At 45.3% G+C, this 288,358-nt stretch overlaps 2 protein-coding genes across 2 annotated transcripts; both read right to left on the reverse strand.

The window, feature by feature from the left end:
- Positions 1–12,922: 12,922 nt before the first annotated feature.
- Positions 12,923–22,680, reverse strand: LOC308217866 (cohesin subunit SA-3-like; the record flags this gene model as incomplete). The annotated part of the gene is made up of 30 exons (XM_080611263.1): positions 12,923–13,471; positions 15,183–15,358; positions 15,472–15,656; positions 15,833–15,961; positions 16,043–16,188; positions 16,566–16,667; positions 16,755–16,882; positions 16,988–17,168; positions 17,241–17,333; positions 17,439–17,519; positions 17,600–17,687; positions 17,871–17,953; positions 18,318–18,518; positions 18,811–18,900; positions 19,012–19,101; positions 19,184–19,287; positions 19,650–19,761; positions 19,843–19,942; positions 20,455–20,562; positions 20,647–20,726; positions 20,807–20,905; positions 20,972–21,095; positions 21,192–21,265; positions 21,340–21,491; positions 21,570–21,774; positions 21,846–21,922; positions 22,002–22,098; positions 22,208–22,324; positions 22,414–22,510; positions 22,589–22,680. 30 exons carry the CDS (start codon positions 22,678–22,680, stop codon positions 12,923–12,925), a joined length of 3,960 nt encoding a protein of 1,319 aa, XP_080467389.1.
- Positions 22,681–35,468: 12,788 nt separating this feature from the next.
- MYRIP (myosin VIIA and Rab interacting protein) lies at positions 35,469–213,580 on the reverse strand (the record flags this gene model as incomplete). Its single annotated transcript, XM_080610525.1, has 17 exons — positions 35,469–35,501; positions 36,485–36,603; positions 37,005–37,065; positions 37,153–37,257; positions 39,471–39,632; positions 42,921–43,115; positions 50,183–50,245; positions 57,252–57,494; positions 63,028–63,677; positions 68,476–68,653; positions 80,978–81,127; positions 82,684–82,764; positions 83,076–83,173; positions 84,581–84,661; positions 86,360–86,496; positions 145,768–145,989; positions 213,471–213,580. 17 exons carry the CDS (start codon positions 213,578–213,580, stop codon positions 35,469–35,471), a joined length of 2,688 nt encoding a protein of 895 aa, XP_080466651.1.
- Positions 213,581–288,358: the final 74,778 nt, after the last annotated feature.

Genomic DNA, 288,358 nt, shown 5'->3' on the forward strand with positions numbered 1-288,358 from the left:
GGTTATGTTATCAGTTGAACTGGGAGGTTTTGTCCACCAGAAGCAGAGAGGCACTGCCAAACACCTCCATTTTAATTCTTCTTATGTCATTGAGCTTCCATGTGCCCATGAGTTTCACAGCTGGGCTGGATCCTCAGGGAGGATGCTTAAGCGGGGTCCTGCGAAGCTCCAGCTCAGGACTGCAGCAGTGAGAGGCCTTGCCAAATACACCACAAAAGGCAAGAGAAGAAGGATGCCAGGCAGGAACCATGAAGACTACTTTGAAGTTAAGTCTGTTTGGGGTTGTTTTTGTCCTTCTCTCATGCCTAAGGATGTTCTGAGGGTTTGATGGTTGCTCTGGTAATCGAATGATTCTCTGTGGGAATGAAAATGTTATTTACAAAAATCCCTTGCAAACAAGTGACAATTAGCTGCCAGCAATCTCTGCAATGCTCATCACAATCCCAGCTACCAGCGTGCTGATTGAAACCAAGGGCCACCCCTGCAGATACACAGGGGGAAAATCACTCATGGTCTCTTGCTAATTGCTATTTCGCATGCTGGCAACCCACCAAAGCGCCCTGGCCAACAAAGGCATGGCAGCAGCTTTTTCATGTGTCTTTCCACTCGGGTTTGATGTTAATGGAACAGAATGTTCCAATAACCTTCTAAAAGGTTGGACTAATTCTGTTGTTTGGGTTTGTGAGAGCTGAGCTGTGTTAGTCAGGGTATTGAGTAAGAAGTGAAGGGAGGCGGTGTAGAGGGGAGCAAGGAGGTGGTTGAAGGTGTTTTCATGTGGCAGCTTGTATGAAAAGACAGATGTGATCAGTGAGGAATTCGGCTTGCTGACCAAGGGAGCAGGTACCCACAAGGCTGTTGTGTCTCCCTGAGCCAGGCTCCACCTGAGCAGCTTCGGGGATGAGAGGGATGTGTAGGGATGAATAAATCACTGCAGATCCACTCTCCGGCTGCACAGCAATTCCTTTTTTCTGGGTTGCTATTTTTAATTCCAATACTCCCACATGTGTTTGGTGGATTAGAGATGTATGAGAAACAGGAGAAGGTGGCTGACGCAGGCAGGTAGCAGAGCCTGGGGGTGGCGGCAGAGGTTGAACCTAGAGCAGGTCCAGTGCCACCTTCCCGCCAAGGGCAGCACCCCTGAGTCCTACTTAGGTAGGAGCTGAAAGCACTCAGCACTGCTCACCTGGATTTACACCCCCGTGTTGGCAATCACAAGTAGGCAGAGGAGGTGCCCACATGGTTATATCTGGGGCTGGATGTCAGGGTTTCTTGGGTCCAGTTTTGAAGCCTGCTACTTATCTCCTGTGCACAAACCTTGTAAATCTTCCCTCTTGGAGCTCCAGGTTTGTTAGTGGGGAAATCATTGCCTCTGCTTTCTTTGGCCTGCCTCACCTTGTACCTCTGGGGAAGAAACCATCACTGCTTGTTTACAGCTATAGAAGATAACTCAAGGGGGGAGGCTCTTCTCTTGTAAGGTGGCATCTTCCTATCAGACTTCTTAATCACAAACATCAGAAGGAAAGAGCTGTCAAAGTGCTTTAAGAGGAGAAAGGTTTTAGCTGCAGCACCTCAATGAAGAGGTGAGGGACTGTAAGGAGCAATGGGACAGAAAAGCTGCAAAACTCTATTTACATGCTCATCCTTGTGAGAATCCAGATTTCCAGCAGATACTGGCTGGCGTTTTGATTTGTACACTAGCTCCTACAGATTATGAAACCAAAGATCAAAGCATAAAGGAAATCCTGCCATGTCTGAGACTCTTTTCTTTTTCCCTTTGCTGCATACACAGTGTTTGCCAATAAATTACTTTGGATGAGACCTAATACTACTAATAAATGCTTTTATGAAGTCTAGTCTGCGTCTCCAAATCCCAGGCTGGTGTTCCTGCAGACTCAGGGAAAGCCTTGAAATTAAGGGTAGTTGTCTCTCTTCTTGATTATATAATTATTATATATTATTATATAAATTGTTATTATTATATATTATAAGTTATATGGAATCTCAACTCTTCCTCTCTAAGTCACTAGATACGGGGAACCTCTTCAAAATGAGAGAAAACAGAAGGAAGTATTTGAAATCCAAAAGTGAAATAACTGATGTGAGGTCATCCCGTAGACTACTGCCAGGGTTGCGGAGAGCATCCATGTTTCTGAAGCATGGTGTGCCTTGCTGCCCTTTCTCAGCATCTCAATGAAGGGCTTTATGTAAAAGCCCTTTACTTCTTTCTCTATTTCTTGACACTTGTTATCAAGAAAACCCTGGGCTGTTGCTTAATTGTCCGATTCCAGAGCAGGAAAATCCCCCAGATTTTTGGGGAGAAGAAGGGAAATAGAACATTAATCTGTAGTGATGAAGGAGCTACCATCCTTCACTACAGGTATTTCATGACTGATGGTTCACAAACCCCCATATTCAGTTCGAATCATGTAATACCCAAGAGACCGGAACAAAAAGCACCCTCGGTTACACTCAGCTCAGAAAGCAGGCTCAATGTCCAATAAGCTCCATTTATCACGCACCTTTGGCCTCCTGACCTCAAGGAACACAATGAGCACCAACAAGTCCACACCACACGATGGTTTCTCACACCCACATTTTACAAAGAGCAGCTACAAGGGTAAAGCACCGAGCAACAGCCCAGAAAAGGTTTCTCTTTGCTAAAACATGGATTTCATCTCCAAAACCTCCACTTGCCGGCAGCCCCCAGAGAGCAAGTCCACAGCACTGAGATGGAGTTGAGCTTCAGATATGAAACCCTCAGAGGCATTAAGGCAAGAACAGGTTGCTTTATAGCATTGAGAAAGCCAAGACTGCCTGCTGTCCTAGGGGATACAAAGCATTCACTTTGCAGCAAGACCATAGCACTGCCCAGAATTAGCTTTTGCATGTGCACTGCAGATCATTTTAGGGTTTCTAAAGGCTGATGAAAACCTAATTGTTTTTCTTCTCTCTCATGGCATATTTAAAGGCACGATGCAGAGCTCTTGCACACCTTTTTACCCACCTAATTCTACGTCACTCCTTCCAGGTTTTGGGGAAGTTGCTAATATGTGGCTTTTTCCTTCTAGTTGGTCTTCTCCAGTTTTGTCAAAGCTCAGACGGATGGAGACCCAACCAGCTTTCAACCTGTGAATAAGCTGCAGGGCAGTCACTTGGTAGACTTTCTATGAGGAAAGCGCTAACATTCGATTTCCCATCAGCAATTTGGGAAGTCATAGACTTATAACAGCCTGTGGTAACCATCTCCCAATACATCTGTGCAGCTGCTGCTTGTGCTGGCTCCCAGCTCCAGACTCCCTCAGCACACAGAGGAGCTCTCTGAAACTCCACTGCATTAAGGAGATGTCTTGGAGGCTTCACTCGCCACCATCTGTCAGCATCACTCCAGGTCATGGAATGCTCTCAGTAGCTACTGCACATTTGTGACGCTGGTGGTACTGGGGTACCAGCACTTGCACAGGCAATGCAACTGCTCCTCAGTGTGCTGTGAGTCCCAGCATGTCCTGCGGTCCAGAAACTGCTGCTGAATGATTGTCCACAGCATCCTGGGGGATGTGTCCTGTGCTGGACTGATGCCTCAGCCGCAAATGGGGGAGAAGCCCTTGGTTTAGGACGAAGGGAAGTGAGGAGCACTTCAATGGAAGCCTGATGCAAGTGAGAAGTACTCCTCAGTTTTTCTATCCTTCTTTATACAAATGATGGTCCATTTCTTCTCCACATACATCAATGCACTTAATAAAGAACAGGAACTAAAAATCCTGGACAGGCCTTAACAAATCTTAGCATTGCGTTCACGTAAAAGCAGTGCAAATGTGGGCTGGGAATTCTAGGTGTGAAGCTACCTTCTAATCTTAACTCCTCTCGTGGGCTTGTGAATGTTAAAGAATAGGAAACAATATTTAAATTAGCATAAGGTTAACAGTGTAAGTATTTGGTTTGCAAAACTTACACACAAACTGCAAACATCACATGCTCTGCTGAGACTTGGGGATCTTAACAGGAAAAAGTAGGTCCCAAAAACCCCTTTAGAAGTAAAATCAAATCAGGAATCTGGCTGTATGGGCTGTGTACAGAGGACCTCTTTGGTATCTGAAGGGGGCTTATAAGGATGCTGGGGATGGACTCTTCATTAGGTAGTTGTAGGTATCATTGTAGTGATAGGACAAGGGGTGATGGGTTCAAACTTAAACAGGGGAAGTTTAGCTTGGATATAAGGAAGAAATTCTTTACTGTAAGGGTGGTGAGGCACTGGAATGGGTTGCCCAGGGAGGTTGTGAATGCTCCATCCCTGGCGGTGTTCAAGGCCAGGCTGGACAGAGCCTTGGGTGACATGGTTTAGTGTGAGGTGTCCCTGCCCATGGCAGGGGGGTTGGAACAGGATGATCTTAAGGTCCTTTCCAACCTGAACCATTCTGTGATTCTATGACCTGAATGATGTTTTGGTATTCTGTTCACTTCGTGCAAATTCTTTTCACATGTTCAAGCTGAACTAAAAACCAGTGGAATTTAGCTATTGAATCAACCCCAGACTTATCATGTGGGACATGACAAGACACACAGACAGGTAACCTCAGCATCCCTATGGGTCTACATAGCTAGAAGCAAAACTTGCCTTGAATTCCAGAATATAGCCTGGCATTGCTGAGTTTATTTACAGCAAGAGAATAAAGAATGGGCCATACTCTCCAAAGAGACACTGTTGAAGAAAACGTTTGGATTGTTGAAATAAGCTACTTAATCATCATTTTATTTGAAAATATAGATTTTTTTTTATAGCACATAAATCTCAAAGATCTCACATTAAGCAGCAATGTACACCATGTCCTTGTAACAGCTTTGGTGACATCTTTTCCTATCATTTCAGCTACACAGAGAAAATGAGTGGCAGGTTTTAGAACAACAAATCCTGAAAATGAGGCTGTCCTGGGTTCAGCTGTAGCAGTCATTTTAATCCTTCCTAACAGCTGGTGCAGTGCTGTGTTTGGGCTTTAGTCTGAGAACAACGCTGATAACACCGATGTTTTAGTTGTTGCTCAGTAATGTTTACCCTGATCAAGGACTTTTCAGTCTCATGCCCTGCCAGTGAGGAGGGGCACAGAAGCCAGGAGGAAGCAGAGCCAGGACACCTGACCCAAACTAGGCAAAGGGGTATTGCATACCACAGCACATCATGCCCAGTATAGAAACTGGGGGGAGTCACCTGGAAAGCCCAGATCACTGCTCGGGTCAGGCTGGGTATCGGTCGGCGGGTGGTGAGCGGTTGTATTCTCTCCCCTTGTTATTTCCCTTATCATTGTTATTATTGGTGGTAGCAGCAGTGGTTTGTGTTATACCTTAGTTACTGGACTGCTCTTATCTCAACCCATGGGAGTTACATTCTCTCTATTCTTCTCCCCATCCCTCCAGAAGTGGGGGGACAAAAGGGGAGGAGTGAGTGAGCGTCTGCGTGGTTCTGAGTTATTGGCCGGGCTTAAACCACCACAGTTTATATTTTGGAATTGCAATCAGAGCATTCAATCATAACATTAGCTATCTAATCATTGGGAAGCAAGAGGATTTCTGTCTAATACCAGTGGATTTGAATAGCATAGACATTATAGCTAACAACCAAGACCGTTCCATGTAATTGACTTAGTATCTCTGTAGTCTATATGGTATTAAAAATATCTGTTTGTCTCATTAATAGGTCACATTAATAAAATCATAGAATGGTTTGGGTTGGAAAAGACCTTAAGATCACCCAGTTCCAACCCTCTGCCACAGGGAGAGATGCCTCACACTAGACCAGGTTGCCCAAGGCCCTATCCAGCCTTTTTATTAATACCTTATATTATAGGTGAATAAAAATAGCCCCCCCCCAAAAGGACAAAATTTAAATCATAGTAGATGATCATTAGCAAAGACTGCCAGACTTCAAAGAGCATCCACAACGCTTTCCCAATCCTGTTGTGCTTTCTTCCCAAAGAAAATTAAATTAAGAATTCCTTTACCAGTCCTCAGAGCTACAAATGGCGCTGATGAAGAATAGGAAGTATCTGCAATTGCATGAGGGGATCCTAATAACATCATGACTTTCCCAGCTGCAATATATGCACTACCCCAAAGCAGTACTATAGTCTCTCTGCTGGACCGTGGGCAGGCTGCTTCTCTCTCCTGTGCATACCAGCCCTGACACAGTGGCTTGCTGAGCCCACTATCTGGTTGCTCTTGCACTTGTCCTGCTTGGGCTCTCCCAGGTGAGCCTTCACCATTCCCCCATCTGGTCTGAACCCTTCCTGAGCCCTCAGGGGCTTTCAGCCCATCACTTGTTTTTCTCTCTGCTTCAGTACTGGGCTGAGAGTCTGACTGTGACAGCAGGTTATTAACACTCTCACTCCTCCTGGGACCTTCCTATTTACCATCTCTTGTGTCTGTTGGTGATGGAGTCCTCACTGTACCAGCAGAGCGCAGCACCCAGCTTTGGACAAAACACCATGTTCAGTGCTTCGTGGAATCCCTCACTCTCAATTCACCAAGCTGTTCTTATGCATTGCTGGCTTTTCTGCAGGTTTTCCTCCCTGTCCCAGCATCACAAGAAGCAGCAGGTTGGTAAAAGGAACACAAAATGCTCATTTTAAAATGCAGAGATGTCCTGCACCTCTCACATCCTCACAACAGTCCATCATGCCCAGAGGGCACAGCAGAGGGAGGTGTTGCCAAAAGTTATTCCTATGGGAAGCCAGATCTTTGACTCCTCCTGTAAGCAATGAGGTCTGACTTAGGTACCCTGTGTCGCCACTGGATGAATTTCCCTAGCACAAAGCGTCCCTCAGCAAAAAATAGGCTCTGATGAACACTGTCCCCAGCCCCATGCCCAGGGTGGGATCAATAGGGTCCTGGTGTGGTTCCCATACGTCCCTTACTGACCTGGGACCAAGCGACCCACACATGGGCACGATGCCCTGGCACAAGAAAACAGCCTGGTCATCCTCTGCAGCACCACCTGCTTTATGACCCCAACAGCAATGAGCTGCCACAGCTCCATTGTGAAATAATGCTGATAAGGAACAGCGTTGAGTCACCATCCATGACCATCATCCCTGGGCCAAGGTCATTCTTGAGCAAACAAGTGATTCCCTTACGTCAATGAAATACGAATCAAGGTATATGCTGGGCTCAAATTGCATGAATCTGCTGCTGGGGACAGAAACTTCACCAACTTCGCATTACTTCCATGAGACCTTAAGGTTTCCCACTGCAAAGTAGGGCTGTATCTGCCTTACTTGGGGATTCCAAGCTAACAGCAAGCAAGGCTTCCCTTTAAAATGGTATTCCACAAGGCAAGTTAGATTTCTTCAGAGAAATAGGGACTTGGGTGACCAGTTGCAGTATTTGAAGAGGCCACCTCTACATTAGCTCAGCACAAACCTGGCTTTCCACTGGGATCATGCCACATCATCTGTTCTGTTAATAGGCTTTGTCCTAGAAGTTGCTGGAGTTATTGGAGTGGGGAGGTTGTTTCTACTCCTCTGATCTAATAATGAGAACCTGGTCTTGCTTTCCAGTCTAAATGCAGTGTAGTTACTTGGGGTTTGTTTTGTTTTTTCCTTAAACACCTCCCCTCTGTCCCTGGTATTAGGCTAACCAATATATCCTTAGAAAGAAATCTGTATCCTACCATAGCCTTTATTTTTCAGACTAAGCAGTACTTTATGTCATACCAGTGTGACATGCTTTGTGGTACCTCCGCACTTGCTGCAGATGAATTCCTCTTTCTTAGAGAAATGTGACAGCGATTGTGATGCAGATGTGCACTTATTCATGCCTTCCACAAGGAAACTGCCTGCTTGTCTGATGTACGCTGTGAGTACGTACACCTTCTGCATGGCTTCATCCCATGGTCTGTTCATAGTCACCCCAATTGTCTTTACCTGAGTCATCTCTCATCTCCCTTAGAGAAGAAATTACTCCTTAACCCTGAAGTGCATGCCCTGACATTTGTTCTAATCAAACACTTCTTCCCATTTATCTACCTGTTGGAGTCAGAAAGGTTTGGGTATACGATAGTCCTCTTCCATGTTAGCAATGCCCCCTCACGTTCAGATTTCAGGAGCATAATGACTTCACATGCTAATGTACCTAATGAAAATGCTACCAGCCCTAACCCTTGAGGAGCTCACAGTAAAACCTCCTGCTTGACTTCTAGCTTGTCTTTTTCTCCCTCTCCCATCAGTCAGCTCTTCCACACCTTTCATGTCCTCTGTTAACCTCCATCTTCTTTTGCTTTATTAGCATCTTCCCATTTAGGGGTGTATCAAGTGCTTTGCTAAGGTCCAAATGATATTTACCTTCTTTTCTATTTTGGAAAATCCATTATCCCATCTAAGGAAAGCTATCAGGTTATTCTGGCACGTTCCCTCGGTAAACCCAGGCTCCTTTCACCTTGTTTTCTATTTAACTAGAAAACGTAATTAATCATTCTTCCTCCCTTGGTAAGTATAGTGTGTGGAAATGCAGGAAAAAATGAGGTAGATCACATTTACTTCCATCTGGGCATAGTTATATGTATATAGATATAAAACATGCACATGTATGTACATGTGCATGTGTTATATGTCTATATACACATACCCAGACAACATATACACATACACGTAACTATGCGTATAGAACAGCTCCCAAGCTGCACTGAACCTTTTAGCAAATACTAGCATTATAACTTTTCCATACAGTAGAGATCTATTAATGCTCATTCGCTTTAAGCCTTGAAGCTCTCTAACTCCTGTTCTACTCCAGCTCTTTTGGAGCCAGCTGCCAGCCAAGGAGACAAACCCAGTGTGCAGGATGCTTTTACCCAGCACTCAAAACTGCTTCCTGCTGCCAGGTATTATTACAAAGCTGAAGTGCAATCTAGCTGTTGGGTAATTGCAATGATGAAGTCTGGCCATCAGTGTAAAAAGCTGTTTTAATAGTCACAGTGAACAGGAAACGTCCATTCACCACCTATTTTAAACATGAGGACCTGGTTCTTAATGAAATAAACGTGGCGTAACAAGGGTTTGAATACTGCAAAGGGGTAATTTTGCTCACCACTGTGTGTAACTAGTTCCAAACAACAGGAAAAATGGGCTTGTGAATTAGAAGGTGGCCAAGATGAAAACGCAGCACAGATTACTTTACTTGGAAACTGGACACCTGATGAAAGGCAAAAAAAGGGGAACGTGCATTGATTCGGATAGTTTCTCCCCACCTACATGCACACACAAATTCAGTCTGAACCAGTAAGAAGCTGTCACAGACACTGGTCTGATGCCTTTGAGTGGAGCATCAAAGATGATGCGCAATTTGGGTTAAAGGCATCCCTTTGCAAACCCAACACAATACAGGTGCTGCACAACATCACTAAGAACGATGCTCACCCAGGACTCAGAATGGACTCAGCCCCATGCCCCAGCTCCAGGGCAAACACTGGCCTGCTAAAACAATGCTAAAAAGTATAATTCCACTAAGCTTGGACCTTGCACATTTTCAACCCCTCCCATATCATTCAGTGGTGTAAGGAGTGACACAGGGACAGGCACAGATTCATGGGTTTTGCAACCAGACAGGACCATCCCAGTCACTAAGCACAGACCCCTGGATGGTGGGGCCGAGGATGTTGGCTTCTTATTTAGCTGATCTTTGCTTCCATTGACACATTGTGTAAGTTTCTTCTTCATTGTGCAAAACCAAGGGATGACAAGGAATCCTGTGCTGGTTTGGATGACAAGAACCTCTGCTGAAACGGGCATCAACTGTATCATGTAATACTTGTCATGAGCAGGTTAAGCTCCACCCCTAGTATTGTGACTGGTCTTGCCCAAATCCATTCCTTCCTATCCCAAAAGTATAACCCTACCTCTTCTGTTGTAAGAGTTTATTCTTCCATTACCATAATATTTGAGTGCTTTGAAATAGAATCCATTATAAAAATGGAGCTGCTATTGATCTTCATGGGGTCACTCAATTCTTCCCTTTGAGACCAAGGCTCAGCCAGTTGACATGGCTTTAAGAGGTTAATTGGTTTTTCATTTAGTCTATTCATTTCTTGCCTTTTCATATTCTCAAGTGCTGTTCTTCACACCCCTGCAACCAACCACCTGCACTTTTATCTTGCCCTCTGTTTTAAAGCAAAACCACTAAATACGTGTTTATGTAAGCAAAGGCAAAATGAAGCTGAAAAGCAAAAACCACTCTCAAAGAGTTTAATGGGGAAAAAACCACCCAAGCAAACTCTTTAATTACATGAAGCGAGGCTGGGATTTGCAGCATGCAGGCAATAACGATGATTTTGTATTCCAAAAGCTGCTTTTTAATCCTCTTTTTGTAGGAGGCTGGAAAAGACGCTAGTCATGTTGTTGATGCAGGAGCAAAAGAGCAATGCCAGGAAACACGCGCATCAATTCCAGTAACTATCAGCACAGGCAACATTGTACTTGTACAGAGATTTGGGAAGCATGTTTATTGAAGTGACAGTCAACAGGGGCGCTTCTGCACGTTTCCCATACAGGAACTAATGCATTACCCAACTACTTAATCATTTCCAGGCTTTGTGTCAACAGAAATGCTAACAAACAAGTCAGTGTGTTCTCTAAAACAGAAAAGAGGGGAGTATCAGCCTGATGAAAACCAGCCTACGACCAAGGTTGTTACTGAGGCAGATACAAATCACCAGTTCCCCACAATTAAAGGAGAATGAGCAAGCCCAGGTTAAGAAACAATACCCCACATGAGGAAGGTGGGGGTTATGGGTCAGTGGAGTAGGTTGCCTGTTTGGAAAAGCCCGAGGATCTCTTGTATTGATCTTGTTATGATACACTCCACCATATGTGGGGTTCGGACTTCGACTTGAGCCCCTGGCACATCTCAATGCTCTTCAATCTCAAAAGAGCAAAGCAGAGGCCCAGTAGCCTCTAAGCTCTCTATTCATTTTCAGCAACATCTCAAGCTCCCTCTTCTTTAAAAAGAGGGTGATTGTCCCTGGTAATTCTCTCAGACCCTTTTTCTGTTTGCCATATGTACAGCAGGTGAATTACATTCCTTTCACAACATGGCCAGCCTTCCACTCATGGAAGTGGGTGGTCTATAACAGACGCCTACCAGCATATATAGCTTGGTTGGCCTTCATCCACACAATATTGAGTCCATGCACTCCCTGATGTACAACGCAACCCCACCACCTGTTTCTCCTTGCCTATCCCTTCTGAAGGTCCTGTAGCCATCCATTGTAGCACTCCACATGAATTGCCCCCATGTGTAGGTGATGCCCAGCACCAGCTTTCCATCCTGGCAGCTCGGGTATGGGACCAGGGGCTGGATGCTTGCACTCTAAGAGCCGTGCTCCAAGACAACCAAGTGCAGTTCAAGACAACAAAGGGGCAGTTCAGAGATGGAGCTTTTACATTATAAAGCAAGTGCACGTTGCCATGTTGGTGGCACCAATCCGGAGCTCTCTATGAGTACACAACACCCAGCACCACCTTTCTGCCCTGGCCCTTAGGGCATGGGCTGGATGTTTGCACTTCAGAGTTGGTTGCTGGAGTGCCTGAGATTGATGCCCAGAGCGGTAGAACACAGATGGTGCGTTAGGTATTGTTAACTTTACTCAGCTTAGTACGAAGGACTTCTTTTCCTATAAACCCCCGGGGATGTGAAGTGGAACCCATCAGCTGGAGCCCTCACCAACACAACACTCATACCTGGAGGAAAGAGTCAGCTCTTACTGCTTTGAAGACAAGTTGCTTTCTTGGTTTGCCTCTTCAGCAGCCATAAGCATCCTGCAAATGAGCAAATGCGCAACAACTGCTCCGGCTTCCTTTATCCCAGGTGGTGGTTTTCCCCTCCCCTTTCCCTATGGATTGTGGGAAGGTGATGGGACCTGGTGCACCTGAGGTACAGTCGCTCATTAGGGAGTTCATTCAGCTCTTGGGCTCTGCTGGGGTTAGTCCTTTGCTGTTTCTTCAGTCTTTTGATGGCTTTGAGGTCTCTGCACTTTTTGCTTTGGGTTTTTACATTGTCGGCAGCTGAGGTTTAGCCAGGGATTGTTTCTGGGTGGGCTGCCATTCACGTACCAGTAAGTATCTCCATGTGAAGCCTTTTTATTTCAGGTTACCAGCATTGGTTGTCTAGGCAGGGTGCGAGGGACTGGATGTGTGCACCTTGGGAGCTGGTTCCTGGGGTGCCTGAGAGCGCTGCTACAGAGGCAGTACGCAGATGGAGGCTTTGGTGGCAAAGGAAGAGGGAATTGGTACCGTTCCGGAGGTCTCCTTGTGTAGGTGATGCCCAGCACCAGCTTTTAGTCCTGGCACCTCGAGTGTGGGAGCAGTGGCTGGACATTTGCACTCTGTGAGCCGTGCTCCAGGGACACCCAAGGGTGCTCAGTAGAGGGGCAGTACACACGGGGTTTTTGATGGCAAAGCAAAGGTGGATTGTGATGTTGGTGGCACGCTTCCAGAGGGCACCATGTGTAGGTGATGCCCAGTAAAATCTTTCTGTCCTGGCACTTTAGGATTAGGAGCAGGGAGCTGGTTTGCGGTCAAGTGGAGAGTGCTGTCCAGTGAGGCTTTACACAGATGGAGTTTTAGGTGGGTAAGTAAGTGAGGATACCCATGTTGGTAGCACCGTTCTGGAGCTTACCATGTGTAGGTGATGCCAGCGCCAAGCTTCAGGTAAGTGAGCAATAAATCTCTTTGATTAGCGGCGTTTGACCCCGTTTGTGTCTTATCTCACCCTGGGTATAACAACGAATCGCCCTGGCTCGGGTCCTCCTGGACCGGGACGGGGTCACAGCCCAGAACCGGCCCCGTGGGGCTCCGGCTGACGCGAGGGGCGGTGATGGGTCCCGGTGGAAGGTGCGGGGCTGCGGGGCGCGGGGAGAAGCCGCTGCCGAGAGCCACAGCCGGGGTTAAAGGGGCAGAGAGGAGCGGTCCCGGTGGACACCGGTGTGGAACTGGCGCTGCCGGGGCTGTGGCTGGACATTGCCCCCCAGCTCTGCCAGGGGAGGAAGAGGAGAGAGGCGCCGGTGGGGACGGGGCCGGGGGAATGAGCGGGCGGGCAGCGGGACCCGGGGCGGGCGGGGCGGGGCCTGTGAAATTAGGGGGCTGGGCGAGGATGGCGGTGTTACTTCTATAAAAGGAAGGGGCGGAGGTGTGATGTCTATAAAAGGAGGGGGAGGGCGGGGCGAGGCCCATACAGGGAGCGGGGCGAGGTTCCGGTGTCTCTTCGGGCGCGGTGAGCGCGGGCGGTGCCGTCGGCGGTGCAGCCGGTTCCGCCATGGGCCGCGGCTCGGGGCCGCCGGTTCTGCGGGATTAAAGCCCGGATGGTCGGAGCCCGGCGCCTTCCTGACCGCTCTGGGGCTCCATGCGGTGCCTGCTGCCGCCGCCGCGCCCCCCGGTGGCTGCGAGCGGTACCGCGCCCGGGGCCAGTTGTACCCTCGGGGCGCTCGGCACGGACCCTAGGGCACGGGAGCGGTGCGGTGCCGCCCCCCAGCGGACAAAAAGCAGCACAGCAGGGACGTGTAGGGGAAACCAGGTGGGAGCAGGGAGATGCTGCGGGAACATCAGAGCATTCCAGTTGTTGCCCTTCCTCTTATCCCAAGGGTTCCCTGACCACTCTTCCACCTCTCCTCCAGCTCTGGGAGCGTGAAGGAGTCCCTTGCTCCATGGAATTCTGAACCCCAGGTCTACAAACCCATCACTTCCGTGCCTCAGCAGCGTTGTCCACGGTCATTCCCGGCCCAGCCATAGTCAGTCAGTAAAGCTTTGATTTTGTAGGGCAGGATCCTTAGAGATGAGCTTAGAGGTGTCCAGGCCTCACCCTGCTGCAGCCTCCGTGCAGTGCCACGTTTGGGCATGCTGGAGTGAAATGGCAGAGGTGCTGGGTGTCTCAGATCAAACACCTCTGCCATTCTGCGCTCACTGCACCTTACATCCCAACCCATGCTGCTGAGCCTGGTTCTAGAAGTATTCCTCTCCCCTGAACATGGTCCAAGCCCCACAGCCACCAGCAAAGTCACCCCAGGCCCATTCTCTAGTTGAAACCTCACCAGTGCTAACCCATGTCTATCTTCATGTGCTGCATGAAATGTTGTTGCAGTTCCATTTTCAGCAATGGCCTGTTTGCATCATGTAAGTCACCATCAGTGTAGATGTCAATGACTTCCTTGTTGAGGAAGCCAAGACCTAAAGGACTATGGAAAATGAAGCTTCCTTTTCCTGTTGTTTTCTCCAGGTTGACTTGGACCCCCATGAGTGTCCCCCCGCTGTCCCATGGGTACCCTATGTCTGCCCCACGTGTCCCTGCATGGCCTGGAGCTGGGTCCCATGGACCTCACCTTTGAGCTTGTGGCCCATACATGTTGGGGCTGCATCTTTGCTTCCTCTGCATCACTGGGGGGCCAGGGGGTTCCTCACCCCCACGGCTGGGTGCTATACGTCACCTATGGCAACTCCTATGTCATGTGCACTGGAGCAGGGACACCCCCCCCCCCTGCACCCCAGGGACCCCCATTCTGATCCCCCCCCAACACCAGCAGCTGCCAAACAACTATTTATTAACTGTCAACAAACTGGCCCGTGGGGGGTGCCCCCCCAAAATTTGGGCTCATAACAATGATAAACAGGCTCCAAACTGCTCTGTGTCACCGCACGGGGTGCGCTGGGGTCCTTGCTCACCCATCCTGGGGCTGGGGGGGTGCAGAAAGGGAAGGGGGTGTCCCCCAAACTGGGGGGTTGGGGGAAAGGCTCCCCCAAACGCACCCTCACCCCTCCAAGATCACCTTCATGTTCAACACGCTGTCAAAGACGTCCCAGAGGCAGCCCTGGGGGGGATGAAACACACAAGTTAGGTTGGGCACCCCAGGGTGGCTGGAGGGGGTCCTGGCAGGAGGAGCTCACCCTGCCCTCCTCTTCCTGCTCTTCGCCTCCCTGCTCTTCCTCCTGCTCCTCCTCTTCCACCACCATCAGGCTGCGGCTGGGGTAGAAGAGGGAGGGAAAGTGGAGAGACCCCTCCAGACTGACCTGTCCCAACAGACCCAGTGTCCCCCTCCAAACACCCCAGTACCCCCCCAATGCCCACGCCATGCCCCCCACCAAAGCCCCCCAACAGACATGCTCCCGTCATCACCCCCAATCTCCACCTGCCCTCCCTAAGCCCCCTTCGCTCACAGCGTCACCAGACTGCACCACAGGGTCATGGAGCTGCTGCTGTGGTGAGGAGAGGATGGAGCCGGGGAACAACAGCCGGGGGGGCCGGGGGTCACCCCGTAACATGGTGGAGGTCAAGGCCGGGCTGGAGGGGTGCGTGCTTGGCCGTGGGCTGGAGTCGGGGGCCTGCGGGGGGGCTGTGGGGGGGATGCTGAGCATGAGGACCCCCCCAACCCCACCGAACCCAGATGGGTGCTGGGGGTGACGCAACCCCCAGGACCCCCGACCCCCCCCGCACCCCAATCCTCACCCTCCAGGCGGGGTCTCTTGGTGGGGTGTGGGGTGGGCGCTGCACCACGGCTGCTCTCCCCCGTCCCCCCCCCATCCTGTGGCTGTAGCGAGTTGCGGTAGGTGACAAGGGACTGCCACTGCCCCGTGTCACCTGGTGCCAGCACCCCGAGCTGCTCCCGGGACACCTTGTCCAGGTAGGCTAAGCTGGGGAGGGATGACAAATATATGGGGGGGGGTCAGTGGGGTACTGGGGGGGCACACAGACACCCCACATCCCCCGAGGGTCCCCATGTTGACCTTGAGGACCCCAATGGGACCCAAATAGACCTGAAAGGACCCTCCCAGACCCCGCCCTAGGGTGCCCCCCCCAAATAACTCACAGCAAAGCTTTATCCGGGTGCAGCACACAGGGTGAAAACTCGCTCAGCACCTCCAGGAAGGGTAAATTGAGTGGTGGCAATCCCGGTTCTGAGCCCGGGATCTTCTGGAAAGCGAACAGAATCCCTTCCCTGGCAGGGATAAAGGTATAAAGAGGGGATGACACCCCAAAAATCCCCTCTGCCTCCCCCCACATTTTCATCCTGTTGTACCTGTGGATGTTCAGCAGCAGCGGGCGGCTTCGGAGCTGGTGGAGGCTGAAGAAGAGGGAAAACCTTCGTGCCAAGTCCCGGATATTCAGGAAAGCTTCTGTCATTCGGATGTTGGGACCTTCTTGGTGCAGCAGCTCTGTCATCAGCTATGGTGGGGGGCACAAGGTTAGGGGGGAACTGTTGGAACCCCCCTCAACCCCCTTTGGAGCACCCCCGGGAGCTTCCCAGATCCCTGGACCTCCCCAAAGACACCCCCCCAAACCCCATCCACATCGCCTTGAGCCCCCCAAACCTCCCTAGAGCACCGCAAAGCCCCCCTCAGACCCACCTGGAGACCACCTCAGATCCACCCAGCCCCCTGGAGTACCCCCAGACTCTCAGACCTCTCCCTCCAGCCCCATCCACCCAACCTAGAGCCCCACAAACCTCCCTAGTGCAGCCCTCCAGAGCCCTCTGGAGACCCCAGGCCCGCCCCAGGCCCCCCCAGCACACACACACACACCCCCCTCCCCATCACCCCAACCTGCTGCAGGCTGAGGAGCAGGGTGCGAGCCCACTCCTGCCGGTCGATCTGCCGGGTCAAGTTGAGCGTTTCTTTGATGATGTCCCCATAATCGCTGTAAAACTGGGGAGGGAGGGACAGGACCCAGTGTGCCCGAGGTGTTGTGGGGACAGTGGGACAGCGGGGACCCGCCCTGGTGCACCCGGTTACCTTGGTGTAGTGCTTGAAGACGTCGGAAGCGGCGCTGAGCTCCAAGACGCCGTAGATGATGAGTTTGCAGAAGCCGGCCAGAAGCACCCGGCGTTGGTGCAGCTCCTCGATGCGGCTCTCGCTGTCCTCTACGGGGACAGAAGGGGACAATAAGGGGGGCACAATTAAGGGGAGACAATTAAGGGAGGGACAAGCACCCTGGAGTGACGCTGGGGGGTCACCCAGTGATTTACCGGTGAGCAAGAGCTCCTCGTGGTTATAAGCAGGGTAGAAGACGTGGTCCATGAGGAAGGCGGCCAGCTGGGATTGCAGCTCAGCATCAGGATGTAGCACCAGCGGAGCCAGCTCCTCTCGCCCATCCTCTGGCAGCCGTGGCCCCAACACCAGCAGCAGGTCGCTGAGCACTCTGAAGGCCTGAGAACACAAGGATGGGCTTGGCATCAGGGCTGGTTCCATCTCTTCCCATCCCTACAGGTCCCTGTGTACCTGTTTCTGGACACCAGTGTCCACGTCGGACAGGCAGCTGTGGCACAATGAGTAGAAGGTGACGACTTTGGTCTTCAGGCTCTGTAGCTGCTCCTGGGCAGGGGGACATGGTAACGTTTGGGGACATGGTGGCATTTAGGGACACAATGGCCCTTAGGGACACAGGGCCAACCCCAAATTGTCCTGGTGGCCACTCACCTCAGGGACATCGGTGCTGGGCAAGCGAGAGAGCTCCCAGAGGATGTGGAAATAGAGGCAAGTGAAGGTGGGGACAAGGACCTGCAGGGATGGATGTGGGTGAGGGATGTGCCTCATTGTGTCTCCAGTGTGTCCCCAGCGCTGTGTCCCCAGGGTGGTACCTGCGGTGGCACCTCGCCCGTGTCCACGGCACGTTGCAGGAGCTGGGTGCAGGGATCAAAGAGCTGCCAGGGAGTCAGGTCATGGGCGCTGTGGGGACAGAGCAGCATCAGCAGGGTGAGGGGACATGGGGGACAGGGATGATGGGGACACAGGGAGCAGATGGGGACAGGGATGCCAGGGTATGGGGACATGGGGAGCAGAAGGGAATGAGAGCACCCAGGGGACCCCTGGGGACATGAACACAGGAGTGGCATGTGGCCTCCCACTCACCTGAACAGGATGGAGATCCTCTTCAGTGTGGCTGCCATGCTGTACACTTCCTCCTCATCCAGGGACGAGGCCTGGGCAGGGCCAGGGGTTGGGGACATCGCATGAAGGGTTGGAGACCCACAACTGGCTGGGTCCCTTGCTGCCTCCCTCACCCAGTGCTCCCTAGACCAGCTTTTCCCTGCCCATCATCCCTGCCCAGGCCACCAGTATCCCTACAGTTGCTGGTCCCTCTCTTGTTCCCAGCCCAGCTCCGTGTACCTGCCCCCAGCCCTATCCTAGGTTCGTGTCCCTGTCCCTAGCCCCATCCCTGCTCCACGTCCAGCTCCTCAGCCTTCTCCCCAGCTCCATGTCCCTGTCCCCAGCCATGTCCTAACTTAAGTTCCTGTCCCCAGCTCTTTGTCCCTATCCCCCGCCCTGTCCCCAGCTCCATGTCCCTGTTCCCTCTACCTGGAGCATCTCAGTGACCTCCTGGTTGAACTTGTCTGCCAGCTGGTCAGCCAGGCGGCTCCGTACCCGGTCCCCGTGCCGCTGCAGGGCCAGCTCAGGGTCACAGAGTGCATGGAGCGCGCGGGATGCAGCTTCCAGCACCGTCTGCTCCGTGTGTTTCTGCACCACCTCCTCCAGCTGCTCCAGCACCAGCTCCAGGTGCTGCAGGAGAGAAACGTCACCTCCTCACGGGGACAAAGCCACACAGGGACCCCCTACGGGGGGGCATATGGACCCCCCTTGTGAGGATGGGGACAGCCATGGACACCCTGGGGTGATGGGGACAGCATGCTGATGGGGGGCACTTGACCACCAAAGGGAGCATTTGGGGAACACGCCGCATCCCATCCCTGTCCCAACAGTTTTGAGGGGCAAAGCGACTCAGCCCCAGTCCTGGGGGGATCGGATGCTACCCGGGGGTGACACGAAGAGGGGTGACACCAGGGGACAACACCTTCTCCAGCCGCCCAGTGCAGTAGATGCTGAGATCGAAGCAGCACAAGACCTCCAGGAGCGGAGCCGCCTTCTCAGCATCTGCCGAAAACTTGGTTGGGGGGGACATGACAGTGAGGGGATGAGGAGGACAACGGGGGGGTCACCACCGACTCCCCCAAACCCCTGGGGATGCCAGTGGGGTGTCCCCCCTCCCCGTCACCTTGCCCAGCAGCTTGGGAAGAGCCGGGATAAGGCAGTGGGTAAGGCGGATTCTTTCCTCCATCTGTGCCTTCCGCTCTCGGGATGAAGGCTGGGGACAAAAAGAGGGGGTCAAAGGGGGGATCCTCCCAACCCCCCTCCCCCCCAATTTTGCCCCCTCCCAGCCCCGTTACCTTCTTGGCTGGCTCACGGCCCACAGGTGGCTGCCCCTCAGCCGCCTGGACCACGCTGGCTGCCAGGATCTCCACTAGCGCCTTCTCCTGCTGGTCTCCTAGACCTGGGGAATGGGGGAGTGGGTTGGAATGAGGGTTGGAATGCAACCAGCACCTCCCCATCTGCAAACCCAGGGCATCCCAATGCATCCCAGTATGAGTCCTGACTGCCCACCAGTGTGGTGGCAATGACATAGCCAACACAGGGACATCCCAGAGTGTTCCATGGCTGTCCTAGTGCTTCCCACTGACATCCCAGTATCTCTCAGTAACATCCCGACATGTCCCAGGAATGTCCCCCAGCATCTCCCAGCATATCCCAGTGTCTCCCAGTGCCATCCCAGTGCTTCCCAGTTTCTCCCATTGCCATCTCAGTGCCTCCTCCGTGATACCCAGCACATTCTGGTGTCTCCCAGCAGCACCATACCCCCAGCAGATGACTCCTCCAGCAGCAAAGTGCTGATGGTCTCCCAGTCCCGCAGCCGGGGCCCGGCGCAGTCCCACAGGCTGTCCACCAAGTAGGCTGCGTGCTCATGGAGCTGGGGATGGTGGGGACAGGGGAGTCACGGCACGCAGGGACCACCGCAGTGTCCTGCCTGGCTCCCCAAGGCCATCCTCACCTCGATCTCGATGAAGAAGGTCAGAAGGACCTGAAAGAAGGTCCTGTTGTCCCTGTCATGAGATGTGTCCATGCCCACACCTTGCTGGGGATCCAGCAGCCTGAGGACACGAGGACACAGTCAAACATGGGGGTACCACATCCCCCCTGGTGTGGGGACAGAGCTGGGGGACACACAGGCACCAGGCACCCAAGCGACATGGACAGGGGGGTCTCACGTACAGCCCACTTTGGGGACAGAGCTGGGGGACACCCAAGGGACAGGGATAGAGGGGTCCCATGACCCTCACTGTGGGCCATGCCCTGATCCCTGCGCCCCAGGGGATCACATCTGCCTCTGCTCCAGATGTGCCAAACCCAAACACCGCCAATGCCATAGGCCTGTGCTGAGATAAACACATGGCTGGTGCAAGAGCACAAGTGGTTCCAGTTGGATTTGGCCACCCTGGCATCCTGCTCCCATTAATGCTGGCACTAACGAGGCTGGGATGAGGGGAGCTGGCAGGGAAATGGAGCCTTGACTCACGCTTTGGGAGGCTCGGTGTTTTGGGGGGTTCTGTGTGGGTGACAGCAGCACTAGGATGGGCTGTGCTGGGTACCGGGTCTTGCTCACCGGCGGTAGAGGAAAATCCCCGCGGCAGTGGCCAGAGGCCGGTTGGATACAAAGACGATGGGGTAGACGCTCTGGCAGTCCTCGTCCGTCAGCGCCTCCTCCATGTTCCTGTGCAGAAGGAAGGGTGGGAGGATCCCCAAAGGCCTCTCGGGTGTTCCCCCATCCCCTGCAAAACCCCATCCCCACGCTCACTCCAGCATCAGTGTCAACAGCTTCACCACCTCCACGGCCACGCTGAGCTCCTTGTCGAGCACCATGGACACCATGCGTGTCTGGTGAAGGACACATCGGTGTCACCCTACAGGGGGTGGGGGAGACACCCAAGGGACCCTCCCCACGGAGGCCCCCTCACCTTGAAGCGCCTGGTGAAGAGTTCCATGTGGGCAGCCGTGTCCCGGTGGCCGTAGAGCCCCTGCAATGCCTTCACGCACTGCAGGCGCACCTCCCACTGCTGCAGCGGCAGCTGTCAACAGGGTCCCATCCTGCACCCCCCCGTGCCCCCCCCATCGGTACCCACCTTGTCATACAAGGTCCACCCGATGTACTTGAGGTAGCTGTCAGTGAGGAAGGAAGCCGCGTAGGTCTTCATCCACATCCCCAACTCCTCCATGCAGATGGCTCGGACGTCTGGCACCACATCCCTGCAGCACGTGGCAATGCCGGGGGTTTCCTGCCGCTCACCCCCAAATCTCTCCCCCACCCATGAGACCCCCCCATTCCACTCCCGAGCCACCAACCTGTAGCGATGTACGAAGACGCCCTTGAAGATGGCGTTCATCATGCTCTCGATCTCCTCCTGCTGCTCTCTGAGCTGGTGTGGGGACGCAGCGCGGTTCAACCAGGAGCCCGTGCCACCATCACCATGCTGGCAGCACCGCCCCTCACCTCCTGGCGTTTCACCATCAACGCCTCCAGCTTCTCGGTGGCGCGGCGGCCGGGCCCCTTGCTCCGCTCGGCCTCGTATTGCCGCAGGTTGTTCTCCTGGTGCACGCTCACGCCCAACGCCACCTTGACCAGCGCCGACATCACCTTCATGGCTACGGCCACAATGCCTGTGGGTACCGGGACCCCTTCCATGGGGTGCCCAAGGGGAGCCACCCATGGGTGCTGCCTACCTGCCAGGGTGCTGGTGTGGCGGAAAGCCCGTACTTGGGAATCAGTGAGGCTGATGAGGAAGGAGATGAGGGAACCCATCAGGAATTCGTCATAGATGATGCTGTACTGGCATTGCTGCACCACTGCTGTCAGCAACTCGCAAAACCCAGCCCGGAAACGGCGCCAGGGTCGGGTGTTGAGCGAAAGGGGATACTCGGATGAATCCTACATGAGACAAGGATGGGGTGAGCGGGATCCCCCCCTCTCCATCGCCCACTCCCGTGCCAATCCAGCACCTCCTTGAACTGCTCCGTCAGCTGCTGGATGATCTCCGAGTTCTGCAGGTCCCTGAACATTTTTGGTGTTACCACACCTGTGGGGAGAGGGAAAGCGGTGAAATGGGGGTCCCCCCAGCAGCACTGAGGGGACCCCTCCACCCTGGGGACCCTGACCTTGGCAACCGCAGGAGCAGACAATAAAGTTGATGAGCTCCAAGAGCCCTGTCTCACGGTCTCGCTTGTAGGTCTCCAACCAGTCGTCCACCACCGTCTGTGAGTACAAAAACAGGCTGGGAGCCCCGCAAACCCCCCTTCTCCCCCCAAATCCCCACCCATGCGGCCCTGCATCCCCAGGGAGTGCTGCGCCAGTTTGAGGTTACCTCCACGGCGATTTTGGCTGATTTAATGGCTTCAAAGAGGGTGTTCGGCTCCGGGTTGACTGTGGATGTGCTGCTGCAGTCACCGTTTGGCTCCATCACCCGGGGACGCTTCCCGACCTGGGGGCAGACACATTGAAGGGCGGGTTGGGGATGCCGTGGGATGGCACCCACACGTGGAACGGGGAGCAGGGAGGGTCAGGACATACATGGCTGTGGCTCGGCCCCTGCTGGGGTTCCCGTTTGCCGCATGGCCGCAGCGTGGCCTCAAAGTCGCTGCCAGAGTCACCACCGCTGGCGAGGTCCCTGCGGGGATGGGGTGGGGGGGGATGAAGGGGTCGCTCTGGGTGCCCTCCCCACCCACCCTAACCCCCGGTCACTCACGAGGTGTCAGAGGGAGGCGATGATGGCCCCACGGACCCCGGTGTGGAGCTGGAGCCAGATCCCTGGATGCGGGACGAGCGCCGGGGAACCATGGTGACAGCAAGGCCTTGGGGGGGGGAGGCACAATGGGTGCACGCAGTGGGGAGCGCCTCAGCCCTGACACCCCACAGTCTAGGGAGTCCCCCGGCACCCAGAACCACCCCCCCAGCCCAGCCTGGGGACACCGAGGAGCGCAAAACGGCCCTTGGGGAGGTACAGGAGGAAGGAGCCAACCCCTGGGTCACTGTGCGGTGGGCTCAGGCCTCCCCATGCCCCCCCGGCTCACTCAGTGGGTTCATCCCGCCAGCCATAGCCCCCATGGGCACAACTGGGGGTCAGGCCTCCCCAACACCCCCCAACCCGGGTACTTTCCGGCCCCTCCGCCCGGTCCTGCCTTGCCTCCAGCCACCGAGGGATCGACGTCCGGCCCAGCGCGCCCCGGCGGCGCCCCCTATGGCCTCCCAGTGACCCTCGGCTTCCTGCCCCGTGCCTCCCAGTACCGCGCAGTGCCACCCGCTGCCCCCCAGTGCCTGCGGCACCATCGCTTCACCCTGCGGCTCCCGGGGCCCCTCCGGCGCAGGGGACACCCCCGAGCCCTCCCCGAAATACCCTGAGGGTGCCCCATAGGCGCCTGCGGGTGGGATGCGGCTCCCTGTACCCCCCCGCGTTGTCCCTCCCAGCCTGGCACTGGAGTGGAGCACCCCCGACCATGAAGCCCCATACTGGTACCAGCTCAGGCAAGGCAGGCACATGACAGTGAACCCAGAAGGCGAACAAACCTAAGCCTACAGACAGCGGGAGACCAGGGATTGCCCCCGTCCACACGACCCCGCTAACAGCAGCCAAACAGGAGTCAAAGGCAGCCCAGTGGCACTATTGCAATAAAGATGGAAAACAAATACAGCAATAAAACAGAAAAACTAATAGAAAAGGAGAAGATTTAAAACAGCTCTCAGAGCCCCTGACCTGAGCTTAAATACAGAGCTGGGGCCAATGGGGTAGGGTGTGTGTCTGGGGAGGCTCCAGGGGAGGCCATTGGGGTGATAGGGACCTGCTGGGCACCCTGAAACGCTTGCTCAGCTGCAGCTGGAAGGGAGCAGCTCTGACACTTGCACTGCCATCTCCAGGGCTGCCTTCCCAGCACCTCGGCACCCTTGGAGTGAAGGGGGAGCACAAACAGTATCTTACTCTCATCAGTGACACACAGGGGGGACAAGCAGTGAGAAGCGTTTGTGGGGTGCCAGGAGTCACCCCATACACCGTGGGCTTTGGCATCTGTGGCATCAAATCTGTTTGTGTGAGTTGACCCCGTTTGTGTCTTATCTCACCCTGGGTATAACAACGAATCGCCCTGGCTCGGGTCCTCCTGGACCGGGACGGGGTCACAGCCCAGAACCGGCCCCGTGGGGCTCCGGCTGACGCGAGGGGCGGTGATGGGTCCCGGTGGAAGGTGCGGGGCTGCGGGGCGCGGGGAGAAGCCGCTGCCGAGAGCCACAGCCGGGGTTAAAGGGGCAGAGAGGAGCGGTCCCGGTGGACACCGGTGTGGAACTGGCGCTGCCGGGGCTGTGGCTGGACATTGCCCCCCAGCTCCGCGTGTTCTGTCCGGGAGAGGAGAGAAAGAAGGAGAAGGATAGGGAGAGGGAAAGGAGAGGAGAGACTCTGTGTTAACCACTAGATGGTCCTGTTTCCCAACTTAAAACATAGCTCCAAAATCAAGCCAGTCCTGGCTTTTTGGTAACCTGGATGTCAGCGAAGAACAGGGTAACGCTCTGTGTAATTAACAGTCTGGTCTGGTTGCTTGAATTGACACGGTGTTCTGAACCACTGAATAGTTAGGGTTGGAAAGGACATTAAGATATATCCCCACTAGAGATCAGGGAAGGATACCCACCTTTTCCACTCAAAATCAATGTGAAGATTGGTAAGGGAAGAGATCTGTGATGCAAACCCATGAAGGGTTTTACTTACTAAGAAGGTATCCTCTCCATGCATGCACATACAATTATCACAGCAGAAGCACAGTCACTGCCTGCTTCTTCGATACAGATTGATTTTTAGGCAGGGAGCGTTGGCAAGGTTCAAAGGGAACACACTAAAAGGAGGATGCTGAAGAAAGTAAGTGTATACACTATCGATTGTGTTAGCTGTAGAAAGACCTTTTGTGCTAGCACAGATGTGGAGTGCTCTTCATATTTTGCAGTTGTAATCCTGAGTAGCCTGAGTAAACTCTTGAAAACTTGGATGAGGAAGACACTTCTTTTAGCTGTTACTAGGTGGAAATCAGAGAATGGAAGAGTATTGCTGCAGTGAAGTAGTGTCACTTGTACATCGAGCTGCTCCCCAACTGAAAGCATCCTCATAGGAAAACTGAACAACAGAGTTGCTATTGAACCTACACTTCACCCTAATGGGGTTGCAGCATTTCTTACTGTCTCCTCCTGGTCATCAGTCTCACAGGAGCAGAGCACCCCTGCAAGGGTGTCAGCAAGAGAGCCTGCGGTGACAGTGCCCATCTTAGCCTCTGCAGGATGGTGCTGAGGGAGTGAGGCATCTGCCAGTTCAACTGCTGTTGTAGCAATACAAGATAGGAGCCTCACGCAGATGCCACAAAGTTGGTCAGGACCTCCTGAAGCACTGAATCACAACTGATCCCATCAGCTCCTTGGGTGCTGCGTTGCAGTATGGCCTAAAACTTACATGTGGATGAGTTGATCCCAGTCATGGGTTAGGGGCTTAAAGCTGCCATCAAGTAAGATCCCAAGCAAAACGCAGTGGTGGGACAATAGCAAGAGGAGAAAGGGTGCATGGACTCACTGCTCCAGCTTGCTGGCCCTGAGAGCTCCCCACTGTCCATCTCCTCCCCACACCTCACCCCCACCATGAGTGTTTTCCCCCCGCAGACACATGCTTCAGGCAGAGCATCTCAGCCGGGCAGCACGGAGATCTTGGCTCTGCTGTGCAGGGAGCTGGCAGCCCGTGCTGCTCCGTTCTGCCATGTCCCTACATCCACAGGGATGTGGCAGCGGTCTCCTCCCCTCTGCCCCCCTCCTGGTGTGCTGGGGGGGGGGGGCTCAGCCACCCTGCCATGTGCTGGTGCTGTCCTCAGCTCCTGATCAATGGGTTTCTGAGGGTTCCTGTCACAGTTCTCGACCCCTCCTTCCGCAAGCTCAGGCTGCTCACCGGTGCTGCTGACGTGCTCCTGGCCCCCCTCTTGGCTCCCCCGCGCTCCTTCGAGCCCAGTTCCTCCCAATATAAAAGGCACAAGCCCCCAGCAGCTGCCCTGCTTCTCTTTGGAGCAGTGGCTACCTGAGGAGTGGCTCTGGTGCAAGCAGGTGAGTGCCTCGCGCTGTCTGCTTCAGTGTTTGTCCTGCCTCTTTCTGCCTGAATGTCCTTTTGTGCCTTCGGAGCTTCAGCCTTTCTGCACTGATGTGCTCAGCCGTGCTCTGTGCTCACTAACTTCTGCTCAGGTTTTGCACTGAAGGGACCATGCTAAACACTACAGGCAGCGTTTAGCCCCTGCACGGAGAGCACACGGAGGAGCCTGCAGCACAGCAGTGCTGCTCAGCCCTGAAATAAGCCATGGTCCCAGGCCTGGTTTCAGCAGAGATTTGGTCTCGTGGGGATCTCCAGCGCTGCTTTCAAACAGGAAACCTATTTGTGTTTGCATGGGAGGGGGTATACACAGCGCTGATCTTGAGGAAGATGCTATTTTAGGGTTTAAAGTGTTAGTAGCACCTTATCTTCTGAGGACATCTCTTCATCAGGAACTGTAGTGATAGGACAAGGGGTGATGGGTTCAAACTGAAACAGGGCAAGTTCAGGTTAGATCTAAGGCAGAAGCTCTTCCCTGTGAGGGTGCTGAGGCGCTGGCACAGGGTGCCCAGAGAAGCTGTGGCTGCCCCATCCCTGGCAGTGTTCAAGGCCAGGTTGGACACAGGGGCTTGGAGCAACCTGCTCTAGTGGAAGGTGTCCCTGCTCATGGCAGGGGATTGGAACTGGATGATCTTAAGGTCCCCTCCAACCCAAACCAGGCTGGGATTCTATGACATTCATGGGAGGCTTAGACCTCATGGATCTGCAGCAGAGCTTGAGGTTGGTGTGCTGAGAGCCCCTGTATGCAAGGCTGGTATCCCACGGCTCGTGTGAGGCAGACTCACAGCAAGCTGTGATGCTGTGGCTTCACTGTAATGTTATTAACGGCTTTACCTTTCCCCTCCCATGCTGATAGGAATTGCCAGATTTCTTTCATAGATGTTGCTCAGCCAAAATATAAGGGCTCTTTCTGCTCCGGGACAAAGCAGAAGCAGCAAATTGCTCAAGTGGCATCAGTGCTGACTGCTGCTGAGCTCCAGGGGAAAATCAGTCCTGAAACTTTTCATTGTGTTTTGTTGAAACTAGTCAGTTTTCCAAGCTTTGGGGGCTCATTCACTGGTTGGAAGCGGAGGACACACACACAGAGTGACTGCAGGAGGTCTTGTTTTTCAGCTCTCCCTTTAGAAGAAAGCTACAGGTCTGTGGGCTATGGGCCTGGACCCATGTTGCTCACAGACCACCTCCAGCCCCATTACTCGTGGAAGGACTGTGAGTGGATAACCAGATTTTGTGCTTATCCTTATAGCCTACTGATGAGGTAGAGCTGGGGTTAGAGATGCTCAGCAGCACATGGGGTTAAGTTTGTGGCATCTCTGCCTTGGTTTCTTCCCATACGAGTGGGGTGGGATGATGATTAGGAGGAGCAAAAATCAGGGAGGATTGGACGTGCTGAGCCCCCTCGTTATTTAGGGGTGTTACATACTGAGGAGCACTGGAAGCCCTGAGCAAAAAGTGGCAGTAAGTAAATAATGGCACTGTAGAAGGCAGCCAGAATGGTGGGGACTTGAGACACAGGATTGCTTAGGAGAAAGCTTGTGCTAAAAGCTTTTCCCTGTGTTTCTGTCTGTCATCAACAATGAGCTCCAGGCAAGCTCTTCCTTTCTGTCACTCAGTTCCCAGGTAAAACTAGGCAGGAGGTAATCTGGAAAGCCTGTCAGCAGCCCTATAAGCACACCAGGGACACCCCCCCAAAACATCATCGTCTTGTCTCATTCAACTTAAGGCTTTGTTAAACACGGAGCAACGTGAGATACACACCAGCTGAAACTGAAATTCATCCCATATGCTGTTATGTGCCAAAATCCTGATTGGCACGAGGTTGGCATGAGATATGTGAGTTAGAGAAGTTAACTCACGGTTCTGTTGAAATGGTGGGTTAAAATCAGTGTTCTCCGAGTTGCCCGCTGAGTAATTGTTGATGTGGGATAAAAACCCCAAAGAAGCCTTCAGTGATAACTGAGGCTTGAGAAGCATTTGACTTTGCATTTTAATGAGAGACACAAGCATGTTCTCCACGTGCTGCTGTTGCATTGCCTGCGTGGTGTGCTTGGGAGCATCTCGCATCAAAAGAGGTTCATTCCTGCTTGCCTGTACTGAAAGCAGGCTATGATTTTGGCAGCCAGAGGGGAAAAACCCCACCTGAGCACAAGGAGAAGCCTCTGTGCAAGTGTCAACAAGAGGACTTCCTATAGCTCTGTACCTGCGTATCTACCTAAGTGATGCTTAAGCAAACGGGCTCCTGCTGACTCTGTAAGCAGAGGCTCCACACTGCCAAACATGCAGGCAGAGCTTGTGTGTTCAAGGCAGACTGTCCTTGCATGGCATGTGGGAATGGGGCTGTGAGGAAGCTCCTACAAACTGCCATTGACAGGGTCAGCAAGGAAGTGGTGACACAGGCAGAATGTTCCCTTTCATAGAATCCCAGACTGGGTTGGAAGGGACCTTAAAGCTCATCCAGCTCCAACCCCCTGCCACAGGCAGGGACACCTTCCACTAGAGCAGGTTGCTCCAAGCCCCTGTGTCCAACCTGGCCTTGAACACTGCCAGGGATGGGGCAGCCACAGCTTCTCTGGGCACCCTGTGCCAGCGCCTCAGCACCCTCACAGGGAAGAACTTCTGCCTAAGAGCTCATCTCAATCTCCCCTATGTCAGGTTAAAGCCATTCCCCCTTGTCTTGTCACCAGTGAAACACATTTAGTTGTACAAAGAGTGTGTAAAATGCAAACGTTAGACATATTTTGCAAGTGAGGAAAGGATGAAAGGCAGTGGCTAAAACACACTTTGGTGGCCACTGCCCATGCTCATATAGGGGTTCACACAGAAAGTCAGAAGCAAACTCAGGGCCAGGACTCGAGTGCCCTAGGAAGCCAAGAGAGAGGCTTTTACTGGTGGTGAGCAAAACCCTCCAGTTGCAGAGTTACCTCAGTAGATGGCTCACTGCATAGCCTTTGCCTTCAAACAGAAATACCCAGGACAGCCCCAGCACCAGTGTTTCACAGAACTGAGTTGTGACATGGCTCTGAGAGATGGAAACGCCCCGTTACAGTCAATACCTTCCTTCACCTTGAGAGCTTTAACTCATACCATGTTCCCCATGTTCACTTACCTCCTCACAGCCTTCCCACCGCTGCTCCATCATGTGGCATCCAATCTCGTGGACACCGCGTGCTCAGTGGTCACCAAAGCGCTTAAAGATGGTCACTGTCTACCTGCTGGTGCTCCTGGTATCGCTCAGCTTTGCTTCAGGACAGAGCAGACCATTTAAGCACCAGATAGACAACAGGAGTAAGTATGAGCATCACTTGATGGAATGCAATTTTCAGCTGTGTCCTGTGGAGCTGCAGTAGTTCACAACTACTTCTATACAGTAAGAAGAAAGCAAGGGCCGGAAGCTTAAGTTTGCTCTACAGACATCTTCATTTCTGTCTGGAATCACGAGTTGTCTCAAAGTCAAAATGCAAGTCAATGGTTGGAGGGTTTCCATTTAGAGATGCTGTGAGGAACCGAGTCTGGTGTGCAGACACAATCCCGTATCACCTGAGTAGAAGCTAACAAACACACAGGCCAAAAGGTTTTTGAGGAAAATCTGTATCAGGAAATCTCATCTTCCCCCAAGGAGCAAAGGGTGATAACTGCATGTGGAGTGTGGGAGAGGAGGTGCGGGGAGTAAGGCACAAGGGCTCTCAGTGGGACACCTTTCCCCATTAAAGAGCATTAGCCATGGTGGGAACATCAGTTTTTACGTACCCAGGTGAAGCAAGTGACCTTGTTTGGGTGTTGGTGGGCAGGAGGGGGTTAAATGTGTGGGAAGTCTTCAAACATGCACTGATGGAGAAAAGTGTACAGCCAAAGGGGTTTTTCATCTTCTCTGTTCATGCACTGAAATGCACAGGGGAAAATCCTGCTGCCTTGCCTGAAACTTTCCTATGACGTGGATGATTTATAAGGCACTTCAATTCAGATGTGTTCCTGGTCCTGACAGTCCTTTGGAATTATGTGGCATTTCCTTGGGGTGGCATCATGTCCAGCACTTTGTAGATATTCCCTCTTGTTGTATCTTAGTCTTTTAGTATAATGTATACCCCCCTCCACACCTGCTCTAAACCTAGACGAGACTATCAAAGTAAGTAAGTCAGGTATAAGTGCACTCCAAATGCTTTCAAAGAAACAAAGTCATCCATGGAAACAACTTCCTAAGTGAACAAGAATTAGGCTTTTATGCTTTCATCTCACAGGAACCCCCCTGCAGTCCACTGGATTTGTTAGTCTGTAAAGTTAGTGTACCTGGTGCATATAGCAGCAATGGAGCTGGATGGTTGGACTTCAGGTCTTTAGCTAAGAGAAGACTGGTTTAAAACTGGTGGAGGTACTATGGTGTTGGTATTCTGCACCGACACCTCTTCCAAGGTTCAGATCAGTTTTAAAGCATCCTGTGCCCTCCTGAATCTGATGGGTACTTCGGCTTATGTTAGATTACAAGGAATCTGGAGTGGGACTTTTGACAAGGGCCTGTAAGGACAGGACGAGGGGAATGGCTTTAACCTGACAGAGGGGAGACTGAGATGAGCTCTTAGGCAGAAGCTCTTCCCTGTGAGGGTGCTGAGGCGCTGGCACAAGGTGCCCAGAGAAGCTGTGGCTGCCCCATCCCTGGCAGTGTTCAAGGCCAGGTTGGACACAGGGGCTTGGAGCAACCTGGTCTAGTGGAAGGTGTCCCTGCCCGTGGCAGGGGTTGGAATTGGATGAGTTTTAACGTCCCTTCCAACCCAAACCAGTCTGGGATTCTATGATCTGCAGGTTGCAGCCCAGACAGATGAAAGTTATTTCTGCAATCCTCAAAGACACCCCGAAGTTGTGTGCCTGGCTGCAGCCTTTCCCCTTGTGTTTTTTCTTGGGCTAAGCCATCCAGCACTCTTCAGATGTTCAGGAAATGTTGCCTGTAAGTGCAGCGGTAGATGCTTCATGGACTGCTTTGAATTCCAGGTCCTGAGATCGACCCTTTTTGGTACGTGGGCCGTGGCGTGCGCCCCATCGGTCGCTTTGGGAAGAGGCAGCTGAGGAGCAACCCTGACAGCCTAAGGCCTGTGAGCAGACACCTGGATTATATCTTGAACACTTCGTGGGAGCACAAAGTGTTGGACACACAAGACAGTGACTGGTGACCTTTGTTCCCTGAGGTGGCGATCCCAACCTCAGTGCTTTGAATCACATCCTCCCCTGCACCTCAGGCACCAGTTCTGCTTTTGCCCAGCAATCCCACCCTGCTCTTCTTTCTGCTCCTTGTGTAAGTTCCTTCAAAGAGAAACGTGTTCAGGGTGCAGGTAAAAGACAGTGCATGGACACTAGAACTAAGTGCCACCATAGCTTATTCTTTGTCTTCTGTCCCCACCCATTTCCTGATGCTGTTCACTGTAATGTTCAGTTTACAAAATGCACACAGCCTTTGTGCTGGGATTTAAACTCTGCAGTGTTAAAACTACCATGAAACCTTCCTGTCACATTTCAAAGTAAATGGCTGTTGCTACGTGAAAATAAAAAGCAATGGTTGGAAGAAAGAATAAAGGCTCTCACTAATTTGTAATGTACCTGCAGTAATGCTGGTGCTCTCTGTAGTTTTTACATAGGTTGTTAACATCCACTTGTAGGAATGTTGCCCTGAACTGTCCACTGGCACTTCATGATTCTTCCTGTACTGCTGGAGAGGTATCTCACTGAACAAAAAGCTGCTCCTATCAAGGATAAGTGTTTTCTCCCTGCTGAAGAGAAGAAAAATATAGGCTGATTGAACTCTGAAGAGTAATTCTGTGCCTACTGCAGGTAATTGTGCACCACTGCCCAAAAGGGGTCAGTGCCCAAACCAGCTGAATCCCTTTAAAACGATGCAGGTGTATGTAAGCACATTACCTGGTCAAGCTAAAGTCACTCTTGGAGGATTCACAAGCCATGTGCTGCTGCTACCTTAGTCCACATCTACGAGCCTGGGGCTGTGGTTCAATACTCACATCTGCCATGTTATATTAATACACAGTATGTTTAATCTTGATTCATATCTACTACCAGCAATAACACTTGAATGCAGCTTAATCTATGGCTTATATCCAAAAAAAGATAGTTGACAATTTAGTTAATGACCAACGGTTAAATCCAGGCCACAGCCGTTCTGCAAAAGGGACACTGGGATGAACTTGCATTTCTAGCTGTGCCTTGTTGGAATCACTACTACAATTTAATAGCGGTTGAATTCATCACTGTAGGTGATTTAACCCTTTTTGTTCTCTTTGGATTTTTACTATAATAGGGTATTTACTACTATTCAGAATACTATTTGCTTATTTATAATACTATTTCTAATACTACCCGCTGACCCTAAAGTATTACTTAAAACATGCAGGTTTAAATGAACACACTCATGGTGGAGAAAATATGCTAGTCAGAAAGTGTTTTGATGAGCATTCATTGCATGAGACTTTGGACACACCAGACTATGATTATCTAGGTTGGCTTCTTGCTCCCTTTGGGAGCAATCCCAGAGGGAGTTACAGAAATTCTACCTGAGAAGTGCCATTTGAGATGCTATTTCACCCAACAGATTTGGGAGCTTGGAGAAGAGTCACCATCAGACATTCCCAACGGCATCCCTCCCACCACAGCCCCATGGACATGAACCGAGCGTGTTACTGCGTGTTCAGAACCTCAGCTAAGGGAGGCTGTGACGGGTCACTGTGGACAGGCTTCCTCGCCCAAGTGCACAGAAATGCAAACAACAGAGAGCAGCTTTTGGTTTTTCTTTATGAATCAAAGGCATTCTGTTCATAAACCACTCTTTTATAACTCCTCTGGACGACAGTTCTTGGTGAGTATGCAGATAATAACAACAAGGCAAGCTTCACATTCACTCAGACTGAATCAAACAGATCACCTAGTCCTCGTTTTGCCCAGTAAAATAGTTTTCATTTATAAAAATCAATCTAAATATAAATATTAACACTGAAGATTGAAATCACTCGATGACAAAATAAGTCTTTGTGTGCTCTAGCAGACGCTTTGAGGACTTTTTAAACCAGTGGATTATATCTTTGCACGTATTTGGCACAATCAACATCTGGAAGAAGTCAAATGCCTTGGAGCAGGTGGGGTTTTTTTTATCTTTTTCTATTTTGTTGCTGCAATGCCTACACAGTACACGTTTTTCTGTCAAAGACTGAATATTTTAACATTGTAACACGATAATAGATGCTTTTCATGCCTCTTAAGGAAAAAACAACCTATTCCGAACGGCGTTGGCTTGTTTAAATCGCACTAACAGAACAAAAGCCAAAGAGTTAATTCTATTAAAAGTAGTCATTTCTGTATTGATATTACATACACAAGATTAGTTATTAGACGGATATGTAGACCAACCACCATTAATGACGTTTCATAACACGCATACCTGCATAAACTGGAACCTGGGAATGTGCTGTATACATACAAGAGAACAGTCAAGGAAGGAGGAGGAGACTGGATAACAAATCCCTAGGCATCCTACTCTGTTTAATCTCCTTTACTGGATTGCATATATAAATAAAATATATTTGTTATATATATATTTATATATTAAACAGAGTGGGCCCAATTCTGCTCTCACACCTGTGCAAAAGCAATTTCAGAGAACTAGGATTGTGTGAGAGCAAAAGAAGGCAGAATTTCACCCAGAACAAACACATCTGGGCAGATCTTGGGCAGATGGGAATTCCCTGAAGGGACGGAGTGATGCTTACGTACTCCAGGTGGGAAGATGGTTGTATTTATTCTGATGGTTCCTTACATGCAGCTGGACATCAGGGTGCTGACAAGTGCTAGATGTCAAGTGCGGGTGGCAGATTTGTAAGTGGCACTGTTGTTCCAACTGCCTCATCCAGCCATTCCTCACCTTCCCATCTGCCTCCCTAAAACCCAGCCAGCCAGGAAATTTGCCCAGTTTTCCTTCTATTTGCCCAACTGGAGCCACTTCATGGCCCGGTGTTCCAGGGGATGGCATTCCTGCCATGTAGCAGGTAACATGTGGCACTCTACTACTGGGTATTTGCTGGGAGCCCAGGGAAAAGAGCAGCTCTCCTCCTGCCCTGGTACCCACTGCTCCTTGATGCTGAGGGGGAACTTGCCAGCCTGTGCCCTACTTCATGGCATGTTTCACAACAACTCACTCTGCATTTGGGGACCTGCTCTGCACTTTGCATGGAAGATTAACAGATTCACTGGCTTATCACCTCCTCTAACTACTTCCTTCGTATTCTTCAGAGCAAAAAGTACTACAGATTGGCAAGGTCTTCCCCAAAAGGGAGAGAGGGAAACCCTGTAAGCAGCATCTTCCCTCCTAGGCATCTGCTCAAGGGCCTTCCACCTTTGAGGGCTCACCTTTGGAAGGTCTCAAGCAATGAAAGATGAAATGCTACCATTCACAATCCAATTCAGTGGTCCAACGGTAGTGGGGTGCACATGGCAGCAGGTCTCAGCTACTCTACTGTGGACTACTAAAGGAAGAGATCTCTGGGCTACATTTGCCCCCTTCTCAGAAAAGCCAGGAAACAGCAGAAGGCAATCTCTCACAGGCTGCAGCCACCCTACAACCACCAGCAGGGATCTCATCCACAACGTCTTCACCTTCTTTTACCAACCTTAAAAGATCTGGTCAGAATTTATTCTGAACTACAGCGTGGCTGGACACCACCAAAGCAGACAATGCTACCAAGAAGAACGAGACATACAGGGGTGTTGGTTTCACAACGGTGCTCAGATGCTTCCAGACACCAGGATCATAACAGACATCTGGTCCACATGTGCTGCTACCAATTCACATGTTGATGACATCCATGTTGCCCCTGCTGCACGAGCAAAATACCTCGCTCTGGAGCTACAAGAGCGACTGCCAAACACACCCTCAGTGAGCAGAGAAGCCTTTGCACATCCCACTTCCTCCTACTAACCCTGTCAGAACCTCCCACTGACTCCCAGAGTGAGGTACAGTTCTCCACTCCCACCACCCAGCATACACTGCACAGAGTTGTTCTTATTGCTTGACAACATGGATGTTAGTAACCAGCAAATATGGATCACAGGTCTGGTGTGGCAGATTAATTGGCCTATCACTATGACTGACTGTGTGTACAAAAACATACCGCGGTGTAAAGATGACATACTTCCGTACAATCAATAAGGAGAAAAAGTGCATCTTAAAACGTGGAGCCTTGCTCTTGAAACTCAGCATCCTGTCTGGAGTTTTGTGAGAACTTTAAGGCAGAGTTTCCTTTAGCAGACCACAATGCTGAAGACTTGGACAGCTTTCTCAGTGAGGTATCCAAACAAAGCCCTGTAACTGAGGCTTTGTAGGTTCTTGAGGGTCCATTTTCAGCTGGACGTATGCAATGGCTGTTAAGTAAAGGCACTCTAGTGTACAGCCTTAGGCAGTGTGTTACTGGCAGTAGGAGTAAGTTTAGTACATCACAGCAGATCCTATTGCAGGTTCCTAGAACAGAAAGGGACAGGAAAGAGAGAAAATGAGCAAACCACAAAACAAGCTTTTCCACTTAGGTAACCTCTGAACATTTCTCAAACATTGCTGAGATTCAAGGGGACTCTCACCTGCTGAGTTACAGTGTGCAGCTGGTTCTGTGAGGGCCTGGGTCAGGTCTGACTTGCAGGGGAGCACCAATTGATTTGATTTGATAGGATTTTTAATGAATAAGGGTAGCACATTCCTGGAGACCTGGCACCAGGGTACATTCACACAAGCTGATATTCAGCAGCTGCTCGACTATGGTATATAGTCAGACATCTCCCAGGACAATGGTCGTATTAGTTCAGAGCTGCCTCAATGGTCTCTATTCTTTTTGCTCAAACTATTAAGAGAAGTTTTGTGAAGATGATGAAATGCAGCTGCCTACACATCTACTGCTCTCTTTTTACTGCTTTTAACAGCAGTTTTAGTACTGAGTGCAGTTCTGGTGTCCTCAACATCAGAAGGACATGGAGCTGTTGGAGCAAGGCCAGAGGAGGCCATGAGGATGCTCAGGGGCTGGAGCACCTCCTGTATGGAGACAGGCTGAGAACATTGGGGCTGTTCAGCCTGGAGAAGAGAAGCTGCGTGGAGACCTCAGAGCAGCTTCCAGTGCCTGAAGGGGGCTACAAGGATGCTGGAGAGGGACTCTTCATCAGGGACTGTAGCGATAGGACAAGGGGTGATGGGTTCAAACTGAAACAGGGGAAGTTCGGGTTAGATCTAAGGCAGAAGTTCTTCCCTGTGAGGGTGGTGAGGCACTGGAATGGGTGCCCAGCAAAGCTGTGGCTGCCCCATCCCTGGCAGTGTTTAAGGCCAGGTTGGATGGTGCTTGGAACAACCTGCTCTAGTGGAAGGTGTCCCTGCCCATGGCAGGGGGTTGGAACTGGATGATTTTAAGGTCCTTTCCAACCCAAACCAGTCTGGGATTCTATGATATGTTACAAATTTACCATTAAGTCCTTGGCAGTGCTTTTCCTCTCTTTAGTTCTTTGTGTTAGAGATCCTTGAAGCATGAAGTTTCTGTTGAACGTCCTGACAGTGGTAACTGGAGAACCATCTATTTTTTCACCTGGGAAAAAGACAAAAAGGGGAGATTTTTCACAGAGCAGATTGAAGCAGATGTACCAATACTCCCGCAGAGTCACACCTTCTAGAGAGATAAAACTTCCCCCTAAGCTGCATGAAGAAGGTTTAATTTAAATGAGAGCCAGCAGGCTGTGATACTGCAAATTTACTAAAGTCTGAGGCCACGTCGATCAGTGGAATTACACCAGAGTAAGACAAGAGTAATGAAAGCTGAAGCATGCCCTAAAATTGCCAGATAATACACCATGGGGTTAAAAAGAAGATAAACCAAAACTGTTCATTTTGTAACTTAAACCTTTCCCCTCCTTTGCTCAACTGCTCATTATATTGAATCTTACAAAGAGAGAATCTCTTTCTTTAATGTATGTAACAACTGACGTGCACCTTTTATTGGTGGAGCTGGAAGTTTTCTCCTCTGCTGTCTTGATGTGTCTATTGTGTGCATCTGTGAACAACACATAAGCATTACTCCATGACAGAAAAAGAGGCAAGATTCCAATGTATTTTGGAATACTACAGAATGTTCTGGCACCTGGTTTGTCTGCTTTTGATCCCGTTTCCTTGTCAGGCGAACACATGGAGCCACGTTCAAGCCTGCAACTGTGAGAGCTGATATTCTGCTCTCAATATCTGAAATCTTCAATGGAAATAAAAGAGAGAGACAGACAGATGGGGAGGGGGGAAAAGAGGTTTTAAAATTACTGTAATGTCACTACTGAAATATCTCCCATCCCCAGTCAAACCCTCTTTAATCAGAAGATACAAACAGATGGCTGACTTCAGCACTTCTGACACCTGCCTGTATTCTTTAGTCCTGACGTTAAAAGGGGCTTAATTTGTTAGTAAAGATGGAGTAAAAGAACAATCCAACCTACCTTGTGACCCCAAGGAAGAGGCATTTCACTCCTTTTGAGGAAAATAAGAAAGGAGGAGAGAAAAGCTGCATCTGCCATCTCCCAGTTACCTTTGGCTGCCTAATCCCAAATGCATTCAAGCTGTGATTTTCAATGGCTACATTCAAAGAATGACTTAGTGGGATGCATTTCCTAATTCATTAATAATTCCACGCACACACAAAGTACATCCTCCATCACAAAATCAAAACATTCGATCTTAAATATTTATAATTTAAGGGTATATGCATGTTAAACACAAACCTGCATAATGCAGGTACATACTATATAGAAACACTCAATGGAAAACAAATTGCTAGGGAAAAGAAAGAGTCCATGAAAGCAAACACCTGAGGGAAAGTAGGCTGATGTTGAGACTAGTGGAAACACGTTGCCAAAAGGGAAAGCAGTGTCAGAGAATTTAAACATAAAACCCAGCTCCTGATTCACAATGACACCTGAAGCTGTTCACTCTGCAGAAGAGCTTTCACTGGCCTCTCTGTCATCCTCCTTTATAGCTTAGGCCTCTCTTCTCCTCCCCTCTCACTCCTATTCACATATCTACCGTAAAATAACGACCAAAGGCAACAAAACATCACAGCCAGTCACCAACTAGTGCAGAATCAATGCACTTCTGACATCAGAGAGATGCCAGACTCTCAGATCTTTGCTCAGTCCTAAAAGAAGATGCTCCTGTGGAGTAGAATGACCAAGTACTTCCCAAGAAAGCCTGGACCAGGTCAGAGAGCCTCGGTGGTACAGCCTGGTCATTGAGAACACTGAGTTGCTAGCAGTGTTAGCCCCTTGAGGACTGGCAGTGTTACTTCATTCAGTTCTTAGCACCAGATCACAATGAGCCCCAGACTATCTGGAGCTTCTAGAGAGATGCTAGATCACAGCCCACAGAGAACCTGCCTTTAGGCTGGGAAGTGTACTGCTTAGAGGCTAAATCCCAAGTGCTAGGCTCTGTGCTTGGCTCACGTGCTGGCTGCCCTTGGCCCTTCTTGTTAGAACTGCCAAGTGCTTCTTTCTGGAAGTGCTTTACAATCTGCTGATTAGATAAGCTGCCTAAGGCTGTATCTGCAGCCTGACCACAGCCACGCATGGGACATGGAGCACAGCACGTGAGCTGCCTGGCAGCAAGGAGCAGGTTCAGCATTAGCACTGCACTCCCAGGCTGCTGCACTCCCATGGCTGAAAACAAATGAGCGGAAGAGACAAATACAGGTTGGAAAAGGCCTTTAAACTCACCCAGTCCAACCGTTCCCCAGCACTGCCAAGGCCACCACTAACCCATGGCACTGAGGCCTCGTCTCCACGGTGTGTGAACACTTGCAGGGACGGTGACTGCAGCCCTGCCCTGGGCAGCCTGTGCCAATGCCTGAGCACCCTTTGGGGCAGGAATTGTTCCTCAGCTCCATCTAAACCTGCCCTGGGGCAGCTTGAGGCCGTTTCCTCTTGTCCTGTCCCTTGTTCCTTGGGAGCAGAGACCGACCCCACCTCACTTCATCCTCCTGTCAGGCAGTTGTAGGGAGCGATCAGGTCCCCCCTGAGCCTTCTCTTCTCCAGACTGAGCCCCCCAGGTCCCTCAGCCGTTCCCCATCACACTGTGCTCCAGGCCCTGCACCAGCTCCATTGCCCTTCTCTGTCCCCTCTCCAGCACCTCAATGTCTCTCTTGTAGTGAGGGGCCTAGAACTGAACACAGGATTTGAGGTGCAGCCTCACCAGTGCCCAGCACATGGGGACAATCCCTGCCCTAGCCCAGACAGTACATCTGTTTGAGCTGAGTTACACATTTGAACTACACTTTGCTCAGCTCCTGTGATGCAGACAGCATCCTTGGATCATCAGCCCACTGTGGGACAAAACAATATCAAAAGTAGTGTGTGCAGACCACAGGGAAGCACGCAGCAGGGCAGCGTGACCCTGCAGATGGGGAGGAGCTGGTGTCCTCACCTGAAGCTCTGCGTGATGAACCTGGGCGGCTGCTGTGGCCACTTGGTCTTCCAGATGGGCCAGCTCGGACTCTGCAGTGACACTGTTGATCTTGCGCGCAGCATCTTCCAGGCTGGTCAGCTGCCCCTCCAGCCCATATACCGTGCTGGCTGTCAGGTACACCTGCAGGGCCAAGGCAGGGAGAGCATCACTGATTTCTGTTCTGGGGGCATAAAGGTTTAAGCAGCCTGCATCTTCCATGATACCTTTGAGCTTCCCTCCTTGCTAACCCACTAGAGGGAGACTTACCTGGCAGAGGAAAGCCATAGGGGAATCCTCTGGATGCTAGAGAGGGACTCTTCATCAGGGACTGTAGTGACAGGGAAAGAGGTGATGGGTTTAAACTGAAACAGGGGAAGTTCAGGTTGGATATAAGGAAGAAGTTCTTTACTATAAGGGTGGTGAGGCACTTGCACAGGGTGCCCAGAGAAGCTGTGGCTGCCTCATCCCTGGCGGTGTTCAAGGCCAGGTTGGACAGAGCCTTCGGCAACGTGGTGTAGGGTGAGGTGTCCCTGCCCATGGCAGGGGGTTGGAGCTGGATGATTTTAAGGTCCTTTCCAACCCAAACCACTCTGGGATTCTATGATTCTCATCTGAAAGCACACATTCACACGAGGTGGCTGCACTCAGATGCCGCAGGTGGCACAATGGTATTCCAAACTGGATCTGTTCCAGATTCACCAGCAAAAACGAATAAAAGCTGGAAAGTTTGCTTTATTTTTGATATTCCAATTACCTCACAACAACTCAAAGTCTGCAAGTGAAGGCATCAGATCACACCTCATATAAAGCTGTGTTTATTATGTGTTTATTATGAAACACAGCTTTATATGAGGTGTGAAGCACACCTAATGCCTTCTGGCAAGCAAAACTCTAAGAATAGCTGTTCAGCAGCATATGGTTGTTAACTTACAGAGTAACTGTGCTTACATGTACAACACAGTTTTCCATTTTCATTCTCACCCAAATAGACAGCAGCCAAAAACTTCCTGCCTCCTGGCCCTTTGGAGTGAATCTGTGGAGGGTCAGTAGACTTACATGTGCCATACAAGACACAAGCATAGTACCTCTGACACCTGCAGGTAAAGGCTTCATTTCCCATTCAGCTCATTGGAGCAGTAAATCATGATGTGGTTTATGTTTCTTTACTTTCACAAAGAAATCTAAGGTACTCAGACAGATGGAGGTCCCTGCTTTATAGAAAAGGGTGATTTTCAAGCATTAGCTTTGGCTTAAAATTGTGCAGACCCATGGGACAATACTGCACCTTCTGCTTATTTGCTACATAGCCAAGAGACTGTTCCCATGAGGCTGGTAACAGCACAATGGAAAGTAAATATATATCCTGATTTTCCCCATTGGCAGCCTCTAAGATTGTGTTGCTACAAAACTAGCATTAACTAAACGTGTTCGTGGATCAAGGGGCAGGCAAACTGAACCAGGTCCTTGAGCAGATATCTTCACATGTTTTCCACTCAAGTCATTGTATCTGCTCACAATTCCTAGATCACACAGTCCTTTGGTGTAACAGGTATTCGAATAATTTCTGGCCACGCTGTGACTTTGTGCATCAAAAGTGGTGGAGAATGACTAGATGAAGATTCAACTGTTCAGTTTTCATAATCTTTAGCTGCCCTCCCTCCCACCCCTTCTTGTATCAGTTATTTCACGGCATAAATGTAGATACACGGTTTTCATGTATGTGAAAGAAGTGGTGAATGCTCTATCCTTGGCAGTGTTCAAGGCCAGGCTGGACAGAGCCTTGGGTGACATGGTCGGTTGTGAGGCCTCCCTGCCCATGGCAGGGGGTTGGAACTGGATGATCTTAAGGTCCTTTCCAACCCAAACCAGTCTGTGACTCTATGTGACATTGCTAAGAAACAAATTCACTACATCCTGCACAAACTGCATCCTGTAAGACCACAGTCTAACCAAAGGCATGAAATCTGTGACAAATGTACCTAGAACACAAAAGTGATCTGATTTAACATCTTAGCTGAAGTACCTGGAGGCACCAGTTGGCCATAAAGATAACATGCTGATTTAAATAGAAACGCTCCTGCTTTTGTGGGGTTTGATTCTTCTTTCCATTCATTTACATGATACATCCTTGTGGTGTGACATACCACAGCCCCTTCAGATTTTAACATTGCCCTATCACATCTAAAAGCCCAGAGAAGGAAGAAAAAGGAACATTATGAACAGAAACACCTTTAGAGAGTAAAAGAAAAGATGCATTCAAATGCTGTTCCAAGATTCTCTGCACAATAGGTTGCACTTTTCAAGAGGGAAAAATAAACCCTAAAGAAAATAGAACTGATAGAAAAATGTGGAAAGGGAAAGTCATTATTCCCTTTTCACACAGAGATTGCAGAGACCATCATTGAGGTATGTACATCTTACAGTAAAACCTTGTGCTGACGGCCCCACAATCTCTACACTGATGCACAGTCCCTGAAATGCTACTGAGAGCAATAACGAACAAAGCGTCTGTATAAACCCAAATCCAATTTGGGTGGATTCTTGGATTTCTAAAGGCTCTTTACTATGGGGTGTGGTGGTGAAATCTTGAAACCATGGAGGTTTTGCCATCTACTTCATATCCTGCGTGGGGCAGAGAAAGATGCAGTAGTGTAGATTGTGTCTGGAAATATTCTGGGGCTAAAGCAAACCATGTCCAGATTTCTATGAGGTCTTTAAGAGCATCTATTGAAGGGAAAAAAATCACTGAAATGTACTCAGTTACATGTGGGAAGAAGGGAAAACGGAAGTTACGAGTGTACCAACTCCTGGATGTGGATGTATAAAGATTTCCAATGAGCAGTGACTTCCCTCTATGATTCAGCATTGCACTTTTTCCTGCAGATGACAGGTACTCATGAAAAGGGACAGATGATTCGGATGTGGCCAAACAAATGTTGGTTTAATTCTGCATCTCCAGCCCTGCTCTTTCTAAGGGTGCAGCTCAGTGCATGTCCACTGGGGAGATGTGGGTGAGAAGAGCTCCTCCTCTCCTCTGTGTGACCGGGGACATGATTTCCTACCTTTGCTTACACGCATGAGGCTGTGCTGGAACTTGGGAGTGTGGTTGCAGCCAGGCATGGTGCAGCTACAGAGCCACAGAGGGTTGGAAGGCTTAAGGTAACTTGAGATAGAGACTCTAAAATCAGTTGTAAACCCCAAAACATCCAACTCTCCCCAAATATTTTCAAGTACACATTAGGGAAAAAACCCAGCAAGAGAGCAGAACATTCCTTTACAACAGGAAATTTTGTTCTTTTTGTGTATTTAGTTACCCAATATTAATTGCGAACATCCACTCTTGCTGCCAACGCATCACACTGGCACACACACACACACACGTGCTTACTCACACACGGGACACTTTCACATACTGATCCATGCTCTTACGTTTTCTTCCAGTGTGGTGAGCTGCTCATCAAGCCTGATGGGGTCTGTTCCCAATGGGAAGGTCCCTTTTCCCCTGTCCTGAATGTCAGCTGGGAAATCGCAGGGACCACTGGATTCTGCTATCAGTTCTTCAGTGGCATTGATGACTTTCAGGACTTCTGTGGATATGTTGCAGAGAGAGACAGCAGAGTACTTCTGTTTGGTTACAAGAGCAGACAGAGAAAACAGCATCACGTTAGCACAGAGGGGTAATATGTAAAATCACCTTGCTGCTCCTAGCTGCAGCTTTAGCTGTGCTAAAACAACACACCTGGCTAACTGCTGTGAACAAACACAAGAACTGGGGAATGAAATCGAATCTACTTCTCTTTTCCTCCCTTTTTCACATATGCACACTGATACAGCATGCAAAATAACATACACATGCAATTCCTCTACAACACAGTTTCTAATGAAGAGATGGTCCAAACCTTATCCCAAAGGAGCGGGCTAGATAAGGCTGTTTATGCAAGTGTTTTAAACAGGCTTTAAAACACAATCTTCCTTTTTGGGTACTGGCAAACAGATGTGGAATCATCTGTCTCCACATCCACAGGAGCTATCGCATGGCGGTGCAAACATGGGAGAGTCATTTTAGCAGGAGGACAGCATTTACAGAGATTTTCGCTGCAAATTATGTGATAGCCCCAAAACCAAAGGTTGAGAGCTCAGTGTGTAATTTATATCCTCAGTTATATTACATCTCAATTTACCTTATTTACTATTTACGAAATACATGAGATCACACACCAAGGAAAAGCATGCGGGTTTATCCATGGCATTTGTTTTATCAGCTACAAGCCTTCTTATCAATGGCCCTGATGTGTAACTCGCAATCAACTATCCTGATTCTGGTGATTCTCACAGAGCTTTAGGCTTCAGGACAACTCCTCTGATAGCAATAAGATGTACCTGATGTACCTTCAAGCATCAAGCTCATCATCCAGACTATAAAGCTTGGAGGCTGAGCCAAAGCTTGTTGAAGCCAATACAAATACTGCCACTGAATTTATGTGTGATATCTTTATCTATATCTTTATTTTGCCTAAAAGAAAATCTGGGAAGTTTAGACCTAAATGGAATTAATTCCTCAAACCTGCAAATACATAAGCCTGTGGATCAGGGGTTCATCCATCTGTAAATTTTCCCGCAGACAGAATATCTGAGGATCAAAATGGAGGGAACAGACTGATTTTGGATTCTATACAGTAAATTCCATAGCACACAAAAAAGTATAACTGATTCAAAATGTCTGTGATAGAAATACTGTCTCAACCTATACGTCAGTTGACCTCCTAGGCAGGATATAGGAGAAATAATGTTCCTTTGCTTCACACAAACTCTGGTGGCTGTAACTGGAAAAACAACTTTATTATCTCTTTCCTTTAACCAGCTCTTCATTTTGATGTTAGATAAGACTTACTGAAACCCTCTTTTTTCGGCAGTGTATGCTCAATTGCTGGGTATGGATACATTAAGCATCTTTAGCGCTGTTACTTCTCCAATTTACAAGGAATAATTAGAAACATGAGATTAAAGAGAAGGAGAACAAAGCAAATACAGTACGCTACAGCTCTCAGACCTTTAGCTTCTTAGGACAGCCAACACAGCCCCAAACAAGCAGGTCTAGGACTCTCTTACTGAGAACAAATACTTGAACCCCAGAAATAGCCTACTGCTTCTTCCATTTATTTTCACAAGTGCCAATTAGGTTAAAAACAGATCAATAATTTTATAGGACAGAAGAGGAAATCAATGTTGCTTTGTTTTATTATTTGCTTTTACAAGTACCTAATGCATACTCTATTCTATGAGTAAAACAAAAAAGGATAAAGGCCAGACACTACATTTCCTTCGCCATCTTCACTGATGTACGTTTCAAGAACTGCAGCCTCACTTCAGTGCTCCTTAAACTTTTTATTATCCTTTGTAGTTAATGATGGATTTCCAAAGAAGATTACATTGCCTTAGAAAAAAAGTGTTCTTGCACCAGAATATGAGAATCCACATTGACATTTATTACAGCCCAATCACTACAAAAGATGTTTTGTTGTTGTTGTTTTCATCATAAAGTGTTCTGTGATATGAAGCTTTATGAAATCAAGAGTTTGAGTAAAATACCCTATCTTCTCCATAGGTAATGGATAGGGAAGATAAGTTCAATGAGAAAGGATAGGATAGGATAGGATAGGATAGGATAGGATAGGATAGGACAGGATAGGGTAGGACAGGATAGGGTAGGACAGGATAGGGTAGGACAGGATAGGGTACTTTTTCAGTTGGAAGGGATCTACAATGTTCAGCTAATCCAAATGCCTGACCAACTCAGGGCTACCAAAATGTTAAAGCATGTTGTTAAGGACATTGCCCAAATGCCTCTTAAACACTGCTCACCTCCCTAGGAAGCCTGTTCCAGTGTTTGACTACCCTCTTAGTCAAGAAATGTTTCCTAATGTCCAGTCTAAACCTCCCCTCATGCAGAAATGTGATTTTTAGCTTTTCTAGAATTCTGAGGTCAGTTTTTGGTGGCAGATGCTGTCTGACTTTTAAAACCAAAGATCTGCTTCCCACTAAATGTTGCACAAGGCAGATAGATGGCTGTTCTTACAGTGTGTGCATCACCAAATGTATCTTGATCTTAGCCAGTGGGTATCTAGACACAGGAGTCACAACATTAAACCTTCTCATTCAGCTTGCGAAACATGTACTTTTATAGTGTAACAAGGATACAGCATTAGAGTTTAAACATGGTAAAGAAATAAACGGCAAGCAAAAGTGACTTTCCTTGGAGTATATCTACCTGAAGAGCAGATCGCCCACAACTGAAGAGCACAAGCAATATATCAGTGTATTAAATATCAACTTTATTGAAGTTTTCTCCTAAAGGATGTTTAGAACTCAGCTTTGCCCTGGGCTGTATTTTATGGAGAAGCAAGAAGAGATTAATGTCTGCCCGAGGGAGAGAAAAGATCAACATGTGGGCAGTTCAAACGGTTCTCAAACTGGAAAAACTGGATACTCAGTTGATGGCTTTGAATAAGCTTTTACCTCTTTTTGAGCAACTGTCAAAAGCTGTTGAACCAGCTTGTGTTCCGAACCAGTCAGTTTGCAGACCTAGCGGGGGACTCTAGATAGAATTATTGAACATGTATAAAGGGGGAAAAAAAGGGGAGCGGGGAAAGAAGAAAACCAGAAAAGGTGTCCTGGAGTTGTAGTGCTTCCCAGTCCTCTCCCTGCACTTAGAGCAAGGTAGGATTTATGAGCATTTATAACAATGCCCTAAAATTCACAGACACATGCACACCAAGATCATCGTGGTAGGTGGACATCTCAAACTGTTATAAAGACCTCCTGGCTCTCTAATTTATCTTGCAGGAAAGGTCACCGTTAACATTTGTAAGTGATTCAAAGAGATAGCTATCATGCCATGATGAAGTCACTCCCATCTGTCTTGTCAAGCAAGTCAAAGAACTAATATGGAAGTGATGGATGCAGAAAGCAATCTCTATTACAAATACCAAGCACAGAAAAGCTGAGCACAACTACTCCTGAAACACTGGGATGCATTCGGATTGTAACTGTGCCACCTTACTGCTGGATTAATACCACCCTCCCAAATCAATGCAGCTGATCCACTTTGAATGTTTCTACTGGTTATGAGAATGTCATTTTTTACTATATTTGAGACTAAGAGTTTAGTGAAATGAGGAAAACATGGATTTATACTTCTAATGATACTTAATGGCCACACTCACCAGTATGTTAAAGACACAGTCAAAAGGAGATGCTCAGTTTCCCTGAGTTCTTTGTGGGAGAGTTTTAATGAAATGCTAAGAAAGTGTTTGTATGCAAGCACATATACATATATGGGTGCACTGAATATCACAAATAGCATCTTGTAAAACGTCTTTACTGCCATTTCTACATGAGGTTGGACAGATGGAAAGAATTCCTGTTTTGCTGAAGATTATGTTTCAGTGGTCTAAGCTAGCTCTTGCTGACTTGTCAGTCATCTTCCTTCCCTTCTGCTGTCGCTCTTTCCTTTCCTTGCTGATGCTGACAATATTTCCTTTGCTGTTTTACTTAAAGGATGCTGCACTGAAAGGTGCTTTATAGAACAGTGTTTGCATCCTGGCACAAAGGGCGAGTAACAGAAGGAAAGCAGGATGACAAAACTGAAGTAACGTAACTGCCCAAACTGCTGTGAGGAGGTGAGCATTAAGTCCTTGTATAGAATCACAGAATCATAGAATCCCAGAATGGTTTGGGTTGGAAGGGACCTTAACATCATCCATTTCCAACCCCCTGCCATGGACAGGGACACCTCACACCAGACCAGGTTGCTCCAAGCCCCATCCAACCTGGCCTTGAACACTGTCAGAGATGGGGCAGCCACAGCTTCTCTGGGCACCCTGTGCCAGCGCCTCAGCACCCTCACAGGGCAGAACTTCTGCCTTAGATCTAACCTGAACTTCCCCTGTTTCAGTCTGAACCCATCACCCCTTGTCCTATCGCTACAGTCCCTGATGAAGGGTCCCTCATGAGTCTGCATCTCAGCAGTCTGTGACATTTCCACATTGAGTTGCCTTTGCATGAACATTACTGCTTTTATTTTTAATGCTCTTACAGTAGTTCTCCATCACTTGCACTATTTTCTCTCCACACTGTATTCAGCCATTAGTATGCTCTTTTTTGCTACTACAATGTTACGCCATCGCTAGGCTCTATTTAACCGGCATGAGAGGCAGTGACTTGCAACTCAATAGAGAACAGTTGACATTAACAGTTAGATCAAGAAGCAGAGCAAGAAAACCCTTCCATCACAAGCAGCGCTGGCAGTATTGACCACATACTTGATGACTTGTGCAATCATTTTTAGCTCCATTGTGAGCACTTCTATCAACTCTGAGTCACATGCCTGTGTTGCAGTCGATATCCCTCACAGTGACCTTCTTCTGCAGGGAGTTGAGGGGGACTGGGGAGAAAATGTGTTCTGCTTTGCCCCTTCGATTCATCTTTTCAGAGTAACCTGACTCAATCCAAACCTGATGAAAATAGAACCAAGACCCAACCCCATCTCCCTCATCTCCCCACCCCATGGGAGTTCATTGTACAGCTTTGGGAATGCCCTGAAAAGCCCAGCAAAAAGTCCATCTTCACAGGCAAGATCTGGGACACTCAGCAAGTCACAGTGTGGGAGAAACAGAGCCATCAATGCCCAGCTATCAAGCGCAGTTGTCAACCCTGATCTTCAAAAGATCTTTGACCTAAAAGTGAGCCCTAAGCACTTATGAGCTCAAAGACAGGGAAAGCAAGCTAAAATTTGCCTTGGTATTTGATGGAAGACAAGTATACTATGATGGCATTTGATACTGTCCTGCATGACATCCTCGTCTCTAAACTAGAGACATCAATTTAATGGACGGACCACTTATCGGATAAGGAACTGGCTGGATGGTTGCACTCAAAGAGTGGAGGTCAACAGCACAATGTGCAAGTGTAGACTAGTGGTGAGTGGTGTCCTTCATGGGCCGGTGTTGAGACCGATCTTGTTCAACATCTTTGTCGGCAACACGGACAGTGGGATTGATGTGCCCTCAGCAAGTCTGCCAATGACACTGAGCTGTGTGGCTCGGTTGACACGCTGGAGGGAAGGGATGGGATCCAGAGGGACCTGGATAGGCCAGAGATGTGGGAATAGGCCAGAGATGTGGGAACAGGGTGCCCAGAGAAGCTGTGGCTGCCCCATCCCTGGCATTGTTCAAGGCCAGGTTGGACAAGACTTGTAGCAACCTGCTCTAGTGGAAGGTGTCCCTACCCATGGCAGGCGGTTGGGGCTAGATGGGCTTTAGGGTCCCTTCCAACCCAAACCAGTCTGGGATTTTATGATAAACTATGGTATTAAAGAATTACGCTTCTGCGCAAGTTTAAGACTTCCTGCCTTGACCTTAATATCTACATTTATGTGCACTCATTTACAAATACAAAGCTAATTTATGCTACAGAGTGAGCAATTATTCTACGGACATTGTCCAAAGTGTAACACAAAGAAATACAGCCTCTCTTTTTGACTGTGCTAGGTAATTTTCAATATAAGATTTTTACAAACAAATCCAATCCACTCTCCTAATGTAGTTCCAGATGTTATCCCTAATAATTTGTAATGCCTCATTTCTAGAGATGAGTTGCCTATAATCATGAGAAAGGAAGTTATTTCCAAGAGGTGAAATGCTACGGTCCAAGATGGAAATAATTAAATCTTAAAGTTCATGCAGGATTTTCTATCTGCAATGGGCACAGATTGATGACACTGCACATATGGAAAATACCTGTTCTTTACAATCACCCTTGATGATGATAAAGAAAACCAAGATGACTGAAAGGTGATTAAAACTCAGAGTGCAAAATTAAACTCTGAGGGTAAGGACAAAAGAAAATGTTGAGAGAAGGAGCTGAATTAAGCATAACTTTAGAAAGAAAAAAGTGATTTTATGACTGAGAAAATGCTATAGAATTATTTTTCTCACCACCACATATCATATTAAACCAGCATGTATTTAAAAATATAAGAGAAGCATATATTTGCTCAGGGAATAAATAAAAACCTGTTTTAATAGCTGATTCTCATAAGCTGAAACTCAAGCAGCACCAAATATGGAACCTCTTCCCACCTAGACAATGCTAAGCAATAGACTCTAGCAGCAAAGTGAGAAAGTTCCTGCTCACTATGTGCAATCTCTACAATGAATTAAGGGTTTTGTTTATAAATTGGGAGCTTGGATTTTTGAAGACCGCTATGGTCAGAAACTGCTGAGTATCTTATTGCTGAAATAAAAGTTTAATTTTTTTTATCCCAAATTTCTTAATATAGGTGAGTACGTAAGAACAGGGAGATCATACACCTTATCTTTGTCTTCTGTTCTTCTTAATAAAACCAAATTCCCATCTCAAAGCCAAATGAGAGAGCCAGTCTGCTTCACATATCTACTTCATACTCATCCCTCCCGCTGTAACACAGGGCTACCTGTGATTATAAAATCATGTTCTCAAATGACTGTTGATTGTGGCTAAAATGTATCATTTTTCAGGCCTGATATTTCCAGGAAAACATTTTGAGTTTGAGACTTTTGCTTGGGAAATGTGGAAACCCTCAATATCACTTTATAGCATCTCTTACTTAGTAAGAGATGCAAGAAGACACAGACAAACCAAAGCATTCTCACCTGCTGCAATACAGTGGATAAAAACTGCAGCTTTAAATGTAGATCAAAAGCCTTTTGTTTTTCCTAGATAGTGGGAAAGCAGTTAAATAAAAAGGCAGAAAAGTTATATTAACAGCTACAGAGGTTAACATTTACATAGGTTCAGACTTACAGAGAACTTTGGGATGAATAATAAGGATAAAGAAACCAGCAAATATAATACAACATCAACCTTAGGTTTTACATTTGCTCCTAAAATATTTAAAACAAAGCAATGCCTAATTTATTTTTGTTTGTGGAATTTGAGAAGAACATATCTCATTACGACAGATATTGCAAATGACACACCATAGAATCATAGAATAGTTAGGGTTGGAAAGGACCTTAAGATCACTCAGTTCCAACCCCCCTGCCATGGGCAGGGACACCTCACAGTAAACCGTGCCACCCAAGGCTCTGTCCAACCTGGCCTTGAACACCATCTTTAATAACAGGAAGCAGATGGGAAATACTGATTTCCACCATCACAAAAGTGGCACTAGCAATAGAAAAAGACTTGTGCAGCAGCGGTAAGAAGAAGAAAAGCCGGCTATCTTCAGGTTTTGATTGGAGTCTGGACACTGTACATGTTTCTAGTTACAAAAGGGTTTGTACTTCACTGATGCCACAGACAGATGCTCACAGTAAGATGTCTTGTGTTGAATCATGTCCTACTGTTTGCTGCTTTCCCTCTCTTGGACTTCACTGTTCCAAAACAAATGAGTACACCCCTCCATAGAACCATAGAATAGTTTGGGTTGGAAGGGACCTTCAAAGCTCATCCAGTCCAACCCCCTGCAACAAGCAGGGACATCTTCAACCAGATCAGGTTGCCCAGAACCACATCCAGCCTGGCCTTGAATCTGTCCAGGGATGGTTCATCCACCACCTCTCTGGGCAACCTGTGCCAGTGTTTTACCACCCTCATTGTACAGAATTTCTTCCTCACATCCAGCCTGAATCTCCCTCTTTTAGTTTAAAAACATCACCCCTCATCCTGTCACAACAGGCCCTGCTAAAAAGTCTCTCCCCATCTTTCTGATAGGCCCTTTTTAAGAACTGAAAGGATGCAATAAGGTCTCCCCAGAGCCTTCTCTTCTCCAGTTTCATACTACCACTCTCCAGTGTCAAGTCATGAGATTTACCTTAAACCCCCTAATTTACCTTGACTATTTAAACTAAATTGCCTGGCTTTGCTTTGAAGGAATGACACAAACCACAGCTACCCTGTTGGCTGTGCTGTGACAGAAGAATTATCCAGCTGAGGAGCAGCATTTACTTGGAATTCTTCCAGCTTGATCTGAAAAAGCTCCTCTGTCACTGCCAGGTCTCTGGGCTGCTTATAAAAGAAGGCAAGAAAATAGTAGTTTTTTTGTAACAGTCTATTTCCCCCACCTTGTTACAGCAGCTTACACTGATCTTCACTGATGTCCTGTAAGGGTACATGTAAAATGGCATTTACATTTCCTTCCTGAGTGAGTAAATCTTTAGTGATCAGACAACTGAAGGAGGGTTCCAGGCTTTGATTCAGTTGCTTAAACACAGGCAGAGAAGTTGCAATTTGAAGCATCTTGAAATCTGAGGGCTTTCAAACAACACCGTCAGATATGGCATGGACCTGGGAGATGCACTTTTCCTCTGGAATAGCCACTTATGGCCCTGTGGAATCCCCCAGGGCATCTCAGGTGGACTGACTGCTCATATCCATACTAACCCAATTGTGTTGAGCCCGAAAGTGTCAGAATGGGAGGAACACAAACATCATGCCCGTTTTTGGAAACTTTCAAAAAATGAATGTTTATGGTCTTGAAGTGACTATTTTGCTCAAAACCAAAGACTCGTATTTTGTCAAAATGAACTTCGGATCAATTTAATTTTCCATATACTAAAGACTGATAAATAATAGGAAATACAGGGGAGAAATCCTTTGAATGGGATTTTTGTCCAGCAAACGACTTAATCTTGTTCGAAACTGAATATATACTTGACTGCTTTGTTGAACTGAGAACTTAAAACTTTGGGTCCATTAGGCCAATGTGAAGATTAAAGTCTCACACCTCTTTTTAGAAGAAAAAGCCACTGTTTCAACTTCCTTAACCCATATCTTCTTTTTTCTGCTGTCATCCCAATCCTGTGCACGGATTATGTGCACTTCATACATTTTAAAGATCCCTTTTTACCATGCTGGCCAGATTCCGTTTTCCATCTTGGGCTTTGGAAGAGTGTCCAGATAAAGTAACATCACAATCAAAGCCATGATCCACCAAAAGACAAGAGTTATTCTGAGCATCCTGCATACAAAAATAGAGGACAACAGCCACACAAATATCTTCTGAGTTGTTAAGCCAGGAAGATATCTTTGTATTATACTGTTCAGCTTTCTTAACACAGTAGCAGCAATGCAGTAAAACTACTCTAGTTTTTCTTGACTGAGTGAGCCACGGGGTTCTGACTCCTTTAGGAACTTTGAAACACCTTAGATGAATGTTTCCAGAGAATGAAGGCATAAATATTTAACGGAAAGAATATCTTTGCTGTTATTCATATGTCAGGGAACTTGGGAGGTTTCACTTAGGGCACAGGATCCCACTGTGCTACTTAGCAAACTTACTCAAGAGGGTGTCATTCAGAAAAGAGCTACTGTGTGCCTAGTCATGTAATAATGTCAACAGAAACCAGCAGGATTTAACCAAAGTTACTAAGCCTTGGTTGTGAGAGTGTCTGAGTAGAAGTAAACACAGCACACTGCATCAAGTTAATACAAAGAGGAGAGAAACTCAGTGTTATTAGTTCAAGGTTAACTTTTGCATACCTTAAGCAAGGAGGAATATAGAGTAGAAGGAGACAAAAAGAGAAACACAAGCAAGGTTTTAACAACTATTTCAGGTTCTATGCAGTGTAGGACAACGTGAAAAATAGCAAGGGATATGCTAGTTTTAGTGGTCACATTCAAAAGGCAGTCTGCATTAGGTACTGCTGAAACTGCCTTCTAGAATGTAATCCTGGGGTATACCATGAGATACAGACCCAGCCTATCTTCATGAAAGCATTAAAGGATGAGAATAATTAAAGGAGAGAATAGAGGAGAGCAAGAACTAAATACGTTTATCCCATGCTTGCCACTCTCAGGATCAGCGTCATTAAGATACTTCCAAGGGAATGTACATTTTGCTTTTTTTCTTTAGGTATCTGGTTAGGATTTGGAGAGGTGAAGCGAAAACCAACCCACAACACATGGTGTTTCACTAACACAACAGGCGGACAATGTGATTTTTGGTTCACCCAATTCACAATGTGAATTTTAGTTCACCCCTGAAGTTTAGAGGGGCTGAAGGCTGAGCATAGGGCATAGAGGACCCCATGGCCTTTCATTGAACAAGAGACAAGCAGGCTTTTCACAGGGCTGCATATCCCTGAAGAGCATGAACTACTTCTGTAGCTTAGTAAGCACACCATTATCACCTATAAAAACATGTCTGCTCTAGGTTATGCTTGCTTTAGAGCTGTGACTCTCCACAAGGACATTTTAGGCAATCACAAAGTTAGAGCTGTTGAAATGAAATGCTGTGCTGAAGGTCTAAGTGGATTTAAGTCTAAGGAATGAAATTAACTGATGTTAATGAACACCCACCTCAATCCTTGAGGATCCCACATGAATTAAACAATGAACTCATAGGTCAGCATTTCCAAGCTTGTACCTTGAAGGCAGACATACAACTCAAAAGCTCAGTTTGAAGGGAGAACTGAGAACCAGCAAATGCCCAACTTCAGCTAACTCCCCACTCAAGACATGCCAATTCTTGCCATTGCTTCAGATCTTCATACACTAAATACCTTTTTCAAAGGATCAGTTCAGCATGTGAGATTCCCAGCTTCCACTAAAAAGAGAAGTCCAGATTTTTCAAGGTGCAGACATATGAAAGACAGATTTTCAGGAACACCAGGTATTTCATTTCCAGTGATGCAATAAACAATCCATGGATTTTGAAATCTTATTCTATCGTCAGGTATACTATAACTAGAAATTCCTTAAGGTTCCTACTCTGTTCCAGAATAACCTTGTGAGAATAGGAGACTGAAGGCTAACAAAGACAAGCAGCAAGGCTAAAATCTAAGCAAGATGGCTAAAATACAGCGTTTAATTTGTGTTTAGGAGCTCAAAGCAGATTGGAGACATTCAAGCTCTTGCTTTAATGCCCCAGAATTTGTGCTTCTGTATACCTAATTTGAAAGCCAGGTCAGAAGCCTGCGTCTCTGGCCAAGAATGTTAATGCCAGTCTGAAAGATCTCTAATTCCCTACATATGCATTCTCTAGAAACCACACTTCTTAAGGAGAGAGCATATTGGGACATGTGGCTTTTAAGGCATTGAAAATTACTGGTTCCCTGAAAATACACTTTCTATGCTTGTCTCCACTGAGACCTGCCATTGACTCATCTTAAGTTACTGCACGTTTCATGAGTTCAGCTATGTCTTCATGTTGCCATAGCCACAAGTGGTATTACGCACTGTCATCTTCAGTATTTCATTGTCAGATGCTGGTCAGCCACCTTTCCAAACAGAAGGCACGCAGCAAAGACTTTAAATCACTTTTAAGGACAGCTGTCAAGAATAAGAATGAAAGCAGCCTCCTTATTTCTCTAGAGCTGGAGCAAGTTCTGCTATCAATTCCATTGAAGTCATGACAGTGAATAGTATTGGGATAGTTTGGTTTCTTTATTATAGACAGAAGGAATATATACTGCAACCAGGAATGACTAAGACTTATTTTCTAGCTCAAACCAACCAACGATTAAGAACTCCAAACATGCTGATCATGGTATGTCTCTTATTCCTTTTAAACTTAAGGGAATTTTACTGAGGGAAAGAAAATATTAGTCTTTGCTTTATTTTAAATAACTGACATACACATCTTAAAGAAATAATAAAATTAGAGGAGGAAAACCAACTGATTTTACTTTGTAGATGCATGCAGATGAATAAGTACACCCCAAAACATTCATTTTCCATTTTCTGTGCTCAGTTCACCATATAGGTAAATATCCTGTTTACGGCCTTTAATTCTGGACATTAATGGCATCATGTTATACCCTACCTAGCCTGTATATCCTGTGGAATAATCTGATATTGCTGGTTTGTAAACCAAAGACAAGCTGAAGTGAATGCTGCTAACAAGCACTGGCAATAAAGCTTTTCTTTCCTTTCCTTAGGAAGGTTGTGTATACATCCTGGAGGTATCTGCATACATGATGACAAATAAATGATGGCTAAATAACTCAGAATCAGAAAGTCACAGAATATGTAAGTTTGGAAAGAAACCTCTGGAAATTGCCTAGTCCAACCCTTCTGTTCAAAGCAGGGGCAACAAAATCAGGTTGCCCAGGGCTGTGTCTGGTGAAATTCTGCTTACCTCCAAGGATGCAGACTCTACAATCTCTCAGGGAAACCTATGCCAGCATTTTTCCACCCTAACAGTAAGACAGCTTTTGATGTTCAGATGGAATTTCATGTCTTTCAGTTTCTGCCCACTGTTTCTTGTTTTGTCACTGGCCAAGGGTGAGAAGAGTCTGATTCTCACTTATCTCCAATCTCAAACCCCATCCCTCATCCCCCCATCAGGTATTTATAAACATTGAAGAGATTCTCCCTGAGCCTTCTCTTCTCTAGGCTAGACAATTCCAGTTCTCACAGCCTCTCCTCAGATACCCCAATCTTTAATGGCATAAACTGGACTCACTTCAGTATGGATCTGAGAGGGAGCTGGACTGCTTGCTCCAGGCCCAACATGTGCAGGGGCCACAAGCGTCCACCATAGTGCATACAGAAAAGAGGGAGGGCATCTTCACTGCTTCAAACTTTCCTATAGGTCTCAGGGGCTTAGGATTCTTGAGGGCAAATCCTGCCTCTCAACTGAGGTGAAAACAGCGTCGTGTAACAGCTTTTTCCATGTTCTCTGTCGCCAGGTCATTGCAGTGGTGAGCCCTACTTTCCCTTATCTGCCTTTTGGGGCATTGTAATAATGTAATAATACCTGTAGAAGCCTTTCTTATTTCCCTTCATGTCTCTCCCCAGATTCAACTCCAGGTGGGCACTGGCTTTCCTGACACTTGGACAGCACCTCTACTGTCCACCTGGATCACTTGATCTCCCCACCTCCCGGTGTATTAGCCTTTTATACAGTTAGAACAAAACACCTTCCAAATGATGAAGAGTAGATTTCGCTTAGAGAGCTGTCTACGCTCCCTGCTGAAGCGGAGCTGCTATGCAGACAAGACCCCAGGAGGTGAACCAAGACACACAGCAGACAAGAATGAGCCTAAGTGTGTCTAAGGGATAAGATTACTTGAGTGCAAGGGGCAGTGCTGGGCTTCTACAGCATCAGATTCAGGCACACCACATCATCTGAATTTACATTCAGAGGTAGGAAGAGAAGAGAGCAAGTGGTAAGTCCTGTGGAGTCACATTGAAATCAAGTATCTCATTGTAAGGGTGAAATAGCATAGACAGAGGACCTCATACATTACCAGAACTGACACTGAGTTTCATTAGAATATGTTACTACTCACAGGGGCCTATTAGCTGACAGAGTAACAGGGCTGGAAAGCTTTAAAGAAGCATGAACTATTCAAATGGAGAGGCAAAGAAGAATATGAACTACATGATACTCTTAAAGAGAGAAGCAAATGAAAGGACTGTAAAAACCACTCAAACCAGCTAGTTAGCAAGGAAGATAAAAGAAGAACTGGATGTGATTTAAATAAAACCACGTAAGTTGATTCTCAGTCGGTATAAACTGACAATAGTTCTGTTAATATCAGTCGCTTAACAGGTTATTACACAAGCTAAGTTCAGTGCTTTGAATCGATGCTGTAGGCTGACAGGGAGAAACACACACCTTAACTGAAGGTTCACATGCACAAGAGTTGCAGGCTCAGATCCACTCTAAAGAACCTTGGGTTACTTTTAAGCTTGATTTTCTGACCACAAGTTTCTCTTTCTGGATTCCAGCTTTCACAATACTGTCCCCACTTCCCTCCAGCAACCACTTACCTTCTGTAGCTCTTCCTGAATGCTTCTGCCACTGTTTTCCTCCGAGGATGAACTCTCCTTCTGGTTTTCAGGGTCTGTTCTAGGTTCTGACTCCTGTTCTTCACCAGAAGATGTTTCCTTGTCACTCATTTTAGCAGCAAGCTGAAATAACCTGGATTTAAGTTCCTCCTCCGTAAGGTCAGGCTTGCTATGATGATGCTGATCTTCACTGCTTCTATCTGCTTCTGATAAATCATCAAAATCCTGCAAAGAAATTAGAAGAACAGTGTAATTACTGTGTAGGCACAGAAAGGAAAACAGCTTCCTAGGAAAGTATAGGTATGATCGCTCTGCAGGAAGCCAGAATGAAGCACACTACGTGTCTGCTGATAAAAAATACCATGTCTTTACAGAGGGATGCCAGCAAACCCACGCCTCTTGGATTTTATTTATCATTCCTGCTTACTTTTATATTATGTAAAAAGGAACTATCAAAATCATTACGCATCTGTGTGCAACCAACCAAACGTGCCTAAATGGCACTTCCCATTCCCAGCACTGCATGGTGCAGATAAAGAAAGCGTAGTTTGGGCATGAAATAACTCGTGACCTGGCAGTTGTGTCCAGCTTTCAGCTGAAAGCTGTGCTCCAGTTCCCTGACTGCTTGGCTTGAGCATTGTCTGTGTTTGGCTTAAAGACTACTGGAAACATGTTCTGAAAAGCCTCTCTTATTACATGATGATGCTTAAGATTTCCAGCTTCCCCAGTGATTACAAACATGGGTGCATCTCTACAGCAACGACTGTTTTCCAAACACCAACCTCCTAGGAACAGGTTCTATCTTTCAGAGCACTTCCTTTACTTACTCTTGGATGTAGGTGGGAAGTACTCAGAGGCTCAGTTAAACACAGTGGGTGTACAGACTTGATTCCTGACTTCAGAGGCTGAACAGAAGAAGACTACAATCTCTGTGGAAGTGTTTTGCAGGGTGCCTGCCCACCATTTAATGTGCAAAGGGGGATGTTTCTGTCAGCCCTTGCAGGAAACCTGTAAACATCTGATGTTTGTTCCAAACCTTCATGTCCACACACCAATTCATTCCTGTGCTATCTGATTAGGACCTGATTTCCGCTACAATCCGCAGAGAGAGACAAGCATCTCCCAGAGCACCTACAGCATTACCTGCCTTCAGGAAACATTCTTCTCTCCCTGCTGACTGCTAAGAGAAAGTTTTGACTCATTATGTAGAGTGCTTTCAGCCTAGTCCACAAAGTAAGCTACAATTAGGTGGTTTTAAAAGTGCTGAACTCCTTGAAATGGAACAGAATCATGACCAAACCACACAGAAGGAGGCAATAAAGAATGCAGCCGGAGACCAGAAGTGGTAGGCACATCTCAGCGGGTCTAAGAGGATGATTTGGAACAATCCTCAATTAGGAAATGATTCCTATTTGCCGTACACTGTCCTACTGTGACAGGATCAGACACTGCTGGAGAGACTAAATGCTGTGTTCTCTTCTGTTCACTTGGAAATACATAAAGAGGGGATTTGCTTTGTGAAAGGGCCACAGCAGCAGTGTTTATGGATGGATCCATTACCTCCAGTGCTCACAGGAAACTTTAACTCTGCCAGCTCCCTCACAAACCCTCCGCACCAAACTGCTCTTAATGCATTGACGCATTGTGTTGGTAATGTCAGTCTCTCATGCAGTAAATTGAACTCTCGTATCTAGCACTCACAGCTTTCAGGACAATTTTTGTCTGTAGTTATCTGTTAATCAGTTACACAACTAAATTAGAATCACAGAATCACAGAATAGTCTGGATTGGAAAGGACCTTAAGATCATCCAGTTCCAACCCCCTGCCATGGGCAGGGACACCTCACACTAAACCATGTCACCCAAGGCTCTGTCCAACTCAGCCTTGAACACCGCCAGGGATGGAGCATTACCGTTTACAGCAAAAATTATTGCTTTATAGCTCACCTGCAGGATGCAGAATGCCTTTTAGGAAATCAGGATTGGAAAGTACATGACTGACTACAATAGAAGGGGAACCACAGCTTATGCTGAAATCTATTCTTTTCCCAATCAGCTTCTGCAGAATGAAAAGCTTTTTCTGTCAAATGAGCTTCGAAGCTCATCTGAGTAAGATCAAGATTTCAAATCACTGTGTTTCTACTTTAGTTTTATAATATGATATGCTTTAAATATGCATATATCATAGAATCATAGAATGAACCACCCTGGAAAAGCCCTTTCAGCTCACCCAGTCCAACCGTTCCCCAGCACTGCCAAGGCCACCACTAACCCATGGCACTGAGGCCTCGTCTCCACGGTGTGTGAACACTTGCAGGGACGGTGACTCCAGCCCTGCCCTGGGCAGCCTGTTCCAATGCCTGAGCACCCTCTGGGGAAGGAATTGTTCCTCAGCTCCATCTAAACCTGCCCTGGGGCAGCTTGAGGCCGTTTCCTCTTGTCCTGTCCCTTGTTCCTTGGGAGCAGAGACCGACCCCACCTCACTCCATCCTCCTGTCAGGCAGTTGTAGGGAGCGATCAGGTCCCCCCTGAGCCTTCTCTTCTCCAGACTGAACCCCCCAGGTCCCTCAGCCATTCCCCATCACACTGTGCTCCAGGCCCTGCACCAGCTCCGGTGCCCTTCTCTGTCCCCTCTCCAGCACCTCAATGTCTCTCTTGTAGTGAGGGGCCCAGAACTGAACACAGGATTTGAGGTGCAGCCTCCCCAGTGCCCAGCACAGGGGCACAATCCCTGCCCTGGCCCTGCTGCCACACTGGTGCTGATACAGGCCAGGATGCTGGGGGCATCCTGACTGCCTGGGCACAAGCTGCTCGTGTTCAGCTCCATCACTCAGCACCCCCAGGTCCTTTCCCATGAGCAGTTTCCAGCCACTCTTCCCCAAGCCTGGAGCATTGCATGGGGTGGCTGTGGCCCAAGTGCAGGACCCAGCACTTTGCCTTGTTGAGCCTCATCCCATTGGCCACAGCCCATGGATCCAGCCTGTCCAGATCCCTCTGCAGAGCTTCCTACCCTCTAGCACACCAACGCTCCCACCTGACTTGGTGTCATCTGCAAATTTACACATGCCAGTACAGACCAGTTTGCACCAGTACAGACCAATATTGGCCACTATGGCCCCAGATACTGCTGGGGTTTCAATATCCCAGTGCTCCCAGTCCCTGCCACAGGTGCTCCTGCTCATCCCCCACCTGACCTTTTGGCTGATGCTCTTTTGGTGGGGGGCCATAAACCCCAAATTAGGGACCCCCAACCTCTGTGGGATTTTGGGGGGCACCACAATTGCTTTGGGTGCCTCCAGTGCCCTTTGGGGGGGGCAGTGTGGTTTTGGGGCGCCCCTTTATTGGGGTGCCCCTTTTGGGGGGTCCACCCCCTCCGACCCCCTGAAGTCACTACTGAACCCAAAGCAATGTTGGGGTCCCCCAATGGATTTGGGGTCTCAGAGCACTTTGGGGGACCCCACTTTTCAGGGCACCCCTTTTTCAGGGGGCTCTTGGCCTCTGCGCTGAGCTGGGGCGGCTTTGGAGCTGCAGGGTTTGGGGGGATCTGGGGCTCCCCGCTGGGATTTTGGGGTGCGGGGGGGGGGCTGGGTTTGGGGGTGCCGGGTCCTGGGGTCCCACCTGGCTGCCAGGTGCTTGTGCAGAGCCAAGAGCCTCTTGAGGTGCTTCTTGCGCAGCTCCTTCAGGTCCCGGCGCTGCTGCTGCCGCAGCTCCTGCAGTGACTGCGGGGACACCTCGGGGTGGTGCAGGGAACAAAGCTTCCTGGGGGCAGGAGTCTGGGGGACCCCCATGTCCTTCAGTGGAGGCACCTTTGTCCCTCGGCACCCTGAGTCTCACCGGATGCCCTCTGTTTCCCCACGGCAGTAAGCGGGGGGATTTGAGTGTTCAGAGGAAGACCTGTGGGCTCAGGGGAGTCTTTGGGGTTCATGGTGATCCCCAAGACTCTCCAGGGAGTGCAGGGATTTGGGGACCCCTCCATCTCCTGAAAACCAAAGGTATATCCATCCCAGGGCACTCGAGTCTCATTGGATGCCCCATGAGGACCCTTTGCTGTAAATGGGGAGAATGTGGGGGCTCGTGGGAGATTTGGGGGCTCATGGGGGGTCCCCACAGGGGGCACAGTAATTTGGGAGCCCCCCCCCATCGTGTTCCACACAATGGTGGTGTCCATCCATCCCAGGGCACTCCGAGTCTCTCCTTGGTGCCCCACGTTCCCCAAGGGTGGAGACGTGTTGGATGAAGAGAACTTTGGGGTTCAGAGGGGATCTGGGGGTTCAGGAACCTCCACAAAACTCCCCAGGGGAATGCAGGGATTTGGGAGACCCCTCCATGTCCCAAAAAGAGGGGTACATCTCTCTCAGGGTACCCTGAGTCTCTCTTCAGTGCCCCATGTTAGCCCACGGCAGTAAATGGGGAGAATTTGGGGGTTCATGAGGAGGGGTCCCCAAACTCGGAGGAGGGGGTATCAGAGTAATGTGGGGGACCACCAGAGCCCTCAAACAGGGCTTCCTCCTCCTTACACAATGGCCAACGCTCTTCCTAGGGCCTTACCAGAGCCCCAGTGTTCCCCTCTTGCCTGCCAGAATTCCCAGTGGGCACCCGCGGGCTTTGCCTTAGTCCATGAGGGACGCTGCTGCCTTCCTCCCTGCAGGGCTTCCATTGCTGGAGCCCAACAGCTCGCACGGTGCCTTCTGGAATGCCCGGCACAGGGATCACTGGAACCTCCCAGGGCCCTGCCACCTTCCGCAATGCCCAGTGGGATCCTCGGGTGTTGCCGGAGCCAGGCAGGTCCCCTTGTGACAGCACCAGGAGCTGCACTGCTGTGCCAGCGCCTCAGCACCCTCACAGGGAAGAACTTCTGCCTTAGATCTAACCTGAACTTGCCCTGTTTCAGTCTGAACCCATCACCCCTTGTCCTATCGCTACAGTCCCTGATGAAGAGTCCCTCTCCAGCATCCTTCAATTGCAAGAAGAGCTTTATTTTCCGACATACCTTGCATGTCATTCAGGAGCTCATCCCAAGCCCTGCCCAACAATCAGCTAATGAGAAATACTCACATATCGCTAAACTACTGCAAACAAATCTGCAAGTTGCTGCTGAATCGGTTCATCGCTTTGTACCCATGAGAGAACCCATCCTAACTGATGGGATTTTACAGGCTAGAAAGCACAGCTAAACTGGACACTTGTACTTGAGGAGCATACAGGTTAGTGGAGATACATCAACTGGGGGTATTTACAGCTAGGTATTCTAGTCTAAGCTGATTACTGGAATCTCTCTTTACTGCAGTAACTCTTCTTGAGTTAACTCCATATATTTATTAGGTCCCTTCAAAAACCTTCTGAGTTTTTGCTGCTCTTTCACTTTATCCCTTACCAGGACATCTGCAAACAGCAGATTCCCAGCATAGCAGTGATTTCTTAGTCTAAGAGCAAAGGAGTTAAAAATAACCCCAATGCAACCAAACAGTGATTAATCAACAGTGGTGGCTGTTGGCAAGTCCTAGAACACTGTATTTTACAGTATTAACAATGTCGCTGACCAGATGGAAGTGGCAGACTTGAGAAAGAGGCAAAGCCTGCCCCCGGTATGTGGAACATTTTACCTTTGCTGCTTCTCCGTTAGGAGGCACGAGGAAAATAAAGCTTGGAAGAACACTACCTCCCACTCCCAATTCACACGTTATTGCCAGCATCACTTAATTAGTTGTGCCCAGCTCTTTCTGAGGAGCGTGCATTTGCTAAGCTCAGACACAATTACCTGACTTGAATTCATCTTGTCGCCTTTTGGGCAGTCTTTTTCTTCACAGAACTCTTCAGAGATCGCTTTGTTCTTTCTCCACCTTCTCGATCTCTTTTCTAAATCATAATGGACCTCTTCAGTCTCGCTGCTGTCCGAGTACTCCAGGCTCGTTGCCTGCGGATTGAAATTCACATCCAGTTCCCCATGGAAATGCTTTCTTTCCATTCTGGGCACATCACTTTGAGTTCTGCTTTGTAACCAAAGAAGTTTGCCAGTTCCTTTGGCTTCCTGGGAAGAGTTGAGTGAAGATGTTTCCGAATCGGAGAACAGTGTCTCAGTATTGGTGTATAACCCAGAGGAAGGGGAGGTCACTGCCTGGTACTGATCACTGCCATAAACCCAGCCGGTGCCGTACTGGGAACTGGTATAATAGAAATCGCCTGGTAACTGCCGAGGTCTCCGACGCAGCTTGTTCAAGGCCACATTCCAGTCGTAGTCATCCTCACTATCTGAGCCCATCTCATCGTAGGCAGACACAATGCTGGATTCATTCTCCAAAGCTTCAAATACTTGACTTTTTGGCTTGGCGAGCATCCGAGGACGAGGCAAAGTGACGTTCTGCAAAGCCACCCAGTTCCCATCAGTACTTTGAAACACAGAAGGTAGATCTATGAAAACAAACCAAGAACAATTGTGATCACAGGGTGAAAAGCTCGTTTTACTCGCCAGTTTGTGATCAACTGACCACAAATCGGAGGGTTCAACAGAACTAACAAATACAAGCGTTGCTGCTACATGAACTCGTTGTGAGCCATGCTGCTGTACTACTCTGAAGCCACCGCTTAAAGTCACGGCAATGACTATTCAAAACAGAGAGTACTTGGACCAAAGTTCTTCCTAAAAGAGCTATTTGGAAAGGCTGAGGGAACATCAGTACACAGACACGTACAAATCCTGTGTTTTGCAAAGGTCTTCCATTCTGTGTGCAGTTCTTGTCCCCCATCTTGACAAGGAAAGATGGAAAAGGGATCAGAGAAGAGCAACAAAGGTTTCACCAGGTTCTGAAACATCTTCCATTCAAGGAATAACTAAATCAGCCAGAGCTCTGCCATCTGAAGGAGACTGGGATGATGCATGCTAAAAGAGATGAGGGAATCTCTTCCAACCTAACTACTAGAGGACATCACATGAAACTAGAGAAATCAAAGTTCAAAACAAAAGAAAGAAGTGGGATGCAGTGGACCTATGGAGCCTCTTGCCTAAGGGTGTTAATGGATGCTAGAAATTAATCTGGGATAAAGCAGAGATGGCTATAGACCTAGAAGAGAAATTCACTGAGGTTAACTAAATAGAGAAAACTACTTCTAGTTGAGATAGTCATTCAGCTGAAAGACCTGGAGGTTCAGAGCCTACACACAGGAAGACTGAGAAATACTTGCTTCCTTCTCCACTTGCAGCACTGTGTGCAGCTCTGGTGTTCCCAACATAAGAAGGACATGGAGCTGTTGGAGCAAGGCCAGAGGAGGCCACAAGGATGCTCAGGGGCTGGAGCACCTCCCGTATGGAGACAGGCTGAGAACATTGGGGCTGTTCAGCCTGGAGAAGAGAAGCTGTGTGGAGACCTCAGAGCAGCTTCCAGTGTCTGAAGGGGGCTACAAGGATGCTGGAGAGGGACTCTTCATCAGGGACTGTAGCGATAGGACAAGGGGTGATGGGTTCAAACTGAAACAGGGGAAGTTCAGGTTAGATCTAAGGCAGAAGTTCTTTCCCATGAGGGTGCTGAGGCGCTATCACAGGTTGCCCAATAAGTGGTAAGTGCTCCATCATCCCTGGCAGTGTTCAAGGTCAGGCTGGACAAAGCCTTAGGTGACATGGTCTAGTGTGAGGTGTCCCTGCCCATGGCAGGGGGGTTGGAACTGGACGATCTTGAGGTTCTTTCCAACCCAAACCATTCTGCGATTCTATTCTAACCTTTCCTAGGCTCATGCTTACAGTTACTGTTGCTGCTGCTGTTGTACCCTAGACTAAACAAGCTTTTAGTCTGACCCAAGCACTGCTGCTCTCGTGTTTTTACACTTGTTCAGAGTATGTTTTACAATTCTGACAGGAAAAAAAAATTAAAATGGCACAAATATGGTCAAAAAGTGCTGTTTAGCTTTGTTTTGCTTCTAAATTTAGGCCATTTCCAGTCAAACTTGAAATGTCCCTTCATGGGAAATGTGAATGTGGGATGACTCCCACAGCAGCAGACAGAATATGTAATGCCATGGATCTACACAGTAATCTCAACCTCCTGAACGGCTTTTCAGCCTTGCAGGTTCCTTCCATGGGTTCAAATCTGCCATTTCCAGAAAACTGTAAAAATACTTATTATAGAATCCTAGAATAGTCCATAGAATAAGGTTTGGGTTGAAAAGAACCTTCAAAGCTCTTCTAGTCCAACCGCCAAACTATCAGCTTTCCAAACCTATAAAGAGAATATCACTATTAAAAAATGGACAAAGTAAAATCCAGATTGTGTTGTAGATGATCCTCAAGCATCTTGCATCACATGGTGGCAAATACTTGGAGCTCATGAAGATGACTTGCCCCCTGGAATTGTTCCTAAAGAACAATCTGCAGTAAGAAGGCGGGCTTACTTTAAAAGATAACAAGAAGAAAGGTCTGTGGTGCAGCAGCACCACCAAAACACCCCCACAAGAGAGAAGCAATAAATCAAAGGTAATTAAACGCCAGCTATGAAAGACAACAGGTTTTGTATTTGTTACTCATTTGAGTCCTTTCGGCTTGTTTTCACTTCCTAAATTTCATGCTGATTAAAAGACCTTGAGAAAAGACATCACTAAAATTGCTCCTCCTGCTTCAAAAGAAAGCAAAATAGGAATAGTTTTCTTGCAGCAGTGACCAGCCGAGGATACAGCTGAAGTCAGGTCTCTAGGGAGAACTAAAAGCTCTTCATTGTAACAGCTGATTTTGGACAAAAAAAGAACACAAGCGATCAAGCATAAGGAGCTTCTGCTTGTTTGCTTTTTACAACTATGCCCACCAAGCTAAGCATAGGTTTCTCTTGAGAGAAAGAAGACCTTTCTTTAAAGCACTGTTTTTCAATCAAAGCAAACACTTCTGCAAGATCTAGATCTCCAACAGGAACTGAAGTCAGCTGCACCACATTACACTAATGGAATGCAGTGTATGCCACAGGAATGCCACAGTCTCTTTCTCTCCCAAACCATATCCCCTTGTTTTGTGTAGCAACACCACATGAGAATTGCTCAAACATCCTCAGTTACCTGAAGAAGGGCCAGGAGCATAGTAGATCACATCAACAGTTACTCAGAGACGTTACTCAGCAGAGTGGAAAGGAAAGCCACTGAGTACATTATAGTCAGAAAGCTGACTCAGTTTTATCCCAGCTTCAAGTAATGCCACATGTTCATAGAATCATAGAATGTTCCCTCCTGATTATCCAAAACAAAGTCACCTACTTGAAGGAATGGCTTTTGCACACAATTCTTTGCTCATACACTAGAATTTATCCATGTGAAAATGAAAATTAATCAGAATTATCATTGTGAAACGATTGGTAAAGGGGAAACCCCCCAAATTCATGACTTGGCTCTTGAGCCATCATTTAAACCAGTGCAAATGGTAGCCAAAATAAACTGTGAGCTGCTTTTTCGGCTACATGACTAAAAATCCCACTGCTGTTACCACTCCAAATTCCTGGTTGTGGTTTCTTTCATTTTCTGTATCCTAACATAGAGCTGCTTACTACTGCATAGGTGAGATCATTTTTACACACACTAGCACAATCAACTAGTTACTATAAGCTCAATGGGCACCACAATTTCATCACAAATGTGGCTCTTAGATGAAAGAAGCAGAACAAATCCTCTGAATAGAGCACCTGAAAGGAAACTGGGTCAACTTGTCATTCTGTTATGGTTAAGCAATTGTTCAGTACTAAATTGCTCAGCAGTTCAATTCAATGGGATTGAAGTGGGTTCTTAGATTTAAGCACCCAATTAAACGGCTTTACTGAAAACAGGCCTTCCACTAAAATACCCAGGAAAACACTTCTGAATGAGCAGTTCACAAAGTAATGCATACTTAGTTAAGTCAGGTTTTAGCACTACTTTACAACTACTTTGGAGTTATAACTACTTTCTTTTGTTAAGGGAGGAGGGGTATTGACACTGTTTAATTGGCAGTCTCCCACGTTATCAACTAGCATTACAGATAAACGAATTGAATTGAACTGATGGGCAGCCCTCATCCCTGCTCCCCACTATACCTACACACACACTGTGGCTGCTTCTGCTTGCCAGTGCCTAGTGCGCCAGCTGCGGGAACAACAGCAGCAGTAAATTCACCGTACAAAAGAGAAGTTTTCTGCTTCTTTAGCTCCATGAAGCAATTTGCTACAAGGATCAGATGGGCTCTACAGCTGTTGCAAGCTGGAACAGCAGGAACAAGCAGACTCTGTCATGGGAGGACAACAGCAGCAGATAGGATAGCTCTGCTGTTCCCCATCACCTGGGGGCAGGGGCTGCTGCTGCAGTGAGCAGCCTTCCCCTTGTGCTGCTGTGTAGGTGAGAACTGAACAACTCTACTGTGTGGCTGCTGCCTGGTGCTACACTCCTGTGGCTTCATGAACACTACAACCAGAACATAACAGGTGGTGGAAATGGGATCCCTGCAAGAGCAGGAACCACCCTTTTCAGAGACAGACTGTACTTATGTTATTTTGAAGCAAGCAGGAAATTGCATTCTATCCCAGGGTGCTCATTCAGGAATGGGGCTGATTTAGGAAGCTGCTTACCAGCCATTATCCATATTCACATCCGTAACTAATGCAGAGAGGGCAGATCCAGGGAAGCTGCTGGTCTGTGAAGTTCCTACTCATACAGCTTCCTCAAACCTGTGTGGAAGCAGCAGCTAGCAGCATTGCAGAGAACACTGCACTGGCGAATTCATTGGGACTGAAAATAAAGGTGCAGGGGGGAATCCTAAATGTGAGTTATTTCACCGTTTGGTTCACCATGTAACCTCATGAACAGTTAACTTGTGCAACAGAAGGGATCCCAAGGGCAGCTGCAAACTCCTTCAACTGGAGGACAGATAATCAAGTGACAAAGAAGGGCTGCTTGGCCCTTGTGTCTTAGCTCTGAAATTCACCCAAATGAGATTCCTGATGTTTCCTAACGGTCCAAAATAAACTCCCCAAAGGCCCAACTTTTGAATCTGTTCTTGGAGGAAAAGAAAGAAAAAGGTAAGATAAGCAGTGTCACAGCCAAATGAAACCAGGACATTCAGCATCATCGCATAGATATTTCTACATGTAACCCCTGCGAGCACAGAGGTCAGCAGGAATCCCCTGGAGAAGGTCCTTAGTTTAAGTCATATTTATTCCATATGTGAGCAAGAACCAAAGAAAAGAATCTTATTCGTACTAGAAATATTTACTTGTTTCATTTAGCCTGTCCACACTCTTCCAGCTGGGTAACGCAGAGAGCTTGCGCTCCTTCTGCTTCCTCAAGTGGCCTTTTTGCTGCCTCCAAAGGGCCTCAGTCACAGATGACGCAGGGTCGAGTCCTTTACTGGGCATATCTTCACTAGCCAGGGAGAACGCAGACTGAGACCTCTGTGGGAATAAAAGCCAAAAAGCATAATGTAAAGATAGAAATAATAACTTATCAACCTCTTTAGCATAATTGAGTATTCAGTTACACATGGAAGGGGGGATCTGCTGGCACGCGTAGGTAGAATTTAATGTGCTCAAAAGAATTGTTTCAGCACTAGATTGCTTATTTACATGCATTTGTGATGCGATGCAAGGAGGCAGGAAACTGTTTATACCACCATGGACCAGATGGAAAGAAATAATTAAGGTGAAGCTGTTAGGAATGTGCTTGGTGAGGACTGGTATCTAACTGCTTCGACTCAAGCTAGCCAGAAAGAGATCCCATCGTGGTGAGACACGATGATCTATTGTTGGCTCAACAGCCCATCTGCTGTAACAATCTGCAGAAGTTAAAAATGACAAGATAAAGCAAACAAACAGCCTGTTCCCCAGAAACACATTATTTTAACGCAGAATTCCTTTGTTTGCTAGGACATATGGATAACACAGTATGCTGGGCATATCTATTTATCTCTAAGAGGGCGACATTTCAAGGTATATTACTGGTGGGGTTGTTACTGAGCCCTGACTGAGGGAAAGATGCTTTCCTTTGGATCTACATAAGTAGTTATGGCTGAGGCACCTGGGTCTATTACAGAAGTCACATTTAAATCTGACCAGCTTTAAGAAGCTTTTTCCCCATAACCTCTTTATGAGTCAAAACCTCAGTCTTGGCCTTCATAACAAAGTTGGTAAAAGACTGCCTGCACGGGCCAGAGTTTCATTAAGAAATATGCTTTCAAATGGCTCAACTTCTTTCTGCAGGCCAAGTTGGCACTCTCAAATCTGATCTTCAAATTATGTGTTATAAATTATTAACTAAACCTGTTAATGCCAACAGGGCCAGTCTTTGCCTGCAGCAGAGCCCTGCCTTGCACTGGTGCAGATGAGGAAAAGGATAACTTCAGCTACTTCTTTGAAGTCCATTCCATTCCCAGGGCAGCACAAGCATTGCTGGGAGTCCCGCTGGCTTGAAAGCAGCACCTACACCACTTTACTGGCCGCTCTTCCATCTGAAATGCTCCTGTGTGGGACCATGTGCTATGCCAGAAGATTTAATTAACTTCAGATCTTCCTGCCTCCTTGGCTCAGCAGTGTAATTTCATAGCAGACTCAGTAAAGAGAAGCACCATTAAGCACTGGGGTTTAGTTTGGCTTTTGAACTCCGCAGGAAAGCCAGAATTACTGCCCTAGAATCAAATCTTCCTGTAACTACAATGACCACATTACGTGGCTAATCCTGCCCATGCAAAGACACAGGTCCTAATGTGATGCATTGGAGTCTTTCCTTTCAAATTCAGTGATGCGAACTACTAACAGTAAGCTCATAGTACTGTATGATTTTATCATAGGGAATCTTTTAAATGAGTCACTTTTACAAACCAACTACATTCAAGTGTGCATTTGGGTTGTTTCAAACCTCAAAATAGATCTTCACCTGATCAAGACCATCCAAACCCTCCTTAACCCTCTAAAAGGGTTATTAATCTAATACAAACAGGTACATAAATTGTTTTGCTATAGGAAGTTGTTTGTTAACTTGGATTTCATCCTAGGATATATGGACAACATAAGCGATCCCACCACAAATTTGGAGCCCAAACTATTCACTTCTTTGTAAGCCAGAATTACTGAACTTCCCATCCTTCCAATCAATTGGGTCCAGTTCATGTCTGCCATCTGATATCTGATATCATCCTCTGATATCTTTGTATGCAAGTTGTTATGTACTGAAACCAGCAAGTTGTTAGCGGTGTCATGTTTTCACAGTACCAAGACTATTCCCTCAGGGCACATTCCTTTCCCACTTATATGGCAAACACATAGAGATAAGAGATGCTGAAGAACCCAGAAGAAGGGATATCCTACAGTTTAACCACTAGTACCTCTTTTCCCTTATTACTTAAATAACTGAATCATTAGGAGAAGAAAAACCGCAGGAAAACCTTAAGTAGTTTGTGTAATAAAAACCTGGGTTCAGAGAATGAAAAGAACATGTTTTTTCTCATGTAAAATCTGTCGATTTGACAACTTTCCTCGTGTTTTGTTTAAATGGCAGCTTTTTTGCCTGTGTAGTCACTGCTTCATAAACATCACGGTAAAGGCTACAGCCCAGGGATGCAGTGTCTGCACTTAGCTCCCAGCTCACCTGAGAGAGCAGGCTAGCCCTGACAACACAGAACTTGGCATGGCCTACAAAACCCAGGGAAGGAGCTCAGTGACCCGTGCTTCCACAGGAATGCTGCTCCCAGCACTGCCGGAGCAATTTGAAGCTAGTTCAGGTGCATCTATACTACAGAATTTGGGTGGCAAAACACTGGCACAGGTTGCCCAGAGAGATGATGGATGAACCATCTCTGGAGACATTCAAGGCCAGGCTGGATGTGGTTCTGGGCAACCTGATCTAGTTCAAGATGTCCCTGCTCATTGCAGGGGACTGGACCAGATGAGCTTTGAAGGTCCCTTCCAACCCAAACCATTCTATGGTTGTGTGTCTCAGAAGGACTAGAAGATGCACAATAGCTTGAAAGGTTTAAAAAGGAGAAGATGAGCATGAAGGGCCTGATGGACAAACAGCAGTGAAAACCAAGGAAGCACAGAAAAGAAAGTAAAGAGTCCATGTGCTATAGCAGCTTAGGCTCTCAAATAAGCTTATCCAAACAAGCTGATCTAAACCACGCCGAAACTTTTAGGTCAGGTCAGAGGAAAATAGGTCTCCACAGTTTCTATCAACTCAGTGGAGAGCAGGAAACTGGTATTAGGCAGGAACTACTGCTAATTCTTGGGAAAATCCCTCCAAATGCAGCAAGGAGAAAAGATTTTGGTACCTCCAAAGCTTGGCTTGAGGCCATCCTCAGCAATTGTCTACACGTTATGTGGATTTCTAATGAAATCTATCTTGGACTGATCTCTTAGAAGTACCACCACTTCTCACTGGATAGGGTTCAACGTCAGAAGGCTCATGGAGACAAAAGCAATACCAAGCTAAAACAGCTTGGCTGGACCCCTGCATTCAGCTCCTGACAAAGGGTGAAATGATGCTCTCTTGTATCAGGAGGGATTTAAATGCTCAAGAAGTGACAGCGTTCTAATAAGCCCAAATGAAAAAGAATCAATGGAAGTAGAAGATTAGGTTATTTCCTGTTCCGAAAGTTAGTTTTAGATAGGGACAGCAGGGCACACAGAATTGTGCTTTACAGAGACAGGTATGGGTGGAAAGAAAGTGTAAGAATTCACCCCTGAGGGCAGTTCAAATGACTGGTAACAGCGATAACGACACAAAACAGGAATGTCAATAGCCAAGCCCAGTGTACAAACAGGACAGAAGCATATATCCTGCCATGAGAACAGATCAGTCGACATTAGTGGAAACTGGCCATTTTTTCAGAGCACAAAAGCAAATGTTTGCGCACAAGTTTACCTCCAAGCAGTTACCAGCCTGACTGATGACTCTATCTGAAAAGCAAATGACTTGGATACTTCCCTTTGCTGCTTTTGCAATTAAAAGCAAACTAGACAGGTAGTTATTTGGTGTGAGGTTACACTGCAAGAACTCTAAACAGCTATAGCATGGGCTTCAGCAGAGGCTACAAACCTATGTACACTCCTGGCTGTGCTGCTGACTTCACTGCAGCACTTACCTTTGGCTGGCAGCACAAGCTCCATCCCTGGCAGTGTTCAAGGCCAGGCTGGACAGAGCCTTGGGCAACCTGCTCTAGTGTAAGGTGTCCCTGCCCATGGCAGGCGGTTGGAAATGGATGATCTTAAGGTCCTTTCCAACCCAAACCAGTTTGGGATTCTATGATTCTATGATTTGTGCCTCCCTTGCACAAAGAGGTCCCAGCCTATCTGTAGATCCATAGGGAGTACTTTTCCCTTGTGGATATTTGCATAAGAAACAAAACACCGAACGTAAGGGAACAGGATTGAGAAGCCTGCTTGTGGGCTGGTGCTCCACGGCATTTCCCTGTGTGCGTACACAGGGAAGTCCTGGAGGAAAGGCCAGCTACCCAAATCAGCTCTTGGATCAGTCTGCATCGCAACAAGGGATCTTTACTGCCCAAATGGAGGAGCCATGGCCCTGAATCTTCACCAGCTGCCTACAGACTAGGACAGCAACAAGATTTCAGGGCAAAAGAACTAACCCAGTCTATTTTCCAGAAGCATCCCAATCATAGAGCAGCCTGAATATGATTTTCAAGAGAAGGCAGGAATGTGGGAGCTTTGGTCCTGATTTATAAGACACGAAAGCTTAAGAAGACCCAACCCTCCCAGGTACAGACACAGGCACCTTTTCAACCAGAAATTCTGGTTCCTCAACAGAAGAAACCCTGTCAGCCTGGTGCTATTTTGGGTGTATTTACTTGTGATTAATTACAAGGCTGCCCTGTATGTTCGCAGTCAGACACTAAAGTAGCGCCACTGCTGTTCTGCAATGAGTGAGGACATCAGCAGATGGCACTGCAGCCCAACATGTCATGGGTACGGTCACGGCACACCGGATTGCTGAGCAGCACAGCACAGCCTGCAAAACACAGTTACGGTATCGACAGGCACCCTCAAACGCTTGAGTTGGATGAGTTCCCCACTGAATCCTGCCTGCTGGCATCTGCTGTGAGATGCTGGTTTCTAAAGAAATACAAGACACATTATTATTCTCTTTTCTTCATCCCTCTTCAGGGGATTTCTGCTGCATGAATGGATGAAAAGAACAGCCTTCATCTTGTACTGGGCCAGCACTAGAAGGAATCGTTTTTGCATAGAACTATAGAATAGTTAAGGTTGGAAAGGACCTTAAGATCATCCTGTTCCAACCCCCTGCCATGGGCAGGGACACCTCACACTAAACCATGCCACCCAAGGCTCTGTCCAACCTGGCCTTCAACACCGCCAGGGATGAAGCATTCCCTGGGCAACCCATTCCAGTGCCTCACCACCCTCTCAGTAAAGAATTTCTTCCTTATATCCAAACTGAACTTCCCCTGTTTAAGTTTTAACCCGTTATCCCTTGTCCTATCGCTACAGTCCCTGATGAAGAGTCCCTCCCCAGCATCCTTATAAGCCCCCTTCAGACACTGGAAGCTGCTATGAGGTCTCCACGCAGCTTCTCTTCTTCAGGCTGAACAGCCCCAATGTTCTCAGCCTGTCTCCATACAGGAGGTGCTCCAACCCCTGATCATCCTCGTGGCCTCCTCTGGACTTGTTCCAACAGCTCCATGTCCTTTTTATGTTGAGGACACCAGAACTGCACACAATGCTCCAAGTGAGGTCTCACGAGAGCAGAGCAGAGGGGCAGGATCACCTCCCTCAACCTGCTGCTCACGCTGCTTTTGATGCAGCCCCGGATACACAGTCCTGTTTCATTGCTGGCTGGTGAAGACAAGAAAAAGAGTATGGGGTTTCTGAAGATTAAAGACTGAAGGAGTGGATAAAAGGTAATCACATGCACTCGCTCCTATTACTCAATAAATACTCCATCTTCTGTCTATAAAAACATACAAGCTCATGATTCTGAACACCGAATAAAGAAAACCCAAATGAGGAACCAAAAGCGAGAACAACTTTTTACAAAACACACTTGTGAATATTCAGTCTAATGCTGATAATCTATGGATTCTTTACCCTGAATAACTCTCTCATATGTACGCATATTGTTTAGAGAGACAAGATACAGATTCTGCTCTACATCCTCCCTCAGAAGGTGAAGGAGGATGGGGAATTCCTCTTTCTTCTAAAGAGAAGCCCAAATGCTAATTCAAAATAGGTCCTAAAAGCAACCGACTGAACTCCAGAAAGGATATTCTGGATTCCCCATGTTTTTCTCCTCACTTCCCTCCTATTTCATCCTATTTTTTCAGTCTGGTTTAACCAGTAAAACTGTAGTTCATCCTACCCTTATTTAGAGTAGATTTTCTTCTAGGGAAGCAGCCTAGAACTGACAGCAAAACACAGGTGACTTGATGCAACCTTATCCATCCCCTCTTCTCACCCACAAGTTCTATAGCCATACTAGCAGTGCAGCAGAAACACTCTGTGAATGCAATTAATACACAGACAGAACCAACACGTCCCACCCACCTGAGCAAATACAGTCGCAATCCCTAAGCATCACCACCACATGCATCCTTTGCTAAGTAAGCTCCCACACCAGGAAGAGACAGCATGAGCCTGGGAATGGTGCCACTCTACCACAGCCTATTTATCCCTGGAAGTGATTTTTGCTCTGCTCAAATGTATGCAGTCCAGACATTTAGCAGTGCGAGTGAAATACCAAGGGTTTCAAGCATCTGTTCCTTAGTTAATCCTTTATGTTAACAACCCCATGGCTTCTGAAAAAGGGCAAGACCAGGCAGATGAATAGATTTTCATACTGAGCTGAAAGAAAACTCCCTCCTTCATGCCCTGACCCAAACCGTGGTTAGAATCTCCCAGCCATCAGGGCAAATCCATGAATAGCAGGCTGGGAGAAAGCAGAGAGGGCTGCTCCCTCTCCTGCGAAAACCTTAGAGCATCTCTCCTTCCAGGGTCGGCACAAGCTGGCTTGCTGTTCACTACTGACACAGACAAAGCCTGGCTGCACTGGATGCTTTGCCATCCTTCTATTGGCCTCTCAGACAGCCGATCCCCCTAAAAGCATTGGTCCTTTAAGAGGAGTACAAAACTAATGCTCAGTTCATCAAGAGGATGAACTGTGCAGCTGCGTCTCAACATACAGAGCCACACCTGGCTTTGGTTCAGTTTGGATTAGCTGACCTTGAGGATTCAGAGATGGGCTGCAACGAGGAGAGGCAGGCAGGAGGTTATTCCCCAGCAAACCCATTGCTGCTGAGGATGCAATCAGCTCTACCCATCACCACATAGAAGTATAATGCATAGTGTTTGAGGGACTTCCCTCCTTCCCCCAAATAATAAGCAGGCCCCACATGTGATAATGCTATTGCTTTGGTTGCAATAATAAGGGATATTTAAATATTGGTTCCAGAATATAAGCATCCATTTATGGCACTTATGGGGCTAACCATTTAGGAAAGTGCTAGGAGCATAAAATACCATAGTTCAATTAATGTAATGGATTTATGTGAACAAGCCTATAGAAGTTTGTGGTAAATCAGTTACTGGGTGCTTAGGAGTAGAGGACAGATGTACCAATGCAACTGTAATCTAAGTAGTACCTTTACAAGGTACCCTTATTCCTTTAGCTGTTAGTGTTCCTCTCATGTTTCCCCATGGCCAACTCTTTTTCCCTCCTCCCTAACCTGGAATATTCAATTACATCTCTTAAAAAACCCCCACCAAAACCCAAACACGGGAGATGCTTCCCAGTTGTGTCACACCTTCCATGTGAAGATCCTGAGAGCTCAGCCAGCATCCAGTTATGACAGTATTACCCTATTATTTACATATGAGACAGCTGAGCAACTGCAAAGGCCAGATCCCTGGGTCTGCTGTAGGACATCATGATTCTAAGTCACTACTAGCGTACCCCACCGGCAGAATGCATGTGTATAAAGGTGAATGGAAGGAGGGGAGCTGGCATTTTGGTCTCCAGTCTAACTGGAGCCTCACACACAAACTCACTTCTTGGGGGCTTTTTCAAGACAATGCTCTTTCCGAACACGATTATTCCTTTTTCTCACTAATTTCTAGGTTGCTCAGTGCCCTGCACAGCCTTTCATGTGCTGTGCTGACCCTCATCTACAAAGCTGTGCTCAGCAGAGCGCTCACCCATCAGCAAGAATCACTGTACCACCTACTCAAACGCCCACTTGACAGAAGAAGCCTGAAGTGTTCTGTGTTTATTTGCTTCTCGCTGTGACAATATGCACCCTGGTTTCATCTAAAAAGGAAGTAAGAAAGTCAGATTTGTCAGGCAGCCCAGCTCTGAGCATCACAGGGTTGAAGTCAGACCTTCAAGCTTTGTGATACCCAACAGTACGTTACAATAGCATCTTGAAAATGAGATAAAACAAAATAAAGTGGAGAGAACAATTCATGACCTAAACTATTTGCAAAAGAACATTGCAGAATGACCGCTCTTCTCTGTTCTCTCTTCTACTCCATTTCATGTCTTAAAACCTATCTTGCTTTGCTGGCAGTAAGTGCAATACAGCTGAATTTAGGCCTTCATGGGCTTGATCATATACCCAGCATCCAAAACTGTCTTCTTGGATGGCTGTCAAGTGCATGAATAGTATTATGAAACAAAAAAACCCAGTAATCTTCTGCTAGAGATACATCTCAACCAAACTCACACTACACAAGCAAGTTCAAAAGGATAATGCTGTCAATCACCTTTTACTCGTTATTTGGCCACCTGAAGCCTTAAAGTGTGGCACTAATTGCTGAGTGAGAATTGGAAAAGCACTTGTATCCTTCTGCTGCAGTGGAAGGAGGAAAAGCAGCCCCATTACTATGGACGGGACTGTCTCGACCTGAAATCCAGATTACTTTTGCAGCGAGAGTACAATGTTACACCTGCAAAGTCAGCAGATGACAGTAAGATTTGTAACCTGGAATGTACTTAGAGATAGTTTGATCTTCTCATAATAAATATTAATGGAAAATGACCCATCATTTGCTGAACTACCAAGTGCTTTTCCATTCAAGGTGCACTGTTCTCTCCCATTCCGTGCAGAGAAGGTAGCGCTGCAGTTGGCTTCTTCTGGAAGGAAAAAAGACATTAAATTACCCATCAGGATCCGGCTGACGGGCTTCATGCCTGCCTCATTGCAAGTAGGTCTCAGCAACAGACTTTGTGACACCTTCGGATCCCAGCTCATGGATAAAAGCTAAAAGCTCCATCTTCCCTATGACATGACACATTATCAATTAGACGTATTTCTGATACACAGCTGTTGACAGGGAAGAAGTGATGTCAGCTGGTGTCAACTTCCTACAGTGTTGTGCCTCCCTTGTGTGAAATAGCTCTGCCACTGTCTTGTAGGACAGGATTCCTCCTCAAAAAGGTTTTCAAAGACTGGTTTCAGACAAACCTACAAAGGTAAAGAGAAGCTGCAGAGCCCCAGGGGTTTCCAAGGCAGTGCTGGACCTCAGGCATGCGGAGCCCTCCTTCTCTTCAGAACAAATCAAAGGAGAACAGAAAGAACAAATAAACCACTGTCAATGCACTGTGGATCTTATAATGAGCTTAACCAGTAAATTTCTGCTTCCTCTGAGGTGCACCATAATGTGTATTTAATGAAATCCTCCTTTTCCCTATATCCCTAGCTGGTTTATGCACTATAAATTATGGATGAGCTGCTGTTTAGATATGCAATCTTTCAGCTGTAAAATAAAGACCACTAATACAGCACTCAGAACGCACCAGGATGCCTGCATTCCATCAATGTTTGGATGGGATACAATATGCCAAGCGGTTGTTCGCTCTCACTGGCAGTGATCTATGGGGGTAAATGGACTGAGAAAGCAGAGAAGCATCCTCCCACTGCTCTAAGCTCCTCCTATCCCAACTTTGTACAGCCTTTGCTTATTGGTAATGAGGAACAGAAGGTGCCATCCATCTCTTTTTGTGGGATAGGGAAATAAAATATTCAACCTTGTATCACTATTTTTAGCATGGGCAAAGGGACCTCAAAGAATTCTAAGAGGGGAAGGAAAGGAAATGAGAGTATCTATAGTTACTACCACACCACAGCACTGCAGTTAAACAACCAGCAATATTGTGTGTGTGTGTGTTCCTTAATACGAAGACCAGTAGGTTCTGCTCCAGTCAAGCAGGTCTCATGCAGCTGGTCCCCTGGCACCGTGCTGCCCCCAGCTTACACAGCCCAAGTTCCCTGCATGCAGCATTTACTACATGCTACAAAGAGGCAGTTTTAACTTATTTAACGATGATTTCAAAGCAAGTGATTTTGGATGAGCAGGGAGGTAATGCAGGGCTTCCAGAGCCCATTGGATGCTTCTGGTTGATACAGATGAGCTGCACATAGAGATTAAAAGAAAAATTGCCTGGCAGGTATAACCACACAGCCATAGCTGGGATTATTACAGCTCCCACTGTAATCAAATGCAATGCAGTAACAAACACGGGTTTCTAAAGGCCAGTGTTAAAGCATGCAACTGCCATAAGTAACTGTATGCTGCTAGCTTTACTGTGCTAGAGAAACCACACGTGTTATCTTCTACACATAAGACAGATAAATTTCCAGTTCCAAATGATGAAATCCTACCTGCCTTAAGATCTGCTATCCTTACCTCCCTTTCCTCTGCATGTCTATCTTCATCGTGTTTCTTGTTCCCTTTCATTTAATCTACCCTGCTTCTTCTTGCTTCAAGTACTAATCTATTTGCCAGGTGTCATGGCAAATGGTCAAATTCAGTCTTGTTTCTTAACGCACCATGGGATGGCAATTGAACCAAACAGTGACAAATGTGATGACAGACCCAATAAAGAGGTAGGAGAATCCTTACGAAGCACTGTACAACACATCTGGGTCTCTAGTACTGACTGATGGAAGCAGGAGTTTTGAAGCTGTTTGTTGCAGCTTTTCTTCCCTTAGCACGACATTTCTGCTAAGGCAGTATCTTGCACAATGACTACTATTTCTCAAACCCATGAGCCCCCTCTGGCAAAAAAAAAATGGAACTGAAACTTGTTACTTTTGAACAGAATTTAGAATCACAGAATGGTTTGGGTTGAAGGGACCTTAAAGCTCATCCAGTTCCAACCCCCTGCCATGGGCAGGGACACCTTCCACCAGACCAGGTTGCTCCAAGCCCCGTCCAACCTGGCCTTGAACACTGCCAGGGATGGGGCATTTACCACTTCTTTGGGCAACCTGTTCAAATGTGTTGAGTTTGAGGTTATTTCCCCAAATGCAGAAGAACAACAGGCTTCTAGTGTAATAAAACTGAGGATCTGAGCAGCGTGTTCCCCCAGGTCCTGTCCTTACACTCCAGAAAGCTCAGCTGAGTTACACAGAAAATTAACTCTCCTTGTTCTGAGTCTTACGTTGCACAAGTAAATTGGCTAGGAGCTACAGAGCAAAGCACTGCTCACCCTGACCTGTTAACAAGGATCAACACCTGGTTACAGCAGCAGCGTAAAGGCGTTACTCCTTCCATCTGGAAATAGGTGGGGACAAGAATGTGAGACTGTATCTCGGCCATTCTGGCCCACTGTCTTAGATGCTGGCATCAATCTATCTTCACTGCAGTGTATGCTAGCAAACTTAGCTGGAAACTAAAGCATACATTCAGTTCTGGTGATTCTGCTCAGTGGGGGAGAAGTGGTTACTGGGAGCAGCAGCTTAAACCACTGTATCAAAATGCACTGGGACTCATCTGTGACTGTTCTCCCTCTCCTACTGTGAAGCAGCTTATCCAAGCCTATAGCTTATTTTCACTTCTTTTCCCTTGCTGTTCTTCTTAAAACGTTCCTAATGCAACTTGTCGGATTTTCTTCAGCTTTATGGCAGGAGCTAAAGGCTTGTGTTGAGAAGTAAGTGAAAGAAAGAGGAAACACTCTTTAGTGTAAGACAAATAGTGCTCTACAGTTGGTTTCACTTTTTTGTTGTTGACGGCTGTTTTCTTTAAGATGGCAAATGAGAAAAGAAACATTAAAGAAATCTAATATTGTACAAAAGAAAATACAACACTCTGCAAAAATCCAAATAAAAGCTGAGTGAGCATAAAAACTGAAGGAAAAAACACCAAGGTATTGAGTGCTGTTAGCATTCAAATCAAGCAGTGAGATTGCTCATATCACAAACAGCCCTCCCCAACACACTCGCCAATACAACACAATGTCTGTGCTGTACTTCCATGGCCCATTACGTGCTAGGAAAGAACGCAACTGAGCCGCAACTTGTCTGGACACAGGTTTAATGCTTGTTCTGTGCAAGAACAAGGATGCCGAGGATGTCAGAGCAGGACTCTTCATCAGGGACTGCAGCGATAGGACAAGGGGTGATGGGTTCAGACTGAAACAGGGCAAGTTCAGGTTAGATCTAAGGCAGAAGTTCTTCCCTGTGAGGGTGCTGAGGCGCTGGCACAGGGTGCCCAGAGAAGCTGTGGCTGCCCCATCCCTGGCAGTGTTCAAGGCCAGGTTGGACACAGGGGCTTGGAGCAAGCTGGTCTGGTGTGAGGTGTCCCTGCCCGTGGCAGGGGGTTGGAACTGGATGATGTTAAGGTCCTTTCCAACCCAAACCATTCTGTAAGTCTCTGATTCAAAGTATCTAAGCACCATTGCAGGCAGTAAGTGTACTGAGCCATGAGTTTAATCTTGCAGTCTTGTGCCGCAGAAAGCATCAATACATCACTCACCCATAACGTGTAGGACCCCCTGCGGCTCCCTGGAAAAGTCAGCATGCTCTGATCTGAGACAGCAACCGATGCCAGGCCACTGCTCCTGGATGGTGGCCATTCAAAGTCAGCTTCAGCCTGCTCAGCTTTGCTCTTCTGCTTCTTTATAATCTGTAAAGTAGGGGGGAAAGGAGAAAAAGAAAGGGTATTTGGGAAATAATCTGAGCCGTATGGAGAAAAAACATCAACCCTGTCTCAAGGCAAACTGCCTAAGAACATTTGAGTTTCCCTTTGTGTTTACTCCAGTTCATGCAAAGATGATTCTGGCACCTTGCATACATTTCTTATCTGAAGCCATACTGCTTGTCAGCGCATAAGCACTGATACAATAAATCATGATCAATGCCTGCAGAAACATCAGAGGTGAATTAAACGAAGGTGGAAACCTGTTCCTACAGTAACACTTCAAACATCAGCAGTATCTAAGTGTCAGCTATCGTCTCAGACAAGAATGTCTGCAAAGAAACACAAAGCACCAGATGTGAGGGGGATTTCAAAGGTCCCCATGACATCTAGATGGGATTCCGCTGAAATTGAAGAGGTCTTGGGTGTTTAAGCACTATTTTTGCTTCTAAAATCTACATTGCCTGGAGAGAGAGATCACACAAGCTGCTTGTCTCCCTACACTGACAGATTACATCCTGCCACACTTCATTTCTGCAACTTTACTGACTCCAGTTTAAAATACCTACAGAATATTGCTCTGTGGCACAGAATACCTTGATAGGCAGCTTTTGACTAAAGTGGTAGCAATTCCAGCTTGGCTGAGATAGGCTCTGGACTATCAAATACTTGATAAGCAGAATTAAGCTTCTACTATGCCTATTAAAAAAGAAAGCAGATCATTTTCCATTGGGCTGCTGCTGCTCTTCTGGTTTTTCTTTAAAGACTAACAAACAGCAAACTCATCTTCTTATATGTGACCCATCCATTGTTAAATGCCACAGCCCATATGCAGATGTGGCAATTAGCTCAGTTCGCATGGAGCGAGACCAACGCAGCAGAGTGGTTACTTTACTGACCATGGGAGCTCAGGAGCACTTTCTTCATGCTTGTCCCTCCTTGCTCCAAACTGTCCAGACAAACTCAGCGATTATTTGCTCCTGTTAGCCCCCATTTCTCTGCTGCATCAGTGCCAACTGCAAGCTTCACAGGGAAAACAATGAGCTTTCCAGAGAAAGCCACATAAATAGACGCAGGGCTCTGTGATTGTTCGGGTGTCTCTCACAGCATCATTACCAGAGCTCTGTTTTAATGACCAATGTTTTCTTTGTATGTGTTGCAGATGCAGAGCTCAGTAGACTGTATGGTCAGGGGCCATACTTCTCTACACTGGAAAACTTTGTGCCTCTTGGGAAGTGAAGTACAGATGTAAAATTCCATGGAGCAGGAGCCTGCTCTTCCAAGAAAAGATATCAGAGATCTAAGGAAGTGGTACCTCTCAGCTCTGAGGCTGTAGGCCAACAGCTTAGGCACCGGATTAAGCTTATTTCTGTCCGATGTAGCTGATTAAGCCTATAGTGTGATAGTTGAAGTTGCAACTTGTCATCTACTCTCCTTTCTACACTGGTGTCACCCTTTTTGCTGTTCGCAGGGTTAAAGCTCACCAGACTAAAGGATTGTGTTTTGGCTATTAAACAAGCTAGGGAAAAAAATGCGTGCCATACCTTCTGCACGATGGTTGTGGCCAGCTCTTCTATGAGGTCCTCCTTGTGTTCCTGCAAGTAACAAGCCTCATTCTGCTTGTCCTGCATGAAAATGGTTATCTGTTGTTGCTAAAATCACAGAAAAACAGCCTTTCCACAGAAATGGTACAGATCAGGAAATGGGTAAAATGCCCTTATTGGCATGGTGAAAGAAATCACAGGTTCTTACATCGCATGTCACCTTTGAACTGCAACATGCATCTTGGGTACAAGATCATGAAACTCACACCCAACTCTTGAGATACGGTATGAGATATGTTTTCTTTTGTATCTGTTTTTGCACCACTACCCAAATTAAGAGAAACATAACTGTTCTATTTAAATTACTACATTTCATATTTGCTAAATGTTACCAGGCTGTCACTGTAGGTCTCTGCCTTCGAAATAGCTTCTTCCACTGCTTCCTCTGCAACACGTAAGGCCACAGCAAGGGTATCCATCATGCTGTGCCCTAGGTGAAGAATCAGATAAAAACACCATGTTCTTTACATATCCACATTTTGCATGAGGAGCTCCAAAATTCAGGCTCATATTCTGGATATATAGTAAAATCTTAGGTTGCTCATGACAGAGTTCATTTCCTCAATCCATAATTCTGCACAGGAAAACAAACACCAGAAGGCAGAGAAATTGGTCTCAATCTTTATGTTACTTCTGAGATGTAAATATGAAAGACAAAAAAACCACGGGATTTTTATGTTTCTCCTTTTAGAATTCAGAGGGAAACACAAGAAGAAAATTCAACATGGACAGTGGGATTGAGTGCGCCCTCAGCAAGTTCGCCGATGACACCAAGCTGTGTGGTTCGGTTGATACGCCGGAGGGAAGGGATGCCATCCAGAGGGACCTCGACACGCTTGTGAGGTGGGCTGATGCCAACCTGATGAAGTTTAACCAAGCCAAGTGCAAGGTCCTACACCTGGGTCAGGGCAATCCCAGGCACAGCTACAGGTTGGGCAGAGAAGAGATTCAGAGCAGCCCTGCAGAGAAGGACTTGGGGGTGTTGGTCGATGAGAAAATGAACATGAGCCGGCTTCAGTGTGAGCTCGCAGCCCAGAAAGCCAACCGTATCCGGGGCTGCATCAAGAGGAGCGTGACCAGCAGGTCAAAGGAGGTGATCCTGCCCCTCTACTCTGCTCTCGTGAGACCTCACTTGGAGCATTGTGTGCAGTTCTGGTGTCCTCAACATAAAAAGGACATGGAACTGTTGGAACAAGTCCAGAGGAGGCCATGAGGATGATCAGGGACTGGAGCACCTCCCGTATGGAGACAGGCTGAGAACATTGGGGCTGTTCAGCCTGGAGAAGAGAAGCTGCGTGGAGACCTCAGAGCAGCTTCCAGTATCTGAAGGGGGCTTATAAGGATGCTGGGGAGGGACTCTTCATCAGGGACTGTAGTGACAGGACAAGGGGTAACGGGTTACAACTTAAACGGGGAAGTTTAGATTGGATATAAGGAGGAAATTCTTTACTGTAAGGGTGGTGAGGCACTGGAATGGGTTGCCCAGGGAAGTTGTGAATGCTCCATCCCTAGCGGTGTTGAAGGCCAGGTTGGACAGAGCCTTGGATGGCATGGTTTAGTGTGAGGAGTCCCTGCCCATGGCAGGGGGGTTGGAACTGGATGATCTTAAGGTCCTTTTGAACCCTAACTATTCTATGATTCTATGATTCTATAACACCAACAGAATATATAAAAATGCAGGAGCACAGGAAAGGAAATAGGAGAGAAGTAACAAAACCTGAATATTGAGAAAAACTAGCACTGGTTGTAATACCAAAGCAAGATATCCCAGCTTGTTACACAAAGGCTTTTTAGTATTGTGCTGAATGCCTGAGTTGAACCATTTTGAGCAGCATACCTTCTGTCTGTCGGTAGAATGTAGAGTCACTGCCACAAATGCTTCCTTCATTTTCAAAGCTGCCTTCAAGAAACCCTCCTTCTGCTCCAAAAGAAGACAGTACCGTGAATTACTATAATACCCTTGAACAGCTGAGGCATTAGGATTAGAATAGAATATAGAATTAGAATAGAATTAGGCTAGAATATTCACTCAGGATATGGTGGCACTGCACACAGAGGGATAGGCAGAAAGTTCTTCCAACTTCTTGTATAAATCATGACTGCAGCAGCTTCTGTACAGACCATGACTGCTTTTATATGGAAGACCTTGCATTTTGGATGCAGAAAACTATTTGTACAGTGAAAAAGGGAGGGGAAGAAGCTACCAGGTATAAAACACAGCAGAAGTTAAGTACAGGGAATTTGCCTTTAATATGACATTTGAGGTTGAAATAGAGTCTACATTTTAAAGGGCAACGCTGTATAAATAAGCCAATCCCTAGACACATATCCTAGTATTTATCTTCAAAGGGAACAAAAGGTTTACCTAACCCTCACACGGAGAGGAGAAGAAAGTTAGCAATGACATTTAGGCTCAAAGGCTTGCCTTAGAAAGGTCTCACAGAGAATGCACATGCCATTGCAACTCATCACTGCATTGCTCACACTTCCATTCCAGGACAAACTCAGTGACACTACAGCTTAAGCACAGGCAACACGTGATATTCACGTTCTGAAGGATCCATCCTCACAGTTTTTAATTCCGTGTGCCACAACTGCCCTCACTGGCACGGATTTCCTTGCCTTTGGACATACTTGGTCTCAAATGTTAAGGAATACTCCCTAGAAAAATGGATTTGATATAGAGAAAGCAAAAAGACTAACAAATCAGCACTGAATGCATGGGTTGTTTCCCCCTAGAAGCCAAACTCCACTTGTTCTAGCCCATTTCATATCTCCAAGTACTTTTATGGGCAAGACATTGTAACACCAGAGTTAAGGGAGAACTGTGCCATGTCTCTTCATTTTAAAGGGTGCCACCAATACTTAATCGGCATCTTTGAACCATTGACAAACATCAGTACAAAAATAAGATGTGGCCAGTTTCAGACTCTTAAGCATGCAAAACTCTGAGGACAATGAAGTTTTGGTCAACTTGGATACTGAATGTATCCCATTTAACCAAGTCCTGCTCCAAACCCCACGGAAATGTGCTCTAAGGCCAAATGTTGGAAGCAAAATCACTTTCTCATTCAAGGACTACTCAGAACTGTGATAAATTTTGGAACACGGGCTAGACTGTAAACTGCAATTTACCTCACAGACTGAGGATAACAGTTCTTCTGTATCAGTGGCATAATTATGATGAAACATTCTTTGAATTCAGAAACAGATCTCCAGACACTTCACCTCTTTTTAATCTTCACTGAGGTATTTGATTTAAAGAAAAACCCTTAAAAAGATCTCTTTTGAATTTATCTCAGATTTTCCACTGTGTTAAAGTAGATAAACTGAGGGGGAATGGCTTTAACCTGCCAGAGGGGAGATTGAGATGAGCTCTAAGGCAGAAGCTCTTCCCTGTGAGGGTGCTGAGGCGCTGGCACAGGGTGCCCAGAGAAGCTGTGGCTGCCCCATCCCTGGCAGTGTTCAAGGCCAGGTTGGACAAAGGGGCTTGGAGTAACATGGTTTAGCGTGAGGTGTCCCTGCCCGTTGCAGGGGTTGGGACTGGATGAGCTTTAAGGTCCTTTCCAACCCAAACCAGTCTGGGATTCTATGACTCTATAGTAAGAAATCTCACCTATTACATCAGGACAACCTCCGCTCTCCAGTCTATGCTTCTTGTATAAGTTCTTCAGGACTTTGGCACTTCCAAAACACTTGAAGCGGCTTTTGACATTATTGTAGTACCAATCCAGAGACTGGGTCCTTAGGAGCCTAAAACAGAAAAATAAACGACATATTTGGAATGGTTCTACAACAAATAAACAGAAACAGTCACCATCCTTCTACGTTAAAAGGGATCTTTTAGGCCTCAAAGCATAACCATATACATTTTTGAATGCTTCTTTACTATTTATACTTTTCAGGTATCTGTTATACTGAGGCAAGAAGAAAAAAGAGGTCAATCATGAGCAAGTATCTGATTCATGTTACGGTTTTATTTGGTTTGGCTGCTATCAGAAGAGGTGCTGTCCCCTTTTACACTATAATGCCAAGACTGAAGCCTGGAACAACACCAACACCAAATGCCAACAAGCCTTGGAACAGCACAGGGAGGTTTTAAAACCACCCTTTATTTACCCTGATTGATGGATAATGTCAGAACATTAACCCATGAATGCAGTGCAAAAAATAACATTTTCTTTAGGATATACCCCTGCATCTATGTGGGGAAACCAAGAGAGGAAACAAAGCATAATTAAAGGACCTCAAAGCAGAAGGAGCAAAGAACAGTAGGTGGAAAACCTAGTTTGGAGGGAAGAACTCACAACTGCAGCTTGGTTTCTCACATTCAACGTTTAGCATCATTGATGTCAATAATTCATCCTAATGGATTTGTCCCCAGAGCTCCTATGCTTTTATAAAGCCGTGAGATACAGTCAAGCTCTGCATCCTTTTCCGCGTGGCAATGGATGGACAGAACCTGCACCATTCCCAGGCAACACTACCAAAAGGTCACCTATCTCATTGCACACACTGTATGAGTTAAGATAGTCAGTTACGAATGCTAACCTGGCAACTTGGGAAAAACAAAGAGATGGGACCCCTTGCCAGGCTGTTTCCCCATGTTACCATGTCTTTTTGGGGTCTGATCAGTACTGTTTCTGTAAAAACAGAAAACAAATAGCACTGACCTCTCTATGAGGGGAGAGTGCTTTGCAGTAACACAACTTTAGAGCCGGGCTTTGTATCTGTAATGATATTTTCCGCATGTGAACTTTGGAAGAGTCAAAATGAAAAGAGATTACACATCAATGAAAGAAGAGATTTGCCTCTGTACTAGTTAATCTGGTGTAAACACCAGGATTGGCATTTTTGCCTTCATTTCCTCATTGCTGCAGGATTAACACTTTGTGAGTAATCGAATCATCTCATGCTTCTCTCCTATGTGTTGGAGAGCTACCAACAACTCCAAATCTGTGCTTTGGTCCTGCACACATTTTACAGCAGATTGCAATGCCCCCTCTCTAAAGCTTTTGAGCCTCTAATAGTGTGCAAGTCCCCTCTGTGAAATGAGAGTTCACACTTCAAGCTGTACGCATTTTGAAGAAGCAGAAATGGTTGTAGCCTCTTCTTTTCCCGTGCCATACAGACCGCTACGTCTTTATTGCTAAATAGCCTTAACCCCTGAGGGCATTATTTATGTTATATCATATTGCAGTGCACCTGAGTTGCATTTTGATGTGCTTTTGGCAGAGTAGAATACCGTGATTTTATGATTCTGCCTTACTCCAAAGTGTTCAAGGTAGGCAAACACTTGTGGGTTAATAACAATAACACCTGAATGAGTATTATTGCTGGGCTGCACCCTCAGAGTGTGAGCAGCAGTCGAGGGAGGGGATTCTCCCCCTCTGCTGTGCTGTGGTGAGAGCCCCTCCTGCAGCCTATGCCCTGCTGTAACATCCAGCTTCAGGTCCCTTGAGGTCTGTGTTGAGCGGACTCATGCAGGATGGGAGCTGCCTTACAATTCCTGGACCTTTCTACTTTTGTGGATGTGACTGTTCTTTTAAGTTCAGTAATGGCAACTTAAAAAGCCAAACAACCCCACCTCTGAAATACAGGACTGTCCATCCACAGCCCAGAACTGCTGCTCTCTGTGGGAGACTCCAAAATGCAACACACAGCCACATCAAACCGAACAGGGTATTACAAGTGTGAGTTTGCAGTGGAAAAGCAACATCAGTGCTTTAGTTTTCACCACTTCAAAGCATTCTCAAGGCTCCTTGAACTTCCTGGGGGACTCAGCAGTGAGTGAAGAGATGGAGGGGCTGGGAGCCAGGAGAAGAGGCATAAGGGCTGAACTATGGCAGAGCTGGGACACTGGTGGCCAGGACCCCTCCAAAGCAGACCTGCTTTGCCACGCTGCTGGGCTGGAGGCAGAGGCATGCTGCAGTTAAGTGTTAACCATGATGTCCCCTCCCCAGGTAGGTGATGGGTGCTGCAGGATGACCTCCTTGAAGCCCCTCCATCACCCTCTTGCTGCACTGGTGCCATGTTCTGCATCAGTGGTTGGGAAACTCCAGCTAATCCATGTGATGCTGTCTCAGGCATTGCCACAGGACCCTGACACAGGCTCTCTCCCAGTCCTCGCCTCACACACATTATAAGCCTCAAGGCTCTTCATTTCCCAATGGAGAGAAGAGGCCTCAGCCTCATGCCCAGAGAAACAGATCAGATTTAGCCTATCACTTATTTACTAGTTTCAGACTAAAACTGCTTCAAACTCAGCATCCTGAAATACTCTTTCTCTGCCAGTAGCAATATTTGCCTTTTCCCTTGGGCTAATGTTTTAGAGCTTGTAACATACTGCTTGTTGTAAATTGCTGAATTAAAGCATTTCAGTTCTTTTCAGTCCCAGCGAAATCAAACATCATTCCAGCTCAAGAACGCAACTTCACCTTCATTCCCTTTGGGATGAATCATTACTATAGCACACAAACATCGCACACATGAATATCCTACCGAGGCTCAGTTTCCTGAAAATCAGACTTTATACATACATATATTGAGAAAGTTCAGCCACAAGCAGAACAAAGCAGTTCTCCCTGTCCCTCACGCTGAAACCATGACTTCAGCTGCGCCAGCAGAAATGAACCTGACCTGATAATTGCGCTGCAGCCTGTGTTAATTATTCAGAGCTCAACCAGAAGGATGGTGCCATGTAAGGCATTTCCTAAAAACACGCATCCTCTCTACCATTCACACAGAATTCACTGCCCCAATTTGGGCTTTTAAACTTCTGCCTTAGATCTAACCTGAACTTGCCCTGTTTCAGTTTGAACCCATCACCCCTTGTCCTATCGCTACAGTCCCTGATGAAGAGTCCCTCTCCAGCATCCCTGTAGCCCCCTTCAGACACTGGAAGCTGCTCTGAGGTCTCCACGCAGCTTCTCTTCTCCAGGCTGAACAGCCCCAATGTTCTCAGCCTGTCTCCATACAGGAGGTGCTCCAGCCCCTGATCATCCTCGTGGCCCTCCTCTGGACTTGCTCCAACAGCTCCATGTCCTTATATCAGGGACCACCAGTACATGAGGTGTATCACTGCAGTGATAGGACACGGGGTAACGGGTTCAAACTGAAACCGGGGAAGTTCAGACTGGATATAAGGACAAGGGGAATGGCTTTAACCTGAGAGGGGGGAGATCGAGATGAGCTCTTGGGCAGAAGTTCTTCCCTGGGAGGGTGCTGAGGTGCTGGCACAGGGTGCCCAGAGAAGCTGTGGCTGCCCCATCCCTGGCAGTGTTCAAGACCAGGTTGGACACAGGGGCTTGGAGCAACCTGGTCTGGTGTGAGGCGTCCCTGCCCATGGCAGGGGGTTGGAACTGGGTGACCTTAAGGTCCTTTCTATGATTCTATACCACCTTCAGCTGAGATTTATACCCTTTTGCCACTTATGTCCACCCATGTTGCCATCTAACAACAGATTTTCACTTACCCAGCCCCATGTGCACACAGCTCCATCACCACATCCTCCTTCCTTTTTGGCAGTCGTCTGCATGCTTAACTTACTTTTCCTACGAAGCTATTTGGGTCTTCCCTGAATTTTAGTCTTCCAATTACATTTCCTCAGAATTAAAGCAGTTCCTTTCACAGAGTCTTACTGCAACAAGACACCTCCCTTTCAAGACTTCTGCAAAGGATAAGGCTGGATGTAGGTCAGGTTCAGTGAGTTTTGCACCTCATCCAGAGTTAATCGTCCCATTTGAAAATGGTCAGGCTAAAAACATCTTTTGGTTTAACTTGGGCACAAAGCCATCATTCTGGTTTGTGAATGAAGGCTGTGAGGGTGAGTTTGGTAAGGACCATTTTCAGGGCTGTTCCCCAGAAGATAAGTGTCCTGCAGCAGTTGAGGAAAACGCTGAAACAATACTGGTATAATTGTAATTATGGTTTGATCCTCTGGTAGGAAAACACACGTAAGAGTACAACATGTCAGCATTTAACTGAGCTGTTTTGCCCTGTATCTTCCCTGTGACGCTGAATGTCCAGAAAACTGGCTCACAAATGAATGCGTATCTGGCATATTAATCTGACCTGCTGCCTTCAGGAAACCCATTGTGTTTTAGGGTAACTGAAGTGAAAACACAGATTTTTGCAGCACTTATAAAAGTATTTTTTAATGAAGAAGAGGGTTTTCAAACCCGTGCTCCACCGTAATTTAGTTGACTCTAAACACTAGGGGTGAAATCATGACTGTAGAGAGTTAGCAGCAGTTAAAGCAACAACTTAAGAAGGGGCAGGACCTCTTTTCAGGCATCTACCAGCAGTAAAAGATATGAGAAGCCATATCCAATACACCTCCTGACAGCATCTCAGCAAGAGCTAATAAACTTTTGCCACAACAACCTGTTTATGAGGATGTTTGCCATGTCTTACAGCCATTAGTGAATATTCTTCCTCCAGTTCTGCTCTGTAAAGTGAGCATCAGCTGACTGATGCTTATTTATTCAGAGCTGACTTCTGAACTTGAGTTCAGAAGGCTGCATTGCAGGGGAGCTTGCAGAGAGCTTGCAGTACAAGCTACTGCTGCTTTCAAGCCACTCTGGCAGAGCCTTAGGCTGTGAAAGAAATGGGATCATTTAGGTGTTCCCTTGTCCCCACACGATGAGCAATACCAAGATCACTGCCAGCAGACACACAGCTAGCCTGTTTTTCATGACTGCCAATGCTGCAGAGCTTCCGAACCGTCCACTGTTGTTTTCCTATCCCAACACTTAAAGGTTTCCTTAATATTTAAGCTGAATCCTCCTTGTTTCTATTTAAACAAGACAGTTAAAGATGTTTGCTCTTTTCTTCCTTCTTTTTCTCTGTTTCAGCATAGATCATTCTAGCTGGTTTTTTTTCCTGGGACAAGGGAAAAAGACCCAAGTGTCCTATATTGTTATTTAAATACAAATCCCAGAACTGGTAATTCAAGGCTTTACCAGTACTCCTTCAAGAAGGCTAAATGTAACTGTCAGGATATGACAGCGCAGCGCAGACCCTATGAAGGAGGTCCCACTGAGAGCACCAGGGATGTCATACCGATATTGATGCACATCATAGAATCCCAGACTGGTTTGAGTTGGAAGTGACCTTAAAGCTCATCCAGTTCCAAGCGCCTGCCACAGGCAGGGACATTTTCCACTAGATCAGGTTGCTTCAAGCCCCATCCAACCTGGCCTTGAACACTGCCAGGGATGGGGCATTCACCACTTCCTGTCAAAGTCTTCCTGAGACTCACAGTGTAGAAACCTCCAGCTCTTTAAAAAGGAAGTTCCTGTTGAACTAAGCCCAGGGTATTTTCACTCCTTTCACTCACCTTTTCTTTAACCTCACAGTTGCATGGATGCCACTCTCAGAAATGAGGTTTAAAGCGCACCTCCACACTAGCTGGTAGATATACCAATGGGCTAAAATGTTGCTTTTGTGGGAGAAACTCCAGCAACGCAACTGTTAACACCTTCTTATCAACCAGCAAAGAACTCTCCCAGATAAGCAAGCCATGAAGCCTGTCATTCACAAGAAGCCTTGTGGTCACATCTGTTCCACTTCCACCCCACAGGCACAAAACACCCATTTCTCTTCATTTTACTCCCGCTTTCACTTCTAGGTTGGTGTGTAACAAGCCCCAGATGTTACTGCTGCCACTGTGGATCGTTCAATGGCCAAAAGTAGTCTGTGGTCCTCATCATCAATGGTGTAATGGGGGCCAAGAAGTTCTATTCTCAGCCCTTCTAGGTTCTGCATTCAATGGCTGGCAATCGCTGCCCCACCACACTGGATTTTCCTCTTAAGCCTTTCATTAAACTCTCTCACAGCTGATGAACAGGACCTGTCAGCCCAGGTGGAAAGTAAACACTAAGCTATGGAGTATTTGAAACCAAATCAAAACAAATCCACATCCAAACGCCTCTCTAAAAGCTGCAACACTCCAGTATTGTCAAAATGAAACATTCCACATGTTCACTGCCAAGTGCTTTTTATGAGGATATTTTAGATTACGGGCTGCATTCATGACATTTGTATATGATCTACAGGATTTATGCTATGCCATAAAAAGCATAAATATACGAATAATAATATTACTACTGAAACAAATCTTTCTCCCTTAAAGTAATGGAAATATTTCACTTTATCCGAACGCCTTTCCCCCTTCCTGAATCCCTTTTCATTTCATGTAAAATCTTTATTTTCCCCCCTCTACTTCAATTTGCAGTAAAATACGTTTTCAGTGTCTCAATATTTTCCAGCAAAGGAAATTTCATCTCCTGGCCATTCGGTACTAAATGGGTTTTCAGGCAAATCCTAAGAATTGATTGACACTACGTCATTAGTGAATATACGGCACTCACAGTCACCACCATGCTGAAGCAAAATACAAATAAACAGGAATCAAAGCAAATTATTACAGCTACACTGAACACAGTGAAGTTGTCATTTACTGTCACAGTTGTTTCTACTTGCCACCACGCATCAATGTAATTTTTTGCTTCTTATTTCTGATAGAAGACAGGCAAAAAGAACAAAAATCCACGCTGACAGTGCCTCAACACGAGCACATTCTGCTGCTTCTCTTAAGAAACAACAATAGCAAGAGATATATTCATAAATTCTCACTGGAGAGGCGTTCATTTCCTGCTGAGCTATTACTACCGATGTACCCTTTGCACCTACTTGCTGAAGGGAAGGAAAATTCATACAGAAACCTTGTGCAAATCAACTTCAGGATGCAGACAGCAACATCAGAACGCTCTCAGGAGCATTTGGTCCCTTAACTTTGCGCTCACGTTAACGAAACACAAGTATTTACAGTCAAAATCCAACCAAACCTAAACAGCTACAAACAAACGCACCCTTCACCCACATGAGAAACGCTTCCCATGGCGCCAGCAGATACTAACTGAAGCAACAGAACATCAAGCCGCTTTGATTAGTTGTTCTAATTACCTAAGTGAAGGCTTTGCTTTCTGCAAACTTCATTTTCAATCCACAGATTCTTGAAAAGCAGCTGAACGCCATAAAAAGGTCCATGAAGCATAAAAAAATATCACAAGAGAGATACAAACTCTGCTCCATCAAAGATACCCCAGGATAAACCATGCAAATTAAGTCTGTAATCCTGATTAGAAAATACGCAGGGCTTTTAACACAGAGCTCCAGAACACCAAAAAGACAACAATCCTCTGCTTTGAGGTCTGTTTCTGTTCTTCTCCTGGGAGAAAGCTGTGAACAAAGAGCTGTGAAACGCCAGCAAGGATGAGCAGATTCATCACCACGTACAGCCAGGGAGAATGCTGGGCTCATCTCAGGATTATTTAAAACAGAAAGGGGGAAGGAGAATGATTCAAAAGAAGCCCAAAACCTTAAAACTTCACTGGGGAGTGAAGAGATGTGATTTCAGTTCCTCTTTTGCAGTGGTTAAGCTTGCCCTGCAAAGCCCAGCTTCTGAAGGAGGTTCTGGGAGCTGTGCACATAGGCTGAGACACCACCCCATTGGAAGACAACACGTCCTTGTAGCTTTGCGATTCCACAGCCACAGAACAGCTTAAAAACCACGTTGTTCCTTCAGTGCCATGTTATCCAGCAGGAGCAAGGCGCCTCCAAATCCATGTTCCAGGCAGGTCCCTAGCTGGGAAGTGTAAGGAACGTATTTCCTTGCCGCCCATCTACCCACTGGGGTAGGAAGGAGGAGTGAGAGGGAGTGATGCTGCACTCTCCAGATAGTAAACCTACCCATTTGTGCTTCACATGTTTATCCAGCAGTTCAAGCAAGAAGATTACCTTGAATCACAGTGGAAAATGGGGCAATGGGGAATTGCTGGCCAGCCCTAGAGGGTGGGCTCAGGCAACCAGCACACCTCAGCTGCTCTTTTGAGCATGGACCAAGGAAGGGCAAATGAGGACTGAGCGAGGGGATGTGATGCTGCGCAACGGTGCTTTCTACAGCTGCATGCAATGAGCATCCTGAGCTCTGAAGTTCCTTACCATTCTATTGCTGCTTTTGCAGGAAATGAACCTCCTGTACATTGTGCTCCTTATCCGTGGAGCTCTCTTTGATGCAGCCTTTAAAACACACGGGGCATAGGGTTTTTCCCTTCTTATTTTCTCAAACCACTTCCCCGTCACTGCATGTAAAGTGGTGGGGTTTTCCTTGTTGCACAGGAAATCTCCTCAGTTGGCAGCTTTATTGTGCAAGCTGCCCAGCAGCCGGACAAAAGCTAAATTCCAGATTATGGCTGAAAACCATTGGAAAAATTGCAAAGCCTTTACAAATTATACAAATGAGACCTTAATCCCAGCTGGCCTCGCTAGCGGGGGCTCCCCATCTGGGCACACGCACGGATGTACCGCCTGTGGGGATTTTCAGCTATTTGAATAATGAAAAATACAACCCCCTCGCCCTCCCTCTATATTTGTTAATACTTGTATCACAATAATACACCCCACACAGTCCTGCAGGCACAGATTAGCCAGGCTGTCAGAGAAATACAGCTGTGGTGGATGCACCATCCCTGGAGACATTCAAAGCCAGGCTGAAGGTGGTTCTGGGCAACCTGATCTAGTTGAAGATATCCCTGCTCATTGCAGGGGGTTGGACTCGATGAGCATTGAAGGTGCCTTCCACCCAAGCTGTTCTATGGTTCTATGATTCTAAACCTAGCCCTGCTCAGAGCTCTTGGGTAAAGTTGATCTGCTGTCCAGAGCTGGATTCACTTCTCTAACAAACAGAAAGCTTCAAAGCAAAACAATCTGCCTGTCTTGTCCAGGGCAAGCTACTCTCATCTGCATGAGGCAGGGGTTATCCTTACAGGGCCACCCAGTTGCGGTAAGATGTGTGGTATCAGTAAGTTAGATCAACAGCGACCAAGGAAATGGAAGGAATTAGAAGAAACACTGAACAGAAAGGGTGAAACCAGGAAGAGCTGCAAAGCTACCTGGTCATGCACATGGTGATGACAGTGTGCAGTGGGTCCTTGAGTCCCTTAGAGCTGGCTTCCAACTGTGGGCAGTGAGTGGAGTGCAAACATCACAGACCTTCTCAGGTACAGCCACAACGCTCATCTGAGAAAAGCCCCTCCTTCACTAAGAAAAGAAACACACAGCAAGAGTTTTCTAGTTCCCATTAAACTGAGATGAACATACGGCAGCCAAAGGATCCTAGAATCCCAGACTGGTTTGTGTTGGAAAGGACCTTAAGATATCCAGTTCCAAGCCCCTGCCATGTGTTGTAGGTAAACCTCACGCTGCCCTGGCCCCTTTTTCTTGCCATTCTTTTTTCTCGCCATTCTTTTTTCTCAACTCTTCATTTGCTTTCAGAAGACATGAAGACAAGTTTGGAGAATGCTGGGGTCGCAGGCAGAAGGCAGCGCATCAGTGGATGGATCAGCTTCATTAACGTACCGACCTTCTTTCAGGTCAGTCTACAACAAACCACTGGTCCTTGTCCAGCAGACCCAGAGATACAAAAAAGCCTATTACATATAATGCTAAAATATCACCACACAGCCTGTGCAGTTCTGTGTTTGATCTGTTACAAAAGTAGTGCAGGTGCAAAAGAAATGTCTATTGCCTATATATCCACAGGAAAATAATTGGGTGACCATTATTAAGGATGGTGCTATGGATAGAGCAAATATATTTTCAACCAAAATAAGTTAAAAATTGTTTTGGGCCCCTAAAAAACATTAGAAGAATCAAATAATTGAGACATAGATTAGTCTCCAAGAAAATGGAGTAGTCTACATGGAGTCAGATGGATACATTAAATCTGGTGCTTGAGGAAAGTGGAATGAGAAAAACAATTCTCTCTTCCAGATATGAAACAACAATACGTATACTGGCCACTCAAGGGTGTTTACCCTCAACTGTTCTTTTAGTTATACTAGAACCATATTCTATCATATGCTTCTGTGATTCCATGATTCTAACTATTCTTTTAGTTATGATCAAAAAACCACTGCTTCTCATTTTCATCAGAGCTTCAGTTCTGCACAGGAGTAGAGACCCCAGGGGTAGGAACAGCAGGGAAGAAGGAAAACCAGACAAAAATCAGGGAAAACAAGAATTACTGGAGTTTCAAGATGGGAAAAAACCACCTTTCTTCTTTCCCAGCCCTCAAAGGTAAGAGGTTGTACCAATATAAAGCATTAGGAGTATCTACAAGTACTTACACTCACATTTGAATCGTACTCTGAATAATGACAGGTCAGTGCTACTGCTTGAAAATATCTGGGATTTATACATTTAATCCATCTACAATATTGATTAAATAAGACAACCTGAGATGCTACTATTAAATACCCTGCAAGCTGCAACAATGGGATTATTTATTGAGTACCCCTCACCTAAAACCACAGGTAATGAAAAGCGATTTTCCAGAGGAATTCCAGAAACAGACTTAAAACCAAGAACTTCTTTCATAAACAGTAACAGGAGTATTGAATAGATTGGAACTAACTACCAAATCCTGCGACACAGGTGATGATTCAACTCCTAGTTTTGTGACAGATTAACTCCTTAAGGGACAAAGTGCCATAATTCTATAGTAGGTGAAGCAGCTAATAAAACTATTTGACATATATCCTATTTCATGCTTCATTTTTCTATGGATTATTGCTACTCTTTACAATCAGTAAGTACATACCAGATATGACAGTCATTTAAAACTTCCTAGCTCATTGAAAACAATGCCATTATCCTAAAGCAATTAAAATCTTTGAAAGGCAGCTGATTACAATCTCAAGTAAATAAAAGAAGTGGTCAAATACCCTTTAAATCCATTTTACAGGTGAAATACTGAGGCAGCAAAAGACTATAGCAGTGACTTTGGAAATCCTGCATGTTGAGGAAGGAAATCAGATATCTTGACTATAAAAGCCTGTGTTTTTGACGCAAGTTGACCCTTTTTGCCTTCTGAGGCATTAAACATTTGCCTTAAAGCTCTGTTTTCATATCTGCAATTTGCTCAAATTAAATATTTTAGATTAAACACTTGCGTGGAAGAGAAAAGAGAACCAACCCTCTCAAAATCTTTACAACATGAAGAACTGAGCGAGATCAAAGGGTCGAATAAGGCACTTTGACAAAGCATGCAATCCTCTTCCAAATCCACTAGACAAGCAGCACATCTGAGCCTGGAAACAGCCTGTAGCCGAGGATTTTGCAGACTGGTTCAGTAAGATATACAGCAAGACTTATAAATGGCTGTATACAATGACAACAGTTGCACGTCTTGAAAAGTGCTATCTGCATTAAGCCTGTTTAGTCCTGCTTCTACTACAACAACTACGCTGCTTGGCTCGGAAACGGATCAAAGAATTAGGATATTCCCATTTTACAGCCAGTGAGCCTCGAACACTTCTCATATATCTCAGCCAACTCCCACCATACAAATCCCTTTGTGCAAGTCCGCACTCCCTGTGGGCCAGACATTGGCTTTATTCTCAGAGGATCTGGGATGACACAGAAACTTATGCGCCCCTATCTAGAGACAGGAACAAGGGGTGATGGGTTCAGACTGAAACAGGGCAAGTTCAGGTTAGATCTAAGGCAGAAGTTCTTCCCTGTGAGGGTGCTGAGGCGCTGGCACAGGGTGCCCAGAGAAGCTGTGGCTGCCCCATCCCTGGCAGCGTTCAAAGCTGGGGTGGACAGGGCTTGGAGCAACCTGCTCTAGTGGAAGGTGTCCCTGCCCGTGGGAATTGCTGCCTCCCCTGATATCCACCTCAGTCGGATCCAGTGTTGCCTCTGAAGCCACTTGTAGTGTGTTATTTTGGGTAAAAGCTTTCATAAGAGTCTTCAATCCTATTAGAAAATGATACATGCACTAATTGCTGTATATCCTTGACAGGTGGATGCACCCACCACTGTACCATACTTGGACAATTGACATTAGGGTTCTGATTTAGCTTTCACAGTAGCATGTAAATGAAGAACAAATAAGCCACTGTAAGCCACTGGTCAATATGTGGGGATACGAAGATAGCAAGTGATGGCACAGACACTGTCATATGCAGTCCTGGGGTAAAAAGTTGGACTTGATAGTCTTAAAGGTCTTTCCCACCCTTGTTGATTCTATGACTCTGTTGGGCCATACAGCACAGAAAGGTTTTGGAATATCTACCTCCACTCTAAACAGTCTTTTTCAGACACTCATATGCATACTGCAAGGCACAGGCCAGAGATCAAACACAGTATAATGTGCATATGTTGTGCAGCACTGTAAGTCTACATATGCTGCTTTGGAGCTACAGAAGCCTTGCGTTCAAGACCCCTCTGCTTGCCAAGCCAAACATTATCACGACACTTCAGCTGGGTTACGTCCAAATTAGCATCGTGTAGGGTCTGCACTCACTGGTTACTTAGCACAACGATGAAACTTAATCGGTAGAGAACAACGTTTCTTCATGGAGAAGCTCATTTCTGTTAATCTAACCTCTGACAGCACGGGAGCAATATGCTGCTGCCTTTGGAATTGAGTCACTTCAGTAGGAGGGCAGGGATGATGAATATTGAAAGCTCTTTTCAATATTAGGTCTTCAAACACATGAGAGCCCAGTTTGCATGGACGCCAGCCACTCCTTTTGACAGAATGCAGGATATCTTCTTGTATTCTACAGCCAATCTGTTGACTCTGATTAGCAATTTGGGAATAGAGTGAGAAGAAAAGAGAAATTCAAAACAGAGTGCACACTGCCATGCTACAGTGGGACACACAGTCTGCCATGATGATTGTATTAATGTAGGTGAACATACATTGCATCCAGGTGTTTCTTCAAAACCAGCCATAGGTGTGAGTAGTGAGATGGGATGCGATAGGACCATGAGATAGGATAGGATAGGTTGGAAAAGACCCTTAGGATCACCGAGTCCAACCATTAACCAACGCTGCGAAGTCCACCACTAAATCATAGAATGGTTTGGGCTGGAAGGGACCTTAAAGCTCAGCCAGTTCCAAACTTCTGGAACAGGCAGAGACACCTTCCAATAGACCAGGTTGTTCCAACTATGTCCCCAGGTACCACATCTACAGGTCTTTTCAATACCCACAGGGATGGTGACTCTACCACTTCCCTGGGCAGCATCTTCCAGGCCCTGCACCAGCTCCATTGCCCTTCTCTGTCCCCTCTCCAGCACCTCAATGTCTCTCTTGTAGTGAGGGGCCAGAGCTGAACACAGGATTTGAGGTGCAGCCTCACCAGTGCCCAGCACAGGGGCACAATCCCTGCCCTGGCCCTGCTGCCACACTGGTGCTGATACAGGCCAGGATGCTGGGGGCTTCCTGGCTGCCTGGGTACAAGCTGCTCATGTTCAGCTCCATCACTCAGCACCCCCAGGGACTGTTCCACTGGGCAGCTTTGGTGAGAATTGCCATTGATATGTCACAAACAGCCATGAGAGTGCTCACACAGCACTCATGAGCACACTAAAACCCACAGAGAATGCACAAGTAATACGAAGTTTAATTATAGTCTTTATAGTAACATTTCAGATTTGCATTTTGAAAGCATTGTGCATTCCTAGCAAGAGATGACATTTGATTTTGAAACACTAACTCAGGACAGTTAGGCACAAATACCTAGGTACTCAGTTATTTTTATCTCTTTCAGGAAGAAAGAGTTCACAATGGGCATGATATTTATATCAAAACATTAAAATGTACATGATAAAAGTAGGATTAGATACAGAACAGTTAAAAATCTTAATGAAAGGGGTGATACTATCACTGTGTGCAGAGTTTCTCTCTCTTCTACAAGGATGCTGCAGAGGGACTCTTCATCAGGGACTGTAGCGATAGGACAAGGAGTGATGGGTTCAGACTGAAACAGGGGAAGTTCAGGTTAGATCTAAGGCAGAAGTTCTTCCCTGTGAGGGTGCTGAGGCGCTGGCACAGGGTGCCCAGAGAAGCTGTGGCTGCCCCATCCCTGGCAGTGTTCAAGGCCAGGTTGGACACAGGGGCTTGGAGCAACCTGCTCTAGTGTGAGGTGTCCCTGCCCATGGCAGGGGGTTGGAACTGGATGATGTTAAGGTCCTTTCCAACTCAAACCAGTCTGGGCATCCTGTGATTCTCCTGAATTTTCCCTCTATCCTCTCCTTATAGTTCTGTTCGGGCAAGAGCCTCACTGGCACTTGGCAGCACTTCAGCCCGGCACATCCTAGCCACTGGCCACTGCACTCTGTGGGCTTGCTCACCTATTTTTGGCATGCCCAGCAGTTTATTGGCAGTGGCTGGCTGGTGTAGGGCAACTAGGCAGGGCTCAGACTGTTTGTCTAAACACGTAAGCTGCCCAACTTTGGCTATCAAGCCTAGACTGGAATCCAACATGCACAACAGGTTGCCTGCCAGCCAAACAGGTTACCAACACAGCAAGAGCTGTGGTCTTGTGGTTGGTAGAAGACGGGGAGCACGAGGCAGTACTGGAGGGAGAAACATAGGGAAGAATGATAGATGCAAACCAAACTGGCTTGCTTTTGCTTATTGGGCATCCCCTGCTCTAAAAGATTTAGGGCAAACCAAGCTGTACGTTCTTACTATTTGTCAGTGTCTCCACAAGCTACTACAGGGTATTAGAGGTATTGCAAAAGATGGGAATGTAACGATCCCTTCCCCTTGGAAGAAAACACAGTGAGTGTTACTCGCATTCACCTAATCTTGGGGAATTCTGTGTGCTTCTATGTTCTGTTCTAAGAGTTCTGGTACTGTGTTAAAAACCTTAGCTTCTTTTGGGAGGTAACAAAGAAAATAGGTTCCCTGTGCAAACAAGAAACACGACTTAAAGGTTTGACTCCAGAGGTGAGGAAACCCTCTTTGACTGACCTGAACTATTTTCTTCACCTCTTGGGATTTCCTTAAAGGCCTGACTCATGTTGATGCTTCTACCTGCACCTAATTCCAGTCCTGACAGTGAGACTACCATTCTCTCACCAAGGGGCACGTGCGTGGTCAAAGTATTATACAGCTTCTGGGGACAAAGGATCAGAGGGGTGAGAAAAGTGGCTTGGGTTCACCTGTGCTCCACTTCTCCCTCCAACCCCTCCCCATCCTTTTTCTGACTGTCTTGCTCAGAAAGGGGTGTCCAAAAATCCCAAGTCCTTCCTCAAAACAAAACGTGTGTTTGAAGTCTTCTTTCTGTGCATTACACCCACTGTGCCAGATCACATCAACACTTCAGCCCACCAGCACCCCAAGCCTAGCAAGCCCCAGTATAATTAAATGCCGCCTCCCAATCTTGGCTTCAACAGCCGGTTCTTCTGTGTCTGCCTGGCACTTTGCATTTACTGATACTCTCCTTATCTATCAAATTTCAAAGGAAGTTAAGAAATGCAAAGCTACCTGATTGCAAAACGCTTTCTCCACATAAGGACCCCCTGAAAGGGTAGAAAGCCACCAAAACCTTCTTCCTTGTTCTTTTGAGAGAAAGGTGATTGACTGCACTTGGTACACCACTGCACCTGCCAACTGTAACATGTTCCATTATGCATTAATGTATATAATATACATTCAACATTATACAACCTGCAGATATATGTGGGTTAAGGTACTTCAGACAGTTACACAGAATTAGTGTCTTGGAGAAGCTCTTTACACGTACATACCCTGTGGATACTTGAAGCGCTATCATAGGAAACAACGTGCGCATCTATTTAGTTAAACAAGAGGTCAGAGAGGAGTATCACAGACTGGTTAATGATTGCATCAGTTCGTTAAATGTCATTTCCATGCTTTAAGTCAAAGTTCAGCCAGACAGGTCAGAATAGCATTAGGACCATTATTATTTCATGAGACTTGATAAGAAGCGCTTTGTAGCAGCAGCTTCTGAAATTAATCTGTGAATTCTCAGCTGACTCACTTGTATAATTTCTCAGGCACTTGTGGCTCCAATACTTAAACAGGGGAAGTTCAGGTTAGATCTAAGGCAGAAGCTCTTCCCTGTGAGGGTGCTGAGGCGCTGGCACAGGGTGCCCAGAGAAGCTGTGGCTGTCCCATCCCTGGCAGTGTTCAAGGCCAGGCTGAATGGGGCCTGGAGCAACCTGGTCTGGTGTGAGGTGTCCCTGCCCATGGCAGGGGGTTGGAACTGGATGATGTTAAGGTCCTTTCCATCCCAAACCATTCTGGGATTCTATGAATATTCACAAATAGATAAACCAAAGCTACAGTGGACACACTTTTAATATAGAAACTGGGATTCTTGTTCATGTGCAGGCCCAAGGAAGGTTAATGAGTCATATACAGTATGTAAAACTAGAAATGTTCTGTGTTACTGACAGCTCTGCCCCAGACACGGAAAGACTGCAAATACATGTAACATGGAATACCGAAGGGGTTTATCCTTAACATGTACCTTTATTAGGAAACATGACCACAAGGTTGCACATGCCTACATCCTACGTATTTGACTTAGCCCCAGTAATGCTTTTTCAAACTAATTCGGTATCAGATGCAGGGAAAGATGAAGGATTAACCAGAATGTTGTGAGAGGAGTACAAATGACAACATTAAGGAATCTTTGTCTATTCCATTCACTGTGTTTCACTGTAGTCAGAATGTAAGAGTTTGCCAGTTTAGAGGAATTACATATAGGCACAAAAGTAACATGGAATGCCACTTTGATGAGATGCTCCAAGTTACATGTAGGTTTATCCTCTTTATTCTACATTAACATCTTTCTTGGTACTGACACTATTTCACGTTTATCTTGGTGTTATTATGATCAGAACTGGATTCCTGGAACTGCACAATATTACCACAGTAGCTGTGGTAGGGGTAAAATTCACCAAGACTTTCATTGGAGTCTTTGATGAGTAATTAATGCATAAAAAGCTGTTGTGTAGGAAGGGGGAAGCGACCCCCAAATCACAGATTACAAAGGCATTTGTAATGCAAATTTGTAATTTTGTAATGATGTAATGATTGTAATGAAAATTGTAATGCAAAGAGGCACCTTCTCTGGCAAACATGTTGAAATCTATGTTGGGTGGCAGCCACTACTTAAACAGACACTTAGACCTGCAATAGAAGGACATGGCTACTACTACTTTTCAGAGTCCAATCGGTAACCCAGAAAAAACCATGATGCCTCTCCTTAGTTTCTAGTACAAGATCTAATGAATTCTTTATCATTTAGCACAGCACCTTCTTTTTACTATGAGAAACATCCATTTACAAAGTCTTCGCTAACAGTACCATTGTTTTCAACTTAGGGACAAGATAGATGACATGAACACTGGTGTCTGACGATGACTTTTCTGTTTCAGATGAAGTTGCCTTTGTGCCAAAGCGATGATGCTTGTTCTCCCTTGGCCTCAGGTGCACCACTTCTCCTCCCTTTTAACCTCAGTTTTGTGTATTCTCTTTTGCTTCCTTTCTTTTTCACAACTACTAGACCTGAGTTCCCCTGAGGACTGCAGTTTCCAGCCTCTCCAGACCTGGAGTACCACATAGAGATGACACAAACCATAGGTTCTGCCTTCTTACTTCACTCAGGCTGTCATTGAAAGGGTGTAATTTAAGGGGGAATGTGTTATTTCACATATAAAATCTGGTGGCTCAGCTTGGCCACCAATCTTTCAGTTGTGGCACTTAAACATTGGTATTGGTGTTTGTGGAGGAATTCCTATAGACACAAAAACCACGATTGCATTCACACACTGAGCACCACAGGGCATGAGGCAGAAGCTGAACTCTCCATGAGCCAGAGCTCCCATAAAGTCATGAGAGAGAAGAAAGCAGCGTCTGTGTTACAAATGCTGCTGCACTGAGCACTGTGGAGGACAGCACCCGTACACTGACTAATTTCAAGGTAGAGCATCAGATAAATCAGTTTCATGCTATTTTCTGCCTCCAGAACATAGAGAGTCCTTCAGCAGCATCAACACAACCAGTCTCAAACAGCTTGGTTGTTTAGGACCTACGCTTAAAGCATTCAGAAACACTTAAAGGACAGAGATATGAAAAGGTAAAAACCATTTTACTTTAAATTCATCAGTGTCCTCAAACACTGATGCACAAAAAGGACCAGATTTGGAGGAACTGGACCCCAACTCTTCTGTAATTCTAGCTATCAAAACTGAGTGGAAAAGGGTTTTCTATGAGGTCAGCAACATCAGAACAGGACTAAACTCATCTCAGTTTCCTGTCTTACACGTCAACATGCGCAAGTGCATTCATTCTAGTGCTGCTGATGTAATAGGTTTATCAGTGTGTAGTCATGAAGCTGAAAGGGATATGAGGACATTGCTCACCTCCACACATCTGAGCCAAGCAGGACAACAGACTGCCAACCGCAGCAGCACCACAGGTGGTTATTACACAGGGAGAAGGAAACCCCATGTTCCTTCCATGTACTACCCTTTCCTCCATCTAATACCCAGTCATCTGGCATTTGCCAGAACGGGAGCCCCAGCAAGTGCTAGCAGAAGGAAGAGCAGAGAAGCTGGTACCCTTGCGTGACCCTCTGGCTCACAAACATCGAGCCACTGCTGCGGGAGCCTGGCCAAGTCATTCACTAGCTCTTTATTACTGCTGGCATGACAGGGGAAGGAAGGGGCAGACAAGCAAATCCACTACAATGAGTCAGACTGAGTCTTCGTCAACTGACTCAGACTAACAAGTGAATGACAGGGATTATGAAAGTACAGACACCGTTGCATGAGGCCATTCATATGACTTGTGTTCCCCACTGACGCAAGAAGCAAATGAACTGAGGGCTATTGACAGTGTATGATTCCTATCTCACTGCCTGCAATGCAATTTAGAGGATGCTTCCAGAGATAGGCTCAGCCAGAGATAAAAAGTGACATGAGACAACTGGGAAAGAAAGAGAAACAGACTTAGTTGGGTTTATTTTCTGTCTTTTTTCACTTTCTTCCCCCAGAGAAATGGAAACAAAGTGATTGCTAAAGACTTATCAAATGGGGCTCATTCTTCTAGTGGTACTGCTTGTTCCCCTGGGGAAGCAGAGAAGCTTTCTGCACAACTAAGGCTGTCTGGAAGCATTAGCTCCTCAACGCCACACATGCATCACCTAACACTACGGAGCATCTTTTTCCACCAGCCAGACATGGGAGGGCATGAATATCAACTGAAACCCAGGTCAGCACTTTGCACAGGCCCCAAAGTAACTACTATAATTCCCCCTAATAGTCCAGCAGCTAAATGGGATGAAGTCCTAGGCTCCATCACCATGATTTAGGGGCTGTTTGACATCCCAGAACAACACTCGGTCTCTGGATCAGGAGAACACTAATACCGACAACGCCGAAGGCTTTTGCAGCACTGTTTGACCTGCAGATCCAGAAGCTGGCTGTGAAAGTGTCCACCCCTTACTTCCATTTTACAGATGGGATAAAGAGTGTCAAGCACAGAGAGGAGTGCTTCAGTGGTAGTTAAGATCTTTCGCATGAAAGGGCCACTCAATGGTCATGTAAAGGCACCACAAACCCGCAGGATTTCAATACATGTCAGCCATCAGGCCTCCTGCCCTGCATCTCTCATGTCTGACAAAGCCAAGATCTCCAAATTCGGAATCGTTTACAGCCAAGTGATCAACACATTGAGTGACAGGAAATAGGGTCCAAATGATAAACAGTTCAGATTAAAAGGTGAGCCAGGTGAGCAGAGGGGCCATGTTTCCATCTTCTGACACCCAAGAGGACAACCCATGTGAAGAACCACGCACCACTGGCACCCACAGAACCTGTGGCATCTACTTTACCTCCTGGATGGAAACCTCTTCAGGAATGGATGGTGTTATCTTTGCTGCCCTCAACTCCCCATCAGAAAAGGAGGGGGTTTAAGTGCACACATTCTTCTAGCTCACTTTTCACAAACTTCTCCATGCGATGACCCCAAGAAGAACTACGCTTTGAATGCAAAAGCTACCATTACACCGGTAAAATACTGGCAGATTGAATGTTTCCTAGTATGAGACAATACTAAATGAATGCCTTAACCTTTCCAAAAAAGGTTTGATGAAGTTCATGTGCACTTTTAGCCATTAGGAATCTCTTGGTCATTGCTAAAAGCCTACTTAACCAGCTCCATTTTGTCTACCTAAATGCCTCCCATAGCGGGCAATCTTCATCTCTTCATTGTACTCCAGATAACAGAAAGGAAACCTAAGATCCAGCAGACTATTTAGCAAAAGGTTCTTCTCATCTGAGTTCATATGTTCTGATACTCTTCTTCAACATGTCTGCGATTAATTTGTTATCTATATTATAATATTATATTATAATTTGTTATTTCATTGATCTAACCAGAAGACGTATCAGTTTTCTAAGCCTCTCTTCTCCCAAAGAGATGCTGCTTTCCTTTTCATTAAGAAATGACAACCAAAGTAGGGCAAAGATATACAGCAGCAACTTGAATGATACTGAAAAAGCAACAAGTATGCCAAGCTCCTTAGAAGCATTCCTGTAAGAAAATGAAATATAACTCTTCTTCTCTGGCCTAATGACAGAATCACAGTTGGTTTTAAGCTGCAAATGAGTGTCCATCCCTGATGTGGTATTAAATACAGCAACAGTCCTCTCTCTCAAAAAACACCCACAGATTTACAGACTGACTCAATAGAGAGTTTCTAGACCTTGCCCTCTTTATTAACTGGGCCTAATTAGAACACTACCACTTTTCCTTTTTTCTGACATTAATTGCATAAAAGGTGATGAAATCCTGTGCTAGAGAGGCCACACAGATACCTGAAACACAATTTGTATTCATTCCCACTTCTCTTTAAATCTTCTTACTGTGATTTGCTTCTGTGGTTAATATGATTAGTAGCACAGAAACCTCAGCCTCAGCTTTCTCCCTAAAACCACTTGTTTGCTACAGAATTTGCCTAAGCCCTGTCTCACTGCTCCCCCAGAGATTCCAGTCTGGTCGAGTTACTAAGCTACCCTAACTCTGTGGATCAAATAGGATTATTAACTCTGCAGCTTCTGACACGTGTTAAATCTTGGAAACTGAGCAAAGAACCAAAAGGAATACCTCACCAGTTCCATGCATGTTTGAAAGTCAAGCAACATGTCATACGTTCCCCACACTGGATCTGTTTGGGAGATACAAATGCACCTCCTGAACTCGCAAGCACTACATAGCAGGTCAGGATTTCTTCTGCGTTAACCATAGACCTCATAACAGCAGTGTGAAACACTACGAGGATCTGTTCAAGAGCACTTCAAAACTCCACACAACTTGAGTGCATTTGAAGCAAGGCTCCTGATACAAAAGCACACGTCTAGGTGGAATGCAAACCTGCAATGCAACCTGGCACAGGGTGCCCAGAGAAGCTGTGGCTGCCCCATCCCTGGCAGTGTTCAAGGCCAGGTGGACACAGGGGCTTGGAGCAACCTGGTCTAGTGTGAGGTGTCCCTGCCTATGGCAGGGGTTGGAACTGGATGAGCTTTAAAGTCCTTTCCAACCGAAACCAGCCTGGGATTCTATGCTTGGCTTTAAGCTCTGTTTGCTTCACTTGATGTTTCCTTCATTGATCATGTTTAATCTCTTCTGTGTCGCTTCAGAAAGATTTATTCTCAGGCATATTTAGAGGGTATTCACTTACGCTTCCAGAAAGCAAATGTGCTTGTAAATTGTTTCACAGAATAAAAATCACTCCTGTCATTACCAACTCTTCCCTCTCTGAATTACACCGCAGTTCAGTGGCCTCTACAAGCATCCAGCAAACCTGGAAGCTGTTGCTAAAGCCATTTTTGTGATCACGTCCTCTAGCAAAGTGTTACCAAAACCCCACCTACAGAACACCCAAGCCCCAACTTTCCCATGAGCTATCACCAAGGAAAAGCACTGGAATCACACCATGCTAACACACTACTACAGAGGATCACAGAGTATCACCAACACATGTAATAAGCTACTTCCCTTATCAACACTGGGATATTGGTTCTACCCAAAGTCAAGATTGTGAATGCACAAACCATATCCCAGAGCCTTTCAAAGTAATGCATCAGATGACACTCGCTCATCTTTGTCAGTATGAGGAGCTCATATTCCCAGCTGAAATGCCTATAAGCACTAATAATGAGAAGATCTATAGAAAAGTATATACTGACATAGGAAACTACATTTAAATAAGCTGTCCTTTGGACAAATCCTACTTTTTCTTGTAAGTTATTAAGTGACTTCATTCCCAGGCTCCTGAAATAGTCATATCGCAATGCAATTTGGAGTTATTTTAGGTAATTCTTTTTTAAATTCAATCAATATTTTCCAGGTATTGAAAAAGAATAATTTCTCATCACCGCCACGTGCTTTGGGGTTTCTCTCTTCACTTTTTTCTCACTCAATCTTTCCTCTTCTGGCATCTTTTCTGATGCCCTATTTTCACCAGGTTTCCTGTGCTACCAGAAAAGCGAGGAAGTGAAGACAGAGTTGAATTGTTCACGAAGGGCAAATGCCTTTCCAAATCTCCTTGTGTTCCGAAGGTTCTATTGGTCTAGTTTTCTGCAGTTCGGTTTTTGCTTTAAAAGCACAACTGTGATGTCTTCTTCATAAAAGGTACCAACAGTGAGCTTCCCAGGACAGTGCTTGACATCAGTGAGGAAGGAGCAAGATGCCGTATCGAAAGACAGCACCCACTTGCCAAGCCGTGCCCCGCTGCCTTTTACATCCCAACTGGACCCGGGGATGTTTTAGATGAGGCTAAAAGCATAACAAAGCTGATCCACTGCAGAGGTGAGGTTTTTCCTCACCAGCACATGCCAGCCTGACGGCAGGGTAGGCCCTGAGCAGCCAAGGGGCAACTACAGGATTTAGTCTGCTTTAAAAGAGTACTTTTAATGTTGCTGCAGAGTTGGCACATTGAGCAAAGCCGAGCACCGCCGTAATTCCAGCTCTCCATGTCTCAAGGGGAAACTTTTCACTTAGGGAAGTCAAGGTTGTTTATTCTTTTCTGAGAGAATAACAATTTATCATTAGAGTATTTAAATATTTTATAGGCCAAAGTGGAGGTTGGAGAACTCAATAATTGCAATTAGGCACATGGAGCCGCTCGCATTAAAGGGATAGATCTAATAAGACACAGTTAACATTTTTTGTTCTCATTAAGCCAATTCATACAAATTTAAAGGCAGGATTTATGTGCTGATAAACTGGGGGCTGGAAAACACAGGCTGCATTTAAAGTAGGATGAAGCAGGAATATTTGACACTTATTACCAACCAGAAGCTCAGAAGGAATAAGCTAGGATCAATTTAATGAGTTCTGTGAAGCCTGTGTCAGGCAAGTAGCCCGAGTTACACACGGGCAGCACCAGGCATGAAAAGGCAGCGTTATCTCTAATTCTGCACAATGATGTCTTCCAGGGAAGCACAGCTTACACTGCAGTGGTGGGGAAAACTACTCCCCACTTTTACAAAGGGGAAAATCAGGACAGAGAGAGTTAAAATGGATGCAAGCCAGATTTTACAGTCACAAAATTAACAGACCCTCTTAGCAGCCTGTTACGAGCTCAATCAAGTTGCTTCCTGATACCTTTCATGCTTTATTTTAACCACTGTTTTAATCTAGCTGGATCCTTCAATTAAACAACTAAACCCAAACAGCCACAAATCTTCATCATCGGATATAGAGAGAATTTTCCCTTGAACAGAATTGCTGCTCCTTTATAGATATTTCATGGTCAGAGGATATTGAGGAATTCAGGACGGATGATAGCACCAGATTTCGCCCAGATTTGGTTCCTATGCCTTGGTGATCGAATGAATTTTGCACTTCAGTCATAAGGAATCCTTACTTTTAATACTTGTGGACACTGAGGACATGCAATTATATGGGACTTGTTTCCTGCTCAGGAGCCTTCATAGAACAAAACAAAGACTTCTGAGCTATGCATGTGATAAAAACCATTAATTCTTACAGACTTCATTATTTCAGTGTCCAAAGGAAATAGGCAGCTCCTTGTTATTCCCTGCTCCCCTTAAAACTGCCTGGAAAAAACAAATAAAATCAAAATTCCTCCATTCAGCAAAGGGAAGCTCTTTAGAGGGCTCAGAGTGACCAGAAATGTAGTGCCTAGAAATATTCAGCCTAGTTATTGTGCCAAAGTGAAGGGGATGTCAAGCAGGGTCATCAAGACTGCAAAATGAAAATCTATTTTCATGTCATTCTTTTATGCACTTTTACCTTTTCATCTACCTAGCCACGTGTTGCAGCTGGAACACAGGCCTCAAAGGCACTTAGGGAGCAAAGAGGAAACACTAAATGTGGTGGGAGTTTTGCCATGGATGGTAGCAGTGTAAAATGAGGCTGTTCACAGGAATGTTGGATACAATGGTTCATTTCTGGCTGCCATCAACCTCATCCTAACAGCAACTAACAAAATGACTGAAATGCTTTTGACTGTTTATGATTACCTTTCCTTACATTGCTTCCTCAGAGCAGCTTCCAGTGTCTGAAGGGGGCTACAAGGATGCTGGAGAGGGACTCTTCATCAGGGATTGTAGTGATAGGACAAGGGGTGATGGGTTCAGACTGAAACAGGGCAAGTTCAGGTTAGATCTAAGGCAGAAGTTCTTCCCTGTGAGGGTGCTGAGGCGCTGGCACAGGGTGCCCAGAGAAGCTGTGGCTGCCCCATCCCTGGCAGTGTTCAAGGCCAGGTTGGACAGAGCCTTGGGTGCCATGGTCTAGTGTGAGGTGTCCCTGCCCATGGCAGGGGGTTGGAACTGGATGATCTTAAGGTGCTTTCCAACTCGAATCAGTCTGGGATTCTACGATTACAAAACAGTCTATTGTAATACAACAAGGCACCATTGAAATGGGTTTGTGATTAATCAGTAAGTTACATCGCACCCAGTATCCATGTAGAGGGACCTCCACGTTCTGCATCATTCATAAACTTAACTGGAGCAGCGCAACAAACCTAATTGTGTTCTTGGCTTCACTCTTCAGAGAGTGCTGGGAAAAGGCTTATTCTCCATTTCTTCACATTTATTACCCAGCTCTTATAAATGAAATTAACACATTTTCATCTTGTCAGCTGTTGGGAAATCACTATAATGCTTGAAATCAGATTTCATACATAGCCAGCTAAATGTTGTTCTCCTACACGTTACACCGTTAGAATGACTGCTCTTCAATGTCATTTTCTCATTCATATTTTAGATATACGTATTTATAGAGGTGAAAGTAGGCATGAATTGCATTTTTCTGTATGAACACACACAAAATAGTTTGCTGTTTGTATGAATGGAGAATGAGCATCTTATACATCAAAGTTATTCTTGTATTTTTAAATCTGTATACGGCAAAAAGACTATTTCATCAGTTGGAGATATACTAGAGAACTCCACTGAAAGCAGAATAGCAAACGTGCTGTAAGTCTGCCACGGTATAAACATTTTGGCCTTGACAAGAATTCACCAGTGTACCATGGTACACAATGGGATTTGGCCCTCTATGATTTTACCTATTGAAGCTTTGGATTGTTCAGTGCTTTCCTAAATGTCAGAGCATAAGGAAACCTCTAAATATTTCTGATCACAGAATCACAGAATCAACCGGGTTGGAAAAGCCCTTTAAGCTCATCCAGTCCAACCATTCCCCAGCACTGCCAAGGCCACCACTAACCCATGGCACTGAGGCCTCGTCTCCACGGTGTGTGAACACTTGCAGGGACGGTGACTGCAGCCCTGCCCTGGGCAGCCTGTTCCAATGCCTGAGCACCCTCTGGGGAAGGAATTGTTCCTCAGCTCCATCTAAACCTGCCCTGGGGCAGCTTGAGGCCGTTTCCTCTTGTCCTGTCCCTTGTTCCTTGGGAGCAGAGACCGACCCCACCTCACTCCATCCTCCTGTCAGGCAGTTGTAGGGAGCGATCAGGTCCCCCCTGAGCCTTCTCTTCTCCAGACCTAAATACTTCTATGATCCTCTGTCCTTTCAAGAAGTCCCTCCTGTGCACACAAAGATACAGCTGGTTTCTTGGTCTCTCCCTCAGTTTTCCCTTCTTGCTGCACACACTCTAGCAGCTCATACACCACAGAATCATCACGGTTGTTAAAGGACCTCTGGTGATCCTCTACTCAATGTATAGTTTTCCATTACAAAGGCCTACCCTTCTAATTGTAGAAGCATTAGCGGGGATGGCAGAAACTTGTCATTAGGACAAAGGAGGGAGTCAGGTCAGAACTGTTTTCCCAAGCTGGATATCAAGGGAGGAAACTCCTGGGATCCCAGGATTAGGGTTTCTTTAACACCAAGAGATCTTTGTAGTAACTTTATCTCCTGGCAGCCAAAGCTACGCTCTCTGCTGCCTCCAGAATCACAAATAACTACCAGTTATTCACACAGGCATATCTTCTGTGAAGAGTACAGAGAGAGACTGATGGGCACAGACAGTAGATCATCCCCATCGCATAGGCAGCAGAGATGGGAACAAGTCAGCAGCAAAAACGAGCTCAAGGAACAGTCTCTAATGGCATGCCCTGTAGCAGTTTTAATGGATTATGCTTGCTAGAGAGACATCACATCCGTTCAATCTGTGCATACAAAAGGGCAGGAATATGTTTAACAGTCACCAAAACAGTTGGTTACTTGAACACGCCTGACTTCTTCTTTTGCTGTCCATCCTACAACAAAAAAACCCAAGATTTCAAGGCTGCTATGGCTGGCAAGGCAGAAGAGAGAATTATACTTCCATTACCTGTGCTTAAGTATATGCAGTGTGCTAATGTTTCAGCTCCTGCTCTCTTCAGAACTTGTGATTCCCCCTGCGTTAGTGGGATAACACACCACTGCTCTGTCACCACACAGATGCTGGGATGCATCTGGCAAGGCTTCCCGTTGGTGCTTGTAAACCCTGTGTTATGACTGCAGCAGCAGGAAACGGTGTTTAATGCTAATGCTGCTTTCCTGGAACACAGTTAGAAGGCATGAAGAGAGAGTATCTCCAGGAGCACTACAGAATCTTTGTCAAAACACTGTCAAGACAGAAAACCACACGCAATGCTGAAGGCAATGTGTCCTACCTCGGGTGCAGAGAACACTGGGGATCATCGGACCAATTAGTAGTTTACTTTGCTCTCAGCATAGCTGTTTGTCCAAGGAAACCAGCGCTATGGCTGTGTCCGCTTCCTTATGCAGCCACACAGCACTGCATTGCTTGGGATTTCAGCAGTGCCAGTAAACACAGCCTAAACATTTGTATTTACTCACACATTTAAGAAGTAACATTCTTTTATTCAGGTAAACCTCTTCATTGCCAAATTTTTTTAAGCTCTTTCAAAAGTCATTATAAAGGTAAAGATAAATCAAAACACCTTCGGGAAAAACAAAGCTCTCCCTAGATAATCAAGTAATCCAGATGCCTTCTGTGCAGAGATCCATTTGTCACAAGTTCAAACAACCGAAACTCAACGTTTTTGTCATGTGTGCTGCATCTCAGCATCTAATATTGAAAGGTACTCCCAGTCCTGTGATTAAATCACACCCCAATGTTACGAGCTGAGAGAACTGCATTGCAAGGACGGTGATGCACAACACAAGGAATGAAGTCATCTCACTGTAGTATCATGCACGACAAAGATATGGGTATCACCACTACAGATGATAAGAAATAAAGCAGTAAGATTTACCTGGAGCAGTTACCGGGTTCTATTCCTGATCTGTTTCACACTCCTTTCAGGATAAACACCCCCAAAGTATATTTCCCGCTCTGCACTAATATTTGATTCACAACACGAGTGCTCTTCAGGAGAAAGTGAAGAACTGCAAAGGCTTTCAGACGGAAGGCAGAGGGTAGGGAAATAGAAATCCCCCCATTCCCAGCTCTCACAACTGAACTCTTAACGCTGCAAGTGGACAGAAGGATTGTGCTGGAGGGAAGGCGCAGTGCATGCAGCTCCTCTCAGCAGCGCTCCTCTCCCCAGCACACACAGCTCACTCGCGGTGGAACAGCCTGCAGCAGAATAACAAGAGAATTTCTCAAGTGCTAGTGGAAGCAAAGGAGGGGGTGTGAGGGAAGGCAAGGGAAGAGAAAGCTCAGGAGGCTGCTTCTCTCTTCAGCTGAGGCATGCTGTTTGTCCCTCCTTCACTGGGGTCTTGTGAGGATAGGCACACCAAAGATTTCAAGGCTCTGAGATGCTATGTGAGACCCAACACAGTTGGCTAAAATAACCACGGATAGGGAATGCAAAATATTAAGTTTCCAATAGCAACATCAACATTTCCCTGTTGTAGCTCCTGTAACGGAAAGTACATTTTGAGACAAACAGCGATACTGTGTTAGACAACATTTCTGGCCCAAAATCCAGTTGCAAAAGCAGTCCTGTTCTATTACCCCTACTCAAGACTCATTTGCCACTTAAAGATTTGTCTTTGAACTTACCAATACCATTTCCCCCACTGTATTCTTCACTATTTTCTCCTCTCTGATGGTGAGCAAAACTAAGATCTTAACCCCTGAAGGTGCTTACCTCTGTTTACAGCTGGCTGGTAACTTAAGTGACCACACAGACGAAAACCTATTTTGTGCCAGCACATCTACACAGCACATGTGCTGGGGATAGAGGAAACCAGACCTGCTTCAGATGTGTGCAAGGCTCATCCATCCATCATGTTAACTCGAGTGTAAAACCCGCTGAGCCTTACTCATCTGGCATCCCTTCCTGCAGCTCTCTGGCAGCTCCAGCAGCGTTTGCTGTGTGAGCGCTGGCGCTTCCCTCCGCTCCCACAGGCCACTTCCTCAGGGATGGATCCCAGGCATCCTGCACATGTTGGCCCCAGACTGTGAATGGCACCTTTTACATTACACAGCAGGAGCTGAATGTTTGCTCTCATACATACATATTGCTAACAGCAGATTTATTAAGGGAACTCTAACTCTTAAACTACTCCTCTTGCCCTTGCTGACTTTGATTACCAGCTCTAAGTGACAGGAACCTAGTTCTACCTCGCTTTAAGACCACAATATTATTTACAATTAGTTGTTTTTAAGTAGTAATAGTTACTAAGTGTTAATAGTATTCACAATGATATAGTAATGACTATGCTGTAATCCAGTAATAATAGCTCAGAGAAGTTTCTCTTGGGGAGAATTCTCATCCCCATGTGGTTTATATATGCTAATTCATATGCAAATTAAGAACCCACTGACACATCCTATTATAATACTTGTCCATTTTGTACATGTATTTGGTGAAATCATTGCACTCCTATTATGCTTTGGCAGAAGAACACGTCCCAGCCTGCACTGTTGCTACGACAAGGGATGAGATCCAGATCCATCATGGGAGGTGGGTGTTCACTCCCACTAAAATGGCACGGACAGTGGGCGGCAGCAGGTTGTGATTTCTTTCCAATCTTAGGTAATTAATACTGTCAATCCTGGCCGTTTGAAAACTCAGAGTTCAAGACACAGAACAAACCGATGTGGTTTTATTTATTGCTTCAATATCCTAGCCCTTAAGATTCCCATTTTCTGTTCTGAAGCATCACAACTGTTTTTAGAAAGGAAGCCTGAGCTTTCCATCATTGTGGAAACTGAAACCTTAAGGAAAATCACAACAAGATCCATAATAAAATGACTGTCAGCAACCTCACACAGTATATGAAGAAGAAACCCCTTAACAATACCACATGAGGGTGGTGAGGCACTGGAATGGGTTGCCCAATAAGTTGCAAATGCTCCATCCCTGGCAGTGTTCAAGGCTAGGTTGGACAGAGCCTTGGGTGCCATGGTTTAGTGTGAGGTGTCCCTGCCCATGGCAGGGGGTTGGAACTGGATGATCTTAAGGTCCTTTCCAACCCAAACCATTCTGTGATTCTATGTTCAAACACAAACTGCTGATCACTTATGAGGAAGGAACAGCATGTAATGCAAGCTAGACTGAGTGCCATGTCCAACGCAGCCTGGCTGCGTTCCCATCCACTTCTGGATGGGAAAGGGGCTTGTGCTTGAGGGGAGTGAGACACAGTCGTCAGCCCAGCAGGCAGTGCTGTATGTATTGCACTGACAGTGCCTGCTCTGGTGAGAGCTGTGTCCAAAAGACATGTGCAGTTGCTGAGAAGCTTTCAGAAGAGCAGCACTGCTTCAAGGCTGAATGCAGAGACCTCAAACAGGGCAGGACTGGGAAAGTCACGAGTTCACGGCACCTATATGCCACCTACCTTTCCACCAGAGAGTTAATGGTGGGTATCCTGGTCTGCTTTGACCTGCAAACGCAATACATGGCTCCAACCAGCCCTGAGTGAGGACAACAGTGACTATTCTCTCTTAGAATCACAGACAGGTTTGGGTTGGAAAGGACCTTAAGATCATCCAGTTCCAATCCCCTGCCATGGGCAGGGACACCTCACACTAGACCATGTCACCCAAGGCTCTGTCCAACCTGGCCTTGAACACTGCCAGGGATGGGGCAGCCACAGCTTCTCTGGGCACCCTGTGCCAGCGCCTCAGCACCCTCACAGGGAAGAACTTCTGCCTTAGATCTAACCTGAACTTGCCCTGTTTCAGTTTGAACCCATCACCCCTTGTCCTATCGCTACAGTCCCTGATGAAGAGTCCCTCTGCAGCATCCAAGAAGAGAAAAGCCTTGTTGTTACAGCTCCCTGTTGTACATTATTAATGCGGGAACCAGGAACATCCATCCCTTTGTGAAGATGAGACTCCTCAGATCTGTATATGAGAGCTCAGTGGTAAAACTGATCTGAATCACTATTATTACAGGGCTGGAGACTCCGAGGCCTCCAACAAAGCCCAGGGAACTTTCCAAGCAAGAGGCATCTGTTGCCTAGGGGAGCTAATCATCGAAATGAAAAAGACAGGCAGGGAGTTGGAGGGGAAGCAGAAGCACAGAGAGGTGAAAGCAATTTCCCCAAGGCCACGCAGCCAGTCTGCGATCAACCCAAAAATAGAGGCTGACCCCTTGATTGTCAGCCCATTGTTCTCTCCACTACACTGAATATCCCATGGTGGATGTGACATTAAATTGGTATTTCTGTTTTGCTGCTGTCATTGTTAAAAATAAAGCATGACGGCAATGTCTCTGCACTGAGCTGCTGCAGTCGAGGCCACACGAGCCCTTTTAGAAGCAGTGCCACGGAGAAGCTTTGCTAAGAGAAGAAAGCAAAGCCTCTGGACACAGGCTCTGGAAAGCACACCCTGATTATCAGCTACTGCTTTGCCACTGAAGACAAAGGTTACTGCAGCTTTGAAGATCATCAGCACCAACAGCCTTATCAGAGCAAACCTTGGACAAGAAGTGCAGCTAAGGGCAGAAGCCATTAGGAATTGAGAAAGGATCTGGCCCTGCAGAAGGGTTAGTAGCACAAGAGAGTTTAGGATCATAAGGGTGTCTGCAGTAACTCAAACCTGGCAGGGTAAATTGTCCTGTGCACTGCCACGCATGGGCTACTGCTGATGACTGATTTAGAATCCCAGACTGGTTTGGGTTGGAAGGGACCTTAAAGCTCATCCAGTTCCCACCCCTGGCACAGGCACAGCTTGCTCCAAGCCCCTGTGTCCAACCTGGCCTTGAACACTGCCAGGGATGGGGCAGCCACAGCTTCTCTGGGCACCCTGTGCCAGCGCCTCAGCACCCTCACAGGGAAGAGCTTCTGCCTAAGAGCTCATCTCAGTCTCCCCTCTGGCAGGTTAAAGCCGTTCCCCTTGCCCTGTCCCTACAGGCCCTTGTCCCAAGCCCCTCTCCCGGTTTCCTGTAGCCCCTTTAGGCACTGGAGCTGCTCTAAGGTCTCCCCTTCAGGAGCCTTCTCTTCTCCAGGCTGACCCAGCCCAGCTCTCTCAGCCTGGCTCCAGAGCAGAGCTGCTCCAGCCCTCGCAGCATCTCCGTGGCCTCCTCCGGCCTTGCTCCAACAGCTCCATGTCCCTTGTGTGCTGCTGTCCCAGAGGTGGATCAGGACTGCAGGGGGGCAGAATCCCCTCCTGGAGCTGCTGCTCACGCTCTGGGGGTGTGCAGCCCAGCACACAGCGGGGTTCTGGGCTCAAGCGCACACTGAAGCTGGGTCATGGGGATCTTCTCCTCACCCAACACCCCCCAGGTCCCTCTCCTCAGGGCTGCTCCATCCATTCTCCCCATTCCTGTGCTTGTGCTGGGGATTGTCCCGACACAGGGGCAGGACCCTGCACTTGGTCTTGTTGAAATCCATGAGGTTCAAATGGCCTCACCTCTCCAGTGTGTCCAGGTCCCCCTGGATCCCATCCCTTTCCTCCAACGTGTTGACCACACCACACATCTTGGTGTCATCAGCAAACTTGCTCAGGGTGCACCAATCCCACTCTCCATTGATACCAAACCGCGTATCACCATGTCGCCAACAAAGATATCGAACAGGATCGGTCCCAACACTGACCCCGAGGAACACCACTCATCACTGGTCTACACTTGCACATGATCCCAACAGGTTGCTTCCAATCTCAGTGACTCTGTGATTTGCTGGTGCTTCGGTACATATACAGCACAGTTTGCTTGAAATGACCAAACCAGAGTCAGTGCAGGTGTATGCAAATATCTCACCATGGTTTCTCGGTGTGCTCTCTTCTCCGGCCACCAGCAGATCACATCCAATTAGAGAACTCAATGCTAGCCTTAAGTGCAATGAGCAATTAGTTCCTTAATAAGCGGTGCTAATTCATCTTTGTAGCTTGTGTCCTTCTGATGGCTGCTGTGCAGATTCTGCTACCTCTAACCTTTTGGCATGCGAACTGCACTCATGCACCTCATTCCCACTAAATTCAGAATGCAGAAATTAACTCGTATTGGAGGCAAACACATAACTGTGAACTCATTACAGAAAGCAAAGGATACTGCTTTAAAAGATATAATCATATCTGGTAGAAAAGCCAGGGAAACGTATGAAACAAGCGAAACAACGCCATTTATAAAGATACTGCAATCTAGTATTAACACAGGGAAGATACAGACTGACATTCAGACACCGCAATGTGTCAGGGTACCACAGTGTGAGTGAAGGAAAGAAAATAGCTTATATCCTTTGTTTACCAATGTCAAAGCACTGCAACTTTCTTAAGCAATAAGCTGACAGATTTCAATGCATTATTAAATAAAGACATTTAGTACTTGCTCCTTTCTGGGGAAAAAAGGGTAAGAAAACTACTATTTGAAGTGGTAAAAATGTCACTAATCCTGGACTTGCTTGGGAAACCAATAATTCCAGATGTCTGCAACATGGATGCGATTTCTAGGATATCCAAATGCAAAATATATTTGAAGGTAGACGGCAGAAGCAGTTTCCTAATTCCACACATCCATATTTCCACTGCTATCTGGGAACGGAGTGCTCTTCAATAATCCATAGAGACACAGAACAATGGCAGAAGTTCAGTCATACAGACCAATTATGCATACAACTGACTATCATATAATAATACATTAGTTCATGAATAAGTTATCACCGGTTGTAACTTCTTCCAGGAGAATCCTCTTCTCCTTTAAATCAGCAAGAGGATTAAAAAGATTGACTTCATTGGAAAGAATATGTTTCCTTCGTGAGTAGCTACTCACTGTACACCCCATATTTCTGAGTACAAGTTCTGCAGTTATGCTTAAGTGTACTTTTAAAATCAGAGACATTTAAACTCCTAAATGCATACAAGGGACTTGGTAAGAGTTTAGATAAGGAAGTTGTACTAACTTCAGAGCAGTACTTACAAAATTACTTAGAACCTCTGCATTCCTAAAATACAGTTCTGAAAGAGCAGTTTCTGGGATGTGAGAATTAGTATGGGGAGACTGGAGAAGGGATGTGGGACTTCCTACTACCACAGCAAGCCAAACAGTTGAGCTCTTATTTCTTGTATAGGTATTATCTATTTATCTATGAGGAGAGCTTGCAGGAGCTGGGCCTGGTTTAGTCCAGAGAAGAGCAGACTGAGAGGGGATCCCATCAGTGCAGATCAGTATCTCAAAAGTGGGTGCCAGGAGGATGGTGTCAGGCTCTTTTCCAGAGACAGGACGAGGAGCAGTGGCCATAAACTAACACACAACAAGTCTCACCTCAACATGAGGAAGAACTTCTTTACACTGAGGGTGTCAGAGCACTGAACAGGCTGCACAGGGGGGTTGTGGAGTCTCCCTCTCTGGAGACATCCCAAACCCTCCTGGACGTGTTTCTGTGTGACCTGCTCTGGGTGGCCCTGCCTTGGCCCCAGTCCACTTAGGCTGGACTAGATGATCTCCACAGGTCACTACTAACCCTCATGATTCTGTGATTCTGTAATATTTCAGACAAGCAAACCCCCAAGATTCGTACCTGAGCTTCGTTTGACAGCAGCAGAAAGATCCCCCCACCTGTGATGGGCTTTTTTCCCCCAAAAGAATCTGACTATATTTCAAAGTAAAGCATCTTACAAGCTAAAATATTGGCTCCTGTATTCTGATGACAGTGTTGGTATAGGAACTGGTCTTAAGATTCCACAGTCAGATGCTAAAACCTGTGGCTATGGCAACCCTGGCTTCCTGTTGCGATCTCCACAGCACAACGATGCTTCAGAGCACAATATTATCAAACTAGAGTTAAAAAAAGCAAGCTCAGGAAATCCATGGAGTGTAATTCCCTTAAACAGGAATGCAAACACCTCAGTAAGGTGGCAAAGTTTAAAAACTGGGTGTTTCTGGAGCTGCTTAAGTCCATACCAGAGATCAGCAGCAAAGTAAGAGAACTGAAATTGTGCTTTCCATTCTTTATGCTCTAAAGTCCACCATGTAGTTCAGTTACACATGGACTGTAGCTCAGTAGAGTTCAGATCCTGAGTATTTGCCACTTTGAGGTCAATGCTGTTGTGTAACCAAAGAAAGCAAGTAAGAGACTTACCACCCAGAGAGCACACACAGCAAACATCTAAATCTTACTTCTCTTATGCAACCAAGAAGACTTCTGTGGCTAGTTTATTAGAAGACTTAGCACAGGGATAGGCATACTTGCTTAATGGAAATAGACTTCTTCAGGAACTCTGCATATGCAGCACTCTGTTGGAATAGTAGTTTCCAACAAAAGAAAGCCAGAGATACCCTAGGCACAAACCCAATCTGCCAGCAAGACAAGAGAAATTTGGATTAAGCTTTCACAGTAGTAATTACAACAGGTTTTTAACGTAGCTAATTATATTATGCTTACCTGGAGGTGAACTGTTGTGCCCATTATCATAGGAAGTCATTAAAAAGATGATCACAACTGTATATTCTATTAGAAGAAGAAAACGCATACATGAAGCTGTAAATTTTCATCCTTTACACAAAGCCCTGTGTAAGAACTTCCCAGAACCGTTCTGTCATATGCTTCGAATAAAGTGCAATGCCCTTGAGGACAGCAGACTATAAACTTCTCATAGGAAATAAAAGAGCCGCAGATGAGAAGGTTGAGCACGCAAGCCAAAGGCTTTACATAAGATAACTTGTCCTAAGTAAGACAAAGAATCATCTTGCTTGCAAACTCTGCACTGAAAGGCAACTTTCTCGCTTGCCATTAGAATCAGAGCAACAAAAAGGAAAGACAGAAATATAGTAGATAAATGTCCATGGCTTACAGATCATCCCAATGAAGTTCTTCTTTCTGTAAGTAACCTGCAGTAACCTGCAGATTTTAGCAACTGGTATTAAAGCCCCCAAGAAATAGGTTAACTTAACTGAGGTTTCTTCATATGAGATGTAAGGGAATGGTGCCACAACTTAAACCAGATTTCAACAACGCTGCGGTTCCCAATCCGGTTTTTCTGATCAAACAATGCAAGGAGATGAAGTAAAATCACTTTTCCTCCTGGTGCAATACATGAGGCCTTTGAGGAAACAGATTAATGGTTTCTCTTTATACATCTCTAAAAGAGGCCTCCTTTGCAATGCAATTATTAAATCCAACGGCTCCAAAATATTCAACAACCATGCCTGTAAGTTGAAGTACAGCTCAGACATCACGCCTGATCATTTTTTAAGATGCTCATATGCTGTACATACATTGCATCAAAATCACTCCCGGCGGCCTGGAAACAGCAGAAATATGCATCTATGCAGGACATGGAGAGAAGGCTGCGTGGAGACCTCAGAGCAGCCTTCCAGTATCTGAAGGGGGCCTACAAGGATGCTGGGGAGGGACTCTTCATCAGGGACTGTAGTGACAGGACAAGGGGTAACGGGTTCAAACTGAAACAGGGGAAGTTTAGATTGGATATAAGGAAGAAATTCTTTACTGAGAGGGTGGTGAGGCACTGGAATGGGTTGCCCAGGGAGGTTGTGAATGCTCCATCCTTGGCGGTGTTCAAGGCCAGGTTGGACAGAGCCTTGGGTGCCATGGTTTAGTGTGAGGAGTCCCTGCCCATGGCAGGGGGGTTGGAACTGGATGATCTCAAGGTCTTTTCCAACCCAAACCATTCTATGATTCTATGATTCTATGTTTCATTAAGTAATGCTGATATGAAGCTTCCATGTTGGCTCCCACAATTTGTGAAAAGGGGTTTAGAATGTGCATGCAACCTTTTGTATTTTTAACCTACATTTTATATACATGTAAGAATATATATGGACAAATCTTTATTATTTTCCATTATTACATAATGGCACTATACACACGAGGCATTAAAATCCCTCTGTTAATGTATTTTCACATTAGGGTAGTATCGATCTTGTGCTCTTTGATTAAACTTCCTTAGGAAAAGATGCTGAGAAGCGATAACCCAGACAGTAAAATTGGGAGGGAAGTTGGCAACACTTTTAATTAAAACTTCAATGTGGTCCACTGCTTGCAATGTCACCTTTAAAGCCAGAAAAGGCAATCTCCCCCACTACTACATCTTCCCTTTCAAGGTTCAGGAGCAGGAAAAGGATCCCGAGTTCAACCTGGCTTGCAATGGCAAGAGAAGCCACGCTCACATCGTCCAATAATCCATGCTGGAACGAGTCCCGGCTCTGTTAATTAAAGTTATAACTTGATGTTCAGGCTCTAAAGGAACTTCCACAGGGGGCTGGGAAGAAGGCAGCAAGCCACTCTCCAGACCTGAAGGAAGCCAGTGTTAGACTTTGCTGTTTCTGCAGCAAGTCTGTCAATATTAAGGCCCTACCACGCCTGACAACAAAACCCAAGTGTAAAAGGATATCCCTGCACAGAAAAGCCTGCAGTCTGTAACATGGGGAACAATCTGAGAGACAGAAGTTAAATTTACCCATCTACCAAAGCCTAACTGGAGCATGCAGATGGCTCAACTGCAGCAACACACTCCAAGCTTTCGAGTAAGCTGTGGCCAAATGAGCAGCACCAGGTCTGCTGCCTCATGGCCCAAGTGCTGGACACAGGAGATTGTATTTTATAGCTGTATATAAATAAACTCACTCCCCACGGGAAATCGAATTTTCACACCACCATTAAGAAAGCATTCTGACCCCCTTCGTTGTAAATGAGAAACGTGGTTGTTTTCATAGAGCACATCTTACAACCCTGACTAAATCCCTGATCCCCACTCCATGAAAGGAGAATGCTTGTAACTGAAACAAGGCTCTTGCTTCCTGCTGTTTCCCAGCACCTGCTGTGTCTTAATGCTTTTTCAGCAAATGAAACTGCATTGCAAAACCTGGCAGAAGTACAATAGCAAGTAATATGGCTTCAAGGCAGCACGACACCCTTGCATGGTGGTTCCCTTGCTGAAACCAGCTCCGGTGTAGGGAAAGATAAACACATCCTGTAATGCAATTAGCTTTGAAGCATAAAGGGGGTAGAATGATCAGAAAAAGATTTATTAGCATCAACTATGAATTATCACACAGTAAGAAATGAAACCACTCATCAGCGGTAGGAAGTGTGTTCTTATTAAGTTAGCTAATTACATGGTTGCCAGGAGGTGGGCAGGTAAGGTCTGAAGTATACTGTAAACTAGCTTGTAAGTACTGGAAACGGGTTTATAATTTACTGCTACTCCAAAAGCTACCTGACACATCTCCATCTGCTGTTCATTACTTTGATAAACTTGAAGTGCCTTGTGCCAGGAATTTGCCTTATATTAAATATTTGGGAATAAACATCCACGTTGCTCTGCAGTTTCTAGGGATGAAGCTAAAGAACAATACGCTTCCACATAGTTCAAAACGTGCTCTTCTCTTTGAAGTGCTTAAGTCTTGTACACGGTGGACGACACCAGAAACAGACGCTAGCAAGTTTGTGCATCTTTGTGATATCAACACGCAAAACCTGGCCAAAGTATGAGGTTTTGTGAAGTTTACAGAGGCTCAGCAGAGCGGACTCTGTAACCTTCGCTGGCACACTCTGCATCATGAAAATCCACTCACTAAAGCACAAGCTCTTGCAAAGGCAGGAGCAGAACCCGAGTCACCTATCGCTGACACACCTCTGAGGAGCAAACTGACAGAGCATCCCATCTTACTCTCATGCTGCAAGCTTTGCTGAGAGATGCTGACCTCACTGAAGATGCGTGCAGGTCTCAGTCTATTAGCACACAGAAAAGACTGGGTTTGGTTTGTTTTTCCTTTGCAGAAAGAATACAGATGCTGTAACTCCTGCACAGCAATAGAAGCCGTGCCTCCAGGGCTATTTGTGGCTTATTGACCACGTTACTCCCAGCTTCTGAAACAAACAAAGCAAGTGCTTCAGCCTGCAGGCAGTCCTTTTCCACTTCTGCAGTGGGACCACAATAAGGCAGATGTGCTGTAGACAAACCGATATGAAATCAGAGACTGAAAACCAACTTAAAACACACACATGGACATGAACACGTGCTTGTGCACGTCCTGCTTGAGTGAGTCCAGAGAAGGGCCATGAAGGTGATCAGAGAGCTGGAGCAGCTCTGCTCTGGAGCCAGGCTGAGAGAGCTGGGCTGGGCCAGCCTGGAGAAAAGAAGGCTCCTGAAGGGGAGACCTTAGAGCAGCTCCAGTGCCTAAAGGGGCTACAGGAAACCGGGAGAGGGGCTTTGGACAAGGGCCTGTAGGGACAGGGCAAGGGGAATGGCTTTAACCTGCCAGAGGGGAGACTGAGATGAGCTCTTAGGCAGAAGCTCTTCCCTGTGAGGGTGCTGAGGCGCTGGCACAGGGTGCCCAGAGAAGCTGTGGCTGCCCCATCCCTGGCAGTGTTCAAGGCCAGGTTGGACACAGGGGCCTGGAGCAAGCTGCTCCAGTGGAAGGGGTCCCTGCCCGTGGCTGGGGTTGGAACTGGATGAGCTTTAAGGTCCCTTCCAGCCCAACCCACTCTGGGATTCCATGATTCTAACCCATTCCAACCCAAACCATTATATGATCCTATGTCTGAGTTCTCTCTTCATAGTCTTCTTAACCACTGCAATGCACAGCCTGCAGTTTAAATACTCTTTAAGTATCTTTATGTGTCACTGAGATACTTTGAGCATCAGACCACCTTTAACCTATCCCAGTGATTTTCTTTTCGTAACCCTCAAGGTGCTACAGCATGTTAAAAAGTTTTTAAGAAACCAAAAAGCAAACCAGACACCTGGATCTCTACTGATGAACACAATAAATCTACTGCATTAGCTGATAAAACACGATGTCAGTTAAAATACCCAAGACCACTATGAGAAACCTGAACTGTAGCAGTTCTCAGTACCAACCAACTCTCGTATTTGAAGGTAAAGCCAGTGAAAGAGAAAACAGAAAAGTGAAATGTTACCATGGAAATGGTTGACACTGAAGACAAATGGAAGGGCTCTAGGAAAAGGGATCAAGTTTTAGATAGCAGGTATCCAGTACAAGTACAAAAGCATAAAGAAAGCAATTATGGGAGAGTACATGTTGCATCTTCCTTTGCATACAGTCACTTGCCTGTTCATTTACCTTGAGTTTTCTCAGTACCGGGACTATTTGCAAGCTGGAATTCATGGTATTTTTACTGGGAAATGAGCTGCCAAAACTGCCTTCAAAAATGTAGGATATTTTACCCCTGATATACTTTCAACACTTGGTTTTCATTTTTAAGCCTATTTCAATCTAGCATTGCAGCTGAGAGTCTGCAGCATTAAATATGGAACAAAAATATCTGTCAATTGGTGCCAGCCATCCCAAAGCCAGCAAAAGAAAAGGCCAACTTACAGCTCAAACAGATGCTGCTATATTAAGGTATGTAACTGCAAAGCAGAATTACTTAGACAAGTAAAAGCAGGAACAATCAGAGCCTCTAATTCTACAAGCTTCATAACCCCAGGTTAGACTGGGAAGACTTTTAAGGAACATTTTTCATTCCCACTTAATCCTGTACTGCGACACAGCTGTGCTTCATTTGGGAATGCAGCATGGATATGGTGACACTGAACAGAGCAGAACAGTTAAAAGCCATTACCTTAGATTTAGCCCCTTTAAGAGCTCAGTGAGCAATGTGCCCTTTAAAGGACTGTCCTACTGCACACAAGTATGGGAAGTCATTCTGAGACCACAAAGGGATTTGAAGAGTTTGTGACAGTGAACCATTATGTTTTAATTCCCTGCTGAGAGAGAAACATTCAGGTATGGAGAATGGCAGAAAAATCATGACCTAAGAGCAAATTCTCCAAGTATATCAAAAGGTTTAAATGATTTAGTGATATGGGAAGTCTGAACCACATGCCCTGATCTGTCATTGCGTTGTATTATGGACAGAAATTATTCTGAAATTAGATTAGATTCAAACTAATCAAGGTACTGATAAAAGCTTCAGAAATTTTACTTCAGCCCTCTAAATAGATGAATAGATGAATATTTATAGAATATAGATATATATGATGAATACGTATAGAATATAGCTATATGAAGAGATGAACCCTCTAAATAATATGAAGCATCCCTCTTCTGAAGCTCTGCTTCAAGTATTAACTTCATTTTAACTTCAATTCTGGAAGCACAAACAGTACTGGCAAAACAACACTAACATTTCACAGATGATATTAGTGAGTATTTATCTATATAAACCAGACCAGGACCACAGGATCCCATTTGACACACACATGTTGACTTTCAAAGGCAAACTTGGTTTCAGGGTGGTTTTTCCTCCCTCTGACAACATCACTGTGGCTTTTAAAACAATCCAAATTAGCATTTCTCATGTCCTTCTTGTAACGAGACCGAACAGGCTGTAAATACACAGCAAAGCCATTAAGACATGGTGCTGTTACGCACAACTTAAACTCTTGGCATCAAATGAAACGCAGAACCTGAAAGGACTTCTTGCGGAGGCTTTGTCTAAACCACTGAAAAGGCTTGTGAGCATTTTGTGATCTTTCAATGAAAACTTACAAGGAGTAAGTGGAGAAAAATAACCTCAAGTTGGGATAATGTTGTACTAGGACAAAGCTGGGCAACTCTGCCTCATGGGAGGAGCTGCTTATCTATTGCAAACCCATACAGACGGACTTCGCGGTTTGGTTTTAAAACCCCCAAAGCGGGATGCTACAGCTGTCATGAAAGGAACAAAGCTCATTTAAATCTTGATGTCGGCTTGAATGTATTTATTTCAGACCCACGGCAATATCCCACGACACTGCAGGTTTTTAATTATTAGGCATAAAAGCAGCAGTCTTAATAAATGCCAGCAGTAAGGATAAAGGCAGAATCATTCGACTTTTGGTGGCCTCTCAGAGGCATTAACTGCTCCATTTATTCTGAGGGCAATGTTCAGCTTGGAGACGAATCTGTGGAGGCATCTGGAGACAATTATTCAGCAAGAATTAGAAGCAGGAGAGATTTGTGTCTGAAAGGAGGAAGCCTTTCTGCACAGGAACAGCACTCTGCCAGGGCAGAGGCTCTCAAGATGTGCTGGCTGGGGGACTGGTACCACAGAACGTTTTACTCCATCTCAGAAGGTGGTGCGCTAACAAAAACGAGTCATTTTAAATGAGGAAAAGAGGGAAAAATAGGGAAAAAAGCCAAGCAGCCAAGATGTTGCTGTTCTGCTGGGATTAGGAGAAGTCACATTGAGGAGAAGCAATAAAACTCTTCAGCACCTGGGTCCCCACCCCAGCTTGCTTTAGATATGTCAGAATCTTGGCTGGGAAAGACGTTTTTAGCTAGAGGAAACCTTCACAAAGCCATGGTAGGGCAATGATGCTTTCCAGCATAACAGAAACTTCCCACTGCTGAGGAAATTCTAAGGCAGAACCCCCGTTAAAAGCATTTCCTCAAGAAGTTAATTCTTTCCCTTCAGATACTGTGTTTGTTTCATGCTTTTCTCGCAAAACACAGACAACTGAATTTGGGAGGCTCCATCTATAGTGCTTAAATCGCAGAATCAGCATGGAAGGCACCTCTGCAGAATGATCCAGAGCTTACCAATGAAGGGCATCATTCAGTTTGCTACATGCTGGTTTTCTCTTCCATAGGCTTTAACAGTGTAACACGCAGAACAAACACTTTCAATATATGTTAGCTCACTGTATTTCTACAATCCCTGCCAAAAGAAAATCATACGATCACAGAATCACAGAATGGTTTGGGTTGGAAAGGACCTTAAGATCATCCAGTTTCAATCCCCTGCCATGGGCAGGGACACCTCACACCAGACCACATCACCCAAGGCTCTGTCCAACCTGGCCTTGAACACTGCCAGGGATGGGGAATTCACAGAATCCCAATTCTCACATATATGAAGTTCTTATTCCTGCCCCTGGTCCCACAGCTGCATCTTCTTTGTAAACTGCTGTTTGTGTTAGTACACCCATAGCTGATTCTAGGAACAGGATTTGCTGTGATTTAAGGAATCCCACCCCAATGGACAAGGCTACTTGTGAAAAATCTCATTAGAAGATAATATTTAGAGTCTATTTTATCAGCTGTGTGATTTCAACCAAGTGAGCCAGCCTCAGACACAAATCTGTACCAGGCTTTTAATTAGGATGCATGATAATCCCCATCTACGTGAGAAGCAGAAGTATCATTTTTAGATTTTTCTCTCACTATTAAAAAAGCCATTAAGATCATGAAACCTAGGATCTAAAGACAGCTCCTATGGAGGAGGTGTTTCCCTTCACTAAATGCAAGGCTTTATTTTTGTTTTGTGGTCTTTTGGTGCTTTTCTTCTGATCAAGATTTCCCATCTGCTATGTTATCAACTAAGAGAACTTGCCAGAGAGTTCTCCTCAGATTACATTTGACAGTCACTTGGACAGGAAACAGAATCACAGAATCATAGAACAGTTTGGAAGGGACCTTCAAAGCTCATCCAGCCCAACCTCGTGCAATGAACAGGGACATCTTCAACCAGATCAGGGTGCCCAGAACCACATCCAGCCTGGCCTGGGATGTCTACAGGGATGGTTCATCCACCACCTCTCTGGGCAACCTGTGCCAGTGTTTTACCACCCTCATTGTACAGAATTTCTTCCTCACATCCAGCCTGAATCTCCCTCTTTTAGTTTCAAACCATCACCGCTTCTCCTGTCACAACAGGCCCTGCTAAAAACTCTCCTCATCTTTCTTATAGGTCCCTTTTAAGTACTGAAAGGACACAATAAGGTCTTCTCAGAATCTTCTCCTCTGCAGGTTCATACTGTCACTCAGGTTGAATTGCACTGCCTTGATCGTATCACAGCATCATATAATCAAGGAATGGTTTGTGTTGGAAAGCATCTTAAAGCTCATCTAGTTCCAATCCCCTACCATGGATACCATGGGCAGGGACACCTCACACTAGACCATGTCACCCAAGGCTCTGTCCAACCTGGCCTTGAACACTGCCAGGGATGGGGCAGCCACAGCTTCTCTGGGCACCCTGTGCCAGCACCTTAGCACCAGCACAGGGAAGAACTTCTGCCTAAGAGCTCACCTCTTATATATAATTTCTTGCCATGAATATGATTTTATTCAGACACTGCAGGTCTCTATGACCTCAAGTAAGAAAAGAATTATACAAAGCTCACTATCAAGGTAGGGATTTTGTCTCATAATGGAGCAAAAAAGGGAAAGGCAGGGTGACCTCAACACCAGGTGATGAGCAAGTGATGAGTAGGAAGTAGAATACAGGTCCACCTCCTACTTCTTCACCTGATGAACTCTGTCACCTAAAGATAAGAAAAAATTTGCTCTCACCATGTACCATAAAAGAACAACTATCTACAAGCCCTTATATATATATCTGTTGAGTAAGATACGGAGAGACATAAAGGAAACACTCTTTTGTTCTGTAGCAGGATCTGCGTATTAATTTTCTACCTTTAAATATACACTAAAGCTACATTTTGATTCAAAGTTCTATGCTTCATAAACCATCCAAGAACATCTGCAATGCACAGAATCAGCATCAGCAATCATCCAGGAAAATGGAAGCATCCACATGAATTTGGAAGCCACGATGATGCCTTCATAACCTAAATGGGAAATGTGAAAACACAACCGACAGCTCAGGAGTTTCAGCACGATTGAGGAGCTTTCTCAGTGAGAATGCAGGCATTCACTTCCTATTTGACAACTAATTCTGTCAGCTAACACTTTCCAGCTTAAGTATTCTGGGCCAGCAACTTCTTAATGCACCTTTTGAGAGCTGGAGCAGTCCATTTGAACTGAGAGAAGCACAACCTTCCTGTGACAAGAGTTAACAAAGCCCAGGTATAAGCTGCATATTGAAAGGCACCCAGTTATATGAAGTGAAAGTGTTTCGAAGTGCTGCTGTATTTGCACCATCAGCTGTAGTGTACCTGAGATCTGAGCAGAATTCAGAGGTGCTGCTTCCTGGATAAGCTCTGCACTTAAACATGAAGGGACTTCCATCATCACCTATTGTATTTCACCAAAAAGGGACTGGGGCATGCAAAGCTGGACAGAGATCAACTGAAGGAAAGCTGGGAGCCAAGACCTGACTCTCAGAATCTGCAGGCAGTAATTCCCTCATGTGACTCTCATATCAGGAACTGGTGCATCTGAGCAACTGCAGCTGTGGACGGACACTGCCAAACTCAGGGCAAGCCTTCAGGAGCTGACGTATCTGCTCATTTAACACCCAGTGTCCCTTTGAGAGTCAGCACATTTAAACAAAGCACTCAAAAAGAGCCTGCAGGGATGGAGTCCTGCTTCTCTCAGAGCAAAGGGGATTTCTGTCCTGAAACTCCTTAACTTTTTCACATCCAGATTCCTCTAGATGCTAGTCCAAATGTATCTGGCATCCATTAATCCTACTATCAAAAGTGAGCTGCTGCTAAAAACAAGTGTCATGGAAGTGCTATCACCACAGTGAGCTCAAGGTTTTGAATTTACTTCTGCATCTTTCTCAGGTTCTTATTTGCAAAGAGAAACCATGAAAAAACTTGAGTATTCAACTTTAGGTATCTACAATCACCTAAACTGCACAGAGTACATGGCCAGGGGAAGGCTCCGGTGGCCAAACCACTGCCCACAACCATCTCATGGCAAGAGTTAGGGAAGGAAGCACCAGACTCTCCCCAGAGGTGCCCAGAGAGTGACAAGAGGCAGTGGCTGCAAGTGAGGACATGGGGAAATGCTGATAAGGTACAAGGAAACACTTTTCCCACCATGAAGGTGGTCAAACACTGGAACAGGGGCCCTGAAAGGCTGTGGGATTTGCATCCTTGAAGGCCTTCAAAACCTGATTGGAAAATCCAGCTATATGGAGCAGGAGGTCTGGTTTTGCTAGGAGTAATTACATGAAGCACTGGAATACCGTAGCGTATGGTGCATGCAAGGCAGGTATCTGTCAAAGCATGTGCAAATTATACTCTGCAAGTGTTGTTCAAGCTCCTGAACATTCCCCTCTAGTGTTACTAATCCTTTATGCAGATATGTGCTGTCTAATTGCCAGTTGGGAATTACGATGACACGTTACATGACTAATCTTTCAAACTCTAATCGTGCTGCTCTCCCCGTCCTCCTCCTCCTCCTTTTCCTGTCAATCTCCTTCACTCCGTTCTGTTGCTCCTGCCAGATCCACCTTCTTTGGTAGCAACAGGAAAACTCTGGAAGTAGAAGATAACAGCATCCAAATGTACTGCACAGAATGGACTCAGAGAATGATGCTATTGCAGGTCTCAAAACCAACCCTCTCTACCCAAACTCTGTGTAAGGCTGCTTCAAAATCTGGTGTTTCCCAAGAATATTCAATCTCTAATGAAAATTCCCCTGATAAGAAAAGTAACTATTGCCACAGTATGTTTAGGAGTACCAGAGACAGTGGGTAAGTGTGCTTTCTGCACGAGTGGTCTCGTTTCTATAGTCAGAGGAAGTTTCGGGGAGCAATGTTGATGCTGACCCGTTCTGCAATGCTAACCTCAAATTCCCTTATATCCAGTAGCCCTTTGATCCTAGAAGCAAAGCACAAAAAGGCTTTTTGACATACAGGTCATGGAGCCTAAGGCTGAAAGGCACCACTTGCAATGTTGGCTTCTTTTAAACAAGTCACTGAGTTACCTCCCCCCAAAACAAACAGCTCAGGATTTCCAAAGCACAGGAGATGGAGGCATTCAAAATGTAGCTCAGAGTGGGTACTTTCCCATAGAACACCACTCTATGGTTTGTTTTCCCCCCTCAGGACAATTTGAAAGCATTTTTGATCAGCAATCAGTGTGTACCACTGCCACCACAGAGAGAGGCCCGGCTGCCAGTGAGGTTGCAGGATTAGGATGAGTTACCATAAATTTCTTCCTTGCCTCTAATAGATATTAATTCTTCTTATCCTGTCAGAGATTGAAAGTGCTGTTGACAATTACAAGTACCTGAGGCAGAGGGAACCTAAGAAGTCCCCTAGGTTACAAAGCCCTGAACAGACATCAGCGAGACAAATTACAACTGTGACTACCGATGCTATTTCCACCATCCTGTACACAGATTCCCCCTATTGCACTACTATTCCATTAAGTTTCCATACTCCAGGCACTATTGTACAAGCCACTACATTGCCCAGTGAGGGAAAAACATGACAACAAAGCAAATCTGTCAACAGCAAATTGAAGACAATGTGAGCCGTGATGTCTTCGTTAGCCCGTTAACCTCACATACAACCTCAGCGTGTGACAGGTGATGGGAAATAGGAGTTATCAATTAAATGAACAAACTCATTTATTCACCGCTAATTATCTCTTGGGAGCTTTATGAGAAGAGGAGGAAGGCTCTCTCAAGCTGGGGCCTGGAGAAGCACCCCTCAGTCTTCGCATCACTGGACAGAACCAGAGATGAAAACTCAAAAGAACCAGTATGGACCCTGGAGTCCCACCTACTGCCAAGAGACATCAGTCACCAAATTACAACCAGCTTTACAGCATATTAAACCTCAAATCAAACTGATCAGGGCAGGCAGTTACAGATCCAGCAGCAAAGAGCATCTCACTACCCACAGAGATCGGGTCCCCAAAGTAAAAGCGCTCAGTAGAGGAAGCAAGACCACTTGGTCATAGAACAGCTCCTGAGCCACGGGACAGAGCTGCTTCAGAAGAGCATTAGCAACTTCCTGTTGGCATCCAACAGTCTATAGAGGTTAAAATCAAACTGCAAAACCATACCATGCTCATACCCAGGAACAGACAAGAGTTTAAAATGCTTTGGGGGGCTATGGGGAGAACAAAAGTCGTATTTGGCATGATTCTGAGGGGAGGTCTCAAGTTCAGCTCCCATGTTTCAGGCAAGCGAATTGTGATCTCTCAGAGGCTCTTTTTCTGAATTTCCATGTTTTCCTCATCATTTTCCATGCAAAGCAAGTATAAGCTTGTAAAGAATTCCCATTTTTACTACAGTAGCTTTGTGATGAAAACATTTTATCAAAGTAATTCCCAAGCACACTATAAAGCCCATACTCATCTCAAAGTGAACAGGAAGCTTTCTTTTGCTGTGATCAAACAGTGCTTTCAAATGGTTCCCAACTCCTGCAATTACAAGTGATCTGGTTTTAAGCAGCTTTTACCTGGGCACTATGTTAGAATTTGATCTTTGTTTCTGAAGTTATTTCTGATACAACCCGAACAGCAACCTCATAGCACTCTTCCAGTATCTGAAGGGGGGAAATAGGGATGCTGGGAATGGACTCTTCATTAGGGACTGTAGTGACAGGACAAGGGGTAACGGGTTCAAACTTAAACAGGGGAAGTTTAGATTGGATATAAGGAAGAAATTCTTTACTGTAAGGGTGGTGAAGCACTGGAATGGGTTGCCCAGGGAAGTGGTGAATGCTCCATCCCTGGTGGTGTTCAAGGCCAGGCTGGACAGAGCCTTGGGTGACATGGTTTAGTGTGAGGTGTCCCTGCCCATGGCAGGGGGTTGGAACTGGACGATCTTAAGGTCCTTTCCAACCCAAACCATTCTGTGATTCTATGAAATGAATGGGGGTGCAAACTCAAAGACAACTTGAGGTTGCAGATGGTTCCCTCATGTTAACATGATTTTATTTGGGGATATAATACAAGTTGTCTATTAGCTCTTGAGCTAAAATGAACATTGCCTGGACGGCTACAGCAAAAGCTATAAAAATTATAAGTGACAGAAGGTGCAGAAAAGATAGCTACTACAGCAAAAGTACAAGAAAGCCATAGACTTGATTCTGCACACATACTTAGAAAGCCTTGTGTGCAGCAGAAGACAGGGCAACGGCTTTTCCCACCTTCCTTTTCCCCCAGGTCACAGAAGCAGGATGAGTTACTGCGTGACGATATAAGTGTATGTATGATCTTACAGTATCTTATTGAAAATACTTAGCAGTAAGATGTATTTCATGGTGGGTTTGAAGAGTAAGAGCTCAGAAGGACTTACTGATGTGGTTATGCCTTTTAAAAGTGACAAATTAAATTCTCCCTTTAACTCCTTTGGTAACACAAGGACCTTTTAAGAGGGCACTACTCCTGATTGCAAAGTGCGTTAGCTGCAGGAAAGGCACATTTGTTACGGCCACTCACAGCTAGTGGCTACAAGTCTGGAGGATTTCCAATTCTATCACCAAGACAAAAAACACCCCCCTGTGCTAACCACAGCATTTTTAATGCTTCTGAGGGTACCCACACACCATTGGGCAGCAGTTCACGGTTAACAGGATCAAGCTTTTGGAGGAAAAAAGCACTGAGGAAGCACAGAGGGTCTTTGATCCACAGGAATTGGGATAAAAATAATACAATTTGGCAAAAAAACCCTCTGAATTACTTGTGAACTGTAGAAATCATCTTTATATACAGCTTACAATGGCAGAGAGCATGGTATAGAATGCAGATACAAATAGGGTTCTCTCTGTGATGAGCATATGGGAGCTAAATCTATGTGGTGCTTAGGTGGGCCTCCTCCTTCAGCATACAGACCTTCCCTCGTGATGCCCTGCTACTCAAAGTCACAGCAGGCTCCCAAACATTAAGAACCCAACACCTCTAAGGTCAGACTTCCCCATTAGAAAATGCAAAGAACACGCAATAAGAAGCAAAAAACATGCAAAAAAGAAGCAAAGGATATACACATGGTGTGTCTCTTTGGGACTGGCAGGGTACCGACCAGAAGCTGGCTTCACTCTTGGAGGTGGCAATGTTAGCGCTGGCTGGAGCACGCCACTGATTTCTGTACCTCACTAAAGTTCAAGGGTTGTACAACAGAGCAAGAGAAAACCTGAACCTCAGCAAACGCTGAAGCAAATGTTGTACTGAGCCAATTAACTGTCTTTCATTATTGATCATTAAAAGCTGTTCAATGGTATGCCTATGTGAAAGTGTACTCTGCTCTGTTTAAAGGCTACCTTAGGAGAGTTAGCCACAGCATGGCTTTTTGCTTTACTACATGCATTTTATCATGGGGTAAAAAGTAAGATAGCACAATAAAACTTAACAAGTGAAATGGGATTTTCCCTCTTAAAAACAACTCAGCATTTAACAGAGAACAGAAAAAGAAATCCTGAAGCAATAATATATAAAGATACTATGACTTGACCAAGGTTGACTGATCTAGGTTCAGAAGTTGTGAAAAACTCTGCTTACACAAGTCGCAGCACTGTGTGCAGTTCTGGTGTCCCCAATATAAGAAGGAAATGGAGCTGCTGGAGCAAGTCCAGAGGCCACGAGGATGCTCAGGGGCTGGAGCACCTCCTGTATGGAGCCAGGCTGAGAACATCGGGGCTGTTCAGCCTGGAGAAGAGAAGCTGCGTGGAGACCTCAGAGCAGCTTCCAGTGTCTGAAAGGGGCTACAAGGATGCTGGAGAGGGACTCTTCATCAGGGACTGTAGCAATAGGACAAGGGGTGATGGGTTCAGACTGAAACAAGGGAAGTTCAGGTTAGATCTAAGGCAGAAGTTCTTCCCTGTGAGGGTGCTGAGGCGCTGGCACAGGGTGCCCAGAGAAGCTGTGGCTGCCCCATCCCTGGCACTGTTCAAGGCCAGGTTGGACACAGGGGCTTGGAGCAACCTGGTCTGGTGTGAGTCCTCCCTGCCCATAGCAGGGGGTTGGAACTGGATGATCGTTAAGGTCCTTCCCAATCATTCTATGATTCTATTCAAAATAAGAATCAGTAGATTTAGTTTTAAATTTCTTTTTTTTCCACGGGCACTAATTCAGTTGTTTCAAATAAAAAAGTTTAACAGCTTTTTCAGATGAACATGTTTTGAAAAACATTTCTCCCACAACATTATGGCAGGAGGATTTTAGAAACCTAACCAAAAAAGGGAAAACCATGAATCAGAAAGTAGCCTCTGTTGTGCAAGTAAAGATCCAGTGCTTCTGAAGAGGACGAGGAAAGGCTGATGCTCACCAGAGCAGAGCCAAGGGACATCCCAGTATGTTCCAAGGCCAGGAGACAGTTCAATGCTGCCACATGAGCTTGGGAGGGAGATGGTGAGTGCTGAAATGCCTTGCAGCAAAGGTCTCCTCCTGCATTTTGGCTGATTGAGAAATTCCTGCTTGAAGCACAGTGCCTTGCATTTCAGATACAGTTAACACAGACCAGAGCCAACAGAAAACCAAAAAGAGTTGGTCTGTGACCTTCTGCAGGGGATCCAAAACACACCCTAAGGGTCACCCAAAAGCACCAGCTGGAGAGAAAAAGAGGACCAAGCATGAGGTAATCAGAGGGGTTTATCAGAATCCAAAAGTGCCCAGACATGTTGAGTTTATAACCATCAGTCCTCATGGTTGCTCAGTTTACTCTTCAGTCTTATGAAGGAGAGACATTGTCAGAAAGGCAAAGCTCATCCCCTCCATCAACCAAGAAACCCCCATCAAAACACACAGGGATGATCAACCTACTTAAACTGTAGAGGTCTGGGAACAACTTTCTCAACTTGCAAGCATGTGAAAATGTCAAATCATTTGCAAGGCCAACGAAAGGAAAGAATCCATTCTGCCCCAGGGAAAAATACAGCAGATTAAACATCCGATCCACGTAAAAAGTAAGAATAGCAATACTGCTAATACCAAGAATTAGCTGGAGTGGACTTGCTTTAGGCAGAATCACTGTTTTGATAAGGGATGCATAAATCTGACATTATACTGAAAGATAAAGACAGGTACAGGCGCTAATGAATCAGCCACCCAAGAGTCAGAATGACAGGCTGGGGTTTGACATGACAAACCTTTTTGCTTCATTCTTGGAAGAAAATCTTGCCTTGCAATCCTTTACTACTTCACACGGTTGTAAATTCGAACCCTCTAACTACACATTGCCATCTCTTGTCCTCCCTTGTTTGACCACCATGATTCTACATCTTCCTTGTCACCAAGCCAATGGAGGGGCTGTCATCGGTGATGGAGCGCAGAGCATGTCTCCTGGGTTCAGCAGCAGCAGTCATTTTTCTCCTTCTTAGTAGCTGGTGCAGTGCTGTGGTTTTGACTTTCAGCCTGGGAACAGCGCTGATAACACCAATGGTTTTAGTTGCTGCTCAGTAATGTCTACTCTGACCAAGGACTTTTCAGTCTCATGCTCTGCCAGGGAGGAGGAGAAGCCAGGAGGAAGCAGGGACAGGACACCTGACCCAAACTAACCAAAGAGGTATTCCATACCACAGCACATCATGCCCAGGATGTAGAACTGGGGGCAGTTACCCAGAAGGGTTAGATCACTGCTTGGGTCAGGCTGGGTATCAGCCGGCGGGTGGTGAGCGGTTGTATTCTCTCCCCTTGTTATTTCCCTTATCATTATCATTATTGGTGGTAGCAGCAGTGGTTTGTGTTATACCTTAGTTACTGGACTGCTCTTATCTCAACCCATGGGAGTTACATTCTCTCTATTCTTCTCCCCATCCCTCCAGAAGTGGGGGGAGAAACAGGGAGGGAGTGAGAGAGCAGCTGTGTGGTTCTGGGCTGCTGGCTGGGCTTAAACCACGACAGCATGGAAAGTCCTAGTTACAGAACTGACACAAGGGAAGTTCTTCCCTAAGCTGTGCTTGATACGTAACATTTCCTATCTCAGCGAGCGTAAGGGGTGACACTCGTACTTGCCACTGAAGTGCCCACACATGAAGAATCCTCTGTATTTTTCATTAGCTTTCAGTCACCATCACTGAAAGCCCCTCAGCTCTTGCAGAACTGAAAGGTTAAATAAGTCCAATCTAGAATTTTTCTGCTGCTTATAATGAGGAAAAGCTGTTAGATCCTTTCAGATTCCCCTCCTCCCAGTTCAGCAGTCCCAATATTTTTGCACACTATTTATATATCTTTATTCCTACTAGGGAAAACGTTGGTAACTTCTCCTAATGTGACTTGCCAAAGGGAGGTGGGGCCAAATATTTACATATTATCACTGAAAATAAACTGTGATATCCTATCCTCATTGATTCCCTACAAGAATCCAAGCACTTACTTTTCTGAGCTGCTGCAACACACAAAGCAGAGGTTTTAACCATGCTGACTGCAGCAAAACTTCTGTAATAGCAGAGAATTAGGAATACTTACACTTTACACCATTTAACTTTTCCACCACTGACCTCCAAGAGCTCAGCAGCAAATCCCAGAATGGTTTGGGTTGGAAAGGACCTTAAAGCTCATCCAGTTCCAACCCCTGCCACGGGCAGGGACACCTCACACCAGACCAGGTTGCTCCAAGCCCCTGTGTCCAACCTGGCCTTGAACACTGCCAGGGATGGGGCAGCCACAGCTTCTCTGGGCACCCTGTGCCAGCGCCTCAGCACCCTCACAGGGAAGAGCTTCTGCCTAAGAGCTCATCTCAGTCTCCCCTCGGGCAGGTTAAAGCCATTCCCCTTGGCCTGTCCCTACAGGCCCTCGTCCAAAGCCCCTCTCCAGGTCTCTTGTAGCCCCTTTAGGCACTGGAGCTGCTCTAAGGTCTTCCCTTATGGAGCCTTCTCCAGGCTGAACAAACCCGGCTCTCTCAGCCTGGCTCCACGTACCTATAGAAGTTTGTCCTAACGTCCTTGGCCAGACTGAGTTCTATCAGGGCTTTCCTAACCTGATCCTTGGCTGCTCTCACTATTTCTCTGTATTCTTCCCAGGCTTCCCTTTTTGCTTCCACCCTCTGTAGATCTCCTTTTTACGCTGGAGTTTGCCTAGGAGCTACTTGTTCATCCACGCAGGCCTCCTGGCATTCTTGCCCGACTTCCTCTTTGTTGCAATGCGATCCCCCTGAGCCTGGATTAAATCCATTAAATCATTAAATCCCTTCTGCACATGGGGAAACCTCCAAGTTCCCCAAGGTCAGTTGACAATCAGGTGAAGAGCTAAAACTGGAATCCAGAGCTCCTAAAACATGGGTTAGTCCTCCAAGGCACCCAGCCACACACTGACTTCTGAGGCTACTTTGAGGTAGGAAAGCGCCTCATTAGCACTTGTATTTAGCTGTTTAATAGACCCCCACTTTGCTATTCTCTTCTTCGATTCCACTTTTAGACACGTTTCCTAAAGCGGAGTGCAGCACTGAAGTCTGCTCTATGTTATGCAAGTACAGCTTTATTCTGTCTATCACATTGGAATTCTTCACAGTGCATGCTTCAGGAATAATTAAGACAGATCAGGAGAGCAGAAAATCCAGCAGAGATGAACCTGCCAAAGCAACCAGTTTGCACAGTTCCCTCTCAACTGCTCCAGCCAGGGAACAACTGAATAAATCAAAGTTCCTGGCTCTTAAGCAAAATCCAAGCTATTGACCTTGCCCTTTATGGGTTCTGTAAGCAAAAGGTATTGTGTCTGTGATGTTAAAGCATGCATGGGGAAAGGAGATCGAGAGACAGGATACAAAACAGGCAGATAGGGGTGGGAGAAGGAGGAGGAAGAACACGGGAACAGGGCAGCAGGCATTTTTTGACGGAATTACATGAATTTCTACAAGGACATAAAGATGAAGAAAATAATTGTCACTGCTGCCTACTTGAAACTAGAGAATTCTTTAAGTACAATAGGAGTGAGATCATTCGGAGGATGGGACTCCACATACTCCTCCTCCAGTCCAGAAGTAAGAACAAGACCCATACAGCTCAAGTGAAGGCAACACAGGGCAGAGCTAAAACTTCCCCTTTTCTGCTCTGCCACACAGCAAGTGCCTGTTTCTATACAATCCTGTCTCAGAAGGAAAAACGTGTTTCCTGGCATTCACATGACAAAGTCCCAGCTTCCAAGTTCTGCATCAGTTCTCTCTAATGTCAGATGAGGACCTCAGACAGCAGAAATATGCAGCTCTCACGAAGCATACACAAAGCTGGGGCTGAGACAGGCTACTGAAAAGATCTTTCAGCTTCCTTGGACCAGATGGTTGAGGCTGTTTGAAAGCAAAACAAGATTGCTAAAGCAGCTCTAGATCTTCATTAGCTTTCCACAATGACATCCTGCAACCAACTGTTTTGTTACAGCCAAACGTAACAAGCAAATACAAGGTTCAGTTATCAAGGAGCATCCCTAGGTTTTGCCAAATCTTGGTGGTTTGTACTTTTTTTTCCCCTATAGAGACTGCAGAGAGTTTTACACTACACCTTGCATCAGCTAAGCAGAAGAGAAGTATCCCTTGGCAGGCTCAAATCACATCTACCATCAATTTTACCATGTTTCTATAAACATATACTCTGTTCTGCATTATTATATTTATCACAGAATGATAGAATGGTTTGGGTTGGAAGGGACCTCCAAAGCCCATCCAGTTCAACCCCCTGCAATGAACGGGGACATCTTCAACCAGATCAGGTTGTTCAGAATCACATCCAGCCTGGCCTGGGATGTCTCCAGGGATGGTTCATCCACCACCTCTCTGGGCAACCTGTGCCAGTGTTTTACCACCCTCATTGTACAGAAGGTCCTTTCCAATCCCAATCATTCTATGATTCTATGAATGAGTGGTTTGGGAACAAGCAGAAGAATCACCCAGCATATGGACGTGAAGGCAGGAAAAGGATTAGGTGTCATTGCTCCCGCTCACAACAGACACAAATCCTTTGATATGCAGATAGTGAGACCAGAAGAAGGGAACCAAGAATGCAAGGGGATTCACACATGATAGTCATGAAAAGCTGAGGTGGGCAGCCAGATGTTTGTGTGCCTTATTTTGCATGGGACTATATATTGGATGGGAATATATATATATTTGGATGGTATATAAATACCCCTCCTACAGTCCAGATGAAAACCTGACTGGTTTAGAAAACCTGCAAAAATATGCATTTTAATGGCTTACACTAACACTTTCTTTAGTACAAGCATTCAACTGGAAAGCAGAGCGTCACTAGCAGGGTGTTGTGGGAAGTGGCTCCTTGGGGACTGGACAGTAAAAGTGGTCTCAGACAAAGGAAAAGCATGCCCTATTAGGAATAAATGAGAAAAGACACCTCCCATCTCTCTGGTAACCAAAAGTGTTATTCCAGAGGACAAAGAAACAGTGCCTGGAATCTGCTTAGTCAAGAGGACTTCAGAGGCGCAGAGCTCAGCAAGCTGCCTACACACATTGTCTGATGGGTGACTAACAAGACATGGTATAAAGCTTTGGAAGAACCAGAAATGCACTATAAACAAATAGAGAGCTTGAAATTGATAATACACAGTTTTATCGTAACATACATTAAAATTGAGAAGATACATATATGAGAGAAGAAACCCCTTAGAATATTAATAATGGCACCCTGAGATAAATCTACAATAAAATGCATGAGGAAAACGTGTGTTAGATCTGGAAAAATCGGGGAATTGAAGGAAGGTTCTCTAGTTCATCACAAGCTCTATACAGACAGTGCTATAAAGACATTTCTGAGCAGTGAGATTCCATAGAGAGTTGAATCTTCTCACGTTTAAAAGATGCAATAGGAGATGTGCTGTAAGGGAGTTCAAACACCAACATTTTCATTGGCTTATGAGTTTTCTGCTTCTGGAAGACTAACTTTTTGGCCTAATTCTCTACAAATGTTCTGTGTTTCAAATGCTGACCTGCATATTTGGTCTCTGCTAAATGTCAATGTAGATCTCTGCCTTGGAAGATGAAAAACAACTGCCGTAGAACAGGCATCTCCCTTAGGGTCACGCCTTGGGAGACTAACTCAACAGGTCAGATCTTCCCCAGTGTCAAGATCACTCTGGTGCAGCAATATACCAGAAGAATACTTAAAACCTGCAAAAGTTGACAATTATTCCTCTTTGATTACTGATTATTCCTCTTTTGGAGGAAGATCATCAGAAATAACCAGAAGATTATCACAAATAAGAAGGTCTAAAGAAAAGGGTACAGCTCCTGGAAGGGTTTTCAATCCAAACCCAAGGGATCTTTCTACCATGTACTGCTTTCAAAACAAACTTGACCATCCCCAAGTCATTGGTTCCAACTCTCACATCATATGGGAACTGTTCAGCATTTTCACATGTGCAGAGAAACAAAATGTACCTTCCAAGTAACTCACCTAATTAGTCTCAAGCTCTAATGTATGGGCTGAACCATCTTTACAATCACAATGTATGCTGAGAATGCTTTAAAAGCCTTTTGTACAGCAAGAAAACAGTTCCGACATTAGAGAACTCATTGACATATTCTAAATACAAACTAGAAATAAAGCTCAGGATTATTCGAGCCCTGCTTTAAAGCTGAAGAGCACAAACAGGTCACTACGGAAAGCCTGAACTATAGATATCTGTACTTACCCAGTTCGTCTAAGCTCTTTCTGCACAGCAGAGAATTACAACATTAACTCTTGTAGAACTAACCAAAAACAGAGTGGAAGGGGGAGAAAAAAAGGAGAACAACCTGAAAATGTAGCACTCTTTGAGGTATTTCTAGCTTACTATCTATTGCACAGCAAGGTGTACAGACAAGCAGAAGCTAAAATGACAACCACGTCCACTACTTGCACTGTCATAATAAAGGCAAAAATAAAGACGTAAGGGGAGCTGCAGAGAGACAGGAGAGCACAGTCCATGCTTCATGTGAGGGTAAGTCACTGAGAAAGCAATAGGAACTCACAACACACTGCTGTGCTTCCCCCTGGAAGCAATACTAAGGATTAAGACCAAAAGCCCTGCAAAACCAAAAAGAACAGCCCCAAAACCGAACCTAAACATCTCAGCAGCCCCTGACGAACGCCAACCCCTGCTTTCCATACAGGGATCTGTAAGTCACACAGTCCAATCAATAAACCAGATTATGAAATGATTTGCAGCAGTGTTAGTTAATGTGCTCACTGAAAAACAACTCCAGCCGTGTATCAGGTATCATCAAAAACGAAGGAGTTCATAACTGAGTTACGGCTGGGTGACTCTGAGGTCTACACAGGAGTGCGGGAAAAGCACTGACTTCCAGGGGCAGAAATAGCATTTTATAACACAGCTACAGATTCTTCTGCTGAAATTAAATTCTTCTGAGATTTCTTTTGCAGAGTCAGCAAAAACTATTTTAAGTGCAGGTCATCAGCATCCTCACTCCTGGCTGCCCGCATGGGCGAACTCAGGAGAAGTGGAAGAAAGAGGTGTAAAATGAAATGGTTGAATGACTAAAGTGGAAACAAGCACCAGCTTCCACAGCTCTCTGTGCTGCTGGAGAAGATGCTCCTGTTGCTCTTGTGCCTCCCCACTGGGGGAAAGAGGATGTGTGTGTTGGTTTTGTAAGGTAAAAGGCAGAGAAGGAGCAGGTGCCCTGGAGAATACAACCTCATTCGGGTTCAAAGGTTGCCATTTGGGAACATGGCATCATCCATCTGGGATTGCTATTATTTTAAGGCTCTGTGTCAAAGGGAACACATTTCATTCACAGGTACTGTGTGAAAACTTGCATTTCATGTGAGTGTGGATGGGGAACAAGTGGGAGCAACGAGCCTTTGGCAAGCCCTGGAATATCATACAGCATTGGAAAGGGACTCGGCTCTTGTCTTCATCCTGTGCTCTCCACTGAAGGGAACCCCAAAGAATAAACTGCTATCTTTGTCACATTTGCTCAGCTGCTCTAGTCAACAATGGTCAAAATTAAACTACTAGGAATCAAGCTATTTCATTCACAGTTCTTGTCTAAATGGGCCTTGGTCAGTGCTACATCACCATAGCTAAGGCTGCTTTTAGAACCTGGCTTGTAATGCAGACAAGAAGGACTATCACAGTCACCATCCATGGTGAATTTGCCTTGGTATTGTGGTACTGTCTTTAAATGTTGTGGCTCTGTTAGCCTCAAAAGGGAGAGATAGCAAAACCCTGACACCCTCTACAAATAGAAGCCTGACAACACATTCTTAACAGATGTTAAGAACTATAACAGGTTGCACTGCTCTTTTCATTGGTTACTTGCCAGTAAGCCCAAAGCATTCCTGCCAGTAAGCTGGCATTTTGAAAAGCACTCCAATATACAGTTGCAGCTGGATGATCCATTCACCAAGAGCTTTCCTTCCCCTCCTCACACATCAGTGGGATTTGCTGCAAACTGGATAACTGCCTTCCCACCATCTGCACTCAGGTCCCAGGAGTAACTCGGGCATTTCAGCCCCCAGCCCTGCTCAAGCTAAATCCAGTTACTGCTTGCTGATTCACCAGGCCAGCTAAGCAAGCCTGGAAAGTGCATCAGGTAACCAAACACTCCCAGAACAAATTAACCTCTATAGACATCAGACACGTCACACCCCAGGAACAAATCAACCCTTACACAAACAGGCACTTCATGTCCTAGCCCGCCAGTGTTAACTACTGACAAACAGAAGGAAAAGCTCAGGTCAGGCCACGGCTGCTTTACACAGGTTGCTGAACAATAAGCCCTTACCTTGCTTGCTGGCAGACACTGCAAATCCAAGCCTTCTCCTTCTTCTGGTAAGAACTGCAGCTCTTGCAGATGTTGTACTTGCAGTCCTGGCACTGCCGCTTGCTGTTGATAAGGAATGTGAAAGGAGTACAGCAGCGAATACAGCAGTGCTCGTTGAACTTCTGCTGCTTGGAAAGGATGCTGCACTTGTTACCCTCTTCATCCAACTTCTGCTTCATTTCACTGGAATGAAAAGCAAAAGAACAATGCAAATTGCAATGGGAAGATTCCCCTTCACCCTTCTCTTTCCACATCTTCATGTTACACTCTTTAAATAACTGGTGCAGGTGTGAAATAAATGGCAGAAATGCATATTCTGAATGCAGAATGGGAGCAAAACCGCCTGTATTCCCTGGAGTTACCCATGGGCGATTCATCTAAACACAAAAATCTAAGTCAAGAACCAGGGAAAACAATCTCCTTTCACTCAGCTCCAGCAAGGGAACCCTAAGGAGAACTGCTTCAGGTACTCCAGCTGGGCACAGTCACAGCATCATTTGAGACATCAGGGCTGCTTTCAGAACACTTTACAACTGAAAACTCAGTCTAGGAAAGTCAAAAGGCTCGGTGCACAGCAGCAGAAAATCCTACTGATGAGCAGGTTTGAAAACAGAATTGCCAAGTTTGCTTTGTTCTGACCCAGTGGGGTCGTATTACTCATAATAGCTCCAATTTGTCAAGGGTGGTTAATCACATACTTCATTTCAGAGAGATTTGGGTGTTTAGGACCAACAGTAAGCCAACTGCCGATTCTTGCAGACCCCCTCAAGTCTTCTGTATTCTAGCAGGAGAACTCATTTATTAAGAAACAATAATTACAGAGCTCTGTGTGGATGTGTGTGTGTGCTATTGAGCCATTTGCCACCTCCCATTTTACACTGCTTTTGATATTTTTTAACCGAGGGAATATATATTCCATGGTAAGAGTAATGAAACACATGCAGAAAGAGCAGCTGTATAAGTAGATGCGTCTACATCACACAGTTCCTGGCACGTACAACTAGGATCTACATTAAGAGACCAAAAAAACCCCTAATTCATGAAAACCATGTGAAACAGAAGCTTATAGAACATACACATCTTCATGCTTTCCAGTTCTCAAAATCAGTGGTGGCTACCTTACTATTTCCAATTGCTGAGTAGAGTAGCACAAAACTCTAAACAGAATATAAAGGTACCACAAGAGACAGAGTAAGCTGTATCTTGTGGTACCTTCAAATTCTGCAGGAAGAAAGAGTCTCAACATGCTGGCTTATACCCAAATTAATGCTGAAGTATCTTGCTAGAGGGGAAAAAAGAAAAGGAATACTCTTACTGCATACTTATTCAGGAACTCAAGCAAGATCACCTATAAGCATCCTCATGAACCAAGCCTGGAATGTTAAAAAGACTCGCCTTGCTGGCCTATACATCTTCTTCTTTGCAATTTCTGCCTCAGATTCATCACTCACAATACAAACAGCCCATTTTATGGAAGTCCGACGGGTCAATTCTAAACCTCAAGTCTAAAGGGCAATCAAGGCAGTGCTCTAAAGCATATCATTATTGAACTTGCATATACATCACATTTAACCATATTCCTGCTATGCCCCTTTTACACATTTTAAACTTGAAACCGATGTACGTTGCTGTTGTTTGCCCCCTGTACAAAGGTTTCTTACACCAGCTGCCCAAACCCAAGTGAATACTCTTTGGAGTTTCAAGTAAAATAATCTTTCTTCAAGATTTCTGTCCAGGTGGCAAAACTTCCCTTGGTTTTCTGCATAGTTACAGAATGTGGAAGGTGAAAAATGTGAGATTATCATGTAAGAGAGGGAAGTCTGAGTTACGCAAGTCAAACTGGCTTCCTTGGGTAAACTGATAGAACTATCCCACACATTAAATGGGATGGTTAGAGTAGTTATGTTATCTCCATTACTCCCTCCTACCATGGTACACATAGACAACCTCTCTAGGGAAACAGGAGAGGAAGTGAGCTGTTCCCACATCACTCCTCCATCCACAGCACCCATCCTGCTCCACAGCAATGGAACAATACAGCACAATGCTGCTACACAGAGGTCAAGCAGGAACCCTGGATCCCAGGAGAGAATCTGGTGAAGGTAAGTGCTATACGACAGAAGGAGGATTTCTGGCACTGAGAAGTGTCAGCAGACCAAGATGCTGCAACCTTTGCTTCAGGTTGGAGACCCCAGGCAGCAGATACTGCCCCTTCTCCCTGCCCAAGATGAGAACAGCTAAGGAGTCAAGGTCAGGAAGAGCAGAGAAAGAAGAGATTTCGTTCTCATGCAGCTCTGTTAGCTCCCAGAATTAGTAACACTGATATTTGGTAGTATCAGCCTGCACATTCAACATCAGCACGCTCAATGACATTTGAACCTTCATTAGGTTTCTCATGAATGACAGTGAAATAAACTACAGGAGCAAAGCCACCTATTAAAGGCACTAAAATAATGCTCACACAATATAAAACCAGGCAGTTTCCTTCACAACAGAGCTAATAAAGCCCTATACCTAGAAAAAGCTGAGCACACACTGAAGCCTTTTCATCAATACAGGCATTAACTACATCTCTCTTCTTTATCTGGTTGCCAACATTCATTACAGTGCTAGAACCTTAATACCATCAAGGCATCTGCCTCGCTGTTAAATAGGACTAAAATGGGCCAATGATTCGGAAAGTCAATAGGACAGGGTTGGAGAGGCTGGCAGAGAGACAGTATGACAGAAAAGGCCTCATTTCCAGAGCAAGCCAGGCAGAACAGAAAACAAAGCAATGCACATCCCTCTGATGGCTGTAACAAATCAAGGCCCTCGTGCACCACCTGCCAAAGGTGTTCTAGTTTCTATCAGGAGTCAAATGGCAAAAGAGACTGTCCATAGGACTTGGCAGCCACAAGGCTACACTCCAAACTCTCTCCTTGGAAGTCAAACACAAGTTTCATATGAAAGCAAAGTGCTGCACAACAGTTGTAAGCAACTCAGTGTGTCTGGTTTGAGGACAATTACATATGTAAAGGGAAAAGTAGGCTCTGGTTTTCCGCCATGACTTCAGCTGGATGATTACTGCAAGCAGGATGATTAACATCAGATCCAATCTCAACACAATGAGAGTTTGTAGTGCTGGAAATCAGGAGGTACAAGTTCATGTTCAAAGCATCCCGAGTTTGATAGTTTTAGACCATACCTTCAAGATGTTCAAAAGGCTTGGGGCAAGTAACAATGCTCTTAAGGAAAGGAGGGCAGTCAACAGCACTGATCCTCATTCACTGAGACTCACTTCCAAAAGGATGACAGCCACTTCCAAAAGGCAAGTTGAACACACAGCCATCACAAACATTCCCTCTTCTTCCCCATGCAACACCATTTCCCTCAACACAGGTGAGGGAGATGGGACAGAGAAAAGTGGGAGAATGCGTGCGCACTCATGTGCAATTACTGCCGCCAGCATTACTTCCCAAGGAGGGAATGTAATGTATTTAGAAGTATATATTTATAGGTGTATATACATATAATATGTGTGCAAATAAAACAAGCAAAAGAAGAAAAAAGACCAAACACAAAAAAATTCCCTTTTGTGGAAAGGTTGGAAGAGTGGGAAGCACAACTGACAGAGTTAATTCACATCCCTTAAGTCATAGCTGATGGTGCTCAGCTATCAGGATTATGTGTAACAGCAACAAGGATCTGCAGAGGAGAGAGCTCCTGCTGTCTGACGGAATCTCACATCGTATTTCATTTTCCTTTTCGAGTGGCTGCATTTCAGTTCACCTCTAAATACAAAAGCAGCAAAGAATACTCCAGAGGTACCCAACATGCCTGTCACCAAGATTAATTCTGTCCAAGAACATCGTACTGAACTGGAAGTTCCAAAACATGCAGATGCATATTCAGATTTTTCTAGAGGCTTGTATTAATTAATCTGCAACAGTTTGCATAATGAATATGTAATTACAGTCAATGTTTTGGGTGTCTTCCCATACAAAGACAGGCTGAGAACATTGGGGCTGTTCAGCCTGGAGAAGAGAAACTGCGTGGAGACCTCAGAGCAGCTTCCAGTGTCTGAAGGGGGCTACAAGGATGCTGGAGAGGGACTCTTCATCAGGGACTGTAGTGACAGGACAAGGGGTGATGGGTTCAGACTGAAACAGGGCAAGTTCAGGTTAGATCTAAGGCAGAAGTTCTTCCCTGTGAGGGTGCTGAGGTGCTGGCACAGGGTGCCTAAGGACATTGTGAATGCTCCATTCCTAGCAGTGTTCAGGGCCAGGTTGGAGGGGGCTTGAAGCAACGTGGTCTAGTGTGAGGTGTCCCTGCCCATGGCAGGGGGTTGGAACTGAATGAGCTGTAAGCTCCTTTCCAAATCAAACCAGTTTGTGATTCTATGATGTAACATGCATTAGTCAGCTACAATGCAGCACACCAAGCTGAGACTGTGTAAGTCTCCCTGCCAGGCTCCCAAAACCTGGTGCTCTACTCTTTTCCAAGGCAACATCTCCAGCTATCAGGTTGTAGCCATCTTACACTCACCTCACACCAGTCTCCGTTTCAAACTGCCTTTAAACTGGCACCTGCCAAAATCCAGCTGATGAGGCTCCCATTTGCTCTGTTGCTTTCTTGGGTGATAGACAAATGCATGTTTTCCTAATGTTCAACCACAGAATCATAGAATCCCAGACTGGTTTGGTTTGGAAAGGAGCTCAACATCATCCAGTTCCAACCCCCTGCAGGGACACTTCACCCTAGACCATGTAACCTTTTATCTTTCCCAAGAAAGAGTAGAGGTTATACCTATTCTAGTTGCCTGCACAGGAAAAGAGAGAAGTGGAGAGACAATGTTCCTAGGAGTTACAAAACAAATCCCATTTCCTTCACATCACTTTCGTGCTGAACAGGGAAGCAGCATCTTGACCACAAGTTATCAAAGACAGGCAGAAACTTTCTCCTTTAGTACTACAGATGAGGGCTTCTGTTCCTTGCACCTGAATTTAAATTACATTTATGTCATAAAACAAACTACCTTTTATCCACTTGGCACTGGAGCCCTTCGTCCTTCAAGGACTAGTGAGCTGCAGAGTGCCTCTTCCCAGGGGAGCAGTGTTCTGCTCAGCCGCATAACCGATTGTCTCACTTCTCTTCACCATCTCACCTCGCACGCTAGATTCAGAGCAGTCCATGAAGATCCCCAATTTGTCTTAAAATGGGTTTTTTAATCCTCATTTAACCACTGTTAAGAGCCTTAAAAGATTCTTTCCCTCCACAGAGAGAATGCCTTCAGACACTCTTCAAGCCAGGCACACTTCATGCTCACACACCCTTTATACTTCTACCTACACATACAAGCTACTGAGACGCTTTGCTTCGCATGAGATCTGTATTTCCACATAGTCTGGGAGCAGGTGAACAAGTTCTGATGTCCAGTTCCCAGCCTTTCAGATAAGTCATTTTCACCAGCCCCAACTCCTGTTTTCCCACTCCCAGTCAAATCCAAGCCTGTTCTGTTGGGATGGGAGTTTGCTTGGGATACAGAGGTCAGCTATAAATGCAAGTGCCAGCAATGCCCTCTAAGCTACAATGCTGGCGGACTAAGGGCTTTTCCTATTCCGAGGCTAAAGCGCACACAGAATTCCTGTCTCTGCTCTCCTTAGTACAGCCAGATGTGCCCCAGAGGCTGGGGTGGGGGTAAGGCTCCTTTAATCTGTGCAGAACCTGATAGTCTCTTTACCCCTTGGCTACCAGCACAATGAGGAGTCACAGGCCGAATGACTGGATTTTTTCTCCCATTCATGGGTTTTCAATCCGATGCTCAAAGTCACCAGACTGATTACTAGAAGTGGTTCCCACACCTGCCCTTATTCCCTCTCTCCTCCTAACACATCTCTTTCCCCCCACTATATTCAGTAAGAACTAAATGCTGCCAGCAGGCATGTGCCACGATGACTTATTTACTCTCTAAGGGTTCAGTGTTCATTTCTTTTAGATGCCTCTTCTTCTCAGGCAGTTTATTCTTTTCCATCGGGATGGGCATCTAGCACAACTCTAGTCCCAGGCAGTGCTACACCATCACCACACACACCTTTTGTTTCTCTCACGTCTTTGCTAACCCATCCCTGGTGATACTTTACTTGTTCTCTTAAAGAAGCAGAGCTCAGGATAGTACTATGTCCCTTTACAGCAAATGCTAACTTAATTCATTTTCTTAAAATGATGGCCAAATTTTTCCTAAGCTCCTATCAATGCAGTCACAATTATGCCTCGTGCTGTATTTAACACTTAGTATGTGTATTAGTATTCTACACATTACTGGTGCTGTCAAAAAGCCATGGTTATATGCATACAAACACACTGCTTTCAACTGGGGAGCCTTCAAGGAGCACACATCACTTGAACCTGTGCAGAGGGATATCGCTGCAGCAGCAGCAGCTGACAGTCAGCAGGGAGTGCATCAAAACTGGGGGGAGGGAAACAAAAACCCAACATCAAAGCCAACCGAAAGCAAAGCACAAAGTCTTCAGAGGGGGGCAGGAGATGGGACACCTCAGCATTCAGCACTAAGAGGCTCACAGAGAGCTATGAGTCAGTCACTCATCAAAAATCAGGGAGATGGGTATTTCACAGTCCAATTACTCCAAGCGCAGCTGCATTCTCTTATCTAGAATCTTACAAGTATCTCCTAAGGGTATTTTCTCTTTAGCTTTTCATTTCTATAAAATGTAACTTCTACAAAATTCGTGGGTATTCCTATCAAACCTAGCTTTAATTTTCTTTCCTTCTCCTTTCAAAAACAGGAGCAAACACTGGGGGTGCTGTATATATGCTGGGGCACCAGTATTGTGTACAGTTCTAGTGTTCCCAACATAAGAAGGACATGGAGCTGCTGGAGCAAGTCCAGAGGAGCCCATGAGGATGCTCAGGGGCTGGAGCACCTCCTGTATGGAGACAGGCTGAGAACATTGGGGCTGTTCAGCCTGGAGAAGAGAAGCTGCGTGGAGACCTCAGAGCAGCTTCCAGTGTCTGAAAGGGGGCTACAAGGATGCTGGAGAGGAACACTTTGTCAGGGACTTTAGCAACAGGACAAGGGGTGATGGGTTCAAACTGAAACAGGGGAAGTTCAGGTTAGATCTAAGGCAGAAGTTCTTCCCTGTGAGGGTGCTGAGGCGCTGGCACAGGGTGCCCAGAGAAGCTGTGGCTGCCACATCCCTGGCAGTGTTCAAGGACAGGTTGGAGCAACCTGCTCCAGTGAAAAGTGTCCCTGCCCATGGCAGGGGGTTGGAACTGGATGAGCTTTAAGGTCCTTTCCAACCCAAACCATTTGATGAGTCTATGTTCTAACCAATGATCTTGTCCCATTAAATGCTTTACAATTGTTGTCAAAGTCTTGCCCTTTTGTTGCCTGACTCAAAAGGCTATGATGACATCCTGTTGCCCTTAAAAATCGATGCTAAAGATTCAGCCACTACTGGGCATTCAGACCTGACACTATGTCCACAACACACACCACAAGGAAATCGTAACAAGGAGTGGACAGTCAAGTTAAGCTGACTGGTATGCAGCTTCAGTGCCATCAGAGGTCTCGTAGGATTTAGAAGCAAAAGATTGAGGAGCTTAGGATAACTTACATTTACTTAAAGCAAAGTGAGGTACAAGAATAAAACCCTATTTCAGTGTTTTATTGAACAAGCCTTTGCAACAACAATGTTGAGACTAAATGGACTCCGTATTACCCTACTGAAATACTTCATCTGCCTCAACTGATGCTCCTTGGAGCTGAATGAATTCACACTAAACACAGATGTATACCCTGCCTTTAAAAAACGCAGTTATCCTTCTACAACCTGAGACAGGAGTATGAAAAGGTAAAATAAAATCAGTTACCTGCATAAATCATATCACAGATTCTGGAGACAATTTCTTTCTAAAAATGAATTAATCCAGCACTGTGGAAACACTGTTATTGTTGTGGTTTGGTTTTTAGGTTTCTGATATTGTTTGGCTTTGGGGGTTTGTATGTGTGTGTGTGCTTTACATTTGCAGACATTTCTGATACTAGGAATTGACACTTTCATATTTCTTATTAAATACCATCAAAGAAAGGTGGTGAAAACCAACCTGTGGTAGTTGTGTACCAAACACAGTTGAACCAGTTAAAGTGCTGATAGAACCAGAAAAAAAATCAACATACTAAGAACCCCATCTCAGGCACTGCATTTGTTAGAGAGAGCACAGATTCAGCCAGCACTGAAGTAAATTGTGGTTCACTTGCCCCAGGCCAGTACTTCGCTTGTACCAGGCTCTACCCTCATCTGTGAACAATTTCATGCTCAGGTGAAGCCGTTTCCCAAAAGGAATGATTGATGCTACATTACTCTACAGGCCCGTGCTAGTGGCTCTTAAGGGAAGCTTCCTCTTATGTTGCTGGCACAAGCACTGTCAATCAGTGTCTATCATCAATTGGAACTGACTGACATGTCAGGGTGTAGATAAAGGAAATAAACAGTATACCGGTATAATTCAATTCCTTCTTCCCACTTTTAAACACATAAATTGTCAAAAGGCATTGCATTTAACCCCATTTTCTTTTGTCACCTTGGGTATCACAGGAGCACGGACTGCACCATGTTTAACTGCAGGCTTTGAAATCAAGCAGGCAGGGGAGGCAGCGAGGAAGCAGCAGCTCTGGAATTATAGAGCAGATATTCAGGGAGCTCTAGGGACATCAGAAACCTCCACATGGAAGCTGAAATGATCTTTTCTAAGCAGCAGTGCTGTGAGCACAGACTCCTTTGCCCTCCAGTTCTCATACTGCCACGTGAGAAAAAAATCTGTGGTTTAAGATAGTTTTCTTCCCTCACTCTTCTTTTGCACCTGCCCTTCTATCTCAGAGAGCACTGTGCAGCCAGGTAGGGTGTTCTGAGGCAAAATACTTCCCCAGTATTGGGGAAAAGCATTTCTGCTGCAAGGACAGGACCTTCTGGTTAATCCTGGGTTTAACTGATCCATTGAAAAGGGCCAAAAGGTGTGCTACCATGTCGGACATCAACCACTAGTGATGATAAGCTCTGGCAGGGGGATTGGACTAGATGATCTTTTGAGGTCCCTTCCAATCTCTAACATACTGTGATACTGTGAAAACGTCTTCCCCTTTCTCGGTTCTACATCCACACTGAACCACTGACCATGACAATCTGAGCCTACGCACCCAGCCAGTTTTCATTCCCTTTATACAGCCCTACACTGTGACTACATGGTAAACTTTGATTATCATTTATGCTTATGACACCTTCCTCTTAGATTATGAAGATGCACTACTTTGTACACTACCCTATCAAACATCCTGACAACCTAGCAAAACATCCTCATAGTTTAGCACCTTTCTTACATCCCTTCCCTCATTTCCTCCTTCCCATATTTGATAGTGATTTACAGTTATATAAACTTTTGCTACGTTTCCCTCTATCTCATTCCTGCTCAATAAATGTCATTTTGTTCTCCCAGAAGCACATTTCTCACTGCCTGTCTGGTATCTGTCTATAACTAATACGTCAATATTTCTTGCCTGGTTTTTAGCTAATTTTAGTACAACTTTATCTTTCAATGTCCTTTCCCAATAATTCCCAGAAATATAAAGAAGTCCATAGAACTGCACTGAATAACTACATACCACAGTTTACCTGACCTGGTAAACTCCACAACCTAAGAGCTTTCTGTACCCTAACATCGACTGGGGCTTATCCCACATGTTAAGCAGCCAAACTGTAGTTCTAAAAGCCTTTCTAATGCAGGTCTGTGTGTGTGTAGATCCTGAAGTCCACTTCCCTAAACCAGCTCTTCATGCTGCCCATGCTCTCAACACATAGCAAATACAGTTCTTAGATATCCCACATAGCCTCTGCAATTCAAGTAGCTTGAACACTGCAAGCCCTGACATTCCAAACAACCAATGTATGAGTCAAGAAATAGCAGCTCGATATTTAAGTCTATAAACAATGATTTTCTTAAGTGCAGAAACTGTCTGCAATATCCATGTAGGTTTTGTTTGCTTCCTTCAAAGTCAGACTTAGAAGTTTCAAATTACCACGGTATTATACACAAGGAAGTATTTTGACAGACAAAAGAATCTGTTTTCACAGGATGTGTTTTATATTTAATGTGATATGTTACCCTGGTGCCTTTCATCTCAACAATATTAACACGTTCTGGAAGCAGCATCAAATTCCTTCTTGCAATCCAGACAAATCTCTGCAAAAGGGTAGGAAAACACTGACAGCACCTCTACCTCTCCAGCAAACACGTGTATTAAAAGGTATTGGCATATGCTATTGATAAAGTAACACTAACAAAGACACGATCTTCATTTATCACTGTTACAATCCTTCTGATGGCTCACAGTTCATGTTCTTAACTTAATCCAGAAGCTTTCTATTAAGAGAATCTTTCTGCAAATTTAATAACGTATGTTAACATAGGAAAGAATAGATGTTAATGGAATGCAAGGAAATCAGTAAGGAACCACAACAGAGGTAAAGCACCAACAATTTGGAATTTATTTAGAAAATAATGGGGGTTTTTTTGTAGCTGTGACTGCAAGAGCAGCCATTTAGCTTTACCCAGTGTATGCGTGTGAGCATGCATGAGTACACATAGAGATAAACTGCATTATTCCATATTCCTCGCAAAGGAATCTCACCCACCTACCACTCTCCATACCCCATCCCCATGGAAACAGTCCTAAAGGCTGTCCTTGAAAAGGCAGTTCAGCTAGAGAAGAGGAAACACAGCCTGGGTACCAGAGCAGTGGGATATTAAGGAACCAGTGATGAACTAAAGTCCCCTTGTGCAGATGCTCCTATGTACCCTAGCAATTCTTCCTTGACTGTATGGCTCACCAGGGGCACAGAAGGCTAATCACAGTCAGCCTTCCCAAGGGGAGAAAGGATGCAGGGAACATGAGAAACCTGCAGTTTTCATGCCTCCTCTCAGTCCACATGTGCTCTCTGCTTCTGCACAATTAGGTATCTACCAAAGTATAGCAAATGTACCTCAGTAGGATGGTTTTGGTGCATGGTAAAACAACTGAAATAACCCAGAATCATTTTTGTTCTGATTTTTTACTAATAAAAGAGTTGGAAATACTGTTATTCAGTCCTTCTGTGGATAGCGCCATTCAGATAGCTGATGATTTTCTCCTCTTTCCTCCTCCTTGCATTCTCTCTCTTTAAGAGGAGCAGATGGAAGAGATATGGGTCTTGGGTGACATGGTCTAGCAGAAGGTGTCCCTGCCCATGGCAAGGCGTTGGAACTGGATGAGCTTTAAGGTCCCTTCCAACCCAAACCATTCTGGGATTCTGTGATTCTATGTCTCTTGTGGGGAGCTCCTGGCACAGTCAGACCCTAGGCTTGGTTCATGTACTCTGCGCAGCCCCCCTGGCTCCATCTGAACTGGCAGAGAACTCAGCACACCAGGAGCACATCAGTAGACAAGTCACAAGACTTGTGCATGGGCTTTTCAAAGCTTTCCTTGAAACAGATCATATGGGCAAAGCAGACACAAGCTGTCCTTGGGTGACATGGTTTAGTGTGAGGTGTCCCTGCCCATGGCAGGGGGGTTGGAACTGGATGATCTTAAGGTCCTTTCCAACCCTAACTATTCTATGATTCTATGTCCAACACGCAATCAATGGCTGAGAAAGCTGTTTCACCTGACAGATCTCCCCCTTGCAGGAGATACTGAAGCTACAAAGATTCCTTTGATCTTTGATCCCTTGATCCCTCGGTTCATTTTCTGACCAGTGCCAACACTATCTGTCTCCAAGAAGTACTTAAACCGTTCTACACATCCAGTTAAGCTTCCCAGCTCACTTAGGTAGCTGAATCTATCTCTAGCTTTGCACAAATACCAACTGGTGCCTCAAGGTTTGTGTTCTGGCATGGGAAGTTACAAAGACCAAGCGCTGTATCCATCATGTCATCAACTCTACCACCTAAATTTAAGTGAAGAAGTTACATCTCAAAGAAGCTGCTCTACCAAGCTTTCTGCTCTCCCACCTCCCACCCTTATGCTGCTTTTTTCGGAGCTCTCCTCATTTCTTTACATCTTCTATTCCATTGATGTTGGAGGAGGTATATTCACCAACTGAAAAATCTCCATGAGGGCCACAGGAGGCCTTCAAAAACATGGGCTTACATACCCACTGGCTTTGCCCTGCTGCACTTCAGGTTTTGCTTTCCTGGTTTACCCTACTTAAAAAGAAATAACAAAACCAAAATCATGGCACTTGAATTGAATCTGAGCCCTGATTCTCACATCTAAGGTAGATGGGGCTTTGCCCTTCACTGAAGCAAGAGCGTAATTCAAGCCATTTAGCATAGCCCACAACACTTTGCCATGAAAGCAGGTGACCTGAGAGTTGTCAGCCCAAGATTCACCTACTTCAGTACCTTAATGTTACACAGTACATTACATACAGCAAGCATAACAGAACCTGCTACTTGGAAGGAAGGAAAGAAGGAAGAGTAATGGCATTTATTTTCATCAACAGGCTCGGTATTCCTAAGGTGTCTCTGGCACCTCAGTGCCAACTATCCTGGTATGTACTGTTTTATCAAGCCATTAGAAGTGTATCTTTAAGGGTAATTATACTATTCAGAAGCTCAAGCCACGCAAGTTCCCTTTAAATCACTGTAAAATACCCTCCACCTTGCACGAATATTCATATTAAATCATACTACTTAGGATTCAGCATTTTACCCAGGATACTGTTCCCAAATCATCAACAAATTCTACTTGATTAACAACCGCTTTGTGGCTTCTTTCCCTTTCCTTCATCGCCCTGCATGTTTTCAGGTCATCAGCTAACAGCATAATATGCTCTAACACTGCTAAAAGAAACAACTCCAACACCCACTTCCCTGCACCCTCCACCCAAAAAAACCAACCCTATCCCAAACCAACCCTAATTATGATACCATAAAGACAACGTCCAAAACAAGCTTGAGCATTTGCTTCAGCAACTGGTCCAAATCACAGCAAAGACTCAAATCTGCCTTTAAAACCAGATATTTGACTAAATAACCTTTTACTCCCCTATTACTTTGCATCAGATAAGCTTGCTTTAGCAAGGAGAGGCAGGAGCAACCGGTTGAACTGTCACTAACAACAGACCTTCCACCAGATCTGATGTGAGGAAGATTTCACATCAGTATCTCGGCGGTGTCAAACATACGCTTCTGAGAGATCACAAGGATGCTGTGCCTCCCTAAAGACTGAGGCACGCTATCACTCCACTCATACAAGCAAGTGGAAATCAAAGGGAGAAGCTGCTTTAAGTGTTATTTCTCTGTATGAGAGCTACTTGCTGTTAGTTCTTTTGCCTTTCTTTCCCCCCTTCTGTGTTTCTACCTCCTGCTAACCCAGCAGTCCATCCCCTAATGGATGCAAGCGACAAGTCCACACACAACTGCTCTCACGTGGGACTTTGTGCTCGTGCATCCAGAAAGCAGCCACGAAAACTGATGCGTTTCTGAGAGCAGCAACAAATATCACCTTGGAGATGTGTGCCCAGTAACATTTACCTTGTAACAGGTTCAAACTTAAACAGGGGAAGTTTAGATTGGATATAAGGAAGAAATTCTTTACTGTGAGGGTGGTGAGGCACTGGAATGGGTTGCCCAGGGAGGTTGTGAATGCTCCATCCCTGGCGGTGTTCAAGGCCAGGTTGGACAGAGCCTTGGGTGGCATGGTTTACTGTGAGGTGTCCCTGCCCATGGCAGGGGGGTTGGAACTGGACGGTCTTAAGGTCCTTTCCAACCCAAACCATTCTATGATTTAATAGCTAAAGAAGACTTTCAATAGGAAGCCCCACATGCCTGTAGCCAAAGCTGAAAATTCACCATTTGTTCCTTCTTATATCCAGCTGCAGCTTCCAATCTACACCAACTCTTTATTTCTAAGCTCCTGAGAACATCATCACCTTTTCCTCTTTTTTTTCTAAAGGGATTTTTTTTAGAAGCTTTTGGAAATCAAAAGAAATTCATGTTATGGAGTCAGGCAGAGCAAAATGGGTCAGGAATAGAAACGGACGCTGCCACCTGGAGTTGGATAGAAACTCTAAATGCTCTGCCTTCCATTTTTAAATACTTTAACAAACACTAATCATCGAATCCCAGACTGGTTTGGGTTGGAAGGGACCTTAAAGCTCATCCAGCTCCATCCCCCTGCCATGGGCAGGGACACCTCACACTAGACCAGGTTGCTCCAAGCCCCTGTGTCCAACCTGGCCTTGAACACTGCCAGGGATGGGGCAGCCACAGCTTCTCTGGGCACCCTGTGCCAGCGCCTCAGCACCCTCACAGGGAAGAACTTCTGCCTTAGATCTAACCTGAACTTCCCCTGTTTCAGTCTGAACCCATCACCCCTTGTCCTGTCACTACAGTCCCTGATGAAGAGTCCCTCTCCAGCATCCTTGTAGCCCCCTTCAGACACTGGAAGCTGCTCTGAGGTCTCCACGCAGCTTCTCTTCTCCAGGCTGAACAGCCCCAATGTTCTCAGCCTGTCAAACACCCTGAATTCCTCCAGAGCTGATGCTAAGATGAATAGCAGCAATAATGAACGCTGCACTGTGATTTTTTCATTACTGAGTAATTCACTTTCAAAGTCATTAGGCAATTTCATATTGTTTAAAATGAGCTGCTGCTTCACATTCCTCACTTCAGCCTTAGTTATGCAATCCTGCAAAAGCAGATCCCTCTGGTTTCCAAGAATAGTTTTCCTGAGTATCCAATTAACAAAGCAAGAACCCAGGGGTTCTGCAAGTGACAGACTGCGGCTCACTGATTATTATTTCTCCCGCAAACCTGATTATTCCACCCCTAAACCTTATTAACTAAGGTCCTGTACAACACCAAGAAAATAAAGACTGAAAGTAATATTTTGCATGTTCTCTTGATTGTGTACTGTGAAGTTCTGCTGCATTACCCACTCCAGAAAATCACATTATATGCTTACTTCATGAATTTCCTCACCTGCCAACAGTGCAAAGAAGGCCCTTACATGAAAGAAGTTCATTTATATCAACGGTTATCATTAAGCACAGCTTGGCAAACGATACTGCAATTACCATTTTCTTGGCTTTCATCAACAAAAGGAAACAGCAAGACTGTATCTTACTACTAAGTATTCTATGACAATGCAGTAACATTTGCTCTGCTTTTTGAGCTTGCAGGAAGACAACAAAATTGTTTATAGAATCATAGAATCAACCAGGTTGGAAAAGACCTTTGAACTCACCCAGTCCAACCGTTCCCCAGCACTGCCAAGGCCACCACTAACCCATGGCACTGAGGCCTCGTCTCCACGGTGTGTGAACACTTGCAGGGACGGTGACTGCAGCCCTGCCCTGGGAAGTTTAATTTAACTGTCAAAGTACTCAATGTAAATTCAGCTACAGTATCGGTTTCCATTAAGCCAATCTGTTACATTTTTGACAGATTTACTGTAATGCTATAGGAGGTTTCACCACCAGAAGGTACTGAGAAAGCTCTCCTAGGAAACCTTCAACAGGCCCACAGTGCACACAGCAGCTCATCAAACAGGGAAGCAGACAGAAGCCTTTGTAAGTGGTGTGAGTTATATAATCCCTGATTGGTTTGGGGTGGAAGGGACCTTAAAGCTCATCCAGTTCCAACCCCTGCCACAGGCAGGGACACCTCACACTAGACCAGGTTGCTCCAAGCCCCATCCAACCTGGCCTTGAACACTGCCAGGGATGGGGCAGCCACAGCTTCTCTGGGCACCCTGTGCCAGCGCCTCAGCACCCTCACAGGGAAGAACTTCTGCCTTAGATCTAACCTGAACTGCCCCTGTTTCAGTCTGAACCCATCACCCCTTGTCCTATCACTACAGTCCCTGATGAAGAGTCCCTCTCCAGCATCCTTGTAGCCCCCTTCAGACACTGGAAGCTGCTCTGAGGTCTCCACGCAGCTTCTCTTCTCCAGGCTGAACAGCCCCAATGTTCTCAGCCTGTCTCTGTATGACCAATATCAAATTATTCTATGATAACAAAATGCATCAGATCAGAAATATATACTTTTTAATTGCAAACAGCTATGTAACCTTGCAAAAAGAAGATGGAAAACTGGAAGTGTCACATGAAGCACAAGAAGACAGGACTGCTCCATTTGATCTGCACAGAAAGCTACATGAACGCCAGAGTAAAAACTAGAGATAGAGCAGCATTCAAGAAGTTGTAGTCTTTTGTACGAAACCAGTTTACTCACATCGCCTTTCTAGACTGATGCATCTTTAATGAATTAGCATCTTAGGGATGCTAGGACATGGCACTCCACCAGCGCAGATAGCTGTTTCTCAACCACATTTTTAATGGAGCTGGTTTCAAGTGTGCAATAAATGGCTCCATCTACTGTGGAGCAAGGAAAGCATTTCCCAGATGCATGTTTCCAGTCTGTGGCAAGTACAACAGATCTCTCACAACCCTCTTCCATCCTGCCCCTTTGTAATGAAGGGCTATGCCTGAAAAACCTTAATATCAAAGCAAAACAGAAGAACCAGCCATACAATGTCCCACACAAAGGTTCTTCAGATCTCCTGTAGGCAGCTCAAGGTCCTCATCCCAGCCATAAGAAACACACAGACATGTAGACCCTCCCACTCAACTGCTGACACAGAGCCCTAGGAGAGAAGGGAAAGGCCCTCCCTAGCAGGTCCTGGTTTCTTGGTGTCTTGCAGGAATAGCTGCTTCTCACTGCTAGGGTCTGTCTTTCAGTGAGAAAAACACCTCTGACTGAGAAACACTCAGGCACCACGCAGGGCAAATCAAAGCTTGACTCAACCGGTTGTGGGTTTCTTCTGCATTTTGAACATTCAGGCTTCTTGAGTACAAGGAAGAGTGTATCCAGGAACAGAAAAAGACAGCTTGAGCTTAGATATTCTGCTGCCATGAGGAGTAACACTGGACCAACCCCTACCAAATCAAGGAGCAAAATGCACTGGTGAGACTTTCCCCACAGTGTTCCCAAGTGAAACTCCCCTTGTAAACAAATCAATTATGAATAGAGAAGAAGTAAAGACTGAACTCCTTTTCCCTTCAAGAATCAGAAAAGACATTCAAATACTACAGTAATGTGAAACTCACCAAACCACAACTTGTGGCCTTTGAGACTACGCCCATACAAACTATGGTTTGTAACTCAAAAGATTCTTCAAAGGATGTCAAAGTAGGAAAAAGTAAGTTTCATAGAATCTCAGACTGGTTTGTGTTGGAAGAGACCTTAAAGTTCACCCAGTTCCAACCCCCTGCCACGGGCAGGGACACCTCACACCAGACCAGGTTGCTCCAAGTGCTGTCCAACCTGGCCTTGAACACTGCCAGGGATGGGGCAGCCACAGCTTCTCTGGGCACCCTGTGCCAGCGCCTCAGCACCCTCACAGGGAAGAACTTCTGCCTTAGATCTAACCTGAACTTGCCCTGTTTCAGTCTGAACCCATCACCCCTTGTCCTGTCACACAGGCCCTTGTAAAAAACTTCACTTAAAATAGGAAACTTCATTTTTAAAACATCAAGTAACCATCAAGTTCACACATACAAAATCAACCCAGATACCACTCACACACTCAACAGGACATTCAGATTTCTTATGGTCCAAATTAAACAAGTACACCTGTAACTCCTACTCTAACCTAACCCTAACTCAGGCTTTAAGCACCTTTGACAGAACAGAGCTACTAACAGCCTTGAGAGAAAAGCAGAGCACACCTTGCCTGGCCAGCTCTTTGGGAAGTAGTGAGAGTGCCCGGCTGCAGTGTCCTGGCAGTATTCCTCCCCAGCTCATGGGTGGGAGGATACCACTGCCAGATGTTCCAAACCTTGTGACTTCAGATGGAAAAAACACCCTTCATGCAGAAAAGACTATTTGAGAAGTTTCTGTGGGGTTTTGTTTGGTTTTCGAGGTGTTTTTTAGCAACATAAGATCAGGATGATTTAAATAAATTATACTGAAGTTAACTTTGCTGAGAGTAACTAACTTGAAAGCCAACTGGTGTGAAGAGGGATAGCAACTGATCATAGCACACCTACTAAAGGGGAGAGCTGTGCTGGGAACTTGAGACTAACCCAGCTTCATTTGCTTTCAGCAGGTGACACCAAGCGATGATGTTACAGGAGAGCTGTGCAGAGCACAAGTCACAGGAGCAGCATTTGGCTTCTTTTCCTGACAGTGCCGGCACCTTCCCTCAAAGCCCCAGGTTGGATCGTGACTCGCACTACTTCACCCTGATGTTCACTGCTTCCATAAATGCCACCTGTCAAATCTGAAGCCATGAGAAGCAAAGCCTCCAGCCCAGAACACAAACCTGCAATGAACACCCACAGATCCTTATCCAGCAACCTTCCTGTCTCACTCTGCCTAGAGGCTGCTTTAGCTCCTGAATTTAGGATCTGTCACTATATCAAGTAGATGGCACTACAAGCTTTTGCTGAGTAACAGTGAGGCACACACTCAATGAGTATATTCTGAGCAGCACAGCTCAGAAGGATACATGAACTAATAGAGCACAAATTACCTCTTTCAGGAGAAAACAGCAACACCTTACCCCCTTCGCAAGGGAAGGCAGGCAAGATGGGTAAGTGCAATTACTTGCAGCATGTTGCTGCCAAAGCTTGCAAAAATCAGAAGCTGCAAGTTTAAGACTGTTGTTTTTCATGAATACAGACCTATTCAATAAATATGAAAACTTCTTCTATGAGGAGGATTACCTGGGGTAACATCTTTGGCCCTAATTATTAGGAGAGCATGTGGAAATGTGTTCATTCCAAGGAAATTAGAATAATTGAAACACAGAATCCCAGACTGGTTTGGGTTGGAAGGGACCTTAAAGCTCATCCAGCTCCATCCCCCTGCCATGGGCAGGGACACCTCACACCAGACCAGATTGCTCCAAGGCCCTGTGTCCAACCTGGCCTTGAAAACTGCCAGGGATGGGGCAGCCACAGCTTCTCTGGGCACCCTGTGCCAGCGCCTCAGCACCCTCACAGGGAAGAACTTCTGCCTTAGATCTAACCTGAACTTGCCCTGTTTCAGTCTGAACCCATCACCCCTTGTCCTATCACTACAGTCCCTGATGAAGAGTCCCTCTCCAGCATCCTTGTAGCCCCCTTCAGACACTGGAAGCTGCTCTGAGGTCTCCACGCAGCTTCTCTTCTCCAGGCTGAACAGCCCCAATGTTCTCAGCCTGTCAAAGTTACGACTTCCCTGGTTGCCCAGCAGTGAGAACAGGGCTCACTGAAGCCTGGCTTCACCTCAGGTGTCCACAAGGGCTGTGCTACTTTAAGTTAAGCCTTGCCACAAGAGCACTTCCTTTGCCTGCTATTACCTCAAGCACACTGGGATACACAAGGACTGAGCGTGTCGCTACGTGGAGGCGGCACCACATTCATCACCATCACACTAAGAAGAGCTCAACCTGACTTTAACAGGATAGACAGTACCATCCCTGCACGCAGGGCAGCCGAGATCCTCCCACCACAAAGTGATGCTAATACACACTTCAGCGTATTGACACTAAATTCCATGCGATTTCTGCTGCTTTGCAAACAGAGATACCTGAATTAGCTCTAACATCAGGCACTACCTGAGCTGATGTGACTGCGGTGAAGATAGAGTTTTCCTGCTCCATCTCCATATGATTTCCACATCCAATGAGATGGAAAAGCTCTGGCTATTCACACACATGTGCCACTTCATATTTGTGTCATGACCACTGCAAGACATATGCTCAGCAGCAAAAACCAATCAGTTTAACAACTCAGCTCTAAGGAAACAGAACAGGATTCGAACATTTGTTATTTGGACTGAGACTTTTATAGAGAAGATCTCCAAGTGATCAAGTTTCCCTAATGTGTGCCATGAATCTGCATGCAGCACAGTAACCAAATGGACTGTACCTTTATAAAGTAGTCAGGAAACACTCGGGACCCGTGAGTGTGCTGTACCAGTGCTCAGCAAGAAAGTTCACACAGCCTGTCTCTTAGAGCCCTTTGAACCCTGTGATAAATGCAATCCCAGGCACAGCTTAACATCACTGTAATAAAAGTAATCATTGCAATTAAAGCTAGTGTTAGTAATCTTATGCTGTGCCTGAGTCTCAGTGGGAATACATTGGGTTGATCCTCATTTTGTTCTTTCTTGAGGATAAACCAGGTAAATCCCGTATTTCTTTAGGTGGATAAAGTGTGAAATGCTGTACAATCCTGGCAAGCACTGTGTCTGAAAGTCAATGAAACATACAGCCTGACACGCTAAATACAATATGAATGCTCCATCCCTGGCAGTGTTCAAGGCCAGGCTGGACAGAGCCTTGGGTGACATGGTTTAGTGTGAGGTGTCCCTGCCCATGGCAGGGGGTTGGAACTGGATGATCTTAAGGTCCTTTCCAACCCAAACCATTCTGGGATTCTATCTGCTGTACTGCCCTCTTTGGCTCAGTACAATAAAGCAGCTCAGAAACGGTGCCTTACCACTGAATTCAGGTTGGTGATCTGTGAGAGGTTTTCATGCAATTTTAGCAGAAAGAACAAGCTATCACATTCTGAAATAGATTTAGTATTTACATCTACTATAGACCTTTATTCCTATATATTGTAACATTAACTGCATTAACATGATCAGAAAGTAAAAATATATCACCAGAGGAAACAAAGTGGGGGAAAAAGAACACATACACAGCACCAGGAACAGCAGGCATCAAGCAACCTGGTTTGTTATTGGCACCTTTATTATGAAAGGAAACAATGAAAGCTCTGTTGTATTAAAAAGAGCAGCAGTAGCTGTTCAGAAGCTGAGCCTTAAGGGATCCATATGTCTTATCACCCCAAAATCCTGATTTATTGCATTCCAGAGGGGAAAAGAAGTTCATACAGCATAGGAGCTGTACACCTACTGAAGGACAGCTCCCACATCTTTCACAGTACATCACAAAGGCTCAAACAGGGAGAATGTAAGAGGACATGGGAAGACCACACATGCTCATGTTTTCAATACACTTGAACCTTCCTTCTCTTCATGTGATGGTTCAGGATCATTCATCCTTCCCTGAGGAGTTCACGCAATGTCTTTTACACCTTACTAAGTGTCAGCCAAAACAAGCTTTGTATTTAAGAAACCGTAAAGTAGCAGCTTGTATGTTGTGTCTTATGAGATACAGTGAATTAAGTCTGATTGGAAAACTATCTTCTTTCTGTAAGTGTTCCAATCAGGTCCATAACACACAAAACTTACCACATGCCACCTTCTTTTTCTCCCCCACCTCACTTGGTGAATTCCTCAATGGAAAAGGAATGCACAACGGTTTGAGTCTATTTCTTTGTCCATCCAAAGGCTAGTAGCACATGATAAATATTATAGTGATGTTGGAATTCGGACAGTTTAACACCTCTGACTCAAGCAAACACTATACGCACATCCACCAGCTGAAAAACAAGGCCAATTTTCACAAAGGAAGACTGGCATGGACATGCGATGGCCTACTAAAAATTAGTATTATACTCCTTGAATAATGAATTCAGTTCTTACCCTCTGGCAAGCTTGATCACTCCCACGCCATCTGATACACAGCCACACAGAATCATGGAATCAACCAGGCTGGAAAAGCCCTTTAAGCTCATCCAGTCCAACCGTTCCCCAGCACTGCCAAGGCCACCACTAACCCATGGCACTGAGGCCTCGTCTCCACGGTGTGTGAACACTTGCAGGGACGGTGACTGCAGCCCTGCCCTGGGCAGCCTGTTCCAATGCCTGAGCACCCTCTGGGGAAGGAATTGTTCCTCAGCTCCATCTAAACCTGCCCTGGGGCAGCTTGAGGCCGTTTCCTCTTGTCCTGTCCCTTGTTCCTTGGGAGCAGAGACCGACCCCACCTCACTCCATCCTCCTGTCAGGCAGTTGTAGGGAGCGATCAGGTCCCCCCTGAGCCTTCTCTTCTCCAGACTGAACCCCCCAGGTCCCTCAGCCGTTCCCCATCACACTGTGCTCCAGGCCCTGCACCAGGTTCATTGCTTCCCCATATTCCCTCTTGTTGCCAGAGGTTGACTAAAACTTGCTTTAGTAGCCTTAATGCCGCTTGAATTTTTATCATAGAGCGAACTACAGAACATAAATCAAAACCAAGCATTTGATAGAGGCACAACATCCAACAATAACGTGACAACAAGGAAATGCTTTTCCTTCCCTTCTTACATATCTACATCTCTAATTACTCCTGACAGCTTCAGTTAACTGAATTTCAACAGAGAAGGTCAAATTACAAAGGCCTAATTAATTTTACAAATACTCAGCAGGATAAACTCAAGATTTCCCTGGGGAGGCAGAGAACCTGGAAGCCCCAATGAAGAACAAGAAGAAGACATGGTAGCTTAAATTCTGATTATTCTCAGATTTTTGCATGCATTTTCATGCTGATCCAAAGTGGCTGGAACCCACTTAAATATTTCACCGAGTTCTAATTACAGAGGCAACCAAGAGTGTGGAAATATTCCAAAGAAATTATTTTCCCCACTTTATGGAGACAGGCTGAGAACATTGGGGCTGTTCAGCCTGGAGAAGAGAAGCTGCGTGGAGACCACAGAGCAGCTTCCAGTGCCTGAAGGGGGCCTGTAAGGATGCTGGAGAGGGACTCTTCATCAGGGACTGTAGTGACAGGACAAGGGGTGATGGGTTCAGACTTAAACAGGGGAAGCTCAGGTTGGATATAAGGAAGAAATTCTTTACTGTAAGGGTGGTGAGGCACTGGAATGGGTTGCCCAGGGAGGTTGTGAATGCTCCATCCCTGGCAGTGTTCAAGGCCAGGTTGGACAGAGCCTTGGGTGGCATGGTTTACTGTGAGGTGTCCCTGCCCATGGCAAGGGGGTTGGAACTGAGTGATCTTAAGGTGCTTTCCAACCCTAACTATTCTGTGATTCTATGATCTTTCCAAGCTGTCTGCAAGTGAATAAAGTGAGGTAAAACCACAAGATCCAGTCAGCAGTGACCTGTTTCACAAATGTCTGGTTTAGCCCCAGCCAGCAACTAAATACCACACAGCCTCTCCCTCCCCTCTGCCAGTGGGATGGTGAGGAGAATTAGAAAAAGAGATAAAACTTGTGAGTTAAGAACAGTTTAAGAATTGAAATGAAGTAAAATATGCTAATAGTAATAATAATAATGATGAGAACTGTAAAGAACAGGGAGATGTCAAAAAGAGAGAGGAATAAAATCCAATAAACAGCAGTGATGCGCAATACAATTGCAAATGGTAGGGGGTCGGAACTGGATGATCTTAAAGTCCTTTCCAACCCAAACCATTCTATGATTCTATGACAGACACCCAGCCCAACCCAAGCAGCAACCTGGGCCTTCTGGGTGACTCCCCCCAGTTTCTATACTGGGCATGACATGCTGTGCTATGGAATACCCCTTTGGCCAGCTTTGGTCAGGTGTCCTGGCTCTGCTTCCTCCTGACTTCCCATGCCCCTCCTCACTGACAGAGCATGAGACTGAAAAGTCCTTGATTGGAGTAACCTTACTTAGCAACAGCTAAACCATGGATGTGTTATCAGCATTGTTCTCAGGGTAAAGCCCAAACACAGCACTGGACTAGCTGCTAGGAAGAGAATTAACTCTATCGCAGCCAAGACCAAGATAGAAAGTGAAAAGGACTACACTCTCTCTCTCTCTCTATATATATATATATATACACACACATATATATGTAGCTCTACTTTGTATGTAGAGGACACTTGCTACCCTGTGGACACTAACTGCTCTGCTAACAGAGGCAGATGGAACAGTAATTATAATTAACTGCATTTTCTTCCACTGGATGAAAGGAAAATTGATGTTAATACAACAAAATAAAAACTATGTCTTAGAAACGGGGTAAAATATTACTGCTTAAATAATAGCAGAGACTGGAACTTCTTGTGGGGATTTTTGTTGTTATTTTTCCTTTAGAATAACCCTATGTTATTTTTCATAACCCCAAAATACATAGATCGAGGATATATACATCTAGGCTCCCCTAAAATATCCCACTAAGCTGCACTGAAAATACAACAGATATTAAATAATCACAGTAAGGGTTTCACAAGATAAAACCCCCTAACCAAAACCCACCCAAATACAACCAACAGATCAAACCTCAACAACCCCCCCAGCATGCCCTCGCTTAGTAAGCATGCAGATATGCTTCACAGTCTTTAAACCAGCGTTAATCACTCACAAGTGCAGAAATCACTCACAATATCCAGATACAGCAGTATGCGAAGTTGCTTTTGAGATTGTAAGAGTTGCAAGAGCAACGTGGACTTGCAGTTTGTTGAATGACCTGACACTGACTTAAAGTGACCAATCTAATCATTATGAGACAGACATACAGCTCCATGAACTCCGAATACATGGCTGTTGCTGTCATACAGGAATCCACAGAACCTCTCCAACTACACAAAGGACTATGCTGAGCTTCAAACTTCCTTCATTTCAAATTGCTTCCACCAAAAACGCAGTTCCGTTTTATCACCAACAACCAGTTTGTGGATAGCCTCCACACCACCACCAAGACAGAATAATGCATTTTCAAGAAATGATGGGTTTTCTTTAACATAAGCCTTAGGGCTTGTATCTCCCAGGCCTAGTTTTGCAGTGTTCTGTCATTAAACATCTCACAAGCATTCACAAGCATCATTTTTTTTCCCCTGAAGACAATGTACATTTATTAAATGCATCCTCTTTTAACAGCAATGCACTCGAATCCGTGTTCTCTGGCTATCTGGGGCTGACAAACACAGAGCTGATCACTTCCATGACAATTAGTAAAGAATCAACGGCACCTGGGCAAGGAATAGAAATCTCTCATAGAAATAAACCCTTAGCTATTGCTTATCTGAAGCAGCATTAAAATCATTTGATTATTTATATAATCAAACACTCAGTGAGTCCAAAAAAATATCTTAAGTGACATATGAAGATACAGGAGTGCAGAAATTTATCTGACTTGATAACAAAACATAAGGGGGTGGGAGTCGATATGAGAGTTTCCACAGTGTTCAATAATATGTTCCCATGCAGATTAGATTGTGATTACCTTTCAGCTTTTCTGTGTTTTGCAAACAACATAGTTTGCAATGAAAACTTGGCTCTATGTTGTCATTCTTTTAATATGTTTGGAAAGAGAACTGGCTGGGAGGATGCAACACTTGCAATGAATGTAATCATCAAAGATCATAGAATAGTTTGGGCTGGAAAAGACCTTAAGATCATCCAGTTACAACTCCCTGCCATGGACAGGGACACCTCACACTAGACCATGTCACCAAAGTAAAGAACTTCTTCCTTAGATCTAACCTGAACTTGCCCTGTTTCAGTTTGAACCCATCACCCCTTGTCCTATCACTACAGTCCCTGATGAAGAGTCCCTCTCCAGCATCCCTGTAGCCCCCTTCAGACACTGGAAGCTGCTCTGAGGTCTCCACGCAGCTTCTCTTCTCCAGGCTGAACAGCCCCAATGTTCTCAGCCTGTCTCCACACGGGAGGTGCTCCAGCCCCTGAGCATCCTCATGGCCTCCTCTGGGCTTGCTTCAACAGCTCCATGTCCTTCTTATGCTGAAGATACCAGAACTGCACACAGTGCTCCAGCCTGTCCAGGTCTCTCTGGATCCCATCCCTTCCCTCCAGCGTACCAACCAATCCACACAGCTTGGTGTCATTGGCAAACTTGCTCAGCGAGCATCATTCCCACTGTCCATGTGGTGTTGAACATGATTGGTCCCAACACTGATGCCCGAGGGACACCACTCATTACTGGTCTCCAGTTGGACACTGTGCCATTGACCACGTTCAACTCTAAGTGATGTCATATGGACTTTTCCATAGCAGTAGGTCTGTATATCTGGGTGTGATTAATCTTTTTTTCCTAACTTAATGTAACCCCTGCCCAGCTTGGGAGATCTCCCTTTGAATATTCCCAGAGTATCTACTAACAGTACTGACCACCCCAGAGAGGGGAAACCAGAGACAAGGTAACGTCTAGATAATACAAGAATGCAATCAGTTTAAACAAGGAAGCCAAAGACTTTTCTAGGACTGCACTTTGATTTCCCCAGTTGCCATTAGCAAATCTTCTGCTTTCTCCAACAGAAATATCCCAAAATACTTGATTATTCAGAGGTTATTAACATCCTGATCTCAGGGAAAAAACAAGCTATGGAAATACAATTATGTATATTCAACAGTGCTGGTCTATTAGCTACATAATACGCAATGTTTAATACTGTTTAACTACAATTCCATTCTGTTGGGAATAATAGTAATAATAATTATTATTTTATTAGTAATAAATAATAAATAAATAATTTTATTAGTAAATTAGTAATAATTTTATTAGTAGAATTATTACTATTATTAATTACTATATTAATTATTAATCACTATATTAATAATAATATGGGCAAAAAGCCCATTAAGAAGAAAACACAGCTCAAATCTTTACCTGAGAGAACAGAATGGCAATCTTTAACCACAGAGAATGTTGCACATTCTTGACAACATCAGTTTAGCTGTCCCATTGCCCCTCTCCATCACAGTTAACCACCTAAAACCTTTGTCATTCCGGGAGCACTAATCACGAGTCCAAAGTTTGGAAATGGAAGTTTACTGACTTTTATTTTCAATATACTTTCATTGTTGATTTTGGGATTCACCAAAGCTGTGTCACACTCCCATCTGGCCAGAAAGGCCTGGTTGACACTGCCTACTATCCCATACAATATTCATTTCATAGTATTAAATAATGCACATTCTGCTACCTTTGAAGACTTCTCAATATGGGGAGCCTAGTATAGAACTTATTTTAACTAGGCTGTGATTCATCCTGAACTACAGTTTCTGCCATGTTTTCACAGCCCTACACATACAAGTGCAGGCTGTAGCTCAACCTACAAACCAAAGCTGACCTCCATTCTTGCCTTCAAGTACTTACACAAGGTACTCATCAGAAAAGAAAGAGCAGTTATCATAGAGAGAAATGAAAACTCCCCGAACTGGTCCAAGGCAAGGAAGGCAAGGAAGCAGGGATAGGAAGGAAGCAGGGATAGAGCTGCTCCTGACTCCTCCAATCTCCCAATGCCAAGCAGGTCCTGGGGCAGGCAGGAGGAGAAAATCTGAGACTACTGACCAAGAGCTTCTGCTTTTGACATACAAAGATGCTCTGTGCTCCCCAAGAGATCTGCCACTGTCCAGCAACCATCCTGGAGCCTTGGCCTGCTTGAGTGATGGAATACTGGGTTGTAAAAGCCGCTTAAGTAGTGTTTGTGTGTTCGCTGTTTCATCTGACTAGAGCTAAGGGGTAAGGGTGCCAGACATGAGCTGGTTTTCCTCAGCAAGAGCCATGGCACAGTTTCTCCCCTACAAAAAGGGATGTTGCAGGCTAACAGCTTAAACTGTCTAAATCCCAAACAAGAGGCTCAGTGAGCACTAAGGCAGCCTAAGCACACAGCCCTGCCAGAGCTACTGCTACGGTGGCCCAAGCAAAAACCCTATGCTCCTGGCCAAGCTCCTTGGCCAATGCTGCCACAGCATCCAGGCTCAGCATCCTTTCTCATGCTGATGGTGACATCCTGCTGGACTCTGGACCAAGCACACTGTGCTGGGTACCCTCTCAAAGTGTACCATCAGACTTCATCCCTTTCATGGCATGTTGCGCATTGCTGCTACTCAGATATCTGAGACAGTAACAGAATAGCAATCTAACCAAGACTCCATAGCACACAGCCTCATGCCCAGGAAAACAGAAGAGCTTGAGTAAGCCCTCACTGCCATCTTGATGCAAACTTACTAGTGGTGTATAGCAAGTGCTACCTACCAGCTAGCCAACAGCTAGGATCTTGGATGCTGGAGAGGGACTCTTCATCAGGGACTGTAGTGATAGGACAAGGGGTGATGGGTTCAGACTGAAACAGGGGAAGTTCAGGCTAGATCTAAGGCAGAAGCTCTTCCCTGTGAGGGTGCTGAGGCGCTGGCACCGGGTGCCCAGAGAAGCTGTGGCTGCCCCATCCCTGGCAGTGTTCAAGGCTGAGTTGGACACAGGGGCTTGGAGCAATCTGGTCTAGTGTGAGGTGTCCCTGCCCATGGCAGGGGGTTGGAACTAGATGAGCTTTAAGGTCTTTTCCAACCCAAACCAGTCTGGGATTCCATGATTCTATGATCTCACCAAATGAGATATCCAATTTCTGTTACTTGATGAAGAAATCTGGTGGGCTGACATAGTTTGATTCTGCTTTTCCTGAGGATTTTCAGCATCCAGTGTGTTTTGCACAGCTTACAACACACATTATCTCTGACACTGAGGCCTTCATAACTAGGGATGTGCTGTACTAGGCAGTATATGTATGTACAGTAAGAAACATTCACTGTGCTAGTAACTGGTCCTACCTGCTCTGCCTAGTTGGGCACAGCACTGCAAAACAAAGAGGAGTATTAATTGCCAAGACTCACACCTACTTGGTCGCAGAGCTCACAATGTTCTCCCAACTTTCCCAAGGCCACAGCTGCCTTGTTTCTGGGTCACGCTGTCCCCTTCTCACACAGATTATAGCCTCCAGCGAAGGCACATTAGGAATGAAAAGGGCATGCAGAACACAAGCCCTGCAAGCACTTTGAAGCCCAGCACTCTCAGAGCAGTTGGGATCCCCTGGCTGTAAAAGTTTACTTCAACTTCTGCCTTATTTCAAAATGTAACGAGGAAACAGCTCATTTTCTGCTCTTTTCAAATCTCTTTGATCTTATGATTATCTATGTGCTGGCTGCTTGCTATTGTATAGAGCCTGAATAATGTATATTAATGCTAGATAGCTCCAAGTACATTATGTACCCAAGAATAAAGAACAGCTACTCTTTCTGTAACAGGAATCTTAGAAGCAGTTCAAAAAGTTTGGGAAGGAGAGGAGGAACACATAAAGCCGTCCCATGGTGATCCCATGCTTGCTCCATGCCTGCACAGCCCTAACAACACGTGGATGGATGCACAGGGGAGAAACAAGCAAACAAGAAATAAGACAAAAGCGAACACTGTTGCCTTGGAGGCCATCTCCTTTTGCAGCATTTCCAGTTTGAGGGACCTCCCAAACAGGAGATGCATTCTCCTCATTTTTATCTCTCCCCATATTATGATGATAGCTGAAAAATAGTGACCTGTGTTGTGGCAAGCTCCTCTGGGACATCTGACAAGGCATTGCTTGTCTTCTGGCCTCTAGGTCCCACCTGTATCCCAAAATTTACCTATCGTAAAGTCCCAGGGCTGCATAAAAGGTTACACAGCCTAAAGATTCAAGTACCCAGATGCTACAGTGATCAAGGATTAAGTAAATCCTGCAGGGAGATAGATGGAAAATCTTAGTGTTTATTGAAGATTATAAATCCTTAATAGAAAGTAAGAAAACATAATGCAGGCAGGGGCTCAGGTGCTAGAACAGAGAGGAGCCAAGTCCCTGCACAAATAGCATGCTGCCAACTCTTGGTACTCAAAACCAGCATCCCTGCATCTCCACACCAGGGCTATATACATTAATTCCAACTGTCTTCCTTAAACCCCCAGCACAACACCTATCACTCTCAGCACAAGGCAGAAACAGGTTTCTGAGCTTAGCAAAAAGCAAAGTTCCAAATAAACACAAAATCCTGATTTCCTGAGGCTATCAGCGTTAAAGTGTCAGTCGTAAGGAGTCATTTACACACAGATGTGGCTGCATAATTCATAATTCTGTAAGGATCCCAATAGAATTAACTATTAAATCATAAAGACAAGTAGAATTGTGCTTGCAGACAAGCTGGCTATTCCCAAATTATAACTAACTAAAATAGTATTGAGCAGACACTGCAAAAATAAAATCACCTATGTTCACCGCTGCTGTGTTTTCTTAGTCATAAAGGTGATACCTCAAACTGACATCATATTAACCAGGAGTAAGCTGATACAGGAGGAAACTGCCTGCTGCAAAGTCAGCCTTACTGGCTTGCAGTAAAGTTACAAACTATACTGGATCCATCAACAAACATCTGAAAACTCATCAGACACAGAGCTTTACTTTCTGAACCTGAGTTAAAGGGACTACAGAGAAATCATCCAGGTCTTCAATCTGTCTCATACTGGCAGACATAGAGCTCTAATCCACACCAGGAGACAAACGCGGCTTCAGAAGAAAGCTGCCTTTGTAGGACCTCCCAAGACATCTAAGTTCAAACTAAATGCAAATGTCATGAATTATGCAAGGACACAAGGCAAGCACCTTCATTCTTTACATGATGAAGGAAACAGTCAACACATCTCCATAGTGAAAGGATGGAAGGATTTTGTGGGTTTTGGTTACCAACATCATGAAGGAACCAAAGTGGAGAAAGGCTGTCCATGCTTGTATTACAAGTTATCTACTACTACACAAGCTTGACTATCACTCCCAGAAAAAGCTTTGCAAAGGGCAGTAGTAGATTGAAGCAAGATAGTTCCTTCTCTACCCAAAAATTAGGGCCCTAAAGTGTTTGAAAGAAGAAAGAAAAATAAAAGAAAAACCAAAAAGAAGGCACAAATAACTCCATAGGAAGAACAAACTTCATCCTTTGTGAGCAAATCTGCTCTTCAGTAAACATAAAGGGAAGATACAAGTATATTGGATATCCCTTAAGAGGTATTAAAAGTACAAAATAAAAAGGTATCAGTGGCTCGAATTTGATGACACAATTTAAACATAGTCTATAGTACATTTAAAAACAGCATCTCTCTCAAGTCTCTCTAAACCTTGGCACCTGCCTGTTATTTACCATCTCTCTCCTTACTGACTTTGGTGTTAGAGGACTACATAGCCCAGATAATCTTGGCTCTCATCTTCTTTAATGCATTCAGAGGTGCTGTGAAGATGAAGAGACACTTGAAAGCTAATTCTGGTTTGTAGGGTCAGATTTTAGTTAGCTAAGCATGGTGATGGGATCACTAACAATCACTGCCTGCATCAACTTCGTAGAATGACAGGATGGTTTGGGCTGGAAAGGACCTTAAGATCATCCAGTTTCAACCCTCCTGCCATGAGCAGGAACTTCAAGAAGCCAAACTCCACTTGGCACTTCAAAGGTGTTTAGACATTTAACTCCGGGAAATCAACGTAAGTAAGGACTTCAGATACCTCCAAAGGGTGGCACCAACTGACTTCTCCAAGCTCACTCAGTGAAATTTATAGAGAAGGCTCCAATTCAGCTCTGGTCACAGGATTTTCCAGCTTTTCTGTGAAACTTTTGGTTCAAACCAGGCTGGATAAAGCTGATGTAGGGACTGAGGAGTTTTTGTTAGAGTGAGGAATATGGGGGCGAAATTACTTTAGTTCATAGAGCCTCCCATAGAACCTCACTAAACAATCCAGCATCTTGCCAATTTGAGTGAACGGGGTGACGTAGATTAGTCACTCTAATAGAGAAATAGAAACTGTGGCAACACTTTTGCTCTTTCACTATGTCCTATTTAAGTTCAATCAACCTACAGCAAAATCTAACCTCATCAACTTCCCTTATGTAATTTACAGTAACTGCATCTGCCAGAAAAAGCAGTTTTTACAAGCTTTTATTACAGCAAGAAACAACTCGGAGCTTTTCAGTGATCTTCAGAACAGCTTCTCATTTTCCTCACTGAAAACCTCCCAAGCTAGCTGTTTAGATGTCCTTTATAAAAGCATTAAAAAATAAAGACAAATTAAAGTGTGCTGGAGTCTTCACGTTAATGTAGATGCTGAGCTACTTGGCAGAACTACAGAGAAAGAGAAGCTGTCTGTCAATGGACCTCTCAAAATGGAAAGACGTATCAAGTGACACTGCAAGCTGTTTCAGTCAGTCTTAATGAAGTTGAAGGAAGAATACGCTTATTCCCAGATGCCAAAGGCAGCCAGAAGAAACCCAGAATGATCAGGAATATTGATAAATCATCTGAAAAGAATCCCCTGAGAAATTCAGTAAGGGACAAACCCAAGGTTGGCGACTCAGAGACAATCAGCTGTGCCAGCACAGCATGAAGCCAGTGGTGGAGCAGCAGGTCTTTGAGGATGAATCCTCCCAGAAAAGTATCAACAGCTGAAACCATCATATTCAATTAAAAGGATTCAGCTGAGACCCAGCAGCTGACTTACCCTGGAAGAGGCACATGTGGGGAACTTCCTAGGCTCAGCTCTGATGAATCAAACCAGCAAACTCAGCAAACCACAAGAAGAAGTCTCTGCTATCTAATCCTTCTCTCTTGCCCTGTTCTCTAATGAGCAATGCTGAATTCTCTCTTGAAAATATCAGAGTCTAAAGCACACCCATTTAGAAGCTATTGCTTTCGTGCACAATGAGGACTTTCTCTGTGGTATAAACTATTCCACTTGAACTCCATTATTGCAGCATGACCTTTCCTTAATAAATTAACCCCCTCATCATTGCTTTCAATGTTTTGGAAGCCTGATGGCATAAGCAAAACCAACCTCCATGCTCTTACTTTCTGCCTAATTTTTTGCCTTTAGCTCTCTTCTCCAGTTCCAAGCATGAAATCAGCAGAAAAGCATGCACATCCCTGCATTCAGTACTTTGTATATTACAAATGTGTCCACAGTCATTTTATTTTATGCTGGAAGTCCAAACGTTGGATGAGAATCTTTTCTGTCTGTCTCCATGGCTCATATCTAAACCAAATGAGGGCTGCAATCTTCTAAGTCAGCACAATAATAAAAACACTGCTATCTGTATTAATTCAAGAGAGTTAGAAAGATGCTATTTCTTCTGTGACCTGTGTTCACATTTGCAATACAAAAGTGTGCTGGCAACTGGCAAATGCTGCTTAAAGAAGAGGAAAAAGCAAAAGCAAGAGGGAAAAAAAGTGAAATCCTGCTAAGCAGGTGCTAAAACACTGCAATAAAACAGTCACTGGGAAAAGGAAATGAAAGCACTTCTCTTGACTTTGTTGAGATCTCAAGAACAGCAGCAATGCCTCTGCTTCTGAAGACTACTGTGATGGCAAAGAGGTAGTTAAACTGGGGGAGGGAGGATCACTCAGAATGGCAGTCATTTAGTTCTGCTATTTAAATTCAATTTTCCACATTTTATTGCATTTTTAACATACAGTAGACTTACAGAGTTAGCATATTCACCACTACCGCTGAAAGCTCCTGGGGTGGAGGAACAGGGTAAAAGGACACTATTCTGGGGAACTAGACAGAGCTGAGGGATAGCTGGAGCTTCTTCCAGTAGTGAGATGTAGGAAGCATTCTGCAGCCAAAACATGAATTAATACCCCCAAATCTATCAAATGATGACACAGCTTCTGCAATAATTCATTGACTTCCCAACTGAAGACTTGAGAACCCTTGTACAGGTAACATAAGGAATGACCAAATGACCACAGTGTTACTCATGATAATAAAAAGGAGAAGAGCACATAACCCTAAACGTGCTAGAAGCTCTGCATCTGAACCTTTCTACTTGCCTTTTCTTCCACAGAATCCCAGACTGGTTTGGGTTGGAAAGGGCCTTAAGCTCATCCAGTTCCAACCCCTGGCCACGGGCAGGGACACCTTCCACCAGACCAGGTTGCTCCAAGCCCGTGTCCAACCTGGCCTTGAACACTGCCAGGGATGGGGCAGCCACAGCTTCTCTGGGCACCCTGTGCCAGCGCCTCAGCACCCTCACAGGGAAGAGCTTCTGAATTCCCAGAGTAGAAAAGGCGTGTGGTATTATGGGGTATTTCCCAATGTACTGATGGCATGATGGACTTGCCAGGAGGAAACATTCCTTTACTGAGGGGGGTGGTCAAACCCTGGACACAGCTTCCTGGAGAGGTGGTTGATGCCACATGCCTGTCAATGTCTTAAGAGGCATTTTTTTAGATAATGCCCTTAATACCATGCTTTAACTTTAGGTCAACCCTAAAGTAGCCTTTTTATATCCCTTCCAATTCAACTAGTCTAGTTTAATGTTTTCTTCTTCCTACCTCCTCCTTTCCCTAGCAGAACATGGTGAGGAAATCTCTGATGACATTCCTTCCCAGCCTTGCACGAGCAGAAGGCACTGAATACCCATAACTGTGGTGCATGAGCAGGAGGGAGGAACCAGCCACATGGACCAAAGGAGCCCTGACAATGGTCCTCCTCGATGCTACAGAGGAAGGTAAAAAAGCCCCAGAACCAGCGCCCTGGGGGAGAATTCCTTCCTGGCCCCAACAAGAAGGCATTCCTATGGTCTGGTCATGGCTATCCAGCTGGAAAGGACTGCTATCCCTCCCATCAGCTAAGAAGTTGGTCCCACCAGGAGCTGGCCTTGCAGCCCAGAGCCTCCAGCAGCCTCGACCAGCCGCTGGGCTTCCTGCCTCAGCCCCCTGTAAGTAACTCACCAGCTCCCAGGGGACTTGCTCTTGGATGTCCTTGGGCTCCCCCGGGGCCATCTCTGCCAGGGGACACAGGAGGCTCCCTTCTATCCTGGTCCCAGGGTATTGTGACGGCTGTGTTGGCGGGTGGGGCATGGAATGGCATAGAATGGTTTTGTTTAAACCATGCCATGCCATGGTTTTTAAACAGCAAGACAAAAAACCCACCAACCAAACGAAAGAAAGCCTCAAACAAAAGAAAGCTTTGAAATACAAGCAAGAGGAAAAAAAAGGGTAACATTAAAACCTTCTTTGAAGATTTCAGTTGTAGCACGAAGAGCCAGTTTTAACCCTGAATTTTCCCTATGGGTCTGAATCATGCCAGTTGACGTTTTTATCAGACTAAAAAGTGGGTAACAGGCCTTTACAAGAACACATTTCAGTCACAAAGTAGAAGTCATTACTTCGTTATTTACCAAGAAAAGCCTGGCAAAAGCAAAAACCTCTTCATTAATACTTAAAAAGAAAACAGTTCATCTCATCCAAACAACTGGTTGGGGTTTAAAGTTATGAGTAATAATGAATAGGACATTATTTATGATGAAGAAGCAGGACAGCTTTACAGCTGACATTAGTGAAGCCGCTCTGTTCAAGTAAACCACATGAAAAATTAAACCTCCCTAAACAAATCTCATTTAATACACCTGTTTACACTTTACATTAAAGAAGCATGCACAGATCTCTGAACTTGTGCTCGTATTGTATCTCAGCTTCTGAAGGACTTATGAAGCAAAGAAAATGCTCAGAGGCAATGCAGTGAGGTCTGACTGCTGTCTGACCACGTATCTGCCAAAGTAAACCTACTCTGTAGGAGTCAGAGAATAATTAAGTGTCCAGATGCCCATTCAGTTCTTACCCTCTGGCAAGCTTGATCACTCCCATCCCATACACAGCCACACAGAATCATAAAATGAACCAGGTTGGAAAAGCCTTCTAAGCTCATCCAGTCCAACCGTTCCCCAGCACTGCCAAGGCCACCACTAACCCATGGCACTGAGGCCTCGTCTCCACAGTGTGTGAACACTTGCAGGGACGGTGACTGCAGCCCTGCCCTGGGCAGCCTGTTCCAATGCCTGAGCACCCTCTGGGGAAGGAATTGTTCCTCAGCTCCATCTAAACCTGCCCTGGTGCAGCTTGAGGCCGTTTCCTCTTGTCCTGTCACTCATTACCTGGGAGCAGATACCAACCCCACCTCACTACAACCTCCTTTCATGTATGCACAGAGCTCGAAGCTAGGATCAACACCTCACTGCAAGACAGGCTGCTGAGCAGAGGGCAGCGACTGTGTCATTGCCAGTTCTATGTGAATTTGAACAGGTGATCTCCAGGTGAAGAGCTTCATATCCTGTCAGCAGTGTAATAGAATTACTTAGTTCTTGAAACACAGGAGCACAAATATAACTGCCAAAAGCCAACCACAGAATGCAAGGGGTCTGTAAAGTCACTGCCATGAAGTCTGATGCACTGCAACATCCCTTTCAGTCACTGTTCCTCTGCTGCTGCTATCCTTGTGCTAGCTGCTGCTCCCTCCGTAGGGTAATACAGATGATGTATGCGCCCTGCCTTTTTCAGCTGCAAAGATTAACGAGCAAACACAGCTCATATTTTACTGATTATCACAAAATACAATCCTACCCAATTAAAGTGAGACTTTTTTTAACCCACTGTACTGCTTTATTACTGGCAACTTCATTACTTGCCACTAGTTTCCTATTTAAAGAGTGACAAATGCCATGAGATTGACAACTTTTCTTTTTTGCAATTAATTTTAATGAGGCGGTGTGCCCAATAAATCCCCAGAATGAGTGAATATGACACATGTATGCACACATCTGTTTGCTACTGTCCTTTACATTACCATAGTACATGCAACAGCACTACAATAGGCTGTTACCTCTTATTTTGTGCTTTTCCATTATACTCATCTACAGTATAAGACCACATAGCTACTTCTCACTGTTGCCTGGCTTGTCCTACAGTGACTCTCAAATTCAAAACGGGGTTTTCAGACTGGGCTGCAAATTCCTCTTACACTCTATCATTACTCACTATTCTAACCATACTGTGCAATAAACCCTGCTACCTTTAGAGACTATGACAAGAACAGCACTTACATATCGCAGAGTCACAGCACGGTGGAGGTTTGGAAGGACCCCTGGAGTTCATCTGTTTGAATCCCCCTGCTCATGCAGGGCTGCTTACTGCCCATTGTCCAGATGGCTTTTGATTATCTCCACGGATGGAGACTCCACCACCTCCCTGGACAACCTGTGCCAGTGCTCGGTCACCCTCACTGCGGAAAAGTGTTTCCCAAGTTTCAGGGAAACGTCCTGTGAAAAAACCCACAACAGTTCTGGTGCACCAGAGTCACGGAATCAAACGGGTTGGAAAAGCCCTTCAAGCTCATCCAGCCCAACCGTTCCCCAGCACTGCCAAGGCCACCACTAACCCATGGTCCACAGGCTGGGCACTCCTCCCAGGAGATGCCCAAGCTCTCTTCTCCTTTAACCTTAAGCCAACTGAGGGGCTTCCAAGACAGGCTCAAGGCCCCCAGCCTTGGGGGCAAGAATCCTTCCTACACCTGGCAGGGCACCAGCAGCTGCGATCCCTGCAAACATCTCTGCATCCCATTGCTTATGGCTGCTGCCCCTTGCTCTGTGGGGGAAGAGGGTGGTGAGCTCTGCAGTGCTCCTCACAAAGGCACTCCTATGGTCCGGTCATGGCTATCCAGCTGGAAAGGACTGCTATCCCTCCCATCAGCTAAGAAGTTGGTCCCACCAGGAGCTGGCCTTGCAGCCCAGAGCCTCCAGCAGCCTCGACCAGCCGCTGGGCTTCCTGCCTCAGCCCCCTGTAAGTAACTCACCAGCTCCCAGGGGACTTGCTCTTGGATGTCCTTGGGCTCCCCCGGGGCCATCTCTGCCAGGGGACACAGGAGGCTCCCTTCTATCCTGGTCCCAGGGTACTGTGACTGCTGCATTGGCGGGTGGGGCATGGAATGGCATAGAATGGTTTCATTTAAAAACCATGCTGTTTAGAAACCATGCCATGCCATGGTTTTTAAACAGCAAGTCCAAAAGCCCACCAACCAAACAAAAGAAAGCCTCAAACAAAATAACGCTTTGAAATACAAGCAGAGGCAAAAAAGGGTAACATTAAAACCTTCTTTGAAGATTTTAGCTTTAGCACTAATCAAATCAGTCACAGAATCAAATAGGTTGGAAAAGCCCTCTAAGCTCACCCAGTGCAACCATTCCCCAGCACTGCCAAGGCCACCACTAACCCATGGCTAATGGGTAATTTAGACTGCTCTAAGGTACACCACCTGCTAACAGTCAAGGATGATTTGCTATCCCAAGCTATGAGAGCATCACCAAATACTGTCACCACAGGAAGATTACGCATTAATTGCTGGGCCAACCAAACTGGGTCAGCAGGGTGATGGAAAGGCTATTCAGCACTGGCAGCTACACAACCCAACCCATCAGAACTGAATCAGCTGAGCTGCTTTACTGGAAATACACACGAATTTGGCAGTTGCAAAAGAAGCCACCAGTATTTGCTTGGAGAATCCCAGACTGGTTTGGGTTGGAAAGGACCTTAAAATGAACCAGTTGCCACAGAGACTGGTAGTCCTGTGAACTGCCAGTCAGCATCATCATCCTCTATTAAGAGCCACTTGTGTTCTAAGTTTATAGATTTCATTGATTTTTAGGGTTTCTTTTTTTCCTACAGAAATAAACTCCCAGATGTTACTGTGTGGCACTCGAAAAGACAAGAAGCAATCAGTTTGCACTATATTTAAACACAGCAATTATAAATAGACACAATGGGCGTCTTTAAATCTTTGATTAAATATAAATAACAGAGCAACTTTGTCTCCTTTTTCTAAAGCAGAACAAACAAAGTGCACTTAATGCTTGGCTCAAATTTCAGTTTGAAAAGATGCTGTCAGTACAAGGACAAAAGTTTACTCTTCATCATCCTTTATTTCAGGATGAAGCTAATTTGGCAAGATCTGGTTGGTGAATTCTGATGGTATTTAATTGGAATTTCAACTCCTTCAAACTTGTTATGCATCTCAGGGAGCACTGGACGTTGGCACAAGTCTGATGGTACGAGGCAGCAGCCATTTAGCCTGGAGAAGAGAAGCTGCGTGGAGATCTCAGAGCAGCTTCCAGTGTCTGAAGGGGGCTACAAGGATGCTGGAGAGGGGCTCTTCATCAGGGACTGTAGCGATAGGACAAGGGGTGATGGGTTCAGACTGAAACAGGGCAAGTTCAGGTTAGATCTAAGGCAGAAGTTCTTCCCTGTGAGGGTGCTGAGGCGCTGGCACAGGGTGCCCAGAGAAGCTGTGGCTGCCCCATCCCTGGCAGTGTTCAAGGCCAGGCTGGAGGGGGCTTGGAGCAACCTGATCTAGTGGAAGGTGTCCCTGCCTATGGTCGTTTCCAACACAAACCAGTCTGGGATTCTATGATTTCTTCTTCTCACACTTCACACATTACAAACTCACCAACTTCCCCATGGGTTGGGATCACTGCAGTAAAAAGCGAATCCACTCCAGTCCACGCTGTCTGACATGCAACACAAGGACACACACATAATCCTGACATCCTGAATACAGTAACTACCAAAAGAAATAAGCTTACCAATGGTGGGAGCAGGAGGAGAAAGCCCCAGTTCAGATCACTTTTGCAAACAACTCAAATCCTGGCCCCACACTAAACATCGATTAAAAGCTACAGCAGTCACTGTTTTAAACAGCCTCACTGTTCACTGAGCCTGCTCTCTAAGAAAAGCCAAATACAGCAAAATGAAAGCAAACAACAAATAAAACTAACCAGGACACTAAAAGTTCCATGACTCAATTGAAAGTATCAGCTGAAATAAGCCTGCCTTTTCTAATCAAGCTATTACTTTAAGGGGACCATTAGAATCCATTCGGGCCTCAGTCAAAGCATCTTCATATCCAGACAAGCATCTCCGCATAGCACATCTCAGGCCATCTGCACCCTGAGATCATTAAACAGGATCTTATCTATGGTAGGCATGTAAAAGCATAACTCATCTCCTGACACCTTAATAGGATATAAGGGCTTCTATTAGATTAAAGCAGGTTTGTAACTAAATACTGAGGAGAGGTTGCACATGGTGCAGTAGGAAAGTAAGGAGCTGGGTATACTCTGTGTCTGCTTGGCAGTTCTGCACAGCCAGCATGACAGTGCCCATCTCACAGAGGCGTTCAGTCTTCTTCCTGAGAGGTGATGGAGAACAATAAATTCCCTTTAAGAGTTTATGCCCATCCAGTTTAATTGGAAAGATGGATTTCAAGACACAAGGTAACCAAACAAGTTGCTCCCAACATAGTGACTGTGAACCAAAACAGTGCTTCAGCACCCCTGGTTCTGGACCTTGCCTTTCAGGCCTCCTGAAGCAGTGCATGTTACTTGTTATCTCCTCCTGAGTGACTAAATCCCCATCAATACCCACAGCAATAACTGCCACTCAAGCAGCCCCTGCTCCAAGGCACAGTCCATGCAGAGTTCAAGGTGTGAGCAGACCAGAATAGAGAAAATCAATGCTGAAAGAAATGAAAGTGACGCTAAAAGGGTGGGTGACACTTGAGGGAGAATGGGAAGGGCAACGAGAGAATGACTTAAATCCATAAATATGCTCTCTCAAAGTGTATGATTGCTTATTTGACTTCATATTCTATGGGATTTTCCAAATAGAACAATGCTGTATTCAACTAAGAATTACTGCTGCTGTAATTTTCCAACCTGAGAAATATGGGTAACTGTGAACTGTGACTGAGTGAAAGGGTCAAGGAATTTCCTAGCTGAGATTTTCTTTATTGCTCAGTGAGGTAAGCAACAATTGGAGGAAGGAAATGCTTAGGCACAACATTTCAGAAGTCAGAAGCTGTTCTTGTAAGGCAGAAGAACAGTACAATTCCAAACCGGGAAAATCACCTATCATTTCAGGCCAAAAAGCTGAAAACATTAAGCAGGGGGAGGAAACAAAACAGTAACAGTTTAAGAGACCAACAAAACAGTAGAATCAATTAGAACAAATGTATATTAGCAGAAAAAGTAGACAAAAAATAGCTAAACTGAAATCTGGCAGGGCACAAACCCACTAGGATAAAGGGATGTACTGTGTATTAAAATGCTCTCTTGTCTTTTTCTGTTAGGAAATGTCAGATTTTAACTTTAAAAAGGAGGGAAGAAAGAAATTTGCTGTCCTTTATTGAACACTATCCACATTTAATGAATATACTTTGGCAAGCCAATGGGTTATCTGTCTAAATCACTGGTTCATTAAACAAGACTACTTTAATTGTAAACCACTGCTGCATTTACATGTTACAGAGATTTATCAGTGGAGAGTGCTGTTCTTATTTCCAGACTATTTGAAAGATTACAGCACATACATTGAAGGTTTTGGGAGCAGCAGAATGAAAATAAAGAAGAGCTAGTTCAGTCTCATTTACAAGAATAAAGGTTCAGCTTCAGGATGTTCACAGATATTAAGGAGAGTGCAGATCTGTTTGCCGCTTGAAACAGTTACAGGGTTTCTGTCTGATATAAAGGTTAGATGATTCACATCCACAGCCCCCTGCTTACTAGGTCTCCTTTAATTCTCTTTCAAAATTGACTCTTCGTATTCTCCAACAGGCATAACAACGAGGTTATCTTTCAGTTCTCTTCTTTAGCTCCTCAGCAACCAGCCAGTTGCTGACTTCTTCAGTAACTAAATAACCTAACAAACTTGCAGTAAATATCCACCAAAACAAAACTGAAATGACTCCTATGAAATACACTGAAGTCATGCTATGCAAAAAGCAAACCAATATCAAACGGAGACAGTCTAGACTCAAGACTAGACCGTGGCTTTTCCCAAAGAAGAGATGCAAGCAAAGCAAGAGGCATCTCACCTTTTATCAGACCACAGCTAGCCATAAATATGGATCTGATCATTTGGTACACATTGTACAGTGTTGTACATCATTTCAGCATCACCCATATTAAGAACCTGTGAACTTCTTCAACAGCTAAACAGCACTGATTCATTTAAATCTTAGTTCAATTTAAAAGGCAAAGTCTACCAAAAATAAGATTATAATAAAATACATTCCTGTCAAAACAGTTGCCACAACGATTTTTAAGTGAAACAACTGGGCCTTTGACACAAACACATCATGTAATGCTCACATCACCATGGAGAGCAAGGAGTCATCTAAAGAATCAGCTACAGATGCAAGAAAACCTGCATTCAAAGGAAATACTTTTCCTTTGTTTCAACTACACAGCTATACAGAATTTATACGATTACTGAATCCAGGGTCATTTCCACAACTTGGTTATTTGAGCAGCCAATGCAGCACGAGAGGTGAAGAAGGAACACGTGTTTTGTGGACACGTGGGGCTTTCTTCAGATTACTCTGCTTTTAATAACCATGTCTCGTGGTGTAATAAAGAATATTCTCTCTTCCTACAAACCTTATCTTGTTTTTTCTGCAGACAGTCTGGGCTACACTGCTAGTACAATCAGGTTAAGGACTTTGAAAGAAGAGACTCTTTGGTTTGTTCATTCATTTGCTCTTTCTAAGCAACCCTTTTCCTCCTTATTCAACTGTCTACTCTCTCTCGCATCATTAATGCAAAATGGTGAAAGGTCAAGTCTATATTCACATTGTTTACCCCACTCAGGATTTTAAAAACCTATCTGAGCTACTCCCATATAGCTGGGTTTTTTCTAAGCTGAAAAGTTTTAGTCAAAGTATTCAGCTTTAAACAGAAAATATTCCACACCTTTGATCAACCATGGCAACCTTTGCTGTACATTTACAACTCCTCTAATAGCTTAAAAATAACTATGACATTAGGGAAGTGCATACAGTATTGAGAAGTGGAGGTGGTACAGATTTACACATTCATGTAAGTCATGTTTTCTGATTTGTTCTCCGTTCCTTTCCTACTATATTGTCAATCCTTTTAGATTCGGTAGTTCAGTACCCCTGAGTACTGAACCAGTTCCTAAGACATTATCTGCAGGTCCTTCTTCAGTGGCCTTCTTCAGGCCAGGTTGGACAGAGCCTTGGGCAACATGGCCTAGTGTGAGGCATCCCTGCGCACGGCAGGGGGCTGAGACTGGATGATCTTAAGGTCCTTTTCAACCCAAACCATTCTGTGATTCTGTAACAGGTAATTTACTGATGTAAAGGTTAAGGTTTGTTTTCCTGTTCACAATGCTTGGTACTTACCAAAGTTTAAGCTCATCTGCATTTAATTACCAAACCCACAAGATCCCTCAGAAGTCTTCATAGTTGGCTTAGATTCACAGGAATCTTTTGCCATGACAACATATTTCAACCTTCTGTCTCACGTTTCAATGGGAGGAAACATCCTTGAATTCTTCAGACATGAGCTCCAACGAAATGCTGTTTAACTTACCTGTGCTGCAGTCACATTATCCACTAGTAATGCTTCCTTTACATCCTAATACTGATCCGCTTTGCCGACTCCCTGGCAAAGCTGTTTCTTGCTTATTCTGTATTTATTATTAACTGTTATGCGCTTACAAATTTGGCTTTGAATTTTTTTCTGTGGTTTTACCTTTAAAATGTCAAAGTTTATGGCTTTCTATTTCCTTCTCCTTTTTTAGGGATGTCTTTATTCCTAACACTTTTTCTTTTTGGTCTTTTCAGATTTTTCCCTTTCCCTGGTGGGACACATTTACCTGAGCCTCTACCTTTCAACATCATTCATCCGGACTCCAAGCACTCTCCCTTTCAGCTGTTCCTTTTATTTTCTGTTACATTAAAATCCTTTTTATAACTAACCACTAGACCAAAGTAAAGTCAGGAAGGTCCAGCAGCGTGCCATCCTCTGCAGAAACTGCTGGCAAACAAGAAAAGGCCTTTCAGTTCAGCAGCATCATCAGTCTCAGGCAAAACACATGTAAGATCTAGTCCAAAACAAAGTTTTAAGAACGTGAGGATACTGTTCAGTTCATGACATAACTATGAAGATGAAACTTGCTTACTCTCACAACTGAGGCAAGTTGAACATAATTGTGTACTGATAACACAATTCCAGGGTTACTTATGGACTTCACAATGCAATGCGTTTCTATGATGAAGAAACGTGACTGGAAGTTCCAGCTCTTTTCTCTACAGTCAAGTTTGCTAAGTCATTCCCTCTAAAGATCAGAGCAAATTTCTTAAATCATTACAGAACGGGAGTCATTCAGTGGAAAAACCAAGCAAACCACAAGGCAAACATAGGTGGCTTGGTATTGTTTTGCTAAATTAAGTAAAGCACATTTTTAGCCTAATAGTTCACTTATTTATCAGAGGTTTGTAACCATATACATATTGCTATCACTGAATTCTCCATTATTATGCAAATATGGAATTTAAAAGCTTCTAGCTTATTCACCCTTCTTACTGCTTCTTCTTCAGTGACCTCTCAGGCTCAGCCTTGCCATCTAAACTACACCCTCAGACTTGTGTGGCATAAGTAGTTCTGTGAAACCCTAAGAGTGAGCTCCCCCAAGACAGTTCCTCTGACACTCGGTGGAACACAACTGCTCTGCTGCCAAGAAAAGATGAATCACAAGATTAAAAAACTGAGTCGTTTCAATATAGAAAAACAGCTGGTTAGCAAGAAATAACCAAAGCAACAACTCTACCCGAATCCAAACTCAAGGAATGCATTTTCATTTTCTTTCTATGACAGCTTCTGCATTAGGACTTTCACTCACTGTTCATTAGTATCCAGGGTGATTTGCTGCTAAGATACCTTTACAACACCTTTACAACCTATAAATACAAATGTAATAACTAACAACAATTAAATTGGCCTAAACCCAACTTATATTAATGTTCTGAATCATGTCAATATTTCTCCCAACTGGGTGCTGTGAAGAGGGTTGTGCTGTCACATGCAGAGGATTAGGATGTCACGTTGGAAGTCATCAGGAACAGATGGATTTATGAGAACCACTGATCCTGCTTTTATGAGCATATTTTCCATACACTTTCCAGCCTGCAACAGCAGTCATCTTTCATAGTAAATATTTTGCTATTGATTCTTTTTAAATACAAATCTTCCAGAATTACAGACCAAAACACAAAGAGCAGCTAACAAGGATATACCACTACGGAAAAGCTCATAAAGCCATTAGTTAGGCTTAACTACTCCAAGCACATTGCTTAGGCTCAAACCCAGCAGCTCTACCATCCATCTCAATTTGTGAAGGATACACTATTCACGTGTTCTCCGATTATAATGCCTCAGAGTTTTATTTCCAGTTAACAGATGAGAACTTCATTGAACAAAGCAGCATCATGGGATGTCACAATTGCACAGTTCAGCAAGTGACGAGAAATACAGAAGTTCATACAAAATGTGTCTTGTGTTCACTGGCACAGGGTGCCCAGAGAAGCTGTGGCTGCCCCATCCCTGGCAGTGTTCAAGGCCAGGTTGGACACAGGGGCTTGGAGCAAGCTGCTCTAATGGAAGGTGTCCCTGCCCATGGCAGAAGTTGGAACTGAATGAGCTGTAAGGTTCCCTCCAATCCCAACCATTCTGTGATAAATTAATTTCACATTAGGAGTCAGCTTTCAATTACATTATCTCAAGCTACAGCTTCAAGATGCTCTTGAAATCTCCCACTGATCCACAGAGTCTTGATGACCTTCAGAGTACTTTTGACTCCTGAATCAGATCCTTACAGTACGAAGCTTTCCTTATCCCATGCTGTTGTCAGAAGCCATTGCTATCAGAAGCCTGATGCAACCCTTCTATAGGGCAGAGTAATATATGTACACAACCAAGATAGCAGTTTTGCTTACAAGAGAAGCACTCTCATTAGTTTAAAAAGGTAGTCTGAGCCTAAAGGTCTCCCAAAAGGACCTGACAAAGAAACCTGGATCTTCCATGCTACTTCTTCTGACTTTCTGGATGGTTTTGCCGACACACTGGAGGAGGAAGGCCATAAGTTTTTATTATGGAAGGGATCTACTTAAACAAAAGAAAAACTCAAACAGCAAACAAAGACACAAAATCTAAACCACTGAACCTAACACAAAGAGAAAACCTGCAATATCAGAGTTAGTGTTCATTACCAGTGCCCCAGGAACATGGAGACCCTCAATCTAATAAATGAGTCTCTTTAATATGCTATCTAAAGAGAATTCTCTTTATTAAAACCAATCTAGACTTTATGAATAATACATGCCAGCTTCAGACAGACCAAAAGAACAGTTACTCTCTACAAAATTACTTCTAGGAAGGAAAAAAAGGCACATTTTTACTCAACAGATCTGCTTCCTGATACTTTCAGCCAGAAGGATATTCATTCACATTCGTATATTAAAAAGGCCAGAAAAAGGTAACTTGCATAGCCAGGCTTGCTAAGAAGGAGCACAAGCCATCATCGTGATGTGAAGTGGTGAATGCTCCATCCCTGGCAGTGTTCAAGGCCAGGCTGGATGACATGGCCTAGTGTGAGATGTCCCTGCCCATGGCAGAGGTTTGGAACTAGATGAACTTAAGGTCATAGCAGCCCTTCAGTATCTGAAGGGGGCTTATAAGGATGCTGGGGATGGACTCTTCATTAGGGACTGACAGGACAAAGGGTAACGGGTTAAAGCTTAAACAGGGGAAGTTTAGACTGGATATAAGGAAGAAGTTCTTTACTGTAAGGGTGGTGAGGCACTGCAATGGGTTGCCCAAAGAAGCTGTAAATGCTCCATCCCTGGCAGTGTTGAAGGCCAGGTTGGACAGAGCCTTGGGTGACATGGTTTAGTGTGAGGTGTCCCTGCCCATGGCAGGGGGGTTGGAACTGGATGATCTTAAGGTCCTTTCCAACCCTAACTATTCTATGATTCTATGACTGTATGACTCTATGATTCCCTTCCAACCCAAACCATTCTATGGTTCTATGAGCTTCTGCTGCCAGAGCTACTCCATGCACTGGGAGTGGTTATTATTGCCCCAACTAGTGCAACTCACAGGGGAAGAGGGTTTCTGCAGGACACTCCTCAAATGGACTTTTCACCTGAGTATTGCTACCACACAAGCAGGAGACCAAGGATGCTGTGAAATGAGATCACGTGGGACCACACAATTAGGCTTGGCTTCAGATTTGGAAACTTAGATCCATAACCAAGAAGGTATGAGGTCCAATAGTGGAAAAAAAAGGGGAAATGAAACCCACCTTGTGCACAAGTAACGAGGCTAAAGTCTTAATAAAAATCAGACCCTAGTGCTACTGGATGTGCAGGTTAAATGCCCATCAAATACACGGCTGCACCTCTGCCTGCTGTGAATTACTGCAGCACTCACTCCAGTTCACTAGGAAGATTACAAATGACTGACAGTCTTTGACATGCTTGAAAGCATTTCCCAAGCATTGAAAAAATTAAAGGTTCAAAACTTAGTGGAACACTGTGAAGGAAATCCCAAACTCATGTCCTCCATCTACTCTTCAGCAATAGCTGCTATTCCAACTCTGTATTCTGATTATGTTTTATAAAGGTACTCATACCAAGCCCAGCAGAGAACCTTTCCCTAGTAGATTTTAAAGGAACAACATATATACTTATGGACAAGCTGTCACTTGTAATATATCTGTACTGAGAGCAGGATCTGGATGCTTCAAGTTCACAGGCATCTGTGAAGCGCTATGTGTCAAGACCAGAAAATGCTGTACTTGAAAGCTATTAGCTGAGGGTGGAAGCTGCAAACACAGAAGACAAACACACCTCTGGAAATGTTAAGATTTTATAAGTATTTTGGAGCAAACAATGCTGGAAACCAGCTGGGAATGAACCTGTGGGTATGTGCCAGCAACTAACTTCAATTCGTAGTACGAGGATGGAAAACATGAACAACAAGCTAAAAAGAAGCACAAATAATGTGGAATTGAATATATTTCCTTTGCATGCACATACCAATTCCTTTTTAAAATGAACCACAATTAATAGATGATAAAGGACAAGGTCAATGCAATATCCAACTCCAGCTGACAAAAACCTCATTCAGATCACAAGTATCTATGCATAAAAACTCTCCCCAAATGATACAGGGGATCAGAATTTTAGGCTTCTTTATAACACACTGTAAAGGATACGATTGGAAGACTGGCTGCTTTTCATCATTTAGAAAACGAGACAGCATGTTGATAAAGAACAGGTCACAAGTGAAAAAATACTATTCAATACACAGATTCTTGAATTCCATGATTGAAGAAGTTATTCTGATAGCAAAATGAAGAAGATTCAAGAAGTCACCCTGATAGCAAAAGGGGATGGAGCTAAAGAGAGTAGCAAAATAGACATAAACCAATACTCAGTCCAAAGTTGGTCCTACCACCCCGACCAAAACCCCACCAAAAACTTCACAGCTTTGTATGATTATTACCCCAGCTTTTCGGTCACAACTGTTCTAGCATTTAGCACCAATATTAAGTGTGTCACAGTAAGACACACCAACGTTCCAGAGGCGTAAATCTGTACAGAACACTAATCTGTCGTGCCTTGTTTCCTCTAGTGCAGCCTAACACAGGAAAACTTATTTGTCCTTCTGTGCCCATTACCTCAAAGAAACTCTTCTGACCTGACAAGGTCTGTCTTTCTGCCAGAAGCCTCATAAATGTTCATTTATTTCTTTTCTTCACTGAGCATCCTTCATTTGGAAAGTGGCAATGCAAACAAAAAATACTTGTTTATGTATCATTTCATTAAAATAGACCTGATAGCTTATTGATATAATTAACACATTAAAAGAAGGAAAAAACCTCAAGTTTAAATCACTGGACCCATTGTTATAATGTGCAAACAGCACCAGCCAAGGCAGCAACAATAGTCCTCTTATGCTCTGCTGAGAAGGTTGCATACAGGATTAAAGCTGACAAATCTCCATGGGTGCACGGCTCCAGAGAGTTTGCATCTTTAAGATTAAGCCTTTAGCTTTTATTAGTACCACAAAGAGCAAGAACAAGCCCCTGTTAAAGCAGACACAGAAGCTTATTTCAGGAAATGCCAAAGTTCTAACTCAAAATCATGAAGATAAAAACCAAACCCAAGACACTCTCAGGAAGGCTGAGGCTGGAGGCCAGGCCACTGTACCCAGCTAATCCCTTGCTAAGTAAAGGTCAGCCCAGCTGATGTACAGTCTTGGTACCCACAGAACCATGTTGGTTTCACAGAATCATGGAATCAACCAGGTTGGAAAAGCCCTTTAAGCTCACCCAGTCCAACCGTTCCCCAGCACTGCCAAGGCCACCACTAACCCATGGCACTGAGGCCTCGTCTCCACAGTGTGTGAACACTTGCAGGGACGGTGACTCCAGCCCTGCCCTGGGCAGCCTGTTCCAATGCCTGAGCACCCTCTGGGGAAGGAATTGTTCCTCAGCTCCATCTAAACCTGCCCTGGTGCAGCTTGAGGCCGTTTCCTCTTGTCCTGTCCCTTGTTCCTTGGGAGCAGAGACCGACCCCACCTCACTCCATCCTCCTGTCAGGCAGTTGTAGGGAGCGATCAGGTCCCCCCGAGCCTTCTCTTCTCCAGACTGAACCCCCCAGGTCCCTCAGCTGTTCCCCATCACACTGTGCTCCAGGCCCTGCACCAACTCCAGTGCCCTTCTCTGGCCCCGCTCCTCAGGTCAAGTATGTGCTCAGCTAAGCTTGCAAGTCTATTAGGAAAGGATCAGATTTATTTCCCAGGGTGCTTAAACCGGCTCCCAGCTTCTCCTCTATTCACAACGATCTTTGCCCAGTTTGAAATCCCTGCATGAAGGGTCAGTAACCAGCCGGGACACCTCCGGGAAGCAGCACAGCTCAGAACCAGACAGGGCTGCCAGCTCCAGAGCAGGACCAAAGACACACAGAAGCAGACTGGTTCCTCAGCCCACACTGCCCTGAGGCAGAGCAAAGTTAAAACCAGATCTGGATTGGTGCAGGAAATGTGGAATCTAATAGAACAGGCAGCTCCAAATGAAACAACATTACTTATGCTGTACTAGAGCTGTTGCTTATAGTGAGAAATGTACACACAGCTCCTGGAGAGGTGCAGTCGTCTTCTGCTTCCTGACTCATGCCAAAAGGTAAAGGAAAGAAAAGCTGCCAGCCTGCGCGTAAGTGGTGGGCAGACAGACTGACAGCACCCACAGATTAACAGAAACAGGTCAGAATTAGACCTTCAGCGTGAACATGACTTTTCAGAAGAACTTTGCTGTGATGAGGCCTAAGCAGTGCTGCTGCACTAGCAGTCAGAAACCAGCCCTGCAAATAAAAGCAATCACACTGACATTGAAGAAGCGTGAAGGTTGCGTTTCTCCTGTGAAATACTTTATTCCAGCAACTACTAAACTCTCCCAGAACACTCTCTACAGGAAAAGGCATGACCAGAAATCTGGTTTAGAAATCAGATGCAGGCGATGGCAGAAACAAACAGCACATTCAGCTCACTAAGCTTATTCCCCCCCAAACAAAGAAACCTTTCTGAACCCTCTCTGATCAGTGTCACTGTCACCTATGGTCCCTCAAGTACCATTAAATCCATGACAGGGGACTTTACCAAACTTAAATAACCCTGAAAGACCCTGCATTTATCCCTGCCGCGTATGTGTGGCTCACAAAGACCACTGTAACACACTTGGCAGCTAATATATCGGAACCAGTTTATTACTGCACTGCTTCAGTTGTGATAAATTCACCAAAGCCTTGCCTGAACCAACATAAAAGGTCTCCCCTTCCAACCGGCATAAAGATAATGACATTAAAGCAATGGACATAAGTCTGCATACAGTGCCTACAATAATAAACATGCTTTAAAACATCAGCCATGGCTTAGTATTTACACTCATTCGCTTTTAGGAGATCAGGAATCGATGTGACACATTTCAAGCTCTAATAGAGTAAGATAAATACAAAACTGGAAAGTTACATTATATTCCTTGATTTTCCCCAAGTGTTTCCGAAAGATGACAGGAAGACTCCTAAAAGGCAAAGTCCCACTTGCCTGAAGGGAAATCCAGTAACATACGGCTCCAAATACTCCAAGGGACAGACAACAAGGTGGGTTTCCATTAATAACTCTTGCCTTCCAGAAAGCAAATAGAAGGAATTTTGCATCTATCATTTTAACCAGAGGTGTTAAGAAACTGTTTAGTGGAAGGCGGGTTGTATTTTTAATACCCGGGTTGACAACACCCAATGTTTTAACTTCTTACATGCAATTACAGTGAAACGCTATTTACACAGAAGCAGTTAGTCCTCTGTTGCAAAGCCTTTTCTTGTTCTTGTTCAAGGCCAGGTTGGACACAGGGGCTTGGAGCAAGCTGCTCTCGTGGAAGGTGTCCCTGCCTGTGGCAGGGGTTGGAACTGGATGAGCTTTAAGGTCCCTTCCAACTCAAACCAGTCTGGAATTCTACGACTGCAGGCACTTTGCACATGTTTCTGTTAGGACTGCATCTATGCTGGAGCACAGTAAAGTCTCACAAAGATCTGGCTTGACTCCAGAAACAATCTAGGACCTGGTATTACTCCACAACCCGACTGCAGTCTCTGCTAGCTTTACTGTTCCAAGGACAGGCTCCCTAAGCAGGAGGTACACACACAAGCATGCTGATAGGCTTAAAGATAACAGAGCACATCTTCCAGTCACTGCAACTCATGCACTGGTCTGCAGGGAAGAAGAAAAGCTTTGGAAGGAGGTGGGAGCATCTGTCAGTCAATGCAAGAAAAGAACTCTCTCCTACAAGTTTTCTCAACCTCCCAGCAGTAGGCAGAGACAGATGGGAGACAAGCAGACTCTCCTATCTCTTCATTACTGGGAATAATTTACCACATTGATAATGAACATCCATTCTCTTCAGTTCAGAGATAACGAAACAATATCAGTTCGGCTGGAAAGAAGTACAGGAAAATGCATTTGAGTGAATGGAGCTTTGATTTGTCCCTGTAAGAGTGCCTGAGCCCAAGAAGTTGGTCCCGCTCCTCTTTCTGTGAAGCTGCAAAACTGGCCATGGCAATGCTTCAAGAACATTCAAGTCCCAGGGAGGGACTTTTCATTACAGACTATATGGATAGCTCAAGGGGTAATAGAATCAAACAAGGGAGATCTGGGTTAGATATAAAGTTCTTCCCTGTGAGGGTGCTTAGGCACTGGCATAGGTTGCCCAGAGAAGCTGTGGCTGCCCCATACCTGGGTTGGAAGGTCCTTTCCAACCCAAACCAGTTTGTGATTCCATGTGTTCTGAGCACTGAGCTGTACTGTGACTGTTACTTCATGCAATCCATAATAAAATGTTTCTGTATACGTCATGCAGTAAATTGCTGTAGAAAAAGTCACAAATGATGCCTTACAGTTGAAAGTGTCTCAGAATTTGTATTCTGCAGCAGTTCCTCATCTGATCATAGGATACATTTTTACTGTTGTCCCCTGTATACATCTGTAAAGGTATTTACCTATCTAGGGGATAAAACTGTAAAAGCTTAATTGCTCATCTGAAGGCAGCTTTAGATGGCCAAAGGCTTATCCTCACCAGCAAATGCATGTTTGAATGAGTTTATCTGCTTATATAAAAGAAATAGTTTAAAACTTAGAACCTAAAATCCCCTCACTCCTCTGGCAGGGGACAGGCATCCACCTGAATGTTAGAATCACAGAACAGTTTGGGTTGGGAGGGACCTTGAACTCATCCAGTTCCAACTTCATGCTCTGGGTAGAGAAACCTCACACTAGACCATGGCACCCAAGGCTCTCTCCAACCTGGCCTTGAACACTGCCAGGGATGGGGCAGCCACAGCTTCTCTGGGCACTGTGTGCCAGCGCCTCAGCACCCTCACAGGGAAGAACTTCTGCCTTAGATCTAACCTGAACTTGCCCTGTTTCAGTTTGAACCCATCACCCCTTGTCCTGTTGCTAAAGTCCCTGACAAAGAATTCCTCTCCAGCATCCTTGTAGCCCCCTTCAGACACTGGAAGCTGCTCTGAGGTCTCCACAAACAAAACTGAAGTTTTACATACTTGCTTACCATATCCTTGCGAGGAGTCCAGAAATCGAAATCAAAAACAACTTCCTGAAAGCATTTATTTGCAATGTCATGCAGGACTTGTCTTTTCTGCTTCTTGCCCTAGACAAATATGAGAAGGCAAAGTCCTTCAAAGCCTACTTCACTGTTACAACTGTAATAACAAATTCACCTTTCCAACAGAAGCTAATGATGATTATCCATCAACAGCAGGGGGAAACCAGCTGAAGTAGAGGAAATCTGAGCATTGTCTGCTATATGCATGTCTGCAATCAACTGCAATCTACTTTTCAAGGGACAATTTTATTTCTTGAACATCCTGTTGTAAATGGGCAAAACACAAATAGCAATAATCCCAATTCTCTAACTGTTGAAGATCCAGGTCTGTAATGAAAGCTAAAATCCTTCACACGAAAGGTTCATTTTAGCTGACAGACAGAGAAATGGTATTTGATTTGCATCTAACCCATGGAAACTAGAACTATTAAGACACCTGTAAGTAACAGGGCTTAACTAAAAGGCTCAGTCTGCCTACAATTGTAACGTTTGAAGCGTTAGCACCACAGGGGTGGCTTTGTGGGGTGATGCTTCCACAAGCAGTAACTTGAACTGAAACACAACTCTCCTTTTTACTCCCATCAAGTATTCAGTCATATCTGTTTGGTAAAAATCAGTATATACGTTCTTCTTCCTTAAAAGCCCTGAGGACACAGCACTGCTAACCTGAAACACAGATGGGTTTATTGCTTCCTCTGCAGTCTTTCACAAAAACTCTCCTTACTCACAATCACGCAACCCTGCTAGCGATGGAAAGGCTGCACAAGCCATTCTTTCCATCTCACCAGTGCTGCAGGGACTTGAAGATGACAGTAAGGCATGAAACAGCTCAACTTCTGCAGCAGGAGTCAAGTCTGCAGTTAGTATTAAAGGGACAGAGGATGCATTTTGGAAGAGAACACCAAAAAACAGGAGTTATGGGACTCCAAACAAGCATTTTTACATTTAAGCTTTTTGAACTAGGTGTACATTAAAGGTTCTTATTCACCCAAATGTGATCATACCTTATGCACCTTGATCAACTGCAGTCCAAAGCCATGGAGCTACCTCCCTCTCTTCCCCAAGAAAGGGCAGAGATGTGGGAGACTGTCCTGGGTTCAGCAGTAGCAGTCATTTTTCTCCTTCTTAGTAGCTGGTGCAGTGCTGTGGTTTTGACTTTCAGCCTGGGAACAGCGCTGATAACACCAATGGTTTTAGTTGCTGCTCAGTAATGTCTACTCTGACCAAGGACTTTTCAGTCTCATGCTCTGCCAGGGAGAAGGGGAAGCCGTGAGGAAGCAGGGACAGGACACCTGACCCAAACTAACCAAAGAGGTATTCCATACCACAGCACGTCATGCCCAGGATGCAGAACTGGGGGCAGTTACCCGGAAGGACTAGATCACTGCTTGGGTCGGGCTGGGTATTGGTCAGCGGGTGGTGAGCGGTTGTATTCTCCCCTCTTGTTATTTCCCTTATCATTATTATTACTGGTGGTAGCAGTAGTGGTTTGTGTTATACCTTAGTTACTGGACTGCTCTTATCTCAGCGCATGGGGTTCTCATTCTTTCCATTCTCCTGAACAACGGCTGCATGGTTCTGAGTTGCCAGCTGGGCTTAAACCATGACAGAGACTATTCTGGCATCACACAGAAGAGCTTCAAGACCCCATCTCGTATCATCTATGCAGACACACAGACACTCATTTAATAAGATGAGCACAGTACTTTGCCCCCTACCACCTGCTTCATGAACCAAGGAGGAGGCAGGATACTAAGAGAAGCATGACACAAGCCTAGTGCCAGCAGAGACCTTCCCAGCACACAGAGAAAGTACCTATAGCAATGGCGGTCTCCACCAATAGGCAAAAATCACTGCAGTGCCAATGGCAGCTGGGTTGTGTTCCTCAGGAAACATTAAGCTTTATGCTTTTAATGATGGCTGCTCATTGCACACATTCCCCCACTGTGCTAGGCTCTCCTTCCAGCCAGTTTTTGGGGTAATTCCATCAGATTTCACAGGGCATGGAGGGCACAGAAGGTCACCCTGTCAAATGGTCCCTGCCAGCAAACAACATCAGCTTTTTCATGATCTACACATGAGCTTTGTTCAAAAATAGTATTTTCATTGCCTTTTCTGATCTCAGAGAAAAGGTTCTGTAATAAACCTGTGTGGTTTATTATGTCCATAGAATCACAGAATGGTTTGGGTTGGAAGGCACCTTAAGCTCATCCAGTTCCAACCCCCCTGCCACAGGCAGAGACACTTCACACTAGACCATGTTGCCCAAGACTCTTTCCAACCTGGCTGCTCCAAGCCCTGTCCAACCTGGCCTTGAACACTGTTGGGGACACCAGAACTGTCTGCAGTACTCCAGGTGAAGTCTCACAAGAATTAGGTACACTGTCTCAAACTCCAAAACTGTGACAATATCTGCGATCTTCTAAACATTTGCTTATCCATTAAAGCAAACCTTAAATGTTTTTCTAGGAAGCACAACATGTGTGATCAAACCAAATGAGTCATTAAAGAATAGCTCGCAAGCCAGGGAGGAAAAGCAATGCTTAGCATAATTTAAAACTTTGCAAAGCAGTGAAATACCTGGAAACAAATGAGGAAGTCAGAGAGAACACCCTTATAACATGTATCACATATCAGGAGATAGATCTATTAAGCAGTCACACAGAAACAGCATCCTCTGAAATTTTCTCTAGAGAAATGAGTTACCTGATACCAAAATGTTCTGAACCATTGAGGAAATGTACCACAACACCTTGATTTTGGAAAGAATCCACACGACTTTACACAATGAAAGACAATTGGCAAATCATCGCAGTATGATCCTCTGTTTCAGGCTTGTTTGTTCTAAAGCAGCTTTCTAATTTATCTTCGTATCTCTGCTAAGGAGAGTATTTTAAATGGAAGTAATCATGGAAATGAATGTGTAATGTCTGTTACACAGCCAAAGGTCAACTGTTAACAGGAAAAGGCTGTGCTCCATCACTACTGGACAGGTACCTCAAGTAAGTCACTAAAAGTCATTAGAAACACAATCTGAGTAACATGGACCCTTCACAAACAGCTTTATGACATAGAAAATTATATAGATTGCTATACAGCTTTTGATCTATGCCTAAGGAGTTCTACTGACCAACCATTAAGAGATGTAAAGAAATAATAGGTATTATTTAGTCAGCCCCTTCATCAAATCCCATGTGTTTTCCAGGAAAGCCACATTCTTCACCAGCAATGAAGGACCTGAATTCATTTGTCCCCTAAGAAAACTGCTCAAATTGAAAGAGGGAGGTCTTGGAAGTTCACTGGAGCCTCAAACTTTTCTTCTGCATTCCCAAATACAAAAGTCATAGTTAAAGTTGGTTTATCATACTCGGACGTAAGGTATCTGGTGATGTTTTGCTCAGAACATGGCCACATTCAAGTATAACTGCTCCTAAGCCATGACATATTTTCTAATCACAAGTTTCTGTGGAGGATGTTTGTTTTTCCACGACTGGCAGCATATAACAAGATACAGTGTTTGTGATTTCTGTCATCCAATTTCTGACTGCTTCATGGTAGCCAATATCCATTAGCATCTCTATGGCAAGCTGTTTCTGTCTCAAGTCTTGCTCCATTAGGCACCTACAAAGTCTGGTAGGAGACAGGACCAGACTCCCAATGCAAAGACTCAAATCCATTTGTATCTTGGAGCTGTAGTGCCTCACCGCTATTCAGAAAGACAGAGACTAAGCCTTGACTTTCAATCCTCCATGCTAACTGCTATTACCTAAACCAAAAGCATTTGCTTATGAGTGAAGAAAGAAATACACAGTACTGAAGAGTTTTATCCATGCAAAGCCAATTGAACTACAGTCATAAACCATACTAAAGACAGCCAAATCATGAGAGCATAAGCAGGATAAAGGCAACATCAGCCTTTGATTTCACCAGATAACAGTGGCTTCTGTGACATTCTTTCTTCTTCCCCCCTTTTCCCAACCTCCCTTCTCTCAGATAACCCCAATCACCATTACAAAGCATTGTAAAGTACTGAAGCAACTAATCAAAGGAAAGTATCACCCCACTAAGCAAGTTAAATGTGGAGACATCAGATATGTCTGAAATGGTCTGCCAGCTTCTGAGATTATTCTTCTGCAGCAAACATGAGCATTAGAAGATTTCTTCACCTATTGGAAGAAGCATCATAGCTGTCTCCAAAATGCCTGTCTGTTCACAGACACTTATGTACTGCTGATTTACTCATCACATTAATGGCAATGTTAATAACTAATGCTAAAGCAGCAATGCCTGCAATACCAAGAGAAACGTGTGTTTAAGATCACCATTTCTGCTCAAAGGGATCACATCGGATGGGCACACTCTCTCTTTTCAACCTTTTCCTCTTTGCTAATTTGTTCCAAGTAGGTGGTGTTTGGCCAGGACTGTATGTGTAGAACACTTCTGTGTAGAGACATGGTGTTGGGAATTCCCTGCTCAACACTCTGAAAGCCTGCTGAACCTCAACAGTCCCCATTACCATCCTAGCAGGAGTGACTACTGCCTCTGAGGCATAACTTACTGCAGACAGCTATGGTGACTGAGGAAACTCTAGAAACAACCCAAGTTACCAACTTAACAAGAGAAACGTAGGTTAAAGGAGAGCACTCCTGAAAAGTGCACAAAGTGAATTTCTGTTTCCAGGTGATGGAGTTTCTGTCCTTTGTTTTATGAAACTGAGCCCTAAGTTGATTAAATGCATCTTTTTCCATTACCCAAGGGCAGAAAGGCTTTGCACTTTAGAGTGCTTGGAACTGCTTCCTCAACTGATTAAAGACAAATGAAATCTGAGAGAACTGCTGGGCAGGAGAACACTTGTTGGTTGCCACCAACTGTGCTAAGGACTAGAATGGTATTTTGCTTGAATAGGAAGAAAAACTATTCACTCTTGTGCTACCAATATTTACTTTCTGTCTTCATTATTATTCAGAATGCAACAAAACGAAGATACCAACCTGGAACTAAATTAAGAGCATGGTAAAGGTAAAGAAATCTAAAGGCTATTCCTCCTTAGACCCTCTTCCAGCAGGTACTTGCAGACAACAGATATACTGTAAGTCAGGAAATCCTCTATTACAGCTGGCTGACAGAACTGCCATCCAAAAGACTCTGTGTTTTACACTATCCCAAACACATGAATGTTAATTCAGTCTAAGAGTCCAGCCTTTGCAGAGGTTCTAACCTAGTATTTCAAATCTGAAGTTTGCATCTTTGGAATGCTACAAGTCTAGCCTGTATTAATGGTGCAGTCACCATCCCTGGAAGCAGCCACAGACCGTGCAGATGAGGCCCTTAGTGACATAGTTTAGCCGTGGATTTGGCAGTGCTGGCGAATGGTTGGACTTGATGATATTAAGGGTCTTTTCCAGCCTGGTTCATTCTGTGATTCTACATGTTTGACTTGTTATAAACCTCTTATTCCCAAGGCTGACTTCCTGGAATTTCTCATCTGCTCTTGCACTCTGAAATCACATTCACCAGTGCTGTTGTGCTGATTAGTATTCAATTATATAACATGCTGTTAGTATATGATCATGCACTATAATATACTATTAGTATTATATATAACTTCATAATATAATCATAGAATCACAGAATGGTTTGGGTTGGAAAGGACATCATCCAGTTCCAACCCCCTGCCATGGGCAGGGACACCTCACACTAAACCATGGCACTCTAGGCTCTGTCCAACCTGGCCTTGAACACTGCCAGGGATGGGGCAGCCACAGCTTCTCTGGGCACCCTGTGCCAGCGCCTCAGCATCCTCACAGGGAGGAACTTCTGCCTTAGATCTAACCTGAACTTCCCCTGTTTCAGTTTGAACCCATTATTTCTTCACTAGTGACAACATTATTTAGGATACTGTCCCTATCTAAGAAGAGATATTCCAGATCTGTCATACAAGTATTTGACTACTTTCATGTTAGGCCACAATGCATTCAAAGAACGTTTTCAAATGGCAGAATGACAGGTGACATCTTGCCACCAACTGAAGAGACATCAACTAAAGAGACAGGTCGGTTCTTTTGCATGACTGGGGTAACGGAAGGATTAGCACAGGACAACCTCCAGGATGACTGATAGCTTAGATGCAGTTACAACAAAGCCTTTAAAATTAAGCACATTTTCAACCTTCCTAACAGAAGCACAGAAGTTTATTTTATATTCTTAAATGGGAAAGGAAATAAAAAACCCCAAACCAGTCAAAATGGAAACAAGGAACTTACCACCTTCTGCAGGTTCAAGAACCATAATGAAAACATGGAACCACAGTGGCAACACTAATGAACTGCCATCCTGTGCTGACACGTCTTCTATCACAACACAGTGGTCCTGTCACTTCTAGAGACTCTTAAGTCTCACCAAAGTGTTTCTGAACAGCAGTAACATTTGATTAAATCCCTGTCACCTCCAGCAGGCTTCCCTTCTAATTGCTTCTTGATTTCAAGTTCTTCTAATTGAGATGCAAACACTGAGTTCTGTGCTGTTTCCAAATTACTTTCTTCCCAATGTGCTTGACAAAAACAATGTATTTCAGAATCCATTTTCAAGCTGCAAGTGCTGCAGAAACACCACACTGTTTGCAGCCTATATCCTCCCATATTCACTAGCCAAATTATAATCCAAAGTGTATCAAGAACCACACCATATTTGCCCTAAGGCTGTAGCAGGTTTGCATTATGTTTGAGTTCTGCTGCTTTCATGAGAATTTTAAGTCATAACCAGAAAGAGAAACAAAGGATTAAAGCAATAAGGGAAGAGAGGCATAAGCCAATATTATCCATCCCAATCAAAACCAAAGAAACACAGTCTTCTTAGGTGTGCAGCTCAAAGACTTGCTGTAGCCTCAGGCAGAGAGCCAAATATACACCAACCACAAAATAAAGGTAATAGCAGATGAGGAACTTACCCCAAGTTCACTCACAGTGAAAAGTATGACTGCAGCAGTTGCTCATATGTTAGTTCCTTCTCCTAAGCAAACGTGAAGCTCCTTACCATATCCCTCAAGGGTAAATCATATTTAGCTCACATTTATCACAGGGTAAGATCATACACGTCTGTTAGCACCCGTTCCAGCAATAGTTTAGGGTATATTAACTTGCTGAGACACAGCTGATAGTTTTTGCATCCCTAAAACATTACAAACGCAAAACTTAACATCTTCATTTATACTATTATTTTCATAAAGGCAACAAAAGCAAATCCATTTTATTTCATATATGCAACCAACAAGTGCTAGAAAGTGTTACAGTTAAAGTATCTCCAAAGGCACTTCTGAAAGCACCACTTGGGAAGTGTTGACAAAGTGTTTTGACATCTTTGGAGTTCTCCCACACACCCATACCCCTTTTCCCTCTAACTGAAAATGTTCCATTTCATCTAGAAAGAAAAATGCTGAGAATACTGCCATCTGTGAAGCAGAGATCAGCTGTCTCTAACATGCACCTCTTAACTCAGGCAGCTCCCTTCACTTCAAGAACTTGTCTGGCAGTCCCTTGAACTCATCATGAACACAGAACATAGAATCCCAGACTGGTTTGGGTTGGAAAGGACCTTAAGATCATCCAGTTCCAACCCCCTGCCATGGGCAGGGACACCTCACACCAGACCAGGCTGCTCCAAGCCCCATCCAACCTGGCCTTGAACACTGCCAGGGATGGGGCAGCCACAGCTTCTCTGGGCACCCTGTGCCAGCGCCTCAGCACCCTCACAGGGAAGAACTTCTGCCTTAGATCTAACCCGAACTTCCCCTGTTTCAGTTTGAACCCATCACCCCTTGTCCTATCACTTCATTTTCTATGAAGAACATAAAATCCTGTAAGTAAGCAAAGGCAAAGACTAACCCTTGGAATAAAAACATCAGCAAAACCTATTTCCAATCAATATTATTTGTCTTAAATGCAGTAAGTATGAAATATAAAAACACTTTTTAAGAAAGGCAACAGGTAGAAGCAGAAGTCTTTTCCTTTCACAGACATCAGTGTTTCTTAAATTCTTGAAGTGCTTTTAAACTTCTATTATACATACTCTTCCGGGAAAAGAAAGTATTAACAAGTCAAGTTTCAAATTTAAATGCTGAGTAGCATTTCAGATTGACAAACTTCCTTCTGATGAGCAGCATCTCTTACTTCCTTGAAGACCAAAGGTGAGTATACTCAAGATAGGAAGCCATACAGCTTCAGACAGATCCATCCAGACTGATGCAGCCAAGAACAGGTCTACAGCATGTTGCTATAGAAACTCACAGTAAAACCATTCCCTTCTGGCATAAAAAAGAAACAAAGCACGTTTTAAATACAACACTTCTTCCAAAACTGTAAGACTTGGCACATACTGCTCAGAACCTAGTGGATGCTTAATGGAAATGCATTTAGAGCATCCCAGTGTGGCAGCAGGGCCGAGGCAGTGATTGTGCCCCTGTGCTGGGCACTGGTGAGGCTGCACCTCAAATCCTGTGTTCAGTTCTGGGCCCCTCACTACAAGAGAGACATTGAGGTGCTGGAGCAGGACCAGAGAAGGGCACCGGAGCTGGTGCAGGGCCTGGAGCACAGTGTGATGGGGAACGGCTGAGGGACCTGGGGGGTTCAGTCTGGAGAAGAGAAGGCTCAGGGGGGACCTGATCGCTCCCTACAACTGCCTGACAGGAGGATGGAGTGAGGTGGGGTCGGTCTCTGCTCCCAAGGAACAAGGGACAGGACAAGAGGAAACGGCCTCAAGCTGCCCCAGGGCAGGTTTAGATGGAGCTGAGGAACAATTCCTTCCCCAGAGGGTGCTCAGGCATTGGAACAGGCTGCCCAGGGCAGGGCTGGAGTCATCGTCCCTGCAAATGCTCACACAGGGATGTGAACACTAATGTCAGATTCTTTCCAGTGCCCTGATTTCTCTCCTGTAAAGCATAGAAAGTGCAGTCACTTTCTCTGCTTATAGGTGGACCAATTCTGAGCCAGCAGAACCTATGTGTTAACTTTGTACCTGGTTCCTGTGGATCTGGGAGTTTGGAGCAAATAAAAGAAAAAAGGACTAAACTGCTGCAGTGCACACGAAGTGGGATGGAATACCTACTTCCTTGTCTACCCCTAGACACAGCATTATTTGCTAGCAAGCAGCATTCTTGCATCAGTGTTTCTTGAAATTAGAGACAAGTAAGGGTTTCAAACTGCATTTTAAAGTGCATCCTTACTGACTGCAGCAAAACCAACCATTAGCTCTCTGGCTCTCATGCAGAATTCATCCAGGTTTTGATACTAACTGGGTTTTGATAAGTCATTCACCCTGACCTGAGAATATGCCTAAGGGATACCTGTTAAAACATTAAACATTGCAGCTGAGGCAGGGCTGCACAGGAACAGTGTAAAGCATCTAGTACACAAACAAAGCTACTGGCAACTCAATTCTGACAGCTTGCATGAGCTAAGAAACAGGTTTCTTTCCATCTTGGAACATGATGTAACAAAATTGGTGATAATCTATAAATAAAGATGTCTTGCTCTTTCCTAATCTTGTTAATGAACCTTTACTTCCAACAAACAGCTGTCCTGCTCCAGATATATTTTACTCTTGTTCTATAAGCCAAAGCAGTAGCAATATAATCCATGAAGTTGCAGCTATGATTCTGTTGAATCATGCAGTGCACTCAAAAATAAGCTTAGACATGTGAGTGCTAAACTTATGACAGCTCAGCAGAGCCTTGCACTGGAGAAGAGTAAAGCTAGGTTAACAAAAAGCTTTTCGTTGAGAAGGAACAAACCACTCTAAGACCTTTTATCACAGGAGAGAATACATGTGTCAGCACAGCCCATCAAGAAGTGCTGGCCATTCTCCTTAGCACTCTTAAGCCTCATGGGCAGAGAAGCAGGGTTATGAAGTGGTATGTTACAGCCTCCTTGTCTACGTCCCCTGAGGAGTTAATGCGCAGGCATAGGAACCAGAATGGTGCCTACCTGTTAAAACAAATTACAAACCAAAAGCAGAGTAATGAACAAAAACGCTCTTTGTGCTCTCCCCATGCTGCTCATCAGAGCGAAGGGCAGGCTGGCTGACCTTATAAAATCACTTTGAGCAATAAGGTATTGATCAGAAGTTCATCTGCTGGAACTCCGGAGCGTGTGGAGATGAGACCAATCTCCCATTCCTTCCTCTGTAGGAAAACAGCTTCATTTGGACGTGAGGAGAAGAGGGAAGACAGACAGGGGTTTTTGGTTGGGTTTTGTTGGGGTTTTTTTCCTAAGGTATTTGATACATACCTGTCCCAGGAAGGAGGAACAAGAACCAACATGCAGAATCAACAGACAGCTAACCAAATGGCTGACATGGCATTTTGCCACTTCGATATGATTCACACAGATATTTCAATTATCAGAAGCTGGAAGGAGTTTAATATTTTATCCACTGCAAGACCCATGACACATACTGTAAATACAAGAAAAAGCATCAAACTGGTTTCTGGGTTTTGTCAGGTATGAGAATTGGTTTCTTAAGAAGCCCCTTCACAGGTCTATTAATGCTGCAATGGGCTATGATGTAAAAGGAGCAGAAAGGAGAAAGCAGGCAAAAGCAACTCAGTTAATCTACAACATTTCATCATGTTCTATGCAAGGCTCTATTCTAGCCCCTTACCAATTGTTTGGCTAAAAGAAAATAAGAAGCAGAGTGGAGAGGGCCCTCCAGTGAGAACACACATCTCTTTTCTGCAGATAAAGTACTGCTGGAGATCTGATCCTGAATCACTGGAGTTTGTCTTTACCACAACTAAAAATGCAACTGCATAAAGACAGACGGCAAAGCTGACGTTCACCGCCCCAGCTCCCAAAGACACAACATCAGGCAAGACGCTGCGATGTTTCCGTCTGTGGGTGACAGTCAACTCCCAACTCTTCCCTTGGGCTATTCCGGTGACTCCATGTAACCCTATTAAGTGCTCAACACGCCCTTAGAGACATGATTTGAACTTGATGACCTTAAAGGTCTTTTCTAACCTAGTTGATTCTGTGATTCTATGATCACATGTCCATGTCGTACCAGAAGGTCAGCAGTTTTTCCTTGTAAATGCATCTCCCCAGGTGATTAACAGCAGTGGTTTGAACAAAAGAGAACCCCGTCCCCTGCAAAGAAACATTTCATCCCTGCACAAATGCAAATGAAACACAAATTTCTCAGGTTTATCACTAGAATGACTCTTTAAAATGCTGACTGAGCATTTACTATGGTGATGGAAACTTTAGTTAGCCAATGGTTATAGGAAGAGGGCTCAAGTCACCTAGGCCATGGCCTCCTAAAGTAAAGTTGCTGCTGACAGGTAAAGCATCTGCTTTGTTGGCAGCTGGTCAGCACTGAGCCCTTTCTATACCTGGCCCCTTCCCCACCGTTCTAACTTCGGGGTTTTTGCAGTCAGTCTGAACGTTAAATTCAGTATTAGAACATCCATCTTCTTACCTGCCCACATGGCTAAAACACAACGGGTCAGGAACATCTGCCACAATAAGATGATCTGTAAAATTCCAATTTCACTTTTCACAACACCCTGACTTCTCAGCATTCCTGACCTCAAATAAATGGGCAAGCATCTTTATAAATACAGTGGTAACTGTAAGAACAAAACCCAAGGGGGAATTGATTTTGCCCACAGCAGAGGAGAATAAACAGTGGCACATTTAGTCTGGAAAACTGAATACACAGGCAGCAAACAGAAATAAATATAAGGCAGCACTCTCTTTTACACATCTGCTTACATAAAGAGGCCTATCTCATGAACACAAACACGTATTTGGCCTTGTAAGCTCTCCTCTGCCATTTCTTTAAAACATTAAAAACCGAAACACAAACTGCAGATATGACAAAGACATTATACACAGCAAAACATCAAAAGCCCAACCCACAGAACAACCCAATCCTCCCTACTGCTGCTGTCCTGCAGCTGCATCAAGTCTGAAATGCAAAGATTAAGAAAATAAACTTGTTCCTGAGAAAACAAACCATGAGCGTGTGCAGTCAACCTGCTGAACCAGCCAGCTACAGTTATCAGTGAGCCAGGAGCCCAGAGACAGCCTGCAGAGCTACTGTGGCAGAGGTGATGTGCACACAAGGCTGTAGTGCTGAGCACACATGCCAAGCAGCTCAAAGCCATCCCCTTCCTAATTCTGTCTGATCTGCCTGGTTTGCCTGCTTCAATTGATTCACAGAAAACCAAGCCCATCTATTCACAAGTGTGTGTTATCACTTCAGCCTCAGTGACTCCCGATGATTACACTAACATTGCAGTCAATAAAAACACAACATTACTGCCAAAGAACAGAACCAACACAATCAAAATAGAAAGAGTATGGGTGAACAAACAACAAAGAACAGTAAATATTATTCATCTGGGATCAGGCTAAGAGCCAGAGCAAAAAAAGAAACTGAACTAATATGAAGCAATAAGACATAATAAATCAGCCACACTAATCACTAACTATTTACATACGGTTATCTCTTATTGTCATCTATTTTTAGCCAACTACACGATCACAAAATGCACAAGAGCAGGCTGTCTGCTAACACAAGCACAGTTAGGAGAAAGGTTTTGATTAGAGAACCAGTGCTAAGAATTCTCACTGCAGAGAGATTCCGAACAGCTTTGCAGCAGAAAATGCAGATGATCAGCATGGCTTTTCTCCACACATTCATCATGTCATTTTGTTTTCAGAATACGGAACAATAAATTAACGTGGAATAACAGACATTAGCATGCTCGCTTTCAAACAGCTGACATTTTACTATCTTAAGCGCATTTATGAGGAGTGAAGATAAACTTCATTCCTTGTCATAGGTTACTTAACTCTTCAGCTTCTGCTAACAAAGCAAAACTGAACCACTTAAGAGGTTTCCTAGTTTTCATTGTTCTCCCAATACTGCAGAAATCTGCCATGTATTCCTTTAAGTAGTTCTTGATCTTTAGAAATAGTTGCTACCAGTAGGAATTATCCAGAGAGAGATCTGTCAAATAGCTACTTAAATCTTCGTGGGGAAAACCACCCCAAAATAGAACTATTGTACGGAGAATTATTCAGAAACACTATTTTACGAAAGTATCACACATGAAAGCTTCAACAGTTCTATCCACAGACTAAAGTTGCTACCTGGAATTAATTATGGGGAGGTGGGGGACTGAACCCACAAATACAACTTGGGTTTCAATTTATTAACAGCAGTCTGGTACATAAACTATTTGTAGTAACAGCAGTCTAATACAGAGCAGTTTTTTCTCTTACAAAAAGATTACAAAGCTCGACAATACTTCTGAAGTGAACCTATACTGGAGACTTTGCCAGTTAATAACTTGCTAAAACCCAACGCAATACAGCCAAGAACATCCAAGCAGACACAAGAACTGATCTGCTTTGCTACAGGCTGAAAATTCTCATCTAGAGCAAGGCTGAAGTGTTTTATATGACAGCATTTTCCTATTACATAGTATGACAAAAAGATGTGTTGCTGCATCCTTTTAACTCTGTATTTTGTACAAAAAGAGAGAGTAAGCTCTAAACCTCACTGATCATTTGTAAGGTCACTAAAATCATTTCAGTATCAGCCTGCATTTCAGAACTTGGACTTTGTCAGTACAGCTCATGATTTTCAGCTTAACATACTTACATAACTTAACATACTACATTCAAGAGAATACTACAATACAAGCTGCATTGAGTCCATGTGTTTTCCTTACCTTTCCAGTGTTTCATCTCCCTTCCCACACCAGTTTTCTACTTGTGATTGTTCAATTACCAAGCCTCATGGACAACTTTAGCAGCAAAACAGTAAAACACAAACATCAGCAAGAACTTTCCAATCAGTTTTCTGTGGGCACGCCTTACATCCTTCCCCCTCCTCTCAGTACAGCATCTATTGTATAGCATATGCAAGATGCCTCAGCACTTGCTACCTGTGGTATGCTTGCTCCAGTGAGATACACCCAGTCACATAAGAAAAAAGCCTCCACACTCACCCTCCTGAAACTGGTTCTAAACTCCTGGCTTTGTTGTGAAGGACTATCAAAAAGAATCAGTGCTACCCACAGCAAAACAAACAGGCAAATAAATAATGTGCATCCATCCTCCTCCAGTCCTTCTTCCCTGCGGCAAGCTTGTAGTACCAACCCAAGCAAGAGCCTGCACAGCATGCCAACACTGAATTAGGCCTATGCCACGAGCTGCCTTTCATGTTCCAAATGTTTCAAGTAGTTTCGAATAGAAAATTGACACAGGATTCCTCTCAGTTCCAACTGCATCTAATATCTATGCCTAGTTTTGTGCTTATTTCACTCATCTTCCTGCTCTGTTGACTTCAGCTTGATGCTAAACGATAAACAAATGGATGATATCTATAAGGCTAGTAAGACGTGCATTTGCCAACTGGAAAGGGAATCTTCAGACTGTTCTAGAGAATAAATAATATGTTCAAAGAAGATAATAAAAGTCAGACATAATAATTCGAAGAAATATTGTTGAAACTACAAGAAAAATACTGCATCTACCATTTCAGGTCTCTCTCAGTAGCCCCCTTGTCACATACTGAAGTTCCTGGGCCAAGAAAGTTACCTTGCCAACAAGTGCCATTTATTTGCTTCTGGGTTGTTCTGCTTGCAATCCTTTTGTATAGAGGCTACTGAAAGTTAACTTCTCAATACAATGGACAACGTGTCCCACTGATTATTTTGGAGGAAGGAGGCAGGTTGAACTTTTTCACCTTCAGATGTTTCCATATAAACAAAGTTTCTAAATAAAAGGAACTGACCACAGCAAGCAAAAAAATTCTCCTAACCTTGTTGTTTGTTAAAGCCAACTACTACTACAGTCTCTAACCCAGTGACATACACAGATGATTCAGAGACCACTGTTGTGGTTTAGGCTAGGGTACACTCAACAAAACTGAATTACTACTTACTAATTGAATTCATGTAGAGAAGTCTGGATGTTTATTGCCTCTGTGACAGGAACACTGTGAAAGAGCTGTGCTCTCCAGTTTCCTCCCAAAAAAACAGTTTGTAATAATCCAGAGAGACCAGTATTTTAAATCATGTTGTTATTCTTACCTCAGCCTTTCTTCTTCTTTCTTCCGAAGGCTGAAATCTCGCTGAACCACCTGGAGCACATGCTCTGCTTCTTCATCAGTCAAGCCTGAAAGGTCCAGTTTTCTCCCCATTGTATGCTCTGTCCCGGATAGGAATAGCTATGAGGAATATCTGAAACCAGAAACAGAACAACAAAACGCAAAATCAGTTGAAAGCACTGATATTTTTCCCAAGTGTATTGAAATCACAGGCACAGCTGCCCAACAAAAAGAAACTTACTGCCATCAGAGAAGAACATCATAGAATCCTGCACTGATTTAGGTTGGAAAAGACCCTTAAGATCATGGAGCACAACCAGTAACCTCACATTGCCAAGTCCACTCCTAAACCATGTCTTTAAGCACCACGTCTACAGGTCTTTTCAATACCTCCAGGGACAGTGACTCCAGCCCTGCCCTGGGCAGCCTGTTCCAATGCCTGAGCACCTGTTGGGGAAGGAATTGTTCCTCAGCTCCATCTAAACCTGCCCTGGCGCAGCTTGAATGATACATTTCAGAATTATCTTTTAAGTTCCCTGCACTGAAACCAGACACCCCCAAATTAAAAAGAAATGCAAAAGAGAAATTATTTTGGGTAATAAATAATATCGAGGGGAGACCTCAGTGTTGCTCTCCACAAGAAACACGTTCAACTAACTCAGGAAAAACCGCATTTGGGTTATTTCTGAAGATCTTACACCATGGCTCTGCAAAACCATTTACAAAACAAAATCCCTGTGAACGTGTCTGAACAGAGAACGTCCCCTTCTGGGACACTCAGAGGTATTTTTGTGCTACCAACTAAGAAACCGGGATTTTTAATCATCATTAAAGAAGTACGCAGGTACCATTTCAAATGCATTTCCCAGTGCGACTGGAAAGACGTAGATGTCATTGCTACCACGACAGGAAAGAAAGCAGGACTTTTCCAATTAACTTCATTCACACCCATATGCTTTATAGGAAAAACTCAGGATATAACTGAAAGGAAAAAAACCACCTATTTTAAGCAATTGCTGAAGCCAATGGAGACACCTCCACAGTACGGCTACAGCTGACCGAGACACAAGACAATGAAGAGACTAAGAGATCAAAGATGTAGTTCCAGTTGCTCTTGAGCATCAAGTTAACAACTGTGATGAACACTGTTATAATAAGCTCACCCTTCAGGTCTTCAGACAGATGCTTTGGGAATCATTGTCAAAATTGATAGCGGTTTTTCACACCTGCAAACTTACCATCGGGAAGGAAAACCAGCCCTTTGATGCAGCTACCACTACCAATGAGCATGTATTAGAAAGGGAAAATTTACCCCTGAATGTATTAGAAGGGGGAAGCATGCAGCCCCACTACCTTTGATTTTTAGGGTCAGAAATGACATAATTTGAAGTAAAAATATGCTTTAAAATCACCCCGACTTTAATTTGATTTTCATGTGGTCTACTTAGAATCACAGGATGGTTTGGGTTGGAAAGGACCTTAAGATCATCCAGTTCCAACCCCCCTGCCATGGGCAGGGACACCTCACACTTACTTACCTGTAAGACTCAGCCTGCATTCCAATAGTACATAAACCTCTAAGGAACTTGTGTAAGATTTTCCCCCCAGGAAATAATATCTCTGATCTGGGAGTATCACAGCAGTTTAAAAGTACTTACAAACAATGCTCAGATGTCTCTTTTTCAATAGGCCCAGATTATGCATTTCGGAAATGCACAATGGCAAATCCTCCAGAGGAAGTGAAACAAGTTACATTAAAAACCAAAAAACAAACAGACAACAAAATAGCTTCTCAGCCTAAAATAACTTCTGGCCTCAACTGAAATAACTTACATGAGGCTGTTCAGATGTTTGCTTTCAGGTGTTTCCCTTCATGAGTAATAAATACTTCTTTGCTAAGGCTGTTCAGCCTGGAGAAGAGAAGCTGCGTGGACACCTCAGAGCAGCTTCCAGTGTTTGAAGGGGGCTACAAGGATGCTGGAGAGGGACTCTTCATCAGGGACTGTAGCGATAGGACAAGGGGTGATGGGTTCAGACTGAAACAGGGGAAGTTCAGGTTAGATCTAAGGCAGAAGTTCTTCCCTGTGAGGGTGCTGAGGCGCTGGCACAGGGTGCCCAGAGAAGCTGTGGCTGCCCCATCCCTGGCAGTGTTCAAGGCCAGGTTGGACGGGGCTTGGAGCAACCTGGTCTGGTGTGAGGTGTCCCTGCCCATGGCAGGGGGTTGGAACTGGATGATCTTGAGGTCCTTTCCAAGCTAAGCCAGTCTGGGATTCTAGAAAACTTTTGCTCAACAAATTAACCCACTTTAAGAGGAAAGCCTAGGCTTGCAATATGTAATTATTGTTTGAGCAATACTGCAATATTAATACTTCTTACAGTTGGTTTTAAAATCAAATTAAAACTTCCACAACAAAACCATTTCTTGAATTTAACCTTAAAAAACCAAAACACTGAAACACCCAAAACCCAAAAAATCCCCACAGAGCAATGAGCAAATCAAACGTTTCAAATGCTTCCATATTTTAAAATGGACGAGAGCATCCACCCAAGAAATGAGGGCACGTAGGATATTTCCTAGTCACTCATATGACAGCTGAGCTGTCCAGACTTGCAGCCTCAGCAGAAGATTAGCATTCCAGGAGGGTGGGGAGAAAGCCCACAAAGCACCAACTAACATTTCAAACAGATTTACTGCTTGACAATGAGCCACCTTCTGAAGTTAATTCTGCAAGTGCCCACACTGAGTACTGTACAACACAGGCATCTTAGTTTTATGTTGCAGCAGAGAAATCAGCACTAGCCAGACTGCATCTGGAGTGCTGCGTTCAGTTTGGGCTCCCCAGTACAAGATACAGGCCTAACAGAGTACCTGCAGCTCAGAGCCACAAAGACCATTAAGGGACTGGAGCACCTTTACCATACAAGATGCTGGGAGCTCCAGAGCTGCAAAGTCTCGGGGCGGGACTACACAGTGTGTATCTGGTAGAGATGCTTCCAACCCCCTGGCACCGCAAACAAGAATATCCTATAATTCTTCCCATTCCTGAGCAGATTTTTTAATCAAGATTCACCTGATTCCACAACACAGTCTCATTTTTGCTATAAAAAGCTGCTCCTTGAAGCGCGTTGATGAAATGGGATACTTGAGGAGCCAGCATCACAAACGCCTTCAACTCAGCTATTTGCAATTTGAGTATTTCATATCGAATACATCTCTCTCACATGCTCTCAGCTTTAGTCACCAAACCAAACACCAGTTTTTCCACTCTGTTCTGCTACCCTACAACTTCCAGTATTTTCCAGGTAGAAAAATCAAGAAGAAAAAACTTGCTAGTAATCTTTTGATTCTGTTGCCAACCAACTCATCTGCACTTCCTCCAGCAGTCTGTCAGGCCCCAAGAAATACTGCTTGATCTGCCTTGCCATCATGATTTGGCATTTGACCAACTTCTGCAGAAGTCTTTTAGTACTTTACGGAAATCTTTCTATAATCTTATCGATGAACATTTTGCCCATTTAAATCAGACAAGATTGTCATCTTTCTAAGCCACAAAGGAAGACAAGCACTTCATCCACAACAGAGCTCCTCCACCACACCTTGTATTTTAAAGAGTTCTGTTTACTGGCTGCCTGAAATAAGTGATGCCATTGCTAGCACGAGGCCATCACACTCATTTTTTAATGTAATTGTCACAATACGTATCATATAGAAATTACCAAGTGTCACACCATTTATTTGGTGACAAAAACAAGGTCCGAGTGTTGAAACTGTAAAGGGAATTCCTGTGTTTTGATTTATGTCAACACACCTGAACAAAACAGACTCTAGACAAAAGACAACATTTAAAGAGCATTACTGTCCAAAGTAATTTCTACTAGAGCTAGCACATCAGTGAGTCTAAAATTAGGCATAATTCATACTGGTCACAAATTTCATAGTCTTTTTTTTAATTCTAAGGAATTCTAGAAGCTGCAGTAAACACCACTGTGGATATTCATCCCTATTCACTGGAAATAAACTTATGTCCCAAAATAACAAGAGGGAAAATATACTCATCAGGAATACAATGCCACCTCCTTGGATGAAAAATGAAGCACAGCCCCACTGACTTTAACATGATGACTTCTTGTATCCACTTTCTAAATAAGATGCAAGACCAGGATCTCAAAGACAATGTCATTCTTTGTACCCACACTGATTTTAACGGAGATTTACTGCACGTCTCCTTGCTAGATCCAAAGCAGAAAATTCTCTTCCTGTCAACCTTGTACCAATTTTACATGAGATTTGTTTAGAAAAGCAAACAGCTTGCAAGTGCCTGAGCAAAGTCAGGTTTCTTTCTCTGAGGGATGCACAGGGTGAAGCAGCAGGTTTTAAATGAACCATGAAGTTCATGCACTTTCTTCTGGGAGAAATAGTCCTTATTAATGCATGTTACTGCAATAACTGTGTGCACTTCTTATCTAGAATGCCAGGACATACTATAGTGGGGGAAATTATAAATCTTCAAGTCCAAAGGGTAGTGCTGTGTGGGTTTAAATTTTAATCTATTTAGGAAATAAATAGGAGTTTCACAGGCTTCTTGCTTCTGTAGTTTACATTATTTTAAGTACTATGAATATGAAATAGCAGAAGAAGAAAAGCTCCACTAAAGTCACATTTTAGTTTAATAAGAATGGCATCTCTCATCTAAGCACTCTCCCAGCGGCAGAACACAGCATATTAAACTGTAACTAAAAAAACCAGGAGCTGTTTTGTTTATATAGCAAACTTTATTTTTACAGAAAAGCCTAAAGATTACAGGGAGGAAATATTTGTCCTCTACTTTTGACAGATTAAAGAAAAAGAAAGATCACATTAAAAAGAGAATCTTCATAATAAATCATGACCATTTTATAGCTACGTATCAGGCCTATAACTGACACACAAGTATAAATCCCATTGGCAATTCAAAAGCCAAATTCATTGACCAGAATCATCTTCCCACTGGTAACAGTGAGCTCCCTAGAGGAAAGGCGTATTCAGAATTTGGCTCTACAGCTGCTAAAGATCAAAGGTCATCTGGCATATACTGCTAGCCCATATTGCATAGAGTCACAGAATAGTTTGGGTTGGAAGGGAGCTTCAAAGGTCATCTAGTCCAATCCCCTGCAATGAGCAGGAAATTCTAGTGTGCTCTCATTTTACTTCAGTCTCGTCTTCCATTGTTTATGCAGAATTTAGTCAAATCATGTGCAACTCTGTGTTCTCTATTTAGTAGCAACTGTCTTATGGGAGAAGGTGTAGGGGAGATGATGGGTCTTGACAGTATTCTGACTGTGTGAGACCGACTGTTACGCTTCCCGAAATGAGGAAGACAGCTCGGAGACAAAGACAAAACTGGAGCGGTAATGTGCTGACATGCAATTGCATCTTGGATGATGCAGCTGGTCTCTTTTCTACAAGCCTTCAATTTAAAGCACTCATGCAGCTCATTACTATAACAGACTGTCAACCAGCCTCCAAGGTGAACCATCACAGCCTGTATGCGCACTTAGGGCATGCATCTGAAGAGCCCAACACTACCATAAATCCCATGTCTTTAAGCACCAGACCACAAGGGCTCTCCTTTGGATGCATGACTTGCAAAGCAGAGCTCAAAGCTTTCTGCTTTGTACCCAGGCTCCCTGTACAGAAAGGATAGCAGCCACTGAACAGTTATGTCCCTTCTTTCACCTTCCCATGGTACAACCCACATCAGAACACACCTGGCAAACCCATCTTCGCTGTACTTTCTAAGCTTGAGACAGCATGAAGGAAAGACTAAACATCTGTATTGCTACCTCCGCTCAGCATTACCTCAAAGACTGCAAAAATCACATTCACCCATCTGTGTCGCACTACACACACCACCACATCCTTCTTCCCAGACACCCGCCAGTCTCTGCACTTCACAATCAAGGAATGGCCCTCAAATGAGCTACAATAGAATCATAGAATAGTTAGGGTTGGAAAGGACCTTCAGTTCATCCAGTTCCAACCCCCCTGCCATGGGCAGGGACACCTCACACTAAACCACGTCACCGAAACTGAAGGGAGATGAAAGGTTGAAGGGAGATGAAAGAAACAACAAATCCTTCTCTGCTCCTCCAGAGAACTGATGGTGGTTTCCATCTCATTTTAAGAGGCACAGAGGGAGCACCCACTTTAATCTGTGTAGCAGTCTAACACATGCACCCAGAAAAGGGCTCTGGTTCAATGCCATGTTAAGCCTGAAAACGTTCAAATATTTATCTCCCTCCTTGTGGAAGAGTCTATAAGATAACACAACTCAGGATATTCCTGTGCAGACCTCTATTTCGGATGCCAACATCCCATCTTCTTGTACGGTCTGAAGAACGAAACAAAGGTCCACTACCACATGGGCTGTGGAGCAGCACATGACAAGTATGTGTTTTGAAGTTAAACGCCTTCCCCAGTACCACAGCAGTCACTATTTGTACAAACAGCTATAGAGGAGCATCCTACGGATAAAATTCCACAAACTAAGCAAGAAAATATAGGTCCACTGAGATAACTCTTCCAAGTTCAAGATGCCAAAGCATCCCCACTACATAAAGTGGTGGTAAGGCTTCTCATCCGAGTTACTCACACCTTTAACGAGGGGAAGAAAGCACTGAGAAAAAAGGTGAAGCATTTTTAAAACCTCAAACCTCAAGTTCTGGAAACTCTACATTTTAGATCTGCACATAAATTTCATTTTGTATTTCAGTAATACAGGCAAAAGGGTTATGATATATTAAGCATCTCATCGTTACTTGAAGCCATATTGTGATCAACCCATGCAAGCTACAAAAGTAAACAGTTAAGTGGATTGCTTGACTGCTACCAAAACATCCGTAATATAAAATCCAACCAATATGCAAACACACCACAGGCATACTTAAAAGTATCCTACACAATAAAATGGATTTTTCCCCCTCCACAACATATGTTGCGCTAATTGATATTCTGCATCCCACTTACTAAATACCACTCATCAGCATAGCTTTAAGTTTAATCCAAGAACTAACCTCTGACTGAGAATCTTTCCGCAGGACTAGGACAGAGGCAGAAACACTATTTTTAGAGGTCAGAAAATTCTCCCAACAGCAGCTGCCACAATGAGACCGTGTTCTCCAGTGCTGCCAGATGTGAAAACAAACTTCATGCAGTAAATCACTGCTAATTCTAAGCACCGACAGGAAACCCCACTGCAAATTACTGCATTTTACAGATTAGCAAGTAAATGAACAAAATAAAAACAAAAATAGTTTCGTAAGACTGCACCTTCTGCATTTGTACTGACACCTACAAAGTGACTCTAACCCTGGCTTATGCTAGAACAAGCAGGAATCATAAGAGATACAATAACAAAGAGTGACGTCTGCAAAGCCACACGTCCTATTTCACTGAGACTTAGTGACGAGCTGTGGTTGGCTGGCACACAAGCTGCACCTCATGCATGAAAAAAAGGGTTTCAGGAGCAGGTTGTCCTTCAATTGCTTAGATAAGCATTTGTTAAGTGACATAGAACAAGAGTAAAACAGAGCTAGGCGTGTAGAAAGCTTCTGGAAACCAAATTAGGAGCCGGTTAATCTCTCAGGTGGGGGGAGTTAATGGTTTAGTTTGTTGACACTGGGAGCTACTCTACACAGTGCTTAGAACAGGCTCTGCTCTAGGCCTAAGCTTGGCTACTAGGTTTTTTTCCCCCTCTGTTGACACAGAGATAAAAACAACATGTGAGCCCTGACCAACAAACATGAACCTGAAGTTCTGGATCCCAAGTTCATACAAACAAGGAACACTTGCATTCAAGTACAAGACACAGCCATGCACCTTCTGGAGCTCAAAGGCCAACTTTGTTAGCAGTTTTTGACTGCTGGTTCACTCATATTTGAATCCAAACCGGAGCAGCCTCACAGCTCCTTTAATTTAAACTAGAGAACGAAAGCAGTTCACCCTTTTACAGGTTTTGAGAAGCATCCAGCCAGCACAGACACCTTTTTTGAGTCCCACAGAAGCTGTTATTTGATCAGCTTACGTTAAGCCACCATCATTAGGAACTAGCTCAAACTCCTCTGTAGCTTAGTTCCTTCATTTTTCAAGGCAGTTCCCTTTATCAGGGCCCAATCTTGAAGATCGAAGCGGCATTACCAGTACACTGACATAGCATGCTCCTTTGATAAGGTCCTACATAAAGAGCATCAGCTTTACCAAGGAAATTCCTGTCTCTATTGCTCTACATTAGCTTCTGGACCTTGATACAACATTGACAGCAACTTCTCCCTTAACTGAAAGCACAATCTTAGGTATTCTTCATGTGCCACAACTACATAAATGACGTATCTCCACAGAAGAGGTATGGTTCACTTAATCATGTGTGGGACACAGTATTTCATCCATTGATTCCCCTCTTTTTGACCTGTGATGGAGCAGGAACCTGAAGCCTCATCATTAAACATTAAAAGTGTAAGGAGCTGGAAGAAGCAGGCTGATCTTTCTCTAGAGGAGAACTGTCTTCTTCTTATTTGGGACTCAAACCACGACTTTTGTGCTTGCAGTGATTAACTTATGGACAATTTCTGGCACTGCCTTTTAGGTCAAGCCCAACTAAGGTTGTAAAAAAGAGCATCACCAGAAGACACCTTTTACAATCCTCCTCAAAGCTCTTTCTATTGTTTTTAAAACCTGGCGTTGCTCCAATTCATGCACTATAGTTTGATTTAAATCCAACTCATGTTCCATCAAACGAATATCAAAGCACTGATGACAGCTAGATGCAAGTGTTGAGATAACTTCCAGACAGCTGCACCAAGCACTCCCGGGGATGACCACTAAGGGGCAGAGGGATCCGGTCTCTTAAAGGGGAAAAAAGGAACGAACCTCCTGCAAGATTAACAATGCTTAGAAAAAACAGGTACACTCTGCAGCTCGAGGTATTTCAGGGTAGTGTTAGCTGCATCTTTGAAAACAGCACATAAATCATGCACCGAGCATTCATGTCCTAGCAACTAATGATAATGGCACAAACCGGCACTTTTCTTGTTTGGATTGGCCTGTGACACAATATCCTGTTCACACAGCCCAAAGGGAACAGAAGAAAACCACATTAAAATGACCTTCTGCATCAAAGGTAATGCCTGAGAAGCATAGAAGCTCTTCTTCAGTTAGCTTCAGAAGAGATAAAACTCCTCATCACAAGAGCAGAACATAAAATTTAGTCCTCGAGTTGTAAACATGTTTTGCTTTCTTCCCTCTCCTGAAGGCAAACAAATTATGTACTGTCTTCCTCCAAGGATAGAAAGTTGGTTTATAACAGCAGAGCCATGTATTATTCCACACAGAGGCAGGTGGAGGGTGTTGGAGAAGGGACTGTTTTGTTACTAAAATACCCCAAAGATTTCAGGCTGTTTCCCGGATTCAAGACTCATTAAAGCCAGTGGGAATGCACAGACTTTAATAGCCTTTGAATGAGGCTCAACACTTCAGATTGCTATCACAAGAAGAGACTACATCTCGCTCTCTACAGTAAATTACCTCAGCACCCTTTAAACAGACTTGATCCAGAAATGATGGCTGCATTAGGTCACTTATCCATTTATTCTTCTCCATCAAAAAGCAGCGTATGTTGCAAGGAAGAATCCAGACAGAGAAGATTTTGGAACTGCTGCACAGCAGAACTTGAGCTTGGATCTTCAGCAGTACTAGAGTTCCCTTCCTGTCTGCCAGCAGTACCAGCAATACCCAGGGAGACTACTTAATTGATTACCATGAGTCAACTTGAGACAATGCCATTGAAAGCATCTCATCTTCAAGATTAATCTCCGCAGCATTTAGCTCCTCCACTTCAATAGGTAAGGTTATATTTGTACTTTGCCTTGAAGAATGCAAAATTTACTTCCTATGATAATGTTTTACATCTTAAGTCAACCAGTAGACAGCAATAACTGCAATGATCTAAATAAACACCAATATTAGTTTTATGTTCATCAGTTGATCAATAAGTAAACGATGCATAGAGGAAGTAACAAGCGCTCTTGTTTCCTTTACCAGCTCAGGGACTAATATGTCAGTAAAAATTTGCAAGATACGGGGTTTTGTCAGTGTAACATCCTTAAATAAATAAATAAATAAATAAACATACTGCTCTGCTGTTGAAATTTAATGCTTATTGGCCTGGAAATCTGATGTTTTCCTGATGCATTCCTGTTTCCAGAACAGTATCCATAACATCAAAGTACGTGCCATTACTGCAATAATGCTTTTGTCCAGTCAAGCCACTGCAGCCCTTATACTCTGTTCTTCTACGCTAAAGCTTTCCGCTATAGCGTGCTTTATTGCTTTATTTTCAAGACACAGCATGTCAAACATCCTGTTTCTTTTCTGAAAATGCATTTTTAAGAAATGCAGCATGACCTTTTCCTGTAAGATCGTTTAAAACAAGTAATAGGGTAACGCATTTCAACTGAACGTTAAACAGCAAGCAGGTCACAATCACTAGTCTGTACCATATGACTCTTACTAGTGTGCCAGCCACATAAAAGGGGTCTTCCTTTGGGGCGCCTGTCAAGTCACATCAAATTTGGAGGCAGGTATTTTTGCCAGATCTCAGAGACAGACAAAACTAAACCATGGCTTGAAATCTTACCAAACTACACTGCATTTAGCCCTTCTACAAAATTCCTTATTTATGCTGTAGATAAAGGCCAAGTTTCTCTGGTAATCTCAGCAACAGTCTGGTATGCTTCACTCTACACTGAAATATAGCAGTTATCTTCCTCTTTCAATAAGCTTCTTTTGAAAATAAGCTGATAAAAACCTCTGAATGTAAGAAACTTGGGGCTGGTTTATTTTCTGGCTGTCAGTAGTTGACAGGTAAGTCAGAAGCCTTTAATATTGCTAAGAATCGATTAACAACCTACCTGGATCCAAAAGGAAGGTGAATAAAGCATTCCATGGGAAGGTTGACCTAGTCTGCTCAAACAAACGAATCTGTTTTTTCAAAGACAAATAATTATTCCTATAGTTTTCATGGAACTATATTCAACTAGTTTCTTTTAACTTGTCTAAGTCTCCATGGGCAAGTTAAGGCAGTTCACACTGCCAAACAGCAGTTTCCAGTCTGATAACAATAGGGCATGTTAATGTTGGCAGCAAATACAAAGGAGTCCCATTTTCATACAGATGTACGTTTATGAACAATAGCATATTTGGTATTTGCAGCTTTTCTTCAGCATCACCCATGCATAGTTTAGGGAACTTTTCTTCTTTGTTTAAGTACAAGTTCTTCAAGTGTTCTGTTTACCGCAACTGTTCAGCGAGAGGCGAATTACTGCTGTGTTCATAACACTTGGGTACACCCTCTGTAGCACACTCAGCTATATTCATCAGGTTAGAGTGGAAGCAGGAAGCCGACTAAGGAAAATAAACACACGTTTTAGCTTGGCTTTCTCAGTCTCATATTGCTCCTGGATGGCAGTGGTTCAGATGAAGACAATCTGCTAAAAAGCATTAACCTGTCTGAAAGGACAATATTGGAGCATTTTAATCAGCAGGAGGTCCAAAACACACATCCTGTCATAGGGGCAGTGCTCTCTCATGTCCATGGGGGCTACTAGGGTGGAATTGACTTCTGGGAGTTCTCAATAGCAATTAATGTATCACAGCTGCTGAAAATGCTACTCTCTGATTGCTATATGCATTGTATTAAGTTACCTGACAAATTCCACAGGAAGGCTACAGGATCGCCGAGTACATGTTTGGACATTTAGGCATAATGCATTAGTAAATACGCTCTGATGCAATCCAGTTCCTGAGTAAGGACGGGTAAGGCAATAGCCTGAGGGATTATGCACAAGACAGAGCACCTTCTGCTTCTTACACAGCTCTGCTCACTTTCTCAAGCTAGAAGCAAGCAGCAAACGTTCCTGTCTGACACTTAACTGCAGGGACAGAGCCAGTGCTCTCAATGCAGCGCACAGGGAACCGCTATCACCATTAATAAGCGGCTATAAAACCCCATCCAGCTTGATGCCAGTCAGAACGATGTCTGGTAATTTAAGAACCAAACTAACTTTCCCTCTTTCCTCTTGGTAGCTTTGCAGAAAAGGGTTATCAGAGGAACAAGTAAAAACCTTTACTGCTAAAATCCTTGCTGTGCTTGTTCTAACAAACTCCAGGCTCCACAGCAAGGCAGCTGCCCGCATTTTCAGCAGCACAGGAACCAGTCAAACGGTAGGTATAAGGCGAAAGCCACCATTTGTCAAAATAGATCGCTAGACACAGCTAACATCCTTGCAGACGCGCTTGAGGAGGGACGCACACGCGCTCTCAATGCGTTCTGCGATCTAATTTGGTTACGTTCGCCTCAACCACAACACAACCCCCAGCACAACACACGCTCCCGCTTAATTAGATTCCCTCCCAAAAGTCAGCCCGAGCCAGATGGTATTTTCCTCAGCAGTTACGACAAATTGACCTTGATACTAGGGAAACGCACGCTGCTTCTGTCTGTCTGAGGCATACATTACAAGCGGAGCGGCGGGATGCTCCTGTGGTAACAGGGGGCAGAGGCAGAGCCGCGATGAACCCCTCCATGTGCTGGCGGGGAAGTTGATCGAAAGTAAGGCAGTATAACGATAACAGCGACGACGATGATGATGCACTGCAGTGACAGCGCTCCAACAGCCACGCCGCCCGCTATGAAGCTCCTCAGACATCACTCCGCTGATTAAAGCAGCCTCGCACCGTGCCCCCGTCCCTCACCAAGTGCCCGTGGAGCAGCGGCGGAGGGCGGCGGACCCTCAGCCCACAAGGCCCGCGGGACCGGCCCCGCCCGCGACCCCTCACAAGCGGAGCGGGCCGGCGGGGGGGGGGGGGGTAGCCGAGCACCGACCGACCACCCGCTCCCCGACGGGGCGCTGCGGCCGGCGGCCCCAAGGCTGTCCCCTCACCGCCAACCCCTGCCCACCCGCGGCCGTACTCACCCTCAGCCAAACGCGAGGGCTGCACCAAAATGGCAGGCGGGCAGTAACTTCCCCGCGCCCCGTCGCTCATGCAGGGAGGTGGCAGCGGCCGCCCCACGCCGGGCCCCGGCCAGACACTTGCGTGGAGCCGAGGGTGCCCGCTCCGCACCAGCGCAAGGCGAGAGCCCGCAGTCGCCGCCGTCTCCTCCTCCTCCTCCTCCTGCCTTTAGCGCCGTACGCGCCGCCGGGTGCTGCCGCGGTGCCCCCGCCGCGCACCGGCACCTGCCCGGGCGCCGGCGGCCAATGGGCGCGGAGGGGCCGGGCCAAGGGCGGGCGGGCGGGGCGCGGAGTGGCGGTGGGGCCGCGCCTCAGAGGAGACCGCGCCTCGGGGCTGGGTGTCCGGTGCCCGTCGCTAACGGGGTGTGTGGTGCTGCGGGGTGCCCCGGGCCGGGCCCCACAGCGGGGCGCCCTCGGCGCCGCCCAGCCACCAACAGAGCGGAGGAGAGACCGGGCGGACCTTGCCATGGGTGCAGGCCCGGCGCGGGGAGGGGGGGGTGTCCTCTGAGGTAAAAGGGAGCCGGTTGATGCCAAAGGACGGGAATTACATCCCTCTGGATGTAGCACGCCTGGTGCGGCCTGGTCAGTGATTCCCATCACCAGCGAGTCTAATGTGACCGTGCCAGTTTGCGTCCTGTGTCGCTGTGGATCGTGCTGCATCCACCTCGTTACTTCACCCATTTACCCAAAGTGTTATTTTTCATCCCTGTTCTGTGGGGTTTTTTTCTTCCTTCAGGCTTGCTTAACTTCATTTCAAAACAGCTGCAGCTGTTCAGGGCAAGGAAGGGTTTTGTTTGATCTCAGCTGAAGTGCTTTGTCGAGACAGATGTGTTCAATAAACCCTGGCAGGTTTTCAAGGGAGATGTCTTCTGCAATACTTCTGTTTACACTGACTCTGTGGTGTTACAAACAGACTGGGTTATCAGAGGGTTACTCCTTGTGCCACCCATTAGTAGAATGGGTGCTGCTCTGTGAGGCAGACACCACATTGATACCAAAACCCTGAACAGCTTTAGGAAGTATTCTGCATCCCACATTGTTTCCTATGTCCCAAATGCACCTATAAAACAAATAACACATCTGGGAATTCCCCAAAAGGAAGAACTTCTTTAAATAAAAACAAGGCAAAGGAGCAGTCCTGTCCAGCAGCTTTGCATGACACTGCAGCAAAGGAGGGACTCACTCAAACTAATGGTCTTCATTGCCTCGATTAGAAGTGATAACGTGCACCAAGCATTGTCAATGAGTGAAGAAATACCATACAGAACCCCCTCCCCAGCCTTACACTACTAGCTGAAACCCTGTAAGTATATAATATGTTTTAAAATCATCTGTCAATACCAATTAGCTATAATGGTTCTGCTTACACAACCACGAGATCAATCAGGCTGCCTGTTTGCCTGTGCCCTGCTCCTCACACTCAATAAGCTAATACTAAGTTCAAAAGTGGCGTTTCACCCTTGCCTCAGCACTATGCATTGAGGTACACAGAGAGTTTATGCTTTTCTCTGTCGTATTTCACATTCTTCTCTACAGGAGACAAAGTGTTGGACTTGGGGCTCTTTTGTTCCACACCAGACAGTAATCAGGACGTTTTCATTCTGCATCAGTACCCCAAGGGGAAGGTATTAATTTAGGGCGTGCTTAAACCACCATTAATGACTCAGAGTGGTAACTAAGATAGGGGAAAGAGAAGAACAGTGCATAAGTGAAGAATACTGTAATGGCCTTATGGATGCTATGCTGGACTTCTCTGTTTGTCTGCATCCCCTTCCCTTGTTGGATGCTCTGTTTGTCTTCGTCTACAGCTTGTGTTGCCTCAGTTGGAAAGAAATCAACTTCTGTTTGCAGCCATAGCAAGTACTTTTGGATGGCTGCTATTCACAGTAAAAGAAAACACGGGCTAAAATCTCTTTTTCAGAGCTACAGGCAAAATCATCAGGCATAGATGGGTGAAATTGAGATGTGCCAGGCTTTCCCTGGGATCACATATGATACAGCCATTGCATGATTAAAATAGGTATCTAAGTAAGAATGCAGAATAAACAGTAGTCTGAGGAAGATACATTCTGCAGTGAGAGATGAGACTCAAGTGGTAGCAAGAGAATTTTTGCCCTGTGAGCAAAATGTGCCCAAACACCTTCCCACCCAGTGCCTGGTGACTGTGGAGGACAACAGGGCACCAAGAGGTACAAGGGATACCAGCAACAGTGGGGTGGTCATCAGGGAAAGGAGAATGCCCTCTATGTGTATCTCACTAGCTCTGAAATTCCCAGTCCTCCTTACGTTCATGGCAGAGCTCAGTTAAACTGCAGGCCATGCAACCTTCCAGTGATAATAACCTCAGGATAGAGACAACCAAACAAGAAGCCAGCCCCCCAGTATGCAACCATTCTGTCACGTGGTGCTAAATAAGCTGCAGCATGGAAAAAATCTTGTAAAGAAAAAGATGATGGATCTGGTAATAACAGGATGCAGGACAAGAAAATGTGTGTTTTCTCGATGGTGAGCTTCTCTTGTCACAATGCAGCCTTTTCCATACAGAAAAAATCATCCAAATATAGACTGAAATAAGCAGGTGGGTTTTGCTTGGAAAGCTCAGCACTAAATCCCATGGTGCCATAAACTACATGTGGCTACAGGGCTGCGGTGGCCAATGGGTGACTCCTCAGCCTGCCCCCGAGCTGTGCTGCGGAACCAGCTTAAAGCCCTCCTCACGCAAGGGGCCCAGTCACGCTGGGTTATCTGCGACAATCCCAGACCACTCCAGAAGGACCTGGCAAAGTTTGCTTTCTGAGTGTCCCAAGCTCCTCAATAAAGGGGTTTTTAGGGAGGAAACTGGATGCGCAAATGTGGGCAGTACCTGCTGGAAAGCCACAAGCCATTGCGTTTGACAGAGTTCTATTTATTTATTCCTATTTATTCAGAATAAATGTCTATTTAGAATTTTTATTAAATTTTATTAAATTCTGTTAAATTTCTATTTAGAATATTTCAGAATAAAGTTCTATTTATTCAGAATAAACGCTGAATTTATTGCAGCCTACTGCTATCTCAGGGCAAAATATAAAGGCAGTAATTGGGCAAAATAGAAAGGCAGTAATTGGTGATTAAGTCTCTCAACTGATCTGTTAAGACCTCAGAGTATTGTCACAAAGTGTAGCAAACAACGCTTTGATGGTACTAACCTGGAAGTCAGAATAACCTTTCACCTCTCAAAGAACTTCCTAAATACAAATAATTCAACAAGTGCCTATGCAAAACATGGAGTATTGTGATAAATCACTTAAAGTGTTTAAGTACTTCATAGCCCATTAGCAACTGAGAAAGAGGTGAAAGAGCTGAGAAGAATGGACAATTTTCCAATGGTATTTAACATGTACAGCACACAATGTGATATGGCACTTTGCCATGGCTTTTCTATAAGGGTGCTGAGGCGCTGGCACAGGTTGCCCAAAGAAGTGGTGAATGCCCCATCCCTGGCAGTGTTCAAGGCCAGGTTGGACAGAGCTTGGGTGACATGGTCTAGTGTGAGGTGTCCCTGCCCATGGCAGGGGGTTAACTGGGTGATCTTAAGGTCCTTTCTGACCCAAACCATTCTGTGATTCAATGATTTCAAGTCAGGTTCTCTGCCCCAGAAGCCTCATAATGTATGGAAGAGCTCTGACAAACATTAAATGGGAAAAGAGAAAAAGGAAATCTGGAAGAAGGCACAATTGGGATTCTATACATATGTTAGTAAAGGAGACAGCTTGAAGATGTTTTGCTGTTTAGCCAGCAGCAGGACTTGGGCCCTTTGAAAGCAAACAAACACACCAAAATCTCACAACTGGAATGGAAGCACCAGCGGATAAACTGTAAGTGATGCAGTTAAAATGACCAGTTGCAATCACTGGAGGGAAGGCAAGGAGGGGTTTTTTGGTGGTGGTGGATTTGTGGTCAATTTAAAGATGGCAACAATGGGAATAAGAGATAGTAAGAGAGATGGTAGAGAACAAAAACCACAGTAGCGAGTGGCAAGAGCTACCCGTGGTTACGAGGAAGAATAATCTGAATGGGAGTAAGTTCCAGAAGAGAACGTGCTGCTGACTGTACCATTGTTACTGCAGATCTCCTCATTCACACAGAGTGCATGCAGGCAAGCTTGAAGGTGTCTGCAGAAGATGCTGCCTGCAGAGAAATGAAGGCTCTTTCAGTGCTTTGCGCCTGCCGCCAAATGGGTGAGGTCAAGATCCAACTCCTACATTTCTGCAAGTAAAAAGGAAATCCTTAAAAAGGTGTGGTGTGATCTTCGATTTCCCTGAAGAATGAACTTCATTTCCTAACATTTCTAAACACACAAGGCAAGTGTCCTTCATCCCCAGCAGATTATATCAGTCTTTCTCTCTGCTTAGCCCCACCTTTCATGCAATAACTCTCTGTTGCTCATAAGTCCGAGGACAAGCAGCAGCAGGAGGGATGTGGTCCACTGAAGCTCCTCCTTAGGGCTTCATTTCTGTCCTGTGCAAAGCAGCGCTGAGGGTGTGGGAGCATCTTTTATATGGTTCAGCGCTGCTTTCTTATTTACAAACTGGAAAAAAGCAAGGAAAAGCTGCCTGGTGCCCAGGGGAGGACTAATAAAAACCATGCAAGACTGCAGCTAAACAGGAAAATGCTCGTGTCAAGACAGCTTTGACTTCACAGATTCAAGCGCTGAACAAACAGGAGCAATTGTTGGTTTAGCTCTTGTGTTCAGTGGCACTTTCTTTCAGCCTCACTTGGTTTCTTTGTACCAGAATCAATGGGTGGCTGTGAAATTTGGGAGTTAAAACAAACCCATCTAAAACCACTTTGCTTGCAGTTGCTTCTAGAGTTACTCTCTTGTGTTTTTACTGGTTCAACTCTCTAGTATTACCAGTACTTGCTTTCAAATCTAACTCTTATTAATGCCTCTGATGCCTACAGCCAGCCTACAGACAAGTAGGTTCTTTCACAGGAAGACCTAAATGGTTTCCTCATTCAAATAAATTGAGCTTTTTCATTATTTGAAAGTATTAGAAATCAAATTTAGAAGCTGTCATCAACCCAAATGCCTTGGGCTAAAGCTGACAAATGAAGGTGATGGTGTTAAGAGCTTCTTTCCCCCCTATTATAACTCTATACAGACAAACTGTCCTCACATGCAGCGAGTACACAGTATATAATTCTCTGCTAATCTTTTACAAGCAAAACCACAGCAATAATGTAACAAATCCTCATGAACAGAGTCTTAAAATCCTGGGCAGTATGAAACCAGTGAATTCCTTTAAGCACCATTAGTCAAAGTGTAAATACTGATTAAAATACTTCCTATTAACGTCCTGTATTTTAGTACATCCTGAGTAAAGGTGTTCGCAGAGTGATTTTTTTTTCCTTTTTTGAAAGAAACATTAATCCTGGCAGCAATTTCTGCACGGAAATGGGGTCAACAAAAAAGCAGAGCAGCGTTTTCCACACTTTCATTTAGGGGACTGAAGATTTAACCACTTCTGGGGCAAAGAGTAAAGTGAGCTTACTCACTTTCCCCCGTCCTGTTAGACTGTTGGATGGCAGTAGGCACAATTTCATCCATACAAGTGTTTATACATTCACAAAACTTTTATGCAGCTATCTTAGATCTAAGTCCCTACTTCTGTGTATTCATCTGTTGAGAGTCAGTGCCACATGGATGAGGAAAAAATGAACAGCAAAAACACCTGGTGACAGCAAGGCAAGCTCTTTACAGATGACACAGGTGAGTTCATGAATGTTTCTGAGCCTTGGAAGCCAAACAAATCAATGAGATACACTGACCAATGAGATTTACCCAGGTGCAGTAGAATCACAGAATCAACCAGATTGGAAAAGCCCTTTCAGCTCACCCAGTCCAACCGTTCCCCAGCACTGCCAAGGCCACCACTAACCCATGGCACTGAGGCCTCGTCTCCACGGTGTGTGAACACTTGCAGGGACGGTGACTGCAGCCCTGCCCTGGGCAGCCTGTTCCAATGCCTGAGCACCCTCTGGGGAAGGAACTGGTCCTCATCTCCGGGCTAAGAACAGATATGGCACTGACAGATGTGGTACTGAACAGATGTGGTAGTGACTCTGAACAGATGAGTATCACAGAAGTAGGGACTTAGATATGAGACTGCTACATAAAAATACCTAGGAAGAGCTATTGTGAAAACCTCTCTCCACAGTGTATCTAGCAGAAGTGGACATTATTGGCCAAAAGTTATTTCCTGGATGCCTCTTTCATCAAGGTAGTTTCTCTGCTGCCAAACCCAAAGCTTAGAGACAAACACATAGCAGCAACAGTTAAGGCAATTAGAAGAAGGTTGCCTGCCAACATCCCTTTCCAGAAAAGAACTGAGTCAAAGTATTATGAAAGTAGATGCGTCAGATGCTGGCACATCTAATGACATTATTGTTTGATATATTCTTGCACAACCTCTCACATGCCTTGATTATGCTCAGGAGCCTTGCAGCCATGTTCTGTACAAGCCCATAGAAAATACACTGTGCTTGTTTCAAAGAGCTTACCCCATGAATCCCCTAATTCCGCTCCCTGGATTTTCTCTAATCAGTTTGTTCCTTGGTGCTTTCTCACACACAAAGTAAAATTCTTCTTATTTAACTCCCCCAAAAAGAGCATGGGACGTACCGGAGCAGGATTATATCTGTCATAAGCTGCTGAAATGACTGTGTGGTATTATGCAAATCACATCCTCCAGGGATTGTCTTAAACCCACACAAGTTTCTTTTCTGTGTATCTACCTTGGGACCTCACATCAGTTTTACTTCTTAATCTTGTTTTAAAGGTATCGTGTCTGACAGGACTGTGTCACTCATTTCACCTCAGCTCGCCCAGGGCTGCAGGCACCACACAGATGCACTCTCCCACAAGACCAGGATCAGCCCTTTAAGGCTTAGTCCTCACCTCCTTCTGCTCTGCCCAACATCACCTTATTGCAAACTAGACATGAGGAAGTTCACACTTTTATAATTCCTATAAGAATCACTTTTCCAGCTTGGAAACTGGACTAGACCAAACCTCTGACAGACCTGGTACCCACTTCCATACATCCTCTTTCTCTGCTCAGCTCTGAACCTCTCAGCCCTCAGGCCAACAAGGTGTGTCCCTCCAGACAAATATTTATACACCAAACTCCATTTCCTCATGCAAGTTCCTGGTGAATGCATAAAACCACAGTCGCTGCAATTTTAAAACCTAAAATACCCACATCTATTCATTAAGAATTGAAGGGGAGAGCCTGGTCTCTAATTGCACAGCTCAAATTGTTCATTTTCCCATGGGTGCCAATTATTATTGTTCTCCTCAGTGGCATCTCCACCGTAGGCCATGGGGTAATGAAGAAAGCTGAGTAAATAGTGCACACAAGATATCTGTGAATCATTAACAAAGTCATTAAAACAACTACAGATGATTTGTACTGAAACAGGGTCTAGCACAGAGAATGTGAGTTTTCTGGTGCCCAGGCGGTCTGTGGTACCGGGAATAGAAGGCTCTGAAGCCAAGTCTTAAATCAAACAGCCTTTCTGATAAAATGATCCTTTGCCATATAGCCACTGTGGAAGCCCTCGGCTGCTTTCTTGTGGTCACTCTTATGAGAGACTATTCTGATGCATTGGCTGTTTGCCCACAAGAAAGATGCCCATGACCCCCACAGCAGGGCTCAGCAGGGCAGACAGGTCAGATGCCCAGGAGGGCAAGTGTTGGCCCCTATATATAAAACAAATATAAAGTTGCAGACCAACATTTATTTACTTTAAATACATCTAGGCACGAGCATGGCCACCAACGGCCTTCCTGGGTTTTCCATGTGTTGGTACCAGTGTGCTGTACACGTGTTACCGCATTCCCTGTAACTACTTGCTGTTGTCTGGATCCTCCCTGTATGCAAACACACTTAGATCAGGCCTCCGTCAACGTGCAATTAAGCTCTTAGAGCCATCACTGCTCAATGGCTTGATTTCTGGAACAGCAGATGCTCACAGTTCTTACTGGAAACTTAGAATCAGAATGGTTTGGGTTGGAAAAGACCTTAAGAGCCTCAGTTCCAATCCCCTGCCATGGGCAGGGACACCTCACACTAGACCAGGTTGCTCCAAGCTCTGTCCAACCTGGCCTTGAACACTGCCAGGGATGGGGCAGCCACAGCTTCTCTGGGCACCCTGTGCCAGCGCCTCAGCACCCTCACAGAGAAGAACTTCTGCCTTAGATCTAACCTGAACTTGCCCTGTTTCAGTCTGAACCCATCACCCCTTGTCCTGTCACTACAGTCCCTGATGAAGAGTCCCTCTCCAGCATCCTTGTAGCCCCCTTCAGACACTGGAAGTTGCTCTGAGGTCTCCACGCAGCTTCTCTTCTCCAGGCTGAACAGCCCCAATGTTCTCAGCCTGTCTCCATACGGGAGGTGCTCCAGCTCCTGATCATCCTCATGGCCTTCTCTGGACTTGCTCCAACAGCTCCATGTCCTTCTTATGCTGAGGGCACTTAAGCCCTTTTTATTTCAGTGCTCCTGGTTGTGTAACTTTAAGACCTTGCGCCTGAAGAACGCAGTTGGAGTGGTCCTGCAGTGGCATCTGAAATGCAGCCCTACTCCTATTCCCACAGCTGGTGCAGAAAAGTGAGGAATTCACTCTCTTTTAATTACACTGCTTGCAGTGAAGGTCATTCATTTTCCTTTTTCTTTACAAGTGCTACGGAATATAATCCTTGAAAAAACAAACCCACTACAGTTATGTACTGCTGTGGGAGAAGAGAGGAGACACTGAGGTTTCCACAGCAACTATTAGTGGTGACCCAGAGTACACTCTAAGTATTATGTGACTTCACTACTCCTAAACCATTCGATGGTCTATATTAAACAACAGTAACGGGAACAGATTCAGTTACAGTTTTAATACCAAATCCCAGTTGATGTTCTCGATGTAAATAGCTTTACAGCAAGCTGTAATTCTTTCCCAGAAAAACCCCAAAACCCAACCCAAACAGAACAACAAACAGATGGTTGAGCCAATGGTGCTATAAGAGTTTAGCTTTTATATCTGAGGTTCATTCGTTTCATTTGCAGCTGGATTGCCCTTTCTTGCAATTTAATCTTACCTCTACTGGATGCATACATGGAAACAAAAAATCTCCACGTCAAGTACCAAACAACTGAAAAGGCAATATCAAGGCTCTTCACTTGGTGGAAGGGGACATTTTTCCAACAGAGAAGTGAAAGGGGATGCAGAGGGTGAGCTGAGAAGTTTCAGGATCCCTCTAGCCCCCCAGGCACAGCTTTATCTGTGAAGTGAGGGTCTCTGAATGAAATATGTTGAGGAAAAGGATGACTTCTCAATAAGGAGCAAGACAGAAATACATAGGGTTTTCCCAGCTGCATGAATGATAAAATTCCTTCACTTTGCTGAGCAAACGTAGCTGAGGAGCAGGACATTTGCACCAGTTTCTGTGGTCAGTCTAGGACCTGAACATCCTTTCCGGCTTACAGAGAAAATTATAGAGAACACACAGCCATGGAAGGTGGTATCTCAGATCTCAGGACTTCAGGGGAAGGCAAAAGAGAAATGACAGATTAAGTATACTGGCAGACTGTGTTTGACTGTTAATGGAGGGATCCATTCTCCTAATCTTCCCTGGAGCACTCAGTACTCTAGACCATAGGCTCCTTCTGTTCAGCTAAAGAGAGGTCTCTAGATTTCAGGGCAATCTGCTAAGACTTTTACAATCTTTTCCCGGTAGGTTGTGACTAATACAGCACCTCAGCCACGATCTTCCTCATGTATGGAGGCGCACACCTCTTAGCTGTCTTTCCAGACCCAGTCAGTATCTCTTTAAAGTCACTCCACGGACAGAAAAATCACATAGTCTCCAATTTCATTTTCCCATCTCTGTTCATACCATGCCCAGTATGTTATGAGAGATGGTACTGCAATAATAAGTGATGGGAGGGAATATAGTCAGTGATTGCCATAGGCAGAAAATAACTCATGCCTGTCCAACTTCCCTTTGTGTGACTGTGTTAGTTTGAAAGACTATTACTTACATACAGGATTACTTAAATTTATTATCTAAGGTCAAGTGAATGGTTGACTTGAGAAATGCGAGAACAAAGCAAGAGCAAAATGATGTAGGTACCAGCTGAGATCAGCTCAGCTAGCAGAAGGTGAACCCAGGGAAGACAAAACTGTAAAGATGTATGGGGGAAGGAGGGGAGGAATCCCTCAAAACACCCCCCTTCCAAGAGCTGTCAGAAGCATCAAACACAGGAGCCACAGACCTTTTTCAGTGAGACCATTCTGTTGCACCAGAGCAATCTCTGATTCCTTCCTGCTATTCAACTCCAACACCACAAGATCTCCTTTTGGCCAAGAGATTCCATCTCAAGGTGGTGCATGATATTCTGATCTTGTCACAAGAACTCTAGCAGCAGCAGAACACTGAAGGGCAGCTCTGCAACCTGACTTAGCCCTGGTATAGCTGTGTTGCACAGGCTGGAATAGGGAGTTCAGCATCTCAGTTGTTTCTTCCAGGACCATGATGGCCTGGACTCAGCATATAAAAGGTCTTTTAAGGCTCTGGGATAGACAGCAAGGCTGACTATTCCTCTGAAGCTTCCTAAACTCAGGGGACAGAGCTTCCTAAAGGTATCGCTTATACGTGGAGCCGATGCTGAGAGGAGCCACACTGTCAAAACCTGCCTGCATTCTGCTATAAAAACATGCTGCGCTCTCCAACTTTTTCTTCCTGTTTGGTGTGATTTGCATTTTTAACATAAAGGCAGTCAGACCCAGACGCTTTGCAGTGCATCCCACAGACACCACAGGAAGGAGAGAATCAATTCCCTGTTGGAAATGGCAGCCACATCCTTTCCTACAAGAAAACAAGAAGAGATTGTGTGATGAGGACGATACGTGAATCTGTCACGTTTGAAACAGTGGCACTGACAAGGTGAGTCTCAGACACCTGCATTACTCTCTGGGTGGGATTACTTTGGTAGTTCTGATCCTAAACACCCATTCCTCGCATCTTCCAGGGTCTGAACATGACAATTATCCTACCCCTCCCTGCCTATACTGTACCAAATGTATCAGGGATAAGAACAAGCATTTCAAGCAGAAATAATCCCTTTGGGAAATATTGGCAAATCACTTAGCAACCTTTTTATGTGACCACATTTATTAGCTTGCTTCTTATTAGACTTTATGAAGTTGAGGATTTTGGAATGGTTTCCTGGACTTTATACCTTACACACTCATTCAGATTAACATGCTTGAGCCACAGCAAACATTTCATGCGTGCAAATAGTTTCTTTTTACCTTGCTGAACATTCAAATGTACTTTTCAGTTACTGACTACAAGAAATCTGCTTCTCAGATTACACTGGTTTATTTCCCCTGTCGGGACAGGCAAATCATCCATATACCTGCTATTCATCAGCCTTTTAATAAATGGAATAATAAAAGGCATCAGCAAAGAACCCTGCAGCAAAGTGAACAACTGTCCTTGCACTCTAACTATGGAGATAAGTTGGACTTGTTTCCACCATAAATCTTAATTAAAACCTCTAATTTATGTCTTTGGCCTGCTTTCTCCCTCTACTGGTCTGAAACAGAATCTTTCCTATAGGGAATTTCAAGGTCTTCCATATTAAAATCTGACCTTCGTAATACAGCAAAGAAAGCACGATGGCCCTGGAGCTCATTCTCTGTGGCACTAACAAACCACAAGCCATTGAAGTTCATGAACAGGACAATAAACATCTTCAATGATCTGGCCATATTTATGCTATGCTTCCTTTAAACACCTCCTCTCTATGGGGATTTGAGTCGTGTGGTAGCATAAGAGTTAATCCCTGTCCTGCGTTCAGCTGGACATCACAAATCAAGGCCAGGTTGGATGAGGCTTGGAGCAACCTGCTCTAGTGGAAGGTGTCCCTGCCCATGGCAGGGGGTTGGAACTGGATGAGCTTTAGGGTCCCTTCCAACCCAAACCATGCTATGATAATACATCATCCTGAACCTCAGTCAAGTGATGCGCGAAAGTTAGTCAAGTTTGAAGTTTGCTCTCTGCTAAGCAAAATGGAACACAGGAATGGGAAAAAGTGAGGGACAATTGTCATTTAAACGTATTGTAAAGGCAAGAATATCACCAAGTCTCCTTTGGGGAGTTTCCTGCTGAAGAGAAGCCAGCCTGGATGGAGGCTGAGCTTACATAAAGTTGCCACTGTCTTCCTCCTCAGTTATGTTTCTCTCTGCTTGGATGTACACACAGTGACCTAGCCTAAGGAACTGGTCTGGCCAAAAAGTGCCTTCTTTAATAGAGCCCTAATTTCATTTACCACATTTCCTGTGCTCTCCTTCCACAAGGAGCTATTCACTCCATTCCTGGTTCAAATGCGCTTTGTGCCTGAGAAGTGTCCTTTAACCTTCAGCACCAACACTCAGGTAAAGCATGCCAACACTGAAGCCTGCCTCCCTGCTCTTTAGGATCAGGCAAATACATATTCCCACTGGATGCAGGGGAATGGGCTGGTACAGACCATGCTCAGATCACACCCTGAATATCCATCTTCCCTGCGATCCCTTCCTCTGACCTACAGAAGAAACACTGATTTTCAGCATGGCTCACTAACAAGTTTTTACTTCCCTGTTTACCACTGATGAAGGTCTGAGTTACTGATTCCCTCTGTTCACGGCAAGAAAACAAGATGATCTCCTCCAGAGGCTGCTACCCCATGGCACCAGGATGCTGCAGTTTGTATTCCTGCAGCAGGAACCCACTGCATTCGCACAAACAGCAGGTCAGGGAGAGCAGAACCATAGGGGAAGCTTCCCAAGTCCAGGCACGTGATTGAGCTGCTTGCATGGGAAGCCAGCTCATTCCTGCACTACAGGCTGCTTTGCTTTTACTGATGCAACCTCAGCAAACCCAGTTATTCAGGGCCTCTAAACGTAATGGCTTTTTCTTTTGTCCCCTTGCCACAGCCTGCAGCTTTGAGTGCAGAAAAAGGGGGGGAATAAAAATATTACCCAAAATAAATGTAAAAACCCCAGCATCAAGCCCTTCGGCTTGGTGGCAGTGTGAAATGTTTGCTGAGGAGCTCAGGCAAAAAGGGGCAGCTACTTGACAGTGTGAGAAAGCACAAAACCTTGTTGTCAAAGGAGAAAAGACAGTTAAGCTAGAAGAAAGGCGGCAAGCTCAGCAGCAAGGAGGGCTGAGCAAGTGCTTAAAGCTAATCCCAATTTGGAAAGGTAGCCAAGAGTTGAGGCAGGAAAAAATCCAGGTCCAGTCAAACCCATGCGGCCAAGAAAGGGAAAGAAACACTCTTGAACCAATGCACAAACAGCAGAAATAGGTAGTGAGAGAGCACATCTTAATGGCAGAATTTCACATGCTATCATTCGTAGGGCTTTCTGGACTCTAAATAGACACAAACAAGCAAAGGCACAAAGGTGCCCATCTCCAGGTTAGACTCTTGTCATGTACCATTGCTGCTAAGGCAGGTATGAGAGGGGTCAGCCCATGCCACCATGCTAGGATACACATTCCTGTACACCCTAGGGCACTGCAACCACCCATCCTCATCTCCCCTCCCCATGCAGCTCAGGCAGCCCGCACCCCAGGGACCAGGGGAAGCCACCCAGGACCATTCCAACCTGCAAACCCATGGTATTCCTCCCTTTAGCTGTGGTACTTGATGCATAGTCCCTGCGCAGCAGAACTCCCAGTCTTCCTGCAGCAGAGCAGATAGAGGCTGTGGCTGACCTAAGCAGCTGAGGGATTTAAAGCCCAGGCCTCTCTCTCCTAAACTGAAGTTTCTATTGCTGCATTAAAGATAATTAATTACACCTGAAGCACCCAGCTTGGCCAGAATCTCAGCTATGTGCTGAAACATAACCAAGCTGTTTGGGCTGAGTTAAAAATCAGTGTACGAGGCTTTCTCATTACAGACCCTGTGTTCTTTCTCACTGCTTGGTTTGAGGATGGCAGTGACATGTCCTAACAAAGTGCCTGGGCTGTTCAAAGAGACTTCTAGCTTCCTGTTCCCTCTAACATGTTTGATCGTACAGTGTCCACCTCTGCGTGCTAGGATGAAATGGGTGGGTAAGAAAGCAAGAGGAGCAGCAGTCTGCTGCAAGGAACAGACGTGGCTTTGCCATCTGACAGGGTAAGAGACGAGGATTGCAGCGTGTGCCAAATCCTTCTTTATCCACCCAGACAGTCAGGAGAAAGCTTTGATTTCTCGACAAGTGCTGGCTGCATGAAAGCTGCCCGTTGTGCTCCTGTGCTCCCCACAGTGCTTAAATAGAGCAACTGGGCACAGCCTGCACAGAGGTGATGAGCAAAACCACCCCCTGCCCCGGGTGCGTGTGCACACAGCGGGTCTGATCCAGAGCCAGCTGGGATTGGAGAAGGGAAATGCCACTGGAGCTGGCTGTGCCTGAGGAAGGGACATGCTGTGAGCAGGAAGAGGCGTGCTCAGGGTGTCTAGCCATGAGCTACTAAGCCAGGAGAGCAGGAATTGTGAGCATGGCTCAGACAGGCCCTGAGAAACAGCCCTGGCACACAATAAATGGTACCCAGAGCTTCCTGCTTGGCTGCCATTTGCTCATTTCTCTTCATCCAATTAGAGATGTTTAATCCTGCCAGTTTAATACTCTGCTTGATTCCTGATGGCTGGAAGGACCCACTTCGAGTCTCATGAACTTACCTTGTGATCAGCATTTGGGTAAACTGGATAAACTCCTGTTTGCACGGCACACCTCAGCCCTGGACCACCGGCAGCTCACTTGGGTGTTACTGCTGTTCGGCCATGGGTTCAATAGCATCTGCACCAGTGTCAAACAGCTGTAGCAAAGTGATGGATCACAGAGCCATAGAACCCCAGACTGGTTTGGGTTGGAAAGGACCTTAAGATCATCCAGCTCCAACCTGCCACAGGAAGGGACACCTCACACTACACCAGGTTGCTCCAAGCCCCGTCCAACCTGGCCTTGAACACTGCCAGGGATGGGGCAGCCACAGCTTCTTTGGGCACCCTGTGCCAGCACCTCAACCCTGTTATTTCTCTCTGTGTGCTCAGGCCGAGAGCCTCTGCAGACCAGATCCTCCGCACTTCACAGGGCTGGACCTGACCAAATCTTCTCAGCAGTTTCATTGTGCTTCTGCCTCTCCTCACTCAGCTTCTTCCAGCCCATCTTGCTTTTGGAACTTTGCCTACCACAGTCCTGAGCAGAACTGCAAAGTCTTAACAGAAGAAAATGAAGACAACGATGATGAAAACAATGAAGATGAAGAGGAAGGAAGAGGAGAAGGAAAAGAAAAAGGAAAATGGAAAGAAAAAGGAAGAGGAAAATGAAAAGGGAAAGAGAGAGAACGAGAAGAAAGAGAACGAGAAGAAAGAAAGAGAAAGAGAGAGAGAAAGAGAGAGAGAGAGAGAGAAAGACAAAGAAAGACAAAGAAAGACAAAGAAACACAAAGAAAGACAAATAAAGACAAAGAAAGACAAAGAAAGACAAAAAGAGAGGCGGCTGCAAGGAGGAAATAAAACCAATGCCATTTCCAACCATGGCTTAAAGCTGCTTGCCATCGGGCCCTGACAGTGCTCATGTCATGTCGCTGCTGTCTGCTTACTTCCTGAATTCCCCCCCCAACTTACTCTAGTCAGTGACAAGAGGTGCTGAGGCGCAGGTGCTCTAGAGAGGGCAGGGGCAGAGGCCTCTGTGAGGGTTTAAAAATAGATGTGCTGCAACGGGTACAGAAAGGGAGACTTAAGAGTTCCTCCCCCTCACACACAGCTTCTGTAGGCACTCTGAATGCTGCTGGCGTCACCACATGATTTACTGGAGGTATTTAACTAGGAAGGCAATGCGCGCTGCTGGGCGACTGGCAGAACGCAAGGACTTCATGGCTTGGGATACTAATCCACTCCTCCAGCAGAGCACAGACCCATCAGCATACTCATCCTGCAGCTTGTGCCTTCATCCCGCAGTTTCCTGACATATTTGCAGCAGAAAAATTAGCACTTCATCAGTTACTACAGATCAGTTTGACAGATGAAGAACTGGGAACAGAGTGGGGCTGCATTAGTGTTTGGCTGGGCATTTTCCCCTTTCGCTGTAGGAATATATACGAGCCTCAGGAGTTTTGTCTCTCTCCTTATAATAACAGGCATGGTGCACAGGATCACAATCTCTTTAATCAATCAAGCACACAATTGACAACCAGCTTGCGGGGTTTGTCTGCAATTTTCCTCAGCAGCAGCTTTAGTGGAGACTATTGCACAGCCTGGGCTTGGTTGGAAAGATCAGGTTGAAATCAATTCAAAGTTGGTCTATTACAGCTAAAAGTTGCTGAAAAGAACTGACACGCTCAGCTCTGCCTACCAGGGAAAAGGCATCCACAATTATAAGGAGATGATACCCAATTCCTTTCAATCAGTTTCTAACCACAGGTTAATATAAGGCTGTATGAGGCCAATTAAATTTCTTATTGGCATTAAGACACAGACAACTGTTGTGAAAGCAGTTCAGGAGCATTATGTTTAGATATATATGTCCTGGGACTTTGGTAGTCCTGCAGCAATTCACCCAGCACTGATGCTGGCTTATCTGCACTGCACAGCACAGCCAGCCCCACATCTGTTGGGGATTTTTAATGGATCTCTGATGTTTATATTGCTTCTGTAATGTAGTGGACATATAGGCCTGATTCCTACCCATCCAGAAGTCCAAGGTATCAGTGGCGATGACCTGGCTTAAGTAGGAAGAGATGTCTTCTACTTCGCTGTGCCACACAGTCCCGGAAGAAACAATGGAAGTTCCCTCACCTCCTTTGTGTTAAAAAGGGATCACATTTTGGGCTGTTGGAGAGCAGCAGATGACATCTAGAAGAGGAAATAAATGATTCCTATGATTAGTGCACAGAAGAAATAGTATTTCTGTAGATCTCTGAAGGATATGTAAATAGATACTCGCGCTGTGTTTGCACTGACTGTAATAGAAAGCCTTCCCCTACCCTCAACTACCAAAAATGAAAGGACTATTCCAACACAATATTTGGAGGAATGTGATCACCACTAGCAAAAACAGGGAAAAATAAATTAAAAGGAATTCTGTTGTAATAGGACAGGGATTCCTTTCAACCCTGGAAACTTCAGACATCAGCTGAGAACAAGCAAATGACTGTAGTGGCTGCAATCTTCTCTTTACACAATGAAACACTTGACATTATTTTTGCTCAGAGCCCTTTACTATCCAGAAGGAACGGAGCACTGCAACCACAAGCCAGTACCAGAATGAATCTGGAAAAGAAACTAAAATTAGCCAATGTCTAGCTGAAGCCAGTGCTATTTATCCATTTTATATAAGCAGTAAGAACAGAAACCCTTCCTAACAACAACTCCTAGCTGAAATGCCTTCAACATAATGTTTTTCCCTTCTACATCTGACTCTTGCTTTCCACTATTCCTTGATAACTTCTTGTTACCCACAGGCATTTTAATAAACCAGCTATTCCTGAACATACTTCCTCTCAAACCGTGACAATAAATCCCCAGTTTAATCCATTATGCAGTTTATTTTGGCTGCAGGATCAAGCGTCCCTTTTCTCTCTCCCCCAAGTCACACCTTCATAAATTTCCCTTCCTCTCCTTCACTCCTTTAGAGGAGCTTAACCACCCACAGGCTGTGCTTCTGCAGGAGCACCAGTCTGCTGCTTGTTCGGTTGTGATTGATTCGGTCTAAGCAGAGACCTTTCTCTTATCTATAAGGAGACTTTCACTGCCTCCACAGCACAGGGTGAGGTGTTTGTCACCCTCTGTTCCTCTTAAGAGGGGATGCCCTTTGTGTGGAGGCATTGAGTGGTTGGGTTGATGTTTTTTTACCCCACTAAAGCCACCTTCTAGCTTCTCCATCGGAGACCCCTCTGGTCTCAAAGCAGGATGTGCTTCTCACTTGCTCTTTGCGTCCTTGTAGAGCAGGCAGGCATTTTCCAGCACTTAAATCCTTCAGCTAAAAGGTCCTGAGGAGCGATGAACACAGTCAGGCAAATGGCCTCTCCTCTGGGACCTCCACCTTTGCATTTCTCCCAGAGCAAGGTTTGTAACGATGCACTGGCAAAGTTCCTCATACAGATGTTACCTTGCTGCTAGGGTACATGAGACCGAGCATGTTCTTGGTAATGCGACCTATCAGTCTTAAATCATCTGGGTTAAATGGATGTGCTTGCCTTCTCTGAAGCAAAACAAGCTCCATGGAAAAGAGGTAAAAACAAAGAAAAGAAGGGAAAGGAAAGGGAAAGGAAAGGGAAAGGAAGGGAAAGGAAGGGAAAGGAAGGGAAAGGAAGGGAAAGGAAGGGAAAGGAAGGGAAAGGAAGGGAAAGGAAGGGAAAGGAAGGGAAAGGAAGGGAAAGGAAGGGAAAGGAAGGGAAAGGAAGGGAAAGGAAGGGAAAGGAAGGGAAAGGAAGGGAAAGGAAGGGAAAGGAAGGGAAAGGAAGGGAAAGGAAGGGAAAGGAAGGGAAAGGAAGGGAAAGGAAGACATTTCCTCTTGTCCTGTCATTTGTTCCTTGGGAGCAGAGACCTACTTAGCATTGTAAGATTGTGTGATCTAACACTATGATACTGATTTTGTGACCGACAGCGATAATACATAGTTATTGTCTATGACCACAGAATAACATGCAGCATTGTACGGTACAGGCAACAAGTACAGGCAACATTGAAAAGTACCACAGGATGGTATCAGAGGTCCTAGGGCTATAAACAGCTCATTAATGGTCCATTACTGGACATTAGGGAAATGCAGCCATAGGAGTTGGGTATAACCAGCTCAGCAGATAACAGAGAGCAAAGACCATGCGTCCAACGCACATGAGAAACACTGCAGACAGTAAATTTGGATGTAATGTAGATATGGAGACCACTGAAGAAAAGGAAAGGTGAAGAGCGTATTAGTGAACAGATAAATTCACCTCAACACAATGATCCTAAAGTGAGAAGGAAGGAACCATCACCAAGAACACATTCCTCCAGCCAAAGGACCCGGCATGCAGAGATCGTGCCATACATCTCCTCTCCAGATTGAAACTGCCAATGCTGACACCCAGATGGGCAGTGGGAAGATGCACGTAACACCAGAGAGAAGAGCAGGAAGCTGGCATGTACATCGTTTTGACAAATCTTGCCATAACTGGGTGCAGCAAATTGGGAACAATGACTTGGGGTTATGGATTGGGAATAGACAAATGCAGAAAGCATTTAAAAATGCTTGCATGGAATAGTAGGGGAAAGGCAGCTGTAGCAGAGTCAGGACACATTTCTTGTTCTGCTGGGTGTCTGTCTGGTTCTTTACATGCATCTTTTTTCCACACCAGCTATAGACTGAGACGCTCAGATTTGGAGTGAGGTGCTCCTTCTGCACTGGCTGGAACCTAAATATTTGGCTTCTGTCAGGGCAGCACCATTTTTTCTTTGATCTAAGCAGACTCAACATCCCCCATTTGTGCCAGAGCCTTAAATCTTGGCCTTAGCATCATAATTTCTCATACTATTTTTCTTAAATGAAAGACATGATTTGTGCTCCCATGTGCAAAGAGAGAAAGAGGAGCTGATCCAGCCTAAAGAGGTCTGTATGCTTCTGTAACGTCACCCTTCATCATTACACAAAGGGATTCATTGAGATGTTGGGCAACCACAAGCACAAAACACAGCGGTGGTGGCAGGCGCCTCTCCCCAGACTGTGCAGAATTACTCTTTTACTCTTCCATCCTTCCCCCTGCTTCCTCTTCAGAGTATTCCTCATTCCTGCAGATGGATCTGTCCATGGGAAAACACAGGTCTCCAACCTGGTTTTCTCCTTCGTGTTCACAGCAGGACAGAGCTCAGGTAGAAATGCCACCACCCAGTACTCATCAGAGTTATACTGCAGACACATCATAGCACAAGTGCAACTCTTCTCATACAACACCTTCTTCCAGTAAACACTTCTTATGGAACCACAGGATCAACCAGGTTGGAAAAGACCTCTAAGATCATCAAATCCAACCTTTACCCCAGGACTGCCAAGGCCACCACTAACCCATGTCATGGTATCTGGATGTTTTCCTGCCTGTTCTGCTTGGAAGAAAAGTGATTGCCTATCAAAATGAAACAGCAGTCTGGATTGGAGAAAGCTAACCAGAAAGCTTGGGAAGAAACTGTGTGGCTTTTTCCTAGGTTATATTTCAAATGAGTTTCTGCTTTAAGATAAATGGGAGATACCATTTCCTATTGTGCCAGTACAGGTTTTCAAGACTGACAGATTCACTACTTTCAGTGCTGAGAAATGAAGCTGTTTCACTCAAACCTTGGGAGTTTTAGGGAAACTTGCACAAACAAAATAACTACGATGCTGTGAATTTCAAATGTAATATTTACCTCCTAAAAAAGCAGAAGAACAAGTGACTCTGGCCTGGCCAGAGCTCTGACAAGCCCAGGGTTCTGTCTCACAGTGGCTGGTAGTGGATGCCTGAGGAAGGCTGCAAGAAGAGCACAAATAAGAGAGCCAAAAGAGCTCAAATCAGCTGTTTAAATGGACAAATGATTAGCTAGAAGTATTTGTTTTTCTAAAGGGTAACAAAGAAGGGGAGGTATCAACAACAGAGGGTGCAGATTCATCATCCTGGAAGAAATAACAACATTACTTGGAAAAACAGGATATCTGCATCAGTAGAAGTAGCAGATGCTTTGAAATTAAGCCTAGACTTAGGTTCAACTAGAGTTAATGACATCCTTATAGAGCGCTTGCCAAATAAATATAAGGTTACATACATGTTTCAAGCCTATCTTATCTTTAGTGCCTTTCTTCACCAGGACCATTTTAGAAAGCATCTCTCTATGCCTGTCAACAGGCATCCCCTGTCATGCTACAAAGTCTGACTCAACAGACTGCTGCCAGGCTTGAAATGACCAGTGTTGCAAAGTGCCACGAGATGCTCAGCCCGGGTTGACTTGGATTTCATGCCATTATCTCCCTCCTGCTGTGTCTCAGGCCCTTAATGCTCTCATGTTCAGTGATTATGGATGTGCAGCGTGTTACAGGAGGGATGGATTTTTGGTCACATTTGCTGCAGGCACCTTTGGTTTGCAAGGGCAGAAGGAAGAATGAAACATTGCTTTGCCTCCCTCATGTCTGTGATTGAATGGACATGTTGTAGAACTTCAGATTCTAAAACTAGCCATGGAAAACCTGGAATTATGTTCCCATCAAGCAAAATACTCCAAATTACATCTTCTACCTGGAAGCTTTAACGAAGGAACGATGAATCACTGTTCACAGACAACGCCCCTGGAATCTCACATTGATACAAACTGTGACTGAGGGTATTAAAACACTCATTAGGAGACAGAAAAGGGAAGTCTTACAGTTTGGGGAAGAGCAGCACAGCAAAGATTGACCCATTCCATCATTCCCTTTTTTATTCTAGTTTATTCTAATAATCCCTACAATTTATAAAGATGTGAAAAGACTTTATTCAAAGGGGGGATAAAAAGCCAAAACCTTTCTGAAGCTGACTTTCCTCAGATGGGCAAATTAGAAGCTGTGAAATGTTCAGTCTTTAAAGATAGATGTTTCCACTCCTTTTTGGCTCATGGATTTAACTTATACCTCCCCACAGATTTGATACAGCAGCGATGACTGCTTAGAACACTCTGAAGGAAGCCTTGGACAAAGTCTTCACAGTAAAAACTGTCCCCAGATAATTGCTCTTCAGAAGATATAAAACTCTTCAGAAACAGGCAATTATTTCATAGAAAATTAGATTGCAACTCATGGATTTATAGAAAATATCACCATTTGTTCCAGCCTGGACAAACTGTGCTCTTGGGCTAGGCTGAGAAACAGCATCAGCTTAGATAAAGCTTTAATATGGCAACAAAACCACTACAAATATGCTACATTTGCTTATTATCTACATTACATTTAGAAAGTGGCCTTTACCTACATAAAGGCTCTTTTGGTGTTTTGACCCCACTGAGATCTGATCACCTTTAATAATATAATACTTTAAGAGAAGCATATTCTCAGTTCCTGCTAGGTAGCAGTGAAGTCAGAGTGGACGGCTCGCCCTAGAAACTTTGCATTGTTTTCACACAGTATAAGAAATGGAAAGTTGTGAGGCTTTTCCAGGTCCTGAAAGGGCTGTTTCCTCTCCAGATACTTCCCTAATGATCTGTGAACACAAATCAACTGGAACTCACAGCAGTACTGCTGAAGAGCAGATCTTTTCCTTATGACTTGGCAAGGCTGGTTTAAACACCAGATGGATCAGAAATAATAAGTGGAAGAAAAGCAGCATCTTCTTCCACTGGTCCCCCACAATCTTCTTTCTGTCTCACACACACCTACACGTTTGCAGTCACATGCTGAATGCTGCTCTTGGAAGGGCTCTGGAGCAGCCAGTGCTTCCCATGAAACATCCCTAGTAATCTGCTCTGCTGTGAGCCCTCCTCACTGGCTGTGGTTAAGAGAGGGTGGTTTTATTTAGCTAGGTTACACAGAGCTGCTTACCTCTCTAATAACACAGGATGGGCTACAAACCTGCGGTGGAAACCCTGAGCATAGTGTGAATGTGGCCTGGCTCTGCCATGCTCAGCTCGCTGTCCCTACATCCACTTCCTAGCTCCTCCAGCAAAGTCACACTGGCTTGAGCCTGGAGGGGCAAAGCTACTCTAATTCTGTGTGTCTTAAATAGCAAACCCTCTTCCAACCTGTCTGGTTTTATAATGTCACAGTTTCTATACAGCTGACCTTCTCCTTCCCGCAGCTTTCTGTCTGACTTGGCATGGGGAGGAATGAAGCCCAGGGTTTGGAGGGCAGCAATGCAGTAGCTCTGGGAGGACATATGCTGTGGAAAGGCAGCACAGCCACTCGTTTCAGGCTCCTGATTAAAGGGCTGGATCCTGAGCAGTGAGTACATCTGGCAGCACAGAGTGGATGGCACAACCCACTGGTGCAAACTGGCATGTTCAATTGTTGAGTATTCTTTCCAAAAACTCACAGACCAGCTTATTGCAGGCCCTGACTGACAGAAACTCACCAAAACACTGGTTAAACACCCACAGACAAACCAAGCCCATTTTTTCTTAGCGAAGAATCTCTCCAAGCATCTGCAGGTTTCCAAGTGTCACTTGAATGTTTCCCACAAGGATTTAAACTGATGGAGCTGCTCAAAGCCTCTGTGTCGCTGTATAGGGTGGTCTCTGCAGCTCCATCTCTGCATCCTCCAGCATGCCTGTGACCAAAGAGAGCATCCTAGCACGGCTCTAGTGTAAAGAGAGCACAGCCAGTTTCAGGAAGCATCTGCAATGAACAAAGCTAGACTGCAGGCACCCAAAAGTGCCACCAGACAGGCTCCATGGGGCAGTAGATCAGCACGTAGGTTCTTTTTCTGGACTAACCATGTTGCTGCCCAACTGGTCGGTGTGCTGGCTGCCCCTCCAGGGTTCTCAAGGAGGAAACCAGCAGCATTTCAGTCCCTGAAGACCATTTCCCCTACAGTTAGAGTGCAGAAGTAGAGCAGACGTCCTTATTGCTTGAGCCCAGAGGTAAGAAAGACACAGACTGGCCAATTCAATACTTTTAAGTGCTTTGTGTTTTCTTAATTTCACACAAATGACTTCTTCTGTGCAGGAAATTCACAACCTGTGGTTTTAATTGGGGCCGTGCAATACAGGTTGCAATGATGGGATCTCAGACCATTCCTTCTATGCTTTCAGGCTCCACCACCAAACACAGGAAGGTGACCCCTGTTTCCACCTGCCCATTGTCATTTTCAAAGGTATCACCTCAATGTTGCTTTCCAAACCAGAGGAAAATGCTGGAGATGGAACCACATCGTTTCTTCCACTCCCAATTCAAGTGAAACCCTCTCCCTCAGTGCCATGGGTTAGCGGTGGCCTTGGCAGTGCAGGGGAACAGTTGGACTTGATGAGTTTAAAGGGCTTTTCCAATCTGGTTGGATTCGCTCACCTGCATCCAAGTTCAGAGTTGGGCTTGACCCATGTGGAATTTGCTATTGGTTTTGTTTCATCTTTTAACAAGGTAACCCCCTACACAGCCCCTTTGGTATCTGGGTACCTCGTTGTCTCTTCTACCTCTTTTCCTTTCCTTGGAGCTGCTCAGCACTATAACCAGCCCAAAAGCTACTAGAACAAGGCTGCTCTTAGGGGTTAAAGGAGATAGAGAAAAATGCCTTGTTCTTATATTAAAAGGCTGTCCTGGCAAAAACCAAGGGCTTTACAGAAGTAACAAATCCTTCTTGGTGGAGTATTTGCAAACACTCTCCTTTAGGCTACGCTAGACATAATAAGCACAAGAATAACCTTAGCATAAGGCTGATATCAAAATGGCAACAGAAATTTCTATAAAGAGGTTTAAGATCATAGATTCACAGACTGGTTTGGGTTGGAAAGGACCTTAAGATCATCCAGTTCCAATCCCTGCCGTGGGCAGGGACACCTTTCCCTAAGCCATGTCACCCAAGGCTCTATCATCATATATTTAGGTTTCCAAACTCCAAATCACATTTTTCTTGTTTCAAAATAGCCACACAAACAATTCATAACGTGTCAAAAGAAGCCATGAAAGGTAAAGCACCATTACCATGAGGAAGGTGCTAGCACTACACCACCATTCCCCTTAACACCCCAACCACCAACCTGACAATCATCTGAACCCAGCCAGCATCACCCAGCCCTGAAGTCTGGCAGGCAGAGATTGAACCTGATGTTTCCAGGCAGGGATGCCCATTGTTCAAATATTCTGACAATTTCCTTTCAAAACCTTTTAAATGGGGTACATCTGACACACTAAATGTTTCATTATTTCTTGCTTTAGAGTAATGGAATGGTGAGAGAGGAAGTGTTCTCCTCTGGGGATGGTTTGTGCTATCATTTCCCCATGAAAGTGGATACACACTTGATTTTGCCACCCTGAGTAGTTCTGGTTGCATTCTCTTTATAGATACCATCACTTAGACACATTTATGTTAAAAAGGGGCATACCAGAGAAAATGAAGCACTGGCAGAGGCACTCTTAGGTGAGGCAGTAAAATCACGTCCCTGCAGATGGTGCATTAGCAGCCCTGACGGGTGGCTTTTGTGATGCTCCCCAATTGTGCAATCCCATTTTACAGTAAAATACAGTGTTACACACTTTATTAACAAATCCAAGCAAAAGAGTATATCCTGTAATTATATTTCAGGCTCTGTACTACATGATTTTCCTTTCCTCACAGCCCAGAGCTGTTCTCATTCTTTAATGCAAATGCTTTATGCTGCTGGCCAGTGACACATTCTCTTCTCCTGTTTTCCCAAGAAAAGGAGGTACGACACGGTCTTACTTGCGTATGAGTGCCCACAGAACTACTTGTAATCCAAAGGACAATTCCAACCACATCCCAGGGCAGAGGAGATGCCTCAAAGCCTGTGAAAATGTCTGTGTGGATGGGCGGAAGGCAGAGGGGCAGCGGAGCACATCCAGTGAAGGACGGAAAGATGCAGGCGAAGGTGTCATACGCATGGCCAGCACAGCCCACTGCCCCAGAGACACCTGCACAGCTCTGCAAGACACAAAACACAGGAGGCAAAGGATCCAAATCTGTAGGAAAGCAGCTTTCCTTGGATCTGTTACCAACACAACAGCTTCAACTGCTGCAGGGTACCCATCATGTTGCTGTAAAAGAAACTTATCAAAAGGGTATGCAAAGCTCTCTGAAGCCTTTGATTCTGAGAGCTGTTTAAACCTAAGCGAATCACTCCTGTTTGCCATTAGTTACGTATTTTGGTATGTACGGCCTCATCCCTGGGCTTCAACAAGAGCTGGCTGCTCTTTAGCTACCAGCCACAGACTATAGATCTCTTTTTCACTTTCTCTCTGGAAGAAGATGGCATCTCAGGAAAAATGCACATGGACCTTAGAGGATCGAAACCTGTCCGGCAGAGATGCAGGAGTTGCAAAACCTGCTAGCTGAAGGAGGTAAGAAACCCCACAATATAAGCTGATTTCCAAGTCTTTGCTTTCTTTTCCCCCTCAGATGCTGGTAGTGAAATAAAATCCTTTCTAGGAGAGATAAGAGCTTGAGAATATTAACAAGAAGTGAGAGGCAGCGTAAGAGGCATTGAAAATACTCCTTCATTTCTGAAGAATGAATACAAGCAAAGCAGATGGAGATAAAAGATGTAGAATGAGAAACCCCTGCTTACAGCCACCCAGAGACAGGACCGCTTGGTGTTATGCCCGTGCACACTGTCCTGCCCCTCTTCCAACCCATTCAGCTGCAGGGCTGGCCATGTACAGGACCCACATTAAATGCCCCAGTAGGAACCAGAGTCCACTAGACTGGAGGGTCGCTGGCTCGAGCCCTCTGCAAACACTGGCTGCCCCTTACAGTGTGGCCAGTCACACAGCACTCCCAGCATCACCATCCTCTCTTGCACATCTCTGAAGTACATGCTCATAGCCTAATATTTGATTTAGGGACAAAACCCAGCTAAAAAAGGCACAATGCTGTGTGTATGTGTGTCTCAGCTTCATCTAGCAGTTGGCTGTGTCAAAGCCTGCAGGGAGCAGCTACCTGGCACCTCCAAAACCCCAATGCACCAAGTCCCATAACTCACTGGTACCTCCAAAACTGATGACAAAGGCCATTTCCTGCTTGCTCTCTACAGGCAATTCATGCCATAGGTCTGGATTAGGAGCAAATCAACATCCCAGAGTAGATAAAGTGCAAACACACTTCCATGTTGGAAGGTACCTTAAAGCTCATCCAGTTCCAGCCCCCTGGGATTTCTCAAGAAGAGCCCTCCCCTATGGCCAGACACGTTATAAAAGCCTTCCCACGCACTTACCATAACTTATTTATTTAACATGATTTATTATTTAACATAATTTAATACACACACACACAGAGAACTGAACAAAAAAGGCTCTAAAAATGTGATGAATCAAGACAGAATTGTGATTTGAGAGACAACTGTTTCTAGGGTCCCTGTTCTGGCTTGGCTTTTCTGTTCTGCCTCCCTGGAAAGACCTGACCTCCTTCATTGAATCACATCAGATACCTTGAATTAGATAATCAAAGTCCTAACACTGGCAAGTTAGGAGAAGCACCTCAAAGTAGGTGAGACACAGACAGGGAAGAACAGAAAACACCCGCTGTAACATCAGACATGGAATTGGAGTTACGTGGGGAGACTGGTACCCCCATCTCTTGTGCACTTTGAGATCCTTGGTCTTCACATCAAGAGCATTTGTTGAGTGATGCTGTTCAGTCCCATTCAGATTTCAGCACCCTCCGGTCAGTTCATATTGCCCCAGGAGGCACATGTCAGGAGGGTGCAGGTAGCACAAACATTCCTGCTCTCCCTGCAGGCAAATTTCCTCATTAGGAGAGTACGCAGGCATGAGAGACAGCCCAGCCACCCTTGCTGGCTTTCCTTCCATAAAACACAGGGACGTTTCTATCAGCACAACTCTGGGGCAGCTCTTTGAGATGTGAGGTTTCACTGCCACCTTTTCAGGCCCAAGAGAACACCAGGATATTCCTGACTCGTCCATGAAAGTCCACAAGCACGGCATCAACGCACAGGGGAAAAATGACATGTTTAACTGCTCATCCCAACCCTTCATAGTTCTAGGTCTGATTTAATCATCTGAGCCAATGGTTTCAGGGCCAAATTAAATGGCAAAGGTGACAGAAGGGCCCGTTGCTGTTTCCCTAAATAGCACACATTGTTCTGACCTGTCACAGCAGATCAGGAAGAAGGCTTTAGGCTAGCAAGAGAGCCATAAAGATCAAATAGGGATGAAGGTGGGGGAAAGCTAATGTCTGTTTCATCCCAGACACTCTACTGTGGCAAGACCTTTACAATTCAACTCTTAAAGTTATTTGAGGCAGTTTTAGGGATGAAAGAAGGGAGTAGGTGTCAGACTCACATGGTTCAGTCACCTTGCCCACAGCCTTACACCAGCCTCCCTGCACCCAAAGCAGAAGCCAGGCAATGACCACAAGACTGGAAACTGACCCTTCTCTGCCCCATCTTGGCTGGCAACAACGTCCCTGGCGGGAGAGGATGACAGTGTGGTCCCAGGGCACTGCTGACACAGGAGGGACAGAGGGGTACCACCATGGCAGGCCCATGGTCCACATAAGTCTCTCCTTCCACCACTTCACCAGATGTCATGACACCAGTGATGCTGAGGAAACGTGGACACTGGAAGAGAATGTGCAAGCTAAGGAACAATCCAGAAGAAAATGGTGCAGGAAATGCTGTTTCCCTTATCGAATCAATACTCAGGATGCTTATTTAGGTTGTGCATGTGCTAAGCTCAGGGTTAGGGCTGTTTCTCTTGCCCTTTGAAGGATGCCTTGTCCAGGGGATACGTGGTCTGGATATCTTAGATCTTCCTGTGCTTTTACACAGTCCTTCTACAAGCCACTTTCCTTCTCTTAACTCCAGCCAATGCATCCGAATGTTTGGAAGAGGTTAACAAATAACAAATACTCAAAACCTCAGCGGATCAGTGAACAGGAGCTTTGCAATTATCGTCTGAACAAGACGAATCACAACTGAAGGCACCAAGCTCAAATCCTCAGTGTGTCGTATGCATGTAAATACCTGAACACAATCAGCAGCAGCACTGTTGGGAGAGGCGAGGAGGAGTGGGGTACCTGGGGGCAGAGTGCTGGCAAGACATCCACAGACCTCAGGAGCAGCAACTATCAAAGTGCCACGAGGAGGATGGGTTTGGGTTCCCCAATTGCTTCACTGAACACAATATTTGTGTTTTAATGCTTTTGAGTGGTGGAGGCAAACTGGCCCCTGGGCTGAAGGGTAAAGGAAACAATGGCTGGAAAACTCTGCTGCTGAGAGACAGAGCTTTTGAGATAGGTGCTGAGACTGCCCTAAGCCCAGTGGGTTGGACAAGGGGCAGGACATGAGATTAAGGCCTTCTGGAGCACTGTCTACTCAGGTATTTAACCTCTGGAGCTCCCTCTTGTTCATTTAGAGTCATAGAATCATAAATTTATCCCTACTCGTCTTGCATGCAGCTTCTGAGGCATCATCTTGTAGTCTGTGAGGGGGGTTTATTTCCCCACTTCTATGTATTTCCTTACTAGGGCCCCAACGCATAGCAAACACACCGGGGAAATGAACGGCTGTGATTCAAGTGCTTTGAGGCCATCTTTACCCAGGGAGGGCTATCACAGCCTCCTTTCCACCTCAGCGAAAAGTTAAGAGCAGAAACTTGCCCTTGGTTTTGGTCATTAAATAGAAGAACTGGGACACTTTTCCCTGTGCGAGCAAAGCCAATCAATACCAGTTGTCTGGAGTTAGGGCTACGTGAGCAGAATGTAGCTACAGAAGTCAGCCATCCTGACCTTGCCCCATGGAGGTCACCTACGAATTCAGTTGAGCCACATCTTCCTGCCTGGGAATGCTGCTAATCCCTGCCATTTCTGAGCCCTGCTACAGCATTAACTACATTGACCTGTGTGAACCACGTGGGAAGGAAATTCCGACCTGGAAACTCTGTGGCCAATTTACACATTTCCAAAATTAAGTTACCATCGTTTTAACACCCCCTTATTTATGTCCCTGAGGGAAAGGTTTTATTAGCAGAGGGTGAAGGTATTCATCGTTTAAAGGCAAAAGAATAAATGACCCAACTAATAGTTCATAAAATGATCTTCCCAGCTTGCTTTGAGTGATGCTGCACAACTAATGTAATGAAAAAAGCATTACAGGCCCTCGATCAAACACGATCCTTCAGGGCTAAGGCACCTCATTTTCCTGCATAGAGATATGGTTCACTCAGTCCTGCAGGATTTCAGACCACATGAAGACATCACATCCATTTTTTTCTGCACAGAATTAAGCAGAGCAATTAAATAGCTACTCTGCTGCTGCACCATGATAAAACGGAGTTGGAAAGGATCATTTCATAGGGATATCTAGTCCATCCCTAATCAGACTTAGAGTACAACTGCTATGAATTGATGCTTCCCTTTGCAACAGCTCAGGTTGCTATAGGGGCATTGCCAAACCTAGATCAGGCTTAAAATCCCTTTACAAGTGGTTTTTCTCTTTGCAGGAATGTGAATTGAATTCGTGAAGACAAAGGATCTCCCAGGTCTACCACTGAGAAACAGGAAACCCAAAGTGATTTAACAAAACAAGAGCAACCAAATCCACTCACGGGCAGTCTGAAGAAGTAGGTTTGCTTACTTTTGAGGAGGTCCTGATATTAAGCAAGTTGCTCTCCAGGCACAGTCAATCAGTGCCACCCGTGGACTTCAGAGGAACGCCAGTGCAGTCTCTTTGAATGCTTCACACTGAGACATACAGTGCCGGGGGAAGATGTGATAAACAGAGGGAGAAGCTAAGCAAGACACCTTCCCCGCTGTGACTAATATTGGTCTTTCAAAGCACACACATGTGGCGTGCAAAAGAGGCAGCGACAGACACGCATAGATGTGCCATTATATGGATGTGGCACAGAGCAAGTCACAGAATCACAGAATGAATCAGGTTGGAAAAGCCCTTCAAGCTCACCCAGTCCAACCATTCCCCAGCACTGCCAAGGCCACCACTAACCCATGGCACTGAGGCCTCGTCTCCACGGTGTGTGAACACTTGCAGGGACGGTGACTCCAGCCCTGCCCTGGGCAGCCTGTTCCAATGCCTGAGCACCCTCTGGGGAAGGAATTGTTCCTCAGCTCCATCTAAACCTGCCCTGGTGCAGCTTGAGGCCGTTTCCTCTTGTCCTGTCCCTTGTTCCTTGGGAGCAGGGACCGACCCCACCTTGCTACAAGTCAACTCTAATGACATGATAATGGGTTTTGACCAGGCTCAGTGAACAGAACCCTTGTGGCGTGGTATGTCAGTGGGGGGATACCCTGTGGACGGAGCCTTTGGTCTGCTGCATGAGGTGCAGGTTGAATGCAGGTAACCTAAATGCATATGAGACTCAGAGAAAGAAATCTGCTATTTATGAGTAGTGACCCTCTCTACAACATAAAGCCTGGCCGGGCAGTTTTATGAACTCTGATCAGTCAGTGATTTTATGTCTGTTTAGGTAGACTGAGCAACTCCCAGATAAAATATGATGCTGCAAAGCCAGTGCCCAGAGACTTTTACTTGGTGCTCCTGCCACTGCTAGGTGCTGACATGATGAGATTTCTACCCACTTGTGTCTTATGTGCTGAGGTTGTTATATCTTCACAGCTCATGGAGTAGTTAAATTACCTTCCCAGGGCCACATAACTCATCTTTGTCAGAACTGAGACCAAAAGCCAGGTGCTCTCATTGCCACCCCAGAATCTAATAGGTAGATTTTGTGCTTCCCTCTCTTTTACTAGCTTCTGCTAGGAGAAATGTAAGAGCACTTCATCCTGCATTATGTGCAGGAAAGGAAGCAGGAATCTCAATAGTTGCCATCTGCTGGAGTTGCTTTGATTTATTGCTTTCCAGCCCCAGCTGAAGATCAAACATGCTCTAGAGAGAAACATTTCCTTAGGTTGTTGCACTGTGCCTATCTCTGCTCAGCGCTAAACCAAGTCGCAAGGACATGAGCAGGGAACGTTCCCTTTCTTCACCAGAACAATTTATACCTTTAATTCAGTATTTATAAGCAACCACCCAAAAGGTATTGTTGCCTCCCTCCACTAGCAGCAATTTGTGATTCAACTAGCATCAAATTCAACACTGAATAAAACAATGATGCTTCGCAGTTCCCTGTCTGGCTTATTGTATTTTCTCAGACTGGAGTTCTCTATCCATTAGAAGCATACCCCTATCTTTTTCAAAACGTCACACAAACAACAGTCATTCGATGGCATTTCACCCCCTCTATGTTTTCACAAGCAAGTTTTGCACCTCATGTATTTTCATTTCCTGTCTAAGTCCAAAGTCAGGTAATTCTTCACATAATTACTGTGACTGTTGCCTTCAGATTGTGTCATTATTTTCCATGTAACCTCCTTTTCACTCGAAGGTTAATATTGATTAAACACAAAGTATTACGCCACTGCTAATTTTACTTCAAAGAGGGATTTTCACACCAGGGCAAATAAAAACCCCAGCATCAAAATCGATTTACTTCCCCGTTCATTTCCTGTATTCCCTCAGCCCCTTTGGTATTACTGGAGATCTTTGGTGTTTCAGTTAACTCTGTTCCTCTGCACCCAGATTTGTCTTTGGCTCGGGTCCCTATTACTAATAATACTGCTAATAGCTGAGAAAGGTAATTCATGGGCCTAAAGGGCAGTTTGTGGCAGAGTCCTACCCAGCAGGGTAGCGTATGTCCCACCAAACAGGGAAAACAATGTCGGTAGTTCGCTTGGGAATACTTGGCAATTAGGTGGTTTCTGCGTGTTTTCTGTCAATCTCGAATGGAAAGGAAAACTCATTCCTTCCAAAACAAATAAGAAGCAGCAAAAACAATAGAAATGACAAAAAGGATCTGTAAAAAGCTCTAAAATAACCAGGTGAATGCTTTGCCAGCTACTGCCACAATCCTACTTTTTATTTTAATCACATAAACCCCCACACACAAGTGGGTGAATATCACTTGTATGAGTGGCCAGGGTTTTCAGCAGCATGAAACAGAGCTCTCAGCCTTGCAGCCTCAGGTTGCCTCTCTCAGCTCTCAGGCTTTAGGAGAGAATAATGCTAACCTGCCTCTCTCAGCTTGAGTCATTGCCTAAGGGCAGGGCAACCCAAAATAACCATCCTAAATGAAAGGGCCAGATTGGACAGAGCCTTGGGTAACATGGTTTAGTGCCCCTGCAGGGGGTTGGAACTGGATGATCTTAAGGTCCTTTCCAACCCAAACCATTCTATGATTCTATAATCCCCATGCTGCAGATGGGTATAACAGAAAGAGGAAAGACATCCTCCACCCAGAAGTACCCTACATCCTTATCTGGCACCTTCCCATCCTTTAGAACAGACTCTGGGTGAGTGGGGGCTCCCATGCACAGAGCACTGTGTGGTCCCTGCCACCAGCACCTCTCACCACCTCCTTGGCAGGGTCCATCCACGCTCTTGCAAGCTGTGACGGTCCTACCTTCAGAAGCAGGGTGAGTAACCCATCTGGTTCTTGCATGAACTTCCAAGATGATGAAGAGGAGCGGGGCAGGGGCAGGGCTGGCTTTTCTTGCCTCTGTGCAGCCAGCCAGCCGTGCCTTGAAGGGGAGCCCGTTTTCCTTTATATTAAACATCTTTACAGCCAAACATGCAGAGCACTGAGCTAACGTTACTTCCCATCTGCAACACTGACACGCTGAGGAGCACCACAGCAGCCGGCTGCTCACCAGGAGCTGCGCCAATGAAGCACGCAAAGAGGGTTCCTGTCCTCAAATATGTCAAGAAGCAGCACTGGGAGGAAAGGATGCTGGTCCACACAATAGTGAATAAACTTGGCACTCCAGCAGATTACTTGTTGCCAGTTTCAGGTAGGTCAGGCATTTATAGGAGGTACAGAAGGATGATGCTGTTCATGGCTTTTAGGTGGTGCAAAGACAAGGCAGTGCAAGCAGCACCCAAAATGTTCCATGCAGTCATCCTTCAGCCAGGACAGGTAGAAAAACTCAGGTCTTGGTGTGCAAGACATGGAGATAATGGAGACCTTTAAAATCAAAAGCCAGTTTCCAACTGAAACTCAGTGGACTTGAAGGAAAAGACTCTAACACCACACCATCCAACCCTGAACGTGAACCCATGGATCTGTGAGAGCAAGCACAGCTTCTGCCTTTTTGTCCTGGCTGCAGTATCTCACCTCGTTCCATTGTCTTTGGGGCAAAAATGCCACATCAGTTATGACAATGCTTACACCCTCTGTACTCTTAGGAGAGCTGACTGACTGCATTAAATGCATCAATGAAATTTGAAACGCAGGCCTTCTCATCACCAAAGTCATGCCCTACAACAAGAACACCACAACCCCAGTGGGAGCCCTAGAACAGAAGCATTCAACCCAATCTTTCAATAAATACCCTACAAGTTCCATTCTTTCCTCCAAAACAATTTCAAGGCAGCAATGCCATCAGACTGCGTTCAATCAAACACAGCAGTAACAAACCTATCCGGGGTAGGAAATACACTGAAGAATCCAAGCCAAACTCTAGATGTTCTTTCTTATTCCTTGCCTTAATTTTCCATTTTCTCTGGCAGATTTAAACTTACTGTGAATGAATTACAACAACTTGGATGCATTGAGTTGCTCCATCAGCATTCAATTCCCAGGACGAAATATGGCAGGACTACAGCAAAGAGGAGGATACCGTGTGGGTGACCAGCAGTGAGCTCCCAATGTCCCATTTGCGCACATTGATTTGCAATTCTGAATGAAAGCCTGATCAAAGCATTAATTGTTGGTGTTTCCAATAGTATAATGAAGTTCTAGCTTTGCACCTTTGTGAAGTGGGAAAGTGCCGTCACTTCAAATCTCTCTTGTTTTGTGCCAGAGGTTTCTAGCAGACATGGGTCTGGGCTGTTAATGTTTGCATTTGTATTCACTCTGCAGGCAGCTGAAACGTTAACCTCCTATGAATATTCAGCCTCTAAAAATTCAGACAACATATTTCACTAACAGGCCAATGATTGCAATAACTTATTCACCAGTAGAGCTGAAATACACACAGATGAGCAAACCTCCCTCCATCCATCCAGCTACTTGGACAGCTTCTTTAACTTCATTAACAAATACAAGTTGTGAGAAACATCTTAAAGCATTTAATCTAGCATGAACTTCTACGAGGACTGGTAAAGGTGAAATACAGCAAGAGACAGCAGATGGGAGATACGCAAGCTATTAGAGACTCCACTTCCCACTGAAAAGAAACCTGAAAATGCTGTTTGTGCTTTAAATCTTACGAAACCACTGAAATGTGTAGCTAGAGATTAAAGTGGTTGCAAATCAGAGCAGAGCTGGGTAAACCTGCAGTAGCACAGAACAGGGAACAGCAAGAGCCTCTTGTGCTGTGTGGGGTCATGGCAAGCTAACAGTACCATACAGGGCCTTGCTTCCAAGGAAGGACCAAGTGTGTTTCCTAAGGGAGAGCAGCTTTCATTGCAGGAGGGACCTTCATGCTAGCTTTGCCAGTATTGCTGCTGCAAGTGTGTAATCATCAGCTGAACCTTCTCCCTTTCTTTCTGCCTGTGCTATCATAGTTTGGGGTCAGCCCTGATGCTGCCTGCAGTTAGGAAGTCCTACCCTGCTCCCACAGCTCAACTGCAGCTGAACTGTCAGTATAACTTCAGTTCATGTTAGCAAATGATGGCTACCAGCAAAATGCTGGAATATCCCTCAGATATCATTCACTCTAATGTGACAAGGTGGGTTTTCCCCAGCGTAGCGGGCTCTCCAAAGCTTTCTGGAGGTGACCTGGTGTCCCCCGGGTGAAGTAAAAGGCAGAAGTACATGCTGATACAGGAGCTGACAAAGCAGAAGCCAAATGCAATTAATATGCATCAGGAATGGTGTTTCTAGGAGAGAGGAAACAACGGTACTGCACAAGCAACTCTGCTGCTGCCTCATGTAGGGTACAGGCCACATCCCTGGGCTCTTTGAAATGGCTAAGAAAATTCAAACCAAGCTGAAATATAACCTGTGAGGATAACAACTGGAGGCATTTGTATTTGGGATCGGAAAGATCTGGGCTAACCAGCCTAGAAAAACAAAAGCTGGGGAAAAGCATCCTACCTGCTTTTCATACGGAGTTTGCTCAGCAAGAACAGAGTCTGGCACAGCTGCCTCATATGAAGCTGTGGTGCCAGGGAGTCCCTCCCAGCCCTGTGGTTCTGGAGTGTCCATCTGAGGCAGCAACTCACTGACAGGAATACTTCGGAATAAGATGAATGGCCACAGTGACCCATGGAGGAAGGAATGCTTCCTTCTCAGAAGCTTTATCTTCTGCATGCAAAGCTCAGAGATTCCAAGGATGATACAAAAGATGCTGGGAGGAGAGGACTCCCCCATTCCCCTCTGACCGCCTACGTTGGGAGAAGCCCTCCAGAATAATGCATTATTCAGATACAAAATGCAGCTCCGCTAATAAACTTTTGAACATCAAAGGGCAATGCTACCAGCAGACTACAAGCAAGTTGCTGTGATTACAGAGCAATTTTCTTGTGAAGCAACTGATTTCAAAAGGAGTAAGTAAATGCAAAGCTCTTTTCCACGGCGGATGAGGTTTCCTTCCCCTTTTGCAAACCCTGTGGTGAATTCTAGCAGGACAAATGAAACCAAACAAGAAGAAAAGGCATGCTTCCTAATTACCAGCCACAACACAATCTTTCCCTCTGCAAAGTGGCTGTAGCAGAGCATTAGGCCATGTGCCTTGATTAGCAGAGGCATCCACAGGTATTGACTATTTTGTCCTGATTCTACCATGTATGAGTGTAATCTGGCAACATATAGGTGGGATGGACCTACCTGGAATACATGCATGAGGCTTTTCATGAGCAGATGGTTGGGAAGCGCTACCTGAAGCAGCTAGAACTGGCGCATCCCTGTAGATAAGACTTTTAGGGCTAGTGCAGCTGGGATGGATTCACGTTTGCTGTTTCTGTGAGGGGCTGCAGTGAGCTGGAGGGACCAGCCCTCCTGAGCTAAGCCAAGAGCTCTCTTCTCACAGTCCAGGATCTGCACTCTGATACATGTGACTGGTCCCATGGGTTAAGTCTCTTTAGGTGAAAATGCAAAGCAGGTGACAAGAGAAAGGAATCTGTCACAGCCACTGGTGGGTAGGAGAGAGAAAAAAAGAGTCCTTGGGGAACCAGGGACAGAGCAACTATTAAGGTTTCCTTCCAATGACTAACTCCTCTTCACAGCTCTGAGCTCTTTGTAAGACGTCTTTGAACACGTCCATGCTTATTATATATGGATTCTGCTGTGTTCAACCTGCACAGCATCATATGCTGTGTGGAATCACAGTTATTCATTTACCCGGAAAAAGATGTCCTCAAAATCAGCAGGAAGTGCCAGATTCTTTCCCTAGTGACATCATTCCATGCTATTGCATCTATCTTTCCCTCTTAGCTACATCCTCACAATTAACAGTGAAATGTGGTTTCTTCAAGACAGGTGAATGTGCCATCGTAGGCCAATTTTATGACTATTTCTAGAACCCAAGTAAACAAATGAATATTGAAAGAGGAGCTTTGATGTACGGCTATTTCCTTAATGCTGCTGTAAGCAGAAATGTCTGGTTTCTTATTGTCAATACACTGCCCTCCTGGACCCAGCATGGAGAGCAGATACACAGCTAAGCCTGAGATACACTTTGTGAAGTACTTTACACGTTGACTAACACGTTATTTGAAATACCAGATGAGACAGTAGCTGCTCAAAAGAGCTTCCCAGAGGAATCAAGGACAGCAAACAGATGGGACCCAGAGAACCCGACATAGGTGGAAGCCCATTTATTGCCTTTAAGATTGTTTTCTGCTGCAGGACTTTGCTTTTGAATGACCCACGTTTTGCTGAGAGACCACAATCTTCAGAGTCCTCAACAATACCTCCCTCCAAAAGGAGCAGAATGGCAGGTACCTCCCAAGCCCCTCAAGGCAAACACAGCAAGTACGTAGCAACCGTGGATCAAAGTCCGAGAACAGTGGAATCCCAAGAAGAACAGAAGTTCCATATTTGGGAGGGGAAGCATCTGACTTGTGAGTGATACCTCCACATTTGACTTGTCCAAGAGGGCCAGAGGTGTACAGTAGCTGAGATACCTCCGTTCACCATGAGATACTGCTCTCCTGGCTTTCCTGATTGCCTTAAACATCAGTTGCTTTATTCTGTATTATCATAAGCTCATAATGGGCACTTTCGTTAAAAAGAGAGCTTTTTCTATCTTGTTGTTCAATGATGAAAATATCTAATCTGAAAGCCTTCTTGATGATGCTCTTTTCTCATCCTTTCTGTCTTATGTTATATCCAGATTGACAGGATAAGATGGTGGAGTTGATAACATTTGAACATCAAAGTTTTCAACAAGCAAGCTTGAAGAGTGAGATGTTCTTGCTACTTGTTAGGCAAGTGTAGTTGAGTGCTTATCTATCGAGCTTTTTGCAGCCATTTAATACCATAGGAAAGAGCTTTTATTTTGCTTTTTGGCTGTTATCACTGCATCAGTGAGATTCAGACCATCCAGTAGCTTCCTTCTTGTCATAAGAAACCTTACACCCTGCCTTGACCACTGAGAAGTTGTCTCACTGAACCACCAAGACAACGCTGGGAATGTTCAGACTGGTTTTCTGCTTGTTCAGTTCAGTTGCACTCAATGATTTCTAACAAGAAAGAACAACAACAACAACAATAATCATAATCCATCCCATTTAGATAGAATTACCTCCTTCAATTCTAACTGCAGGGCTCTGTGAAGGACACAAAGTGTTGAGGGAGGCTGCGTAGCTTCAGTTTTGCTCTCTGGGTGAACTGAGGGGAACACAGGCACTGCACAATATGTTCTAAGATAAGTTTTCCCCACAGTGCAGTAGTTTGAAATCTACAACTCCTGGCTTAAGGAAGGCTGCAGGGACTGGTTATTACAGCTATTTCCTGTAACGATTCGTATTTCCTATTACAGTAGGAAAAACCCAACTGCTAGTTTTCCAGGTCCCCCAAAGCATGTTTAGGTCAAATGGAAGACACCAGTGTAAGAAAAATCTCACAGAACAGTGTATGCTGTTCTTCTGTATGCTTCCTCCTTTATGTACTCTTTGCACATACATCAGCAGACCAAGGCTTGAATCTTTAGGATAGAATTGGTATGGCCATAGAATCATAGAATGGTTTAAGTTGGAAAGGACTGTGAGATCACCCAGTTCTAACCCCCTGCCACGGGCAGGGATACCTTCCACTAGACCATGTCACCCAAGGCTCTGTCCATCCTGGCCATCACCAGGATGCAAATCACCAAAGATGCACAACTCTTGACTAACCACGTTTCTGAAAAGTCTTTTCCAGGATATTTTGCTCTGCAGGAATCTGGTGCCTCCTGGCACCTCCACTCTTGCTCATTACTTTCACATGCTCCTTGAACAAAGAACAAACTGAAACCATGCATTTAATAATAAGGTTATTATTATCTTTTATGCCCAGTTTCCGGGCAGGGGTAAGTCGTTAATGTGACAGGGAATAAAGAAAGCTACAGCAGCAACAGCACAACCAAAATGGAAGTAATTCAATGACTGACTCATCTAGCATAGCAGAGCCTTAAGACACCTGGTTCCTCCTTTCAAGGAACTCATTTGTAAAGACTTAAGCAATGTGGAAACATTCACTTATGCAGCCTATCCTCTGGAAACGCTACTGGATTGCAGAATTCAGGGAAATACTTTCAATGTAATCAGGAGCTGATGAGTTAGGAGCTCAATGGAGCCCCAAAAAAGCTGCCAGATAAAGTTTATGACTCAGGCCAAAACGAAGTTAATCTCTATTTTTAGATCTAGTACAAGTAGGCACTTCTGGATTTAGAGCAAAATTCCACTTGCAGTTGAGGGCTGAAGATGAGGTGAGGAAGCCTAACATCAGCTCTATCCCCTTAGACCCCTGTCATCTCCATCCTATGAACTTGTGCTTGCTGGAGTGAGCTCTAAACCCAGCCAGTGTTCTACCACATACACCTGCCCCTTCTAGTGAGAATCCCCCCACTTCTAATGTGCCATTCCCATGTTAAAACTAGAAAGACAACCGCTAACGTACTGAGACCAGTTATAAACCACTCTTCTCTCATCCTTCGGCACAGATTCCAGTCTGAGCCCCACTGTTATTTTTTCGACACAGTCAAACCAAACTTTTAGGAGAAACCCTTTACAGGCACCAACACCAAACCTTGTTTCCCTTTGCCCTTGGTCCAATGCTTCATCTCAAACACTCCTGTTATTAGAACTTGAAACCAGTTTACAAACCTAGCTTTAATGGTAACACTGGTTTAAAAAATTGCATCTTCATTGGAGCTAGGGATTAGTGTGGGATCAAGAGGTGCTCCTGGGCTAAACCTCAGGTTTGGAATCAGCAAAGTCTATGCCAAAGGTGAGCTGGGTCTGAAGGAAGGTGAGGATTATGCTCATGGCCGGGTAAAGGCTTGGGCTGTAAGCTTCAAGGGGTTTCATGCAGTGCTGCTGGGCAGGCACTTTGGGAGGCAGCAGTACCAGCATCTTCCTGCATCACCTTGGTGCACTGCCCCTGCTATACCCAGCAAGACCAGAGCAGTGTTTCCCCTGTACTGCTCTACCTTTTGCTAATGCCCACACATCTAAGCTAGAGTGGCATGCTTCCCTCTTCATGAGCCTCTAAGCTGGTTAAAGAGGACATCAGCTAAAAACTCATGTAAGGGAACAATAATGAAGTGTCTGACTCACAGGTAGGCTGACAAACCTTGAGGAGGTTTTTCTCTTGCTCAAGAACTGCAATTCCTCCCTTAGTTTCTTGCCAATTGAAATCAGTGCCAGTTATAATTGCCCAGGAGTCATTGATCCAGCCCTGTGCTGTGGCCACTTGGGTGTATTTGGCCTGTTCGAGCCACTGTGGTTTTCTTTTGTTAAGTATCAAATGGCTTTTATACCGTCCAGCAATGCACTGCATAGCATGAACCCAGCGCCAGTAAGTGCCTGCAATCATGTCTTTTTTTACCATCTGAGCTATTTTTGAGCTGAACAGAGGGCTGAATGCTATAATGTCTTCCTGCCTGTGAATACACCACTTATCTGATTACTGAATATTGTGAATACTGCAATAAATTATGCGCCCTACAATAATTTTACATAACCGGCTGGAGATACAGCATAGAAAAGGGTCTGTGATTGCAATAGGAAGATTACGACCAAAATAGTTTGCTTACAAGGTATTTTCTTGCCCAAGTTCTCATGTACAAGTGAAATGTTATTATCCTTACCTTACTTTCATAATTCACTTTTCAGAGATGGAATATACATATATACACACCAGGCACAAACCTCTGCAGATAGCTGCATCTTGTACCTCACGCTATGGCTGGAATTAAGCAGGGCAGAAAGCAAAACCAATTCAATCCGATCAGGCCTCAGCTAATATTTGGTCTCAGCCTGGGCAGAACTTGAGGTAGCTCATCTGAACCCTTCTTGCACTTCCCTGCTTTGATCCCAGATGATACTGAAACGCCTTTTCCTCTTGCTGTCTCCTAAGGGTGGGATTAAGTTTATATATGGTGGGATCAGACAATATGCTTTGTTCAGATGTGTTGCAATCCAAAGTCTTTGGTGCAAAAATGCCTCAAGGACCTGGGTCAACCACCTACCCTTTCCTCAGGAAATCCATCTAGGAAGACAGCAAGCAGTTCTGCCCTTCGTCTCTGTTCCTCCTACACTCTTTCAACCCTCAACAGGGCTTCTCTGATTTAGAGCAGTGCACTTTTAACAGTACTGTGGTTTTGGAGGTGCAATGAAAAGGAATTACAGACAGACTGTGGGGTCCCTGGTAATCCAAGGAGACAAAGCTGGAAATCCAACTGTTTCGACCTTGTTGGCTTGCAGTTGTATCCGCTTTCCTTAACACACAATTCCTGTTCACAACAGATTGCAAAGACATACAACATGGGATCTATTCAATTGAAAACAGCATTTAAACAGAAAACAAGCTTTCAGAAGAGGAATCCAGGTGGTATCGGAAAGGTGATGCAGTCTTAAGTTTCCACAGGTGAGGATGCCTGGCCTGCCAAAGTTAGAAAGGACCAGAATTCATTTTAGGCCTCGATATGAAATAATCCCCTTTCTAGTCCCTAAAAATCACATATTCAAATACATGGCAGTCACCTGCCTTACCAGAGACTGACAGCAGTGTCCCAAGGAAGGCAGAAAGCAGCACAGCTGAGAATTCAAATCTGTCCACTTTAAGCATGATTCAGAAGTCATGGTTTTAAAAACACAACCACTTCAAGCCTTCTAACAGAGAAAAGGTCAAATCCTGTGGGTGAACGGCTCCTACAGACACTTCATCCATTATCACTGTGGGAATCCTTTCTGAGACTTCCAGTGGTACTTGTAAACTTCGCCCTGTTCTGTGATGTGAAAACGCTTTGTGTGTGTGTCTTACAAATCACTGAACACCTGAGAGAGCAGAAAAGACCAGCCAAAAACCACCCCAACACCTCAGGAGCTCAGAAAGTCAAACACTGAAGAGCAATAAAGAAATGAGGTGAGCGCTGCCATTTACGGTTTTAATTATTACGAGCTAATTCAGCTACATCCCAATAAACAGGAATTGCCATCCCTTATTCTAGCATTGCCCAGCCCCTGCAAGGACTTACACTATGGACTATGGAGAACAGAGGGTGCAGGAGCATGAATTCAGTACTTGGTTTAAAGCAATTGGAGAAAAATCATCATAAACCTGATTCCCACAACTGGGTATTTCAGGGAGCATTTCAATTGGTTTGGGTTGGGACCTAAAAGCTCATCCAGTTCCAACCCCCTGCCATGGGCAGGGACACCCCACACTAGACCAGGTTGCTCCAAGCCCTGTCCAACCTTGAACACTGCCAGGGATGGGGCAGCCACAGCTTCTCTGGGCACCCTGTGCCAGCGCCTCAGCACCCTCACAGGGAAGAACTTCTGCCTAAGAGCTCATCTCTATCTCCCCTCCTTCTTAATATTAATGGCAGAAGTCAGATTTTAAAGCAGCTTGCATGGGAATAACATGAAAAGAATTGAGAATACCACTTGATTGAAACATTGCCTCATATACTTTAAATCTCCCAATCCGCCTCGAAAGACCTTAAAATCTACTATACAGATGAAGACTTGAATAAAAATACCCAGTAAGTATTTATTCCCAGGACAAGCTTATCAGGTAAGCGTGTATTCTGCTGCCTGCCTTCAAAGTTCAACAAGCAAACACTAACAGTTGCACCTATTTCAAAAGCTAAAACCTGGTTTGTGTCTGCAAACAGAGCAGATTTCCACCTCTTTCACAAAGTCATGGGCCCATAGTGAGATTTCAGAGCTTTGCTGCTCGGTTACAGGATGAGAGGCAGCCAAGAGAATTATGTCAGGCAAATTCACGTCCATATAAATTACAAAGTAAAGCCCATAGCAGTACTGTGTTCGTAACAGTGTGATGATCCTCTCTGCCAGAAACCGCCGTCACTGGCAGTGCTTATCTCTCAGAGCAGTTCTAGGTATCAATTTATACTTCAGGCACTATCTTGCAATTAAATTTCTAGGCTTAAAATGCCAATTTTCCACTCCCTCCCCCCTTGCAGTCCTGTCCCCTCCAAGATGAACAAAACCCCCTCTGTGGCAGCAAATTAATCACGCTACAAAACTAAACCATTCATTAGAGTTGCAGCACAACACAACTGCCATTAACAACTCAGTATTGCTGAGGTTCGCCTTTCATTTGATGGTGCTGTTTGCGGCAGCCTCTCCTCTCAGTACACACAACACCGCAATAAATAGTGACGAGCCCTAGACTGCAGTAGGTATTGATGTGCCATGAGCTTGCAGAGTGTTACAACACCAAAGCTCTTGTCTAGGGGCTTCTGATGTCCACAGTGTGGACATCTCACACACATTCTCACACACATCAGCTCACTCCGGATATTCCAAGACCCTCCCGAAGCATCCCATTATCCCACGCTCACTGATGCTCTGCTGCAGAGGATAAGCAGAGATGCGGCTTCACTGCTGGCTTTAGCAGCAACCTTGCCACTGCCCAAACGCTCTTTACTGGCCTTTCCTTTCTTCCCTTTCCCTCGCTGAAAAGCCATCAGTCTTATTCCTTCTTGGTCCTTCACCTCTTTGGAGAGAACTGGCTGATGCAGCAAACAGCGATGAGTGACGCAGGATCTCCTCTGACTCCTACTCCAGGGTTTTGCGAGCTGTGGTGGCAGGCTCAGGCATGGGTGGGCTGTGCTTCCCACCCTCATAGCCCAGTGGGATGTCCTCTGGACATCCATAACCTCAGCCCCTTAATTCAGTTTCTTCATTCAGAATTGCCACTTTGGTTTTTGGATTGTGGTTAGGAATACATGGAATTTAAAACTTGTTCTGCAAAGGTAATGCTGCAGAGCAAGAAACAGTCTTGCACTGTATGGAGAAGCAAGATGGTGCCCTCTGCTTATGTAGAAAATCTGCCCTATCTGCCTGCCTCTGTTCTATCAAAGGCTGAGCTCCTTCACCCTAGTATGAGCCTGAAGCATGGACCATGGTACCCTGCTCCTAGATACCTCATCTTGGCAAAGAAATGAAACAAGAAAGCAAAACTGCAGCATTTAACCAAAACACAGATGTTGGTCCTGTCAAGGACCAGCCAGATCCCCTAGGAGTCTATAGGATAATGCAGCAACCATCAACAAATCTGAGTTTGCCTGAGTCAGCTACTGCATTAAGCACTGGAAGGAGCCCTCAGACTTATGCACCTCTTACTCGCAACTGAATTATTTATGATTTTGAACATGCAAAATGAACCCTGGCCTCCAAGCTTTGCTGCATTAAGAACTCCTTTATAGAGTTTAAGCAATAACAGGTTAAGCAAAACTCAGGTTAAGTCTTAACCTGAGGGCAGCAGAGCTTTGAACTTAGCCCCTACAAAGGGTACCTAGGCTGTTGTTAGCTGTGGTCCTGATTTGATGAAGACAACGAAGCCAGAGCTTTGCTGCAGGACTCTCCACCACGTCCTGCTCTCACCCCAAGGTGCAGAAGGCAGATCAAAGGCACAGCAAGAGGTACAGCCCTTAGAAACCGTGGGAATCACCAGGACTCAGGCAAACTCACTTCTCCTTCATGAAAACCATCTGCCACACTTAAAAGCACCTTCTTACCTTCCACCACTCCTTGCCTAAATGTGCAAAGAGGAAGACAACGAAACTGCCAATGAATCTTGCTTTCCTACAGCACACAGATTCCCAACTCTCGCTTATCGAAGAATTGTGTTCAGCTTGTAGCTTTCCTGCTCAAATAGGACAGAATAACAAATCAGCTCAAGCTTTCACATCTGAAATACAGTCTCCAGCACTCAGCTGCCCTGATTAAATACACATCAGCAGTACTCACGCGTTACCAGCAACAAAACACTTCCTTACACAGTCCTGGTATGTATTTTGAATGTTGTAACTGTATGTGACAAAGTTGTGTAATGTCATAGCTCTGCCCATGAACCACAATCATCCACTTGGCTTGCTCATAATATTCCATGTTAAAATCTATCCTGAACGACAGCATCTTTTGGGATAGCCATAAGGATACCAGCATCTCTAATGTGTTTTGCTTCTGGTACACATCATCATTTTTACCTTTACCAAACTCTGCAGGTCCTCAACAAAGACTCCAGGGCTTGTCAGAGAGCTTTTCCTGCACTTACCTGCAAGACTATTAACGGGCTTCCTCTGAAAACCAGAAGCGCAGCACTGCAGGGCTGCTCTCCTCCAGAGGATGCTCAGGGGCTGCAGCACCTCCCATACAAAGACAGGCTGAGAACATCGGGGCTGTTCAGCCTGGAGAAGAGAAGCTGCATGGAGACCACAGAGCAGCTTCCAGTGTCTGAAGGGGGCTACAAGGATGCTGGAGAGGGACTCTTCATCAGGGACTGTAGCGATAGGACAAGGGGTGATGGGTTCAGACTGAAACAGGGGAAGTTCAGGTTAGATCTAAGGAAGAAGTACTTCCCTGTGAGGGTGCTGAGGGTAACATGGTTTAGTGTCCCTGCAAGGGGTTGGAACTGGATGATCTTAAGGTCCTTTCCAACCTAAACCAGTCTATGATTCTATAATCTTCAGACACAGCTTCACTGTGTGAGTGCTTTGCTCCTGATCTCCTAGTAGATACATAGTGTTCAGACAGGAAATATTCCTGATCAGTATGTCTTTTTACATGAGCAGGATGATTTATTTCTTTGTGGGATTCTATGTCTGCCTGCTTGGGCACTGTCTTCCATGCATCTTCCAGTCAGAATACCAATCAAGTGGAAATTGCTAGAGATAAAATCTTGACCATAAAAGCAGCAATCTAGGTCTACCCAATCAGCAAACTCCCGTTTATGGTTTTATACTCTTTGGTGATTTCTGGTCTGCATTTGAACCACCCCATTGACTATGGTGAATAGAGCATTTTATCGACATTATCTGGAGTTTGTTCTTTCTGCACCCCAAAGGAATCGCACCTGAGCTTTCAATATGTTTTAAAGTTCATCTGAGCTAAAAATGGTCAAGATCAACATCGAGACTTCACAGAAATCACTGCAAGCCTTCCTGGGGCTGAAAGCAATATTAAAAGCTGTAATCCTTGTTTAAACTCTGTTGATGAGCTTGACTCAGCCATTTCCCTGAGGCCACTTCAGAGCTTTGCATCTTGTCAGGGTTGAGCCACATGCTGCCTATCTGTCTGCTTTGTTCATGGATGGGCTGTTTGGGCTGACGCTGGAAAGAAGAGATCTGCATGAATAACTGTCTAGAAAACAGGAGCCTGTGCTCTGTCCAAGCCAGACAGAAATACCAGCCAAACCAGTGCCAAACTGGAGGCTGTGTGGCTATATCAGCATGGCACCAAGCTCAAGTGCTCTTTTCCTAAGGGCTGGACTTCTATAGCCTGTGATTGAGCAACTAGATATTGGATATATTGAACTTAATAAGGCCTTTAGCATTGTCTCCTACAGTCTCCTTATAACCAAACTGGTGTGCTATCAACTGATAACTGGAATATATGGTGGGTAGAAAAGTCTCTGCTCAAAGGGTTGTGACAAGCAGAATAATATCCATCTGGCAGCCCTGTGATCCTTGTGCCAATATTGTTTAGCATCTTTGACAACACCAGAACAGGGGAATGGAGTGAGGTCCCAGCAAGTTCATAAGATGGGGAGCAAGTGGGATGCTGGTGGGTCAGGCTTCTATTCAGAGAGCTGGACAGGCAGGAGACAGAGTGGATGGGAACATCAAGAGGTTCAGCAAAGGCAAATGCAAGGTCCTGTGGGTGGGATGTGATAACCCTTCACAGCACCACAAGCCAGGGCTGGCTCAGCCTGAACCTGGCCTCCAAGCCCACATAGTTTGAATGCCACAGATGGAAGTGCAGCCATCTCAGGGCACCTGCAAGCTGCCATCTGCAGAAGGACTCGTGAAGAGGTGAAACACCACGCAAGGAGCTGGGCTTCCCCCATGCAGGCAAAGCTGATGCAGCAAGGATTGCTCCAGGTAAGCCAGATGGAGTGAATACAGACCTGACTTCCCTGTGAGAAGAACAAAGATATATGGGAGCTATGGCACTGCGGTCCATACCCCTTGGCAGCCTCCCTGCATCAAGAGACAGTTCCCATCCTCGTCTGGGGCAAGCCCACTGCCAGCTGACCAGCGAGGAGTCCCTGCTGGGGATCACTGTGCCCCAGCAGCAGAAAGGGATGTCTGTGCTGCGATTCCTGGCAGAGGAACCATTCACGTCAAGTCCTTCACTATCTGTTACCCAGCCTGAGGGCTGTGTCCTGCACCCTTTCACTTCACAGGGAAAGGCACAAGGCTTCTGCTGACATTCTGAGATGACGAGGCTCGCTGTAGAGCCTCATAGGGTGGGAGCTCAACAGGTAACATGCCAGCAAAGACTTATGTCTGATGTGCAAGCGGACGCACTTGTGCTAGCTCCTGGGACATTCAGGTATCTCAGGCCAAGAAACTCAGGATTGGCAGCACCCTCAATTCCGCAACTCAACTGATACCCATTTCACATCCGAATGATTCTGAGGTCACTGAAAACATTCACTCTTTAAATTTCGTTACTAACGTGATTTGCCTGCTCAACTCTTAACCTCGGGATAAACCACTTACTGATAGCTTCAGCAGAGCTCTTGCTTGGTGACTCTCCTCAGAATTAAGCGATTCGCGCACGCCGCTATCATTTAATGCTACCCCCTTAAAACTCTTGTGTGATATTCCAGAGAACTTGTCTTTTACAACCTCTTCCTCTACCTGAATAGTAATTTGTTTAGCTCATTACTTAGGAAAACACATGCCATGCCAAATCTACTATTTCAAAGCAGGGTTAAAATGCACCAAACTTTACATTGCTCTGTTATTACTAACACTAACATATAGTGAGAGAAAATTACATTACCCTGTTATTACTAGCACTACCATATATTGAGAGCTATACTTACACAAGCAGTTGGGTAAGGCTTAACCACAGATGCCTTTGTGCAGAAATCAGATTCTGGTATGGAAAAACACTCTATTTTGCATTCAGAACAACCGAGTATTTGGCTGTAGATGAAATGCAGTTTTGTTTTGCAAGCAGAGCTTAGTAATTATCAGACTTGCCCATGGCTGTTTCACTGGAGGTAGGAATATGAATATATTCATATTTACTGCTGCTTTATAGGGAATTACAGGTCATGGTAACAAACATAAATTAAGTTTCATTTGTAATTAATTGCTATAAACACAGACAACCTTCTATAAATTCTCAGTTAAACTGTCCAACACAGACACCTCATCCCTTCAAAGAAAAGGATTTTAGGTTCTTTCACTCCAAACCTATTTTCATTTCTGCCACCACACATCTGCTCTGCCTTCCCCCCCGCTCCTCCACGTGTGCCTTCCCTCTCTCTGCCCTCCTTCACCTCTCAGAGCTGCAGCATCTGCAGCACTACGCACCGCGGGGCTTCCCCATCACTGGCTCTAGGGGAGCCCGGAGCAGCTCACCCTTGCATCTCGAGTGTGCGGCAACTGCGCTTGTGCTGGCATTTCAAAGCAGGAAGCTCAGGGGAGGTTCGGGACAGATAAAAAGCTACTGAAGTGCCACAGCGGGAGGAGTGAGAGTCACTCCCGTGGGTGCAAACAGCCCTTGGCACCCCGGGGATGCTGAGGGAACCAGAGCCGAGGGGTCTTTGCCTTGCCACGTCCACCACCCGGGAGGTGAGGGTCTGTTAGTTATAATGGACACCTCTGCTGCTGCAACACTGTGTGCTCTGGTGATGAGCACCAGCCCCCCTGCGCCAAGCAGAAAGCTCACCCCTGCCCCAAGGAGCTCATTGTAGCATATGTTTGAGATGGGAGATGCCCATAGGGCAGCCTGGGGCATGAACGCAGAGCAGTGGAGGCAGTGCCACCCTGTGTGATGCCATAGCTAGCTCGGGGTTATCCAGATAAGGAAGGAAACAGGATGCAAAAGGTCCTTAGGTCGTAGCGACCCCAAATCTGGTCTCACTGGACTGTGGTGGGGACAGAGGGCAGATCCCTGCTTTGGGAGGAGAGATTTATTCCTGTCCAAGCAGGGTAGATACTTTCCCTTCTTGTTTCCCACTCTTGTTTCCAGGAGCCTGGCCTGCACTTCTTTCCTCTGGTCAAGCAAATAAGGAAAATGAGGTTCATGCATAATCAGAGTAGTCCTTGATGTCCACTAAAAGATTTAGGGCCTTCATTTGGACATTACCATGCATCCCATTATCACACTTACATCTCAACGACTCCAAGGAAGTCAATATTCAGTTAATATTTATTATAGATGCATCTTTACTAAGAAAATGCTGATGAGGTTTTCTCTACATATCTAGCTACAGGAAAAGATTCCAGTGTTCTCTATGGGGGAAAATACAGCAATGCTATCCAAAGAGGGGTTTATTTCAAGCATTTCTTTTTCTTTTCTCCCTGCCTTTCATTCTTCCTGTTGATTTTCAACCCCTTCTCTCAGGTCAGGACCCCAGCCAAAGCACAGAGCTAGACTGGCCTATAATTCCTTTTGCCAGCTCCAAAGTTAAGAAAGCTGCAGAAGGTCAAAGAGAAAAATATGAAAGAGAAAAGTGATGGGCAAAAAAACCCCCAAACTTACTCATATTCCTTTGATTTCCCATTTAAAGACAGAAAGGTAAAGAAGGGGCACATGGGAGCTCCTGTTTTGATGAAAAACCCACACACGTGAAAAACTAAGTTGCTGAAATACTTCAGAAGGGAAACTGTTGACCACTGCTACAGAAACATGCATGCGCTTGGCATGCCTGGGCCACAAGGATGCTCAGGGGCTGGAGCACCTCCCATACAAAGACAGGCTGAGAACATTGGGGCTGTTCAGCCTGGAGAAGAGAAGCTGCGTGGAGACCTCAGAGCAGCTTCCAGTGTCTGAAGGGGGCTACAGGGATGCTGGAGAGGGACTCTTCATCAGGGACTGTAGCGATAGGACAAGGGGTGATGGGTTCAAACTGAAATGGGAAGTTCAGGTTAGATCTAAGGCAGAAGTTCTTCCCTGTGAGGGTGCTGAGGCGCTGGCACAGGGTGCCCAGAGAAGCTGTGGCTGCTCTGTCCCTGGCAGTGTTCAAGGCTGGGTTGGACACAGGGGCTTGGAGCAACCTGGTCTAGTGTGAGGTGTCCCTGCCCATGGAAGGTTGGAACTGGATGATCTTAAGGTCCTTTCCAATCCAAACCAGTCTGTGCTGCTATGATTCTAAAATACTGGAGCTTTGGGCACTTGCATTGAGCCACCATCTTTTGTCATTTCTCATCACAGTAACTTTTCCATAACTGACACAAAGATTCGACAGTAATAAAGCTAAGTTCTTGTTGTTAAAACTGGGCGTTTATTAGATTTAGAGAGGAAACTCTCTTTCCAGAGTCAGAACAAGCATGCTGCTCTTCAATCCACAAGCTCAACTGAGGAATGAAAGTCCAAAACCCCAACCAAACAACAAACAACCCCTAACCCCCCCTCCTCCCAAACCCCAACCAAACAAAAGAAAAACAACCAAATCCCAAAGCAAAAATACACCAAAACCCAGGGAGTGCTTTCACAGTGAGCCCTCACGTGGTCCATGGAGCTGCAGCTGCTCTGCCTCCATTGCACAAATCTCACTCAAATCTCTTCTCCAGACCCTATAACGCAACAACTACAGCTTGTTTACCAACATGCACAATAGCACAGCAGCTCTCAAATGCTTCAGAACAAAGTAAGGTGAAAAAAAGGCATGGTTAAGCGAGAACCAAAGGTTTTCAGACACAGTCTTTACCAGGCTTCGACAAGAGTGCTGCCAACTAACGTCTGGGCTTCTGTTAGAATATAGAGAATTGCTAACTTCAGACAGAAGGTCCTCAGGTTCTACATCTTTGTCCCAGGAGAATATGCTGATACACATTGCTAGGAAGAAAAGGGTATCAACAACTGGTGATCAACAATTCCTTCCCCAGAGGGTGCTCAGGCATTGGAACAGGCTGCCCAGGGCAGGGCTGGAGTCACCGTCCCTGCAAGTGTTCACACACCGTGGAGATGAGGCCTCAGTGCCATGGGTTAGTGGTGGCCTTGGCAGTGCTGGGGAATGGTTGGACTGGATGAGCTTAAAGGGCTTTTCCAACCTAGTTCATTCTATGGTTCTGATTCTATCATTATAAGAAAACTGAAAAATGGCAATCTCTACCCTTGAAAAAGAGCATCTGACAGATGACACAGGGTAACAACTGTATGCAATGAGATGTCAGGAAGAAGCTGGGAATGAATGACATCAAATATTGAAGGAAGAAAGAAGATACTAATGGGCTTACAAGGAGAAAATGGGGAGAAAGGAGGCCCCAAGTGCAAATCAACAACAGATGGTTCAGAAATCAGTCAACAGTGAACCAACACAAAAAGCATGAAATACTTGTTTGGGATCCCATGCACCCTGCATCCCCAATGCTTCTTGCCAGGCTGACCGTCAGTAAAGTTATTTATATATAAGCAAGAAACTCTGAAAGGTAGAACATGGTGGTTGTCCTGTAACAAGGCAATGCTCCCAGTCTTACTTCTTAGCTAGATGGGCACGTTCAGATGTAACTTGTTCATTTATAATAATGCTGTCCTAAAGGTTTTGATTTAGCTTCAGAGGAAAGGCCCTGTAAATCAGAATCTTCTGCAAGAAACTGATAGAAATTCAGGGGTGCCTGCAGGTTATTCTTCCTGTTTCTGATTAAAGGATGCTTTCCACAGGCATTTTCATACAGTTTGGGGCTATTTGGTTAAAGTCCAAATATAGAATTTTGCCATTGCCATAATCTCTGTGTGTAAACAACAATTTAGCCTTCTGCAGTGTGTGCAGGGGCTGAATCCATTCCTGTACAGTCTGGGCACGCAGGGGAACTGCAGTGCTGGCAACATTCTGCCATTGCTTAGGCATTCTCTCTGTAGGCAGCTCCAAGTCCACAGGTGTGCGACTGGAAAAGCCAGCCTACAGACACTGCCACACTCACACTGCATCTACAGTCACTCATGTTCTTCCAGTCAGCTGGCTATCCACATCCACTTTCTACTTTCTTAACATAAGCACCCATGGGAAGACTGAGATTAGGTTGCCCTCAGGAACGTTGCTTGACAATGTTGTTAATACAGACAGTTGGCTCTCTATGGGCACCGTTCTTTTTATCCTTACAACATAAAATTCAATGTATCTCCACTCTGTGAATGATTTATACAAGGAAAAGCGGAACGAGCAGGTACTGCTCTTACAATCTAATGACACAACCATTGCATTTAGCAGTACTGCGCAATAAAGCTGCAGCTCTCGGGGAATTATTCCCTGTTCAAGGAGCACGGCAGCTACTTCTCAAGAATATGCACAGTTACAGACAATGCAAGGAAACTGCCAGGCAGAACCTTCCCCAAGCTGAAAAGATCTGAGTTTTCAAGAGCCCACCAAAACAAAGGTGTTTTAAACCTCACAGCTACCAAATAACCCAGCTTCAGATCACCCATCAAAGACCCTAATACCACCTAATATTATAACCTAATGCCATCCTTAATGGCATTTTTTCCCCTTTAAGCTCTATATTCCTACACATGTTGTGCTACCACAGTCATTTCAGATAAAGTTGTGATGAGATATGCTGCACGTAAGTTTTTCAGTGTCATAGAATCACAGAATGGTTTGGGTTAGAAAGGACCTTAAGATCATCCAGTTCTAACCCCCTGCCACGGGCAGGGACACTTCACATTAGACCAGGTTGCTCCAAGCCCCGTCCAACCTGGTCTTGAACACTGCCAGGGATGAGGCAGCCACAGCTTCCCTGGGCTACCTCATAAGGTAGGTACCTCATTTGAGGCAGGTAGATGATGAATGCTGATGAATTTTACTGTTGCCCTACTCGTTATTCAGCCACAGGTGTTGTACACCCCCAAAATAAAAAGCATAACGTCCTCTTGTCATCTGCTGCAGCAAAAACTACTTTTAAGGGATGAAACGCCTCTTCTTAATGGGAAGAAAGCACAACTTTTCATTTATCATCAGCAAGTGTAATAATAACAACTACTGACCTCAAACGCGCCGTTTCACGCTCACAGAAAGGCAATTAAAATCTGATGCAGCCAAATATCACAGGCAAGCTGGAATGATGTGTAAAGTGAGGTAAGGAATGGAGTCTTTAAAGAGCAGCAGTTTAGCACCAGGGGAAGAGATGAGTAAATACACAATTCTGTACATCATGAATGGTTTCATAGCCCCACCAATTCCATTTCAGAGACTACTCTATCCTTCCCAAAGCTACAAACCCACAGGTTTTTAAAAGCAGGCCTTGGAATACTGGTAGGAATACATCTGAGGAGGAGAAATTACACACAAAGCCAAGACTGCCCTGCTTTATAAGAGATTTTGATGACAGCGCATGGCACTGTGCAAATCTCTGCTCTGGTGTGCATCTCTGGACCGTTATAGACTCTGCTTGTGGGTTTTGCTGTCCCCCCTTTTCAAGAGCAGGGCTGGCACAAGGCAAGGTGTCCGAGCAGTGTTTGATACAACACTGTGGTTTTTCATAGAGAAAAGACCTTATCTTCTCTCTTTCATTTCAGTCCCTTAAAGCTGATTTTCCCAGCTGATGGCACAGCCTGAACCCAACCACCTCCAGGTGAGGCTCCCAGCCCCTGAAACCTAACAGCCAGTTTTTCTCTTCCAAAAACCCACTTTCCTCCCCACCTCAGTCAGCCAAAACCTAATGGAAAGAGGAGACAGCTATGTCGCCAGACTCCATAAACGTCCCAGTATCCAACAGTACTGCTATGCCCAAGAGCAGTCAGAACGCCGTGCTGGCACGGGCCGTGCTGCTCTTGGCCACAGCCGCTCCTTTGCTTACCACCAGCTACTGTTGTTTAAAACCACTATTCCTGGTCCTTCTGCTATGCCGTGGAGCACTGTGTTACCATCCAACAGAGCCAAACTGAAACTAAGAGAAACCCCAATAACCCTGATAAACAACAGAAGAGCCTCACACTGGCTCTCCCAGTAAAACTGGGGTTTGGCCAAGTAATGTGTTGACAATACCTGGTGCCGCAGGACCCTGGCTGGTTTTGCACTGTGGGCACTGAGCTTGTAACCCCCATACAAGCCTTACATGGAATCCTCCAGCTCCGCTACCCAAACAGAGAGTCTAGGAAGTGTTTAGGGGGGCAGGGAGGACATACATGGTGAGAGGGGGTATGGGGCGCCACAGGCAGCTCTCCTGGGTTGCAGGTTCCATAGCAGGGACTGAGCACTACCCATCTGTTAGGGTCTGCCCCATAGAATCAAAGAATCAGCCAGGTTGGAAAAGCCCTTTAAGCTCATCCAGTCCAACCGCTCCCCAGCACTGCCAAGGCCACCACTAACCCATGGCACTGAGGCCTCGTCTCCACAGTGTGTGAACACTTGCAGGGACGGTGACTGCAGCCCTGCCCTGGGCAGCCTGTTCCAATGCCTGAGCACCCTCTGCCCTCAGCTTCATCTTGCATCCATATTTGAAAGCCAGAAGCTCCCCTGCTCTACCGCTGCCTGATCCTCTCCAGCATCCCCCTCTCATTGCTTTTTCCTCTTAACATCTTGGCAGGCCTCCTGCATGCTAATAAGACAGCACTGGGCACTTGCCCAGCCAGTCACTGTCTTGCTATTAATTCAGATTTTAGATACCCCTTACAGCATATTTGCTGCTGGCCAACTTGCCAGACACACAAAATCTGGGGCTTGGGGGGAAAAAACCAGACAACACAGCCCTGGTGTAACAATGCACTGCCTCTGAAAGGCAGTCCTGCTTGATTTCAGCCCTTCATTACCTCCAGCTCTAAAGAGAAGGCTGGTAGAGATTTCAGATGTCAATCTCTGCCATAAAAATGTGCAATAATAATAACAATAACAATAATAATAGCAGCAAAAAAAGTGTTTTCAGGCAGAAGAAAGCAAATAGCAATTGGATGCTGGAGAGGGACTCTTCATCAGGGACTGTAGCGATAGGACAAGGGGTGATGGGTTCAAACTGAAACAGGGGAAGTTCAGGTTAGATCTAAGGCAGAAGTTCTTCCCTGTGAGGGTGCTGAGGCGCTGGCACAGGGTGCCCAGAGAAGCTGTGGCTGCCCCATCCCTGGCAGTGTTCAAGGCCAGGGTGGACAGAGCCTTGGGTGACATGGTCTAGCATTAGGTGTCTGTCATTTGTGGTTTTAAAGGTGGGAAGACCTCTTGTGGCATCACAAGGATGTTTTTTAGATACTCAACACCAAGCATGACCACTTTTCAGCTTTATGTGAAGGCTTGGAGGAAAAAACATGTTTTAAATGCATCTTTTATATACAGAAACCCAAGAAAGTGCACCAGGTTTTCCAGAGATGCCAGAGGCTGCTGTGTGGAGTGCCGTGAGCACAGCAGCAAGCACCAGCTCACTGGGAAACAGTGTCTGTTTCTGGGCTTCCCTCAGTTTTCCTATGATGCTTGCATTCCTCCTTCACACACATCTTTGGGCCACATAATGAGAGCTGCAGGGAAGCTGCTTTCACATTTTAATACTGGCTGTGTGGTTCTTCCTCAGCCAGGAACATTCTTTCTCTTGTTCATAAAGAGGTTAAACCAGAAATCCATAGTGGTTTGACAAGGTGCAGAGATGTTTGGAAGATAATATGACTTAGTATTATTTGGTATGAATTCATACTAATGTGCTTTGGTGTTTGCATTCAGTTTATCTGGGTTTGTGCTGTCACTTAACCAAACATCAAAATATGTCCATATACATGCCAAGAAACTCCAACCAGGAATGCTGAAGTGACCATTTGTTTCTAATATGATAGCTTTTTGTCTGCCCAGGAAGACTGGCAGTGACCTATGCTTCACAAAGGAAACACATCAGTTGTAAGCGTATCACAATATTCCATGGATATCCTATTTTCTGGAACTTGTTATTTTAAATACTACTCTTCAGGTAGTTTCTGGATGTCAATCTAATTATCTTTCCTAATGCAGTGTTAGGGAGAAAGGGGTTAATGATTTTTCAGCTTTAGTTAGAAACAGAATTACAATGAGCAGCGTAAAAGAAAACCATATGAGCCACGGCAGGAAACAGGATTGAACATAGAACTGAAACACCCTATCTACCTTCATGCAAAAGGCTTTAAGTGATGCAAACTCTTAAACCAGGCAGATTTCTTTCTAATTTTGTTTTATTGAAGCCTGTCTTCTAAACCTCTGCGCTCTGATGTGAGGTGAATTCCTAAACCAGCAATAACCGCGGCTAGATATTACAGACAGAGATTCATAACAATCGTTACCAAGCGCTTTTTGCCCCCAAAGCATAGCACAGAATTTACAATCTGCGGCTGAAATACAGTACATAAAAATGCAATGCTCCATCCATCACTGCCACAGAACCAGTTCCGGCATGAAACGTGACAGGAGTTTAACTGCAACAATGCGCCAAAGTTCAAGACAAGAAGCTATTAAAACCTATTATTGATAGTTGGGGAGGTAGAATGTCATTGGAAGGGAAGCTTTTCTATTTGCTCCTCAAAAGGCAAATAAATTACTGGGAGAGAGTGGCATCAGTGGTCACGAGCTCAAGTAAAGTTCTAACCTGAGAATTTCAACTTTTAGAATCAAGTTGAATCATGTCGAAAGCTGTAACCCAGAAGAGCGGGACCAAGGATCCACCAAAGGGAAATATAAACTAAGCAGCTTTAGATTTATCTTCCTTCTTCTGTATCCCGTTACCTGCATTACACTGCTTTTTATCTGGCAATTTTTGACATCGACAACATACACATAAGCAGGGTGCACACTGAGCCTACCTTGAGTAGTAGATCACAGAACCACAGAACCAACCAGGTTGGAAAAGCCCTTTAAGCTCATCCAGTCCAACCGCTCCCCAGCACTGCCAAGGCCACCACTAACCCATGGCACTGAGGCCTCGTCTCCACGGTGTGTGAACACTTGCAGGGACGGTGACTGCAGCCCTGCCCTGGGCAGCCTGTTCCAATGCCTGAGCACCCTCTGGGGAAGGAATTGTTCCTCAGCTCCATCTAAACCTGCCCTGGGGCAGCTTGAGGCCTGGTTTCTGTGCTCTCTATTTACATTAACTTGCTTCTAAATCAACTTTCACATGACTTAAGCTTGGTTAGGAGATGCTGCGGCTGCTAAGATGAGTTTAGCTGCTCTTTTCAGCCTAGGCATGATTGTATGGAGAGCCAAGGCTGTGGGTTTGGCTCATCTCAACCTCAGCCAACCCCTGACTCAAGTTTGAAATATCTTTCCATGTAACACAAAGGCATTTTAAGGCATTTGGGGAATTTTGACACAGGTCAAACTATTCAAACCTACACGCTCTGTACGCACACAGCAATGGCTGCAAACACGTATGCGGACCAGTAGCAGTCCCATGCAATGTTTCATCTACAGGAAACATTTGTTACCTGAATGCTGACCAGAGTCAGCCCTGGCCTTATCTCCAGCACCCTTTTAACTGAAGAAGAGATGTCTGAAGGACAACACCTAGAACCATACTCTCAGACTACTTTCACTGTGCCTTTGGGCACAGTCCATTTCTCTTTTCTCCCAGGGTGTCTCTTGGGTATAATCTGACAGTTGTTCCTGCATTTAGTTTGATCTGAGCCATGGTAAGTGACAGCACAACCACAGACAGTCTGTTAAAGCAAGGCTGTGGCCATGTACCTTGCACTGGTGAAGCTGACATGAGAGAAGAGGGTACTGCCTACATCCCTATTTCTTCAGTCTTCACTTCTCCTTCAGCACCGTTAAGTGCCGGTGTAATTATTGCCTTGAATACTTCTGCCAAGCTCATCCACATTAGCCCATCCTATAAAATCCCTGCTTGTCAACCAAGCTGCTGTAACCCACCTGTGAATGTTCCCAGGCTTTGCCAGGATTGTAGTTCAGGATAATGGAACTGGATGATCTTAAGGTCCTTTCCAACTCTAACTATTCTATGATTCTATAACACACAGGCTTCCACTTCCTTGAGAGGGTAAGCTAGCCCATGAGGCCAGTTCCTGCAGCAGAGCTCTAACTCCTCACGTAAGGCCATCCAGTCACTTGGGAGCTTCTGGACATGTCTGTGAGCTGAAGGCAAACCGAGTTCAGGTGAATTAAAACTCAGACTGGTTTAGTTCAGCCATCAGCATGAGGCATGCATCAGATCTAGTGTCTGAGACTTGGTGTCAGAATATGATTTTAACTCCATGTAGCACTGCCTGTTTTGAGGAGATGTGGCAGTAATTATAGAACCATAGTATGGTTAGTTTTGGAAGAGTCCTTAAAGCTCACCCAGTTCCACTCCAGACCAGGTTGCTCCAAGCCCTGTCCAACCTGGCCTTGAACACTGCCAGGGATGGGGCAGCCACAGCTTCTCTGGGCACCCTGTGCCAGCGCCTCAGCACCCTCACAGTAGAGAATTTCTTCCTAGTATCTAATCCACCCTCTTTCAGTTTAAAACCATTCCCCCTCACACATCATAAACTAACTGCACAGATAGCAGCCACAGACACCCCAAATCTCTCTGAAAGCTGGAACCAGATTCCTAAGAGGTAGAGGTTGCAGGCATGATTGACAGCCAGTAAATCACCCTCCTGATCAAAACAGTACAACTATCAGTTCTCATTGAAGCTTGCTTCCTTCATCATTACAGGCACTTGCAGATTTATGATCATGAATGTATCTACAATACAAGATCTGCCTCTAGCTATTATCTTACACTGTGCTGCAGTGCCACACGCAATTAGGACTGCTCCTTGCACACATCAGACAGGTGTACTTCTTGTCCCGAATCATTCCTCGTCTGACAGCATCATGAAGGATACTGGAAAAGACAAACGGAGGAAGCAGCTAAAGCAATCTGGGGCGTTCAGAGTGCCTGAGAAAGCAGAGAACCTGAAGAAAGTACAAAAGTCAAGGTGAAGGAGGGGAAAGATCCCTAAGCTAAACCTCAGAAAACTCAGACTGGCTTCTTCCAAATGTTACTGAGAGCAATGGAGTACATGTTCAGATACTCCTATGGGACACCCAGCAACACCCTCACTGAGAGACAGGGATGGAGAGGGGCAGAGACAGCCAGCTGTGGTGGGGACAACTCCCATGGGGAGCCTGACACGCAACATCAGGCTCCTGGAGTTTCTGCAAGCTCCGTGTTCCTCTCCAAACCACTTCCTCGCTGGGCTGCCTGCACTGTCATGAATCCACATCAGCAACATTTGGTGCTTGTCTGGCACTTTCCAGAGGCAAGGCTTGGAAAATAATGCAGTGCCCTGCCTGTCTCAGCAGTGTCCCTGCGGGAGCTGCCAAGCCAAAGGGCAGCTCTGGAGGGTTAGAGGAGGAAAAACTCAGTTCCCAGAGATCAGAAAAATGGGGTTGAATGTGCTAACGTGGAAAAACCGGTGTCACAACTGCAAGTACACTGGGCAGTTATCAGTATTTCACAGGCTTCTGTTGGTATCAACAAACTTTTGATCAGGTTCATAAAGCTTCTTTTTCTAAATGAAAGGATACAGATTAAAAGGACACATCTCTGAATCTGGTTTGCATGGGCTATATTGCAGCCAGATCCGGTGGCTGCTCTATCTGCTGCTCCCCTTTAACACAGCCAGGGGGTCATGAAGCTTCCCCATCTCCATCACATAACTGGGAATGGGATCCTGACAGTGTGTGTGAAGATCTTGGATTTCAAAGACCAATTCAAATGATCTTTGACCTTGCCAGGATTTGTCATTTTCAGATAAAACATAAGAGAAATGTTCAACTGCCTCAAAAATGACTCTCTTCCTCCCTTCAAATGTCTTAAATACCAAAAATAAAGACCTTGGCTATGGTTTTAACTGTTTAAATAACATTTGCATGAAGAAGATGTGTGAATTTACACATTACAATACCATGCATTACACATCAGAATACCATGCATCTCCAGAAGAATCAATAATGCTGCCAGTTGAAAGGCCTTTTTTCAAAGTAAGAGGCTGGTCTTTGTGTAACTGCAGCAGAACAGAACTTTCCTCCTTATTCCAAAGAGATAAAAGTAAAGGCACAAACATCTTTAGACACCTTATGGACGTTTTCCTGAGGAAGCCGCTTTCACAGAGGAGCTGTTGGTGATCATTTGTACAGAAGCTGATCACTGTCAACTGGACAGCATGTCTGGGAACAAGAATGCATCCTTGATGAAGCCACAACAGTATCTGCCAAAGAGATAATCCAAGATCTCTTATACACCACTATATCTTCCCATAGGTTAATGACTAACTGGACTCAGGCCCCGAGATCAAGCACCGTCAAGCTGCATTTTGAGCCCTATCTTGTGTTAAGCCAACCTGCACAACAGATAAGAGCCTCATCTTATCAACCACTTTCTCCACACCCTTCCACCTCCACAGAAACTTTCTTACTGGTTTAGCTTCCCGTTTAGGAGTTTCACAGCACAAGCTGCATGCAGGGATTTCCAGATCCAGGAATCTTAAGAATCATAAACCCCAGGCTTAACTCCTGGCCCTATAAAGTGTTTGGCAGAGTTTTGATGGATGACAATAGAAGCAAGGTTTCATTCATGGTCAGAACACACAGTTATTTATATCAGCGCAGGTTACATCACCAACTTTGTGAACTCCTTTTATCCAGACACACAGACAGCGCTTTTTCAATTACTTGCTCAAACATCTCAGCTGCTGGTTTACAAACTGCTCTTGCAAAAGCTTCATCAGGAAATAGAATTGCTTCTACATGCACTTTGCTGTGGTAGAAGCAGAATATGACACTTGCAAATAGCTAAATTAACTTGAATATAATTGCTTGAGGCATTTCTTAGTTTTGCTTGAGGTACCTCCTATCTTTACTTGTCAGAGGGCAGCTGTCCTGGGTTCAGCAGCAGCAGTCATTTTTCTCCTTCTTAGTAGCTGGTGCAGTGCTGTGGTTTTGACTTTCAGCCTGGGAACAGCGCTGATAATACCAATGGTTTTAGTTGCTGCTCAGTAATGTTTAGTCTGACCAAGGACTTTGTGAGTCTCATGCTCTGCCAGGGAGAAGGGGAAGCCAGGAGGAAGGAGAGACAGGACACCTGACCCAAACTAGCCAAAGAGGTATTCCATACCACAGCACATCATGCCCAGGACGTAGAACTGGGGTCAGTTACCTGGAAGAGCTAGATCACTGCTAGGGTCGGGCTGGGTATTGGTCAGTGGGTGGTGAGCGGTTGTATTCTCCCCTCTTGTTATTTCCCTTATCATTATTCTTATTGGTGGTAGCAGCAGTGGTTTGTGTTATACCTTAGTTATTGGACTGCTCTTATCTCAACCCATGGGAGTTATAGTCTTTCCATTCTCCTTCCCATCCCTCCGGGAGCAGAGGGAGGATGGGCGGTCATGAGCAAGCGGCTGTGTGGTTCTGAGTTACTGGCTGGGCTTAAACCACAGCAGCAGCTAGGAATGTGGAAACAAGTGTATTTTTAGTTAGTGTTTCCTGGGTTTCATGTCCAAGTTTGCTGATCTGTTTAGGATTTTAAAATCCCTAGGTTTTCCATTAAAAAACACAACTTCCAAACATTGAGTGAAATAA

This window comes from Psittacula echo (assembly GCF_963264785.1).
Source record: "Psittacula echo genome assembly, chromosome: 2".
Classification (NCBI taxonomy): Eukaryota; Metazoa; Chordata; class Aves; order Psittaciformes; family Psittacidae; genus Psittacula; species Psittacula echo.